Source organism: Podarcis melisellensis (assembly GCF_964234715.1).
Source record: "Podarcis melisellensis genome assembly, chromosome: 9".
NCBI lineage: Eukaryota > Metazoa > Chordata > Lepidosauria > Squamata > Lacertidae > Podarcis > Podarcis melisellensis.
In genome coordinates this window covers 36339929-36598778 of record NC_138541.1, presented here as the reverse complement: position 1 = coordinate 36598778, position 258850 = coordinate 36339929, and the positions used below count along the sequence as shown (strand labels likewise).

The window sequence follows — 258850 nt, the reverse complement described above, 5'->3', positions numbered from 1 at the left end:
GGCCATCCGCAGAGCTGCAGCCTCGTCCTTCCGAGAGCAACAGGTCCCGAGGCTCGGGAAACAAGCGGCTGTTGTGCCAGTGGATCCCAGAAGCCCCGGTTCTGAACACAGTTATCTGCAAAATGTTTGAGAGGCTTCATGAAAGCATATTTTGAGAGAAAAGACCCCCAAGGATACATCTTTAAATGCATATACAATTTGTGTGTGGACTTTGATCCCTTTGTCCATCACTAGGCATTCAAGCCCTAGCATGTTTTCTGTTCCAGAAAATTCTCAAGACAGCATGTTATTTTGTATAGCCCTACACATTACAGTTACAGATAGGTAGCCGTGTTGGTCTGCCATAGTCAAAACAAAAAAAAATTCCTTCCAGTAGCACCTTAAAGACCAACTAAGTTAGTTCTTGGTATGAGCTTTCGTGTGCATGCACACTTCTTCAGGTATCATGCACACGAAAGCTCATACCAAGAACTAACTTAGTTGGTCTTTAACCTACACATTACAGTTGTTGAAAATCCTAGTGGTTCGCCAAGAACGCGTGCAAGACATGGCCATCTTAAAAACAAGGTGTAGATGTAAACACATATTTAACAACCAGTGTACACATGGCTGGGCAGCTTCCCAAATGTGTACATTTCTCTTCGCCACTAACCTGAAAACCTCCACTCCCCTAAGTCTGATTTTAGTAGTGGACCATATTGAATTTTCTACTTTTTAAAGTGAGAACACAATACAGTGGTACCTCGGGTTAAGTACTTAATTCGTTCTGGAGGTCCGTACTTAACCTGAAACTGTTCTTAACCTGAAGCACCACTTTAGCTAATCGGGCCGCCGTGCTGCTACTGCGCCGCTGGAGCCCAATTTCTGTTCTCATCCTGAAGCAAAGTTCTTAACCTGAAGCACTACTTCTGGGTTAGCGGAGTATGTAACCTGAAGCATATGTAACCTGAGGTACCACTGTACTATCCAAACAAGCTAGCCATTTTTCTTCAAGATCTACCCTATATGCCAGGGTACCCCCCCCCCCAAGAATGAGTCAAGTTATGAGTTGGAATTACTTGGAATTTGGGCGCTGAAAAAGCTCAGCTTACTAGATAACTCTCAGGTAGGTTTTTACAAATTTGTTCCAGCGAGAGATTTGTTTGTGCTATAGCTAGGGCTGAAAACTGCTTTCAAAGTCTTCTCATTTATTATTGTCACAGCAATGAGGCCAAGTTATACTGAGGCGCTCAGAGAGCTTAATTGGCCAAGGAAGAAGTTGAACTTGCATAGCATGCTATCTACTACCACTTGCAAACATGCCATTCAACAACCCCTACTAAGAAAAAAAAATTAAATCAAGGAGAGTCGGAGATGATGATAGAAACAAAACCATGCACATCCCTAAAGAAAGCCTCGTGGTTAGAAATAGCCCAAAACATGTGGATTCAAGATGTGCTTCTGATATGCAAAGGCTGGAAGGGACAAAGAAGAAGGGACATACATCAAGTGGGCCGCTGAATAAAAGAGTACCAAAGACTTTATTATCCACCTCATTGCCTTTTTCAGTGTGTGGACCCGTGAAGGAAGCTTTTGAATCTAGCCTTCCTGGACCTAACACATTTTGATCTGAAAACGTTTTCCTTTAGTGATATGGAATTTGGGGATTGCTTGAAATCATATAGTCATGAAGGAAAGGCACTATGCACATGCTCAAAGACACCCCTATGTTCCGGGGCTAAAGCTACAGTCCTAATTCCACTTACCTGGGTGAAAGCCTCACTGAGTTCAGTAGGACTTAACATCTGAGTAGACACAGTAAGTCCTGATATTAAAAATGGGTCCCAAACTAGGCTGAAATTTGTATGAGGGCCAAAGTACAGTGGTACCTCAGATAATTCGTTCTGGAGGTCTGTTCTTAACCTGAAACTGTTCTTAACCTGAGGCACCACTTTAGCCAATGGGGCCTCCCGCTGCTGCTGCGCTGCCAGAGCACGATTTCTATTCTCATCCTGAAGCAAAGTTCTTAATCTGAGATACTATTTCTGGGTTAGCGGAGTCTAACCTGAAGCGTCTGTAACCCGAGGTACCACTGTACATTAAATGTGCTGTCACATATGTGTACACCTATTATAACACCTATTATCTGATAATAACACCTATTCTCTGATATAGATTAGAACTGCCATGCCATTTTCCCAACCAGGGGAGTTGTGTCCCCAATAGTGTGGGAGGGGGCGCTGCCTCCGCCTCTCTGATGCTTCTGTCCCCTTGTCAGACTTGACCCGGGGGTCAAGCTGTCGCTGTCTGGTGGCTGAGTCCTTCCTCTCGGCTGGCCCAGCAGCGGCCCTAAAGAGAAGGAGCCGCTGCTGCTGCGATATGGGAAATGTAGTGGGGCGCCTGGTTGCGTCCTCAAAAAAATGTTCCCAGAGCAATGATCCTCCCAGCCCTGCCATGCGACGCCACTGGTCCCAACAGTCCCTCCTCTCCATTGAACACAGTGGGAAATATATCTAGGTAAGTGTGCTTGGGTCTAGGGTTCCAGATGGAACTGTAACATTTGTTATATGTGGTATGCAAGGATTTCACCTCCCTGGTAAAGGCCCTTGCCTCTTTTAACAGATGCAGAAAGGCAGATAGCACTTTGAAAGAAAAGATAAGATAGCTGGTGATAGTTCTTGCATCCAGTATTAGGCATCCATGAGTGGTTGAACTCGTAAGATCTAGCACTCAAGAGACCAGCAAGGAGAGTAGATTAAGGAGCATGGATGTGATTGGTCCATGTGCTCTTAGTAGGAGAAGGAAGCTATTTGATACAGTCAGACCTACCTGGAGACAAGGAGGATTGAACATGGAACTTTTATGCATTCAAGGCAGATGTTCTACCACTGAGCTCCAGCCCTTCCCCAAGGGAATGTATCTTGCTAGTGAGATGCTGCAGATTCTGCTGGGCTCATGAAAATTTAGAAAATAAACTGATATAACAAACATATCTGTATTCTTGCCAACCGAGCTTTAGCTGCTGAAACCTACCTGCTTTCTAGCAGTAAAAGGTATAGCCACTTCTGAGTAAAATAAAATTGGCAGCTCGGCCTTATAGGATTGGTTAAATATGACATCTCATGTAAAATGACAGAGAACCTAAGCAAGTGTTCTTTGGTAAATCCTGTAAAGAATATAAGGGTCTTTTTAATAACTTTCAGTGGCTATCCTAAAGCAAACAGAAGCAGTTCTTTATTTCATCCTTCAACACAGTATTTTTCTACGGAATTAAGCACAGGTTATGAAGCACGCAGAATCACCAAGCAAATGAAAACATTCTAATATTATTAAATGCACTTCACTCTTCTAATTTAGATAATACTTCTGCAGAAATAGATCTAGATGCCAAAAAAAGTATTTGCTTGGCTTCAATTCATTTATCTTTCCTGTTTATGCTCTGATGGGACTCGGACCAAAATTCATTACTTAGGTAAGATTAATGTATCCCTCCATAGCAGCCAAGATCCTGATTAAAGGTTTTAAATTAAAAGTTTGGGGAGTGAGACAAGGAGACTTGCCCATTGTCTCCTTCACTGCCTGTCATCACCACTTACATTGGATAAAGAGAGTTTATTCCAGCAACTGTGTTTACTAGTTTAGAAGTTAGAAATCTGGAATATCAAGTTATATGTATTTGATGTCGGTAGGAGTGGTCTCCTTGCAAGTCGTATCTATTCTGTATACTGGAGCTATCCCTTCTCAATGCTGAAGTGGAAGATAGGGTTGCTAGCAGGCCTACTCATGCCTTTTAAGTATTCCCCACACCCCTCCTTGGGCCTTGGTAAGATAGCCTGAGGATTCCACACGGAGTCGTTGAAAATAAATTATTTCCTTCTAACTATTCCACTTGGAGACATTTACATAACTAGATTAACGTGGTCTTCTGTTTGTATCTTGGAAGACACCTTACCGTGAGTCTGCTCTGGCATATTAATTACACTTTCCCATTTCTTATGAGCTCTGCCCCAGTTACATCTCGTTAAAAACTGCAAAGTGGTTTATTAAAATGTGTTTCGACACACAGCAGGCTCAGAATTAAATCTCTCCATTTACTAGTTGTTGGGCACTGTCAAACGTCATGGTTCAGCAGCAAAGTCAAAGGACCAGTCCACACATGCATCTCATTCCACTCAATCCCTTCCAACTATCACTGGGTATATAACAGCATGGAGAAACTTCAGCGTGAACCAAAGTAGACACAGATACAGCCAGCAACTGTCAGCAACTTTTCCAGTGATTGCAGCAGCTGGAAATGGTGCTGCTACAATTGCTGCTGGCAATATCCACATGCAGCACAGTTCAAACTGATTTTTCTGTACACCTTGGGACAGCTGAAATGATGTTCATCATGCAGTGGGAGCCAGCACTTGTAAGCAGAATGCTGTGAGCTGTTCCTTAGACCCATAAACTGTCTGGTGCAGAAAGGCCTGAAAACAGCTCTGGTGATCTAGGGAAGCCTTAAAAATCCAAGTTAGCTGTCTTAGCTATATTTATTTTGTCCTCCTTTAGAATATACAGCATTGAAATATCTGATCCAGTCCTCAAAGTGTCCTGTGGAAAAGTTGCAGCAAAAATCACTGCATTGGGAACCAAGGCTGCAATAATATGCACACATACAATGGCAGATATATGATTGAACTTATTTATGAATAAAATGGCTAGTGTTTATTCACGAGAGAGAGAGAGAGAGAGAGAGAGAGAGAGAGAGAGAGAGAGAGAGAGAGAGAGAAAGAGAGTTTACAAATTGTGCATCTTAAAACACACACACCATGAACAGACTTTTGGATGGCATATTATAAACGATAAGATTGGTAAGCAGATTGTTGTTGTAATTGACTTTTAGGAAATGTTGCAATTACCTTCTAAAATGTTGCAATTGCCTTCTAGGAAAGATTGTGAAGGCTGGATTATATCATGGCCACAATCCAAAACTCCACACAAAAACCACAAAAAAAAATCTGGCACACACATGAAGCTCAGTGTGTACAGGGGATATTCTGTTCTCTTCAGTGTCAGGAAATGCTTGTGCCCACTGCATATACACAGAACATTCCCAAACCAGTATCAGTCCCTGTGGGAGTAGAGCATAAAATAACTGGATAATAGCATATATGGAGATAGATTTCTGATACCATGCATTGTCCCATGGCACAACCATAAAACAGCACACAGAGCAGTGCTATGCATATATACACATTGAACATTTAGATCCTTTCTTGTAATCCAGTTGATTTACAAAATGTTTTAGAACCAAGTAACAATTAAAAAAACTTTTCAAAATCATAACCAACCACACCAAAATTCACATGACCAAAGTAGCAACAAACCAATAAAATCTATCTAGGCTCAGTGTAAAACAGCAAATGAAAATAAAAGAAAAGAGCAGCAACATGTTGTTGTTGTTTAGTCATTTAGTCGTGTCCGACTCTTAGCATTGCATTATTCTTTCAGTCTGGATGAATAAAACCACATTGGCCTGGTGCCAAAAACTCCAGTGAGCAGCAGGCAAACCTTTCTGGATAGGGAATTATATAAACTGGGTGCCACCACAAAAAAGGCCTTATCCCTGGTTGCCACACCAACCAACCTCTGATTCTTTTAGGGGGGAGGCACCTGAAATAGGGTCTCAAATGTCAGTCTGCTAGGAGACAAAGAAAGAAGGTTGCAATCTGATGTAAAGGGCAAAACCTGCTACTAGACCCAGGGACTTGGACTTGGAGGACAAACCTTGCCCTATCTATGCCCATGAAATTTGAAGAATGTTGCTAATAGTTATATTGTCCATAGGACAAATAGAGAATTCTAACGATAGGCGACTTCCATTATCAGTGATCTTAAGAGTTCCATTGGAATCAGCCACATAAACACACAAATGAAGCCATTTAGAATAAGAGTGCCCTCATAAGTAGTGGGCAGTGGCGTAGCGTGGGGGGTGCAGGGGGGGCCGGCCGCACCGGGCACAAGGTCTGGGGGTTAGGTTAGGGGGCGCAAATCCACGGGTTAGGGGGTGCAAATTACTTGCCTTGCCCCGGGTGCTGACAACCCACGCTACGCCACTGGTAGTGGGAGGCAAATTTACCATTTGTAGTACAGGCTAAAGTGAGATTCATTCAAGTACAGAAAAAGGCTAAGGATGCAATACTATGCATACCTAAATTTCTGATGCGTTACATAGGATTTACTTTTGAGTAGATGTGTGCAGGATTGCAGTGCAAGGTTTACTCATCTGATTTTTCTCTCTAGTGTCCCAAGAAACTAAAAAGATATTGCTGCCTTTTTCATATTTGTTGTGTAACTGTGCAGGTTCTGTATAGGATTTTGACTTGGCATCTGAAACAGAGATTTTTCAAAGATATTGTTATAGATCTGAGGGGGAGGATTCCCCTAAACCTTAGGAATGAAGAAATATTAGGATTTTGATTAATTGGGATATGGATTAAAGTGCAGAACTGTGCCAGGCAGGGAATTCAGGAAACTCCTGGCCTGGTTTATGCAAACCAGTCTGGCCAGGCTAAGGCCATTAAGGGAACAATAATGGGCCATTGAGGAGAGGAATCCTTTAGCCTGTGGGGTGAGATGCTACCAAGGTAATGGGGTGTATGTTTGAGGGGACAAGAAAGGGGAGTTTGGAAGCAAGGGGTTTTCTGGGAGGAAGAAGGAGGAGGAAGCTGAGCAAGAAGGCTGCCTGCAATGCTGTGGGCCATGCTGCAAGATCTGGACTGAAGATGTAAATAGGCGAATAAACCATATTTTTTAAAGCACAACAGTCTCCGCCGTGTCTTCTATTCTCCAAAGGGACACAGACCCTGTGTGTGCCTTTGACCCCATGGGCTCTTGTCACCGCTTGGCAGAGAGACGGGCAGGCACCGTGCTTTTGTAACAATATAATTGTACCCGGCAGGTCTACAGCAGCCAACCTTCTGCTGGCATCAGCTGTATGCCCACCCATACTCATGCACCTTCCTCTTTGACAAGCTGGCTATACTTTAGAGGGCTCCCTGGCTCTACATCAAGCCTGGATGCAACTAAACCTGAAATAGGAGATAGAATGTGGGCTGTCTAGCTCTCTGTCCCGGGGCAGCAGGTTCTTGGCAGGTACTTTATGACAGATGGTCTTGAGACAAATTTCTCTCTCTTTCCATTTGCACCTCCTGGAGCAAGATGTGCCGCAGATTCTAAGCATCCGGACAGTGACACGTTTACACAAGCTCTTGGATATCTAACCTTGATGTGAACAAAATCGGTAGCAAATGTCAGTTCAGTGCAAAACAGCAGTGCCTCTTCTGAAATTAAGCAGCATTGTTTTATTTTTTTCAGGAGTTAAATGTCCCCCCTATTATATTTTTTTTTTTTATAATAATGTTTTTATTTGCTTTTTTCCAAGGTCAGATACATCGTCAGTTATTCAACAAAGGCAGTTTTACAGAAAGAAAAGGAGAAAGGTTATAAGCAAAAAAGAGATCTTACTTTACAAAACAATTTTTCATGATCTACTGGACTTCCCCACATCTTCCATCCCCTGCATCTTTTTCAATAAAATAAAGTTACAGCAAATTAATACCTTGTTTCCTGTGTTTTGTACTTTCCTCAATTGTATATTAGGTTTAGGGGAAATATTGTTAGTTCACAATTCCAACAGTCCTCAATATAGAAACTTTACCCTAGACTTTAGTCATTTCATCATCAGAACTTAAATTCAGCAATATCAAAAATTTGAAATCTGAAGTTTGTTGTCTAAAAACTTAACAAATTCTCAACATTCACATAACTTATAATGTTTTTGTAAATAGTCCTTAAATTTTTTCCAGTCCTCTTCCACTGCCTCTTCTCCCAGGTCTCGGATTCTGCCAGTCATTTCGGCCAGTTCCATATAGTCCATCAGCTGCGTATGCCACTCTTCCAGCGTGGGTAGCTCCTGTACCTTCCAATATTTAGCCAATAGAATTCTTGCTGCTGTAGTTGCATATAAAAAGAAAGTTCTATCCTTCTTTGTCACTCTCTGGCCCACAATGCCCAGGAGAAAGGCCTCTGGTTTCTTAGTAAAGGTATACTTAAATACCTTTTTCAACTCATTATAAACCATTTCCCAGAATGCCTTCACCTTCGGGCATGTCCACCAGAGGTGAAAGAACGTTCCTTCAGCTTCCTTACACTTCCAACACCTTTTATCAGACAAATGGTAAATCTTTGCAAGTTTGACTGGGGTCATGTACCACCTATATATCATTTTCATAATGTTTTCTTTCAAGGCACTACATGCCGTGAATTTCATATCGGTGTTCCATAACCTTTCCCAGTCTTCAAACATGATGTTGTAACCAATGTCTTGAGCCCATTTAATCATAGCTGATTTAACTAACTCATCTTGTGTATTCCATTTAAGCAGCAAGTTATACATTCTTGAGAGCACTTTCGTCTTAGGTTCAAGTAGTTCTGTCTCTAATTTTGATTTTTCCACCTGGAAACCAATCTTTTTATCTTTTTTAAACATCTCTTGAATTTGGGCATAGAGAAACCAGTCTCGCACCTTGTCCTTTATTTTTTCTAAACTCTGCAGCTTCCAATTATCTCCAACTTTTTCTATTATCTCACAATATTTAGCCCAACCACTCTCCATGTTAAGTACTTTGGTGGTCTTCGCCTCCGTTGGTGACAACCACCTCGGTGTCTTATTTTCAAATAAGTCCTTGTATCTAGTCCAGACATTAAACAAAGCTTTCCTGACAATATGGCTCTTGAACAATTTATGTACCTTTACCTTGTCGTACCACAAATATGCATGCCATCCAAAAGCATTGTTAAACCCTTCCAGATCTAGGACATCAGTGTTTTCTAGTAGAAACCAATCCTTCAGCCAGCAGAAGGATGCTGCCTCATAGTATAACCTTAAGTCCGGCAGGGCAAACCCCCCTCTTTCTTTAGCATCTGTTAGTATTTTAAGTTTTATCCGGGGCCTTTTGCCCTGCCAGACAAATTTCGTAATGTCCTTCTGCCACTTTCCAAAACATTCCACTCTATCCACGATCTGCAGGGTTTGAAACAAGAATAACATCTTTGGCAATACATTCATCTTTACAGCTGCAATTCTTCCCGACAAGGTAAGTTTTAGTCTTGACCAGATTTCTAAATCCTTTTTAATTTCAATCCAGCATTTTTCATAATTATCTTTGAATAAGTTCAAATTTTTCCCGGTCAAATTCACCCCCAGGTATTTCACTTTTTTAGCCACATTTAACTCCGTTTCTTTCTGAAACTCATCTATTTCTAAAGAAGTCAGATTTTTCGCCAAAACCTTTGTTTTTTGTTTGTTCAACTTGAATCCTGCCACCTGACCAAACTCATAAATTAATTCTAAAGCTCTTTTAGTACTAGATTCTGGCTCCTGTAGTGTTAAAACCAAATCATCTGCAAAGGCCTTCAACTTATATTGTTTACCTCCGACCTGTATTCCTTGTACCTCCCGATCCTTTCTAATCAAGTTCAGCAGTACCTCCAGGACCGAGATAAATAGCAGGGGTGATAGGGGGCACCCCTGTCGTGTTCCTTTTTCAATTCTGAACTCTTCTGTCACCACATTATTCACTATCAATTTAGCTTTTTGCTCTGAATAGATTGCTTCTATACCATTTTGAAACGCCCCTCCCACTCCCATCCCTTCCAAATTTCTCTTCATAAATTTCCAAGATATATTGTCAAAGGCCTTCTCTGCATCTATAAAAATTAATACAGCTCTTGTGTTCAAATTTGTCTGTAGTAGCTCCAGAACATCTATAATGTTCCTAGTGTTGTCAGACAGATGTCTACCAGGGAGGAAGCCTGCTTGGTCTTTATGAATTACTTCATTCAGAACTTTTTTAAATCTACTTGCCAGAATATCAGCAAAAATTTTGTAATCCACATTCAGGAGTGAAATAGGACGATAATTCTTGAGTTGAGTCTTTTCAGATTCCAATTTTGGTATCAAAGTGATGAATGCTTCTTTCCACGATTCCGGAGCCCCCTTCCCCTCCATAATTTGGTTACACACCTCCACCAATGGTTGAATCAAATAATCTTTTAAAACCTTGTAATATTTGGAGGTGAGTCCATCTGGGCCTGGGGATTTCCCCAATTGCATGTTCTGAATGGCACTTTCTATTTCCTGCTGTGTTATTCTGTAATTCAGGGTTGTTTGTTTATCTTGGGATAATTTTTTCAATCCGTTACTTTTTAAAAATTGAATAATCTCCTCCTCCGCCTGTGGACCTTGAGTAAACAGTTTTTTGAAATATCTCTGGAAACACTTTCTAATTTCTTCTGGTTTCTGAATACTTTCTCCATCAACCTCCAAGTTGGTAATAGAATTCAATTTGTGTCTCTTTTTCAGCTGCCATGCTAATAATTTTCCACATTTGTTTGCTGATTCAAAAGATCTTTGTTTCATTTGTTTAATTTTCCATTCTACTTCTTGGTTTATCAATTTGGCATATTGTGCTTGATGGAACTTAATTTCTCTTAACACTTCTTTTGACTTTGGGTTAAGTCTAAGTCTTTTTTCACCCTCTCGTATCTTCTCTAAAATCTTATCTCTTTTCCCATTCCAGAGTTTTTTCTTAATAGAATTTTGTTGAATCAGAAACCCCCTCATTACAGCTTTGCTTGCGTCCCAGATTGTTCTCTTGTCCACCGGGGTATTCATATTGATTTCAAAATAATCCTTCAACGTTTTTTGGGCCTTCTTCACAATCTCCTGATCTCTGAACAAAGTGTCATTCATTCTCCATCTGAAGGATCCAGCTGGCACAAGTCTCAGATCCATTTTCAATGCGTTATGGTCGGAGCAGGTTTTAGGGCAGATCTCTATTTTTTTTGTCTTAGGGGCCAGCCCTCTAGTTATCCAAATTTGGTCAATTCTTGTCCATGATAGGTGAGCCTCAGAAAAGAAAGTCCCTTCTTTACCTAGTGGGTTTTTGGTCCTCCAAATGTCGATCAAGTCCATATTGTCTGTCAGTTCAAAAAAAGATTTAGGTAGTCTGCCATCTTTAGTCAAATTTTGGTTTTGTGACTTATCCATATGTGTAGAGACGACTCCATTCATATCTCCCATCAAAATGATGTTAGTGTAGTCTATATGATCCAACATTATCTCATGCAGCTTTTTGTAAAATTCCGCTTTCCCCTCATTTGGTGCATATACTCCTACTATCAAAAATTTTTCTCCTTGTGTTTGGATTTCAATCGCCAAAATTCTTCCTTGTTCATCTTTAAATATCAACTTTGGTGCTAGGTTCTCTTTTGCATAAATCACTACTCCTCTTTTCTTAACTTTGTCTGAGGAAACAAATTCTTGGCCTAATTTTTTGTTAATTAAAACTCTCCTATGGAGCCTAGTCACATGTGTTTCTTGTAGGCATATGATGTCCAATTGTTCCTTTCTCAATATGTGAAAAATCTTTTTCCTTTTCTCAGGGGAATTTGCACCATGAATGTTCCAACTAAATAGCTGCAGAGACATCTTGAATCAAATTGTTAGCCAGTAGGAGTGTCTTTCTTGCTGTCAAGATCTGGAGGTATTGCACCAGGCGGAGGTGGTGGCCAGGCACCTGCTACTCCTTTCCGAAGGTCCTCCCCGTAGTCGTTCAAAAATTTTTCTTGGTCTTCTGCTGATCTAATTCTCACTTTTTTCCCTTTAATGCTGAAGGATAGTCCTTGAGGGAATTCCCACCTATAAGGGATTGTGTTGTTTCTCAGTAGGCTTGCGAGGTCTTTATATGCAATTCTTAAATCCAACAGCTGTTTCGGAATGTCTCTGAAGATTTCTGCAGTTCTTCCCTGAATCACCAATGTATTTTTAAAATGAAGGCCGAGTATGTTATCTTTTTCTTGCTTAGATCTCAAAATGACCAAGCAATCTCTTGGTTTGTCCTTCTTTGCTACTCTTCCCAGCCTGAAGGCGGTGACAATTTTAAAGTCCTTGTCTTCTGCGATACCCCAGAACTTTGATATTTCTGCCGTCAGGTAGCTGATCAAATCTTCTTTCTCAAGTTCTGGTATATTCCTAATCCTAAGGTTGCTTTCCCGGTTTTTCAATTCTGCCATGGACAGGTAGGCTTGCTGTTCATTAAGCTGTCTGCTCAGTGGTCTTACTTCTCCTCTTACTTCCTCTATCCTCTTTTTATTTTGGTCTGCCTTTAAATTTGCTTCTTCGGCTAATTTACGATTTTCTGCTGTTGTTGCCTGCAAATTTCCAATGGCCTCTAAATTTTTAGAAACTTGGTCAGTCAATTTGTTGATTGTGGCTGTCACCTGATCAAACTTAGAGGCCTGCTCATCTGCCTTTTTATTTAACGCTGCCAGCTGTTCCAAAATTTCCTTAGATACAGGATCTAGTCCTCCTGCAGCCATGTCCCGAAAAGCTGGCTGTTTAATTTCTCCTTCTTGCAGACCTGTAACTATTGGAACTGATGATCTGCGAGGCTGCACCGGCAAGGTTGTTTGTATTAGCTCAGATTGTTTTGCTTTTTTGGCAGCTCTTGTTTTTGCGGCTCCACTCATTCCACAGCTGTCCATGTAGCAAGGTCAAATTGTAAATCCCATGGGAAAGACAAACCGAAAGGTAAACATCCAGGCAGAAGCTTTACAAAAAACCCTGCAGTTCCCAGAGACTATATATTCCACAATCCAGTAGGGGGAGCTCCCCAAAAGTTAAGAGAAAAAAAAAGGTGAAAAGTTTCCACCATTAAATTCCCCTCTTTAAAAGTTCCAAAAAGTTCCAAAAGTTAAAGAAAAACCGAAAACCAAGGGGTAGAACCTTCAAAAGTTCATTTAAACTAGCAGAGAGTACGTGTTCTTTACAGTGGTGCATGCACAGTTCCTTATTTGTAACCACAAAAGTAGCCCCAAAGTAACTTTAAAGTCTTATATACAGTTACCGCAGTCTGATGATTTTTGTATCCAGACAGCCCGAGAGCTGTTTTGAAACTTTGTAATCCACACAAAAAAGAAAGGAAGAGGTTGCTGCCTATATCCTCTTGTAAAAAAGAAATTCTCAACTTTTCTTAACTTTCCATGCACTTTAATTCGAATTTGCAAGGTGTACTCCAACTTCTTAAAAGTCCCTCTCAGCGCTTCAGATTTATAGCTCTTTGCTTGGTGTTTAAACAGAGCCGGAAGACGGACTTCCTTTTTAACGTCTCCCGCTTTCAGCCAAATTTCAGAAATTTAGAGTCCCAAATCTCAAAAACCTTACTCACGAGTAAGTTGATTCCAATCGAATGTTCAAGGAAGAAAGGTCAGCGCTCATCAGCAGCAGCCGCGCGGCTTCACTCCCGCGGAAAGAGCGATGAACTCACAGCACCGCTACCCCCTCCACGTTCCGGAGCCCCTTACGGGGTCCCTTCTTCGTTTCCGAGGTCGCTCTTGGTGCCCGCCGAGTCCCACGACCACAGGCTCACTCTACCTGTGGTTTTTCTTAACGGGTCTCCGCTTTGCCGTAGCGGACGACCCTTTTCCGCGGAGCCCCTCTTCACAGCGCGAAGAGGACCGCCATTGCTGTTTCGCGCCGCCTCCGGAATGTCCCCCCTATTATAAAGCATTTAACCTCACCCCTTAGACCTGATCCTAAACCACCAATAATCCTTTGGGTTGGGTGGTAGTGGTGAAGATATGGAGAAAGGGTCCATGAGTGGAAGAAAACAGAGGTGTTGTATGTTTGGTGCAGGGTAGGCTGTATGCCTGAGCCCCTTCCAGTTCTTGGATCCAACAGGGACTCAATTGCTGGAATGGCCACACATGTTTATTGGTGATGTCCCTCTAAGTATGGGTGCTTAAGGTAACAAAGTAAGTGGCTCTGTGCCAGAGGCCAAATGGGTGGGGCCATCTCCTTCAACTGTCTGGTAGTTAGGAAGACAAAAGCCAGAGTTATGTGTGTGCAGGGAAGAAAAGGGAAGCAAGGAAGAGCCATGCCTGATTTCAGCTGGAATCCAAGACTGTGGTTATAGGAGAAGGAGACCTTTTTGGGTGTTAATGCTGTGAGCCCCTCCATCCTAGGATTAGTTGCATATATGTGTAAATAAACCATATATCATAAAGACACCACAGTCTCCACTGTGCCTCATTTCCAAAAGGAAAAACAGAACCTGGGTCTGGAACACTGCCCTAATCAGAGATTGAGATGGCATGCAACCAGAGGGATGACTGGGGAGTAAGGAAAGGTAGCCAGGGTGTGTGTGTGTGTGTGTGTGTGTGCACAATTAATGGTTATGCAAAAGAGGGCATTTCAGCAGGCATAACTTGCATGGCAAGGAAACACAAGCTTTGTGTCTCTGTTTAGAGAGACAGCCATGATCAAAAGACTATAACGAGAGGGTGTGAGTAACCCCCTAAAAAAGGACACTCCTTTTTTGCCTTCCTCCTCCTTACAATGTGTAAGGAAGGATCACCTTCGAGTGACCAGGTGTCCTCATTTATAGAGGATGCCCCACCGTTTGGAGGACGACCTTCTGTTTGAACTCGAAGGAGTCTTCTGTTTGAAGTACTGTCCTGTGAGTCCAAGTCTAGTTTAAAGATAGAAAACCAGAAGAAGGGAGAGTGAGCAGAGACCCTGAAGTTGCAAATAAAGACTGGGCAACAGGCTGAGTAGGAACACAGGTCTCAGTCTTCTCCCTAGGATGAGATGTGTTTCTATTTAAATTATAGCAATCATTTCTGTTCTAATTGTTATGTTGTCTTAATGGGATTGTTAATTGTATGTTTTAATTGTGGGTGTTACCGGTAATTTTAATGTTTTGGTGAAATTGCTTTATTGTGTACTTTAATTATATGTGGTCATATTTTTTGATCATTAGTTCTATACGGGTAAACCACTTAGAAACCATTTTGGCAAGTGCTATGTAAACTACTAAATATTAATGATGATGACAATTGGCATCTATCATATAAACTGATATATGCAAATGTTATGCACATCTGTGGCCTCCTTTTTTGGCAACATTGAAGTGACTACCTTACATCCTTTGCATTTGGGCTCTGTTCTGTTTCTCCAAGCCCTTTCCAAGTGGCCCACAAGCTGAATGCTCTTCAGAAGTCCACCTTCAGACAGACAAACAAACAAATGATAAGTATATCTGTTGCTTGTAATCATGATGGCTGTAGGTACCCTCCAGGCAGTGTTCCACGGAATACTATCTGCCAAGAAGCAACAGGAGAAGACAACATTCTCTATGTCCTGTTTTGGTCCTCTCAGAGGCAACTGGTTGAGCATTGTGGGGGAAACCCTGTGTTACTCCTTAAAGGAATTCAATATAATAACAAAAGGTATAGAGATCAAAGCATTTTCTATTAATTACTAAGCCAAATATAGGGCCAATTGTGTTAAATGAAATCACACTTTGGGGCTATGTTATCAGTAAAGGAAGAGAAGCAATACTCAACAATGATTACAAATTCAACTAAATTTTACTGGCTATTGAAATAAATTGGTCTAGCTTAGTCATATTCACTAATTTTAGTAGTTCTACTCTGATTGGAACTTAGTAAACCAGCTAAAATTAGTGAACATAACTAAGTTAGGTCCGTTCATTTCAGTAGTGACTAAACTTAGCTGAATACCACCCATACAAAATAATATTTCTTGCAGACACTGCTCAAGACGGATGAAAGGGAGATAGACAATCAAAGCAATTTGTAGGTGCCGTATACATTTACTTGGAATGTGAATGCCACTTGTAGCATCTCTGATATCAAATGAATAATAATAATAATAATAATAATAATAATACAGGGATCATGTAGCAATCTGCCTGGAGTCACTCACATCATGCAGCGATAAAGGATGCAAGCGAAGTGTGTCTCAGCCCTCATTAACTACAAGCATAATATACATTAGTCAGAGTAACCAACAGGAGGGACATAACTCAGATTTATGGCTTGCATTTCTACAGCCAAATTACAGTCATATTTCAAGCCACACAGGGCAGGTCCGATTGGCAGTTGGATGGGAGACATGGAAGGAAAGTCACGAGTATTTCAGGAAACGATGGCAGGGGATGATTCAACTGCTGATACACTCCATGCTGCGTCACTTTTGGACACATTTCCAGATCTGGGGCCAACACAGCGGTTCCACAAACAGATGGTTAGGGGCATTTATTGAAACCAGGGGAATGAATAACAAACCTTCACCTTTATAGTATCAGATCACGATGGTGCTGTTTTTGCCAGATGGGCAGTTCTCCGGGTGTCACAGACAGTTCTAGGAAGAGAAGGTCATTTACCTGTATAACCCCCTGCAATCTGAAAACACACACATGTGAAATAGATGTCAAAGAGTTATTTCCTCAGCACATGAGCATAGACTGACCTGGAGTTGTAAAGAGAAGTCAAATGTGATGAAACAGGCAATCCAGGTAACACAACCCAGTGTGTGGTTTTAGTCTTAACAGCGTACCTGTTATTTGTGGAAATACTCAGTGGAGGCCGGACCTTTAGGGCTAAGGGGAGCTGCCCCACCAACTTCAGTCTGCCATTAGCCAGTCCCTCACCTACAGCCAGCTTGGGGTGGGCAAACATTCCTCATATCTGGGCAGGCTTGTCTAAACAAAAGCAACTGCTGAAAAGAGTACAGTGAAGGCGCCTGCCTCGCGTCAATAGGTAGGGAGTTCCAAAATGTGGGTGCCGACATACTAAAAGATTGATTCCTTATCATTTATTTTATGGCCAGAATGAGCCAAAAGCAGCCCTCCAGGCAAGTCTTATCTGGCCTTCCGGACTCTTCCAAGGCTAAGCTAATCAGCAGCTGTGCTCCACATCCTCTTCAAGGGCTTTTGCCTGGTTGGGGTGTTTCCTTGAACTACGATTGTGCTACTTGCATAACTGGATGGAGAGAGGAAAGTGGGGGTGCAGAAGTTTCTGGAATGCAGCACACTGTACCAAGAGTCACATTTGTCGTTCAGCTCCCTTTTGCCTCTGCCCCTCCCCACCCCTACTGGCCCTGGAATGTTGAACACAAAAGGAGTGCAGCCAATGGGTTGAAAAATGCCCTCAGCCCCTGGGTTCATGGCATACCCTTCTCTGGTACAAGTGCAGATAAGGGGTGGGCTTTACATATTTTAATATTAAACAGTCAAATGAGCAAATCAATGCAGAGGGCTGAGAAGGATATGATGCGTCCCCAGCTGCGTTGCCATTCTGTGAACTTCCTGTGATGTCACAAAAGTGCATGGCAGATGAGTGGATATATAAAGGTGGGCCAAGGGGAAAACCAAGGCAAAAGCTTTTTTCCTTCCCAAAGAGAATGCAGTGGGAAGTAGTGGCATTCAGCACTGGATGATCTCCTTCCACATGGAGGCAAACTGGCAGATACGAAACCTGCAGTGAGCCGCTGTGAAGCAATGAGAAGGCAAGTTCATGGGCAGAGTGGGATCACAGCTTGAAGGCGGCTGATATGCATAGTCGGAGACGGCCTTGGTGAAAGCTTGCAGATGTTGGTAGGTGAAAGCTGGTGGACACCATTTTGAGCTCCTTGGAAGAAAAAAAATGGTACATAAATGTAATAAATAAACAGTGAGGGCAGGCTTTACAGAGCTTTAACAGCAGATATTATTGGACTGCAACTGAGATTCATCTCAGATCACTGTTCATGTCCTCTGGGGCTGAAGGGAATTGGAGCTCAACATTTGGAAGGTCATAAATCCCCCCCCCCCGGGGGTTTTTTACATGGCAGTTTCTTCTCAAGCAGAGTGGACTGAGGCAACAGTGCTTTTTTCCTAAAAGAATGTTTAGGGGTACTCTCATTTTCCTACTCATATTGAAATACTGCCCCACAATGAGGCCAAACTTAGATTCACAAAATGTTTAGGGGTATGCGCACACCCAGAAAAAAAGCACTGGATGCCCACAAGTGTTTTTCGTAGTGGTCTGCTTATTTCCATATGCACAGGTACAACATTACAGGGGCACAAGAAGAAGAAGAAGAAGAAGAAGAAGAAGAAGAAGAAGAAGAAGAAGAAGAAGAAGAAGAAGAAGAAGAAGAAGAAGAAGAGGAGGAGTTTGGATTTGATATCCCGCTTTATTACTACCCAAAGGAGTCTCAAAGTGGCTAACATTCTCCTTTCCCTTCCTCCCCCACAACAAACACTCTGTGAGGTGAATGAGGCTGAGAGACTTCAGAGAAGTGTGACTAGCCCAAGGTCACCCAGCAGCTGCATGTGGAGGAGCGGGGAAGTGAACCCGGTTCACCAGATTACGAGTCTATCACTCCACTACACCACACTGCCTTTACAGGCCACTACCACAGTTATTGTGTTTGTGTGTACATGATATGTGTTGTGCCCAATTTCTCTCCATCTCCTCTCTTTTTCGCCTAGCAGAGAAATGACTGGTTTGAAGCTACAATCAAATTAAAGATAAGTCAATTGGTCTCTCAGCTACACCGCATTGCCATTTGCAACACAAAATTATCTCTGGCTAGTATAACTCTTAGAACGTGTCTGTGGCCATAAATGCCTGTTATCAAAATAAAAACTACTCAAGTTTCTCTGTAATGTTTGTTTGAACTTCTGGTGCTGACTGCTATCCTTACTGCTCTGCCTCTGTATTGTTATCCTGTCAGTATTGTATTTGAGCAAGCTCAGTGCAATTTTTCTGATGCCGTCCAAATGTGGGGAGGGCTGCATCCTCTTTTATAGCCGTGGAACCTGTTAGAGAAGAAGCAGGAGGGCTATGCCGTTTGGGATGTGGAACCCCAAATGGACCCAGTAATTGTGTTTGATATGATGTAGCATTCGTCCTCAGAAAGGTTTTCATTTATGGTAAGAGGCAGTCAGAAATGCTTATCTTTGCTTTTAGTCAGTAATGTCTATCCATCTAGAGAGAGAGAGAGACTGTGAACCATATGCCCACGAGCACTTATTAATTTATACAAGTGTTCGAAATTAAATTAAATGACACACAGGTATTCTTACTAGCAAGGGTCTTGAAAGCCTTTAAAGGGACCAGGCAGACTTATGCTGCAAATGACAGCTTGTCTTTCTAAGCCACAATGGGCTAATGCAGAAAAAAATGTACATTTTGTTTCTACACACCCTGCTTTTTATCAGTCTTGATATTCAAGGTGGTTAATAACAAATACAAATTGGAAAATGGAAGAGCACAAAATGAAGTTGTTGTTTTTTTTTGGCTGTTTTGTTTGCTGAAGAGGGAAAAGAGAGGGAAAAAAGAAAAGAGGCTGGTGGTGGAACCGGTTCCGTTCAAACACTGTTGAAGCAAGAACCAAGCTCTGCCAGCACAAAATGAAGTTAAAATTAAATTAAGCAGACTTCAGATGAATAGCATCAGCCAAAAGCATCTCAATAACATTGTCGGCCGTAACTCAGATCACTGCATCAAAAGCCTTCTTAAGAATATTGTCGGTCATGCACTGCAAAGCAGAGACTGGGCCAGGTAGACTTCCTGTGGAAAGGCTACCCTGTCTTCTGTGCTCGTCTGCTGAACTTCAGGTGGTGGAAGAGAATGAAGCAGAGTATCTGAACTGAGTTAAGTGTGTGGATAAGTATAGGTAGAATGAGGTTATCTTTATCTGTCTGTACATAATGATAACTAGTTGTCAGAAACCATAGCCCCTGGAACCACAGCTTTCTACTTCCACAAGACCACCATTGGTTTCTCATTATCTAAAGGTAAAGGTAAAGGAACCCTGACAGTTAAGTCCAGCCGCGAACGACTCTGGGGTTGCGGCGCTCATCTAGCTTTACTGGCTGAGGGAGCCGATGTTTGTCTGCAGACAGTTTTCCCGGGTCATGTGGCCAGCATGACTTCTGGCGAAACCAGAGCAGCGCACGGAAACGCTGTTTACAGGCTATAAAAGCTTCCAGGTCAGGCTTGGACCTGTCTGGGTCACAGTCAGTCTTGACCTAGTCTGCCCAGATACTGTTCTGGTTTTTGTAAGCAGGATTACCACCAGATGGATTCTTCTCAAGTCCTGGTCCCAGAGACATGTGCCTCTTGGTCCCTGCCATGCCAATTATCTAACCATAGAGAATATTTACTGAAGGTGCCCGCCTTCCCACCACTCATTAAGACTCCTCCTCTGGTTCCTTCCCCAGTAGCGTAAGGCTCCATCGTCTTGTCTCTCATCGCTCTGCCCTCTTCATTTCTCTACGTGTTCTGGGTGACCAGGGAGAGGAGTTGCGGCAGGAGAGGGAGACTTCCTGGATTCTTCAGCAGCCTGCCACTCCTCTGTATTCTGGCCCCTCTCCTCTCCTGCTTCTGATTCTGGATTGCCCTCTGCCATAACCTCTCCCTCCTCACTAAGCCCTGTTGCCTCTTTAGCTTCCGACACCTCCTCCTTCCAGTCTGCTCCCTCTTCTTCCTCTGACCATTCATCGCCATCCCACCACCAACCCCCTTCTTCTCTTGGGGATTTCCTTGGAGTTTCTTCAGCTGGTGCCTCCCAGCACTCCTCTGTATGCAGACAGTCCATGTCATCCAGTGAGTTTTGTGGTGATTTGAAGCTAGGTCTCTTGAGTTCTGCTGGTACTCTCTTGACAGTGCCTGATTAAGCACAGTGTGGATGGTTCTCCTAAGGGGGCAAATAACAACAACACATATGGGGGGGGGCAAATTTTGTCATCACTCAGGGCACTGTATTATCAAATCCACTCCTGGTCTTGAAGCCACTCTTCCCTAACCTTGTACTCTCCATATGTTTTGTACTGTAGCTCCAATCATCTGATGGTTGGCCATGCTGGCTGAGGCTGATGGGAGTTGGAGTCCAACAATAACTAGAGGACACCAGTTTGGGGCCCACAGTTCTGGGCTGACCATAGTCCAGCTCCACAATGCCAGTGCTCTGGAACTATTTCTATTGCTTCCTTTTAACTATCAGAACCAAACAAGTTCAATCCACTTATTTCATCATGTCTACATCGCCGAAGAATTGATGCTTTTGAATTATGGTGCTGGAGGAGAGTCTTGAGAGTCCCATGGACTGCAAGAAGATCAAACCTCTCCATTCTGAAGGAAATCAGCCCTGAGTGCTCACTGGAAGGACAGATCCTGAAGCTGAGGCTCCAGTACTTTGGCCACCTCATGAGAAGAGAAGACTCCCTGGAAAAGACCCTGATGTTGGGAAAGATTGAGGGCACAAGGAGAAGGGGATGACAGAGGACGAGATGGTTGGATAGTGTTTTCGAGGTTACCAGCATGAGTTTGACCAAACTGCGGGAGGCAGTGGAGGACAGAGGTGCCAGGCGTTCTCTGGTCCATGGGATCACGAAGAGTCGGACACGACTAAACGACTAAACAACAACAACAACAACAACAAACATCGGTCTTCCCAAAGCTGGTGCTCTTCAGATGTTGTTTGACTACCCTCCAGATAATTTGGACTAGAACTCCCATCACTCCTAACCATTGCTCATGCTGGCTGATGGGAACTGTAAGTTCAAAACATCTAGAGGACACCAGCTCAGGGAAGGCTAGCTTATGTAATCTTTAACAAATTGTGCAAATAGTGCATGGAAAATGATTGCATTTGTCAGTGAAGAGAGACATGATCATACAATGCTTTGGCAAGACTGATATAACTTGTAAGTTCACTGCCACATTAGTTTGCTTTAGTTGTACCTTTAGTATTAAAATTGTCCAAAAATGTATGATCTCAGCCAGTGCTTTTTTCTGGGGGGACGCAGCAGTACCATACCCCTAAACATTTTGTGAATCTAAGTTTGACCTCATTGAGGGACAGTTTTTCAATATGAGTAGGAAAAATAGAGTACCCCTAAACATTTTTAAAAGAAAAAAAGCACTGGTCTCAGGAACAAATATCTCTTAGGTGGGATAACACAAATTGAATATAAAATATTGAGAATATGTTCAAAGGCAATGTGTAAATTGCTTTCGACAGTCCAAAATGCAAAGTCTGTGTTGTGCAGAGATTATTATGTAAATAATAATAACAATATGTATCATTAGAGCAAAGCGTGTACCAAAATGAATGTTTTTTTTAGAATGTGGGGTGATAGACCTGGATAGCTCAGTTGGTTAGAGTGTGGTGCTGATGATGCCAAGGTTGCAAGTTTGATCCCCGTATGGGGCAGCTGCATATTCCTGCATTGCAGTGGGTTGGACTAGATGACCCTCAGGGTCCCTTCCAACTCTACAGCTCTATGATTCTATGGTTTCACGTTTCAGACTGGGACTTGGGGTGGGCAGATCCACTTTCATGAAGCTCACTGGTGACCTTGAACCAGTTACTATCTTGCAGCATTGGCCTGAAGATAAAATAGGGGATGGGGTGCTATGCAAACTGTCCTGGTATCCTTGGAGGAAGGGCAGGAAATAAAGGAATGAATAAAAAAACCCAACAGTTTTTACGTAGCACTTTGAAGGACTAAATAATTTCACAAGCATTATCTCAGTTTTATTTATAAGGACCTCGCAAGGTCAGTGTTATTATCTCCATGAGGTTGAGCATGAGATATATTGTCAAGCTTAAAGCAACCTTGTGGATTTCATAGCAGAGATAAGACCTGTATGTCGGTAGGGACTTTCCAACTCTCATGTAGTCTTTCAGCACTGTCAGCTCCTTTTTTCCTTTATTCTTTAATTCCTACATTTACACAAATGTGGAATAGAAGTATTGTAAAAGAAAGTGATTTAAAGGTGATTTAATCTTATGCATGTCTGCTTAGAAGCGAGTTCAATTTCATTTAATTATTCCCACATAAGTAGGTCTAAAAAGAGCAGCTAATTCATTTTGAATAGCTAATTCATGATGCTGTTACCTCTCCTGAATCTTTGCAAAGGATAGAAATCTATGGAGCTCAATACACAAGTTAAGCTGCCACAAAAATGGCACGCACACACACACACACACACCAACAACAGTTGACTAAACACTCCCTTCTCAATTTCAAAAACAATTTGCCATGTGGAATTTTGGGGTGCTGTTGGCGAAGAACAAATCTGGAGCCCTTTTGAGTCTGTGAAAATAGTTTGGGCTTTGGAGTGGGGGTAGGTGTGGGTGGGTGTCCCATATAGAAAGTGATTCTTTTGGTGACCTGTGTACAGTGCAGTCAAAGGACAAGATTCCCAGCAGATCAGGGATAGGACCCAGCATGGGTAAAAATTTCCAGAGAGGTACCTGTGCTAGTCTCTGACAGCAAAACAAACAAAGAGTCTTGTAGCACTTTAAAGACTAACCTATTTATTATGGCATAAGCCCACTGCATCAGATGCATGAAATCTTAGTTGGCAGGTACATAAAGGTGGAAATTGTACAGTGAAAGTTGAATGGCAATGAGATGCAAAAAAGTACAATCAGTACATTCGTTCTTCGGACATCTCTGAAAATTGAGTTGAAGTGCCAGAAGCAAGAGTTAATTGAATTAATTGAAAAGCACAACATTGTCTCACAACTTCCCAGAAACACAAGCTGACAACTGAATTTAAGATAAAACTGACTCATACTCCTGCGCTGGCTTCCCCCACCTAAAGTTTGAGTGTTATCACTGGTATTACAGTATCTGAAAAAGGGGCCAGCCCTACCATTAGGCACAGAGATTTTGAGTGTCACAAAAGGGCAGCAAATTGTTAGTTATTTAATTTATTATTGTTGTTGTATCTAACTACCAAGGAAGAAGAGAGGTATTTCACAGATTTTGTGGCTCAGGTTCAAATTGCACCTTGAATTGTGAGGTAGGCATTATTTGCTGCTTTGCCTCAGGTAGCAAAATATCTTGGGCAGATTCTGAGGCTCCAAAGGCTACCACTTTTCTGCAAACTTGCATATTTTCTGTAATGGCTGAACAGCATTCGTGCATCTCAAAAATGCGGCAAACATAATGGGCTATGTGCCCCTTTCAGCCATGTTTATGATGCATTTTCAGGCTCTAAAATACCCTTCAAATGTTACCAAAAAATTGCAAGTGGCTCATGGTGGAAATGTGTGCACCATAAGAACAAGCACAAAGAACAGGACCTTTTCTGTGGGAGCACTAACGCAGTGGAAGTTAGTTATTCAGTCTCTATCATTGCTCGCCTTTTGCCAAACAGCTATGGTATATTTTCTAGGAGCATTTTTTAGATATGATATTTTACTACAGATATCTTACAGGTGGCTTTTAGTATTTATTTTTTAATTGATAATTTGAAATATTGTTGGGATTTTTAAAAACACACGTATTCGCCTTAACAGGACTTGCACCAGTTCACGGCAATCTTGGGTGCCTCCTGGCCCCCCAGAGCCTCACTAGAGGCCACTGCTACCCTGATGCATTCCCTCTTTAACCTGGAGATTCTGGACCCTCTGTGCTGTATGGCTTGGAGCCACCATGTTAGTCTCCCATAATGCCCCAGGGTGATTGTGCATGAGGGGAAGGGCACTGTCAGAAATCAAAATAGTGGCTTCAATGAAGTTGGCTGCTTCCAGCACTGGTAGAGTTCCCCCACCCCCACTTTTCATAAAAATCAGTAGCATCTCATGCAAATAAGTCTCACAGTGCAATTCAAAACCAAGATCCATCAGGGTGAGAGAGTTTAGATATGGGCTTTTTCAGCCAGGCCTGTGACAGCTTACATCCCTCACTCTGGCACGGGTCAGGTGCAGCTAGTGGAACTCAAGCCAATGGAACTTATACTGCTCTGAGTTCCCCACCCACCCAAACGGTGTTCCTGGGGCATGACAGGCCAATAAGAGACTCATACGGACAGTATTACAAACCCTGCTGAGCTCGATCCTGTGATGTAGGGCCCAGTGCTCAGGACAAGGGCCCATATTTGCTGGTACCTGCCAGCTCAGCTGGCAACAGCTCTTCCCATAGGCTTCTTGAACGGAATTCAGAATAGGCAAATGATGCCAACCTAATTTACGCTGGCTTCTTATAGTTTAAATCATTCTGGTAGTAATAGTAGTAATAATAGTAATAGTGGATGACAACATTAATATCAACACATTATTACTATTAACACACTGAGAAGTTCTCCTGCATGCGCCACATTGAAATTAATGGAAGTTGAGCAAGAGCACTACCTTGCAATCATTTTAATGGCACTTGCTGTTGAATTCTGTCATTTTTTTTAGACAAGGAAGGAAGCATCTGAGCATTATGTTTATGCTGACTGCAGCCATTTAATTTCAGTATCTGCAGCTGTGAAGTTACCAGGGAATTCTCCGCCATGTGTTTTCCCCGCATCTGTCTGCCAAATCAGAGATACAAATGATAAAAATTGAGTACCTTGAGGCATTTCGTGGATCTGAGACACTCCCTGAAACATTGGACCAAACAGATGCAAAAGAACACAATTAGCATAGCCTCGTCTTTGACAGTTATTAAATTGTTTGGGTTTGGTTTTGGAGAAGAAGAAGAAGAAGAAGAAGAAGAAGAAGAAGAAGAAGAAGAAGAAGAAGAAGAAGAAGAAGAAGAGGGGGAGGAGGAGGAGGAGGAAAATTTTTTCCTATTAGCATGCAGGGTAGAAAACAACATTGTATCCAAATAGGGCTACAGCATATGAGACAATACATTTGGCATAAGGTTTTGAAACATTATACACCAGGGATAAGCAAAACTGAGTAAATGCTTGTTTTTAATTGCATTACAGTACCATGTTCAAGCAAAGCCCAAGTGGAATGGAAACTGAGGTTAAAGTAGATAGGCAGGACATTTTCACAGAAGTTCCTCAAACTCATGGTTTGAGACTGCCTTCACTATTTCCTCCTAAGTAATTTCAGCAACAAATAATCTCTAACCATGCAACTTCCTAGTAACAACGAATCACATAAACCGAGAGTTTAGTCCTATTGAACTCAGTGGACCTTACTCCTTCCCTTCCACCCAAATACAGTAGTTTTATTGATTTTGCAATAATATGCATTAGCTGAAGACAATAACATCCATACAATCTAAATGTCCCCCCCTTCCACCAGACGGCTGGTATTATCATTCATATTCTATTTATGACGTATCATTTCTTTATGTATTAAATTTGTAAGCCGCCCTAAACTCATAGATCTCAGGGCAGTTCATGTCATGAAATTACAATATTAAAAAAACCCACAATCTTCACTCGTGTTTGTTTCTTATCTATTTTTGTCATTCCTTCAACAGAGAATTTATGTAACATATCATTATAGTCTCTGTCACCCAAAGGAGATCGGACACACATTAACATTATTTTAACAAAGGGTAAGCAATCAGTACAGAAAGTCTGTGCTGATGAAGCTGACACTCCCAGAGTATTAACATATGTAATAAATGGCCACCAACTGGCATAGAAAATATCTGGATTCTTTTTTCCCCTTCAATGCTGCTACATCATGGGTTATTTTCTCCCCAAATTCCTATTCTCCATACATTCTCAAACCATAAATCTAGTCCCATACTTTGTAAGTTTCACCAGTTTTGAACTATGGAGATTCTTTCTGCAACTAGTAACCTTCTTTACTGGCCTTTGGTCTTAATGTCTTTATTCATCCCCTCAAAAAAGAGAAAGAACGGGCAATTGAGGAGTGAAATCAATTTGTTCCCAGATTATCTTTGAAATCTCCACACGCGCTACCCCCTGAAAGGTCTGCACCATTGGGCAGGTCCAACACATTTGGTAGTGCCTTCCCTTATGATCACACCCTCTCCAACATGTAGGAGATAATCCAGGGATCATATGGGGCAGTTGCACCAATGTTCTGCATCATCTAAACAATCTTGCTAGAGCTCTCCTTAATATATGCCAATACTGACTTGAAGAAGAAGAAGAGTTTGGATTTGATATCCCGCTTTATCACTACCCAAAGGAGTCTCAAAGTGGCTAACATTCTCCTTTCCCTTCGTCCCCCACAACAAACACTCTGTGAGGTGAGTAGGGCTGAGAGACTTCAAAGAAGTGTGACTAGCCCAAGGTCACCCAGCAGCTGCATGTAGAGGAGCGGAGACACAAACCCAGTTCACCAGATTACATGTCTACCGCTCTTAACCACTACACCACACTTGAAAAGTTTGGTTGTCCATAGCTGTGCCCAGTTGCATTCACCTATGTTAGTCCCAACACTAGTTTCCCATAAGTGAACCTTACAGTACTTTTCAGTAAACAAGTGTAAGATCAGGCTGTTTGGTTCCACATTAATATGGGATGAGTGCATTTATTTTATCCCCATGCAGTAAGGCAAGAGAATCAACATACCCAGAAGCTAAAATATTGTCTGAACTGTGCAGAATCTGAGCTGGTTTTTGTTAAGTAAAGTACTTAAGTCTGCACATTTCCCCAGCATGGCGAATAGCATGGAGATGTGGCCAGCCATGTCGGTGTTGTGTTGACGTATAGCATTAACTTGAAGCCCTGGGTTTTTCTGAGTTTCCATAAGTCTGATGGCTCCTGCTTCTTTCCTGCTGCATGCAAATGTGAAGTAGCTGGCATGCATTTGTTTAGTAAATGCTAATTTTTGTCTGATTTCATTAATCTTGCCCACTGCTCACTCACTCACTTGTGTTATGCTGGTTGTTATGTATTCAGTGGTCTGTGTCTGCCTGAGTTAGAGTCTGGACTAAGGATTCTGAGCCCCTGTGTTCTGATTCGATACATGATATCCAATCACAGAACATTTCAGGATTTGGGCTACTGCCATTGGCCCTTAAACTCTAAGTTATTATTTGCAGCTTGGGAGTTCAGACAGCCAATCATGTTGACAGTGGGAGTGGTCTAGGCCGTCAGAAATGTATATAAGCAGTTTCTTTGCCCCTGTTGTCCAGTTCTGTTAGTTCAATAAAAGTTCTTGCTGTTATCACTGTGCCTTGCTTTGTGGGAACCCACCTACACAGGTCCAAATAATCAGAGTTGTGCCTGGGGCACACTATCTGCTGTGAGCTATTTCCTTCATCTCCAGTAGCAACTCATAGTCAACTTTTGTATGACATGTGAAATAACTCTCCTGCTCAAGAGCGATTTTGTCTTCGGCAGGGGTGCCTGAAATTATCTTTCTGTATGTTGACATTACCTCCTTGATCACCACTGCACAAAGTGATGGTACTAACTGCTGCTGTTCTATTACTGGTTAATCCTAACTTGGTGTCATGGGCAATCGAAGTTCTGGCAGAGGACGTGAGGACCGGGGGCAAGATGGCGGGGTTGGAGCAGGAACAGGGGTCCAGAAGTCAGGAGCCAAGAGTCCAAGGGTCAGAGAGCCAGGAGTCAAGAAGCCAAGGGTCCGAGGATCAAGAAGCAGGGAGTCAAGAAGCCGAGGTTCAAGGATCAGGAAGCAAGAAGCAAAAGGCAAGAAGTGTGTTGCTGTGGCAAAGAGCCGAAGGGAAATGCTGACCTTATATCCCTTCCCAGCTCTTGCCACCAGTTGCTGTGAGTTACCAATCGGCCTCACCTGTGAGGCTGTGCCTTGCCTCTTCAGAACAAACTTAGGAAGGCCCCAGTCCTGCAAAGTCCTATTGGTCACAGGGTCTGGCTCCTGCACTCATACCTGACACTTGGGTCCTTAGTGATGTGCCTGTGAAGAACAACTGCACCAGGAGCAAACTTTGGTTATTCAGATTTCAGTGGTGCCATGTGTGAGGCCAAAGTTTGATAACCCCTTCCTTCCATTCTGCTTAATTCACTATGTCATAGTTGTGATGTCCTGCAGCACTCACTAGGCTCAGTGCCCAGTGTAGTGAAACTGGTAAGACTGTCCTAAACCTGCCTCTGAACTACACTCACAGACACTCCCCTTTGGGGTCACCCAAAATCTTCTGTTTCTCTCAATTTTATTGAATTTGAAAGTTTGGGAGAGCTGCATGCCTCCCCCCCATTTTACTTGTTTCTTTGTTTTTGGAGGTACAGGTATTTTGGCTGGTTTTTTTAACTGGGGGTTGAGCATTGCCATTTTTTATTCTGTGAAATGGGCATTTTGTGGTTCTCACAATAATTTATTAGATTTTAAAATGCGTCCCTGGGCTCAATAAAAGTTGGGGACCCCTAACCTAGGCCAAAACCACAAAGTAAATAGCATTGTACCTCAAAATTTGGAAGACCAGCACTACACCAACGCTTACCAGTTCACTGTGGAATTGGATCCTCAGGCATGGCTGAGCCATTCAAAAGGAATCAATGGAACAAAACAAATATTTGAACAGGTGCAAAGTAGTTTTGCATGCCATAGATACTTTGCAGCTCAAACCTCACAGCACAAGTTAAAAATAAGGTATATTGTGAATCGGTAGTGGTTGTTCTGCAGAGTTTTATGATAATTTTCTAGAAACACCTTGGTGATATTCTAGAACACATCCTTATTTGCCATTTCCTTGTTTCCATGACCCAGAAAGAACATTAATTTCCCGCATTTCTTTAAATAGCTCAGGCAATTTCCAGGCACCTTCTCTCTCTTTTTCCAGCTCATCTCAAAACAAGGCATAATGTATTATTCCAGTCTATCTTGACTGGAGGGGCTCATGGAAATGGCCTTAAATTCATGCCCTCAGTCTGAACTATGGTTGTTGTTAGGGAAAACATTAAGAATCCCATGTACTCTCTGAAAGGTAGTCACTTACGCCTTCAAATAAAGGACTTTCTTCTCTAAAGTAGGGACCATGCTTTGATATAGGCAGCTACTCAATATCATGTCGGACCATTGGTTATTCTAGCTTGCCTGCACTGGCTGAGTCTTCTGTAGCCCTTCCTCAGGATGCCAGGGATTGAACCTGTGACCTTTTGCAAGCAAAGCATGTGTTCAGCTATTGACTAAAGGCTCTTGGAGAAAGGGCAGAATATTATTTACCCTGTTCTTCCACATGAAATCAGTAGGTGAGATCAACCCAATATTTAGGTGTCATCAATATGTGAATAGCCACCTCTCCTTTTGGCATTCCACAGAGGCAATGGTACCAAATCAGTGTCTGAGATCAGTAAAGAGCCAAATGTGTTAGTGGACACAGTTAAACTTAATCCAGACAAGATGGAATTGTTGGTGGCTGGCAGAAGAGTTGTTATAGATTTAGGTGTTTAATTTGGTTTGGATGAGGCTGTACTCCCCATAAAGAAAGAGTCACAGTTTGGGGGTGCCCCTAGATTTTCTAGATGTTCAGGCAGTGACACTGACCACTGTCCTTTTCCAGGTTAGTCTGCCAGCTGCACCTGTTCTTGGAGATGTCTAATCAGACATGACTTGGTAATGTCCAGATTAGACAACTGTAAACATAATCTACATAGGGCTGTATTTGAAGAGTATTCAGAAACTTCTACTGGTTTGAAATGAAGCAGTGAGGGTCGCAATTTGCCCCCAGGACCTATTTAAATGAAGTTCTAGAGATGACCTTTAAAATGCTGAATGGACCAGGCTCGGAGTATTTGAAGGATTACTTCTTTCAATAAGAGCCAACCTGAGCACTTGTATTGAATGGTTTTTGAGAGTGCCATCTCTCAAAATTCCTTTCCCCAGGAGTCATACTTTCCTTTTTATATTTTGGTCATCTAACACAGGGAATATGCGGCCTTTGAAATGTTGTTGGACTCCAGCTCCCATCAGCCTCAGCTAGCATGACCAATGGCAAAGGATGATGGGAGTAATAGTTCAGCAACATCTGGGGAGCTGTACATTCCCCACCTCCTAGGAAACCTTATTTTGGTGGGTACTTGGAAATATGAGTCTTCTGTCTGTTGCCTCTCTTGCATATTTAGTTTGGTTGCTGCAATTCACCGTTTTATGTTATTTCTCTGCTTTTGTTTTAATTATATTCATTCATTTTTAATTCTTTAATTTTCTAATTTTACGACTCATGAGATGATAGTATTTAAAAAAAAAAACCAAAAGAAAATTGGTGTTACGGGGGGACAGCCTATGTGAGGAATGGCAGAATTAAAATGTGTTGAATAAATAAATAGCATGCAGGTGTGGTAATTAAATACTCAACATGTAAATTGGGGCCAGTGTGTGTTTGTGTGTGGCAGGAACTTCCATTATGGCCCCTTAGAACACAACATTCTCCTCTGCGGTCTGGCAGTATTATGTCTTCTGTGAGTGGAAATAAATAATTGGTTATCAGCCATCGCCTCAGCCTAAATACTGTCTGAATATTCCTTATCTATGGTCTCACAACAGTTACTGGAACACCAGAGGTAGGCAAGCAGCCAAGAAGGCAAAGATATGGAGGCAGCAATTGGGAATCAGGTGGACTCAAGAGGACCAAAGGCCCAGACGGTCAGCCAACAAGCATTTAGCAGCTGCAGCTGTATCTCAGCTGCTCCCAGCTGAGGATTGCTCTATCAGCCAACAGGGAATTATCAGAGAGACATGCCTGGCAGGCAGGCAGCAACTGTGGAGTTCTTGTGGACAGACATCTGTGTGAAGAAACGGGGCTCTGAGTCCCAGCAGAAATAGTGAAACCTGCTGAGAGTTATGTGCTGGCTTTCTGACATTTTTAACATGGGATAGAAAAATGCCAAAGGGTTTCTGAGAGACAAAAACCGTAAAGTGGCATTTATTTTAGGCTCGCATCTGTGGGGTTAGGGTGCGCAGCATCATACAACATTTATTCAAGTGGTCTGTAAAATAGTGCCGGCTGGGCTGTGAAACAGGACCACATTCAGACTTGAAGAGGCCCTAAATTATGTCAAGTTTAAGAGGCCCCATGGCCTTCCCCCCAAATGTGTATTAGGTAATTATGTAAAACTTGAACATTTGTTTCTCGGTGTGTTTTTTCCTTTTCCTATTTAGAGACACCTCGTAAACTGAGGCCCTAAACTGTAATTTACTAAGCTGCCATGAAGGTAAGCTATTACAGTAGAAAGCATTTTCTAGCTCTGTGTAAAAAGCACCATCATTTTATTTGTTGATATTACATTTATATCTCACTTTTCCTCTAAAGAGCTCAAGGTGGTGTATATGGTTCTCCCCTTTTCCATTTCTCAAAACAATCCTCTGGAGTAGGTTAGTCTTAGAGATGGGCTGCTATTCACATTTTCCTCAGAGTAGATCCACTGAAATTAACGAACATGACAATGTTCGGTCCATTCATTTCATTAGGTCTGTTCTGAGTAAATTGATTACCACGCATAGTGACTTGACCCAAGGTCAGTCAGGGAACTTCATGGCTGAGCAGGAATTAGTCTTCTAGGTCCTAGTTGAACTCTAACCACTACACCACACTTTGTTGCATGCTAAAAAGGATATCTAAATTGCAGAGTGTACATTTCCACATATTCAGCTTAAAATTTGAACTGATGAGATTAAGTCTCTTGGCTTCCTAAATAGCTTACAGCACAGATCTGTGTATGTCTGCTTGTTCCCAGGTGGGGTGGGTATAGGATTTCAGCCTTTATTTATGGTTTTTGTTACGCCACCACTTATGATCACATTTCCCCCCCTCTACTGCCATACCATAGAACAGTCTTGTCAACCTGGTGCCCTTGTTCTGTCTGAACCTGGCCATTGTTGACAGGAACAGCCACAGCATGACATCTCCTAGACTAGCTTTGCATATTACCTAGAAGTACACGCAGAATGTGTATGAGCAACTGGCACATTCTCTGCACATGCTTCTGGGTCCCATATAGAGGGGGAAAATTCTGTGTCTACCTGCAAGTAGATTTTACCTCCTCATCAGGAGCCCTCTTAGGCCTCATTTCCCCATCCCATTAGTTCTCTCTTTGCATGAGCTAAAGAAATGTATATACAGTGGTACTTCGGGTTATAGACACTTCAGGTTACAGACTCCGGTAACCCAGAAATAGTGCCTCAGGTTAAGAACTTTGCTTCAGGATGAGAACAGAAATCGTGTGGCGGTGTGGCAGCAGCGGGTGGCCCCATTAGCTAAAGTGGTACCTCAGGTTAAGAACAGTTTCAGGTTAAGAACGGTCCTCCAGAACAAATTAAGTTCTTAACCCGAGGTATCACTGTACTGTAATGGGAAGAGTCGTTTCAGCTTCCTATCTCGCAGCCTTTGGGTAACTTGCAAAGAAGCTTCAAGCGAAGGCTGGCCTTGAAACCAGGAAGGGACTGACTGAGGGAAAGGCTTTATCGGAAGGACACAGAAAGTGGGAGAGCAAAGAACAGAGTATGCTGCAAGGTTACACAACAGAGGACTTCAAGTCACCAAGTAGTCAGACTTGGCAGATATGACTGTTGAAGGCATATGGCAAGTCTGCTTTTGGTTCAGAAACTAAACAGGTATTAGAGTGAAGCTATTCCTAACTTGTCCTCCTCTCTGTGTCCATTCATAATGGACAAGAGTTACAGTTTACAGGCTGCTTCTGCCTTGGCTGACATTATAATGTTCCCTCTTTCCATTGGCATCTTACACTTCAGAATTTGGCCTGAGGAGCCGAGTAATTCCCTCTCTGACTTCTCACATTCAATGGTGCAGTTTATCTTACTGTATTCACCTCTGCCCTGGCAAATCAGTTTTCTACGCAGAATTTCCAAGATCAATATGTGATTATTCTGTTTGTCCTGGCACCTCTGATGCTGAATGACGAGAGTGGCAACCCAGCTGGGATATCTGGAACTCTGCAACACTGGATTGTGGAGGCAAGGTCACTTGAGGTTCCAGACTGTTTTGCATTTCATCACAAAGCATTTGGGGGCCAGTGTTTACTGTAGGCCTTCCATCAGCTGTAATTTTAGTAGTGTCATCATGAGTTTGTACTGCATGCTGAATCTATCACTTCCTGTGGAATTTTTTTCTCCTGTCTGGATAGTCTGCATAAGTACCTCTTATTATGACATAAAATGCATGCTTTATATGCTGAGGATCACCAAATATGAAAATGTGTCAAGCTTGGAAATAAAGCAGAAAGAAATCCATGCAGCTCGCTCACAGGAGTTTTTGTTTAAATAGTATCCTGTCTCAAGTTTGTAGAAGGAGCTCTTTGTCTCAGTTAGGCACATTCAGATATAAGATTATACACAGCATCAGGTAAAGTACGCTATATAGATAATGGTCACATTATTCAATCCATCTTGACTGATGTCTTCAAAAAGCTTCTTAAGTAAGGTGCATTTATGATAATTCCTTGTGAAATTATGTGTTTATTTTAATCCCCCCCAACTTTAGATACATGGGTTCAGTGTCTGCATCCTTGTGGGGCCTTAAATAAGCAAACAACAAATGGGATCTTAATTAATTTTATTTATGTGCCACTTCATATTCCAGCAGAAATCTCTAAGATTTCTCAACAAAAAGAGGAATAAACATAATTAGAAATACAATACAAAATGCTTTCAATATTTAGCAAAATACAGTGCATTTCATGCTTCACTGTTCTAAGATGGGCATGGCAATCCTACCCTAAAATTTTGCCAGGGGTGGAGATTCACAATCATTATGTTGTTGGGATGGGTGCTCTCCTCCTTTGTGAAACTAAGTCCCCTTTCTTCTTTTACCAAAAAACCCCAATCAAGCTAATGACATCATTTTAACTTTGAACTACTGTTTGGTTAAATGCTTAAGCACAAATCACGCTCTTTTCCTTGTAGAACCAAACATTAGTTGGGGGGGAAAGCAGCTGGTTCAAAGGCTACAGATTCTAAAGAAAGACAAATCACAGCGATTCCGTAGAGAGAAGCAGAACTGAACTCCAGAGGCAAACAACAAACAGGTGGAATCAGTTTCAAGTTCTATTTGTGTGGCCTAGCAAAGTGTTAGTTGGGTTTCTGGAGGGGATTGCCTAAAGTAGGGAAGACCAACTAACCTGATCAACTCTTGTGCAAATTATTTACAAATCTAGGGAATGGGGACAGTATATGTTAATGATTGATATGTTGTTAAAGATGATAAGGACAGATGAAACAGAGAGCTGATTACACCTATTTATTTAACAAAATGTATGTACCGCTTGATTATAAGAGAATCTCTGAGCGTCTTACAAAACTGTAGGCTTTGGCCAAGAGAATGGCCACAAGAAGCTCAGTCGGACTCTTTTTGTAAACGGTCATGATTGGAAAACGCTTAGGAAGAACAGAAAAGGAAATTGAGCTTCTTGAAGAAAGAGCAAGGCTTACCTGCAACAAAGAAACCTGTTTCATAGCCAACAGCAGAAGGCTATGGAGTTGCAACAAGGCATAAATTCATATGCCCAGTGGTTTTTTTATGGGGGGACACAGGGGGACGCATAACCCTAAACATATTGTGGATCAAAGTTTGGCCTCATTGAGGGGCAGTATTTCAATATGAGTAGGAAAATGAGAGTACCCCTAAACTTTTTTTTTTAATAGAAAAAAAGCATTGCATATGCCTATACAAAACCTGCTGTTAGGTTTATTTTCATTAAAGTAAAAATTTCATACATAAACAAAGTTGATATCACTCACTCACCCCTCACACATTAAATAGATCATAGCAGACTCCTATACCTTCCAACATTTCTCCAGTGAAAATAGGGACGTCCCATTCCATAACAATAATTTTACTATTTATACCCCACACCGTCTACTGGGTTGCCGCAACCACTCTGGACAGCTTCCAACATATATAAAAAACATAATAAAACATTAAACATTTTTTTAAAAACTGCCCATTACAGGATTGCCTTCAGACAGCTTAGGAGTCAACTCCATACCCTCCAACGTTTCTCCAGTGAAAATAGGGACATCCTAAGGAAAAGCGAGACATTCCTAGGTCAAATCAGAAACTGGGACTGGTTCTCTAAATCAGGGATGTCCCTGCAAAATAGGGACACTTGGGTGCAATCTACACACATATAAAAAGCTTTCTGAAAATGCTTTTTTTTTTTAAAAAAAAAGCATTTTAAAAATACATTGAATTTTCTATAAGGCTCACCATCGCCATCTGGTGTCGCATTGTATATCACGCTTAATACACACTTAAAACGTTTTATTTGCAGCTGAATAGCTGAGTCCTTAGAGGGTCTGGACTCCAGAATGGCTGGATTTTTTTTATTGCATATTTGAGGTCATCCACTGCCTCTTATTTTATTTTGTCCTGTTGCTTTCCCAAGGAAAACACGCTGTTTACTGCTGAATTGGAACAAATGTCAATCTGCATAAAACCAAAAACAAACACTGATTTACATTTGTTCCAATTCAGCAGTAAACAGCAGGTTTTCCCAGGGAAGCGACGGGTCAGAAGAAAAACATATTGGACCCATGACTAGAAATTACGGAACAAACAGAAATGTGGGTGAGCCCTTAGTTTGGCTTACCTTTAGGCCTGGGTGTTCAAGGCTAAATGATGGCCTACAATGAATCACACTCTGATGCAATGTGTTGGGTGCCTCAAATCATCTGTGAGAGGCCTACCTTCTTCTTGCATTAGAATTTCATCCCTCGTTTGATGCACATATAAGGAACATGTACAGCCAACCACATACAAGCTGTGATGAGCAGAACCATGTAAAATGGTTGTAGTATGAAGGGGTCTTCACTAAATCCACTTGGGGTTTTTATTTTTTTCAAGGGTACCAAAATGTACAGACACTGTGAATTATTGTGAACTACAGCAGGACTGCTCTAGCTAACTTGTGTCAGCAGGGAGGACATTTCAACCCCATAGGACACCCTAACAGCTGCCGATCTTAAAGTAACCATTTTGGGGGGAAAGGCATTTCAAAGGGAAACTCTAGCATGAAACATCTGCATTACAATATTTCAGGAAATTCAATTCTGTCACCTGTGGCTTGAATTAAGATTGCAGTTTTTATCCCATTACATGCACTAATCTGTTTATTGGTATCAAGATGTTTGCCTTATCAAGAAACTGCCTTGTTCATGGCCACTTATTCTGTTTTGACGTAATTGCCTCTGTGTTCTTTAATCACTACATTTCCCTCTGACCTTGGTCTTCTCCATTCTATTCCTCCTCCTGCCATGCTCATATATGTCTGCTAGTTTAGGATTATACTTCATGCCTGGGATGAAGTGGGCAGTCCTTCATAAAACCTTTACGCCATAATAAATGTGTTAGTCTTTTGAACATGGCTACTCATCTGAAACTGACTTCCAAGTGAAGATACTTGTACTGTAGGCTATAATCGAGCATTACTTTGTAATCTTACACTGTATCTTATCCTTTCCAGCCTCCATACTCCCTCTATGATATAATAGTGATTAAATGTGGTGGAGAAAGGGTGCTATGTTACAAGAAAATGCAATAATTTTTTCATATGTTTTTCATTATGTTTTTATATGTTCATGAGAGAAGGGTTATAGTTCACTGGTCTAGCATTAAATTTGCACGCAGAAGGCCGTAGGTTCAATCTGCAGCTTGGATGTTTTTGTTTGGTTGGAATGTGTCTTTGAGCTGTGATAATGTCTCCTGGTTGCCTGGATAGTGAATGGAAAGATCTGTGCACAGAAACCTTTGACTTTGGCATTGCTAGAATGTAGTCTGCTGTAAAAAAACAGAAAAACAAAAAACAGGTAAAGGACCCCTGGACGGTTAAATCCAGTCAAAGGCAACTATGGGATTATGGCACTCATCTCACTTTCAGGCCAAGGGAGCAGGCATTTGTCCACAGGCAGCTTTCTGGGTTGAGGCCAGCATGACTAAACCGCTTCTGGCGTAATGGAACACCATGACGGAAACTAGAGCACACGGAAATGCCGTTTACCTTCCCGCCACAGTGGTACCTATATATCTACTTGCACTGGCGTGCTTTCGAATTGCTAGGTTCGCAGGAGCTGGGATAGAGCAATGGGAGCTCACCCTGCTGCGGGGATTCAAACTGCTGACCTTCAGATTGGCAAGCCCAAGAGGTTCAGTGGTTTAGACCAAGTGCCACCCGTAGAAAGGTAACAATCACATGACTTGCCCTGTCCACTTCTCCCCGGCTCTGCCCATCCCTGGCATATGTCCCTCAGAAGTCACCCATGAGGAAACCCTTGCTTTACATTGACTGGAAGTGGTTTTCCAGGCTTTCAGATAGCGGTCTTTCCCAGACCTAACTGGGGGAGTGACAGGAATTGAATATGAGACCTTCTGTATGCAACACAACTGCCTTGCCACTGAACTATTCCTTTATAACTAAGCGCCTCTTTATGGTTATATGCCAGCCACACAACTGCAACACTCACATCTGAACCAATCTCAGAAACCCTACTTCCGAATCTCAAGTCTTCATCCACACCATAGATTTAAAGCACATGATTTCCACCCCAAAAGCCTGGGAGACATAATTTACCCTTCACAGAGCTGCGCTTCCCAGCACCCTTAACAACCTACAGTTCCCAAGATTATTAGTGGAAGCAATCCACTTCAAAGGTGCTTTAAATGTATGCTGCAGATGAAGACATGAGATCTCCAGAAGTAGTATTTTTGAGATTGTTGGCCTCAAGATTTAAACTTGCTGTGCTAAGAATTGACCCCCAAATTGAGTGTGACTTGACAGCTCTATGCCCAAAATGACCCCTTAATGAAAGAATTGTTCAAATAAAGAGGGACAAGCATGGACTAAGAGAAGGAAAACAACACAAGAGACCCCCAACCTCTCACTCCCAAAAAACATCCTTGTTTTTCAGCTCCATTCATGGTGGACACGATCCGTCAGCAAATGCCATCATGGGGTACACGCTGTACCTCTTGCTTGTGCAAGAGTTTACTTTTATAGCCCTTTCTGTGGCTGAGAGAAACCATCTGAGTTCAACGTTTCACAGATTTTTGGGAAGCTAATAAGAAGTGTGGCAATGGGCCTTGCCAAGGAGGAGGCAAATGGCTTCAGAGAAGCATTTCAAGTCGCTTCAGAATCCTTTGCTGAATCTGATTAGTTTCAACGCCTGTGTGACTGACTCCACATCAAAACCAGAAAATATGTTTCTGCTCATCTTCAAGATTGCTGCTGCTAATCTGCAACATCTGCCTCAAAAGCAAAACAAACTGAAGAGTGGAGACACTGAGCCATGTGTCTGAAAAGCTAACACAGCCATTCAAATTAACAGAAGTAAACACCAGGGCTGCAGATGTGGCATCTGCTTGAACAGCAAGATGTTTCTCATAAATGGAGTGCAAAATGGTGGCTCTGCTGTCAACTGCACAAAAATGTTAGGGTTAATGCCTTTTTTTAAAAAAGTGTTTTTCAATGAGCATTGTTAAATATAGAATTACAAAGGGAAGGGCTGTACCTCAGTGATAGAACATCTGCTTTACATGCAGAAGGTTCAAGGTTCAAACCCCCATTTCTCCATGAAGGGCTGGGAGAGACTTCTGCCTGAAACTGTGGAGAGCTGTGCCTATAAGTGTAGACCAGGGGTAGACAACATGGTGCCCTGCAGATGTTGCTGGACTACTGCTTACATCATCTTTGACAACTGGTCATGCTGGCTGGGACTGAGTTGTAGTCCAATGACATCTGGAGGGCAACACAGCTATTCTTCGTGTAGCTGATACTGAACTAGATGGACCACTGGTCTGACCTGGCGGGTACTTTCTATGTTTGTTTAGGAAAGACTAATGGAACACATATGACCATGCATGTATTGTCCCAATTAAAGCAGCAATTCCCAACTGGATGCAGAGGTGGACCTCTTACCATGGGTTGACTATAACTTTACCACATTGCTGGGATTTCCAAGCTACTAGGGAGGTATCAGAGAGTCCAAGGTCTGGACCACATCCTCTGAATCTGAGGCTATGACTTAGCTCTCAAGAGTTAAAACACACACACACACACACACACACACACAGGGGTTTGGAACCTCAGTCCCCATGCTTAGCAGGCAATATGAAGCCTTTGTATTTACCAGATTTAGTATTAATACTAGGAGGTGACTTACTCCTCCTGTGACTTCAGACCATTGTCTGAGATCAAAGTCATGTTGATTGCTCTCTTTCCCTGTAATTCTGAGAAATCAACTCCTTCCAGATTCTTAGCAATGTTGAATAGGGGACTCCCAGCAACTAAATCCTGAATTAGTATTCGATACCTTTGCTTGACAAGCTTACTACACTCCTCCTGTCTTTTAAGAGACCACCACTGCAGAAAAATGGTAACTGCCAGTTTTTTCCCTTTAAACACAATAGAGTTGGGAAACCATTTGCTTTGCAAATTAATTATTCCCCCCTATTTTGTTAAAGATCAATATGGTTGGTTACATTTTCAGATTGAGAAGTAATATAATATTCCAAATCTCTCTCTCACACCCACCCACCCACACCCACACAGGTGGGGTGTAGCATAAGGCAGGAGCCAGAGCCTATTCCCATATAAGAGACTTTAAATAACCTTCAAAGCCACCCGCACAGCTGCCATGGAACCATCAAACTGGTGCAGGACCAATTTTGCTGCTGAAACTATAGCAAGGAAGATTTACGGAAGAGTAGAGTAGTCTCTGCATTTAATTTCACTCTGACCTCACTTTTTACAATCCCACCCAACCACGTCTTTACATACCTACAACTCAGGATAGCACTTCATGTATCTGAGACTTATGCCATAATAAAATAGTTTAAATCTTTAAAGTGCCACAAGATGTTAGAGCTGGCCTTTATGATTGGCACAACAGAAGCAGTACAGTAGCCATATTGTAGTTCTTCTTCTTCTCTGGCAATCACTCGTAGCTGAGTAAGATTGTCTTCCATAAACACAGTTTTAACAATGAGTACATTAGCAGTGACACATGTGTGAACTCACTCACCTTAATATTTTGCTTATTTATCACATCACCCTCCAGCCCTTCCACCAAAGGGAGCAGGATATATGGGGTTATTTGGTGTCAACCTTGGAACAACCCTCTGAGGTAGATGAGGCTGAGAAAACATAGTCACTTGCCTAAGGCCACCTAGTGAGCTTCATAATGTCGGCCCAACAATAAACTCACACTAAGCTACTGGAATTATTATTATTTTAGTCTTTCCATGGCAACCACAGAAAATTATCCTGTTTTTTCTGGGAGCATGGAAATTCCATCCCTCAAGCATCCATTTCCTATTTGCCTTAGAACAGGGGCTCTCAAATGTTCTATAGTCCCAGGGCCCTGCTGAGGCAGCTGTAAATTACAGAGGTCTACCAGTCACAAAATGGTGTTTCAGGGGCTGAGCCATTAACATGATGGTGGCAGATGAAGGTAGAGTTTGGTATAATCAGCTGGCTATTACTGACTGATGTTTAATCCATGTTTGAAAATTGCTAAATTCTTTGCCACAACATTTCCCCCATGTTAAGTAAAGGCATTTCTTCTGGAGGCATTGTAACAGCCTCCCCACTTTAGGAAGAATTTGCTGGTCCAGAGGTTCAAAAGTAGAGACGGCTTTTTCTTTTATATTTTTCCTTTCTCAATATTTTTTTTTTACCTAGCTCCTTCTGTTTCAGGTTTGCTCCTGTATGCACCCTGCTGTGGCTCAGATCCAGCTTCTGTTTACTACATAGTCAAAATATTGTGTGAGGCCATCCACATACTGTACCTTACAAGACCTTTCCAACACATCTGAAACAGGCAATAGGACACTTGGTGGATCTCATAAATACAGTGGTACCTCAGGTTAAGTACCATATTTTTTGCTCTATAAGACTCACTTTTTCCCTCCTAAAAAGTAAGGGGAAATGTGTGTGCGTCTTATGGAGTGAATGCAGGCTGCACAGCTATCCCAGAAGCCAGAACAGCAAGAAGGATTGCTGCTTTCACTGCGCAGCAATCCCTCTTGCTGTTCTGGCTTCTGAGATTCAGAATTTTTTTTCTTGTTTTCCTCCTCCAAAAACTAGGTGCGTCTTGTGGTCTGGTGCATCTTATAGAGTGAAAAATACGGTACTTAATTTGTTCCGGAGGTCCGTACTTAACCTGAAACTGTTCTGAACCTGAAGCACCACTTTAGCCAATGGGGCCTCCTGCTGCTGCCGCGCCCCCGGAGCCTGATTTCTGTTCTCATCCTGAAGCAAAGTTCTTAACCTGAAGCACTATTTCTGGGTTAGCGGAGTCTGCAACCTGAAGTGTATGTAACCTGAAGCATATGTAACCTGAGGTAGCACTGTACTCACTACCTTTGTCCCATAGTCACTATCCTTCTGTGTTTTAGAGCCAGGCCCCGGGGGCTGTAGATATCAATTTGGTAAAGGATTATGAGACAATTGCATTGGCAACTCTGCATGCTGAACATCAGTAGAGGAGGCTTATCAAAGAAGGTTATGTGTAATGGATGTATTGAATTCACAAGTGGTACATTCCTAATTCGGATTATCTTTATCTTTGCTTGTGAAAATACTCATAACATTATGAGCTTATCAGTCCATTGGCTATTTAAATTCTGACAATTTTGAAATTTTCAAACACCCCCCCCCCAATTGGTGTCCATTTTTTTGTGATGCACATCCTCTTTGGGGGCATTGGCCAGCCTAGTACAACAGGTAGCTGGAATATGTGAACTCAACCAGGGCCGTCTTAAGCATATTCGGCGCTGTGGTGCAAAGATCCTTCTGGCGCCCCACTCCCCATTTCCCAGAATTGTCAACCTTTTCCCAAGCCTCTGCAGGGATCGCTCTCCTCCCACAGAGGCTTGGGAGGCAATCTGCATGCCCACCAGCCATATGGTTGACGGGGCGCAGCTGGCGGATGTGCAAGAGGGAAAGGAGAGGCCGCCGGCAAAGCTGTGGAGCTCCTCCACTCGCTGGGGCGCCCATGAGAGGCTGGTGCACAACGCGCCAGTAAACCCAATGGGAAAGACGGCTCTGAACTCAACTATTTGAAGTCAGAGATGGGGAACCTGTGGCCCTCCATATATTGTTGTTGGACTTCAACCCCCATCTGCCCTAAACAGCATGGCCAGTTGTACCCGATCTAAATTATTTCCATGAGGCTCTATGCATCCTTTGAGGACTTCCAGATGGAAATTTTTAAGAAATGCTAAAAGATTATTGTAAAGGGACGCGGGTGGTGCTGTGGTCTAAACCACAGAGCCTAGGACTTCCCGATCAGAAGGTCGGCGGTTCGAATCCCCATGATGGGGTGAGCTCCTGTTGCTCGGTCCCTGCTCCTGCCAACCTAGCAGTTTGAAAGCACATCAAAGTGCAAGTAGATAAATAGGTACCTCTCCGGTGGGAAGGTAAACAGTGTTTCCATGTGCTGCTCTGGTTCACCAGAAGCGGCTTAGTCATGCTGGCCACATGACCCGGAAGCTGTATGCCGGCTCCCTCGGCCAATAAAGCGAGATGAGCGCCGCAACCCCAGAGTCGGTCACGACTGGACCTAATGGTCAGGGGTCCCTTTACCTTTACTTTAAAAGATAAAAGATATTGTCTGCATGAATGGATTCTCTGTGCTATCTCCTAATAGTATACAAAATTTAGCTAGTCACATATGACAAGAATATTGTCACAGAGAAATGGGGGAGTGGGGAAATCAATAGATGACCCAGGAAAATGGGAAAGCGACTGGCATTTTTAGCATTTACTGGTAGCTTCCTAATGATGCAGACAGCATGATCAAATCATGCTTTGGGATTAGGAAGGAAGGTTGTTCTGAGATAGACGGATGTTTTTACTAGCCTTATGACTCCTACAAGTTTCACCCAGAAGGTTAAGATTTTCTACTCTGCCCTCAGTAGTTACCATAAGATAAAACAGGTCAAGGAAGCATTTGCACAAATTTTACAGATGCCCCAAACAGAAAACGCAGCCAAAGGGAGATGTGAGTAGACTTCCATATTAACCAGCAACTAGATTTCTTTACTATTTATATTTTGGATTTAATCACCCAGAATATTATGACTAAACCAAATAAATATTTGTTGTTCATTTTAACAGAACTGTAAAATTAACAGGAAAGTGTTTATTATCACTTTGACATTGTGCTTCAAAAGTGGATACATTTTGGCATATTGCTAATGTTCCCCACTGAGAGTTCTGCTTCTGTATTAGTTGCTCTTTTTATACTCCATGAGGCGGGAAGGGGATTTTTACTTGTATTGCTATGAAAATCAGACAGGTGCAGGCCTATTTTACCAAACCAGCAGAGAACACTACCTTCCCTGGACTTCTGGCAAGTTCATCCCATGAAGCGTTCAGCTGATGATGCACAGACTTCTTGCTCTGCAGCAGTGAAGAGGAGCCACAAGGTGAACAGTAATGAGTCATTGAGCATTTCCTTTCTTCCCTTCCTCTGTGTAGGCTCCAGATTTGGAGGAGCTCTTGGGAAAGGACCCCACTGAGCCCTTTTCTTCAGTAAGTCTTACTTACACCACAAACACCAGCTGCTGCTTCTCTTCCTCACCATTGCTACCTGTGTTGCCTGGTGACCATTGGGATTGGTAGGATCAGGTGGAAAGCAGAGATACCAACAGTGGGTAGAGCCAGGCCCATCATTCACATCATACATTTAAAGCATTGTGGTACCACTTTAAAACACGGATGCCACTTTAAACAGCCATGGCTTCTCCTCCCGCCTCCCCCCAAACATCTGGGAGCTATAGTTTGTTAAGGGTGCTGAGAGTTGTCAGAAGACATTTCTTCTCCTCATAGTCAAATCAAATCAAAGAGTTACAGTACCCAGAGGGGCTTAACAGTCAACCTCTCTTCACAGGGAACTCTAGGATTTGGCCATGCCTGCTGGGGCTGATGAGAGCCCAGAGACATATGGAAGGCCACAGGTTCCCCATCCCTGATGTTGATGTCAATGGGGGATGGACACCTGGGATCAGGGCAGCAGGCTGCAGGACAGTTCCTGCAGGCCATGTACATCTGTTAGGAGGATTCTCAATCATATCTGTGTGCAACTACAGACCACAGCTATTCCACCTTAAACTGTCTGAACTGACACTATACATGAGTATGATTTACTATATGCACAGTCTTACTAAAGTTTTCAATTCTGGTACAGTAGAAAACTTACTTATTTTCAGGCCTTCACATATTTAGCAGGATCAGAGGGCAGGTGTAGATAAGGTACTGTACACCACTTCAAAAATATCTCTCAGACAAGGAATAAACATACCTCAGGGCATAAGATGGAGGCTTATATCTGGAAAAGAAGCCTTTGATGATCTGACAAAACCTCTTTACAAAATAGAGACTTTTATATAGGCTAACTGATAGAAAGTGGGGAAAGCAACATTATTTCTGATCTTAATATTCATGCGGTCTGACTTGGGCTAAGTGATATTCAAGAGGCAAATTAACTGGGTTAAGCTGTGATATTTATGCAAAACTAGAAACAGTATGAAAATGCACTTGTGCATTGTACGTTGAAAAAGTTAATGCATTAGCAAAAGTTCTCCATTATCTCAATATATGTGTAAGAACGCTGATTTTCCTTTTCTTAAATCGAAAAACCCAAATGATGTCAGTATGGTAAGATGTGATGCATCTTTAAGGAAGCTAAATAGTAAACTGGGCAATTCAGTGAGTAACGGTGATGAGAGACATAATGGCTTGTTCCCACACAAGAATCACATCAGTAGGCTGAATTCATCATTGTGGGTTATGTTCCTGGAATGTGCAGAGAATTAATCAGCACACAAAACAGGGAAGAGAAACAATTTTGGCAGCTCTCAAAGAAAGAGGTGCCAGGCAGGGCTTGAAGAAAAGCAGTCAGCTGAAAAGAAGAAGAAAAAATGAAACAAGGAAAGCCCATTCAACATGTTGAGACAAGTGCTCAAATGCCTCCTTTAGCAACTAGCAAGAATGTCGTCTAATTTGTAGGTCCCAGCAATTACTTGATTAAATTGTATTCAGGTGACAATGTGAAGACATTGCTCGCTTAAGGTGAAGCAGGAAGAAGAATGTTTCAGTGCATTTAATGAGAACGGGTCAGTTAAACTTCAAAGAGTGGCATCATTAGAAAAAGAGTTGAAGGGGGCAGGGAAGGTCTATGTTAGCAACAATGCTGTGTTAACGATGAACCTACACGTCATGGGACAGTCCTGTGATTATGTAGTGCGCAGGAAGGCTTCTGGGCTGTATTTGCAAAAGCAGTTTTGCCAAAACCTTGTGCCTGAAACCATCCTGAACACTGGGAGCTGGATACTAGAAGCAAGAAGCAAGGAAAGACTCCATGCAAGGAGTTCAGCAGTTGGAAGCCAACTTCGTAGCTTAGCAACTAAAGCTGAAAGGGAGCTGGGAGCTTCTCAAAAAAGTGGGTGAGAGGGGCAGAAGGGGCACGCAAGATGAGAAAACAAGTTTAGATGAAAAGGGGGAAGTCGGGAGCAAAAGTATTAGAAAAGGGTGTAAGGTGAAAATACAACTAAGTCGTGTGCCAATGTCAGGGCCTGATTTAGGTTTGATGAGGCCCTAAGCTAGTGAAGGTAATGAGTCCCTTTATATGTCCAGCTGTCCTTTGTCAACAACAAATTGTCGCTGTTTTTTGTGTTGAATATATGCTATATAGTAATTTATGGACCTAATAGGTATCTAAAGCCATTTACACTTAACAAAATGTGTATTTTATCAAAGTAATTGTTGAACTGAAATACAATTAAGAAGAAGTATATTAATAGTGAAATAATCATTAAGCTCTAACTGTATGTAGGTTTTATTTTATTTGTTTTTATCTTATATTTTGGAAATGTACATCCAGATTATTTTCCTTTTATTTTTCTAGGGCGCCCAAGAGAGTGGGGCCCTAAGGTTTAACTTATACATAAATCTGGCACTGGCCAAGGTCCAAAGCAGGGAGTGATTTAGTTGTCCTGTGGCATGGGCTTACTGAATACTTTTGCCAGCATAAAGCAGGGGTGGGCAACTATGGCATTGTAGACCATCTTATGGAGGGCCACAGGGCCCCCACCCCAACTATAGAATCACACATATGGCCTTATCTTTATAATGAATAATGTGTGTTTCAAAATATCCAATACCTTGGTATTGTACAGCATTCTGAGCAGATTGAAGAATGTCATTTCTCAGAGTTTTGATCATCGGAGCCAACTGGCCTTACTCCACAACTACAATGCATGCACACACACACACGTTGAACCTCTGACCCTTTCTGAAATGCACAAATGTCTGCAGCACCTGGAACAGGCCAGTAATTTATGATGCATAGGAGTGCTGGAAGCTCATGCTTTAGTGTCATCAACAAGACGGTGTTCCTATCCCAGGCAAGCTTTTAAAAATTACATATATAATAATATTATATCTTTTACTTTAATGCAAGCTTCAGTCTTGAGGCCATTCCATAAGAGCACATGTTTAGCCAATGAACTTGGAAATGTTACTGCATCACTCATATATAAAATCTGGTTTATTCATGGTTAGCTTTAAAGAAGGTGTGACTGTCCACTAGGCATTTCCAGAATGTACATGAGGTAAATGCTCTGCTGTTTTTTTATGGAGTGTGCATCTGGAAGCTGAGAAAAAACAACAACAACAAAAATATAATTTTCTCTCTGTCCTGAGTCTGAAATTGAAGCGCAGCCTCTTGTGTCTGTCATGTGAGTTTTAGCTCAAGTGGGGGCAAAGGCATTCATTGCATTTTAGATATTCAAACTAATAATAGTTCCAAGGCTGAGTTCCGGGCAAAGAATCCATTCTGCCTAGAAAGTGTGGCTTTCTTACAGTGAAACGGACAAACAAAAAGCTGTGATCCCTCTGGTCTCTGTATCAAGAAATATATGCCTTGTTACCTTGGGTATACGCACAATAATTTGGCCATTATAAAAGCAGTTGTTAGCTTCAGGCTGATCACACCCCATTAAATCCTTCAAATGTTCAGCAGTGTCCTGTGGCATACAGATGTGATTCCAATAATAGTAAGTGAGCTCATCCTTGGTGTAGAAGATTATTCATTAGGGAGAGAATGGTGTAACTGATATCATCATTACATCACCTTTTCCTGTGCCTTATTCTCACTGCAGCCGATAGGGAAAGCACACCTCAGTCCTAAGTTATGTCTTTTTATGCTTTTGCAGAATATGCTAAACAGAATATGGTTTGAAAGGACATTCTTCCTCCATTAAACCTCAGAACTGATCATCAGTGAGAAAAACACATGCAATACTGGAAATGCTTTGCTTGTGTGTCCCTTTTCCTCCTTAAACATAGTTTGTGTTCGTCAGCAACTGCTTAGTGATGATTTTCAGCCACTGAAATACTCTTGTGATCCAATCACATGACCAAGACTGGAAACACTCTTGCAAACCAGTATACTGTAATCCCATGACCAAAAATGGTTTACTGAAGCCTATTTGAACAAACAGATTTAAGTTTCTGGAAATCTTACAGCATATACAACCCAGTCAAGGGAATGATGAAATCGACCATATCAGATTGCAAGCATCTTTTGCTCTCATTAATTCCACTTCTAAAACAAAACAAGAATGGTCTGAAATAGTTGGGTAAAGTTGACTTGTGCCTTTTATTTTATTTCAAGGACTACAAGAACACTATTCAACATCTCATCTTTTTACATATTATAAGTACCTTTTAAAAAACCCCTCTGGGCATTGCAGAGCATGTTTACTCATCATGTGCAGATCATGTGCACAGTCTAATATCCATGACAAATGCACCAAAACATAAAGACATCTCTTGTAGAAATGTATGCTGTTCATGTTTCTGGAGGTTCGTTTGACTTTTTCCATTGTGCATCTTGAAGTGCTACTAACCTTAGGCAGCAGCTTGGACTCCAACTCAGAAGGGGATGAGGTCAGCCAGTTTGTGATCAGTGTTGTGGCGTAAGCTGCAGAAGTGTCAAACTTGGACCCTGATGATGACACTGAGTCAAACAGCCAGAACACGCAGCCCCCTCAAGCCAGGTCTCTTGGAGAAAGTACCCTCTGAGCCAAATTCCCCCAAGAAACCCAACCCTTCCATAGAAGGACCTTGTGCTTTCTTATGCCTGTTCACACCAACACAGGCAACACATCAGACAGGCCTGAATAGAGTGGCTAGATAACTACAAAAAAGTCATTGTCTCTCATTAGGCTCATTCATGCACACTGTTCCATCTTGCTTTGCCAATTTCCTTACCAGTGGGAGTGGGTCATACCAACTCTGATTGGATCTTTTCACCTTTTCAACAGACTTTGTTTCTTTTACATAGGCTCTACAGGGTGATAGCTCTTGCATCTGTTGGGCCTTTTGGCTTGGCTTTGCAATAACATCATCCCCCATACTGCTGCCTGTTTCAGCTGAGGATGCATTAAGCTGATGTGATGAAGAGCAAGCTTATCCTGCAATAAACATGTTTGTCTTTAAGATGCCACAGAACTCTTTTCCTGCAACAAATTAACACTGGAATTTAGATCCCTTGCTATTCATTTCACACATACCCCATGTTCTTTTTTTTTTAAAAGACTCTTCTTAAGAGTTTGCCATGGAACTGTCTCTAATTTCCTTTCATTTTTACAGTTTCCTTTTCTACATAAACTGGCTGGGCGTTGACCACATATTACAAATGCGAGCAAACACTGCAATAAAGCATTTCCCATTTTTTCCCCTTTTGTGTATCCTAACATCCTGTTTGCTAGTATCTGCAAGGAGAATTAACATCTTTATTGAATTCACAAAACCCTTAGCATATACTATAGAATCTTGAAAGGATTTTTGGGTATGATTTCTGGAGAACCAGTAAATTTTTGTAGGATCCTTTCTAAAGTTGTTAACACATTCCTGTCCTTGTGCTTATGAATTCCATCATAGAAAAAAGGAAGGAAGGAAGGAAGGAAGGAAGGAAGGAAGGAAGGAAGGAAGGAAGGAAGGAAGGGGCAACAAGAGAGATATTTGCATGCCCACTTCTGGGTGGATTTTCCTTACCAGCTCCTATAGTCCTAATATGTGAATCTCTATGGCTTTATATCATGGCACTACATCCAAAGAGTCTGAATAACCTATCGGGATCAAAAAGGAACAGATAATAATTCGGGAGTCTGATGCAAAGCTGGCTATTATGCAAGAGTCAGAAATGTGTCAACCTATGAAACATGAAACATTTGGATGCCAACATGGTTCTTCCTCTTGAATAGGCCACCAGCGGGTGACTGTGGCCTGTCAGTTGCCTCTCTTAAGCTTCTGTACGAAATGGTTTTAAGACACTCATTTACAAAGGCTGTTATTATGGTCTATGAAGTCACAGAGTCCAGTCTATAAATGTGAGCTGGCATCATAAGCTAAAGTATTTGTGTTAGAACAGAAATAGAGATTGAGAGGAAGTTTAGCTATAAAGGCTTTGTCCTGAAAAGGAATTGATAGAAAGCTACTTCCTGGCCCTTTTACAGTGCCAGCCCTGGTGTGAATGGGGAAAATATGACATTACACTATGCATGGGCATAGGAAGCTGCTTTATCAATGGGCTGAGTCAGGCCATTGGTCTCTATAGTATTGCCTACTCTGACTGGCAGCAGCTCTCCAGGGATTCAGACAGGGGCCTCTCACAGCCCTACTGGAGATGCCAGGGACTCAGCCATGGAAAGTGGATGCTCTGCCACTGATTAGGCTATTTATCCTACAGTTAACTATTGATATTGCCTGACCTCTGTCTGCTGTAATGCAAAGTATCCTGAAGCTTTGGTGTGACTTGGTTTTGAATGGGCAATCAAGGCCCATCAATCTTACAAAAGGCCTTTCCTGGAAATGGAAGCAGCTCGAACTAGTTTGTCAACTCTTGAGCAGATAGAAAGAAGGGGAACTCCCTAACTAAAGTGCTGGAAGAAGATATGGGATTAGACAGAATCTTGAGGTGTTGGTCTCATGTTGCATGGAGGCCAATAAATCATCTTAAACTGGCTGCCTACACCTACAGGCTCAGCCATTACAAAAAGAACTATAATACCCCCAACAATGTCTCCTTCAAAAGGAGAAATTATATATTATTTCAGTACGATTATATATATATATATGTTGATTCAGAAGCAACCCCCATTGAATTCAATAAGACTTACTCCCAGGTAAGAGTGTTTGCAGCCTAAACCTCATAAAGCTGTCCCTGGAAATGCAGCAATGTTGTTACTCTTTCTGCCATTTTCAATATTAGCATTCGGTAGCATCTTGAAAAGAGTTCTCTCCTTGGCCCTATGGCAACCTCTACAAGAGGGATGGGGTACCTGTGGCCCAACGCTCCTCATCTGTGACCATTAGCCATACTGACTGAGACCAGTGGGAGTTGAAAGCCAACAGCATCTGCAGGGCCACAGGTTCCTCTGCAACTTTTTGCTAGGGCCTTGAGAGCATCAAATTAGAGAAATGCATCCACCAACTGCCCTCAAATGCTGGACCATTTTATTCAAACACACAGACTGGTCATAACAAAGAGCTCATATAGCAGATCACCTTTCCGTCTGTAGGTTCTTCCACCATGAGGTTGCTTGGTGGGACGTGGGTGGTGCTGTGGGTTAAACCACAGAGCCTAGGTCTTGCCGATCAGAAGGTCGGCAGTTTGAATCCCTGCGATGGGGTGAGCTCCCATTGCTCAGTCCCAGCTCAAAAAATAGTGGAGACGGGTGTATCACAGAAGCTCACACACTCTAAAGCAACTTGTTCTCCTGGGCAACCTGCTTTGCAGTTCCTCATCCTCAGGCAATCCTGAGGCTGTCTGTGTTGGCAAGCAGTGGCTCTTTTAGGCAAGGATCTTTCCCAATCCTACTGGGAGATATAGGGGATTGAACCTGGGACCTTCAGTACTAGTCCTACACAGAGTAGACCCATTAATGTTAAGGAGCATGACTAATTATATCCATCAGTTCCAATGACTCTTTGAGTAGGGCTTAGTTGAAGACCACTCTAAGTTTCTGTTCATTAAGTTATGATATGTGGGACGGTGGCTGGAATATTGGACTAGGACTTAGGAGCCCAGGGTTCAAACCCTCACTGGGTGATCTTGGGCCAGTCACTGTATCTCATCATAACCTACTTCACAGGGTTGTTGTGAGGATAAAATGGGGAGAGGGGAAGTGCCATGTATCCCACTTTGGGCTCCTTGGAAGAGAGGTGGTCTGCAAACTTAATAAGTAAATACCTGGATGGCAGCAGCAGGCTGCTTTGTTCCCCCTTTGTTTTTGTATTTCCCTGTAGAATGCAGACACGTTTCCCTGGCATAAGCAACCTGGATGTCTTGCCCTGTAAAAATAAGGTTTAAGACATTATAGTACACTATAATCTGGACCAAATGGCCTGATACAATGATGCATTGTGGATGGATCCTACATCTGTAGCAGAGATAAACTTCAGGTCCCTTTGGTATCTATGAGCCCATGATTCCAATTAGAGAGCTGTTTGGATTAGAACGTCACACTTCCCTTTTCCCTGCTGAAGATCCACACACTGTTTGACCTCTGTTAAGGCTGATGCTGCTAGCTTCTTCCACTCTTTCACCTGATTAACAGTAATTAGCCACCTGCAACTGCATTGTCTTTTCCACAAACAGTTTAAACTCAAGGGAGAAACACCCCAAATGCTTGTTTTGAAAATGCCAGTCTGACTCCCGCAATTTTTGGCACTAACATAAAATTCTCCTTTCTCGGTTGTAAGTGTGACTACAAAGCTACATGGATGAAAGAGGAAAGAAGGTAGTACAGTAAGGATCCTGCTTTGTTTTTCTTTGACAGTCTGCTTAATTTCTCTCCTTTTCTGCAGTTTGCTTGCATCTCTAGGCTGCATTTAGCAACTGTTACTATTCCTTAATGGGAACTGCAATTAATCTTAGTTCCCAGACATTTTGGTAGGTAAAACACTTTGTGTCATAACTATTCTTTTTTATAGATGGAAGACGCTGAACTATGAAGACTGTAGTAGGTTGCTGAAAGCTATCCTCTTTGATGGCTTTTTGAAGATTTGAACCATTTATCTGCTATGTTCAAGATGAGGACAGTGCTGTGTTGCCACTAGGCCACAAGTGATCTGATGCGGCTGGAGCTGTTCACTATTAGTCACTATATCAAACTAGTGTCCCTTCCCCCAATGGAATTATCTTGTGATCTGCATTAAAAAAGAAAGAAAGAAAGAAAGAAAGAAAGAAAGAAAGAAAGAAAGAAAGAAAGAAAGAAAGCAAAAACCTCCATCTAGTTTAGTGGTGACTAAATTAACATCACTATGCAGATAAAAGTCATGGAGGCCTGCTTCCATATGCAGATCTCCCTGGCTGTTCAATAAAAAATAAGTAATGAAGCAAACATTTGTTGTTGACATGACTTTCTTTCTTCAACAAAGTCCTGTGAAACCTACCCTGGATGTAGGAAATAATGTTGTTTCTAGTAGAAACTTAAGTCCACAAAACCAGCATAAGACTTTTTGTTGTTATTAAACATTCCACGTCTTTAAAACTCAGTGTTCTTAACTACTCATCCCCTCCTCCAAATAATAATCTTCAAATAATTCATAATTCAGAAACCATTCTAACTTTTTACTTGGTAATTTATTTGGCAGAGCTTTAAAACTTTTCATGTTGGTGACACACTTTTTAGACATGCATCATTTCGTGACACAGTAATTCAGCTTTACTAGCAAATCGGAGGTTAAACTAACCCCTTTCCAGCTCTGGGAGGAGTGCGGGGAATGTTCGCGTGACACACTGACGTGTCGCGACACACAGTTTTGAAAGCTCTGGGATAAGTGCTCCCCTAACCTAAATGAATTGCAGGAATTAAATCTCAGTTTAATTTCCATAGTAAAGGCACAATCCAGAGAAAGGTTTGCACATAAACCAATATTAACTGTCTATGCCCTGACCCTAGTAAGTTTAGGGTATGGTGGACACAGAAATAGCCGTCTTACAGTGAGTGTTTTGCTCTGGGCTGCTCTGATATTTCAGGCAACTAACCATTATTTCCGCAGGGGTGGGGAAGCTGTGGCCCTCCAGATGCACTACTACTCGTAGCATCCCTGACTATTTCCCTTTCAGGCCAAGACTGATAGGATTCGGATTCCAACAATAACTGGAGGGCCACAGATTCCCCAAACACCGTATTTCAAAGTCCATGGGCTCCTGATGTTCAAAAAAATTTAGACCAAAGTTGCAGAGAAAGACACCCTCTCTGTTAGTAGACAATTTGCAGTAGACTATATGATGTCAGAACAATGAAAATAGTCTGTGGGGAAGGCAAATTTAGCATAACTTAGAGATTTTTTTTTCAGGCACCCTTTGCATGAGCTTTAATTATATATCCAAAAGCTAGGAATATTAACTGGCCAGATGAACAGTTGATGAAAGGCAGTGCAGTAGCCAACAGGGATGTGGCAAAAACCTGACAGTGCAAGCCCATGCATGTTTGCTCAGAAGTAAGCCCAACAGATTTCAGTGGGGTTTGCTAGGAGGTAAGTGTAGCATAGGATGGATTACAAATTGCAATCCTGTGCACCAGGAATGTGGAACCTGTAACCTTTCACCTGTTGTTGGACTCCAACTCCCATTAGCTTCAGGCAACATGGCCAATAGACAGGGATGATGGGAGTTGTAGTCCACCCAAAGGTTCCCTGTCCCTGCCATACACACTTATCTGGAAGAAAGCCCCACTAAACTCAGTTGGGTTTACCTCTGGCAAAACATACACAAGCTTGTCTGTTAATTGTTATTCATGTTGATTTTTTTTATTAAAGATTTTCTTGTTTTATAGAAGTAAGTGTAATGCCTCGTATTTTTTCCATGTAACATTTTTACAAATCCGTTTCATTTGTTGAGACATTAGGGGGAGAAGAAAAAAAAAGAGAAAAAAGGGGGGTGGAGGGAGGGAAGATGGGTGGGGGTGGGGTCGGGTGGCGATGTTTCTATTATGCTTAATGTATGTAGGGTTTGGTGTCAGCGTTGCTTGTGCTGTTCACTTGTGTTCCTTTGGTGGTGATAGAGGTTGGGGTTGGCCTAGGGTGTGGTTGTTTGTTCATGATTGGCTGTGGTGATCTTTGTTTTCGTGTGTGAGTGGGGTGGGTGGGTGTTTTGGATCAGGTTAGCTATATTGATTTGTATGCTGTTGGTGGATTATTGTCATTGTCTTGTTGGGCTGTGTATGTGATAAAGGGGAGCCATACCGAGGTAAAGGTGTCTTCTTCTGTTTGTCCCCGTGTCAGTTTCAGTTTATTGGTTAATTTTTCTAGTAAGGCTGTTTCCCATACTATTTGGTACGATTGGTCCATGCTTACTCCTGACAGGTCTCTCCAATGTCTGGTTATGGTGTTTCTGGCTGCTGAAAGTAGGCAGGCTTGTCTGTTAAGAGTAGCAATACACTGGCCATCTCAGACACCATTCTGTTCTCCAGTTCGTAAAGTGGCATTAGGAACTAGGAGGCAAGGGACTTCTACAATGTTTTAGGGCAGTGGTTCCGAAAACAGACCACTTGCAGGAGTCATTGCCAACTGAATCATCTCTATTTGCCTACAAAATATCCTTAGAAAGAAGCAGAGTTGACTGAATGGAACAAATGTCAAAACAGTTGTTTTAAAATGGCAAGCCTCTAAAAAACTTGTCATATGTAGAAAAGCAGAATAGGTGTCATGTGCCATTTAGGGGATGGAAGCAAAATGCCAGACAAATAAGCAAATGCCACACTTATGCCTTCTTACTAAGTTTAGATTTGAATGCTGAAATAAAAGCCTAAAACTATTCCTTTGGTTAAGAGATTAGCACCTGCCTAGGTGGTCAGCTTGATTGCTTGGTAAATAATGAGTATATAGTTTTTAAGTTCAAAGAAACTAGCACTGTCAACATTTCACATTGTTCCAAAACCTTGCAATTTGATCATCAGAATTTTTGACATAATTTTTCATAGGGCCGTATTTCTGGAATCTCATGGATCTTTTGAATAAATATTTTGCGAGGTTGAAGGGAAGTCTTGTAATCTGTACAGTCTTGAAACAATCCAAAATCGCAAACTGACCTTACCAAGGTCTTAGTCAAGGAAGAAGCTCATGATTACACTGAGCTACTGATAAAACAAGAATGAGCCACGAGATTAGCAATTAACCTGTTCATTCTCACGCTACTTAGCATACTGCCATCTAATGCTTATTTAAGTGTGCAGCTCCTTTGCTTCTCAGACACCATTCTGCAAGCTATATACATTACCCCCAACTCCCCTCGCCCCCGCCAGCTGCTCAAACCTGTCAGGACCCAGTGTGGTAGAAGCCAAACAGCTTAGCTAAGTTTGGGTCAAGTCCATGGGGATAACTATGCGTCCAAGGGGCCCAAACAGATGTGGGCCAAGGCAGGCAGGTAGATTTTGGAATGGGTAGACAAAACATCAGAGGCAGGCAGTGAACTTCCAAGAGTTGTACTACTGCTCCCAGCAACAACCTGCTCAGAATAAGATTCAGATGCATTATATAATCTCGTTGGTTATCCAAGCCATTTGATTCAGCTGGGCTGCAGTCCCCTTTCCTGCCATGATGAAAGGGGCGCTGTAGAGCTGAGCCAGCCACTTCTTTTAACCCCCAAGCTGACCTGGTGGAGGAGAGAATAAGGTGCTTAAGCCCTGCTGTCAGATAGGCTGTTTTGAGTGCTCTAATGCCTTATGGTTTCTTGAATATAAATATATGTGCCATACTGGCTATCTGACAAATTACGAGAAGCCCCACAATTTATATCCTAAAGTTTCTAATTAACATACTTTCCACCACTGAGAAAGTAAAATTAGATCTAAGTCCAAGATCTCACTAAATTAGAAAAAAATCAACTTTACCTTCTGGCACATGATCTCCACCCTCATGCTGCTAATAGATGATGAGCCTCACCTGTGAAACTGATCCTATTATCTGCGCTGTGCAATTCGGTTTCCAAAGGATTTTATGTATGGGCTCTAATTATTTTAAATTTGTTACTGCCCATGTAATAAATTGTGTGTTGTATCCATCTAAACCATACTCAGAGTAGACCCCTTGAAATGAATGGAGCTAAGTTAGCCACGTCCATTAATTTCAGTACTCCTAGGACAAGCAATGGGCCCATCTTTTTAAAAAGATCTTTGTTAAAAAATGTTTAAAATTATTTACAAATAAACAGGAAAAATGGAAAGCACACTCTCATCGGAACAAAACCGTTGTCACATATTTATACAGTCATTATCAGTGTACCTGGTGTTTTACAGAAAAATATAAACAAAACAGAGAACTCTAGAACATGAGATTCTTTATCTTAGGGCCCTGCGTTCGAAACCACGGGCAAAAAAATATCCTTGCATTGCATGACTCTCATGGTCCCTTCCAACTCTAAGATTCTCTGATTCTGTCTTGAGGAGCCTACAGTCTAAATTGTGATATTTTGGGGCTGTTGTCTTGTGTAGGATGCCTACAGCATTTCAGCCCTGGAATGTTTTTCTAACATGTCTAAGGATTTAGTGCCATCTGGAGGCTATCACATGCTATAGAAACTATTTCCAGAGAGGTGGTTGTGTTAAGCTTCTTGCAGCGATAGCAACAGAGTCCAAGCTCTCATGGACTACAGTCCACTCCATCAGGGGAATAAAGTGTTGTTACCTGGTTGCTAGGAGGCGTGGATTGTATACAGTGGGCTGCCTGAATGTTGTGATGCTGACCATCCTAACACTGCTGGATACTGTGTCAGACTATTGATCCACCTAACAGAGTATTTTCTCCACTGACTGTCAAGGGCCCTCCAGGGTTTTAGCTTAGTTTTGCTTGCGGAAAATCTCAGGTTTAATCCCTGGCATCTCTGGGTAGATCTGAGAGAGAACCTTCATCTGAAACCCTGAAGCTACTGCCATTCAATGTAGACAATACAGTGGTATCTCGGGTTACATACGCTTCAGGTTACAGACTCCGCTAACCCAGAAATAGTACCTCAGGTTAAGAACCTTGCTTCAGGATAAGAACAGAAATCATGCTCCGGCGGCACAGCGGCAGCAGGAGGCTCCATTAGCTAAAGTGGTGCTTCAGGTTAAGAACAGTTTCAGGTTAAGAACAGACCTCTGGAACGAATTAAGTACTTAACCCGAGGTACCACTGTACTGAGCTAGATGGGCCATTGGATTCACTCGATATAAGGCAGCTCCCTATGTCTCTCCCAGTCTTGGCAATGCTGAGCATTGGCCTTGAGCTTACTGCTTTCAAAGCAGGTGCTCTACCTGTGAGCTTATGGACTTTCCCCTTATCCTGGTCCTTATACTTGGCAAATGAACATAACACACCTTCTGTTCAACAAGTGGAAACAAAATTTAAAAATCCCTTCCAGTAGCACCTTAGAGACCAACTAAGTTTGTTATTGGTATGAGCTTTCATACCAACGGCAGACCTACCTGTAACTGTTCAACAAGTCTTAGTCATGTGTTCTTCAACTGCTGAAGGGGAACAAAAGGAACCTTAATCTTCTCTTCCTACTTGCCTAGTAGAGGAACATGTTTCCCTCAGGAAGAATGGCTGCAGTTCCTCCTGACTGGAGACCAGATGCTGAAAAGGAAAGAGAACATCCTCATACAAGATTTGTTTAAAAAGCATTTCGCTTAATTGCAATGCAAGTATTGTGAATATTATCTTTTTTCCCCGTTCGCTGCAGATTTTTCATTATTCACTGAAAAGGGTAAGAATCCAAGAAACTGGGCAAGGCCTAGCTGCTCCTTATCAAATTAAAATAGCCTGTACTGTTACTTCTTGTCCCTTGATTGCAGTTTTCATCAGATAAAGCAACAGTCTGGGTGTGTAACATGATTCCCCACACCTCCCCATAGTTCACTATCTTGTTTTCAGTATCTTGGAAGAGTTTTTGGTCCCAGTAAAAGGCTTCATCACACCCAAAGACATTATCTAGCTCATTTTTCGCTAACCTAGGTGGAATCTAGACACTTAAAAAAGTTGTGAAAATGCTTTTTGAAAAAATGTTTTGAAAAATATATTGAATTCGCCATAGCTTGCCATCGCCATCTAGTACCATATTTTTATAATGCACTTTACAATGCACTTAAAACGTTTTATTTGCAGCTGTATAGCTGAGTCCCTGGTGCCTTCTGGTTGTTTTTGGACTATAATTCCCATCAGCCCCCAGCCAGCATGTGGAAGAAGAAAAACACCACCACCTTGGAAAGCATACAAACTTACTTTGCTATAAGCTTCTGTGGATCAAAACCTGTTTTATTAGATACACAAAGTACTGTAACTTGGCAAATTACAAACACACACACAACAAAAAGAATAATTGTGTGTATTAACTGTTACTAAGTGAGGGCAGAAGACACATCAATGCAAAAACCATCACTATGCAAAATTTAATGCAAACAAGGTCTACAAAAGGGAGTAAAATATACAATCAAGTGTTGGTGTGATCTACTGCCAGCCATGTAATGAATGAATGGGCAAAACAAGATGAATAGTGTTTATGCACACCTAATTACTTTCTGCAGTCAGGCAGAGCTGTTCCCAATCTCCAGTCCAAGTCTAATGGTTCAGCAGCTTCTGTTTAGCCGCATTGATTAAGTGGACCAAAATCCATGAATGATAATAAATTATTATTCATGATAAAAACAATAATTTGTTAACTTTTAAAGGAGCCACAAAGGCCAGTGTTGTTTTTGATACCAGCTGGTAAGATCTCACAAGCTCCTGCAAAATTAGGGTCTCTCTAAAGTGCCAGGGAGAAGACTCCCTGGAAAAGACCCTGATGTTGGGAAAGATGGAGGGCACAAGGAGAAGGGGACGACAGATGATGAGATGGTTGGACAGTGTTCTCGAAGCTACGAACATGAGTTTGACCAAACTGTGGGAGGCAGTGGAAGACAGGAGTGCCTGGTGTGCTCTGGTCCATGGGGTCACGAAGAGTCGGACATGACTAAACGACCAAACAACGAGAACAACATAAGTGCCACCAGCAGCTCTTTGTTGGGCTTGCTCCGTTCTCTCAGGATGTTCCAAATAACCAATATGGGGCAAACAAGCAATGTGTGTTCACTTTTGAAAAGAGAACAATATCCTCCTTAAATATTGTATCCTTGTGATATGTAAATTGGTAGCATATTGTGGATATTTGAGTTTTATGTTGGTTGTGGTTGTTATTGCATTTGGATTTTAATTGAATGGATGTTGCCTTTGTGTCTATGGCTGAAAAAGGAGCGTATTAAGCCTTGCTACCCAATCATGTATTAAGCCTTGCTACCCAATCATTGTTCTTCCATTGCAAGTGACAAGCAGAATTGCAATTGCATTTCCACAGTGTTGGGAGTGTTGTACCTTTTCTGTATACATCCTATTACATTCTGTCTACACCACCTGGGCATGATACACCCATTTTATCGTCACAACAACTCTGAGAGGGAATTGAGGCTGAGAGATACTGTGCTTGGCCTAAGATCACCCAGGGCGCTTGGTGCTATGGGAGGGGTGTCATTTGCAACTCAGCAAACATTCCACACAGATAACCGGTGTGGGGAGTGCCATTTTAAGACCCAGCTTATTGGAGCATACTGTACTGGCTTGCTTGTGAGGCAGAGACGTAAAGAAAAATGCAGTCATCGTAACCACAAACATTACTCTTCAGTCACTGATTAGAGAGAAGACACTCTGCACATGCTTAAACTCCCTCTTCTCTGTCACTTCACACCCAAAGCTCATTTGCAGAAAAGAAGGATGGTTACAACTCCCAGCGACTCTTAACTATGGTGCCCAGTTATCTGATGGAACGAATGTGCTTTTATGGCATGACGTGTGTGCACAGCCCACTGAATGTTTGCAACCTCCACCCTCGAACTGGGTCTGAAAATGCAGGTCTTATGGCTAACTTTTGGACTTTTGGGGGGGAGGGTACTTTGTAACATTTAGCTTCAGGAAGACTTCTGGAGAGCTTGCAAGCTTGCTTTGCGGAGTTTTGTTTGGTCTTGATGAAGGTGGTGTTGCCCAGCTGTGGATTCTGAAGTTTCCAGAACCCTAATCGCCCCCTAAGCCGGAACCACATAACCACTGAGGCTTGGCCACCAATATCACAGCTATCGCGCTGTGGCCAAGGATTCATCCGCGGGAAAGAGCAGCTGCTTTGCTCCTCCGCCCTCCTATAAGAGGAGTCCGCGCTTCCCTGCGAGCCCCTTTGCCTCCCGGCTCCCTCCCTCCCTCCCCGCCGCGGCCGCTTCCTGCAGCGGCCGAACCACAACTCCCAGAAGCCCTTTGGGTGTCGGTCTGGCTCTGAAAGTGAAAACAAACTTCAGGGCTGCCCGTTTCAGGGAGGGAAAGCGCCACATGTTTCGTTTCTCTTTTGTTTCCGCTCCGGGAGCCCAGTGATGCGTAAAGGGAGCGGGCGAGAGCCGCCTTCCCAAGCGGGGCAGCAGGAGGAGTGCGCAAGTTCTCCGCGCCGGGCTTGAAGCCAAGGAAACTCCCGCGGGAAGGCCGAGCAAGAAGCGGCAGACGCTGCCGCCGCCCGGTGCATGCGGGGCGCCTCGCAGGAGACCTGCGAACGGGAGTCCGGTTCCCGCTGCGCCGCCAGCCGCCCTCGGAGCGAGGGGCTTGAGGCGCATCTCTCCCGCTTTCTCCTGCAGCATGTGGGGCTGAAACAGCGATTTCCCTGCAACCCCCGGAGCAATAAATAAACATGGAGGCGACGGCTGCTACTGCTGCTGCTGCAGAAGAGAAGCCAGGTGGCGAGGAGCAGAGCCCCCCGGGCTCCGGTGTGGAGGCCCCGCCGGATTCCTCCATGGACGCCTGCCTGCGATCTCAGGGGTTGTACCGCAAGCGAGTGGCGAAGGACGGGTCATGCCTCTTCCGAGCCGTGGCGGAGCAGGTGAGTGCGCCAGGTCTCCCTTTGCAAGCGGAGGGCGCGAGGGTCGGGAGAGGCGGCTTTGTTCGGGGAGAGGGTCTCTCTCCCTCCTCTCCGAGGTGCAGCTAGAATCCCCTGGGAAGGAGGACTTTGACCTGCCGGCGCGCGTCGGCTGTCTCTGGCTTCAGGCGGCGGAGAAAGCCGGGGGAAACGAGTTGGTGGAAGTTTTTTTGCGGATCTGGGCTGCGCGCTCTCCAGGGCCAAAGGCGAGCGGTTAGGGGCGCAGCCGCCCAAGGAAAGAAACCCGTCCGGGAAAAAGAATCTGTGTGTGGAAAGCGGAGTTGAGCTCCCTCCGCGAACTTGTTGCACTGTTGAGAGAGAGATTTGCTAGTTGCCTTTTTCTAGTTTCGAGGGAAACGATTCTCTTTCCTCCCCAGCTCTTTGGTCACCTTCCGACAAGTTGTTTCGGTTTATTATGTTTCCCATGTTTATTATGTTCCCAACTCCAATTTTGTTGACTATTTAAAATCTGCCGGTAAACGAGAGGAGACACGATATTTATCCTTCCTTTTGTATATATTTGATGGGATGCTTGTATATTATTTATATACGATGGTGAAAGGGGAAAAAAAAGTTGAACTTCGGCCTCCTTAACTGCGTAGCCTGAAAACGCAAAACGCCTTGCCTCTGGTCTGCGTTATTTCTGTTGTGGCTCAGCCGACTCGTGGATCATTTATGTCCAGACTGGAATATGGCATTCGGCCTGGGGGAAATGGGTGCAACGCTGTCTGGCTTGCAGAGTGCAAAACACCCCCAGGGCTGCTTTGAAATTAGGTCAGCTTCCTGTCGCTCTGCACCTTCCCAAAGCTGAATGTAGGGGACTTAGCTTGTACTTAGTAATACTTCCACTTCTAGGGGCAGTTGTGGGGCGATGAGGGGGTTGGGCTGTATTGTCAGATTGATTCCTGATGCTTATAACTGAATCACTTCTGAGAACACGTTTTTTTAAAAAAAAACACACCATAATTTCCGAGTTAGATTGTTTCAACAAAAAGTCTTGTGGTACCTTGAAAAGGCTGGCAATGTAATTTATAGCCTAAGCTTTTGTGAAGTCCATTTCAGCAGATGTTTTATGCCGTAACAATTTCATTAGTCCTTTTAAGGTGCCGCAAGCCTTTTGGGTTGGCTCATCAGGGTTGTCAGGGAGCAGCTGAGTGAATTAAGAACTCCTGATTAGCCTTTCTCCACCTGTGGGTCCCCAGATGTTGTGAATTAATTAGGAATCAGGTGAGTGTCTCTGTCTCTTTCTTCCCCTCCCCAGTATGGGAAGAAGGACAGAACTGAACTACTTTGCAGGATTGTTGTAAGGACAGCATAATATGTGTGCAGTGATTTGAAGCCTCTGAAGCACTAAATAGCTTTGTAAAATAAGCCCACGAAGAAGGCTGGCAGAGGGAAGGGAGTTGTATTTCTGTATTGGGTAGCAAGGAGGGTTTGCTGCCCAAAGCAGGCTGCTTTGTTTCTGTGCTGGACCATCCCTCCTGCCTATTGACTCACTTTTTTTTGGGGGGGGGGCAAAAAGTTATTGAGCTTTTTTGGTAAAACTCCCCCCCCTCAAAAAAGGAACATTATAGGTAGGGGGCATGCTTCTGCTGGGGGAAGCAGAACCTCAGTTAATTGGGCATCACTGGACGTGGGTGGCGCTGTGGTGTAAACCACTGAGCCTTGGGCTTGCTGGTTGGAAGGTTGGCGGTTCAGATCCATGCGACGAGGTGAGCTCCCGTTGTTTGGTCCCAGCTCCTGCCACCTAGCAGTTTGAAAGCACGTCAGAGTGCAAGTTGATAAATACCACTGGGTACGTCTCTGGCGGGAAGGTAAATGGCGTTTGTGTGCACTGCTCTGGTTTCGCCAGAAGTGGGTTAGTCATGCTGGCCACATGACCCATAAAAACTGTCTGTTAGTGGCGTAGTGTGGGTTGTCAGCACCCGGGGCAAGGCAAGTAATTTGTGCCGCCTAACCTGTGGATTTGCGCCCCCTAACCTGGGGATTTGCGCCCCCTAACCTGGGGATTTGCGCCCCCTAACCCTAACCCCCAGATGTTGCGCCCGGTGCGGCCGGCCCCCCCTGCACCCCCCACGCTACGCCACTGCTGTCTGTGGACAACGTCGGATCTCTTGGCCAGTAAAGTGAGATGAGCGCTGCAACCCCAGAGTCGTTCGCGACTGGACTTAACGGTCAGGGGTCCTTTACATTTACTAATGCTTTTCAATGCTTTTTGTGGATGGGGGGGCGGTCAGCTATATGCCACAATACAAAACCATGTAAAAAGATTGAATTGAGCAACGACATCACGCAACATAACATTCTTAAAATATCTTTTCTGAACTCTTTTCCCCACTCTTAAAGCTGTGATCTGGGAGAAACTTTTGCTCATTGGACTTGACTGAGGGTGGTGAGGCTCTCTTTTTGTGCCCTTCTTTGCCCATTCCAACTGAGGGAACTGGTAGGACACTGAGGCAGTCATAGTTGTCAAAGTGAGATGGAGCAGCAAGGTATTATAGCTACATCTCTTATTTCTTTCAGACTGCAGGGGTGTGTTCATGTGGGAAATACTATTTTCAATGTCTCCCTAAACTTCAGAAATAAAACCCACATAACTAAGCAAAAGCATGGACACACTTTTCACAGAGTGCCTCCCCCCCCCCTTTAAATTTGGGTAGTCTACTTTTCCTCTTCAGACTCCATATGTGCAGATCAGGCCTCAGTTTTTGCTGTATATTTGTCTTTTATTTTGCCTTTACTACTAACGCAGCAGCTTTTTGTCTCCTTATGTTTGAGTGCATGAGCATATGCAAGTTTGAAACTCAGTAATGTGTCTGTTCATTGGTACCAGTTCATCAAACACCTTGTTTTTGTTGTTTTTATCTGATTCCTCTAGGTTTTCCATTCCCAGGCTCAACATCTGGACATTAGGATGGCCTGTATACACTTCCTGCGGAACAACAGAGAGCATTTTGAAGCAGTAAGCAAGCGATGTTTTCATTGTGCAGGGTGTCTTATCAGGGGCAGTGCTGTTTCTCATGGCTCTGCTTTGTGGGCGTACGCCAGCTTGGCAAAAAATAAAAAAAAATGCTGGCTTGGGCTGATGAGGGTTGTAGTCCGAAATGGAGGGTACCAGGTTAGGGAAGGTTGGTGTAAACAACCGTTTCCTTTCCCACTCTCCCTGGGTCTACGCTCCTTCCAACACACTCTGGCTAAGGGCAACTTTGTTTTGTTTTGATCAGATGGCTTATAGTTGCAGGACATGGGCTGAAGACACATGATGCAGTCATCTCTCAATGCAAGCTAAGCGGGTCTGAATCTGTTCAGTGCCTGGAGGAGACGCAGCCAGGGAAACCCCCTTGTACTTTGCCTTGAGTTCCACAATGGGAAGAGAGAAATGAACATAGTAAATTAATAAGTGCTCTAAATAATTACAGTGTGGTGTAATGGCCAGAGTATTAGACTAGGACCTTGGAGATCAGGGTTCAAATCAACGCTCAGTCATGAAGCTCACCTCATGATTTTTGGGCCAGTCACTTCTTCCCAGCCTAATTTACCTTACAGGGCTGTTGAGTTACCTCGGTTTACAAACTTAATACATTCCGGAAGTCGGTTCTTAAACCGAAACCATTCTTAAACCGAGGCGCGCTTTCCCTAATGAGACCTCCGAGCGCTGGTGCCCTTCCACTGTTCGGATTCTGTTCTTAGACCAAGGTGAAGTTTGCAAACCGGGACACTACTTCCGGTTTTGTGGAGTTCGTAAACTGAATCGTTTGTAAACAGGGCTGTTCTTAAACCAAGATACCACTGTATAGGTGTGGCTTTTGTAGATACTTCATCTGAGTCAGCTTTTTTTTCAGGGCACTGGAACTTGTTCTGAGGGGGTGTCCAAATACCGTGAAACCAGCATTCCTGTCTGTACAGCTGCTGCTTGCATTAGATTGCTTGCATGCATTCTTAACAGTGTAGCTGCATTTTCTCCAGTTATTGTCGATTACTTTGTTATGAACAAAAGCAATACACATGTATGTACACACATAGACATACATATTGTAGCTGTATGTGTATCTTCCTAATGTGGCAAGATCTGTATGGTTAACCTGCTTACTTTGGCACACCTGCCAGAAGCTTGTCATCTGAATGCATCTCTTAGATACTTGTCAGTCCCTAGCTCAAAGCTTGGGAGCTTCCTCAAAGAGGGCCCATGGTTCCTCCATCCAGTGTGGCCTGAGCTGCCTTGGGGATTTTCACATCTGTATTCCTGTGGAGGAGGCGGCAATGTGTGGCCTGGTGTTTCCTCAGATGCTTCCAGGAAGAGTTTGCGGTGATTCCCATGGCCTTGGCAATACTTTCTCAAGTTGCTTCGATAGTGGAGATGGCCACTCTGGGATGCGTCAGATCACTTTTAACATCTGTTGTGTCTTCCATGCAGAATGTGTGGCTAGGGTTGTTTTCCCTACGTGAACTGTTCTAGGCTTATTATTTTTTACATTTGGAATTTAATAGCAGACTGTTTTTGTCTGTGGCTGATTAAGTGTTATGTTGGAGAAGAAGAATCAACATAACTTTTTGTACAAAATTGCATTGTTGTATCCTTTATTTATGAGTAATTTGCTGAGGGCAGGCTATTTGCCTGGCAGGACTGCATTGCAGTAGGGATAGCAACAGTGGTTAGAGTGTTGTTGGACTAGGGCCTGGGAGACCAGGGTTCAAATACTCACTCAGCCATGAAACTCACTGAGTAATCTTGGACCAGTCACTCGCTCTCAGCCTAACTACCTCACAGGGTTGTTGTGAGGATAAAACAAGGCAGTGGTGTCCAAACTTTTTTCAAAGAGGGCCAGATTTGATGAAGTGAAGGGCCATGAGGGCCGACCAAAGGAGCCAACCAAAATGTTGACCTTTTTTGGGATTTTACCCCAGGAAATAAACTGCCACAGGGGCCGGATTAGGCCCCTGAAACAGACTTTGGACATGCCTGAAATAGGGAAAAGAATAGCTATGTATGCCACCTTGAGCTCCTGGGAGGAAAGGTGGGAGAGACATGCAGGTAATGATAAATAAAAGCAGTGAAAAAGTTATTGAAGGATTTGTTTTGATAACGCGGCGTTGAATTTGTATCAGAACTCAGCTCTGACATCTGTTTTTAATCCCAGCATTTAACCCTGGAACATATGAAGTTCCTCTGAGCAGGTGCAGAGTGCATTTTCCTTCCCCCTTAAATCTGAGACTAAAGCAGCAGGTGGGGAACCTATTTTTAACTTGAAGGCCTTAACTTTTTAGCAGCTGCGTGCCAATGGTTAGCAGAAAGTGTGTGGGACAATGACTGTGACTTGTATGGCAGGCTACATTCTAGCCATGCAGAAGGCAGAGGTTTCTATACACATAGGACATGTGAACACACCTGTCTAGGGCAGCAAGAGGCATTATCACAGCTAAAGGACACGTTTTAGCCAGATAAAAGCACCCAAGGATGTTACAGACCAGGGAATTGTGAAGGCTGAATCAGCAAACCTTGAGGGTTGCATTCAGTCATAGAATCATATAATTGGAAAGGGACCAAAGGGTCATCTAGTCCAACCCCCTGCAATACCAATGTGGGGCTCGAACCGCTGACCCTGAGATTGAGTCCCTGGGCCTCTGAGGGTCCCCTGCTCTGGAAGGGCTTTCAGATCACACAGTGGGTTTCCAGACAGAGCTGACCTTTTTCTGGAATTCTGTCAAAGCTGTTTCACCACAATGCTGCTAACAAATTCTTTTCATTGTTAATATTTTACAGTTTATAGAGGGACCATTTGAAGAATACCTGAAGAGTCTTGAAAACCCTCAGGTATGTGTTGTTGGATTAAGTATGCAGTGTGTGATGTAAAGCACACTACTTGACTGCAGCTGGCTCATCTGTTTTCCCTAAATATTAATCCTGAAGTGTGCACAAGCTTTTCTTGTGTCTTGGTGTTACATGTGATGTCCTCTTCACAAGCCCCGCTAAAAAAATGATTTGAGTCCATATGCGTGTTTGTGGAATTTGCAAAAGGGATAATAACAGTACCCATTACCCCATATTGATGGTGGAGGAACACACGTTTTGAATTGCACAGACTTTGCTGGTCCTTGCAAGTAGGAATTCAGAAACCGTTTTGCTCTGTCCTTAGCTAGCTTTAGCAAGCTGCCAAAGATTTAAAGGAGAGGAAAGCCTCTAATAGTATCTAAATGTAAGCATTTACTGTTGAGATTGCCATATTCATTTGGGTAAACCAGGGGTCAGCAACCTTTTTCAGCCATGGGTCGGTCCACCATCGCTCAGACCATGTGGTGGGCCGGACTATATTTTGAAGAAAACAAATATGAACAAATTCCTATGCCCCACAAATAACACAGAGATGCATTTTAAATAAAAGGACAACTTCTACTCATGTAAAAACACGCTGATTCCCTGTCCGTCCGTGGGCCGGATTGAGAAGGCAATTGGGCCGCATCTGGCCCCGAGGCCTTAGGTTGCCTACCCCTGGGGTAAACAATGAAAGCATCAACAATTAAAAAGTAACAAGCTACAGACCAGGCTTTTCACAAAAGGAAGTCCTTCAATAGGCAGTAGAAGGATAACAGAGGTGTGCCACCTGCCAGATATGTAGCTTGGGTGGGTCTGAGTTGCCAACTTGTCTGAGTCCTATAGACCGCCTAATCAAATAGGCCAGTTCCTTAAGTCAATGTCCTGTGTGCACTCTTGGACAAATGGGAAACAATTTGGGGAAGACGGGTGCCAAGCATTGGTATTGGGGGCTAATCCCCCCCCCCCAGTATTTTGCACAATATACTTCACGGAGGATGAGGTTATTTGGAAGCTGGGAATATTCATTCAACTGGATTGAAATGACTTTTAAATTTTCATTTAATATCCTTAAATATAATTCTAATGAGCTGCAGCAAATGCACATTAGCCAAGGTACGATGAAACTTTGAAAATGTTAGTCTGTTCTGATGTGTGTCCTTGAGCAACTTGGTGACTTTCCACTGGGCTTGTGGAGAAGAGGCTCTTGGTGGGCTGTGTTCTAACTTGATGTAAAAAGTATTTTTCCTCATTGGTGGTTTTTCATTGCAATCCCCCCCCCCCCCACTTTGATATAGGAATGGGTCGGACAAGTGGAAATAAGTGCCCTTTCTCTTATGTACAGGTAAGAAATACTTCTATGTTTTCCTTCAATATGAATCAAAGCAAACATTGGGTTACTGTGAAGAATTATTGTTCAAGAATTGACGTTTCCATTTTCTTAGTGGATATATATGGTTCTGGGACTGTTTGGATGTGGATGATTGTACTGTTAATGGCACTGTACTGTTAATTTCATTTTAAAGTCTGTTTTTAATACATTTTTCTCCTTTGCATATTCTTTTAGAAAAGACTTCATAATATACCAGGAACCAAATTCTGCTCCTTCGCATGTAACTGAAAATGGCTTTCCTGACAAGGTAAGAGAAGTGCTAATATTGGCAAACTTGCAGTGGAATAGTTAGGGCAGAGCTGGTGTGGCATGTTTTGCCATGTGGGGATAATGACATGCTCCCTCTGAGCCCAGAGCAAGAGCACAGCATTATAACAATAAATGCTTGGCTTGGGTTAAGCTTGCTTAGCTTAGGGTCTTGAAGCCAGACTAAACAGAGTTGTGTTGTTAGTTTCTCCTGCATCTTGAAAATAAATATCAACAGTTTCTATGTCGGATTTGAATCAGGGCTGGAGAGGAAACTCCTTCCCCCTGTCACTTTTCCTAGTCTTAATGCTATTTCCCATACTGGGGAGGCAACTTACAAGTATTGTGCAGTAGCAGTGAGCATTTTTTTGTTCTGTTTCTTTTTTGTGTTTGTTCTGAAACTTAATAACAATTGCATCTTTTAAAAAAGCAGCCCTGTGCCTATGGCTGAAATCTTGGCATTGGGGATGTGATGTTTGAGGCAGGGGAGGAGTGTTAACCCCCCCTCCTCTGATATCAGAGTCCCAATCTGAATTCTCCGCCCCACCCAACAAACCTGCTTATCAATATTCTAAAAATTCTTATCCTGGATTGTCTACATATCTGATCCTAATAAAATTCAAGTCAACACACTTCTGTTGGGTTTCTTCTACTGCTTGAGTATATCCAGGAAACATAGACAGTATTCAACTAATTAAGTATAGAGTCTTGGAACAGCTATACTTGCTAAATGTTTCTTTAAAATTGCTTTGTGGAGGTATTTGTTGATTTGGTTTTTTGGTCAGTGTGTTGGTTTCTGATCATACTGTTTCAACATTATTCTTCTGCTTCCTCTTAGGTACTGCTATGTTTCACCAGTGGAAGCCACTACGATATTGTCTATCCGGTAGAATACACAGTCAGTGCTGCTCTTTGCCAGTGTAAGTACTGATATTTTGATGGTGAGCCTTGGCAGACCCAGCTGAAGCTTCACGTTCCCACATTTCTTGGAGGCAACCATTTCCAGTGCTTACTTGCCTTCAAACTGCAGCATGGTTTGAAGGGACAACTTTCTGTGTCTTGTTTTGGTTTGAAGGTGACCACCTTGTGGAAAATAAGTAAGTTTGGGTCTGGACAGTGTCTGGATGGGAGACCACATGGGAATCCATGTATGTCGCCTTGAGTTCCATGTTGGAAGCAAGGAGGAATATAAATATAATAAATAAGAGGCAGTGGAATGGACTGCCTCTTAAACCGAGAGGAGTTTTGAGCATTTGATGAAAAACAGTGTTTTCTGCCGATGAAAGGGACTCTCCAGATCAGAGCGGTTATTCTTGCATCTGGAATACAATCTGGCATTTTCGTTACGAATCTTTTTGTTGAAACCAAGAATGGCCTTTTCCTTCTTAGGAACTGGAAGCTGTATAGATATGCTGAAGTTTTACCCAGAAAGTGAATTGTAGTATTTCTCCAAAAGTACACACAAACCGAAGAATAATTGTTGCCTGCTCATGCCAAATGTGGTTATCCAAACACAGCCCTTGACTCGTTAATCAGCTGAGTTTTGGCTACTTTCCCAGATTGCTTAACTCCCTTGTGCAGGACACATTGGCATTATCAATACCTCTCAGATAGTATCCTTGATGCCTAATTTCAACATGTAATTTAAACTATGTAAAATGATGTCGCATGTAGAACTGTTTAAAGTATGATTGCTTAACCCTGACAAATGCTCTTTCGTTGCCCTGATTAGCTATTCTGTATGAAATGCTGTACGAAAAAGTGTTCGGCGTCGATGTGAGTAAAATCTTAAAAGAACTCAGCCCTCCCGAAGTGACTAAGGATGCCGACGGAAACAGTGAAGCGTCTGATTCAGAGGACGGAGACATGGAGTAAGTCTACAAATTCAAGGTTAAAAAGCACAGGGAGTATCATGTTGGCTGACATGTTTGATGCCTGATATGGGGATTTTAATTTTTTTTAAAATACGGTGTTTCTAAAAAACAAAGCAAAAAATTAGTAGCAACACCTGGTTCTTCTACTATGTCTGCTCAGAAGACATAAAAAAAAATCAAACTTTTTTTACAGAATCTGTATTCCTTTAAAGACAACAACTGGATGCTTGCCGAACGGTTGCTTGCAAGTCTGATTTTAGCAGCCGGGTCAAACCAGAATACTTAATTTAAAATAAATTAGTCCTGCTAATGCCAGGGAGTCTGGAATGGATTGTTTTGCCACATTCAATTGATGTTTGCTGCTTTCATAAGGGCAAAATATTTAACAACTTGCCTGGCAGCCATAGGTGGCCAGGAGTTCCATCCCAGAGAGTAAGTGGCTTGGCTTTCTCTATGCTAGACTGGGAAATGAAGTGGGCTTCCTTTGTCCCCAGTGCACTTGATAGAAGGCGGATTTATTTAGTAGCCTGTGTTTCCTTGATTTTAGCCTCTTAGCAGGCTAGCAAAAAAATCTATACGTTAGTAATGTTTGTGAACTTATTTACAAAGCTGGGTGATAGTGTCAAAACAAAAATAGGGAGTTTGTTGTTGTTGCACAAAAACCTTTTCTATACCTTTGCTCCTTACAGAAGTGAAACGGCTGCAGTCAATCATACCAATGGATTGAAGCCACCTGAAGGCAAACAGGTATATTGCTTTAATTTTTGTTCTTTAATTTCTCTCAGTTACCTATAAAGTTCTGGGTCTCTGTGTCAATGTAGCTGTGGATATTACCATTGGTGTTTAGGAGCTTGACTTAATTTCATCCAGTGAATGCTAGCTAGCATAAGGTGTATGCCAGAGAAATTTCAGTGCACTGACGCTAACAAGTGCAACGCCATAGTTCACGTTGCTAAGGCTGTACTCCTACATACACTTAACTATTTAGTGTAGGGGGTTGCCAACACAATTATTGTGGGCACACATGTGCCCACAGAGATCTTTCATGGTGCCATGTAGTTTTCCTTCCCCATGAAAGTAGGCTTGAAAGAAGCATTACTTTTTTCTGCAGCCAGTAGAATAGGTTTCATTGCGTGAGTTGTGACCACAACAGTTTGTTCCGGTTTGCAAATGTGTCCTCAGACACCCCCCCCAAAGGTGAGCGACCTCTGTATTAGGAAGCAAGCCTCATTGAACACCTCACTACTTGCGTCTGAGTAAACACAGGCTTGTGCTGCAAACTGCATTTACTTTTGGTGGAATGCAATTTCTCTGATAGTACCTTTTGTTTGCCTTTGAGGAAAAATATAGGTCGCTCCTTTAGCCTGACTCTTAAACATCTGGTCAGAAAAAATGGGGGGGATGTATTCTGGTTGCTAAACAGTGTTTTATGTATTAAGGCCTTGGTAAGCTTTGCTCTCTATGCTCTGTGAATCAGAGCTATATCAGGCTACTTTGTTTGCCTTATTACAATGGATTTTCTGCTGTCTAGGAATTTTTATAAAGCTATACTTGGAGATCCTCTTTTCTTTTGTATATATCATGTAAGAATCTAAAAATCAATAAACAGTAAGCCTGTACCTATATGTATTTAACTTGTGCACATTCTGCTTTACACACTTGGCTAAATGAATGAACGAGGAGCAGAAAGGGGCTGACTGGCCAGGAAAAAAGGCTTTAGAAATCCTACCCACCATTGCACCCAGTGTGTTTTGGCTATATGTGATTTTGGCTTTAGTGACCCGGAATACAAGTTGTGGTCTTACTGTGTTGCAAACAATACTTGCATTTGTGCCCAAGCTTGTTCATATCTGTGCAAAAAATTAGAGATTTTTGAAATATTAAGTGGTATGAATGCTTTTATATAAAAAAATGCATAAAGACAAATATTCTGTTGTTGCAATGGATATTCTTTTCTTCCTTATTTTTTAAATGTATTTTTAATTAAATTCTTCCTTATTTATATTACACAGCAGCTTCACAAACGTGGAAGATCCAACTCCCTTACATTGCCTAGAGGCGTTCTTAGGTCACTGAATCCATCAGTCTACCAAAATATTGAATATGAAGCCTGGCAGCAGTCAAAACGAGGTGAGCCCCGTAGTTTAAAATCAGTTTCTTGGTGTAAGAAGAGCATCAAGCATCATTCTGTGCTCACCTGCTAGTGTATAATGACGTGTTTTCTTTTTGTGCTTGCAGATCAGCAAAAGCAAGATTTCTCTATTGCTGCTGGCATGCAGTATTCAGTTGGCGATAAATGCAAAGTAGGTGACGTTGAATGTGAGCCAATTCCACTTAACTACCGTTTCTTTCCTCAGTCTTGTGTGCCACTGTGGGGTTGCCACTTCTTTTCTTGATAGAGGTTTTGTGCCTTTAAAAGCAGAAATGCAAGGCTGAAATCAAACTGGGCTCCTCCCCAGCATGGAAATTCAGTGCTGAGAGAAGCTGCTGAAATGAAAGTCCCAGAGCCTCTGTGGAACAAAAAGGTGGCAATCCTCCTTATAGTTCATCCTCATCCTTCTCTTCCCACTCTGCTTCCAAATGCTGGTCCTTTTTGAAAGTGCCAGCGATCACAGCACCAAGCGTTGCACTTGATGACAATCAGCACAGTGATTTTGCCTGCTGCAGGCAAAGGAAATTGTGCCACCTGATGTCATTTTGATGCCAAGTAAGCAGCCCTCCCCCCAAGTCAAGGTTAGTCTTCACAGGTTGATGAGAGATAAGAATCTGTCCTGTCAGATCCAGTTCCCCACTCCTGGGATTACGGTAACAAGGGTTCTGTTCTCCTAAACAGAATTACTACCTCCATAATTCTCCTTTTTGCATCTCGCAGAACTTCCAGGTATTAGTAGGAAACAGTGTTTTGTCTTGGATGTGGTTTTGAATATTAAAATGCCAGGCAAAGAAGTCCATAAGGTGGAGAAGGTGTAGTACCTGTGTTGGTTGTGGTCCTATCTGCACTATAAATCTATAAAAAGTATCACGCCACTTTAAACAGTCCTGAATTCCCAAAAAGAAAATCATGGGAAGCGTAGTTTAAGGGTCCTGAGAGTTGTTAGGTGATCCCTATTCCCTTCACAGAGCTACAATTTCCAGAGTTCCCTGGGTGGAGGGATTATCTGTTAAACCACACTGTATTTCTGTGAGGGGGATAGTAGTCTCCTAATGACTCTCGGGACCCATAACAACCTTTACTTCCCAGAATTCTTTGGGGGAAGCCATTACTGTTTAATGTGGTATGGTGCTGCTGCTCTAAATGTATAGTCTAGGTGGGGATTGTGGCTTATCTGTGAGTTTTGGTTCCAGGCCAGTTAAGTCTTTGCCCCTGGCTGTAGTAGGATTGGATTGTGAGGGATGCAGATAGGCGAGTTGATAGCAGGAATTTGTGTGGGGCTGCTAATGTGACTTAACACAAGGGAAAGCAGTGTTATTCCTTATGTGGTCCCAAGGGGAGATCTATGGATCTGCTTTGTGAAAGGTTCCAGGATCTCTCAAACTGTGTATTAAGTTACTTCTCTCTTCTTGGTATCTATCAGTACTTCTACTTGATACTGGCAAAGTGGTTCAGGAGGAGAGACATTATTTTACAGAAACATTTCCTTCCCTCTTCATTACTCCATAGGTGCGTTTAGACCAAAGTGGAAGATTCTATAATGCTCACATCCAAGAAGTCCAGTCTCCAAACGGGCCAGTTGTTGTTTTTGTGGAAGAGCTTGGTGCCAAGTAAGTGAAACAATGTCATTTTCTGCCTAGTCACACGTCTTGGTGACTAGGGCCAAAAAAACGACAGTAGGTGCACTGGTCAATACTAGATTCTTTTGAATCAATCTACAAAATCTGCAGGTATTTTTGCAGGCTTTGTGTCTCCCTGACTTCCATCAAAAGGAGCAAAGGCAATACTGCAAACTAGCTCCGAACTGTGTTTCTATTTTATTTCCTCTGAGGGGGTGGGGAAGCTGTGGCCCTTCAGACGGTGCTGGACTCCAACTCCCATCATTCCCAGCCAGCATGGCCAGTAGATGGGGACAATGGGAGTTGTAATCCAGCCGCAACTGGTACCCCATCCTTGTTCTCAGATGCTTTTGGAAGTGAGCCCAAGCGCTATGGCAATGGTGTCAGTAAATACAACTGCATAAAATGGTAAGAAGGAAGCGGGTGGTGCTGTGGGTTAAACCACAGAGCCTAGGACTTGCCGATCAGAAAGGTCGGCAGTTCGAATCCCCGTGACGGCGTGAGCTCCCATTGCTCAGTCCCTGCTCCTGCCAACCTAGCAGTTCAAAAGCATGTCAGAGTGCAAGTAGATAAATTGGTACTGCTCCGGCGGGAAGGTAAACAGCGTTTCCGTGCACTGCTCTGGTTCGCCAGAAGCTGCTTAGTCATGCTGGCCACATGACCCGGAAGCTGTACGCTGGCTCCCTCGGCCAATAAAGCGAGATGAGCACTGCAACCCCAGAGTCGTCCATGACTGGACCTGATGGCCAGGGGTCCCTTTACCTTTTACCTTTAAGGTGGTAACATTAGCAGTGGCACTTACAATGTTTGGAGAAATATGCTGTTTTAGTTCCATTTTTATAATGCATGTCAGCATTTTCTGGGAAATTCTCATAATTGAGTTGTGGAACTGGAATTTCATCTGTTCCACACCCCCTACTGCAGACCCCCACGCCACATCCTGTTCTCTTCCAAAAGCTCCTCCAACCGTGGGCGGAGGAGGTGGCGGCTGTAAGGCATAAATGGCTAAGGGGGAATTGGTGAAAACTGAGTGGTCCACGTCATGTGAGATGAAGTGCTTTCATCTAAGGCAAATGCTTCATTGGTTGCACGGCTATGTTTCTTCCATACAGAAAGTGATAGAAATAGATGATGGTGTTTTTTTGGGAAAACATTTTCTGTTTGGGTAACTGCTTGGGGAAGTGAAACATGGTCTTGGAAGGAGGGAGTGGGAATTAGTTACGTAGACTGTTTCTTGCTTGCTTCAAAGAAACACGATTGCTCAAAATGCTTCAGAGCTTGGCCGGAGCCAGCACTTGCTGATGCTGGGATAACGGGCTCCTGTTGGAGGCCGACCTAAATAACTGGTATTGAGCACAATCTTCAGCTTCTACATCCTTTAAAGTCAGGGGTGGGGAACCTGTGAGCCTCAAGATGTTTCTGGACTCCAACAACCATCAGCCAACATAGCCAGTGGCCACGGATGTAGGGAGTTGTAGTCCAGCAACAGACGCCACAGGTTATCCCTCCCCGGCTTGAAAAGAAAATCTCTTAGTTTTATAAGGAGTTAGTAGACCATGGCCTAGTGGACCACTCGGCTTTCCAGTGTCTGGCTGGAATGAGCTGATAGTGGCTTTAGACGTTTAATGCTGGAAAACGATTGCCTTTAAATCTTGCCTGTTCGTATTTTATTGTATGTCTTGTTCTTCAATGTTTCTTCCTGTGTAAAATATAAACCTAAGGGTTGTCAACACACAGTCCCCATTGGAGGATTTGTGTGAAGTTAGGGTGTGGGAGGGGATCAAAAATGAAGGCAGTTTTTTAAATGGCAATTTTAAACAATGGCAAAAAGGGGCTTTTTTTTTAGTTGCAGCACAGTGCCATAGCATTGGTGATTGCCTTATCTTCTCCCCTGCAGGCATTCCGTACTCCTGAAGAACCTTAAGCCAATCCCACAAGCAGCTCCTCTGGAAAGCTGGAACACTGTGCCAGGGAAGAAGATAAAAAAGCCAATTTCACCCCATGGGCAGTTTAGTCATTTTGGTAGGTTTACTTCTGCTTTTGCATATTGTATGGACTTTTCTTTTTTTCGCCAAGCAGTCTGCAGTCTGTGATAAATCCGGCAAAACTCTTGTTGTTTCAGATGGAGACTTCAGAGGGTCAAAGAATCCAAACAAGGCAATGAAAAACGCATCAGGGCTACCTCCTCGACTGCATGGCACAAGGCAGCATCACATGTCCTGCCCTGGGATTTATTTCCAGCAAACTTCTCCTGAACACAGCACTCCAGGCAGAAATCCCTCTCAGGCATTAAGGTGAACTCAGCCTGTCACTAAATCTTCTTAATTTGGAGGGCTTGGTCTTTTATTCTTAGGGATCACAACTCCTGAACGTTCATGAATATTCTAATACAGGGCTTCTTCCTGCTCAGAAGCTTCCTCTCATTGTCAGATTTCTGATCTTGAGAGGAGTGCCTTTATAGCAAGAACTATTGTGATGACCTGTGAGTTCCCCCCCACCAAGAGATAGGTGTGCCCCTCAGTCCTAGCAGAGGGGTGAACATTGGTCCTGAGGCAGTTAACAGTCTGTCAATCTTTGAATATGGGTGAGTTTGTTCCAGTGAGGCTTTAGATTGGTGTTGTGGGAAAGTTTAGTGTGGATGAACCCATAACCTGGCAGTCGCTTCCCTCCCTCTTAAAAAAAAAAGTCATTTAGCCATTGCGTCTCATGAGATGTACAGTACCTTAATTGTATTTTCTAAATCGAACTCAACTGAGCGTTTGAATTATTATGGGAGCGGGTATCATACCTGATGTCCTTTTGGGAAAGGAGCTATTTAAACCGTTTAAGTGGCTGTAAACCATTTCTTCCCCTCTTCAGAAGGGCAGGTCGTGAGAGAACAGAAGACTTGGAGTATACGAACAGCAGAGATTGTAGCTACTTTGGCCTTTCTCCAGAGGAGCGCCGGGAGAGAGAGGCCATAGAGGAAACACATTCACTTTATGAGATTCAGTTCTGGGATGAAGTAGCCTTTCCTGCACTTTCGGTACGTGTACAGGACACAGAATGCTTCTTGGAGTGCACTGTTTTCTTGATCAGTGAATGATGAAAATGAGTTGCAAAATGAGTGCTGCTTATCTTCTCACCGCTGCAGCGTTAACCTGGTATATCTTTTTATGACAGTTTTTAAGTATGGTGTAAATACAGTGGTATAAGAGAAGAGACACAATGCAATAATCGCGCCCCCACTGAAAATACTCAACAAGAAGAACCAACACTGTTGAACGTTTTGCTTCTAGAATAAGGGAGGTTCTGGGTAACAGTGGTGCCAAGTAGATTTATGTTCCTGCCTAGCACACATGGGTGGACTAGAGCTGAAGTATTAAAGTTGCCGCCCCCAAGACAAACGCCTCAGAGGCGAGGAAGCATCATTTAACATGGATGGATTTATTTGTATTCTATACAATTTTTCTGCTACAAAACTGGGCACACACAAGTCATAAAACATAAAACATGCCCCTCCCTCCTCACGTAATCTTCACAACTCTGTGAGGTAGCTTAGGCTGAGAGGCAGGCCCGAGGTCACCCAGTGAGCTTTGTGGCCAAGTTTGGGATGGAACCCGGGTCTCCTGACACTGTACTCACACACTAGTGAGTATACGCACACCACTTTGGCTGGATGCTCATGGTAGTAACCTGCCCACCAACTGCTGGTGGTATCACTGGAGACCCCCACCAAGGGCAGTTTGCTTAGGAAATCTGGAACTGGGCCTGTCTGCTTCTGTTTCTTTCTTTAATTGTTTAGCCAAGGGGGGGGGTGATTCATAGAATAGGTAAAGGTAAAGGGACCCCTGACCTTTAGGTCCAGTCGTGGCTGACTCTGGGGTTGCGGCGCTCATCTTGCTTTATTGGCTGAGGGAACCGGCGTACACCTTCCGGGTCATGTGGCCAGCATGACAAAGCCGCTTCTGGAGAACCAGAGCAGCGCACAGAACCGCCGTTTACCTTCCCGCCAGAGCGGTACCTATTTCTCTACTTGCACTTTGACGTGCTTTCGAACTGCTAGGTTGGCAGGAGCAGGGACCGAACAACGGGAGCTCACCCGTTGCGGGGATTCGAACCGCCGACCTTCTGATCGGCAAGTTCCAGGCTCTGTGATTTAACCCACAGTGTCACCCACGTCCCTTTGATTCATGGAATAGTGTGGGGTAATAAGTACTACTGAAGGTTAGGGGACAGTATTTGGCCTTGTAACTATCGTAAGCCAGCAAGATATTAGCCATCATTCCTTTGGCATTCCATTCTGCTGAAACTGTTTTTCTTCTCCATCATCACCCGCCCGCAATGAGAAGGACAGAAGAGTGTCATAAAATATAACTGAAAAGCTGGATTGTCGTTATAACCCGTGGAAGCTACCAGATGTTGTCCTCATACTGGACAGAATCCAATAAATCATGGAATGTATATTTTAAACACTTCCATTTCATACACGGTGCTCCCACAGTGGTCAAAAGCCATTTGTGATGCAATGAGAGCAACTGCTTTACAATGGTGGGGGAAGGTTTTTCATTTTTCGTTTTTAAAAAGCAACCTTACCGGCTGCACCTAAAATGACTTTGTGGATCTTGGCCTCTGTGATTTGTCTCCTAGTTGCGCAGCTACAGAGAACCTCTTATACATTCATAATGGTATAAATCACTTAGTTGGCTTACAGGACCAGGATGTGGTGGTTTTTGGAATTTTCTGGTGATAGAAGGGCAACTGTGAGCAAAGGAGGTCCTTTGTGTGGGGGTTTCCCCCTTTTGAGACTGTTACTCTTCCCACCCACCCCATTCTTAATGGAATTTAACCTACATTTTAAAGCTTCAGATTTGTAATTTTAAGGCTGTCGTCTTCAGCACAGTTAGTTTTCATTGGTGGGCAGCCTGTAGCTTTCCGTATGTTGTTGGAACTACAGCTGCTGTCATCCCTGATCATTGGCTGTGCTGTTTGGGACTGGTTGTTGGGAGTCGAAGTCCATCAACATTGGGAGGGTCACTGATTAAGCATCACTGTTTTGTAGGAACTAGCCTCCCCCTCCCCTTTTAATGTATTGAGGCTTCACACAAATAATGTACAGTGGTGCCCCGCAAGACGAATGCCTCGCAAGACGAAAAACCCGCAAGACGAAAGGGTTTTTCGGTTTTTGCGACGCTTCGCTAGACGATTCTCCCTATGGGCTTGCATCGCAAGACGAAAGCCCATAGGGAAATCTCGGGGACCTTTTTTTAAATGCTGGCGGTGGGGAGCAAAGCCTTTTCCCCCCCTCCGGACTTCAGAAGAGGTCCAGGAAGGCCGGCGGGGGCGAAAGGCTTTGCTCCCCACCGCCAGCATTTTAAAAGCGGTCCGGGATAGCAGGGAAGCGCTTCCCGCTATCCCGGACGGCTTTTGAAGGCAGGCAGGGGGGGCAAAGACTTTTGCCCCCCGCCCGCCTTGGGAAGAGGTCCAGGACCTCTTCCCAAGGCGGGCGGGGGGCAAAAGTCTTTGCCCCCCCGCCTGCCTAACCGAGGGCTTTTAAATCGTCCCGGGACTGTCCGGGGCGATTTAAAAGCCCCCGGACGGCTTTTGAAGCCTCCCCCCGCCGCCCGGCATCGGGGCATCGTCCCGATGCCGGGCGGCGGGGCGGGAAAGCCTCCCCCCGCCGCCCGGCTTCGGGGCAGGAATGCCTCCCCCCGCCGCCCGGCTTCGGGGCATCGTCCCGATGCCGGGCGGTGGGGCGAGAAAGCCTCCCCCCGCCGCCCGGCATCGGAACGATGTCCCGAAGCCCGGCGGCGGGGCGGGAAAGCCTCCCCCCGCCGCCCGGCTTCGGAACGATGTTCCGAAGCCCGGCGGCGGGGCCGCGAAGCCTGGGCGCGCTGGCAACTCTACGCAAGGAGCGCTCCCGCTGCTTGCAGAGAGGTCCGCAAAGCCTGTCCTGGACCTCTTCTGAAGGCAGGCGGGGGGCAAAAGTCTTTGTCCCCCCTGCCTGCCTTCCCAGGGGCTTTTAAATCGCCCCGGACAGCGGAGAAGTCCTCCGCTGTCCCGGGCGATTTTAAAATGCCGCCCACCAGAAGAGGTCGGGGGAAGGCGGTTTCCATAGGAACGCATTAATTGATTTTCAATGCATTCCTATGGAAAACCGTGCATCGCAAGACGAAAAACTCGCAAGACGAAGAGACTTGCGGAACGAATTAATTTCGTCTTGCGAGGCACCACTGTATTGGGGCTAGGACAGTGGGCATACTCATCTTACACCAATGAGGAACTCAGGTAAGTAGAGCTTAAACAGTGGTACCTCAGGTTACAGACGCTTCAGGTTACAGACTCTGCTAACCCAGAAATAGTACCTCGGGTTAAGAACAGAACAGAAATCGTGCGACGGCAGCGGGAGGCCCCATTAGCTGAAGTGGTACCTCAGGTTAAGAACAGTTTCTCGTTAAGAACGGATCTCTAGAACGAATTAAGTTCTTAACTCGAGGTACCACTGTACAAGTAGGAGAGCAGTGATCAAGGTCTTTTCAGGTGGTAGGACTCTGCTATGACTGTTATGACCAGGCCCTGTTGATAAAAAATGTGGCACGTATTCTTAGTTTTTAAAAATACCTCAATTCTTTCAGAACCCAGCAGTGTCTCAGGTAGCTACTCAAACTACTGATAACACTGGATGGAGAAAACACCGAGCATCTAATGGAGGAGGAGGAAGAAGAAGAAGTAGTTTGAAAGAAGAGAAGGGGAAAAGCAAAAATGTGGAAGCAAAAGAGGAAAAAGGTAAAAAAAATAATGAAAAATGGACACATCCTTCATCGAAGCTCTTCTGTAGCTTTTGTGAAATAAGGAAGTTACACAATATGAGGGCATTTGGGGCAGGGTGGAGATTACTTTCCAGGGGTCAGCAAACTTTTCCAGCAGGGGGCCAGTCCACGGTCCCTCAGATCATGTGGTGGGCTAGACTATATTTTTTTTTGGGGGGGGGGAAATGAACGAATTCTTATGCCCCACAAAAAAACCAGAGATGCATTTTAAATAAAAAGACATTCTACTCATGTAAAAACACACCAATTCCCAGACCGTCCACGGGCCAGATTTAGAAGGCAATTGGGCCGGATCCAGCCCCCGAGCCTTAATTTGCCTACCCATGCTTTAAACACTTGTCGAGTTTTGAGGAAAGCAGCTGAACGGTATTTTAAATAGCAATACAGTGTAGCAACCTTCTGTATGCATTATCCACAGCTAGCTTGACAGGGATGTTAGGAGCTGTACTCCAATAACATCTGGGGAACCTAAAGCTGAAGTCTGCATCATAATATATTGACTTCATTAACGGTACTTTTTATTTTCCTGTTGCAGAATCTAACCCTGGGCAGATCCTCATAGATCAGAATTTTGAGCCAAAAATATCTGAGGTAATAACTCAAAATTTGATGAGCTGTGATGTGTACCGCAAAAACCATAGCCTTTCACAAAACGAAAGCATATAAAGCAACTGTGATATGTCCATTTTGACTTCCAGAACCATGGAGAAGCTTCACGAATATCGCCTCCCTCAGGTCATGGGGATTCGCAATCCCCATTTTTGGAACAAGTAAGGGATTTTGTGCTTAAATTCTACTACTCTTCTTGGTGGCAAACTTAGTTTTCTCTTTCCTTCCTATCGTGGGTTCAGATTACAGTGGAATGACTCGTATTCCCGGATGCTGGTTGGTTGGAACTTTGGGCACAATCGCCAGAAATAGCATTTGGGAAGAACTGATTTAACCGGACGGGGATTTGTTTGGGGTGCACACTATTAATCAGAGAGGAATGCCTTAATTAAAGCAGACGCTGATCTGGTTTAGTAATGGATGCCGAGCCCCTCCACATAATAGATATCTTAGACCAGATCTAGTGCCACTTGATTCCTGTCACTTGGTAACTGTAAAACTGCTCCCTGGCTCACTGAATCCACCTGAAGTCGCATATGCTGTGTAGCTGACCTGGTAAGCTCAGAGCGCTATGATGGCTAATTGGAACCAATGGGCCCAGACGCAGTGTACCTGTGGACACCAGATACTAGGGATGAACAGGGAAAGATGGTGACTTTCATGCCCTACTAGTGCCTGTTCTTGGAAGCATCTGGGTAGGGTCCGGTAGGGTCTTCTATTGCCTATTTGCCTTAGACCTATCTTTCCTGCTTTTGGTCAAGAGGGTTCAGTCCTCTTGCACAACTGGTTGTGTAAGAAAGTTGTCATAGAAAGCTGTTCAGGGAAATTTTTAGTGTGTGATGTTGTATTGTGTTTTTACTATTTTTTGTTGGGAGCCCCCCAGAGTGGCTGGGGCAACCCAGTCAGATGGGCAACATAATAATGACAATAAAAATAAATTAGTAATAGTTGGTTTATATTTTGTATGAGTTTGTACTTTGGGGCTGCAGCCCTGTGCTTGCTTAACAGGGAAGTAAGACTGGTTTAACTTGGTGAGACTTCTGAATAAATGTCCTTCGAGTTGACTTTGAAGTTATTATAATACCTTCTCATTCGTGGGAAGGAGGTGTGTTGAGTTTTGCCACTGAGTTAAATTTTTCTTTTGGTTGAGCATTTGATTTGGAAACATTTCTAAGTTTTCTCTGTGATCTCTTCGTATTGCAGAGCTTCCAGGAACACATACCAGGCGTGACTCCTCCTCCCTCTTTGGCCTTTCACGAGATGCATTTGCCTCCTCCAGTGCCTTCCGTGCCAGCCGTTGTGCCAGCTTGGCCAAATGAGCCAACAACCTATGGACCAACAGGTTTGGAGAAATAAATAGCTTGCTCATCCAAAAAGAACGAGGTCCTTTAATGTCATAAAGGGACCCCTGACCTTTAGATCCAGTCGTGGCTGACTCTGGGGTTGCAGCGCTCATCTCGCTTTATTGGCTGAGGGAACCAGCGTACACCTTCGGGTCATGTGGCCAGCCTGACTAAACCACTTCTGGCAAATCAGAGCAGCACACGGAAATGCCGTTTACCTTCCCGCCGGAGCGGTACCTATTTATCTACTTGCACTTTAACGTGCTTTCGAACTGCTAGGTTGGCAGGAGCTGGGGCCGAGCAACGGGAGCTCACCCCGTCGTGGGGATTCGAACCACCGACTTTCTGATCGGCAAGTCCCCACGTCCCCTTTAATGTCATAACTTGCTATAAAATGGTTCTTAAAAATATGTCATGGAAACTGCTAATACAGACTAGTTATTTTTTAAAGAGACATTATCAACATTAAATACTTTGCCTATCGGATCTCAGGGTGTCTGGTTGTTACGGTAATCCCACAATCCCTGTATTTTACACTTGATCAATCCACATCTCGTTCCACAAACTGACTTTTTAATTTGTTCTTGGTGTTACTCTTACCTAGATCTAGACAATTTTCTGTGTTCTTTTTGTTTTGTTTTTCCACCCTTTGTGTCTTAGGTCTTCCACCTCAGATACCCGTGTCCTCAGTGATGCCGACGCCGGTGACTGGGCTAGATCCCTCTCTGTCCCCAGTCCATGTGACCTCCAGTCCAGTTACTGGAATTCCAGTATCTCTCCAAGCAGTGAACCAGCCTCTCATGCCTGTGCCTCAAACCATGAACCTTTACCAGGACCCACTTTACCCTGGATTCCCTCTAAACGAAAAGGGGGAGCGAGTCGTTACACCGCCTTACTCCTTGTGCAGCACAGGGGAGGATCTTCCCAATGGTAAGGGGAGGGAACTTTATCACCATAGCTCAAGGGGAATATTGTTGTTAAGTTTGGTCAAAATCTAGGTTAGGGGGGGTGGGTGTAGCTTTATAAAAAATGTGAGGAGCAAGCATAGGCTGTCTTAAAGCAGCCACAAATAGAATTATATAGGAAACTTTCTAGCCTTGCTTCCGTTAAGTTCCCTTGAGAGTAGGCCAGGGGCAGCATGCCCCATTTTGCCACTTGAGGTGAATCAAGCAAGTTCTGTGTCACCTGCTGCTGCACCGCAGCTGCCACAGAAGCAGTGCTGATTTCCAGCAAGATCTCGTAATCTCGCTTCTCCACCAGTGGCAGAGGTGGTGGGGTTTGTGGTGTGCTCAAGGGGGCGCCACCTGAGGCTTCTGCTGCTTCACCCTGCCTCATGTATGGGCCAGCCCTGGAGTAGACCGTTGAAATTAATGGGCCAAAGTTAGTCATTTCATAAATTTAAGTGGGTGGCATTCACCTGCTTTTACTCAATTAGACCCATTAAGGACCGCAACCATTAATTTCAGTAGGTCTACTCTGAGTAAAGAATAGTTGAAGATCCCCCCCCCCCAGTGGATTTACTCAAGAGTTTGGCCAACAGAGATAACGCTGCATCCTTATTTCTGGCTTCTATATGACTTATAGGGTGCAGTTCTAGTTGTGCTTACTCCCACTGTGTCCAAGAAGGCTTACTCCCAATTTAATGTGTTTGGGATTGGAATTTGACTCGTCTGTTGATAAGCTTTCCATTTAAGAAACATATGGGCTTGTAGGAAATTGTGCGCGGGAGCAACAATGAGGATTGAAAGGTCTATAGGGAATCTGTGGCTGTTTAACACCATATTGCTTAGCAAGGATAGGTGTACACTAGATTATCAACGGAATGAAAAATGTGTCAATAGTTCATAGAGGTTTCTGCCCTCTGGAGCAGTGTTCTTTCTTGTCTTCCATCTCATTGCCTAATTTGGTCAAGTTTTGTAACCCTCCCTAAAAATATGTGTAAGAAATACACTTAGTCAGTACTGCAAGTTTTCTGTATGTCATAGATTCAAGTCCTTTAAGGGTGGCATTAAACCTTGAGTTGATTCCCAGGCCATATTACAAGACAGTAATCTCTTTTGCATGCAATACTAAGCCAGTGTCTGGTTCGTGGTTTATCTCCCACAGACAAACAGGTGGAACATACCTTGGCTACAGGTGGTGGTACACCTGAAATTGAAAAAAACCTTAAGACCAGTTTCAGATGCAATACTAATCAAAACCGTGAGTTAGCAGCAGCAGCAGCATGAGCAGAGGAGGAGCAAAGTGGTCACTGTCTTCTCTCTCAGAACTCAGCTGTTTGTGCTATGAATCAGTAGAAATGAAAAGCTTTAGATGAGGTGACACAGTTCTAATAGTGAGACACACACACGCACAGACACACACACACACACACACACACACACACACACACACACACGAATTGGGGGGAAACCCTTTCAATTTGTTTTGCTTTTTCCTTTTCTCAGATAAAAATACCCTCCGATTTTTCTTCAACCTTGGTGTAAAGGTAAGTTATCTGTATTTTCCACTTCAGTATTGCAGAAACAAAATATGCATGAGCCCAGTTGTTGTTTTTTTAAAAAGAGGTAGCAGTTTTAGAGAAATTGAATGCCTCAGAATAGTGGTTGTTTTGAAGTTGGAACAGCTCACCTCCGAAACAACTAAAAAATCATCAAGTCCTTTCATCTATTATCTTTCTGAAGGGTATTTTGCTTTCTTGATTGCTTGCCTTTTGGCCGTAATGACTCCCAAGGCAGTTCACAGTGAAAACGTAAGTGCTTTACTGTTAAAACAAGTCAAAAGTAGGTTGGTGACAAGTAGGTAGGTTGTAACCACATAAATTTACGGAAGGTGTTGGGTTACACATACAGCCCATACGCACTGGGGGCTTGGCTTCGTTGTGGTTCCTCCACCTGCTCATGGAGCAGATAGTGGAGTAAGGTGAATAGCTCTTCTTACTATATTTGGCTTATGCTCAAATGCATCTGGGCATGTTAAGCTTATATTAACATGGAAAAGTCTCATTGAAATGTAAAACAATGGAAAGACTATCTGTTTAGAAATAACTTGGCACATCTAGCATGCCTACTGTTAGGGGCAGGTTATGGCTGTGTTGAGAGTATGGTCTTATTTGAGCCGATCACATCTCAGCTTAATAAATAAAGATATGAACACACCATTTGGCTGTACATGCATCCCAGCCCCTTGAATCCTCAACCCTCCTTTCATAGCGTAACCAATCAAATGACAATTTGCTTTTAACAACTCGAACTTTTTGTATTGTCCGAATTACAGAACTATGGTTAACAGCAGGAGTTGAAGTTGGCTTTCATATCCTAGCTTCTCCTAGTATAGTTGGCCAGAGTTTCCTGGTCCAGATGAAAATGAAAACTTGTGTCGATGGAAAACTTCCTAGTTTGCAAAGAGAGGCTTTAACATCTTACCAACCTGCAGTCTTTCAGGACAGATGTGCTGCATAAAATCTATCTCCAGATAGGACAAAATCCAAATGCACCCTGTTGCACCACCTGCTGGTTGCAAATAGTAAAGTACCGTATTTTTCGCCCTATAGGACGCACTTTTTCCCCTCCAAAAATGAAGGGGAAATGTGTGTGCGTCCTATGGGGCGAATGCAGGCTTTCGGTGAAGCCTGGAGAGCGAGAGGGGTCGGTGCGCACCGACCCCTCTCCCTCTCCAGGCTTCAGGAAGCTCTGTGCAAGCCGTGGGAGCCCGCAGGAGTTCCCCCCGGGCTCCCACAGCTTGCGCAGAGCTGCCTGCACCTCAAAGCCCCGGCGCGCTCAGCAGTCGCGCCGGGGCTTCGGGTAGCTCCGCGCAAGCCGTGGGAGGGCTCTCCCGGCTTGCGCAGAGCTGCCTGTTCTGGGGGCTGGGGTCAGGGGAAGCTCGGGCTTCCCCCGCCCCAGCCTCATGCCTTGGGGGGGGGAATAATTTCCCCCCCTTTATTTCCCCACAAAAAAACTAGGTGTGCCTTGTGGGCCGATGCGCCCTATGGGGCGAAAAATACGTTAGTCCCAAGAAGCAAGTCTTTATTCTGCTCAGCTTTGCCACCACAATCTCCCTGTATGAGGGGGATTGTAATAGTGTGGCCGTCACTTTATCAAATAGTTAAAATTATTGCTGTTCTATTAAGAGTGCTTCTGGGAGACCCAGAAGAAAAACCTTAACCCCGTTTAGGAAGGTTTGCCAGTATGTGGGAGCTACTTTATAAGGGGACACCTTTAGCTTAGCAAGGTGAGTTAATGTAATGATATGCTGTTGAGGTGTTATGCATTAGGGAAAATAACCTATGCACATTAGAACTGTAACTGGATGGTGTTTACCAACATACTGCATTAGGCATGAAAAACAAGAACTTGAAAAACTAGATTGAGGATTTTTTGTGTGAAGGCTCATCCGTTTTCCTTGTTTGCGTTTCTGCAGGCGTACAGTTGTCCCATGTGGGCCCCTCACTCGTATCTGTACCCTCTTCATCAGGCTTGCCTAACAGCCTGCCGAATGTACCCGAAGGTGTCCCTGGCAGTGTATTCCCACAACCCTTGGATGCAAGAGGTTTCTTTATCTCCGAACGGAAATGAAGCTCCCCGAATAGACGGACACTTGCCTGGGCAGAATGAAGTTGGAATGAATGGCCAAAGTCCGCAGACGGACACCCGGCCTCCATCTGTACCTCTCTTCATACCGGCTGCTCAAATGCCTGAAAGCCAAGGACTTGTCTGCGTAGAGTCTGAGAATCTAGGGCAAGGCCTTCCGGCTGAATACGAGTCCTTCGGGGGCCAAGGCGTGTTCCCACAACCTCCGTTTGGGCAGAATCAATTTCTAGGACCTGTTCCTGTTGCACCAGTGTACTCTCAACTTTGGTATGGGTATCCTGTTCAGGGCTATGTTGACAATTCTGGGGTGAGACAAGTGGTTGTGCCTCCTGTGGACAAGAGAGCTGATGCCGGCTTGCCTAAGGAGGGCCTTGCTGCAGCGGCCGGATACTCTGAGTCGTTTCAGAAGGCAAGGAGTGAAAACAGCACCCAAGGCTCACCTCTCTCTGCAGCCACTGCAAAGAATGACTGTAATGTTCTAAATAAAACCTCAACCAGAGTGCCTAGGGAGAAGCAGACTTGTCCTGCTGCGCCATCTGCTACACAAGCAGAGTCTGTACTCCAAAACCCATCCACAGAGATGCAGGACAGCAGAAGACAGGTGGTGTCAACGCCAAAAAGAGAATCGAAAAACTCTTCTTTTAGCCATAAAGAGAAGAACGACCAAGCCAGTGCAGGCCTGGAGGATTGTCAGGTACAAAGGTCAAGGGAAGAGAGTTCTGAAGATGAGCATGAAGTGTGTGATATGCTGAGGAGTGGCCGGTCAAAACAGTTTTATAACCAAACTTATGGAGGTGGCAGAAGGCCTAGAGGCGAATGGGGCTACCCTCCTGGACGGGGGGGATACCATTACTCAAGAAATGAAGAAGCCTGGCGGGGGCCACACAGCAGAAGCAGAGATGATGGCTTTCAGTATCACCGCACTTATAGAGGAAGGCCGTATCGGAATGACAGAAGAAGAGCAAACATGGGAGATGGTTATCGTGGGCAGCAGCTGCCTTAAGAGCACTTCTTCCGGAAGGCTTCAACATGCACGTGAATGTTGACAGCTGCAATGTGCCCAAAGGTTTCCCCTCTTTGTTTTCTTTAAAGAGCAGAATTCCCTTTTTTATTTTTGAAGAGTGACGTGAGGCCCAAGTGGAATAACCTCATGAGTGTTAAATAACTTTTGGAAATTAAAAATAAATAAATGCTAGTTGGTTTATTTAAATTCCGAAAACTATATAAACTATTGTGTTTAAAATATTGAAAGGTAGGTTTGGTGTTTGGACTTTTTCTTTGGAATTTATAATAGAAAAAAAGTGGCTACAATGGAAACCTACTGCAGTTGAGTATTTTGACAGATGACAGTGAAGAATGTTGAACCAAATAGAATGTATGTCCTCACATACTGCCTCTTGGGTCTAAACACTTGTAGCTTCCTGGACAGTTGACTTTGATGTGCTTCCAATCCAAAGGCCTTTCATCTCAAAAATCTGTGAAACTTGAACATGTGAGGTTGCGTTTTGCTTCAGTTAAGATGCCACATATGGTAGTCAACTATCCTTGTGTGTCCTAGGTGGTTGATAGCGTCTTACTCATAGGGGTATATATTTTTTAATTTTATAAAGCATTTCTTGAACTTGTAAAAAGCAATCAAGAATACTAGTGTATAAACTGGTAGGAAGTTGCTGTGAATTCTTCCAGGCAGTCTTAACCACTGGTATGATTGTAATGGTGCCTATGCCAACTATGTACCCTCGACAAAAGTACATTTCCAAAATAGTTTTGCAACTGTTACAACAGAACTTTTAAGATACTTTTGCACTGACAAATCCTTAAAACACTTGCTGTGTGAGAAATGTATGGGCTAGATCTAAGCTTCCCTTTTCTGTTTAAGCAAGGCTTAGGCACTGAGTTGCTGTTAAGCCTCGTTTGCCTGCCCCTTTACACTGTGGAAATGTTTGTATTGTTGTTTCCTTTTTTTAAAGCCTCCTTCCTGCCTATATATAAAAATATATATAAAGCCTGGTTACCCATCTTTGAGTGGGAAATTTCTAATTTACATTACACTATCAATCTGGTTCTTTCTTTTGCCTTACAAAGCACTGAAATATGTGCTCCATTTTTTTCTCTCTGTAAAGTTGAACTGTGTATATTTGTGTGTGTATATCAGTGGAGAAGGTGATGGCTTACTACTATTTTGTGTCCAAGAGATTGTATAACTTCCATCAGGAGACTTGAATGATACTGTTTATGAGTACCCTTCTGATGCACGCTATAATTAAAAAAGTTTTGTTTTTTCTGAATTTCTTTATATGGTGTGAGTGGTTTTTAAACATCTGCTTGATAACTAGATGTAACTGAAACTCCCAAGTGTAGACTAGGAAGCTGAGTAAAGTTTAGCTTACAACAGCTTTGCAACTAAAACTTAATACCTAGTTTAAAAAAATACCCAGGAATAGTTGGGATTGGCAGAGCATATTTTCTCCCACCCTCCCCCCAAACAAAGATGTACTCTGCCAAGCCCATATTCCCAACATGTTTGCACTTCTGTCTCGGTGACGTTTACGTTGGCTTGGACAGAATGGAAGATGGCAGGATTCCCAAGGACGTGCTCTTTGGGGAGCTGGCAGCAGGCCTGTAGCCAGACAAACTGTGTTATAGCCTGCAAATGTGACATGAAGGCTGACGACATTAACCCCGCTATGTGGGAATCCTTTGCAGATAACCTCAGTGCTTGGAGACCAGAGGAGAAATTACTGCTGGGAGGAGCACAGAGAGAAGAAACGTAATGGTGCACATGTAACAGTGGAAATGGGTGCCTTCAACTGCCCTCTCAGCTTCAATAAAACATTTCTCTCCTGCATTGGTCTCCAGCCACAGCAAGTGCTGTAACACTCCAATAGTTTGACTCCCCCCCCCCCATTGGTGCACTAGCTGTGTCAATACAATATGCGTTAAGACACAATTACAGGGGCCTTGCAGAACCCTATAGGGCTCTCTGCTGTGAACTTTTCCAGATTGCATTTTCTCCTTTTATAGGGTCTATGTATTCAAAGAACTTTTAAACATGAAAGCAAGTACATGTGCACCAGCTACGTAATCCAAAGGTAGAGGGATCAAATAGGACTAGGCAGATAATGTTCAGGGTGGTGTTTTCTCATTACAATGACTTATATACTGGAATTAGTTTAATGCATTACTCACAGAACCTCAAGGGAGAAACTAGACTAACAACTCATTGAGTGATCTTGCTTGTCAAGGACTATGCATGTTTACAATCTGATCACTGACATTCAAACAATTGTAGATTTAGGTGACATTTATTTATGAAACCCTCATTTACAGAGAGTCAATCTTTTAAAATAAGCAATTTCTATATCTTGACTTTTTGTAAACCATCTTGTACAGAAAACAGCTCAAAGAATTAAAATTGGAAACATGTCAGCGTTTGGTACATTAATAAGTTAGGTTTGAACCAAAATATCCCCATTGTGGAAAAAAGTACATAGTATCTTGGTATGGTCACTTCAGCTGTCTCTGCTTTGAAATATTACATCAAAAGATGGCCTTGACAGGCACAAAAAGAGGTGCTCTGACGCTGCTACTGGGCAGATGTTACATGACAGTAACATTCTATTTTAACCTCTGGAATGAGAAATATTTTAAAACCTGATTGCATTTCATATAACAAAGTTTTCATTTTTATAAACTGATGATCAATTTTTCATTTAATCATCCAAGAAAAAGTAGTTCCCACTTTTCTTCTGTTCCACATCCTGTTAGAAGAAAAGAAACAAAAAACCATTAGAAACCTTACCCCTACTTGGTCATCCAGCATACATTTTTTTCTTGTATGACAGATTTGAAGAAAGCTTTGAATTCTTACCTTGATTGAATTGAGTTTGTTTATTCTTGGTCTGTAATTGTTTGGATCTCTTCTGAAAGTAATCTCAAGCTGAGACAAGAACTTATTCATGCCAGCCAAAAGAGTTTGAGGACTGTGAAGAAAGCAGGTGTATATTACTTTCTCAAAGGTGCTTTTAGTGGTCTTTTAAACCTGCATAGTCTGGGGAGGCAAGAGTGCAACCTCTTTTTCCTGGACTTGCGTTAAAGGGTCCTCTTTTTATTTACTTTTGCTAGGAACACAGTACACTAGGCAATCATCTTGGCCTCTTAAATCACATCCCTTATTAGCATTACTCCCTTTCCACCTATGCAATATTGGTTCCCTAGTGGTGCAGCAATAAAACTGCTAGTATATTTGCAAAGCTAACAAGGGTCCATTATAGTTTCAAATTAGATGGGGGACCACATGTTGAGATTCTTGAATTGTAGGGGGCTGGACCAGATGACTAAGTCCCAACCCTACAATTTTATCATTCCCACATAAACTGGGATAAATGGCATAAACTGATATGCTCGTTCAAACACAACATTTCTAATCTAAGTTCTGTATTTGCACTAGTATCAGGCTAAAAGGCCACCGCTTTTGTTATACTATTCACAAGTTGTGAAGATGGGAGAGACACGAATGAGGTGAAGTATGTGGAGACCTTACCATGGGGGTTGATTGTGCTTCCTGCTGCTGGGAGTTGCCAATTTTTAAAAAACCTACAGGACTCCAGTGCCAGGAAGTACTGCCCTTACTCTGATTGCTTCACAACAATTCCATGCAATAATATCACATCAACATGAAGCCAACACGAATACCACAGAGATTGAGCAAATAGTATGGCTCCTTCCCAGAGTACAGTGGTACCTTGGGTTACAGACGCTTCAGGTTACAGACTCTGCTAACCCAGAAATAGTACCTTGAGTTAAGAACTTTGCTTCAGGATGAGAACAGAAATTGTGCGGCGGGAGGCCCCATTAGCTAAAGTGGTGTCTCAGGTTAAGAACAGTTTCAGGTTAAGAACAGACCTCTGGAATGAATTAAGTTCTTAACCTGAGGTACCACTGTAGAATCCAAAGGCAGAAGCGGATCCTGTCACCATAGGAACATAAGCATCAAAACTGCACTACAATATCCCCCCCCCCCGGCGCTGTGCATTACCTGTTTGCCACTGTGCACCTGGATGGAATGCCATCAAAGACAATGACACGATCTGCAAGGTAGGTAGCCATGATGAAGTCGTGCTCTACCACAAAGGCAGTTTTTTTAGCATGGAGAATGAAACTGAAATGGAAGGGAAAATCAATGAGGCTTTTGCAATTTTTAAAATGTTTTTTTTTTAATAGTTAAACTACCTTCAAATATAAAATGAAACCTTTGCAAACATGCATCCCTCTTTCCCTATCCACTACCCTGCTTACCGTTTGACAACTCTAGCCGCCATCAGACGTTGTTCTGAGTCTAGGTATGCAGAAGGTTCATCAATCAAGTAGACATCAGCTGGCTTGCCAAGACAGAGGGCAAGAGCAACCCGCTGCAACTCACCACCAGACAATGTTTGCACCTGGTTGAAGCAATATTTAAAAATTCACTTGGTGTAAGAGGGAAGGGACCCATTAACTACAAAACGTGGTATCACATGGGTGATAAATACCTCTTGATCAATGATATTTTCAATCTGTAGAGGTTTCATTACATCAGTCACAAACTGGGGGTGTGTATAGGCATCTCGAATCTTTTCATGAAGTAGCTGACGTACACTTCCCTATTAAAATAAGTTCACACTTTGCTTAGTCCAGTTCCCCTCATTCTTACTCTGTCATTCCCATTACTATTGCTTAGAAAGTTAAAATGTGAAACAAACACTTACAGTAGACTTAGGACTAATCTTCTGTGGCTTATAACTAACATTTAAAACTGGTACTTCACCTGTAAGAGAGACATCATATGTAGTCACAGTAATTAAAAACAGAATTAAAAATTTAAATGGTATGCTAAATAAATACACAAAACATTACTTTTATCATCAGGTGTCAGTCTCCCAGCAAGCATGCGAATGAACGTCGTTTTTCCAGTTCCTGTAAGATTAAAAAAATATATATATATATATAATCAAAATTAGCAAAGCATAGTTTATGGCTAGTCTTTAAAACATAAATCTGCATATAATAAAATTGGCAAAGCTTTGGGGAACAGTACTGTTTATAGAGATCTAAAGGCACCATATAGGTCCAGTTTGCTTGTTTCAGTAAACTATAGTTCATGTTTTATCATGAACGTACCAACTGTAACCAGTTCCCTCAAGTACAGGGGAGAAAACCACAATCTGTGGCAAAATGTTACATCCAAACGAGTTTATGGTTTGTTCTTGTTCCATAAACCAGAATCTATGCTGAGGTTTGTCTGGAACAAAACAAACCATGATCTCTAGGTTTGGGTGTGTCACTAAGCTGGAGATGATGGTTTGTACCCCACCTCTGGCACTAATGGATGCAATCGGGGTAAAATATTAACTATAGTGCACCATGATATACAAATGCTTCCATTTTTTTACTAAGAGCAGAATGCTAATAAATCCCCCTTTAAAAAACCCGGGTTCAGTGTTGTTTTTACTTGCATGTTTATTATGAACTGATGTAGCATTCCTAATCTACTGTTATGTGTTCTACATGGGGCTAATATGCAGGATGGTAAGAAGGCTCAGTTGGTGTGGAATGCAGTTGATTTGACTGTCATTTAACAGCAGCTGGTCACAAGGTGCACAAGCTCTCAGTTCTCTTCCAGGCCCAGTTCTAACGCGATGAATTTTTTACTTTAGAAGTCATAATTTGGTTTCTGGGCCCATGCAAGACTTATAGAGACCACCTGTTCCCTTGTGTTCAATCAAAACTTTATAGAGTACTGAGTCCATGCTTGGTTGAATAAAGGTATTCATACATGTATAGTGCGACTATCTTCCTGCAGCTAAGCATCAAAGTTCACAAAGTAGTGAAACTAGCAGAAAATAAGAGAAGCTGCTTACATCTTGATCCAAGTTGGGGTGGAGTGGGGGGACACTAGCCACTTGCCATTCATTTTTAAATGATGGTTTTCAGTCTATTCATTTCTTTTGCTAGCATCCATTGAGACATTTGAAACTTTTAAAAAATGATTTTAAAATATTGCAATTAATTTGGATGAGGCCAGGAAACAACCACTGTTCCTGGAGAGTTTTGCTATGTCCTCTATTTGCATCAATTTGGATTCAGAACGGTAAATACGAAATGACATTGGATGTGCCCCAACTTTACCAACTGTGATCAGCAAGTAATATCCTTTCACTCTGACATAGCCTTTGGACCTAACCCCTGAAAAACAGATCACAATGAATTCTCCGGTTGAAATACACTCACCATTTTCTCCCAGCATCACCATTATTTCAGAGTCAGTGAATTCTCCAGCAACGATTGACAGCTCAAATTCCCCCATCTTTTTTCTCATTCCGGGATATTTATACATACACATCTTCTTGACCTCTTCTTCGTTAGCTGTCTCTGCCACCTTAAAAACAAGAGATGCATCTCGGAACCTTAGGTTTTCTGTTGGAACATAGCCATCCAGGAAAATGTTTATCCCTGTAAGAAGATAAATCATCATTAGGAAAGAGCACCTAAACCAGGCATAGAATTATCAAAAGATAAATCACCAACATGACAGAACAACAGACAACCCAAAAATAGGACTCAGCTCTATTTAGGGGTACTCAGGGTCTGCTCTTCACTTGGAAATGCATGTCATTTTACTTTCATGGTACTGAGATGAAACAGAAGAGGAATGAAGTGAAAAGAACTATATAGATGGAAATAACTATATCTTGGTAAGGGCAAGAGCTAACCCAGCTCAGTTATTTGTCTAATGTGACCTACTTTTTAAGTATGAAAAGCCTGAGAGCATTTAGGAAGTATTTGTAAAAAAAACCCCACACACTAAAGATGTCAAATTGTTTACATCACACATAACTATTTTGTAGGAAGAACACATAATTGAGGAAGACGAGAAAGTTGATTTAAAATATAGTTACCTTCTCTTACACTAAAAGGCATAGTGACAACACCATAAGCACTTGGCACACCATATAAGCAGCAGATGAAGTCAGACAAATAATCGAGCACACTCAGGTCATGTTCCACAACAATAATATACCTGAAAAAACAAAAAGAAAAAGATAGTTGAATCAAGTTTTCTTCTGTTTTTAATTCAAGCAAAAATAAGACAGCATGAATTTTTTCTGCTAGGACATGGCATCATACGTACATGGTACCATTTCATAGTGCATTTAAAGCAAAACTGTAAATTGTAAATACTGGAAATCTGGTTGCCGTTATTTTACTAAGATATGAAAGTCAAAGAATGTCAGTTTCAGCTTATTCTCCACTTTACCCAATAAATTACAAAAGTAGACACAGAAAAAGACATTTAAATCAGAAAATAATAGATGTAAGTGGGATATTCTCCAGGAGCAAGCAATGTCCAGCCCTATTGTTTCTACATTAAAACTAGAAACAAACACTAGCATCCTGAGACTCTGCACCTCTAAGTAACTGCTTAAGATAAGGCATACTGGCATCGATTTTGGTTGAAATCACAAAACCTGAAATGAATTCAGGCACTAGTGGGCAGGATAATACCATGAACAATTAGTATTATTGCTATTTTAATTATGCATCACCTTCTAACTGCAGATCTGAAGGAAACTTACATAGTAAACCAATATTAAAGACATGCAATAAGAACTATAAGTAAGGATACTAAACACCCTGCCTCCAAGTACCTATCTCTCATAAGAAAATTATCACATGTAATCAGCATTATGAGGCTTGAGTAATAGTACCTCCATTTATAATTACATTCCTTACCGGTCAGGATTTATTAGAGATCGAATAGTAATGGCAGCCTTCAGACGCTGCTTAACATCCAGGTAGCTGGAGGGCTCATCAAACATGAAGCTATCCCAAGAAAAAAAAAGGGGGGGCAGGTTTTATGTTCATCAAATTTAACAGACCATCCATCCTTCCCTAAATTCCATTTCTCTCTACTAATAATGAACTAAGAACCAGTAAGAATGGAGCCAAAAAAAGGGATTGTTGAGAAACAAGAGGGATATGCCAGCACCACCAGGTGCACCTAAAGGTATGCAGAAGTACAGAAAATATTTTTTAAAACCCCAAGGGAGCAAAAAGCTCAAAACAAGTGAATGGGAAATGAGCCTTGAGGGATGAAATGTCATGTTAGTAAAGAGAAAAATGAAAATGTGTGTTATGTAGAGGAATGAATTGGCCCATTTGAACCCTTTACCCAGCTTCCAACACCCTGGAGGGCATGGAAGGCTGGAATCCTGAATACTAGTACTCCTGTTAAGGGATGAGGATACAACATTCTGTTGCCATGTCCCATTTCACAAAGGCTTAATAGCCCCACCACCTCCTCCTCCTCCCCATGCTCTGGCATTTGGTGCCTTGTTGTTCTGCCACAGTATCACACAAAGCAGTGATAACCCACTGGGCGAGCACAGAGGATCCAGTTATCTGTCTGGTTTCACTCAAATAATTCCCCCAGTAAGTTGTGAAAAATGTCTTTTCAATGTTACACATGGACAACTCCATGTGAGCTTCCTTGCTAGAAAGTGAACCCTCATGTTAAGTCACAGCAAGTATTTCAGTCCCTGTGTTGTCTGCAGAATAGATTGGGACCCATGAACAGCATCCCTGGTTATAAATACAAGGTTAAAGCATGTTGAATGCTAAAATTTGAATACTCTCTTGTCAAAACGCTGCATAAAATAATTTGTAATAGAAATGGTCGTGTGACTATTATGGACTCTTGCCAACTTAGAAAGTCTTCAGTCTTAGAATCACAAGGTTGTATCCAATGGTGTGGACATGAGGGGAACAGACTGCTACTCATATATCTGAAGGCAACTCTGTATTAGGGAAGTTTTTAATATTCAATGTTTCATTGTGTTTTTATTTGTTGGAAGCCGCCCGGAGTGGCATATAAATAATAAATGATGATGATTATTATATTGTTATACAACAGGACTTCTCTCCTCTCCTGTAAACCCTCAAGATCTGCTCTGGCGTGTCAAATGATTCTTCAGAGCACGTTTGGTGGTTGTGATGGGCTGCAGGGACGAAAGACAGCTCCACTTGCACAACACTAGATTTCACACAGTTTATAAACCCTAGTCCGTAAAAGACGTGAAGTTAATTAGGTAAGTGAAAAAATTAAGGTCTAATTTTGAACTTTTGAAATGCCTGGCCCGCATGACAAAGTGAAGAAAAAATATGCATACAACACAGGTCACAAACAATATTCTAAAATTAGCAAAGTTACTGAAGTCACTATTAAAAGCCAAATTGCTACATACATGTCAGCTTTTTGAATGCAAACCACAGCACAGGCAAATCTCTGAAGTTCTCCTCCTGATAGATCTTCAACGTTTCTTTCCCTCAGATGAGACAAATCTGCAAATATATTTTTCTCACAACCAAGTACATACAAAATATGCTAACATCTCAACTGGTCACAATTAAATATATTAGTTTCTACACAAGAACTTCACCATTCATCTCAATAAGTAACTCCCCACATTAACCTGGGTTGCACCAACAGTGTCCACTGCACAACATGTACAAGACCCAAAATGAACTGATGCCCTCTGCAAATGAAGTTAAGTGTTGGCAAATGCAACTATGGCTTCAGCTATAGCATCCTTCTGGATGACCTTTTGGGAATGAACCTTGAGACATAATATTTTATAAATGTTTTTGTTCATTCCTAGAAAGTAGGCTCCGGAAAGGCAGTGGTGAGGGATTACTGCTCTTCCCTGTGCCCTTTAGCCCATAGGGTTCCATCATATTCCCATATTCTCATATTGTTCATAAAAAGGTGAAAATGTGCCTTTTTCAATGTTTGTGTTTTTAATTTGGGCCTCCATTTGGTAATTCTGTGGCATTTATTTTATGGTTACTGTATTATTAATTGGTTTTATTGTGATTGAGATGGATCCAGACTATCAATACCAGTGGAAAAACTGAAGTTGTTCACAACTAAGTCCAACTGATTTCAATGGGTCTACAGCATGACTAACTTAGTCTGGATCCAATCAATTTTTAGCTTAAGTCCTGTTACTGGGACACATGATTATACTTTTACAAAGAAAGCCTAAAATTTCATAACTAACTAGTATTAATCGCCATTCTGCACTAAGCAGTCTATAAACATATCCTGCTTGGCAGGGGGTTGGACTCGATGGCCCTTGTGGTCTCTTCCAACTCTATGATTCTAACATTCTTAAATGTTAAAAAATATAATGCTGAATGTGAATTTAGAAGTTTAAGGTTTATGAAAGAAGTTTGAATTTTAAAAACAAAACAGAAAGCTTTTAGGACTAATTACGCATATTATTTTAAAACTTTGTATAAAAACATCACTTACCAAGCTGCTGACATACAATAGTCTGTGTGCCAGTTTCATCTTTCCTGTCCAATATAGTGCCCACAGTTCCCTGTCACAATAAGATGACAATCAGGACTTTACTTAAGCCACGATATGAGATAATATACTAAAATTGTAATCTGCTCTTGACTAAAACTCTGCCTTATATATTTCATACAGAATGGGGTGAGCTTCCATTGGTCTGTCCCAGCTTCTGCCAACCTAGCAGTTTGAAAGCACACCAGTGCAAGTAGATAAATAGGTACCACTATGGCAGGAAGGTAAATGGCGTTTCCGTGCGCTCTAGCACTCATCACGGTCCTCTATGTGCCAAAAGCATTTAGTCATGCTGGTCACATGATGTGGAAAGCTGTCTGTGGACAAACACTGGCTCCCTCAGTCTGAAGCAAGATGAGCACCGCACCCCATAGTCACCTTTGTCTGGACCTAACCATCCAGGGGGTCCTTTACCTTTACCCCATACAGAAAATCGGCCTGTTTCTTCCCCCCATCCCACCTTACAGCACAATCCTAGCCATGTCTACTTAGAGCTAAGTCCTACTGAATTCAATGAGGTTTACTCCAAGATAAGGGAACTTAGGACTGCAGTCTTAGCCAACAAGCTTACTCACCTTAGCAGCTTTAGGGATCTGGTCCACATACTGGGGCTTAATGATGGCCTTGAGGTCATCTTCCAAGATCTTGGTGAAATAGTTCTGCAACTCAGATCCTCGAAAGTAAGTCAGGATTTCTTGCCAATCAGGAGGATCCTATACAAAAGCATTTCAAATAAACACTTGAGAGGTATGGAAACATGTCTAAGGACAATAATACGTCGAATGGCATTTTGAGAAAATGTTTCAAGTGTTCATGAGGGAGCAGTGGCCTCCTAGAGCAACACTGGCTGTGATCACACCCCAGTTGTCTGTAGTAAACACTGTACATTGAATGTACAAGTGGCTTCCTGTTTTCTTGTCCCCTAGCATAAGGAACAAAGCACAACTCCTCTAATTCTAGATACAGGAATTTTTAAATTTTGTTTCAACTCCTCTAATGTAAGGAATAAAGCAAAATATGTGACCTAAGTCCGAACCAGATATCATGGTTTATTGCACTCCAAACAAGCCATGATGCGATGCCAAGATTTATTCTTGAACATGGGTTGTTTAGAAGTAAAGAAATCACAATTCCCGTTCAGATTTAACTGGAAGCTAGGGATTATGGTTTTCACTCCCACTCATGCTAGGAGAGAAGAAAAGCAGGTGTAATCTTTGCATTCATGCTAAACTATTAGCTATCGTGTAATGTGACTCACAAATGTGTCTATCATGTGTTTCATAAAGCAGTAGCAGTAGCAGCTTGCAGCTCTGTTCTTTTTTACATCAAAGAAATTGTCAGGTGGTATTTTTGAGAAACTAGTTTGAAACAAATCATGCAGGACTAAATTTAACCCATCCAACTTGCATAGAATACAGTTAGCAAGTCATGACATCTACTTATAGGCAACCAATTCTCTGTACAAAAACTTAACTTTAACATCAATCAGGCAAAGTAGTCAGAACAGAGATGTCTGAACCTACTGTTCACTTATGCATTCCGTCACAGAAATCTAGGATTTTAAACTTTTAATGGAGGTATAAAAATGATATTCCTAATTATGCAAGGATTCCTCCCCCCCAAAAAAGTGTGGTATATCAATTCAAGCTTTGGGGTTTAACGTTTCCACAAAATACTACTACACAAGGCAAAAACCACAAAGTGTTTATGTGGGATGTGAATGCAAGTGAATTCACAGCTGGAAAGGGGGAACGGAATAGGAACTGTATTTTGGTAGCAGAGCTTTTACATTGCATGCAAAAGGTCCCAAGTTCAATCCCCTGCACTTCCAGCTAAGCTAGGGCTGGGAAAAGACTTCTGCCTGAAACCCTTGTCTGCTGTTGCCAGTTAGTGTAAACAATATTGAGTTAGACGGTCTGACTTGCTATAAAGCAGCACCCTATGTTTCTGTGTTCGTAACACAGAATGGCGTAACAATGCATAAAATAAAAAAGACCAATAGCAATAGAGTGGAAAGATGCTTATGGCAAAACCTGTCATCACTGCTGCTTTACAATGTTTGTCCTTTCAACAGCCTCTTTTTCCCTCCCATTAACTTCTTGGTCCAACAGGAAAATGATGGTTAACATCCTCATGTGAAAGACATTTGTACATCTCTTAGCTTACATATTTGTGAACTTCCTAATGGTTAAATAGCTATATAAATTTTACTTATTGGGGCAAAGTAATGCTGCCAGTCTAGCAAGCACTACTCGTTATCATTTGCACAAGAACTGCAAAATGCAGTTTCAAAGGATATTAGGAAATCACATTTGGCATATATTTAAAATACATACATCGTATTTTCCAAGGTTTGGCTTCTGTTTTCCTGCTAAGATTTTCAAGGCAGTTGACTTTCCAATACCATTGGTTCCAACCAACCCCAGCACCTCTCCTGGACGTGGAATAGGCAACCTTCATAAAGTAATCCAACATTTTACACAACAATAAACCGACACAAAGCAAGACAGAACTTAGGTGTTAATTCAATATGCTTTCCTCTCTCAACCCCATTATGTGCATCTTTTTCATCAGAAATAAGGAAATATAATTAATGATATCTAAAGTGATCTCTATTTGCTCTGGAATTTAAAATTATATACACTATCCTTTAATTGCTTTACAAAGGCAAACAAGACACATTTACCAAGGAGAGTACTTCAGAAGGAAAGACTTTTCGCCATAAGTCATATATAAAAAACTTCAAGGTTTTGGTATTAACATGTAAGGCCCTATGCAGCTCTGGACCATATCACGTGAGAAACTACCTTATATTCCCAGGTCACTGCATTCTGTAGAACACTTTCTCCTCAAAGTCCCCAAATATCAGAAGCCCACTCCAGTGATTTTGACTACAGCTTTCAGTGTGACTGCCCCATTCTGTGGAACAGCATTCTTGTCAAAATATGACGGGCACCCACTATCTGCACTTTCTAGAAACAACTGAATACATTTTGCGTGTGTGTGACAAGCTTTACCACCTGGATGAATAAATCTCTGTCATGAGTGTCCATTCTGTATTGTTTAAAATTCAAATCTTGGTTTCCCCCTGTTAACTTTTTAACAGCTGTTATTATTTTATTTTGTACATTGCCTTGAAGGAAAGTGGAAGGTGATTAACAAATAATGACAATAATTTATATTAACAACTTTTCAGGGATTGCAGCAGAGTGTACCTGTGAAGTTTGAAGGCATTGGCACAGTATCTGTGTGTTGTTTCTTTCTCCAGGTTGCTAGGCAAGTTAACAATAGACAAGGCTCCAAAAGGACATTTCTGTAACACAAATAAAATAAGCTTTACGTTACAACAAATAAACAAAACGGAAGCCAAGTATAGTATTGGAATAAGACTGTTTTTCACTTGTATTTGCTGCCCCTATCCTACTGTCAGGAAACAAGCCATGGTCTGATTTGCCATCTGAACCTAGACTTACATACAAACCATGAGAAGCAAACCTTGGTTTCCCTCTTGAACTTTGTCAGGAGACCCCCCCCAAAAAAGGGGGGGAGGGGAGACAAGCGAGACCACAACGTATTTTCCAGCAGCAGTGGGTGGGTGAGAGCAGCAAAGTATGTTATCTCAGCAACATTTACCAGCACACCACTTGTTCTCATTAAACCAGTTTATTTTAAACTATGGTTTAATGTACTGTGTGAACCAGGCCACAGTGGGATTTTCAGAGTTTACAACGGTACATGCAAAGTAGGCCATGAGCATGTCACTGGCCATGTTTATTTGAGTGTCTGGGAGGTAGGGGACGTGCGGTGATGAAGCACACAGGCCCAAAATTCTCAATGCATGGAGGTGGGATGGGGAAAAGATTGAGATCACCCATGTCCAAACAGCTCTAATGTGACATATGTTTTAAACAGATTTCAATTATTATTACTAGACATAATCTTTACCTTTATGCAAATACCACAACCAATGCACAATGTTTCAGAAATCCATGCTATTTTGCACTGTGATGTCACTTCTATGCACAGCTTCCCTGGTGAAAAGGAATATTAAAAAGGTTAGACACGCAAGTCTTATTGAAAGCATTAGTATGGAATGTGATCTAGAAACCACGCAGTAGCATCTGTAGGGATATCACGGAGTGGGGTCCGGAGGGAGCACACTTCCCCACCAGCAGGCAGCCACAATCTGCCTGCACGCATGACCTTGGGGTGCAGGGCAACCCCCCCCAGACAAGCCACAGCTGTCTGTACATCGTTCCACCTCTGCCTGACCTTTCGCGATCTCAGCAGTTTGCGGTGTCCTGTCTGTAACCCTTTTCCATGAGACTTTTGTCTCCATTCGTCATACACAATGCAAGGGGAAAATGACGCTGTGGAACAGGTGCCAAAATAACTTTGTGCCACCCCACGATTTCGGGACGGAAGATGTGTAAAGGTCACAGCCCAAAAATGCATTTGCCTGGCTTGCATATTTGTCTCAATAAAAAGAGGCTCCACAGGAATGGTGGTAGCTCGCTCGCTATAGCCCACCTGTGCGCAGCTCACATAATGATCAACACCTGTCTTGGGCCTTCACTTCAAGCATCGATTTGTGACTTAGACCTCAAATAGTCATGAATTTGAATTCCACATGATGCAGTTTTCATGGTTTTGATTGCCCCCAATTCTCCATATTCTTGATATGATAGTGTACTTTCCTACATTCCAAAAAAACCCAAAAAAACTACTGAAGATGGCAGATACACTGGATACTTAAAAATCTGACTCTGTAGTCTAGAAACCAGTAAGTGAAACATTCAGCCTGTTTTAATTTTAACAGAGTTTCGTATTAAGAGTTTTGAGTTCCTTACCCATTCGAACCACAGGACAGCTCTTTTTGCACTCTTGGCGGCATTTCTTTGGCTTACACTTGTCATGGCTCACAATAGCAATTCTTGTTAGCTTATCAGCCATTGTGATGAACTTAGAATTACGTAGATAACACAGACTTGAGATTCCAAAACAATGGAATTGGATAATTCAAGTTCTAGGTGGAAACAAACAGAATGATTAATAAAAAGTGAGAAAGCACAGGATTGGAGTATGCTATATAATGATATAAGAAGTGCAGTCCAAGATCAAGCATGTTCATTAAACTCAGGCATGGGTTCTCATTTTGACAGGCAATCACTGTGGGCAAAGTCTAGAAACTGGGAATGTGTTGCCCTCCAACTCACACCTTGCCCCAGCCAGCATGAGCAATAATCAGCGATAATGAGAGTTAAGACTCCCAACAGCATTTGGAGGGTCACGGATTCCCAACCTGCTCAGGTTCCCAATATTTATTCAGCTGATTGTGACAGACAAGGAAGAAATACCAGTTTTTATATGGAAAACTACAGAGACTGAGAAATGCAATGAGAGAGAAAAATCTGGTTACCTTCCTTATGCGTATTTTAAAGATAGGACCTATCCTGCCATACTGAGACTCCTGAAGGGGAGTGAAAGGCGGGATATCAAATCCAAACTCTTCATTTCAATACTTCAACTTACATTCAACAAAAAAAATATATCAAAACCAACCTGCAAAGCTGATGAAATGTGTGTATATACATACACACGATAAAATGTACATACCGCTTGACTGTAAAAAACCCTCAAAGCAATTAAAATATAGATATATACACATACTTCTAATTACTTCTTCTTGCAAAGTGACAAATTATTTCTGGAAAGTATTTTTATCCAAGGAAACATTAAGAGTTCTCTTACTTTTTTAATTCATGCATGCTTATATACACCACAGTAATTTTATTCTCCACTTTAAAAATTCATTGTGGTAATTGGTGGGTCATTTTGAGGCTGTGAAAGAATAGTGGCACATACTGAATGACAAAGGCATTATCTCCTAGCAATGGAAGCAAGTCTCTGGCTCCACCCATCAATATTACAAGCTTCTTTACTACCATGGATTGATAAATTCAGTTTCATTTACGCTAACACTTGAACTGGTAAGGACTTAACAGCAAGATGACTGGGAATATGCTGCCTTCAAGAACATCGTGCTTTTGCCTCCTGCAAAACTGCCTCATTATCTCTGACAACTATGCTTCCTACCTCTGAGTTGGACGCTACAAAATTATAAGGTAAATCAAATACTAGCATGCTTCTAGTGCCATGATCTTTAGCTGCAAGTGTACTGTCCTGAAAATCAGGTATTACAATAACTAGGTGAGCAGAACAATTTTCTAGGGGAATCTTTTATTTAAAAATGCTTTAGAAATTGGGCCCAACCAGAGATTGAAATGGTAATACCATGAAAGTACACTCTGTAGAACAGTAACTGTCGAGATAAGAGGGTACGTCTTTAAGTATGTTCAGCATAACAATACAATATGAATACTTATAAAGATCTTTTTGAGTAAGCTTTTTACGAAAGTAGTTACATAATCAAAAACATAACAGAACAGACATGACAATAGGACATACCACGAATATAACACATGATTAAGTAATACAACAATAAAATAGGATGGATGATTAGAAAGACAAAGAGAAAGGAAATTAAGGAATAGAATCCCAATGGGACAATGAGTATTTCATGAAAAAAATAAGAAATACCACTGAAGAGCACACTTCTGAGCCAGAGAGGAATAAGGAGTTTTGGGGGTCTGCCTAAACTTTCAGATAAATGTTTTCAGATAAACAAAGATATTCTATCTTACTCTCCTTCTCTCACATCCTTAATGTAATTACATTAAAGTGTTCTTAGTACAGAATGCTACACCCCGGTGCATGTTCTCTATTACTGGAAAATTCTTATTGCTAGGTAGGCTCTACAATAAAGCTGTTTGCACAGCAGAATACCTTGGACCACAGTCTGGAAAACAGAATGGTCACCGTAAAAACAAAGTTGGCCATCCTCATCATATTACATATATAATAGACTTGCCTTTAAAACAGACAACCCAACCTTCTACCTACATAGCAAATGCCTCAGTGTGGCAGAAAAACACTATTACTTCAATTATGTTACTGTAATTCTTTTTTTTAAAAATGCTTTAAGGTAAAACATATTTTATTTGCAACAAATTGAAAAAGTGCATTGAAAATTATGCATATTTACATGATCAAATCTTCATTTTAACTTCTGATTAGCTTCAATGTGAAGACATGGTTTCCACTGAGACAAAACTATCAAAAGAAGTGTTCTTTATCCATAGTCCAAATATTATGCAGGCAATGCCATCCCAACACAAACAAAATAGGAGGTCAGCAACTCACTTTTGAGTTCCTTCAGTTGCTGTTTAGCACCTAAACTGTTTTTTGGCCAGTTAGTAACTGTAAGCAGATGCTGTCACTGTGAAAGCTGTGATGCACCATAAGGTCTGAAGATACTGTCCACATAATTGAAAACAGGAGCTGCTAAAGAAACTGCCATTAAGATGAGCTGTACTACTGTGTTCGTCTTGCTGATAAATGTTGGCTTTAACTGAGCCGTGGGATAACATGGATTAAAGTATCTAAGTGTTCTTAGTGGAGGAACAGTTCTGTATTGCACATAAAAACCAGCAGCAATTAATGCAATGTCCTTTAAAATGATCAAAGATGTAAGAGGAACTGGAATAAGATTTGCACAAGTCAGGCTGATGAACAGGACGCTGATAACAACTTTATTAGCCAGAGGGTCCAGGGCACTTCCTAAAGCAGATTTTTGGCTGGCCCAATTTTGTGCAATAAAGCCATCCAACCAATCTGTTATTCCAGCCAGAGTAAATACACCCAACGGAATACTGAAATTTTCTTTAACAATCAAGTAGCCCAAAACTGGTGCCAGACCAATCCTTGCCATTGATAGATAATTAGGAATTGTCCAAGAGTTGTAATACAGTTCAGTGTATCCATGGGAAGGCCTCACTTTCCCGGCACCATGCTCTTGAGTTTTCTGGGGGCTACCCACGGGGCCACCTCCGACCCTGTAGCTGGCCCGCTCACATCATGGCTGCCCAGGCCCTCGGGTGGAGCACCCAGGCCAGGCCAAGGTGAGCAGCTGCCAGGAGGGTAGGCGGCAGCCACGTTTGGCACCCGGGAGAGGAATCTGGCGCCGGAGGCTTCGCTGGGGCCTGTGCCCCTCAGGAGCCCCCAGCTGCAGGCATCAAATTATGTTAATTCTGAACAGGGGTCATTTTGCTGATATTCTACTTGATGTTATACTTGGCCAGTAGTTAGACCAAAAAGCTCCACCCTGTAGGAATGCAAAGAAAGGCCACTTTCTGCCTCTGTAATCTCCTAGAGTTCACCCTCTCTTTTCATTTAAAGAAATCGGTTTTTCCTCATGAGGGCCAGGAAAGAGAAGCGACTAGCATATGCTGAGAGAGAGCGAAATATGCTGTGAGAGCTTTGATATAGCAGTAATAATAAGCTATTTAAGAAGCTGGTCTTTCTGGCAAAGAGAACTGCTGACACAGGAAAAGGAAGCAAAGCTCCAGCTATAAGCCAAGTTCTCCCCAGTGCAGAGATCCTGTTTTTGTACCTCAGTTGGGATTTCTATTTCTGCACAGCATTTTTTGTAGGAGACCACTTTCCCATAATTGTTGTCATAAGAAATGTTATAATTCTCAATGCGTTCTGACTTCTAGGTCCTTCAGAACTGCCTGATGTGGTTGAATAAAGTTATGAGTGAGAATATTTTTAAGCAGCTGTTAGCAATAAAAATGGTTAACCTTTAAGGTACCTTATCTCTCTCGCTTTGGCTCCAACAAACGAACACACCTATTTTAACTTTAAAAAGGCAACTCCTACATCCCTATATGTATACAGAGTTCAACTAATCATCCTAAAATCTACAATGGAAAACCACAGAGCAAGCATGTCCGGCTCACTGGTCAGTTTAATCTGGCCCCTGTGGCAGTTTATTTCCTGGGGTAAAATCCTAAAAAAAAAACCTCAACAAATTCAAAATTAAATTCTAAAAAACCTCAACAACTTTGGTCAGCCCTCAAGGCCCTTCATTTCATCAAATCTGGCCCTCTTTGAAAAAAGTTTGGACACCACTGCTATAGAGGGACCATCCTCAACTAAGCCATTACTTAATGCAGGGGGGATAAAGAAAGTGCACATTTTTACGGTACCTTCCAACCCTACAATTCTATGATTCTATGTAATAAATAGCCTTCTAGCAACTTTAGACAGCAGCAAAACTCCAACATGTCAAATTTACCAGTAGAAGACCAATTTATTCATCTCAACTAATTTTGTTAAAAAGAGACACTAGTCTACTCATTCAATACTACTGCCGCATCATACATTTAAAGTACTATAAAACTTCAGCAGTCATGGTTTCCCTTAAATAATCATGGGAACCGTAGTTTGCTATGGATACTGAGAATTGTTACAAAATGCCTGTTCCCTCATAGAGCTACATTTTCCAGAGTCGTTTAACAAGCGACTCCTCTTTCCTAGGAGCTCTGTCAGGGGAATATGGGGTCTTCTAAGGACTCTCCACACCCTGAAAAAAACTACAGCTCCCAAGACTCTTTATGGGAAGCCATGGCTGCTAAAATGCCACAGCAGTGCTTTAAATGCATGACACAGAAGTGGCCTTACATCTCAGATGATTAAAAACCAAGGGACTGGAACTCTCCCTCTCTCTTTACGTAATGTATGGAGGGCCACCGACACTGAATTTAACAGGAGATGAAAGATACAGCCAACAATGCGGGGGGCGGGTAGGTCTTGACTTATGACAAGCTTACCTAAGCGGCTCATGCAAGAGGGGAAAAAAGAGTAATTTTAACACCTTTTGACAGTCGACCACTGTTTCGACCTTTCTCACCAGGAGGGTCTGTTTAGCTGGAGTCAACCCGCCCCCCCCCAAAAAAATTTTCCCTTTCCAAAGCGTGGAAGCCCCCCAGCTCTCAAACAAAGGCCTCTACGTGGAAAAAAAAGATCCGAAATCATTATGGAGGGTCGGGGAGAACCAAGGGGCTCGACAACCCGTGGAGATGGGGAAGAACTAAGGGGGAAGGAAGGGACCCCGAGAGGCTGGAGCCTGCCCTGCCTACTCGGCAGCTGGAAGGGCCGGCGGGGCCCCGCGGGTTCTTCACACAGCCGAAGCCGGCCGGGAACCCGCCCGGCCCAGCCAGCCTTATCTCCAGCCGCTCAAGCGGCCCCACCTGCCCAGAGGAGGAGCGGGTGGCCGCCAAGTTATCGCTCTCCGGCAGCTTTTACTTACCAAGAAGCGAAGGGGGGGGGAGAGAAGGGGAGGCCTCCCGTCCGGGATGGAGGGAAACGGGGAAGCTGCGAAGGGCCCCCTCCGGGGCTCGCAGCTGGGCTCGGAGACAACGTGCTCCGGCTGCCACCCGGCCAAAATGGCCGCCACCCTAAAAGGAGGAGCTGGCGCCGCTCACCATAGAGATGCGGCCTGTGGGCGAGCTACGCGCCGCCGCCGTAGACAAGGGTCAGAGCGCCGGAAGCGCAGGGCGAGGCGGCCGCTCTGCGCGTGACGCCATCGCTTAGCGACGGAGTGTCTGTGAAGCCGACGGGAGGGGAGGGAGGGGTTGGCGGAGAAGGGGGCGTGGCCACGGAGCCGCTGGCGGCGGCGCCGGACGCGGGAAGCGTAAGTAGCGCTGCTGTTGCTGGTTCTGTTGAGGGAAAGCCGCGTCCCTGAACAGCATGCTCGCTCTCCTTCGCCTGTAATATATGTACCCTTTTCCCCCACAAGAGGAGGTTCGGCCTCTAATGCTATCAGTTAGGATATTTATCGCGCGCCGTTAAAATTCAGGAACAGGTAAGGTAGCAGTGGAGACGCCCGTCCTCGCCCACCTGCCGCTCTTCCTTCGCCAATGGAGGGAAACGGGTCCCCTCCCCCCCCAAAAAAACACAGATCCAGCAGCCAGATGTAATGGGAGACAAGAAAGGAGAACAAAAATGAGTGGAGAAAAAGAGAAAGAAAGGACATGGGATACAGAGATGAAGTGAAGGTGAAGGTAAAGAATCCCTTGACGGTTAAGTCCAGTCAAAGGCAACTATGGGGTTGCGATTCTCATCTCGCTTTAAGGCCAAGGGAGCCGGCGTTTGTCCACAGACAGCTTTCTGGGTCATGTGGCCAGTGTGACTAAGCCGCTTCTAGCACAGCGAGACATTGTGATGGAAGCCGGAGCGCATGGAAACGCCATTTACCTTCCCGCCACAGCAGGACCTATTTATCTACTCGTGCTGCTATCCTTTCAAACTGCTAGGTTGGCAGAAGCTGGGACGGAGCAACGGGAGCTCATTCCATTGTGTGGATTCGAACTGCCGACCTTCCGATCAGCAGGTGTAGGGGAACGCTTTGAGTCAGGGTGTAGAAAGAAAAGAGGTACCTTCTTAAAACAGAAGGATTTGACCAAGGGAGAAAGTGTCTCTGCTCATGAGCAGACAACCTTTCCTTCACAATCCCTTTCCTGTCTGGGTGTACCCAAGAAGCTAATGTCATTTGCCTTTACCTCAGCCAGGGTCTTGATGTTGTTCTGTTAGTTCATTGAACTGAAGGAAGATGGTAGGCAGCGACTTGACGTGGGTTAGTGAAGCACAGGTGCTGATCTGGGTTATCTGACTTTTCTGGTAAGTTTATTACCGTGCATAAAGGTAAAACCATTAGGTCCAGTCATGGCTGACTCTGGGGTTGCGGTGCTAATCTCGCTTTATTGGCTGAGGCAGCCGGCGTACAGCTTCTGGGTCATGTGGCCAGCATGACTAAGCCGCTTCTGGCAAACCAGAGCAGCGCACGGAAACGCCGTTTATCTTCCCGCCGGAGCGGTACCTATTTATCTACTTGCAGTTTGACGTGCTTTCGAACTGCTAGGCTGGCAGGAGCAGGGACCGAACAATGGGAGCTCACCCCGTTGCGGGGATTCGAACCACCAACCTTCTGATCGGCAAGTCCCAGGCTCTGTGGTTTAACCCACAGCACCACCCGCGTCCCATTACCGTGCATATGTGCACTCAAACAATGCACCCTGCAAAGGGCACAGCATCTCCTTATGTCTTTTGTTAGAAGGATTGCTTTCTATGTGGCAGCACCTGATTTAATTCATTGGCCATTGGTGCCACTGACATGCTAATGCTTTAAGGAAACTGGCCAGCACAGATGCCAGGTGGATTTAAAAATCGCAGGTTGCATGCGGAACACTTGCACGTGTTCACTTTACTCATGTCCGTTTGGACTATCATGCTTCGGAACTTCACATTCATAGCACATGCATACACATGACACAGCCACCATCACATATGAGGACTGCTCATGTGACAACAGCAAAAACAGCTTGGTAGGCCTGTAAGTCTGTTAAAGTAGCGGTGTTACTTGTTTAGAAGAAGATGGAAGGCTGTGCTTTATAGCACCCTAGCACATGTTCCTTGGTACTCTGAGAGGGATGTGAGATAACATCCTATCAAAATATGCCCAACCTCCTAGTTGTCCGCTGTGATGGAGTTGTTTTGCAGACCTCTTGCCTAGCTAGCCACTCAGCCTTCTCTAGCAGCCACTGTTAATGAGATCCAGCTAGGATAATAATAACTAAAGGAAGAGGAGGAAGTGGTGGCAGCAGCACCTAGGACTTGCCTTGGTGGCAACTCATCTCCCTCAACTGAAGACTGTTGGGGGAGTAAAGGAGGCAGTAGTCAGATCTTGCAACAGTAGCATACCTGTGAGGAGAACACCTGCTTCTTGCCTTCAGCAATTCGGATGTCAATGACCATGCTTGGTTTTTTAGCCAATACTGGTAGAAATTTTATAGTCCATTAGAATTCATCTATTTGACAACTTATTTTAGTGACCATTATGTCTGATTACTGTGACATTCTGGCTTCTTTGGAGCATATCGGCACCCAAAATTTGAAATAGGTTCTGGCATATGTAGCTATAATAGTTTCAAGCAAATTAACAATATGAAATGCTGCCAGGCAACAGTTTAGGAAGGGACAAAAGTGGCTGGTCTCTCAGAAGAACCGATAGAATGGCCATGCTTTCCTTCTCTCCAAAGCACATAGGCAGCAAGGCATTGCATTCAGGCAAATGAAAAGGCTGGCAGTAGAGGGATGGAGGGACTTGTCCCATCTAGCATAGAACCAGGTGGACTGCCAGAGAAGGGATGCCCTTTTCTCCTGGCCCAGCTTAAAAATGCAGTGGGTTGCTACAGGAGGGATGGAAATTTTTGTACTTCCTTTGCAGGCCCTCTGTTGGTGGGCTTGTTTACAAGAATGGGTTAGATTATCTAGAGGAAAGATCAGAAATTGCAAAAACTGGTCTTTTATTAATTGCAAAAACAGTCTTAACCACCATGTCCTATATTGTTTGTCTCGCAGAAAAAAGTGTGCCATGATGTCTGACTTCCTGAATATTTGCTCTGTAATTGTGTCTAGGGAAACATTCTTCATTTGTGTTGCATGAAAATTCTGTTTTCCAACCATGAAGGCAGCATGTTATTACAATGGAAAATTGCTTCCTAAGACGCAATTGGTGCATGGTTGCAAACCACAGATTCTTGACATTTTGAAGAATTTGAAAACTGTTTGGAAACCAGATCTGACACACTGGAAATTGTTATTGCTATTAATAAATTTGAAACTATTCCAGTAGCTGTAACTAATACAACTTAAAGGTCTCTTTGAATTTTCCCGTTGTGTAATTATTTTATAATTCATTCCTGATAATGGCTCTTTATGTTTCTATTGTGACTAGATCCGCAAAAAACAATTTACTTCTTTTACTGCTTGTGCTAAACAGATGAAGGACCACAACAAAAAAAGATAGTAGTTTGTGGATATTTTGTTCAGAAAAGACTGCCTTCTGGTGTCTGATCTGGGAATTGCTCTTTTAATTACAGTTTAAATATGCATTATTTTTATTATCTTAATTTGATATATTTCAGCTAAATCGGTGATTAATTAAACATGCAAAATAAACGGAAGGAAAAATAAAAAAGGAGAGTCAAAAAATGCTGATTCTTTTGATTTGTATTCCAAGGAGTTCAGAATTAGGGCATCTATGATGCTTTCTCAGTTTATCCCCACAAGCTTGTGGGATGGAGAGATACTCATGGCCCAAGTTCACACAGCTGAGTTTCATCCTGAGTGGGGATTTGAACCTAGCTGTCCCTGGTCCAAGTCCTAACTGTCCTTTATTCCACATAGGCTTCTGAAAAGGAAAAATGCAATTATACAATTCTTTCAAAGTTGGTTTTCTGAATATATTTTGCACAGATTTTGTTCCCACTAGTCCAGATAGCTTAATATGTCTTGTTTCATTTTCTGTACAATGTTCAGAATAGATATTCTTGCAGCCTCATCCCATTGCATGTTTCTATTGAAGTTAACTTCAACTTACTCTTCTGTAGGTGTCTGTAGGTTTGCAGCCCTACTATATAACTGGACCAAGGGTGGCTAACCTGGGGCCTTCCAGAGCTGCTGGTCTGTTAACTGCTATTAGTCCCAGCCAATGTGACTGGTGGTCAGGGGTGATGGGAGTACAGCAACATATGAAGGGCCAAAGGTTAGCCTCAACTAGACCGTGAATAGTCTGAAATATATCCTTATTAATATGATATATCATTATTATTGCCTTTATATACTGCCCTTCATCAAGAGACCACAGGATGGTTTGCAACATAAAATGCAACTTATCCCTAGACTTTCCCCATACAAAATGTTAAAGGTGAGGATTGTGGTCCTAAATGCTGTAGCGCCTTCTTCAATATGTTAGGTTTCTCTTTTCCTCTCCCAGCAGCCACTCAGTAGCCTGGTTGTGCTAGCATCAAGTGCAGGCATATTTAATTAGTTGACTACATATATGCTATTTGCATGTGCCAAAGAGGCTGTCTACACTGCCACCAAAAGTTGCTGTGTTTGTGGCAGACTCTCAAAATATTGTTCTTCCTTCTCCTTTGCCTTGAATCTAGATTATTTTTTTAAACACTTTTGTAACTCCTCCTTTTCCTAGTGAAAAATGACCACTGCTAACAAGACACCACCCGGTGCAGATCCAAAGCAACTGGAAAGGACTGGAACTGTTCGAGAAATTGGATCACAAGCTGTTTGGTCACTTTCCTCTTGTAAACCAGGTAAGTGCAAAGTGTGCACATACAAACTATTCATATCTGCTGAATTTCTCAAGTACTACTTAGACAGAGTGATTTTCTGTGTCGATTTAAATTATCTAATGTGTATCTGCCTTTCTACGTTATATGGCCTTTTGCTCTAAGAAACTGTACCAATTGTCCAATATTGCTAGTGGAGTTTTCTGGATAACTATGGTGACAGTACTCTATTAGTAGTTTGTTCCCAGTTTGTTCAGAACCATAACAGGGCCTCCCAGATCCTAGGATATATGATATTAGAGTGGAACCTTTTTGAACGTTTCAGAAGTTGAATGTGCCACGTGGCTTCCGTATTGAGTTTTCCTGTAAGTAAATGCTCCCGGAAGTACCTGCCTCAGTTTTTGAACATTTCGGAAGTTGAACAGTCTTCCGGAACAGATGGCGTTAAAAAAACCGAGATTCCACTGTACTATGATGTTTCTGACATCTCCATCATAGGAGTGCAGTGGTGAAACCCATATGTACTTTTTCCACACTAGGATTCGGTGTAGATCAGTTACGAGATGATAATCTAGAAACATACTGGCAGTCTGATGGATCACAGCCTCATTTGGTGAACATTCAATTCAGGTAATGAATATTATATATATTGGATTTTATGCAGTCATTATTACTTTCATTGGAAGAAGGCAAAAGATAGAGGCTGCAGAAGGAGTGTGTTATTTTGTTTTATTTATCAGAGCTAATCCCCAAACATGACTTGTAGTAAAATGGTCTGAAGTTATAACTTTTGAAACTTTCCTACTATAGCTTGGCTTCATAATGTTATAGTTAGTAGATATTTGGCTTGTTTAAAACTGCTGCTGCCTAAAGGTCAAACATAATGATTGAGGAAATCTGAACTTGTTTCAGGGCCAGTAGTTCTGAATTAGTTTCTATAAGCTCAGAATCCAATGGATTCCCTTTCTCAGTGGCTTTAGTTGTTCTCATATTCCTGCAAGTTTGTCTTGACTTTGAACTTCACCCACCCTTCCATGTGTTGAGACAAGACACACTTTATTGTTCATATGCTTACCTGGAAAGAAAAATAGTTGAGAGGTGCAAGTTACCCATAATGGCCCTCCCGTCCCCCATCCTCAGATTATATGCATATAATTAGGCATTTGGCTATTTTTACTGTAATTATTTGTATGGTTTTAAAATTTCTGTCAATGTTTACTGGGATTTTTAATTATTGTTTTTTTCTATGTTTTTAGTTGTTGGTTTTTTTGAACCTATAAGCTGACTTGAGTCCCTGTCAGGGGAAAAAAACATGGGGTTTAAATAAAAATAAATATAAAAAATTATACAAGGAGAGTTAAGCTTTCTAAGGGGCTGAACATCAGGATAACCAAGGAAGCCAATGATCTCTTAACTGCAGAGCTGTCTGCATACTTCCATGTCTGCTGTGTGCCTAACCCAAAGTGTTCTGAATGACCTTGAAGGTCTTGGAGCACATTGGCCTAAACATGCCATTCCATACACTGGTGCTGATAACCTTGCAGCGCAATTGTGACTGTGTCTACACAGAAGAAAGTCCTTTTAAATGCAGTACTCTTCCAGTGAGGAAGACCCTTTTGGTTCCTTCCTCCTGTCAGCACAGCCATATTGAAGGCATACGAGAGCTGGCCCTTGAACGAGTCTCTTTAGAAGTATATGATAAAATAACAGACGTTGTTCTTGGTATGAAACAATTCATTTCTGTCAGCTGTCTTTCGTGTTAGGGATTTTCACCCACCATGCAAGCATGTTCCCAAAGTGGCTTGTAATGTTTCAGAATAAAATAATTAAGATAGACAATGATAAGTTAAGTGTTGAACTTTCCATACTAACTAAATATATACTGTATAGGACTGTCTGAGTCCTTAAGTCCCACATTGATCAGTGAGATCCTCTGAAGGAGTGTTATTAGTTTCCCCCCTTTTTGCAGAGGCTGAAATGGCCTCTACTTTAGTGTTGCCAGACTGATGCTATGGAACACCCTTCCACCAGAGATTTGGTAGGCAGCTCTTGAAGACCTTTCTATGCCAGTGAGCCTTTGCAGCTGTTTAATTAGCCAGTCACTAACAATGATCTGTATTTTTTAACAGTGTTTTATATCTTGTTGTTCAACACTGTCCTGGTTGCTTATGAAACAGCAGTATAAAAATACGTAAATAAATAAATAAATAGCACATACACATATATTGGATAATTCTTAACAGGGCTTCAGTTTTGCCATTTTTAATTATTATTTTTACTTACAGGAGGAAAACAACAGTGAAAACGCTGTGTATTTATGCAGATTATAAATCAGATGAAAGCTACACTCCAAGTAAGATCTCTGTCAGGGTAGGAAACAACTTCCACAATCTACAGGAAATCCGGGTAGGTGTGCTTTACTCCTTAAAACATTTTGTCAGACCAGTTATTTTCAGTCAGAGAATACATTGTCTATGGTGCTTGTTTTTTTTTAACATGACATTCAGCAAAAGCTTTCCAGAAACAAGGTAAAAAACATTGAAACAAGGTAAAAAGGCTACATATCAAATAAAACTAAGCAGTGTACGAAACAGAGTTAAAAAGTTAAAGAATTAGAATCTAGGAAAGAAAGATACATTATTTAGAGGTATTTAAAAGCCACTGCTGTCTCCATCTCACGAATTAGCTGAGGGAGGTTCTATCATTGAGAAGACCCACTTGAGGAGACAGTGGGGCAACCTCTCATTTTGTATTCAGTTTAAAGTTAACACAAATTGCCAGAGTAGAAAGAAATAGCATTAACTAGGGTTTAGAGCAGGCTTCACCAACCTGGTGCCTTCTAGCAGTTTTGGACTACAAATCCCATCAGCCCCAGCCAGCACAGATGGTACCAGCTTTACCAAGTTTGGTTTAGGACACACAAATGTGTGGGAATGTGCCTGCCTTTCCATCTTATGCAAATTCATCCCTCCACTCCACCTGCATTACAGCATTATGTATAATTTCCCCCGAAGTCGAATAATGTAAGGTAGGTCAGCTTTCCCCAACTTTGCGCCCTCCAGCTACAACTTCCATAAGCGCTGAGTTCCAAATTGCACTGAGTTGGTCACAACTGTCTCATCTAAAGAAGCATCACAGTTGCATCCTGGGAATTTTACTGTATTTTTCGCTCTATAGGGCGCACCGGACCATAGGGCGCACCTAGTTTTTTGGGGGGGAAATAAAGGGGGAAAAATTATTTCCCCCGCCGCTGGCTGTCTTGGCTTCCTCTTTAGCCACGCACAACCTCTCCAGCCGGGAGAGGCTGCGCACGGCTTTGGCAGAACTCCCGCCGGGCTCCGAAGGCTTGCGGATAGCTGCCCAAAGCCCAGGGTGTGCAGCGCTGCGCTCCCTGGAATTCGGGCTGCTGCCTGCTATCCGCAAGCCTTTGGAGCCCGGCGGGCACTCCCACCACGCTCCGAAGGCTTGCGGATAGCTTCCTGAAGCCTGGAGAGCGAGAGGGATCGGTGCGCACCGACCCCTCTCGCTCTCCAGGCTGCAGCGAAAGCCTGCATTCGCTCCATAGGACACACACACATTTCCTCTTCATTTTTGGAGGGGAAAAAGTGCGTCCCATAGAGCGAAAAATATGGTAATTTAATCTCTGGGTCAAGAAAGGAAACAAAACAACCTTTTCTTTAAAAAGTAGAACTTGCTGCTTTAAATGAACATTCAGGAAGTTCACCCATTGGTGATTTGTGTGTGTGTATGATTGCTTCTGCTGTCTGCAAAAAGATTACATATTCGGGAGGCATTACTATCCTTCTGAATGTATTTGCCCTCAGTGACAAAGACACTGGTTGGTTCTGTAGTGTTAGGCCATCCTGATTTAAGAAGTGATTCCTAGTTGGCTGGGAGTAGCCGCTTGCCTGATCCAGACAGAATTGCCCTCACTCTGAATAGCTTTGCTTGCATTTAATGATACAGTCATGTAGTGAAATCTGTTGGGCTATGTGGGATTGTGATGTCATCCTGTTCACTGTGTGATCCCATATTGGCTAGGAGAGCTTCTGTTACAAATACAAGGAGAAAAAAACAGTGATTGGAATCATGGGGGTGGGGTGGTACGGAAAGGGTGGCATATAAGGGAAATAGCGGAGAACAGGATTGGGCAAAGGAGACTCACAATCACTGTGTTGTTTTCTTTCTCCGGGGAGGCGAAGGTTTCTGTTGCACCTCCAAAAGCGTTACTTCCAACATGAAAGCATTACTTCCAACATGAAATTAAAAATCCTCCTTCTTATCTGTACTTCCTTTTTTACATTTAGTGTCCACTAGATGTCATTGTTGGCTTTAAATACTAGCTATTGGAGTCATGCTCCACCACCCTCTCTACTCCTAGTAAACGATTATACTTCTATAATGATATGTAGTTCTCCGTGCATCCTTGGTAATTTGCAGGGGCTCGGCGAGAAACTTGAAAGCTTCTGCTCTTCAGGCCACCCTTGATGTGTGTACGAGAGAGTTTTGAAAATATGCTTTCAGTGGACAATTTTAGGTTTTCATAGACACAAATTATAAACCAGGATGCCTTTCTCAACTTTGCCAAGCTATTCTGGAGTACTATTCTCCCTACCCCCCACAACCTTCAAATGCTTGTTTCCTTTTTGTAGTTTGATAGTTGTTGTTTTAATTCATGGGGCAACAGTGATCTATACAAAAAGAGGTTTTGTCTCATTACATTATTCAACACCCCCAAACAGAAAACATGTCACAAGTCATTTTACTTTCCTTATTGCTCCTTACGGCCTGTGATTTAACAAGAAATTAATAAGAATATGTGTCTTTAGTCTGTTAAGCACTGACACGTCTGAAATCCTGATGATTCTGTAAATTGTTAAAATTGTTACCGTCGGTGCTTTGTTGCGTGGTTCCCAAGTTTCTTGTTGGCATCTGTCTGTTGTGGGAGACAATGGAGCAGTGCGTCTTTGGGGTGAAGTCAGTCTGTTGGGAGAGTTACAGCACCTGCTGTGGCTGTAGAGACTGATACAGGAGAGACATGTTTTGTTGCAGCTGGAGCAGCTGAAGGCATCTGGTTGTGCTGCTACAGATGCACCGTGGCTTTCCTTCTCTCTGTGCTCCTTCCAGCAGTCATACCACCTCTGGTCATGGCTGTGGATACACAACCTGACTGACTGTGTCCAGACACTGCTGTTGTCTGCAAGGGATTCCCACACTTTGGAGTGATGTTGCTACATATTGGTTTCTACATGTTTATAGAAAGTTTGGAGAAATAGAATTCATTCAAATTCTACAACCCAGTTCTGTACATATTTATTGAGAAGCTCAATTTGGCTTTCTCTCAGATAAATGTGCATAGGAGAACTTTAGTTCTCTGTGTGCATGTTTAAAATGTCAATACATCTTTTTGATTTCCCCCCCCCCCAAGGCAGGTAATTAAAGAAGGCTATCGGTGTTTTTGGACATAACACTACCCCATGATTTATATGAGCAAACGTCAGCAGGCCTTTGGCTCGCATGCTCTTCTCTCTCCTTGTTCATCTAGTGTAGCCATGATGAAGAGAGATGAGGCTTTTAGTATTGTCTGAATGCAGGCAAACGCTAGTTGATCTGAACAAAATTAAGTTGTAACAAGCCAGCTTCATAAATTATGGCTTGAAGTTAACTGGTTTCAACTAACCATGGTTAAAATTAACCACAATTTTTCTGAATTCAGATGACTTAACAAGCCGTGGTCAACCTATAAGCGGATGCTAAAGTTTCTGAACTTGCACCCATTTTTGGGGGGTGCGGCAGAGTTTGTGAGCCCAAGATTTGTTGCTTCATGTTCTCAGTACAGTATGCAAAACCTGAATCAACCCAATGTAATTTTAAGTTATTTTAAGCAACGTCAGTTCTTTGTACAGTTATTCTCTTGTTTTGAGGCTGATTAACTGGGTGGAAAATCCAACTAAATAATTTTTAATATTTTTCCATGGATGCTTGCCCAGCTCATGGTGTATAATGAAAATCCCATGATGTTGTCCTGTATTTCCTCTCTGTTTTCGACTGTTATAAAACAATGCCTTCTTAGTGTTAGCTGAGATTTTGTACCTGATATGAAGTGTGTGTTTACCTTTCCTGGAGTAGCTACTCTAATCTGGAAAACATTTAAACTTGGGAACCAAAATATGTATATTACTGTCCTTTGAATGGTTTCAATCTCTGGAAACTGCATTTGAACTATATTTTTTTCAATTTTTTGAGATTGTATCCGTGAATCTGTCAGCATTTGGGAAGAAACAGTAATTTGGCATATGGGTCAGCTTCACTATAAATTATTTTTTCAACCTGCCATTCTGTGGTAGCATTAGCACTGGAGACCTTTATCAGTGTTCTTAGAGGGTTTGTTAATCCTGGGTCTAGCAACATGTTTATTTTTGTCAGGTTTTTCTGTAAAATGCACCTAAATGAATGCATGAGAACTGTTCATAGTGGGACCTTGTGGTGAAGAGCAGGTAAAAATCTAAGAAATAACAACTAGGCAGGTTACAATAATTCAATAGACTCACAATAAAACATGACTGAAGTTAAGAAAACAGATTTCAGTTTACCATCAGTAACATCAAAAAATAGAAATAGCACCATGGTATGCTTTCCCCAGCCTTGGAAGATGTGATAGCCAGAAGGACATGTTGCTACCCTATTTATCACCCTGGAATATTTGCTGCTTCATAAGCAGATGAGCAGCTTCTCTAAACTGGATGGCGGCTGTTAGTCAATGATCACACAATAAGGACTTTTCCATGTGTATAGACTATTGTTTTATTGCATTAGAATTTGTGAATAATTTTAATGCTGCCTGTTGGTTGAGTGACAAGTGTCTATTTGGACACTTGATTCTTCCGCTGCCAGCAACCCAAGCCAGCATGGCCATTTGTCAGGGATGATGGAGGTTGTAGTCCATAACATCTTCAGGGCAGCAGGTTGGGGAAGGCTGCTTTCAATCATGGCTACATTCCCAGGGGTGGGGGGAGCACTGTGGAATACATAATTCCTGTAAAAATGAAAGTGTACATACATGATGCATATAGATGGTTCCAAAGAACAGCAGCTAATTAAATGTGCCCAGGTGGCTTTTGACATCTACTTTTATAATAACAACATTGCTACTCCCTTCTCCATGTTAAATGACAAGCTGTTTTGGAAAGTTGTTACTATTATTCATTTATTTATTTAAGTTATATACCTCCCTTTAGCCAAAGATCACAGGGTGGTTTACAGCATAAAAGTACAAAATGAAAACACATAATGTCTATCATAACAGCAGAAGCAGCAGCAACAACAATAACCATAACAACAACAAAAACCAATAATCCTCTCCTTGCAACACACACACATTTAAAAGGGTCCAGATCAGTTCATATAGGGAGAGGCAGTCCTTGAGGTACTGTGGTCCTGAGCCATTTAAGCTTTATAGGTCAAATCCAGCATCCAAATTCTGCACCAGCTGAAGTTTCCAAATTGTCCTCAGAGGCAGCACCTCAAATAACGTTTCACAGCCCCATGTATAACTCATTGCAGTAGTCTAATCTAGAGGTTACCAGAGCATTGACAAAAGAAGTTAAGCTATCCCTCTCTAGATGCGACAGCAATGGATCCAGGAGTACACCCAAGCTCCTTCAGAGTGTGTGTGACCGCATCAAGAGCAGGTGACCTTCCATCCATCCTGTCTAGGGAACCTCCCACTAAGCGTGCCCCAGTTTGCCTCTCCCCATTTGAAACAACCCGGATCCTGTGATCATCATCTGATTCTCTTCTTCATGTGCTTCCTCCATGAGCAGTCTGGAGGGTGGCAACATGAGAGTTGGCGTTTTCTGCAGTGGCTCCCTGTTTATAGAACGCTCTCCCCAGACAGCCTCACTTGACACCTTCACTACATACATAGCTTTAGGCTTCAGGAGAAAACATTTCTCTATAACCAAGCCTTTGGCTGATTGAAATGTGTTTGTGGGAGGGGTGTTATTGTTTTGTTTGTTTTTTATTAAGTATTTTGTGTTCTCATTTTGTATTTTTATGTTGTGAACCGCCCTGTGATCTTTGGATGAAGGGCAGTATACAAATTTAATAAATAATAATAATAATAACAACGAATAATTAGTCTTCTCTGGGTTGTTGGCTCTCATCCAGTTCACTACCGAGGCGAGACAGCAGTCCAGCACACCCACTGCCACACCTGCAGATGCAAAGAAGTAGTAGAGCTGTGTGTCATCAGCATTATTGAAAACATACTCCAAAGCTCCAGATAACCCCACTGAGCAGTTTTATGTAGATGTTAAACAGCATTGGGGATAAAACGGAACCCTGAGGAACCCCACATTGAAGGCCCCACAGGGCCAAAAGAGCACTCCCCAAGCATCACCCTCTGGAAATGACCATCCAAGCAGGACTGGAACCACTGTAAAGCAGTGCCACCCACCACTAACTCGGACAGCTGCTCCAGAAGGATGCCGTGGACAATGCTATTGATAGCCACTGACAGGTTGAGAAGAATTAACAGGAACACATTTCCTCTGTCTCTCTCCCGAGAGAGGTCATCATACAGGGCAACTCAAGTAGTTTCTGTGCCAATATAGCCCCAAATCACATCGTTGCAATCCTGATGGTTTACAGTGTAGAATTCCCAAGCTTAATAATGGATTGGACTTTTTTAGGTGTACATGAGAGGTCCTTTATGGTTCATGCTCATAGCCTACAAAACAAAAGAAATACAGGCAACTCTCCAGTTACATGGGGATTATGTTCCGAGGCACCACATGCTTACGTTAAATCGCATATAATTGGAACACCCTTTTGGAAAAGCCTGCAAACACCTTGTTCTGCCCCACCGTGTTCCATTCCCTTTTGTGACTTTGGGGTCACTTCCAGGTTCAGCGGGGTGCGAGCTCATTGCTAGTTCTTGTGGTTAGAATTATTAGCAATATCTCTGGACAGCCTCCAATCTATAAGGGGAGCTGCATTTTGTTGTGGGTTCTGGATGTGGTCCACCAAACAATCCGCTAAGCTATTGGGCAGAATGGCCAATAGGTTGCTGGACTAACTGACCCTGTCACTATATAATAGAAACACTTGCAAACAAAATTTCCCCTGCCAACAAAATTCTAAGTGAAGAAATTCCATAAGAAATTGGAATATCCTCTAAGAACTTTGGAATGCTATGATTCAGTCATTGGAGAGGGTTGGAAAATCATGTACTGAATGTGAGCATGCTAAATATTTCAATGAGTTTTGCTGTTTTGATAGGCATGTGTGTGTTTAAAAAAATCTAAAAAACTTGGTTTTTTTCACTTAGAAAAATGGATTTCCAAGCAGTTGTTAAATTAGCTAGTATACATCTCCATGTCTCCGTTTGTCTATTTTCCTTGCTTTTGTTGTAAACTTCTATTTTTCTGATGAAAAGGCAAGAATGTTTGGCTTGCCACCACACTGTGTTGTAATGAGGGTGGAGTATGTTTGTCATTCTGTAGTGATGTCTGATTATTGCAGTAGTGAGCCAATATACAGAACAGTACATCTGGATATTCAAGAGCATGTTCCTGTGAATCTATCAGCATTGTGTCCTGGTAGAAAGCAACTGCAGCAAATGGACTGCTCCTGTTTTTAAAACATAAAATGTCATTGTGTTCCATCTTTTAAATCTGTTACAGCAGTGATGAGAAGATTTTATTTAAACTATAAAAAAATGGGGGATGGGGAAAAGCATAATGCATTATTTCCTCTGAGAAAGAAGTACTCAAAAATACAGTCTCCAGTACATAATTTTGTCTCCTTAAATGATGTGAAATGTCACATGGAAAGAAACTGCTTTGGTTTGGAAAAGAACAGCAGGAGACAACTATTTTTAAATAAAATATAGCTGTAAAAATAAGTTCCGAGAACCTCAAAAGATGACATGCTTGGATTCATTATAAGCCACAGGGAGATGATTGTCTTCTTTTAAAAAGCAATGATCAAAATTGCACCTGATATCTAAAATGATAGTTTAGTTGACTGGAAAGCTAGCTTACAGATGGTGGCTTTTTTAAAAAAAAGTCCCTTAGATTTGTAATGAGGGGGAAATGATGGTATGTTTCACCTAAAGTAAGAGAGACAATATGTAATAAGGGATTTTGTGGTTTTACAGCTCAGTGCATGTGTTTGAAAGCTGTTCTCTCAGCATCGTGGGTGGCAGGTTATGCTACCATATAATGTATTGTAGTTGGCTCTCCACACTTGTCAGGGTTAGCGTTCAACCATTCGGAAAATTTTCCCATTGTTCTAGCATGTGAACCAAGACTAGCGTTGAATTCCCAATAACTTGACGGGGAAGGGGGGTGGTGGAAGTAGTTTAATTAGAAAGCTTGAAATGTGATTACTTTTCTTACTGTCTTCATGTATTTTATATAATTCAAATCCTCAATCTGTGAACACAATCTGTTTACAGTTACACTTGCTCAGCTTTGCAACAGCACAGAACAACCTCATCTGCAACCTTACAGAAATTTTGTATACTCTATTCTGCCTTTCTTCAGTGCTGGCTCTCCGTTTCCATCTTAAACATGTTTGCTTTAGATGGACCATAGCTTTTGGCAGCTTTTGCATTTTTAGCAAATAATACTGTTTCTAGCAAGAGTCGCAAGCAAAAGAAAACCAACAAAAAAACTTTGTGTGAGGTCCTTGCAAACTGAACCTTGGGAAAGTTATGTTTCTGTATTTTCTCCTTTGTGCTTCTTCCCTATTCGTGTCATGGTTATAAATTATATAGTTTGAAATAAAGAATTAAGAACGTTCTATTTTGTGACTCTCTCTTAAAAAAAATAGATGGGGCGCAGCTTTCTCTCTTTTATGTGCCTGGCTTTATTTTCTCTTTACCTGTTTTCAAGGCTGGCACACAGTGAAATAAGCAGTTATGGCATTGAAACTCCATTGTGCCAGGGCTTAATCCAATAAAAACAGAAATACCGCCTGCTGAGTTGTATGCAGTGTGCTTGTGTGAACATCAATGTCTGCTGTTCACACACATTTTCCCCCCATCAAAGTTCTCTTTGGAATATTGGAGAGTGTACTGAGAGGTTTTTTTTGGCCCTTGTGTTTTAAAGGTTGTAGCGAATATTGTTCAGTTTGCTTTGGTAGGCTCACTAGATGTATTTCGCAGATGATCATTACTACATCAAAAAAGAAAAGAAACCAACGGTGGTGAGGGAGCTGGATAAAGTAAATAAGTGTTGCGTCAAACACACACACACACACACACACAACACCAGATGCTCTTCTATCCTGTATTTGTTTTTTCTGCCTTGAAAGAAAAAAATATTGAAGGAGTGTTTGCATGTATATGTGTGTGGTAACAGGGGAAATGATAGCTTTAAATATTGACATATAACCATTGAAGATCTTAAACTTGGATTTCATTTTAGATGAAGTATACCTTGGCTGGATGATACCTTAACAACAAAAATGATTGCGCAGATACTTCTAGTGTTAGAATGTTTAGATCAGCTGTGTTCCATATTTGGTCAGATGCAGTGTGCACATCGTTTCCAAGATAAAAAGCTCCCATTGATGCTTGCTTTTTTCTGTTTTGCTTTTTAATTAATTCCCACCCCCAACACACAGAGTTTTCAGCATCTTCATCATAATTTTGATAGCTGATTTGCCGAGTTCAAGCGATGCATTGGCAGTTTGTAACTTACCTCTCAGGTAAACCATAAATGAAAGGGGGGGATGTAGATAGTCACAAATGCAAAAACTGCAAGCACTGGAAAAGGTTTTTTTTGGGGGGGAGGGGGTACTGCTTGGAATATATAATCTATTTTCAGTTTTTGAAATATGGCTTGCTTGCCTTTGTTCATACGTGATGGCCAGTTGTGCATCACTGCAGAAACATTTATCTGTCATTATTGAAATGATGCAACCCTCGAAGTCAGCAAGAACTAGTGAGGGTGATTGTTGCATGAAGCTGTAGCATAGTTAATATGTTTGTTGCACCATCTTTAAAATGCAGTTGAAACAAACAAACTCATTTGAATGTATTGCTGTAATAAGAGTTCTGCTGCCACCCCCGCAAATGATTGCAAGCACAACTGGTACCACAAAACTTTATATATCACAGCATTACTCAAATACTGATATCAGCTCTTGAAACCTGTGTTTTTTATTCCCTGAAAAGTGACCCCCCCCCCACTGGCAGAGTTGACAGTCGAATTTGCCGCATGGTTTTTTATTGCAGTCCACTTCCTCATTCTCTACTAGTAAAGATGAATACAGTGGTACCTCGGGTTACATACGCTTCAGGTTACATATGTTTCAGGTTACAGACTCCGCTAACCCAGAAATGGTGCTTCAGGTTAAGTACTTTGCTTCAGGATGAGAACAGAAATTGTGCTCCCGCGGCGCTGCAGCAGCAGGAGGCCCCATTAGCTAAAGTGGTGCTTCAGGTTAAGAACAGTTTCAGGTTAAGTACGGACCTCCGGAACGAATTCAGTACTTAACCTGAGGTAGCACTGTACTTTTTCCTCTGTTCACTTGTCCAGGAAAAGATCTAGAATAGGAAAAACTATAATGGAGCATCCTGCCCCCCCAAAAAACTGTGGTCCAGGATCTGATGTGGAGGCGAGAATAACCCACTACCCCCAAGGGTTTGTCTGATTATATTTCCTCTTGAGGCACACAAGTGAACTGAGTGAAAGTCAAATTCTGGCAGCACCTCTGCTGAGCATTTAGTATGCAGCTTGCTTGATATGTTTTTCTTACCTTCGTTTGAATACCAAAGATGTCTGAGTGAGCAACGCACCTCAGTAGTGTATCCTGTTGTTGTTCTTCTAACTAACATTAACATGGAATTGGAAGCTTGTATGATGCAAACCCTACAAAGGCTGTAAGATACTGGTCCAGTGTGGCATTCTTGGTCTTCTTATATTCTGTAGCCCTTTAGCATATTTCTGTTCAGTTGTGCAGATGCAAAATTACTTTAATTCCATTGCTTAGCTTATTTTTTTTATATATAGATTACTCATTTTATTCATGCTCAGGAAATCTGTCTAGACATAACAAACAATTTTCAAAGTAAATTATGAACTCTCTTTTTGCACGTTCATAGTCTCTTTCCATTATATATGATAAAAACAGGACAAATTGAATTAGCAGAGAGTTGAAGTGAAGCAAAATTATTTTCCAACAGTCTTGTGTCTGTATGGGGATATGGTGCAAAAAACAAAACAAAACCCAAAACCACTGCTAGGAAATAACTAATTATTTTCCCCCTCAACATTTTGGCATGCACTTTTTTTATTAAAAAACTTCTCACTATGGCAAAACAAAACATTGTGAATTGTATCCAATGCAGCATTTGTGGAAGAGCACTTGCCCAAGGGCATTTCTCTGCTCCTTCCTTCTCATTGCAGCCTTTTGCATGCCACAAAAAGCCTGTCCTGAGGGTTGGGAGACGCTTGGGGAAGGCCTGGAATGTGAGGTGGGGGCCACACTGAGAGGGGGAATGGGGGGAAACCAAGTGGAGGCTGCTTGCAGTCTAAGCAGTGTTATCACAAAAGCATCCCAGTTCTGTAGATAGACGCATCTGTGTTAGTGTGCCAAGTGGCTTGCATTGATGTAACCACAGTGACATCAGTTGCAGTTTGTTAATGTGTAACCTGTGTAAAGCAAATAGAGAAAAACTGTCCCGGTTTGCTACTTGTCAATTTCAAAAAGTAGTAAAGAGAAGATGAGCAATACGTACTGTGAGCATGCTTCTGGGATTTACCTATAACCTCAACCCACGATGCTGGGAACCACTTTTGATTTTTTGAGCTGAGTGCAGAAGAGGAAATTTTGGACCCTGTGATCAAAATATCACACCTACCAGAGTTCCCTCTTTTGCCCAAGAAACAGTTCTCTGCCCCTTTTTATCTAGTCTATGCCTTTCTGCCCGCCCCCCGCTTTTATATCAAAAAGGAATGATGCTACTGCTGCAACCCACTTTAGTTAAGAGTGAGACCCAAAAACTGAAGCCTAATGTACTAGGTTAGGAAATCTGTAAGCTATCAAAAATGCTTGTTTAGATAATTCTTTTGTCCTTAGTGAAAGAGCTTGTCTGCAAACCTTGGCTAAAAGAGCACAAAACCAGTAGACTGGACGTGTTGTCATTCTTAAACCAATCCAATGTGGCAATCATGTACAGAGTTGTATCATTTGCAGTGTAAATAAGTTAAGTCACTGTATGAGGTATTGTCTAATGCTTAGCCAATTGCTTTTTGTGCTTTCACCTCCTGGGCATATGTTGATCCCATCCTAAGCCAGTGCATTCAGTACTATGTGGTCATTTTTCACACTCCAAAGAAGATGTGTATTGAGCTGCCTGATCGTGATGCTGAGATTTCAAGAAAACTATTTCATAACTGCTTTGTGAGGGCCCTGAAGTGCGCCCTGCAAGATGTACTATTTTAAATAGCCTATAGTTGAATTATACTGCATAAGTAGCTCCAGTTTAAGCTTGCTTATGTATGTCACAGAGACTGGGGACCTTAGCAAAGCACCTTCTCCATTTATACTCAGGCAAGTGTATTGTTCTTTTTAAACCAGAGCAGTCAGGGAATAAGCTTTTCAGCAGCAATCCTCACTTTAGGCTTGGGTGCTGGTTTAAGTTTGCTCTGAGTTATATCAGATGCGACCAATGCCACATAGCTCAGTCTGTGCGTCTGAGCAAGTCATCTACAAGACATCTGAAGTACCACAAACAGACAGCAGGTATGCTGTAGATGTCCAAATTCTGTTTCTTGTACATTGCCATGACAATTATCTTTAAGAATATTCTACAAACAGATAAATCTTTACCATTTTATGTGCAAAGTGTGTCATGAATTAGCATTGGTCTGTGTTGCTGTTTTTCTATAGTCAAGGAATGTTTATTGCAGTGCTAGTCCTAGTAAATGACAAACCCAAAGTAAGGGTTGTGCAAGTCATGATGCATTTGATTGAACTTTCTTTTATTTGTGGCCATGTATGAATGTCTGAAACTTGCAGTTCTTTTCCTACTGTGGATAACCTCCAAGTGACGTCTTTTTTGCTTTCTTATAAATCTAATGAGGTCAACTTTCAGTTAGAACTCTTCAGGGCTCTAAAATTTTAAGAGGGCCCAAGGACCTTTAAAATTCCCCCCTTTGCACATACAAAAGTTACTGATGACAGAAGACAAGTCAGTAGGAGATTCCAGACTTTTATAGTGTCCCACACAGTTTCTCAGTAGTCCAGTTGACTTTTCTGCATGCAAAGCTCTAGCAAGAAGTATCCTCTTTCTTTTTATTTAAAACATTTATCCCACCTTTCCTTTAAACCAAAGTCCCAAGCTCTGTTTCAGTGTGATCACTATGGCCATGTGCCATTATTTCCTTACCCTGCTTCAGTTCCAAGCCATTGATCCATTTTCAAAGTGATGCAAGTAGTGAATTAAGATTTGTTAGTGGAAACAGATCAAATGTTTCCCCATTTTGTCAGCGACAATGGATAAATGAAGCAGACAGAAACACGAAACAGGTAGCATTTGTCACAGTGACAGCATTTGACAGTGTGGTAGACCTGTCATAAATTTACAATACACTCTATGTAGAATTCATATGTGTGTGATGGAAGGAGAGGTACTACATGACTGTATTGTGTTCATTCAGTGCAGCAGCTTCCACTGCTGAAGAGACAAGCCTGTCCTTCAACCTAATGGCTTGTTGGACATTCACATCAGCTTACCTATTACAGTGGTACCTCGGGTTACATACGCTTCAGATTACAGACTCTGCTAACCCAGAAATATTACCTCGGGTTAAGAACTTTGCTTAAGGATGAGAACAGAAATCGTGCTCCGGCAGTGCGGCAGCAGCAGGAGGCCCCATTAGCTAAAGTGGCGCTTCAGGTTAAGAACAGTTTCAGGTTAAGAACTGGCCTCCGGAACGAATTAAGTACTTAACCCAAGGTACCACTGTACTTTGGTTCAAGTAACTTTTCATACTTCTGTTACCTAGTACCTATTATGTATTGAAACACACACAAATAAAATATTATGTTTGTGGGTGGCTAGGTGGGTTGTAGTTTTGTTGTGTTTACTGATCACTGTCAAATAAGATTTATTTTTTAAAATAAGAAAAAGACACATTCACCTATTGTTTCCTTCAATACGTCTCTGAAGGCCATCGTGCATGTCACTTTTGCTAAATGCGCATGGCAAAATACAAAATTGTGATCTTTTCTACACCTGTTGGTGTCCACAATTTTGTTTAATCCTGCAGGAAAGAGGTTGTGTGTGGTGCAGAGACTGTTCCTCTGAGCCTTCATTGGACTGTGTTCAAGGATTCCCTGCCATGGCATTTCGTCATTTCCACCATCTTGATGGTCTTTCCTTTTCTATATGTTTCCTTCTACAAAAATTGTTGTTGAAATATTTTTTTTCTTCATATTTGGCATTTATTTGGAACCGGACTGTCTTCCTGTAGGCTCTCCAGGAATGTCTGTTTTAGCTTCTTGAGTGAATAGAAAGCTCTTCTGACCTAATGGACTGAAGTAAGCCATGTCTTGACCATTTACAGGAGGTAACGGATGGTGGCCACACCGTCACCTCCCTAGGTGGTCGTTGCTTCACGAGGGCAAACGAGTCGGCCTCTCCACAGTGAGCTCTTTGACTGGAGTTCCTTCTGCATTTCTTGTAAAGCTTCTCTTGTGGTGTCCCTCCTTTTGACTCACTTGGAATTTCTGAAGTTTCTCTTGGATACGCTTCACTTTCTAGCTGGAACCGGTGCATCATTGCTATTAACTTGTTCTCTTCTGTCTTAAGCGAAGAGATGGCAGGCACCCAAAATCTGCTACTTCATGTGTTGACAGTTCCAGTTTTGGAATTGCACAGCAGCCTGCTGAAACCTATTTCTTGTAGTTATGTTGTGGTACATGGGAGCCATGGGGCAGAGACTGCAAAATTCAGGATAAGTTATTCTTTCTTTAAAGCTGTTACGAGGAGGCATGTGCACTTCAGGGAAGTGCAGCAAATTCACCAGGGGGGGCAGGCGGGGGGGGTATTTTTTGTTTGAGTGCCAAGATATGGTGCATCAATAAATTACTAGAAAACATTGCCTGCTGAGAGGGCTTTTCAGCCCAGCATTTAGAAGTGACAAACTTGAAGTGTGTGTGTGTGTGTGTGTGTGTGTGTGTGTGTGTGTGTGTGTGTGTGTTCATTCTGGTAAGAATTTATTTTTGCAAGTTTTATTTGTGAACCACCTAGAGAATTTTTTGTTCGTATCATTTGGTAAACTATATCATGATAAACACTTTAAAAAATGGATTAGCTGGATGTTTACTTTATTTTATTATTGTGATTATAGCCGTAGGCTGAGGGATGAATAGTCCAAAGTCACTCCGTGTCTGAGTAGGGATTTGAACCCAGCTCACATTTTTAAACAAAAGCACACAGAAATTATAAACAACCATGTTGCTCACTACTTTTTGGCATTTTGTTTGACCTAATAATGTTGTTAAAATACCGTAACATTTGGATTTTAAAGGGCCAGTTAATATGATTTTAAAAAAGAAATCCCATTTAAATGCTAAAAATCTAATTACTTTTTGAAAATCATTTATTTCTATCCTCGCTTATTAAATATCTGATCTCAATTTGTAAATCCAAAAATAAAGGAATAGCTGTTTCATATCTGAAACCAATAATCTAAGTTTTGATTTTGCCCTTTGTTCCTTACTCCACATCACATTCTGTCAGTGCTGTTCTAACACAGTTAAATTGTGTACATTGTCATATCCATGTTGCAACATGTCAGGAATGGATAGTTGGAATAAGATAACAGGAGTCTAAATTTTTCAGGTCGTGAAATTAAACTTGTTGTGAGATATTAATCTTCATGGTTTTATACATGGCAGTGAACTTGTCTGCACATAACAACTAAACCATGGTTTATCGCTAAGTGTATCAGTTGGACTGAGTCTGAGAAAAGCTCTGGCACTCCTTCCTCTCTTCTCATAATGGCCAGGAGAAGGATTCTGCAGTGTTTAGTTTTACTTTCTATGAATCCTTGCTTTCTCATCATGTATGAACCATAGATGGTGGTTTAAAACAACCTCAGGTTAGTTAAACAAGCCAGTTTTAATTACCCATGGTTTGAAGCTGGCTCATTTTGAAACTGACCGGAATTTGTTCATGGAAAGTAAAACTAAATGCAGCAGAAGCCCTCCTGGCTGAGAGAGAGGGAGAAGGTGCAAGTACACAAGCTCAGGGCTTTGCTTAGTTCCATTCCCACTCATGCACATAGCACTAAATTCTGATTTATATGCTAACTGCACCAGCGACATGAAATTTCACAAACCGTCAAAATAGAAAAACTTAAGATGTGCAGCATGGCGGGGGAGGGGGAGGGGACAACCTTTGCTAAGAAGATAGAAAAATGCTTCACAAAAGTCTAGCATACATATTTCCTTACATGCCAGTAACTTTGCAGTGTTGGTAGCTCCTGCCCCATGAACACTTTTACCTTTGGCAGAACTACAGTGGTACCTCCGGTTACGAACTTAATTCATTCCGGATGTCTGTTCTTAACCCGAAACTGTTCTTAACCTGAGGCGCGCTTTCGCTAATGGGGCCTCCCGCTGCCACTGAACAACTTCCACTCGCATCCTGGGGCAACGTTCACTACCAGGAGACCTACTTCCGGGTTAGCGGAGCTTGTTACCCGAAGCGTTTGTAAGGAGGGCGATACATAACCCGAAGTTCCACTGTATGTATCTTCCTTGTTAAGATGTAGAAGTGGCATTTTGCAGATGCCTAAAGAAAGCATTACAGCCCTTCCTTTTCCTTCTTAAGATCCGTGCTGGACTGTGTATGTAGCAAATGTGAGACGACTGTGGGATCATGTATGCTCAACTCTCATTTTCCACTTCAGTCCACTTCCTTTTGTACTGAATAATTGATTGCTTATGCTAAGTGATAATTTAATCTGATTCCATTTCTACCTTTTTATTCTTCTTTTCTTCTCCAGCAACTTGAATTAGTGGAACCCAGTGGTTGGATTCACGTAGCCTTAACAGATACCCATAAGAAACCTATCCGCACATTTATGATTCAGATTGCTGTTTTAGCCAATCACCAAAATGGAAGAGACACTCATATGCGGCAAATCAAGGTGTATACGCCAGTGGAAGAAAGTTCTATTGGTAAATTTCCTAGGTGTACAACAATTGATTTCATGATGTATCGTTCAATCAGGTAAACAAAGCTCCATTTTGTACTAAAGCATTGTATTTTTGTTTAATTTTCAAATAAAGACATAAAAACTTGTTGCACTGTCTAGTTCCTGGATGTGTGTGTGTGTGCGCACTGCAGACATCCTCATGGATGTAACTTCACTATTGTTTATTTTATTCCAAGAAATGTATTGCTTTTCCTTTCTAGAAACAGAAGGGGGGAAATCTCAGAAGCTTCTTCATTTGATCATTATCTGTTAGTGTATTTTATTGTATAATTTCATTATTACGTTGGTCTCCTCCACGAGTGTGTAAATGGCTCTTTAAAGTGTGATTATGTAATTTTGGTCAATGTACAGGGAAGCTGATGAATAAATTCATGAACTTTGCCTTACTGCCTCCTGTAGGACCAGCCTTTCTTAAGTGCTGGTTACCCATAGCATATACAGAGCTACTTCTAAGAATATTTTATAGAGATTTGAAGGAAGGCAATCTGAGGATATAATTTTATTTGATTTTGTAGAGGTAAAGGATAAGATTCTTATTTCTGAAACATAAGAGCCTTGCTGGATTAGACCAAAGGTCTGTCTGATACAGCCAGATGTTTCTAGGAATCCATGACCAGGGCATGAAGGCATCCCACACCATTGCCTCTCTAGTAACTGAGATTTGGTTGCATACTGCCTTTTAATCTGAAGGTTCTGCTTATCTATCACATCCAGAAATTCTAATTATTTAATTTGTCTAATCCCACTTTTAAGACATCAGTGACCATCACTACACCTTAGCATTTGCTTGCAGTAGTGCCTTCAAGGGAGGCCTTTGTAGTAGAAGTCAAGAGTCCCACACAGAAGAATCAGCAGGAGAGCCTCTAAATGAATCAGGACAGACATCACATTTTGAATTAATACACATCACCTGTGTGCGTGCGCTATACAACCAGAGTCTGAAATAACCTAACTGCACTACTTCCCCAGCCTAGTGTTTTGCGTTGTTTCCAGGTTGAGGGTTCATAAGAATGCCTTGTGTTAGGGGGACCCAAATCCTGGAGCCGGCACTTATACACATCTCACTAAGGCAGGGCTGGGGAACTTTGGGCCCTCCAGATGTTCTTGGATACTAACACCATTCTGCTCCTGCTAGTGTGACTAAAAAGGTGAAGAATTTTGGAAGTTTGGGTCCAACACCATCTGTAGGGCCAAAAGTTTCCCATCCCTTCAGTAATTATGACAAGGGTGTGTGTGTCGCTTAAATTTTGCTAGAGTAATTTGGATCTACATAAAATTTTAAATTACAAAACAGTGTTGTGTTCCTTGTACAGCTGTGTTACTGGAAGTTGTGAAGCAAGCTTCAGTCTCCTGAACATTTAAAACTATAGTTACTGCCATCTTTGCTTTCTGCCACAGGAGTCCAGCCCATAAAATAAAACATTTTCAGACAAATGTTGCATTGTTGGAAGAGCTCAAATGGCCATGAAACTCCACTTTACCACAAAGCAGGAGTCTTCATACAACAATTGTGCAACCCTGCCTAGATATTTTGTGCAGTTGATATTCAGCACAATTTTTCCTGGCTGAGGTTAACGACACCAAGTACAGCTCCAGAGGACTATGAAGTCCTAATTCTAGGAATAATCAGTGTGTGCTAAGTGAGTATAACTTATTTTTGGATACTACATTGACTTACTGTATTCTTTGACCTACGGTATATATTATTATCCCCAAATTTGTTAGAAAATAATTAACTTTGGTGCGCGTTTTGTATATGCTCTGTATATATTCCACCAATTGGGGGAAACTGGGGTAGGATTGTGTCTCTTTTTAGCACCATTTTATTATGTATCCTTTACATTGGCAGCAGCACCAATTTAAATATTTAGATGTCTGAATTTCCAGACACATACAGTTAATGCTACAGGAGAATCTGGATCTGATTCCCTCATTCAGTTCAGATTTAGGCAGGTGCCAAACCCAGATTCTATTGAGATGCATGTGCTTTGTCATTTGATTGAGGGTCTCCTTTGTCTTCTACTCAGTATTCCTTTCTAGTATGGAATACTAGAGAGCTGATCGTTTTATTTTGTTCTTCACTCTGGGGTCAAGACTTTTGGTTGAGGACAGACTTCCCTAAAGTATTGATGAGGATTCTTGCTTCCACATTTTGCCATGCTCCTCGTCTCCTTTCCATAGTTACTTAAGAACACAGGTGACCAACCATTTTCTGTTGAGGTCTATCCTCTGTTTTGGTCCACATGCTGGTGGTGGGGAGGGAGGTGATCGGTAGGGCTGCCTCCTCCTAACTCTTTCTCCTTCCCCAGCAAGCTGCCACAGGAAGAACAGATTGCTCTTGCTCTGAACTGATTGTTTGTAGAGGGCTTCTCATAGTAGGTTGAAGGCCACTCTGAGACCACCCCTACTTTGGAACATGTATGTGAAAGCTAGGTCCTATTATGTATCCTAATCAGTGGACGTCTCATCTTAAGTTTCCACCTTAGAAAATCACATGCCGTTTGAACCGATTAAAACATCATTTTGACTCTGGCTCAGTGTAGCAAAAATGTTTGTGAAGACCTCAAAGCTTTCTGATTGTGTGGATTCTTTAGTAGGATGAAATAAAGAGTCAGCATATTTGTTTTCCCCATTAAAATATTTATCCATTTCCAGAGGACCAGTCTTAAAAACTCCATAGAGCAGGGATGTTCAAACAAACCAGGATCTCAGAAAATCCAGAGTGCCAGAGATTTAAGATTAGGCTTTAATCTGCATTAGGAACCTGTGCTGGTAAATCCTGGACTTAAGTGCTTTGCTTATTGAAGATGAGATTGTGAACTTGGAGCCAAGGCCGCCCAAATGTATATGAAATGACTTATTCATTTATATATTGGTAGCTATGATGCTGGGGTTATTCCTTAATCAGGGTGCTGTAAAGCGAACATTGAAATAAGTATGTTTTCATTTAGGGGGCACACAGAGAAGAACTAATGTATCAAATAAGCTGAATCTCAAGTATTTGTATTATGCATCTAGAACACAGTTTCTAACGTTTGAATTAGTTGGCAACATCAGTGACAATAATAGTCAAGGCAGCTATTTCAAATGGTAACAGGTCCAGATGGAATAATAATGCATGAAATGCTGAATATTAGGCATATTTCGGCAGCTACAGTCCCATGACTCCAAAACATAGCATACTGTGCTTATTTTAAAAAACCATACCTCTTAATATACCAATTAAAAATCCTTTGACTTGCACATCAGTTTGTTTTCAGTTTTTACAATATTGTGCAATATGATGCATCATCACTTGAATTTCCTTTTTTAAAAAGGAAATACTTGAGAGAGCTATAGGGGAGCGAATGCCATCATGCGCTTCGTGGTGAACATGTATAATAGATTTAACAGAAATGCACTTGATCTCTTCACCTCTTCAGAGTAGATTAGGTGTCTTAGTAAATATGGTGTTAGGATCCTCCATTTTTACAAAGTTGCTAATACACTAGGTTATTGAGGAAGCCAAGTACCTTCTACCACCCAAGTAGCATATTCATGGGCAAATAAAACAACTTTGGTCTTTTTATGCTGTCACAGTATATGGCCCTATTATTGCTAGCTTCGATTTGGAAATCCTTTCTTAATTCAGGGTGTTCCTCCCTTCACACCGAATGTGACAAAGCCAGAAGACAATAAAAGTTGATGCAGGTCTCTCTAATGTTATTTACATAGTTTAGTTCTTTCTTTACTCTTCCTCTTTTAAAAAATCAATTTTTATCCACCCTGATTACAATTCAAAAAAAGGGGAAGTCAGAGTTTAAACAGAACATCTGCAGAACTACAATTACAAAATAACTACAAAATTTAAAATAAGCTTGCATTCTATATCAAAAGGAATTAGCCAAAGGGAAAAAAGGAAAAAAGACAAGAATCCATATCATACCTTTTTGACTACAGATTCAAATATAATAATATAACCATTATTATACCCAACTCGCCATACCCAACTTCAAGACTCTGTAAAACCACAATATGTTTTGATTAACCCCAAATCCATGCTGTAATCAATAATTGGCTGTGAATTTCTTGCAAGTTTGTTGTGTCTGTCTTTCTTTACATCTGGAGCATATGAGCAGGTACTATTTGTTTTAATGCAATTTGTGTCGGCAGAGCTTTTTTTGAAGCTCATAAACTTAAGACCAGGCACTTCCCTTAAGATTCCATAATATCTTCCATTTTCATTCTTAACTGTGCTTCTCAAATTACCCTCCCTTTGCAGGTCATTTTTGTGTTTTTGAATGGTTACGTGAAAGAATTATATCACCTTTTGTTCTAATGACCTCTAAGGTTGTGCTTACAATGCATTCAGATGATTAAACAAACTAGTACCCAGGCCGGTGGTAGAGGCCAGAGTGTCCATCTCTTCCCTTCTGTCATCCCAGGGCAGTTAACAGCTGGAACTTTCTAGCCAGAAGGGAGGGGAAGAAGACTGCAGCTGCTCATTCTCTGGCCAATCTTTACACCTTGGTGGGATGATGGAGCAAAATGGCTTTGAAATGGCTTGGATTTATCCACAAAATTAAGCCAGCAGCATCACTGGGTTTTGTTATTTAAAATATTTTTTGTTCCTTGTGGGCAAGTCCAGGCACTTACATTTTAATTGACCGCAATCTAATTTGGCAAGTTTTTTTCTGCCCCCCACCCCTTTACCCCTTCAGCCTTAGCAAAATTTAGTCAAACAATCTCTTGACTGTAGTCCTGCATGAAAGCAATCATATTTCTGTACTTTTCCTATGACAAATTTATTTTTCCTATAAGCTTTCATTGGCTGGTGCAGCTGGCACGGGCTTGCTGACAATGAGCCAGGAGATCTTAGCTTAAAGGAAAACTCACAGCTCTCTCAGATACTGGCACAGAGCAGGGTAAACCCATCCCTGGGCATTAGCACTAACACTTGTTGGTATTACTGGCACAGCACCTATTGGTACATACACACACCCTTGGGAGTAAGAAAAGGGACGTGGATTATGTAGGGCAGGTTGTTGGTTGGTTGCTGGAGCATATGAGCAGGTACTGTTTGTTTTTAGGAGATGAAATAATTTGCTTTGTAGATTGAAAGGTATGATTCAACAGAGGGAGGGAGGCACATGTGGATAAGTTATAGCCTGCATTTTATTAGGTGTTTATATCTGTGTAAAAGTGTATGACTGTTGAACATCTGCAACTTCTGATGCTACTGTCAATAGGACCCCTCCTTCTGAATCATACGTTGGTCCAATAAAATAAAGTCAGTTAAGCAAGGCTTTAATAACCATCTGCCTTTCGCAGTTGTGATATGATGTCTGAAGTAAATTTTAACTTTGACAGTAAGGGTTGGGGCAATTTTAGGTACAACACTTCTTTCTCTTTTTCTTAGCACTTGTGGTAGAATTCACACAATTGCTTAATTTGATTGAATCAGTGTCCATTGAATATTCATTTGTTGAGTGAACGAAGGCTCAGATGCAAAGATAAAATGAACTGGAAAGGGCATGACATAGTATTAGAGTTTCCTTTTTAATAAGTAGGAAATGACAAGTTTTCGTGGTTAAGGCTTATTTTAAGGAACGTGAAATGGGTGGGACCATTTTGTGTGGTCCTGCTCATATTTCTATTGGATAGATACAGGGCACATTCCACCAGAGGAAGACTTTGATTGACTTCCAAGTCTGACAAAATGGGAGTTTAATAAATGTATGCAGTAATTGTTTATTATTGAAGCCGAAAAACAAGCATAGTATTTAGACTAAAAACTATGAACTTGCCAAACTTGACAGAGCCCAAGCTTACAATATAGATTAGTCTGAACATTTGCTCTTTGCACTTTTTTGTGGGGTGGGTGGGTGCGGAGAGAGAGAATAACTTTAAAAAATCATACGTAAGATGTTTGCCCCCCCCCCCAGCTAACTGACAGTGAAATATCTTCTGCCACAAAATTATGAGCATTTGTCATTTGGAAAGCTGAAATTGGGCTCATGTATAAGTTGAAGGCACTGAAGTGTATGAAAATGGGATATATTGAGTTGTCTCCTGCAGGACAGCCAACGGTCCACTAGAGAACCATAGAGGACAAATACAATGATTTTGTAACTTAATGTTGCACTGGATATATTTTGGCGCTATCCCTGTGATATTCACTTGTTAAGGAAGTAACAGAGGAGCTTTGAAATACGGACAAACTCACTGTGTGCTGCACCTACAAATATCCACTGAAATAAGAAATTTGATTTTTTTAAAGCAAAATGTATGAGGGGAAAACCTGGAGTAGCTAGTTTTTTCAGGTTAGGGAGGTGAATATGGTGCTTAGAAGCTAAATAAATTGAATAAATATGTGCCTGTTTGAACAAAACACAGGAAGTTTTCTCAATCAGCAAATTGGGAAGAACCAGTAAAAAACTTCTTTACAAATTATTATTAAGGTTGGCCTGGAACTGCTGTTACAGTGCTTGAAGAAAATACCAATGTACAGTTAACAGCAAACTGAGCATATGATAAAAATCTGACTAAATCCTAAATTTGCGAGGGAGGTAAGCCCCCAGGGAAAAAAAGCTATAAAAGGTGTTCCTATTTCAAGTTTTGCTCAAGCAAGAAAGTCTTCTTGAGCTCTGGTGAGTTCCTGGAATCTTTGGCTGTCCTTTGGTCCTGTCTCCTGGTTTGTCTTCCAGTCCTAATTCAGTTTGAGGCCCAATTTGGTAACCCCATTTAGGCCCCAATCTAGGCCAGATCAGTTGAGACCCAACTTAGGCCCCAGCCAACTGGGGGCCTTTCACAGCCCTACCATTTAATTCCAGTTTTAAACCCTAATTAAGCAGGTAGGCAAGGAGAGGTGTGGTGAAGGAGGAGTATCTCACCTCTATAATCTTTTTTCCCCTGCCCCACATATTTATTCTGGGTTTTAAACCCTATTTATTTACTTTTTTGAGGCAATAATTATTACCTTCATCATTAACTATACTGACCAATGTTAGTCATATTAAGGACATATCCTTTCAAACAGTAATTGAGTGGATATATCCTATGACTTGGTTGAATATCACCCACTGTAAGGATAGAAGATTGATGTAGTTAAATGTAGGGCCAAATGTCTATTAGTGAACTCACAAACCCTATTATCTAGTTTTCTTAAGTCAATATAAACTAGTTCCATTGATTTCTCAGGGACAGACCCCATCAGACTTTTTAAAAAGTGGATATTTTAAGTGGAGTTTACACACACACACACACACACACACACACACACACACACACACAGTGGTACCTTAATTCGTTCTGGAGGTCCGTTCTTAACCTGAAACTGTTCTTAACCTGAGGTACCACTTTAGCTAATGAGCCCGCCACGCTGCCGGAACACAATTTCTGTTCTCATCCTGAAGCAAAGTTCGTAACCCGAGGTACTATTTCTAGGTTAGTGGAGTCTGTACCCTGAAGCGTCTGTAACCTGAAGCATCTGTAACCTGAAGCGTCTGTAACCCAAGGTACCACTGTATATAATATCTCAGTCTGTATGTGCACTGTGTTTGAATTGCGTATAGATGAAATTGTTTAAAATGTCATTTATTGTTGATATTGTTTATCATTTCAGGGTGTTTAATAGGAATTGATTCATAAGTGGAAATATATAAATAAGTACTGTGGAGTTTGAGTATCAGAGGCTCCAGGTCCTGAGATAATGCTGCCTGAAAATTCATTTGATGCTATGACAGAGCTGCAAAAATCAAGCTCGTTCAGAACTGTTTGATTGGGAAACCATCATGGAAGCCTCAATTTCCATTTCACTTGAATCCTACCAATTAACAACCAGAAAAGTCAGAATATGTCTGAGTTAAAACATCCATTGTGAGCAGTCACATGTTGTATTTTCAAAGCAGCTCAATATTGGTAGTGACTAATTATGGGTGGCTGGGTTTCCCCCCTCCAATTGTGTTATGTGGTTTCACCAGTGAGTACATTATTGAAATTAAGATAGCTTTGGTGAATACTTTAGTCCTTTAAGAGTGTGTTGAAGGCACAGGTTACTGGTTTGTTTGTTTTTTCAAAATTAAGATTGCCTAGTGAAATTATTATTTTTACTAACCCCTACTTTTATAACAGGCTCATAGAAGCATCGCTTAAAAAAATGAAATTACTTTTTCACAAAGTTAAAAGGCAAAAGTTCATACATTAGTAGAGAAGACATATTTTATTTAAATATCCATGGATTTGTTATTTTAATATTTGATGTCCAGTTGCCCCATTGAGTTTTCTCTGATTGGACACAAAGTGTTCCATGACTGACTTTGCCGTAACATGGGTGAATTTTAAGATTAACAAGTCAGTATACTCTGTTTATGTATTTTGAACACACACATTGTCCTATTGCACAGTTTTATGAACTTGGAAGGTTGAGGCTAAGCTTTTCCTTTCCGGTGTTGCATCTCACTAATGCTACTCTTTCACAGGAAAAAAATGTGTAATTTTGTTGATAAATATTTGTTAAATGTGTTCATAGGCACTAGATTTTGCCTACGAGATTATTTACACCTTTTTCATTGCAAAGAAACAGTTCACAGATGAAGAAATTGTACTTTATGATGGCATACAGCAATTTTCTCTAAAGGGGAGCCATATTCTCTTCCTGTCCTCTCTACATGGATTATTAGGAGAGCAAGTGCCTGGAAATAATCTAGCACATGTGCGTTATTCTTGGATGTTGTTGGATTACAATTCCCATCATCCCTCACCACTGGTCCTGCTACCTAGGGATGATGGGAGTTGTAGTCCAACAACATCTGGGGACCAAAGGTTGAGAAAGGCTGGTCTAAATGTTAAGGCATACAATGGTACCTTGGGTTAAGAACTTAATTTCTGTTCTCATCCTGAAGCAAAGTTCTTAACCCGAGGTACTGTTTCAAGGTTAGCAGAGTCTGTAACCTGAAGCATCTGTAACGTGAAGCGTCTGTAACCCGAGGTACCACTGTAGTACACATGAGTAGCTTAACATACTAAAAATGACGCTACCATACTATATAAAAATATATATCCAGCATTAAAAGACATTATCCAGAATTACTCATCTTCCATATGTACCAGTGAACATTACATAGCATAAATCCATTCCAATATAGATTTTTCTCTCTGTGTGTAAGTTTATGTGGTTATTACTTTTTAATGTTTGCCTCCGTCACTTCTAGTTTATGCCAGAGGAGGCATCAAATGTGACATATACCCTGTTCCACGTGTTCAGGAGGGCGCCCAACCCTCTGGAGAGGCACAGGGGGCTGCAATGAAAATGGAGGAGACTTTTCTTCTGTAAACTTTCTCAAGTGAATGCAACTTAAGATCCAAATAATTGTAATGCAATATTTGAGGTGAAACTACTCAAACATTGCTAATCACTAATTATATATTTGAGGAATGACTCCCAAATGTGATCCTGTGAAATTTTCAGATCCTTAACTATGAGAGCCAGCCAAAATGGTGTTTCATTTCCCTCACAGAAGTTGGACTTCTTGTGAATGTTATGTTCAGAGTTATACTTTTGTAGCAGCTGTGAACATTCTTTGACATTTCAGTTAAAGGCCACCTCTATATTTTAACATAGAATATTACAATATCAGTTTATTACAATTATAGCCCATAGTTTTTTCTAGTAAATTTAGATATGCTGTAGCTAGTGCTGTGTACAGTCCCCTCCCTATCCAATTCATTCCAACCCCAAATAGCTTTGACCAGGGATAATCCGAACCCAGCTCAAACCCTAGATCCAGTTTACAATCTGGGGGGAAAAATCCTTTGGAAATTCCATTGACTTGCATTAGGAAACCAAAATGTCCATAAATTTATTTTTTTCCATATAGGTGCATCAGATTTGAGTTAGTTACTTAGTCACTCATTAAAATCCTTTAGCCAAACTTCTCTTTTATTCTTTCCATCCTAGTTAAGCTTCTTTTGACCTGGTTGAAGCACAGGTTTGTCTTCTGCCAGTGCCCTGGAAATCTTCACTTCCGGTACTCCTAGCTGTCACCAGAGACCCACATCCCAAGCTCCTTCTTACTTCCCTCAGGACTGCAGACAGGTTCTCTTGTCTCTTCACTGATTCAGCTATCCCCAGCAAGCTGTTCCAGTTGCCTCTGAGGCCTTCCTCCTCCTTGCCTTCTGGATGATTCCATGAACACCAAGCACCACCAACTCCACCCCAACTATTCTCTGCTGGACCAGCACCAAGCCACATAGAGGCTTCTTCTATAGGCCCCTTCTTCTGTAGGCCCCTCTAATCCAACCCCAGCCAATCACACTGTCTAACTGAAAATTCTAAACCTGCACCCACCAATTGAAATGTACATAGCTTCTACTCTTCTTTATATCACCACCGCTTCCTCACAGTTCTTAGTCAAGGTCCCTATGACAGTTAAACTAACTTTCACTGGTCCAGACAAATCTTTCCACATGAAATGCATTACCATGTACAATACAAATGTCAGAACACATTACACAATACTCATTAAAACTTAATTCAAATAAACAGGATTTCTTCACATATGGTGCTATAATTAATAATTGCAAAATGTAGGAGACAGCTTGTCTGGCTTTTTCAGAGACCATTCTGAGCGTTGGTTCGGCACAAATTGCTGTAAATGTATTCTGGTCCACCTGACTGCAGCAATTTGTAGCTGCCTTGACCCAATGCAGATTCAGCCAAATTGATACAAATGGACCCAATTCAGTTTGGGATTCAGACAAATAAAACTGCATAGCTTTAGTTTTAGTCTCGTAATGTCCCTCTGAAGGATAGGCTGGCAGATACTGATTTTCCTATAATCACTCAACGAACTTCATAGCTAAGTGGTGATTCCAACCTAGGTTTCTTTCCTTTGTTGAAACCCAACAACAGCATCACAATGCTTCTTTCTAGGGATGCTGCTGTGTGAATTATGGAGGAACCATCCTTCCTAATGACTGATTCAATAAAGAAAAGGCTTGATGATGTGCCAGAGAACTGGGAGTGAACAATTTCAGAGTGCTGGCCAGGTCACCCTGTTCTAAATGAAAAATTGTGAGTGATTGAAGCCAAGAAAACATCTAAAAAGATTTTTTTACACACACATGGACACACGCACAGAGAGAAGAGAGAGAGAGAGATGGGATCATGGACTGGAAGCTCAGATCTAAACCTTATGTGTGACCTGAAGAAAAAAGCAAAGCACAGTACTTGCCAACAAGCTGTATAGAGACATTTAATTATTATGGTTTTACAGTAGTTCAAAAAAGATGTAAATACAGTACATCACTATGGGCCATATCTGACACCTTCTGGAATGGGCACAATCTGCATATTACCCTCAGCTGTTCAAAAGTATTAAGGTACTGCAACATCCAGATTGAAGTCCATATTAAGAAGCACACCCAAACTGAAATAATAATAATAATAATGTTGGACTTGATGGTACCCCTAACCTAGTCACTAATTTCTGGCAGCAATTCATTATGGATAAACATAATAAAGGGATCTAATATACGTGTCACATATCTTTCCATTGAGCATAAATACTGTGAAAGCCATTGTTAAAGTACATGCCAGATACTACACAATAGAGGTGAGATACGGGCTTTCTGCTGAACTTTGTGAGAAGTGAAAATCTGAGCTGGATTCCAGTTTCCACTATTCGGAGTGACACTAGATCCATCTCAGAATGCTCATTTCTCCTTGACAAAATTTTCCACCGAAGCAAAGAGAGAAGAAGAGTTTGGATTTGATATCCCACTTTATCACTACCTGAAGGGAGTCTCAAAGCGGCTAACATTCTCCTTTCCCTTCCTCCCCCACAACAAACACTCTGTGAGGTGAGTGGGGCTGAGAGACTTCAGAGAAGTGTGACTGGCCCAAGGTCACCCAGCAGCTGCATGTGGAGGAGCGGGGAAGCGAACCCGGTTCACCAGATTATGAGTCTACTGCTCTTAACCACTACACCACACTGGCTCCAAAAGTTTGAACACCTACATAGCCCAGCAAATCCACTGACAGCATACAAATCAATCTGGCTAACCTGGTCAAAAAATCCACTTCAAAAAAATATCACTACAGCCAACCAAAGACAACCAACCACACCCTAGATGACCCCAACCCCTCTCACTACCAAGGAAATATAACACGTGAATAGTAGTGAATAGACAACCCATACAACTGACGCTGACACAAAACCCCACACATACACTAAATAGAAGAAGAGAAGCATTGCCACCCTACCCTACCCCACTCACGATTCCCCCTCTTCCTTTTTCCCCTTCAAAGACAATGCATGTATTTTTGTAAACTAAGAAATCTTTAATAATAATAATAATAATAATAATAATAATAATAATAATAATAATGCACTGCAGAACTTCCAACCATCAGCAGATGTTGGTGTTAGTTTAAATATTTTACAAAGATTTTCTTACACTATTATACTAATTCAAGCTTTGGCAGCTGCCAGCATGGTCACATTTTAAAAAAACACACCAGTTATTGAATGAAGGGCTTCTAACAAGATACGCTACTGCTGCCCTCCATTGTCTTGTATCTTAAAGCAGTTTCAGATAGTACAATCAGCAGCAAGGAAAGAAAACACAATTACCTAGCACTTTTACTCCTCATGTTTTTTCCAAAGGTGAACCCAGCTTTCAGGGCCAAACGTGATGTGATGTTTCTTTAAAACAGCAGCTCTCTAGGGAGCTAATCTGATTTGGGACTGTGGCATAGAGGGGATGGGGGCTTTGACCATTTGCAGTGCTGTGGTCCTGATCCACATTGCACCCCCTGCCCAGCAGAGCTGGCCCAGTACATTTTGGCACTTGTGGCGAACTCACAAAATGGTGCTCTCCTGCCAGGGAAGAAAGGGTCTGTGAAGATCTGTGGCTGTAATTAATAATAATATTGAGATGTAGGTGCATCAATTAATAAAACCTTTTACATGTTTAAATATTTTGATCCACTTGGGGGAGAAATTTTCTGGTTGCTCATGTCTCTATTGTACTTCAACATTTATTTATATTTTTATATGTTTATTTATATATATCAAAGACTTTGGAAATCTGTCTTTAGAAAGGTGTATTATTAGCTGTAGTATTCCACTCTCTGCCCTTAGAATGCAAAGAGAGCTCTTCAACATTTACTGTAATTTCTCAAGTTATTTTGGTATCTGTTTCTCTAGCAGCTAATCAGGTTTGCTCAGTAGCCTAACCAAATCCATCCTAGATTAATTCTGCTTCCCTAGAGCCATTCTTTAACTGGGGCTATGCTGCTGCAGGCCAGGTGAGAACACATTTTATGCAATATTCAGAGGTTAAATAATAAGTAAAGGAGTCCAGGGCAGACTGGCTCAAGTAGTGGCTCATGACAAGCATATATTAATCATTATTATGCATTGTTTTTTAAATGGGAGAAAAACTTTTAAGATTATTTTAGATTTGAAAAGTTTGAGAAGGTAAGGGTACAGGAGAGGCTTTTATCTCTCTGCATTGCTTTGCAAACTGTAAGCACTCAGAAATAATAAATGATGTTGAGATTTCTATTTCAAATCTGTTTCATCTGCCTCTGGTTGTATTGATGTTTTTCTTTAGCACTCTCCCCCACCTCACCGCTGCAAACACCTGAAGGATGTTCAAACCCCACACGCCCATTTGTTAAAAGCATCAGCCTTAATTTCTTTGACAGAAGCTTTGTAAAATACAGCGTTTCTCCAAAACAGTTGGAAGAAGGCTTTCTCCGTCCCTTGTTTTGTACTTGGTGATAGCAACTGAGCTCGGCAGCCCTGAGCAGAGAGTCCCTCGGGCCCCAGCTCTCACTTGGAGAGAAGCTGACCGCTTTGACCCAATCCAGATCTGATTCTCAGTTCTGGGGGTGTGGATTGGTATTAGCTTACAGCTCTGGCATGCCATTGTGTGAGTCAGCCTGCACCTTGCCCTCCCGCTAGTGCTATGAATAATAAACTGCGGGGAGAAGTTGCAAGCCAGTTAATGTGATGCTAGTGCAAGATGTTGCCTTCTCCTCCTCCTCCTCCTGCTCCTTCAGGATATCCAGAATCTGGTGTGGCTGGAAGCTAGGTACATCTGGAATGGGCTGGAGCAGCAAAGAAGCAGAGCGGTAAATGAACAAAGAGGACCTAACCCTACCCCACCCTGGAGTAAAGGGCATATCACTGCGGTGGGAAAGTGAGGCAGGGGAAACAGAATCAAATGTTTGTTTAAGGATTGAGAAGATCGGCCCAGCCCTTCTGCCTTGCCAGCATTTATGTGCAGCACAGTAGAACTTAACCGTAACCTCTCATTATCCTTCCATTATATATCGCATTAGGCTTTGGCAGTGAAGACAACCTAAGCCAGTGGCCTTCCTGATTTGTGGTTTCTACTTGGCTTACCTTACTCAGTTGAAATTTATTTTGTTTTGTTAATGGCCAATGACAGAGCAGGCCTCCAAAGCAGAGCTGCTCTGGCTGAGAGTCAATATATAAACATGCTGTATTACTGTGGGTTCTGGAAAACACAGTTGAGCAAATCATTTAAAGCACATATTAGGTCTTGACAAAGGTGATAAGGGATGTTTTCCTCTTTTTTATATAGCCATTATTGCCTAACAGGGCTTCGGTGTCTAGGGCCTCCATGCTTCATTGTCCTGGAGGCCTCTGTCTGTGAGGTGGGGGATTAGTCCCCCCAACCCCTCAATATCCCTCCCGCTTTGGGGGTTGTTGATAGCCATATAGGATGATGAGGAAGAAGAGTGACACGCCCAGCATGTCTGCCACCCTCCTGAAGAGAGACATAGGGGAATCAGCCCATCACTTCTGCTTTGCATGTAGATGAGCCCTTGCAGACTGTAGAAAACCAGAGTCAGCCTGGGCTGCAGAAACCCAACAGCCTGTCCAGGACAAAGCGGCACACCCACTGCTGTACCTGCACCCAGGAAGGACCTCCTCCATTCCCACAAGCTGGCAGCAAGGACCGTTATTGATGCTCACAATTTTTGTAAGGTATTTCATAGAATCATCTATTAGCTTTATACCCTCCAAGGGGCTCAGTGTACATGGTCCCCTTCCATTATATCTTGTAAAGTAAGTTCGGCTTGGAGATAGTGTCTGGCCCAAGGTCACCACATGAGCGTCATAGCTGAGTGAGAATTTGAACCTGCGTCTCCCCAGGTCTAGTCAAAACAATTTAACCACTACACCACATTGCTCTCTAAGCCATTGCCTTGTATTGTTCCCAGTGTTTATGGTCTGGATCAAAGCTTGGTTCGTATCCACCTTGCTTATTTATCTCATTTGCATCATCCTCCCTCTTTAAGCCTTTTCAAAATCAGGTACTGTTGGTGACATCCTTCCAACCTGATCCTAACTATTCCCACTTGTAGGAAAGGCTCATTGGGTTGCATCCAATTAAAGTTATACTCTAGAGTTGGACCCATTGAAATTAATGGACCCAAGTTAGTTATGTAGGAATAAAAATGGGTACAACCCATTGACAATTATGCCCCATTTCCCCATTAAAGTTAGTATTCCGATTAGCAGCTGAATTTTATGCACAAACTGTTTACATTTATGTTTTGCTATAGACTTTCTGTTTCCCTCGAAAGGTTTCATAAGATGCTTGGCCACTACGTTTCCATGACATTTCAAAGTCGCCTGAAGGTATATAATGCAGCCACCTTGCTGAAGCTAAGGAGGTCTGGGACTGGGAAGTGGCTGGAGACCAGATAGATAGATAGATAGATAGATATAAAAAAATCGTCCAGTAGCACCTTAGAGACCAACTAAGTTTGTTCTTGGTATAAGCTTTCATGTGCATGCACACTTCTTCAGATACATGCACACACACAAAAGCTTATACAGTACCAAAAAAAACCTTAGTTGGTCTCTAAGGTGCTACTGGACATTTTTTAAATTAAATATATATATATATTTTGACTGCATCAGACCAACACAGCTACTTACCTGAAGATGATAGATAGATGATAGATGATAGATAGATAGATAGATAGATGATAGATAGATAGATAGATAGATAGATAGATAGATAGATAGATAGATGATAGATAGATAGATAGATGATAGATAGATAGATAGCCTTGTGCTCCTGGGAAGAAGGGTGGGATTTAAGTGTAATAAACTAATGAATAAACCCTGAGCTAATCTTGAAAATGGGCACTTGGAAGAGTCGAGACTTCTCACAAAAGGTGTAAGCCACTTTGGAAGTTTCTGCTGATGAATGTTACTGTATAGCACAGAAGTGGGGAAATGTAGCCATCCAGATCTTGCAAGACTACAGCTCCCATCATCTGTGACCATGGACTATGTTGGCTGGGGTTGATGGCAGTTGGAATCCAACATCTGGAAGGTCACGGGTTCCCCATCATGGGCAGTCTTCAGGAACGTGTGATAAGTTATACCTGAAAACGTGTGTGTGTGTGTATGTGTGTGTAAGGAAATAATGCAAAGGATACAGGGAAAGGGTAACCAACAACATCTGGAATCTGACTGGAAAGAAGGAATAACTGAAAGTGCAACTCGTAAGGGAAAACAGAATGCAGATTGCAACCAATTAGCAAAGATCAAAAGTTCCCGTGGAAAGATGCTGTGGTTGAAAGCAGCATAAAGTATTACAAAAGACAAACGTAGTTGTTTCTCCTTACTTGGAAAGCTTTATTGGAGCTTCCTCTCACACTGAAGATCTCTGCATATTTACCTCAGCTTGATATTTGGGCTGCAGCAAATCTACTGAAGTCAGAGGCATGGTTTCCAAGTGGCAGGGCAAAACAAATAGCAACTTGCGTGGCTCTGCATTCAGAGCTTGTATTAACATTTCACAGACTTCTTTCCCAACCCACATAGCAAAGGGCTCATGATTTCATTATTATCTTAGGAAAGGCAGCCACACAACTATCTTGTGTAATTTGCCACGACGTATCATTGGCTATATATGTTACACTGCATTGGCGCTCATAAATCATGTTATCATCACCTTTTCCGGTCACATGGAGCCAATCATAACTGCCACTCTCCATTTCATGCAGAAGGCAAACTTCAAAGCAACCCTGGGACACCTCCAGCACCAATTTTTCTGTCTCAATGCCCTTTTGGAGAAGCCTTGTGCCACCACTGAAAGCCCATCTGATGAGGAAGCATTGTGAAATATCTGACAACTCCAGAAAGGCTTTGCGTCTGCCCTGTAATAGGTTGCAGGGATGGGAAGGAGTCACCCCAGCTTGGAAATGTAGGACTTTCCTGACCATTGTACCAGATTCTTTTCTCTCCCCTTTATTCTTCTCCCTAAGTCTTCCATTGGTCTTGTGGGCCACAACTGTGCAGCGGAAAAACCCTATAGGCCTACAGGGAAACTTAAATGCAAACTACATCTGCTCATTGAGTCGAGGTTTTTAGCTGATTACCTAATCAATTTTCAGACAAATTATTAATCCATAAAACTTAAATAAATGTGTATATTACCAACACCTCAAAACTGGTACCTTTTGGGAAGATTGAAGGAAGTTCAAGGTGACTTACAATTTAATAATCACAATTTTAATAAAAACAAAACACCATCTGGATATTTTCCTTTGCATTTCCTGCCTTCGTAATGGCCCAAACATAGTTTTAAAGATATAAAATATGCCCTTCAACAATTAAAACCTTCCCCTACCAACCTCTCACTGTTCACTCACATTCTCTAGCGCTACAATGAAGATCTTGTACAATTTAACAATGCCATTCATTCTTCAAGGCTAACCTTGTCCACTTTTGGAAAATGGAGAAATAGAGTATCTCCCTGCAGGTGGGTAGCCAAAACTTGTGGTTTTGCCACAGGAGGAGCCATCAATCTAGAAACACCCTTAAATTCTCTAAATCATATGACAGCTGCTTGGATGACAAATGTGGGGATTGCTTTATTTGCTTGGGGTTTGTGTGTGTGTGTGTGTGTGTGTGTGTGTGAGAGAGAGAGAGAGAGAGAGAGAGAGAGAGAGAGAGAGAGAGAGTCCACTCATGCAACAGAACTTCCCCTTGCTTTCCAATCCAGGCACCCCCAACAAACATCTGCTCTGGAGAGTCCCCCTGTCCTCTGCAACAGATTTTGAAGGTATGTGGGGAAATACAGGGGAAAGCAGAAGAGGGGAAATTCCATTGCGCAAGTAGGTTGCATGAGTGGAACAGCTGCACTAGAATACAACACACTTTGGAAGTATTTTCAACCCTGACAAAGTGCGACAACATCCGTGTTACATTGTAATAATCACTACCCTCTGGAAACTTACAGCATTGTATGACCATGAACCACTGGTGAGCCAATTAATAATAATAATAACAATAATAATAATAATAATAATAATAATAATAATTCCACACATCTGACGGGGTTGACCCAGCCACTCTTGGTGGCTTCTAACAAATTATTAAAGCACAGTAAAACATCAAACATGAAAAACTTCCCTATACAGGGAATACTGATGTTCTGTTTCTTCTGCTTCATTGTTAATACGACAGAATCAAAGAATGGCCATGTTGGATGAAACTCGTTTTCTATAATTCTGTTTGCACCATGCACATAACAGGCATGTATCAAGTTCTCAAAAATAAAATAAAATGATGCCGAGCTGTTTTGCTCATCAGTAATACATAAAAATGATCAAGTTACTTTTGTTGCATCACTGACAAAGCAGCTGTCTGCAAGGAGCGGATCTTTGAAGGGAACATCCTGACATTCTTCCTCGCTTCTGTTCTGCCCATTTGAAAAACTTGCTGTGGTTCACCCTTCTTGCTCCTCTTCATGCTCCAAGCGCATGCAGCGCAGCTGTTTCTACAGCTTCATCGCTTCTTAGGTGTTGTTGTTTAGCCGTTTCTCTTGCCTTCCTCAATGCCTCTTTCATTGGGACACAGAGAGATTGTCAGGAAGAGCAATATTGGAAAGCCATTATACGCGGTTTCTGCCAACAACTAGACCAAAAAAAATGCTATAGTTCATTTAACTTATTCAGATGTTATCTGTATCCCATCCACAAATGCTACTTAGCAATGTAGAGAGAGAATAATTACAGAGAGCTGAATTTTAGCTTTTAAAAAATTAAATTTGATTCTGTGAAGATAAGCCTTGATTTTAGATGGTACATTCTTGACATTTGAGTTGTTATTATTATTATTATTATTATTATTATTATTATTATTATGTGTGTGTGTGGTTTTTACGGACAGCATTTGTTTTTTAAACTGTTCTTTTATTGGACAACTTGTTTGGCTTATTTGTGTATTGCAGTTTATCTGTGGGGCATATCAGCATAAATTTGCAATCACCACATGGACAAAATATCGGATGAGTTTAAAGTAGAGTTAAAAAAGGATGTTGACAAGACTAGTTAAATTAAGCCGGGTGGAGGAGGCAGCTCTGCATGTTCAAATTTCACTTTGACCAGGTCATCAGAAGGTGATTTTACATCAGTCTTATGAATGTAACCTCACATAAGTTCATTTGCTGTACGGGAAAAGGGAATCACTGCAGGAGGAGCAGGTGCACAAGGGGCTGACACTACTACTACCTGTGTGACATCCATTCTGCCTTCAGCCTCCCTTGTTGAGGCCTGAAGGGAGTTTCCAAGTCCATTTGGTTGACTGCGCAACTGGGAACACTGCATTATCAGGTCCCAGGTGAGAAGAAGAATGGAATCAGAAAATTGTAGAGTTGGAAAGGACCCTGAGGATCATCTAGTCCAACCTGCTGCAATGCAGGAATTTGCAGCTGTCCAAAACAAGAATCAAACCTGCAACCTTGGTATTATCATGGGGGGGAGCATTAGAACAGGCTGGTGCTCATCTCCATGTCTCCTACGCATGTTGTGATCCCTGTCATAGCTCACTGGTAGAGCACATTGTGACTCAACAGGGCTAGAGTGACATCAGGCATTACTACGTAAGGACAGGAGAAATGCTAGCCAGGATCCGTGAAATGGTGAATGCCAATCTTCATCAAGATCAGACGATTTTCCCTTGTCAAAAGTAACATGCAGAGTGGCCCTCCTTTGTTGTAACTTTATTGTAACTTGGATGTTACTGAATTAGTGCTTTTCAGTCCAACCCTAACCATGTAAATAAGTCAGAAGAAAGTCCTGTTGAATTAAAGGGGGGCAGGGTTACTCTCAGGTAAGTGGAGGTAGGATTGCAGCCTCATCATCCCAATCTATTTTCACTCAAATAATAAAAACAGATGAATTGTTTACTGAACACCCGTCTTGATTTGCTTGCAGAAAGGTTGTAGCGTGCTCTTTCTTATTTGTTTATGTGGAAGGTACCGTATACAGCAAGGAATATTCATTCTGATTTCATTGCAATTTGGATGATGGTTGTACATCTGTCCATGAATCACTTGTTTATCCCACATCTACTTGTGCACTTTCCCATCACTTTCCTAACCACAATTTTTAAAAAAGTTAAGTTGTTGTTCCAGAGCAGTTTAATCCACTTTAATTGTGCAAACCTGGATTTCCATCATGTGATTGAATCCCTCCTGGAAAATGCTGACATTCTGAAGGTGACCAACAACAACAAACAGCCAAACAGCAAGAGAGAGGTTAGGCCGAGATAGTGATCTGCCAAAAAGGCACCCAGGGAGCTTTTGTGGCTGTGGAGAACAAAGCCCGGGCCCCCTGCATTCAAATTTTAGCTCATTTAAATAATATTTAGAAGCACAGAGATGTCTGTGCATAAACCAACTTCCTAAAGAGATTTTAAGCATTAAGTATAATGCTGTTGGGTTCAATTCAAAGCCAGATAATGGCTTTGAAATGCAGAATATTCAGCAGTCAGATGCAAAAAGAGCCAACAGATGGAAAAATGAAATGTGCTCTCAATCTACTTGGGAAGTTTGACTTGTCTGTAGATGTAGATGTTGATGAGAGATCTCAGGATTAAGTTACCTTAAAGAAGTGAATGGGTGGTCTTAACAAAAATTAATATTTGAGATAAAAATCAAAGTGGAAGGGTACAGAGAGAGGGATAAATTGTTAACCTCTCTGTTTAGACAGGGATTCAGTTTCAGTAGAAACTCATTTTTTAAAAACATGACAGCTTTGGCTTTCTTAGCAGGGAAATAGTTTGTGGGCAGAGGTATGACAAACTTCCACAGCTGCTCAGAGAACGTTTTTTGGTTCACCTGAGGTTTTGCATTTAACTTGATGTGAAATGGTAAAGGACAGCTGTATGTATGCATGCAAGCAAGGGGTAAATAGCTTTTCTTTAAAAAAAGTTTTCTTTTTTCTTTTTTAACCATAAGAGTAATAATGCAATTTAGTTGTGTTATGAGAAACCCATTAAAAGGTTTTCCAGAGGGATAGTCATGTTGGTCTGTTGCAGCAAAAAGTGCCGAGACCTTAAAGTCCTAAGAAACCTATTATGGCATATGTTTTATGGACCACTGGAATCTCTACTTCATCAGATGTATGAAGTGCAATCTTCAACTGGAAATCATATACATTGTAAAAATGGGGAGGTTGGCATTAAATGGCAATGAAATGCAAAAAAATACAGTCAGTGGTGATTCAATTGGATCTTGAATGCATGCAATAGAAGCATAGTGGGAGTAATAAATGCTTAACAGAAATAGGACCTGAGTGCAAAAGCAATTCCAAGCAGCTGGAGGTAGAGCATAGTTGATTATAAACTGATTGTAATTTTTGTTTCTATTGTGCAGTTGTGCATTAAATGTGTGGAAACTTGCAGTCAAACCTAACAATGCTAGTTAGTATATGAAGGGGTTAAGGACCACAGAGTTCTAAATTGCTAGAGGGTCACGTCCCCCTTCTTCTCCAGACTGTGACCTTGGATTAAGTAAGTAAAGCATTTCTTAATTTACTTCAGTGTGGCCTGTTTCATTGCATGTGAGTACAAGGGGGCTAGCTGCCTCAAGCAGCTGGAATGGAATTAAAAGAAGGTTTAATAGTCTATTTCTATGCTTCTTTAATCTGCCTAACAATAGGATTTAAACTGCTACCAGGACTCTTTATGTGATAGCTCTGTGTTTTTAGAAACAGGCACCAGCCATTTCCCCTTTGTTCGTTAACCCACACACGTAGGTCTGTAGAGAATTAAATATAATTAATATATCTTCTTATCAATACCCATCATAATGCATTAGCCCTCCTTTTTAGAATGATAATGAAAGGCAAAGTCCCACAGTTATGATGGGACTGCGTCACATCGGAATTCAGGTAGGAAACTGTATTCTAGAGCTCATACAGTCACATGAGAGGGTTATATATTATACCTGCCTTGTATGCTTACATTAGTTCTAAGGATGGATTAATATGTTTATTTTACCAATGGTAACATTTGTACTCAACAAAATTCCATTGTTCTGTTTTAGGGGTTTGTTTTTTTTTGCACTGGTTACATTTCATACTAATGCCCCCCGTCATGCTTCACCCATAGTCTGATGTGGCATAGTCCTACATTAACAGCCATGAGCCTTATATCACCTTAAAGACTAAAAATTTATTATTTGCATTGACTTTTAAATTCCACGTGTCTTCCAAGAAGCTCAAGGCAGTGCCGAGTTTTATTTTGGCACAAGTTTTTATGGACTGGAATCCACTCTAGCACTCCTACAATATGATCATCAGTTTATATAGACCAGGCCTAAAACTTCTACACCAATCACTGTTATTTCCATTTTTAAGGCTGAGGAGATGGAGGAATTTGTCAAGGCAAAACAAAGCAGGCCTAAAGCCAAGATCCTGCCAACTGGACCATACTAGCCTAATTGGAACAAAACATTGAAAGGGTTGCAAGACCCTTGGCAAAAGGAGGCATGACATTTCCCTTCTCCTTCCATCCAACTGAATTTTTCTGGAGTGATGTCCAGTTCCCAGTCCCCACCCAGGCAGCATTGCATGAGGTAAGGGAGCCCTCCATGTAGCCCCACCACTGGGTGCTGCGTTACGCTTTCCCTGCTTGGAAGTCTCTCATAACTACCTCACACCTGGCTATATTTCAAAGATTAATGAGCAGCATCTTGTCAGGTTTAATATATCACCCTGCTTAAGTTTACTTTGACGATGTAATCATAAATTCCCTGACTTGTGGACTACTCCTTCAGGATTTGCATGCAAATTCTAAGGAGAAAGGAGGGAAAATACAGAAAGGATCATAAAATAGAATAAGTGCCAGTTTGGAGAAAAGGAACTGTTATTTTTATTAATTTTTTTTAATGTTGGGTTTTCTCTCTTAAGGATTACATGCAGACTAAACAGAGTTGAAGCCATAAAAATTTAAAGACACCAGAAAACATAATAAAAATAAAATCCTTTTTAGGTATGAGGAAAATTTATACCCAATTATACCACCCAAGCAGAGCTGTTAATTAACCTAATGAGAAAATATGTTCCATTTCCATGCTCCAAAAGCATCTGATACTTCTCAAAGCAACATCTATTCATTATGCTGAAGACACATCCCAAAAATGGTTCCTAGAAGCAAATTCTCAGGCAAAACAATGAGGACAGAAGAAAATTCCCTGTTAATGGTATGTGTAAAACACTAACAGGTAAAGCTAGTCTCTTTGCAGCTATGGAAGCCTCCATTAAACTCATAGCATAGAACATAGGACTGCTGAAGAAGCCTTTTCTGTTTGTTTCTGTGAAAAGTGATGGTGTAAGGCCAACGTGACTCCTCTGCATTGGGCTTTGTGCCGTGTATGTTGTTGGAGCTCCCAAAGCAAATAGTTTATCTCACCAATACAATATTATTATTGATGCTAGCTTTCAGATATATCTTCCTTGTAAAAAAAACAGGGTGCAACATTTGAAATGAATGTGTGGAATATCCATGTATGGTGATGTGATGAACCTATTAATCAAGAGGAAGAACCCATGGCTAGTGCTCTTGTAAAATTCTCCATTGGACATACTGGTTAAGATAAACCCATGGAAAAATGCTTACATTGTGAGCCCTTATGTTATCACACCGTGACAAGCTTCACATCATTCAAACAATGCCTTAGTCAATGCCTGGGATTGGCACCATGTGACCCTAGGTACTCGGATGCTACAGCAGACAGAAGGAATCTTCACCTTCGATCACTTTGGGAAATGGTAGAATATTGGCCTTGCATAAAGAAGGTTCTGGGTACAATCCCCAGTATCTCTATGTAGGGCTGGGAATACACCCAATCCGAAACCCTGCTGCCAGTCCGTTGTTGATACTGAGTTAGATAGATCAATGATCCAGCTCAGTATAAGGCAACCTTTTCATAAAGCAAAAGAAATATGGAAGGAGGCAGGTGAGAGCCACACAAGGGAGAACTTACATTCATCACATCACATTTTTCTAGAGGGGTAGCTGTGTCTACAGCAGGATTAACATCAAAGGGTATTGATCTTCATGGACCACAGTCCACTTCCTTAGCTGTCACAGAGAAGATGCAGCTGCTGCACTGCTGCTGCTGCTCCTCCTTTTGTCCTCACTGCTAACATGGCAGTGATGCTGCCATTCGTTTCCCGGAGATGGTGCTCCACTTTTCGCTGGTAGGCTATGCCTTCAAGCAGGTTCCTCCTAACTTTTGGGTACTTGCTCTCCTACCTCGTCTGCTTTAGGTGGCAGTTAAAGGAGAAGGGACAAGAGGACTGGTGGTGAAACAGAGTGGGAAGGCTGTGCAATGTCCGCAGCTTGTTTTCTGGGATGGTTCCAATTTTGGGAAAGCCCAGGTAGAGCACCTCCTGGTGTATGCCCTCCTTCTGGTAGTGTTTGTGGCCAGCAGTTGAGTAACACCAAGAGGCTAAGTCTACCCACTATTTAAAATTTCCCCCAGAGTGGGGCAGAGCTGCAGAGCCACCCATCTCTACTGGCATCCCTACAACATACCTGGATGGTAATGGGGCAGAGTAGGTTGGCAAGGTTGGGGCTGTGCAGGTGAATTAGTGGAGCCAAACCAGTGAAGCCGCCTCCTGGCTCATCCATGCAGCTCTAACCTGAGCACCATTCTGTCCCATCCCTGTGCCAACCAGGTACATTACAGCAATGCTAGTATGAGAAGGGTGGTTCTTCAGCTCCGTCCTATCAGAGGTGACACTACAGAGGTTGACACAGATCCTACATGTTAGGTGCCCTGGAGTATTTAAAACTTGCAGGCACCAATTTTTTTGGGGGGGGGAGCCTTGACAGCTGAAAGCCTTTGCCACGTAACCTCACAAATATCATTCATACAATATACATGGTTCATCAAAGTAAGCAATGTTTTACAGACTTTAATTAGCAAATATATAAATATCAGTTTGAACAGTAAAGTGGAGACATTTAAAGCCAAAGAAACAGAAGAAATGAGAGCAGCATGTTGATTCCTGAATCTTTAAGTTAGATACCCACCTCCAATTAGATCCCCTAAGTCAGTAGCTGTCATAACAGTGCAATTGATGGAGCTAATGTTAGTGTTAGCTTGAGCTGGTGGCCTATGCCCAGATATGGTTACAGTCCTCCTAGCCTTCCTTTTTTTGCAGTCCTAAATGTATTTGAGCTGCTGGATCCCTGTAAACGTCAATGAAACTTCACTGGCACAAGTGCATTTGTGATCACAGCCAGGATAAGCAATTGGTGTTTTTGAATTGCAAGATGACACAGTTCATAAATAACTCTCAAGAGTGGGTCTGACCTCACAGCAATCCACCAGCATTCAAGGGATGCATGAAGTCCCAATGTGCTGAACTACATTTTCTCTCACTTTTGTACATTTCAGACTTTATTGAATTTAAATGTAACATGTTATACTTCTTTATTTTTTTAAATCCCTTTCCTTTGCTCTTGATCTTCTCCTGAGTAATGAAGCCATCAAAGCCTTCTGTGACCATTACGAACTGCAGCTGCAGCAATTATATTACGTTTCCTAGCAGGTGTACTCTCCACCCATTAGTTTGTAATATTGTGAGGAGGTGGGGTCCCAAATGCAAATCCTTTGATTCCAAGCTGATCAGGTGACTCCACCCTTCCTGGCAATTGGCGATGAGCGTCCAGACAGCCTAACACCTGAAACACTCCCATGAGACAGAAAAAAAATCCTAAATACAATTCTACTGAAAAAGAAAAATCTAACCCAGATGTTGTTTTGAGGTGTTGATGGAATGAAAGACTCATTATTCCAAATGGACACCATCCTGAAATCACATCCTGGCACGTCTCTCATTTCAATGAGATTACTTAAAGGCAGTGGCTTGCAGGATGGAGGCCAGCTGAGCATTCCCAGGACTTGAGGTAAAACCCATGTGCAAAGTTCTTCAAAACAAAAATGAAAGGTCAGGTGCATATTAATTACAAGACGTATAAATATGTCAGCAGGTTTTTGTAACTTCTTAATAAATCACCAAAGCAAGCAAAGCCAGCTCATGATGGCAGGACCATATGCTGAGTAATTAGGGGCTGAGCCTTATGGAGTTCTTTTCTGTGCAACAGAGCCTATCAAATGTAACACATATTTTTTTTGGTCCTGCCTCTGATAGTATAATAACCAGGCGCAACTGGATGGAAGCAGAGGTGCACCTCTCTCCATCACCATGGTGGAAAAGCTGCAGCTGTCATGCAGCTGCTATGGGCACAGCCAGGAAAAATAAAACACTGCAACAGAAGGGAAAGGGGTACCTGCTTTGTACCAGCTCAAGCTCTTGCCTGCTTAGCTTAGCTTGGCCTTATCTGTCGTGGGTAGCAGCAATTCAGGGTCACACGTAGAATCTTTCATGTTGCCTGCTACCTGATCCTTTTAGCTGGAGGAGCCAGGGATTAATGCTGGGACCTTCTGTCTGCAGATCATGTGGTCCACCACTGAGCTACAGCTGAATATAGCAAAAGTTGGTTGCAATGTGCTTTCATTGAGTCAGCAGCATGTGGGTTAATTACATTAAGGCTGCAATCCTGTGACAAATAACCTAAGCGTCAATACCACTGAATTCAATGGGAATTACCTCTGAGTAGACGTGCCTAGGCTGCTGCTGCTAAATCCCATTTCACTGCTTTTTATTTTCTTGCATTTATATCCTACTTTTCTTCCAACATGGAACCCAAGGTGGCATACATGTTCCCAGGTAGTCTTCCATTTAAGCACTGACCAGGCCCAGCTCTGCTTAGTTTGAAACATGGGACTAATAACTGGGCTTCAGTTGCAACCCTAGGCACATTTACTTAATTTCATCCTTCTCCTTCAAGAGTCATCCCCCCAACCAAAAAAATTCTAAATGTATTTTGTGGAGTGGGGAGGGATATAGCAAACATACTTGGAGAGATTAAAAAGTAGATGTTTTATTGTTATATAAGCAAGCAGACAATGTTTGAAAAGTTGAAGGAGAAATACAAATATGTAATATACTAAACTTCATTAACAATATGTAGGCTTTGTTGTGTAGCATTGAAAACCAAGACTTCAGCTATGGCTCCTTGCTTCCTTGTTCAAACACATGTCTCCCATGTTTTAGCTGATAACATTATGATGTCTATATACACTAGTGTGATAAAGATATGCTACATATAGAATGAGGATATCTATAATCATGTGTGATCTGAAATCAGTGTTAGAGCTGCACTTATTTTAAAATAATTGAAAACTTTTAAATCGTAAAAATGCCATAAAAAGCCATCCCTTACTCCTTGTAAATGCAATCCTGCAAATTATCATGTTACAGGGTAGTTGTGCTGAGCAAGATCTGCAGGCATGGTACAGGAATGGACCAATGAACATCACTGCTTGTTACTCCAGAGGCATGGGAACAGATCTAGGATTACCTTCTTCATTTGTTCAGACCTCCTCCTATCTGGACTAGCCACATATCTCTGCATGTGTCCTGTTGTACTGGTGCTTTGTTTTTAAAACAGTAAGAGTTACTCTTTGTTCTGCTTGACAGATTAATCATTAGGCTGGGAATGCTAAAGAGCTGAAACCAAGAAAAGCAGAGCCCTGTTTTAGTGTGATGAAGAACATAAGAGGAGTCTGCTGGATCAGACCAATGGCCCATCTAGTTCAGCATGCTGTTTCCGCAGCAGCCAACCAGTTGCTTGTGGGAAATTACTAAGCAGGATTTGAGTACAAAAACACTCTCCTCTCCTGTGGTTTCCAGCAACTGGTATTCAGAAACATTACTGCCTCCAAACATAAGGGAACCTCAGCCTTGCTGTTTCCTTAACATTCCACACTGTGATAAGGAATGATGAGGAAGCCCAAAATACTGCATTGTCTAGCTTATCACAAAGGGCAGAACCACTGCTCTCTGTATGCCATTTTAGGTGCCATTTGAGAGTGGGGCAGGAATGGGTTTTGTTTTGCACTTGTCTACATGATTTCCTCACTACGCAGTCAGGTACTGAAGGGCATAAGCACCAGAGAGGCGTGGAGTGAGACCCAGATAATTTATCCACCTAGCCCAGGACCAGCATATTCATACTTAAAGCGTGACCAAGCACCCTGCTATTATGAAGTGTCCCGACATCATCCCATCCAGCATCAGCGTAGGCAGCTGAGCCCTGAAAATCCAGCATGTTTGGAACGTAAGAGTTCAGCAGTCCTCTGCAGTTCTGGACACAGTTAGTTATTTTGAGCAGTCATAGATAAAGGAAATAAATGGAAATAGAGTTGCCCATGTTTTACTTAAAGGTAAAGGTACCCCAGCCCGTATGGGCCAGTCTTGCCAGACTCTAGGGTTGTGCGCTCATCTCACTCTATAGGCCGGGAGCCAGCGTTGTCCGCAGACACTTCCGGGTCACGTGGCCAGCGTGACAAGCTGCATCTGGTGAGCCAGCGCAGCACACGGAACGCTGTTTACCTTCCCGCTGGTAAGCAGTCCCTATTTATCTACTTGCACCCGGAGGTGCTTTCGAACTGCTAGGTTGGCAGGCGCTGGGACCGAACGACAGGAGCGCACCCCGCCGCGGGGATTTGAACCGCCGACCATACGATCGGCAAGTCCTAGGCGCTGAGGTTTTACCCACAGCGCCACCCGTGTCCCCATGTTTTACTTACCAGTCCTTAATTCTATAATAATTCCATTGATAGCCTGGGCCTTTCTACATCCATAGATTTCTCTTACCTTTGACTGTACCAACTGATCACTGCACCTTCAGTGGTACAACTTCAGCCCTTAAGGCTGCAACCCTGTCCCCAATTATCTAGGAATATGGAACATGGTGGGATATAAACCCCAGACAACATACATAGACATGCCCCAAATTTCATGCAGTTCCTTTAATGTGGACTTGGTTGAGTGCCAGTCTGTGGTTTTTGGCCTAATCGTATGCCCTGGACATGCAACATAATAGTCAGCTGACGGAAGAAAATATACAGGCCTGCTATAACTAATTAGAGAATAGCTTAATGATGGCACCTTAATATCACAAGAACTGTGACATTTCTGTCAAATATCCAGGCTCTCAAGAGTCATGTAATGACAGACCAGTGGGTCTACACACACTTGTCACTATTAATGGTTGCTATAGTTATTTATACATTATTAGTTAAATATTTTTCATAAGAGCTTTCTTGTTTGCATTGTTCTTTAAAGGTGAGAGATAAAATTATTGAAATTCATTCAATTTCATAAATAGATATACGCATATGCACTGCCATATGAAGAGTTTTTTGCGCACGAGAGCACTTTCTTCCCCAAAATATCATTGCTGTGAAAACAAAGACAATATTTCAAAATAACCTCATTAGAATTGCAGACCAGGAGAGGCTGATGAAATAAAAGCTTGAGCACAAGTACAAAAGTCATATGCTCTTCTTTGAGCCTATTAACTGATTGCCCCACCGACCTTAATTTTTACTGGGGGCAAAAGTTTCATTGTAAACTTCATTTTTAGGGTCGCATTGTGAGTTGCCATGGTGTGAGCTTAATTAGCAATGAAATCGTCACAGAAATAATTTACATATTTTTGCATGCCATTACTCAAGGTAATTACTATATTCCGTTAAGCCTATTTTTAAGGCTTATAGGGCAGTTTTTAGAAATAAGGCTTAAAGTCATCCACTGACTTCTTCAGTAATTATGGTGCTTTTCATAAATATGCAGCTTAGTTTTTCAGTGAATTTACTGAAAACAATTTATTTCCACCAGGGAGTTCTCATGCTATATTATACACTTGTAGGAGATGTTCACAGACACACATTCCTTTCCATATTATTCCAATTCAATATTTTAATTGTGTAGTTTGGGCTGTTTCAACTGCTACTCCAGTTCAATATTATAAAACAGACTTTGTGTCATTACCACTTGCACTGCAATTAGTTTTTGCAAATTGGCAATAGTTTTTTTTTTGTATAATCACTAACAAAATAATGCCATGATTTCAGTTATTATATATCCCTGTGGTGTTTTTTTATGAACCAACGTGTGTGGTTGACATATTTACTTCAAGATTTTAACCTTCTATAAGAATGCAGCCTTGGGCTCTTGTTACCAGAGTTTACCTTCTATTGTTTAAATTGCTTGAAAAACATAGGAACCGAACATATTTGCTTGTTATAGATGAAGTTTTGCTAGCTATGAAAAAAACCCTCTCTTTCTCCCTCACCCAGGTCTGCATGGAAATACCAGCTATTTGAATCATCTAAATGTGAGTTGCTTGTAAACGTTGCAGTAACTTCATTCTTACTCTGGCAAAGCTATGTGAACAGTGTAATGTGTAATAAAACAGCACGATTTGATAGATTTAGACAGCTGCCTCATTCTCTAGAAGTTCACATTTTGTTAATGCCACCCCCACGTTGAATAAGAGAAGATTAGAAGGTAAGGTCAATGTACGAAAATGGTTGCCAGGACATTTTTTTTTTAATTGTAAAACTTTTTGTGATGTGATTCAGTAAAAAGACTATAGGGAGAAAGCAATGGAGACAAAGGGCTGCTATTAACCTACAGATGCAGGCTATTGCAGGGTTCATTGCGAGATTTGTCACACTGCTTAGCCAATGACGTGCTAGCATGACTGGAAGAGACCACCCTTTTCTGGGGTAAGAGGGTAATTTGGTCTCCATGCTCATTTAATCCTGAACCTTCTCTGAATAGAGTGTCAGTTGGGTCTACATTGTGCAAAATTATGCATGCACTTTTTAATGCTGCCCCATTGTTCACTAAGCACTCGACCAAGATTTCTCAACCCATTTCCATTTGTCAGGAGGTCACTTGAAACCCAAGAGGAATCATAGGTGGATGGCAAGGGCAGGCGCTGCTTGCTTCTGCTGTCTCTAAAACAGATGTTTGGACACGAACAGCTTACCTATTGCATTTTGCTTACAAATTGCAGCAGTACTAAAATTTATGAAGAAATGGCTTGGTTTCATTTAGTGACGGAAGAACTCACTCTTATAAATGCGTTCCCTCTCCTACAGATACCATTGTCAAGGAGGCTGGGGATGTTTGGTCAAAGTGTCAGGCTACATTGCTTAAAACATTGCACACTGTTGGTGTAGGAGGAACAGGTGTTTGATGAACTGTGGGACGAAGGGCACCCTTGCTCTTCCCTTCTCTCTGTGTGGGAAGACTTCTCTGCAAAAACAATAGCACAAAGAGAAATTGATATACACCGCAAGTATGAACACACAGACTACAGCACAAGTATTGCAGGAATAAGCATTTTAAATTCTGAGGGTGATCCTATAGTTCCAATATTAATCAATACTTTAACAATTCTGAATACAGCATGTACATCAAATTTATTGATACATTTACAAAAAGGAAACAGCATTATGTTAACTCTCCAAGAAACATTTACATTTTGAACCATATTTGGCAATAATCATAATTTTAATGATTTGTACAAGTGTCCTCTTAACACAGGCAAGACTTTAGCTAAAGTGAGCTCCCATCTAGTGAAGTTCCATTCAATGTGAATTCTGTAATAAATTCAAATACCATATAAAAATGGGCCAGTCCTGATATAGTGGAAAGAACTCTATCAACATTTGCAGCGGCTGGTTGATTGGCTGCAGCTGTTTCTCCATCGGTTACGAATAAAGGCTGACACAAGGATACATTTCTACATTACGTCCACAACACATTAAAGAGTGTGTTTGCTCTTTTGCTCCCCGTCATTCCAATTAATTTGGAGAAAAATGTAACTTTAGTATTTGACAGGACATGGCAAAGCTGTTCATCTAGATGATGTCTATATTATAAAAAATTAAAATAAAACAATATAAATATGTAACACAAACCCAGTGCCCATTGTTAAATAAGATATTCAGTAAAAAAACAAAAAAACAAAAAAACAGACCTTCTACAATGACTGGTTTTAAAATATGCAGATATAATTTAATTATGAAGAACTTGAAACAGTGTGGAAATTAAGCTGCGATAGCCAGATTTTTGCATCTATGCCAGATAAAGTAGTTAAGTGCATAACATTCTGTTACATTGATAGAAGTGTAGATTACAATCTTACAATGAATTGCCTATATAAGAATGCATTCAGGAGTTCCGAAACATTGTCTTAAAACGGTGGGGTAGATTCATATGGTCATGTTTTTGATACGCTAACTGCAATTTTAACATCATAATGTGTTGATCTGAAGATTCCAGTGGATAATAGCTCTTACTAAAATACCCTTTTCCCATCCTGTTCAGAGAACAGCTTTTAATGGAAAGGGGGGGAAATTACCAATGTGTTTATTGTTACATGAATTTGATGGCAATTGGTCATTTGAATCCACCTGCCAAATATCTTAACCATGGTTAAAATCAAAATTTAATAATGGCCAACAGTTTCAAAACTCCTTTTCTGATTGCTATACTCAGATAGTTATACACAAAAAATGGTGGGATATCAAATAATTCATAGTGACACCATTGGAAATTATTTGTGGTAACAGAGGCATTTCTGTGTAAACTACTTCACATGAGGAAATATAATTTTGGAATTCCACTAGTTATGCAACCAGATGTTTGTGCGTGAATTGTACGTTTTTGCTTCTCTGAAAAGGTAAAAAGGCAGATCTACAAACCCAGTGGAATCACTGGAGTTTCAAAGCAGGATAAGAGTCTTTTGGTGGGGGGGAAGAGAGAGAGAGAGATAGAAGAGAAGAGAAGATTTGAAAAACAAATGCCCATTGAAAATGTGGTATCCAAATAAGTCCCAGACACTATACAATGTAGCTGGTTAGATCCAGCAAATAGGATGTCATGTCTATGATCTGATCAAGAATACCTGCCCTTGTCACTCTTCGGATGTTTCTATCCACTTGCTCACATTGAAGACCAAGGTATCCTTTTTTACACATGCATTTATTTGGTCGTATGCAGACACCCCCGTGTCGACAGGCTGGTTCACATTTTGCTGTAAAAACACACACAAAAAACTCTTATGTAGAAGCTTTCCCAAGAATAAGAAAAAAAAAAATCATATGTACAAAATGGGAACTATTTCTCTATCATAATGGCAGCAGTATGGATTTATTTAGTTATTTTCAAAAAATGAACCACTTGCTTTTGTCTGTTTCTCAGAATATAAAATAGGCCATGATGCATTATGGGATGGGAAAAGAAACTTGGATAAAAATATAACAGAAATATGTAAAAGAATACCTTGCTCATAAAAGTATCTCTCTGATTTAGGGAGTCTACCACATTCTTATCAACTGTTATTCTGCATATGGTCTGCAATTGTCTTTTTCTTTGGTAAAGAAATTCCTTGAGCTGCAAGGAATTCTAACCATCAAGAGCTCCATTTTAAAAGTAAGTTTTTTTAAAAAATATATATGGCTGGGAAATGTACAAATTAATCTAAAAATGATATGTTTTATTTTGCTCCAACTGATTCAGAGTGAGCATTGGGAGGGTCCACAGAGACTCTTGGACAGGCTACGTATTACATCCATAGACACGGTTCTAACTCACTAGGATCCCTTCCTGGAGTGCATTGCCCTTAGCTGGCCAGGTGGCAGTGGTCAGAATGTCTCCTTTGAACAGAATGACCTGAGGAAGTTCCTTCTGGTCTTTGAACAGTGTAGAGAAACAGATGTCCCTCAAGAACTCTGGCTGCATGCTTCAGAGGTTTCCTTGCCTCACTCATTCTCTCTATTTAACCTGTATCGCACTTCCATCTTCTCATCTCCAGGTCTATTTCCACAGCTTAGCTCCTCTTGTATGCACAGAGAAACTGACTGAAAGCGTGGAGAAGCATTTGAAGGATGGCAAATGAATGTTTATGTTTGGTGACAGTGTTAGTCCCCAGATGTGTGTCGTTTCATTCCAGTGGTCCCAAACAGACTACATATGAGCAACATCCAGGATAACTTTGGCACAGTTTATCAAATGCACACATGTCATTTGATGAAAGCAAATTTCTGAGTCTCTTGCTATTCGTGATTTCCCTTCCCCTCCCACCCATTCATTGCTTGCTGATAGAAGCTTGAGTAAATGAGGAATTTAAAATATATGGATTTTAAAAAAACACACTTTTGTCAGAAGTTGATGGAAGCTTGCTATTTCCATGAATTATTGTGAACGGAATACTAACCAATTCTGCAGAACTCGCCTTCCCAGCCTTGATTACAGCAGCATTTTCCCGTGGGAGTGCAATGCCCATTTCGACAATGCCTTGAGCATTCAGATGTCAATATCTGGGCAGGAAGAGCTGTTCTTTTGCATTCTTCTGGGACTAAAGGCCTGTAGAAAAATATACAGGCAACATACATATTTAAAAGTCAGGGTCAAAGAGAAATTGTTTACACATAGACTGGATTCATTTTTTTTTCCTCCAAAAGAAAGCTGTTTAAAATGGTCCAGGCAACAGAGTTTATGAAGTTGTGGAAAATTATATCTTGCATACATTTTAAGAGTTTTTATGATGATGAAATCCACTGCTTTAGAACAGTATGCTATTCAGCAATCATTATAGCCAGCAACAATATTTTCAATGAAGCCTGGTCACACTGCTTTATAGTTTAATAGCTCCTCCTAAGTCCTCTTGGACATTCTGCTATCTTGGTAAAACTCATAGAGTTGGAAGGGGCCATGAGAATAATCTAGTCCAAACCCCTGTAATGCAGGGTTTTTTGTGCAATGCAGGGGCTCAAACCCTTGACCAACTATAGTTTGAGGGAGAAAGAACAAAGTATGTGTAGGTGGAAGGGGGAGAGACCTGGTATTGAGGAACTAGAGTAATGAAGCAAGCACAGAACAGGAGAACCAGGAGGAACAACTGGACCTGGAGTAAGAACTGTACTTGAGGCAACAGGAGGTCACCTGTGTTTGCAAGCTAATAGACAATTTCACCAATAGTTTTGTACATGTTGCTTTTTCTTTTCCCCGTCTTTGCTGTAGCTTAATTAATCTTATTTTTAACATGTACGTTTGAACTTGTCTGATCTATCGCTGCTTGGTTCAGATGGTGGAAAGATAAGAACAGTGGAATCCAGTTTAAACAGAGTGGGAGAATCTCTGCTGGAGAAAGTTGGGAGCACATCAGAAAAAATATCTCACAAAAATTCCCACATAAGCTACCATCTATTCATATAGCCCAGAAGCCAAAACTGGCACAGATTATTATAGATTTAAGCATTTAGAATGTCTGTTGGCAATCATATATCCCAGTACTACACACACACATTAGGATTGCAGCTCTGTAATATACCACAGGATGCTCCTGCCAACCTAGCAGTTTGAAAGCACATTGAAGTGCAAGTAGATAAATAGGTACCGCTCCAGCGGGAAGGTAAACGGCGTTTCCGTGTGCTGCTCTGGTTCGCCAGAAGCGGCTTAGTCATGCTGGCCACATGACCAGGAAGCTGTACGCCGGCTCCCTCGGCCAATAAAGCGAGATGAGCGCCGCAACCCCAGAGTCAGCAATGAATGGACCTAATGGTCAGGGGTCCCTTTACCTTTTTAATATACCACAAAGGACCTAGAGAAGCAATCAAGTTTTCATGAATACCATGTAATGAAATAAACAGAGCACCTTGTCTTATGATAGTGCCACACAATAACAAACCTTCAGGTGCTGAAACTGCCATGGAAGGTACGGAATTCTCCCTTGCTAGAGGTTTGTAAGCATAGACTGGATGGCCAACTCTCAGGAATGTTCTGGTGGTGGACTTCCTGCATTGCCGCTGATCTAGATGAATTGAGATCCCTTCCAGCTCTGTAATTCTATGCGTCTATTACTATATGTATCCATGAGCTTCAGAAATGCATTATTGGATACTTTGGGTCATGTTACACTTGTATAATTTTTTAAATTGAAAGCATTTTGCCCCACATTTTGGCTAAAAAGAGTTCCTGAGCAGCACAGAACAGCCCACAACACAAGACAGTTCCTGCCCTCAGGCTTACTATCTAGAAGAAACAACATAAAAGGGAAAAGGGCAGCAGGAGGAAAGGACTAAAAAAACTTAGACACCAGCTCTTAATGCTACAGTTCTTACAATGACAAGTTGGGATAGAAACAGTTCAGGTAGACTGATGGAATGTGCATTACTAGGTGACAGATGAGAAGAGAAAAGAAGGGACACAGGAAGCTTGTCTTTCAGCACAGCCCATGGAATAGCCCTGCTTCCCTTCTCTCCCTCTGCTGGAGCCTGATGGAATGGCTGCTGTGAGGTGACACTTGAAGGAAAGCCAAAGGCAGCTGGCCTCTCAGCAGAGCCAACAGAATGATAAGTGAAGTCAGAGTCATGGACAAGTTAGGTGAGCAAACCACTTCATGAGTTCCAGAGGCTTAAGCTGATCTTCATACTTAGGAGTCTCAATCGATGTGATTTGGCAGCCCTGTGTTTGACATAATCAGTCACTGTATATTACATAACGGCACATGTGTATTCCTGCATGCAGTTTCATGCTGACATGTACATTTCTTCCTGAAAGCCCTGTCCATGGGATCTCTCTTTTGGGTCTCTATTCCAAGCCCAGAAGCAGTAAGCCGCAACATATGCTGATGACACACAGTTCTACTTCTCCTTTACATCTGCAGGTGTGGCAGCGGACGTGCTGGACCCTTGTCTTGCCTTGGTAATGGACTGGATGGGAGCCAACAAACTGAAGCTCAATCCAGAGAAGAATGAGACACTGGTAGTGGGCAGTTCTCTAGACTGCATGGATGAGAGGCTGCCTGCTCTTGATGGAATTACACCCCCTCTGAAGGGGTGGGTACATAGCTTGGGGGTAATTCCTGGATCCTTTGATGTCACTTGAGGGTCAGTTTGTCTTAATGGTGTGGAGTGTCTTCCATCAGCTTCAGCTGGTGGCCCAGCTGTGCCCCTATCTGGACATGGATAGTCTAAGGCCTGTTGCCTATGCTCTAGTAACCTCTAGGTTAGATTACTGCAATGCATTATACATAAGGCTGCATTATTTGGAAACTTCAGCTGGTGCAGAATTTTGGGGTCAGTTTGCTCACTAGGGTAAGATGGTTTGAGCATATTACATTGATCCTGGCCCAACTGCTCTCCCAGTGTAAACCAACCCAGACCCTGCAATCATCATCTGAGTCATTTCTTTGTGTGCTACCCCCACAAGCAGTCTGGAGGGTGGCAACATGAGAACAGGCCTTTTCTGCAGTGGCTCCCCATTTGTGGAATGCTCTCCCCAGGGAGGCTCACCTCATGTCCGCATTATGTATCTTTAGGCACCAGGTGAAAACATTTCTCTATAAGCAGGTCTTTGGCTGATAACAGTCTATATACCCTTTTAAATATGTTTGTGGGAGAAGGGTTTATTTTTTCTTGTTGTTCTTACTTTTATTATGTATTTTGGGTTTTCATTTTGTATTTTTATGTTATGAACCTCTCTATGATCTTCAGATGAAGTGGTATACAAATAAACAACAACAGGTTTACACAAACATGGATTCAAATGCACACCCACCAGCAATGTCAAAGGCTATCTTTACAACAACAATTATAGATTTGAGGGGACATTATGAAATTAACCCCATTCCCCTGTCAGTGGCAGAAATCCCACCTAAAATTGTCTTTCTCCAGGTGTGATGGAAGAGGAAGTGGGACCAAAGGAAAGAATAAAAACTTTTCTTCAGAGTACAGCAATACAAACATTTTCTAATTAATTTCTCCTTAGGCCTAATCACCAACAGAGGCTTCATCACTCTTGGTTTTAAATAAACCCTGAATATATTTCCCCCCCTAGTCTGTATTTGGTTAATCAGCTGCATAAAAATAATGCTATTGTTTTGAATATAATGAATTTTAATTTAATGGTATGTTTGCTATTACTGTATTTTATTTTATTTAAATACAAACTGCCTTGTGAGGGCAGTGTACCCTAAAAGGCAGGTTAAAAATTCTTTAAATAAAACAAATAAGTAACTACTTCTCTAGCATAAACACAGCACCCCTTCAGGTATGATTTTTCAGTACATTTGCTTTCAGTGCTGGGAGGCATGCCAAGAGCTCATTACTTGATTTACTACAAGGGAATGATGTGGGGAGGAAGAAAAAGAGCCTTCCCTGCTTTCAGATTTCTAAACCCAGCAGCATATCAAATTTATTCTTATATGGTATACTTGTTCATGACCTCTAGTCTTTAAGAAATTCTGTCATATTTGAAAACTAGTCCCCAGCGGAGCCTGTATCAGTGTTAATAGCTGTGAGGTCAATGCAACTGCTAAACAGTTTGTATTACTGTCAGGGTGGTCATGAAAACAACACCTGCTGCATGAGGCCTTGGCAGCTGGGTCAACAGGCACTGTGGGAATTTATCAATTTAGGGGGCCACTTGCATAGCACTTTGACGGATGAATCGGGAAAGAAACTGGCTTACGGGGCTAAAGCTGCTCAATTATGTATTACATTCTTTACGGCAGCAGAGAAAGCAGCTCCGTGCATGCATCCGAAAACAGGCAAAAAATATAAACCGAAGAGGTATTTTTTTGCCTTATAAAATGAAGTACACAAAGAGGTCCTTAACAGCCGATGTTAGAAAGGAAGGGAGGGGGAATGGAAGTGCTCTGTGCATGGATTAAGATGTGACTTGAAAAATAATACCCCCCCCAATAACTGATGTTACAAAGTTTAATGTCTTTGGGTTTACAAATTCAAAGAACGTTAATGCGCATGTTTCACTCACAAGGAAGGCAGCTGCACGTAGATAGGAAAATGAGATAACTATGTTATTCTAAATATACATATGTATTTTGAAGCACTCGTTCTGGGCTTCTACAACTGCGAATGACTTTAAGGATTAGGTACATTTTGAATTCAAGGGAGTCTCATGGTCCACTTGGGTGGATTCCCCGGTCAACTGCTGTTTTATGACAGCTTTATATTACATAGTTCCACAGTATTATTTAAAGGCAATCGGGCATAAGAAGATAATTGTGGAGAAGAGGCTTCCATTCTGCGTGTTTTACGGAATCATAGGGTTGTAAAAGGGTCTGAAAACATCCTGAGGAACCACTACCTTAAAGTTGGGTGTCCCCCCACCGAAAGTTATATAGATTGCAGTTTTATGCTCTTTATTCTTAATTCATGTCTTCTAAGGTAAAGTGCTCCTTACAAATGAAACAGAACTGAATGATGTTATTTGTGCCAGAAGTGTTTGTACAGTGCTTAGGAAAACTACTCAAAAAGTACAAGAAAAGTGAGCTAAATGTCATTGGTGCTCATTTATACAGGACAGGGTAAATAAAGTATTCTGCAGCAGTTCTTATCTCATTCCTCAAACATGTTGATCAGATTTGGCTGAAAGATCATTATTTGTCTAAGGCAGTGGTGTCCAAACTTTTTTCAAAGAGGGCCAGATTTGATGAAGTGGAGGACCATGAGGGACAACCAAAGTTGTTGACCTTTTTTTAGGATTGTTGAAGTTGTTTTTAGGGTTCAGGTTGTTGAGGTTTTTTTTGGATTGAAGTTGTTGAGGTTTCTTTTAGGATTTTAGCCCAGGAAATAAACTGCCACACGGGCCAGATTAGGCCCCCGAAACGGACTTTGGACATGCCTGGTCTAGGTATGACATATCTGAACCATTAGCCAGGTAAGACATATCTGAACCATCACCAGCACAGTTTCATGTTTCTTTCCATTGCTCCATGTTAGTTTGCACATTTTCCATATACGTACACGCTTCTGGCTCTCAGATTTATTTCTTTGTGGGTTTCTTTTGCTCATGACTATTTGCAGCTTCATGTGCACTAATGCAACATTCATAAAATAAATCCCTCCAAAAGGGAGGGAGAGAAGTTAGACATGTCTGCAAGGCATTTGTTGTGCTCTCCCTGCAAAGAAATTCGGAGAAGAAATGGAGCGAGAAGCATGACAGGGAAATAAGGAAATGTTGCTTCTAAAACTTTATAAAATGTGGGAAATGCCCTCACTGTGGATGAAGGTGAGAATGAATGTACAAACAGGAGCAAATTAAGCTTCAGTTAAAAGAAGACAAAATAATGGAACAGGGTTATTGTTTCATGGCATCCCTATTTAAATACTGAAAAACCTGCCTGTGCTCTTGAGCAGGGCTAATATTAAGGGAGTTCAAAAGACCAACAATATGTTGAAAAGATGGCTGAGGGGAATTGTAGGGACATGTGGGCTGCACTCCTTCCCCACAATCTGTGCATTTGGTTGGTGTCGAAAGGGATTTTATACAAGAACTGAAGAGTTTCCTCACATAGTGATTGAATGTTTGTGTGGCCACAGTGTGTGTCAGCAATGGTGGTCAGCGTGCTCTTTGCAGCTCTGCAACCCCCATCTGAGTTCTTCCAAAGCATGTGGAGGGCACCTGAAACCCCCTTATTATGATGAAAGTTGTTCCTTGAAGTGTTGTTGCCTTACTTCAGGCAGCTTGGCAATGAAGACTTTCCTCATCTCTATGAAGGCTGAGCACAGATATGACTAATGATGTGTGGAAAACTTCTGCTGTACAGGAGAAGCCAATAGCAATTTATTTTACGATATCTCAATGCTGCTTTTCAGGCAAACCTTACAAAGTGGTTTACATTAAAAAAATAAATAGATCAAGAATCATGAATGCGTCTCTAGAATTAAACAGTAGCAGCAAATTAGAGGATGAGGAAACTTCTGGAAAGCCGTATTTGCCCTCCTTTCAAGGCAAGATGGTTCATGAGTAGCCCTGTAGTAGCAGTTGAGGGCAAGAGGAAGGAGTCACCTCTCCTGGAACACTAGGAGGTACGTGGTGGACAGCTCTCAAGTCTCCTCTCCTTTCTCTTCACCCCACAAGTGCAATGCAGTTGTAAAGGTGACAGAAGCAGTGTTCAGGGTTTGGCCTGTTGATTCTTTGAAGTGACGGATTGTGTATCATGTATATGAATTTCAGAAAATCATTTTATTGACTTTCATCACTGGCCACTCTATCATATGTGAGGCAGTTCATTGAGCGGACAATTCCAACTCAGTGGCTTCCAAAAGCACATTGGGCCACTGACAGCCTCATACCATGACCTATTATCGCCTGAAAGGCTTGACTTTCGCTTGACTTGTATTTTGATTATACAAAGTTAAGAACTTTGCTTCAGGATGAGATCAGAAATCATGCTCCAGCGGCATGGTGGCAGCAGGAGGCCCCATTAGCTAAAGTGGTGCTTCAGGTTAAGAACAGTTTCAGGTTAAGTACGGACCTCCAGAACGAATTAAGTACTTAACCTGAGGTACCACTGTATTGTATTGTTAATTCCCCTGGGTCTGAGAGCTTTACTTATTGTGAAAACGCTATCTTACCCACTTGAAGCCTAGTTAAGCAAAATTTCTTCAGTTTTTCTGTGCATCTGATAAGATCCAGTTTTTAAGATAAATGTCAGTTCTTATTGACTAGACATCTAGCAGGTCTGTTCTATTTATTCTAGGAAGAAATGCTTGGTGTATTTCAAGGGTATTAGGAAATGTTTTAATCCAGTAATCCTCTTCCACATGTACTTGGGATGTTGCATGTACAGAAGAGCAGTTTTTCATGTTCTATCCCTATGGGATCCTGCTGCTTGCATCAAACCAGAGGAGAGCTACTTACAAACCAGAGGAGAGCCACTTACAGAAACTGGTGTGGAATCCTATTGCAGAAAAGTAACAAGGGAATTCTGTGCAGACTGGTAGGGAAAGCCCACTGGTATATTTCCATCTGTACTAAGCACTGCACATACATGAGAGAACAGTACTATGGCGATGCTGTGCAAAGAGCCATGTGGCCTTAGTTGTACAGAGCACTTTTCTATGTGTGCTTTAGATCTAGCCATTTCATTCAAAAGCTTGCAATTTTGCCCACATGCCAAAACACCCGTAAAAGAAATATTGTGAAATCCTTTAGTGCTGCTATCTTAACAAAATATTTCCTGGCTTTCCATTTTTTTAAATCAGTTTCATTTTGAACCTATGCCAGAGTACATAGTGTCATTAGCACAGTGTATTTCCCCCTCTTGTCTTATTCTAGCCAGATGCATTACCCTCTGCCACACATTAAATAGCTAACCAGGAACTCTGCATTGGGAGGTCTGGCCTTTCAGGTATGTCATTTTGAGACCACCCTAATCGCCGAGGCAACAGGAGCACAAAGCCAAGGTCAAACAAAGCAACCCCCTTGTAATTAGATACTAATAGTGGATTAAAGGTGTAAAATTCACCTAAATCCACACACCAACAGACTAAACAATCCAAATGAAGCCAGCAAGATTTGTTTTGCAAAAGTACTTTTCCACCTAGAATTCATAAATAAAACAAATATAGTATGCTTGATTGACTGCAGTAACATCTGCTTCTTAATTAATAACATTTCAGTGGCAGATACATGACAAAGTAATGGAACTTTCCTATATGTTATTAATTTACTGTTAGGTTGTTCAAAATTCTGAATCACTTATACGCCCTCTGTCAAAGCAGAGCGCTCTTATTTCAACTTCCCTGCCACTTTGCCATTTCCTGCACATCTCAATAGTCTACGCATCCAACTATTGATGGACGACCCTGCCTCCACAGTACCTTCTCCACTTCCAATAAAAAAGCTGTTGTTTGTATTTTACTCATGATTTTGAAAGCTTATTCATTTGAATGACAAATCCGATTGAGCTTTAAAGAGTGGGTTTTCATGGGGAAGGCTCTGGAGAGAGAGAAAATCGGGTGGGCGGGCGTTTGGATACAGAGATTTAAAGTGCAGATTGTGCCTGGAAATAACAGAGGAAAGGTAAGTGTGGATAAGCCCTTTTTCTCTCTGTTTAGCTGTGTGACTCTAAAAAAAGGTACCAGAACTCACCACGAATACCTCCCTTGTTCTCTTATAATGCCAGTGGTGCCCACCTGAGTGGTGCCGGAACTGAGCTCTGGTGAGTTCTGGCTGAAAAAAAGGCCTCCTGGTGGCAGGTGAGCCGCTGCTGCTTACTGGGAGGAAGAGGGGAGGGTAGCGTGGTGCAAATGCAGAGGAAGGAGTGCTGGGTTGGTTCCACCTATGTGCTTGCACAATGTCCACCTCACCACTGCCTCACCTCTAGGCAAATGGCACCAACTCACTCACTCACTCACTCACTCACTCACTCACTCACTCACTCACTCACTGCATTTCTTACCTTTTGGGGTCAACAATTTTGTAGAGCTTCCCATTGTGAGAGTGTGTCATGCTTTTACTGCTTGCTAAGATGTAGACCTCACCTGTTAAGAAAACACATACCATAAATGATTAGTGGTATCCATTAAAAAACTGAAAAGTTAATGTACAATTTGTGGCTCTTTCTTGTTGTGCGGCAAGGATATTACAATAATTATTTAATTCTGCTTTACATTAGGTATTTCCGGTTTCTTTGTTTTTGTTTTTTAAAAAGCAAACAGAACTGAGAAAGAACAACTTGGCTAATAAAGCCCCAAAGATTCACAGCAGGGCATGGAAACTGAACCCAGGACTCCCTGGTCAAAGTCTAAAGATCCGAAGATACATTCTGTGCTTGAGTCTCAGTATCTGACCTCAGTCTCAGTCCTTGTTGTGCATTTATGTGAATATATTTCTCCTAAAGCCCCTGGCACAAAAGAGACATATAAAATTTGCTGGCATTTCTCTTTGCTTCTCTTTCTGTCACAGTGTGAAAAAGGACTAAAGGAGCAATCCTAACTAACCTCCTACAGTCTGCTGGGGCTTTATGGGGTGGTGGGGCCAAAGTTATATCCAAAGCTTTGTGGCTGGGACAGAGGGTAGTGGGCAGGCGAATGGCTGTGCCAGTCTAGATCTGATTCAGCCTCACCGTAAGAAAACTGGGGTCTTTCTGCTGGCTTCTGCTGCCAGGGTCCCTACTGGGAGCACTTCCGCCTGTCCACATATTTGCAGGTGGAAGAGGGAGTTTCACACCAGTAGTCAGTGGGAGGCTGAAAGCATCAATGTGGTTTCAATTGCTCTTGTAGCACGAGCAGGGCAATTTGGGAAAACATTTCATAGAGTTTTGTTAGTTTGGAAAAATGAAGAATCAATCATTCTGCAGATATGATGCAATTGATATACCCAGTACACTGCACATTACGGAGATAGCTTGTCCATGTTCTGGAAACCTCCTGTTTAGACTACTGCAATGCCTTGTAGGTGAGACTATATCTGAAGACTGCTAAAAAAATGGTAAGTAGTAGAAAAAATGGTAAGTAGTAGAAAACATAGAGGGACGCGGGTGGCGCTGTGGGTAAAAGCCTCAGCGCCTAGGGCTTGCCGATCGAAAGGTCGGCGGTTCGAATCCCCGCGGCGGGGTGCGCTCCCGTCTTTCGGTCCCAGCGCCTGCCAACCTAGCAGTTCGAAAGCACCCTCGGGTGCAAGTAGATAAATAGGGACCGCTTTCTAGTGGGAAGGTAAACGGCGTTTCCGTGTGCGGCTCTGGCTCGCCAGAGCAGCGATGTCACGCTGGCCACGTGACCCGGAAGTGTCTTCGGACAGCGCTGGCCCCTGGCCTCTTGAGTGAGATGGGCGCACAACCCCAGAGTCTGTCAAGACTGGCCCGTACGGGCAGGGGTACCTTTACCTTTACCTTTTAGTAGAAAACACAACCCATAGGTTACTAACTGGAGCTGTTATTGAGAATATATCTTGCCAGTGCTTATGTAGCTCCATTGGCTTTTGTTCTAGTACTATTCCAAGTGCCACTGCTTACTTTTAAGGCTCTGTACAGATTAGGATGTGGATATCAGAAGGAAAGCCTGCTTCCATCTTTGGAGCCCCTTCTTGAGCACCCACACTACCTGAAGTTTTTATCTCTTTAAACACATTTATAAACGTCTAAATACATTAAAAAAAACTCTAATTGAGGCAAGAAGTGACAGGGCTTTTTTGGTATTGGCCCGTTTAGAGTATTCTCTCTCTAGGAAGGCTCTCCTGGTGCCTACACTAAGTTATTTTGGGTCCCAGGGGAAGATTTTTTAAATTTCCCCAGGCTTTTAATATCTGATGAGCTTTTAATATTTGAGTATCTTATTGCTACTTTTAAATCCTAGTGCTTTATTGTTTGCTTTCATTTTATTACATTTTAAAATATTATCTTTTTTCTTTTTTCTTGTGAACCACCCTGATAATAATGTATTGAATTGCAATATAGAACTTTTATAAATGCACACATAGATAGCCAATTTTTCCTTTAAATATAATAATATCCTAAAAAAGCTGTTTTTGTCTTACCTACTTCATCTTCACCAAATCCCAAGATATGTCCTGAAAAGAAACCTCTACATGAACCACTGTTGCCCAGACACAGTGGTTTCTCTTGCCACTGTTTGGTCACGGGGCTCTGTTGCAGTGTTAAAAAATTTCTGTAAACGCAAATAAAAAAAAGGGACAAAATGTTACACAGTGTGCTTTGCACCAATAAAATCTAGAACTATAATGAACATGTGTAAGATGGAGTCCTTTAAAATCTGAGCCATAAAGCCTACAATCCAGATTATACTTTGTGCCTCTGAACACTGATAAATTCTCATGAAATATGAAACGGATTGACATAGCACAATGTTTTGATGAATCCAGACCTATTATGCTTTGGTCACTGAAAGCTACTTGAGGTGCTCTAAAAGCCTTTCCATATGATTGGTGGCAGCGGTGGAGCAAGCTGATCAGGTGCCTGAGGCGGTGCGTGTGATCTGCGCCCAGGGGCTGGGCCAGCTGCGTGTGGGGATGGAGCCAGCCAGGGCAGGACACTCTGCGGGGCCTCCAAGGAGTCTGCCTGCCTCCTCCAACTCAGCCACCCTATAGCCGGGGAGGAGGAGGCGGGTGGACCAGGAGAGACGCATGGCTCGGGTGCGCTGCACACCTAACAGTGAGTGCCGCCTGCCATTTTGTCACTCCCATCAGTGGTGACACCCGGGGCGGACCGCCCCCACCGTACCCCCTTCCTCCGCCCCTGATTGGTGGGGCTTTTGATTCCGCCCTCTCTTGGGAACAACAACGGATCTACCACTTGCCGAAAGATGTGGAGCCCTCAAATATCCCACAGAACCTACACACAATGTATTTCACTCCTGGTACCATGTGTTTTCTTCAACACGAAGTCCCAGATTCAATGTAGTAATTTCAACCAGATATTTTCTAACAAGCAAACACCCATACATGTGCAACATCCATTAACTGAACATAACCTTCCCTAACTGAACAAACTAACTGACAGGCTCGCTCTTAAGAAGCTGTTCATCTTAAACATACAGTAGCATATATCAGCATGGGATGTATGCACAAAGGGGACTGCAGACTAGGAGAGAGGAGAAGGCATGGAAATGGGGGTGATCTATGCGCAAGGGACAGTTGAGATAAAGTAAGGGGGCAGGGAGAAAAAGGGGTGGTTGCAGAAAAGGCGGGATGGAGGAGGAATGGGAATGTAGGTGAAGATGAAAGCAGGGGCACAAAACAGTCTACAGCATCAGAGGAAATGGTGACTTCATAAATGGGTGAAAAGGGCGCTTAGTAGTTGCCATGTTTGGGAGGAAGAAGATGCAGGAGCTTACTACGAGGGGGGCAACATCTGTACTGCTTTTGTGTGAGTTTTAAAGAAACTTACCCATTGCGGTCTGCAAAAATATAACTTCCATAAAGTCTTTCAGACTGGCAGCCTCTGTATACAAATCCACCAACCAATGGCCCACTACTGAATGGCTTGAATTCCAAAAGTGAAGGCTCGCTTTCTAAAAAGGAACTACCACAGTGTTAGATTAAATGCAATTTCGTTTGTTAAAGATATGTTTTAATTCAAAGAGGAGAGTAAAGAGGAGTATTTCAACAACCCCAGTGCTGCAAACCAGAAAATGCAAGGTAGAATTTAGGCTAAAATAACATTACAGTTTCTTTAGTCAGCAACATTTGTCTAGCATTAGATCTTATGCAGTACAACCCTATGCATGCTTTAATTGAATTTTCACAGTCTACTTTTTGCATTTCATTACCATTTGACTGCATCTTGCATGACTGTTTTCTCTTTCCACTTCACGCCTCAGATGAAGTGGATTCTAGTCTACAAAATCTTACATTTTCATTACTCATTAAGATGCCACAAGATTCTTCCTTGTTTTCCCAAAATATATAATTTTAAATAATTGGCACAGACATGATTTTTGTTTGCTAGACTCTAGCAAGCTGGAGACTACTGCACTTACTTTTTGGAAAATGAATTTGCATGTTAAGCTTTTAGGGTAAGTAAGACAATATTATGCAATCTGATAAATTATTCTTTTAAGCAAGGGACCACAGTACTTTACTCTAATTGCATTCTTCCCTGGGTGGTCATAATTTTGCATCACAAAATTGCTTTGTTTCATCTTCATTAGAATCACCCAAAATTCCACTGGAACTGTGGCTTAATAAATCCCTTTTCAAACCACATCACTCTTTAGTATGGCATTTATAAAATGTACCCACAAATATGTGCAATAGCTAAAGCTGAAATCTAGAAGAGGGCTAGTCATGCTCTCAAGTTCCACTGATTTCAACAGGTCCTAAGTGCTCATAACTCTGTTCTGGGCTGTAGATAATGCTGCAACATTTTAAAATCATGTATCTGTAACTATGAGACTAGAAATACTTTAATTTGAAAGGAGTGTAATGGTAAAAATATTTTTTTAATCTTCCTTTTGCTCCCTTTCACATATAACATATTAGATATGCTTGTAGGGCTGTACTCACTATCCTACACATTCTTGGAAGGCTATCTAAATATACTGTACGTATTATAGGACTTACCATAATCTTTCCCCTTTATTATCTGAAGGATTCTTGCTGAGGACCTGTTCTTCCCATTGGAGTCTGAACAAAGTATTGTTAAATTAATATTTACATCAGTTGGGTGATGATCCACGGCACACCTGTTCAACAGCATGTTAAAAGAGAGATGAAACAGCAAACCTTCTGTCATTTACCACTTTGCTTCTATACCAGAATACAAAACAATGCATTCCATACTGAAATGCTGATCCTCAAGTGAATGTAAATGACCATTCTTATAAGGTTTGTTTACTATACAAGTTGGAAACCTTAGCCTGGGAGCTGAATACGGCCCTCTGACCCTCTGGGCCTCTCTGTATGGTCCTCCAGACAATCCTTTAGCCACCCCACCCCAGACCACAACTCGTTCTGGCTTTGCCTCTAGCACTCCATAAATGCTTTTGCCTGGCTGGAATGTGTCTTTGAACTGTCATAATGTCTCTTGCTGGAAAGATGGAGCGATGTGTGGGTGTAGTTGCAGAAGCCTTTTACTTTGTGGCTGGGCTGTTGTCATGTTGTTGGATTTACTATTGATGATGCATGCAGTAGCCGCTATTGTGGAACATGAATGAGTTAATTGCTCACGCAGGCGGGGAAATTGCTGCAGCATTACGATGTACTACTTATTTATAATTTTATATAAATTATTCAGCTGGTTTGAGTTACTGAGTGGAAATCTATAATACTTTATCCTGGGATTGTGGTGAAACTAAGGGGTAAACATGCATTTGTAACCTGGGGTATGTGTTAGTGTTGAGTGGAGAAGGGATTTGCAGTGGAGAAACTGGAACAGGAAACATAGGCTCTCCTTCTGCAGCTTCTCTCGCTGTCGGATTCACCCCTTCTGAATAGGTTTCTCTTTTAAATCAGACCTCTGTTACATGTATACTGTAATATGTAGCTAACCACTAAGTTTCACTAAAGTCTGAGTATCAAGCATTTGCAATTCATAAGTTACATTTAGGCAGTGATGGCCACTAACCCAGATGGCTTTATAAGAGAATTAGACAGATCCATAGAGAGGGCTACTGATGACAACTAGTCATGATGGCCATGCTATGCCTTCAAGGTTGGAGGCAGTAAAAATTCTGAATACCAGTTGCTCGGAACTGTAGGAAGAGAGAGTGCTCTTGTACACAGATCCTGCTTGCAAGTTTCCCACAGGCATCTTGGTTGGCCATTGTGAGAGCAGGATGATGGACTAGTTAAGCCATTGGTTGGATCCAGCAGGCTCTTCTTGTGTTCTTTAAGGACTACCCGAATATTTTATACTAAATTAGAAAAACAAGCCCTTTGACAGAAACAAAAACCCATTTTGAAAATTCCTGGACCAGAGTGCTTGTTTCTGATTTGTGCAAAAACCAAAAGAAATTCATACAACTTCATGCTCGGCATCTGCCTGTCTTGGGAAACAATGGAAGAGTGTGCCTTTGGGGGTGAAGTCAAACCATTGGAGAGTTACAGCACCTAAGGAAGAGAATGTTTTGTTGCAGCTGGGGCAGATGAAGGCATCCAGTTGTGCTGCTGCAGACACACCATGGTGTTTCTTCTTTCTGTGCTCTTCCCAGTGGTCATTCCTGCTCTGGTCACTGCTGTGAATACACAACCTCACTGGTTGTCTCCAGGCACTGCAGTTGTTTGCAAGGGATTTCCACACAGCAGGGTTGATGTTGCCAGCCTTTATGTCTCGTTTGTCGACATCTTTCTAGTGAAGAGTTGGTCTTCTAACAGGCCTAGTGTCTGAAGCCAGCTCTCCATAGAGCATGTTCTTGTTGTGCTTAGATGTATGGCTGGCAAAGTGATTTAAACTCTAATCTCCCTATGGCAACACCAGTTCACCACAGGGTATTTGTTTAGTAGACTGGAATGTAATGTACATACTAATACAGTATTTCTGAACGAACACATGGATCTTCTTTCCCAGTTGTAAGACCTTGTTCCAAATATACATCCCCATGAAGTAAACACACACACACCCTTTCGGTTAAATTATTTTCTTGTCTTTTTCCTCCCTTTCCCCTATGGGCATAGATGAAGGATTGTCTCTGAATATTCAATTTTTAAAAGTGTGTTTATCTCCTTGTTAGTTTATGGTCATGTTGAAAAAGAAATATAACCTACTTACCTGCCTGGATTGTGGAGTCCATGGGCAAAAATTTCAGGAGGCTGATTGGTGCTGTTAAAGTGTGGGTTGCTCCGTGGTATGGAATAAGGCACATGGCAGAAATCAGTGTCTACATCCAGGCGTAACACAGAACCTGTAAAATCACTGAGAAATTGGAGGATAACACAATTGATTTTTAAAAGGATTTTTACTGGGCAGCATTCATTTAAATAGTAGTGAAATAAACAGGAAATTACCCAATGAAAGGGTAATCTCTGTGGGTTTAGTGCAGCATACTAACTCTGTGAGATAACGTAGCTCCAAATTGCCTCCACTTGTTAAGTTTGGCCTCTTTAGGAGACAGAAATGACATGCTGCATGCACCTATGATTTCCACTGGACACATTTGCTCAAATGAGTTCCTCCATTTTGGAGGACTGGTACTTGTGTTTAGCTATATTGAGTGGGGAGCAGTATAAACAGAGCAGTATGGATAAAATATATTTTCCTCCATTAAGCATTAATGCTTCTATGGTGGTCTGCTTCTTGCTATTCCAATTCATTCACTGAAGTGATCAGCAGATGAATTGTATACTGTAAATATAGTGAGTGGGGGGATTGGCACATGTTTTCAATGATGAAGATTATATTACTGATCTGTATTGGACATCTAAATGGTAGAATTATTTTAGAGGGTGTGGTGCTGAAAAAGAAACGATAAATAAGAAAGATTTTATCCACTGGTAATTATTATACCTCAAACCATCCATTTCCTCCATATCATCTATAGTGATCATCCCATCACCAAGGAATGTGTATAAAAACCCATCAGGGCCAAACAGCAGCTGTCCTCCAAGGTGTTTTCTGTGTAGCTCTGCAACTTCTAGAAAACCTCTTGCTGTTCTCGTATCAACCTGATGTGGATTTTTCCTGTAGCCCAAAAAATGGATTGTGGAATTAATCTCAATAATATACTTCCATTAAATTTATGTTTAAAATGTTTCTTCTCTGCCCCAGAACCATCCTTGCATTAGTTCAGAATGGCAGGGACATACGGTTTTTGAAATAAAGCTCTGTCCTAGGTCCTTTTAAACATGGGTGAGGCATGATAGCTTCCACTCAATTGGCCTGGGGGCCAATGATTCCTTAGTGGACTGTGACTGGCCATCAAACTGTGTGTGGGTTTTTTTTTTTGGTAGTTTTGTTCCTTTGCTTGCCATGTGGCAAAGGTTTTGCATCCTGAATGTATCTCAGGTTTTTGTTGCTGATATTAAGAGGCAACCAGTGTGGTATAATAGAGAAGGGTTAGGGAACCTGTGGCACCCCAGATATTGGATGTTATTGCTGAACGCTAGTAACGCTGCCTGTGCCTGATGTGAGTTGGAGTCCAACAACATATGAACAGCCACGGGTTCCTCCTCCCTGAGTTAGTCTTGGACTAGGGCTGGGGTGACTCAGTCATAAGATGACCATGGACCAGACACTATTCTCTTAATAGGGTTGCTATGAGGATAAATTTGGGGAAAATGTGTATGCCACCCCAAGGTCCTTGGAAAAAGGGTGGGACATACGGAAATAAATAAACAAATGTTATTCAGCACAGTTGTAGGTGGTGAGGACATAGATTGATAGTGGATTTTAAGGGATCGTTAGAGAGAGGTACAGCTGAACCATTCTCCAAAGGGATCTCATTAAAGAGCATTCTGAGGCATACCAGTAACTAGTCAGTCACATGTAGTATGGCTGCCAACTCAGTTTGAGGCTAACATTCCTCATTCCTTCATGTCCAGGAAAAAAGGAAGTGGGTATGGTCAGCTTAAGCCATATTAAGACTTGAGAAACCACCATCAAGATGAATTTTGTTGCTCAAATGCCACTAATAAGCTAGATCAGAAGAGTAGTAGGTTAGCATAGCATTGTCCTGCATGGAGTCAGACTTTGTTGCAGATTCCTCAGTCAATAGTCAACCTTCTTAATTCCAAAAATAGTGATGTGTCAGATCTTTCCAAAAGACTAGAATTTTGTATCAAAGACAAAAAATGTGCATTACTAACTGTTTTGGTTTTTTTTTGAAATTATTTGGGATATACATTTGAATAAAGATTGGTTCGGCTGATTATATTTCTATGCCGCTTTTCATTCAGGTAAATATCCCATGGTGGCTTACAAACAATTAATAACAATAACATGATAGAACATAATACAGCATTAATCATTATAGAACAAAGAGGATTTATTGAAGAGAGCAAGGCACTGCACTTTGCTGCTTGCCTGAGCAGCGTTTGATTGAAATCTGTCACCGATGTTTACTGACAGTATCTGCATGGATCCTACGTAAATGAGGGGCAACCTGTTTAAAAGCAAGGCATGCAAAAGCAGAAAAACTGGGCTTGGGGACTGACAGATTCCCAGCATATGACACAACTAAGCTGAAGTACACTGTATATGGGGACTTGCTGCTGAAGCTGTTTACAAAATTCCTACCTGGACACGGTGTATTCTACAACCCTAAGAATATGGTCATGTGGCCCAATGGCCCATCGTTCTTGGTTGGTGGTATAGGACACATACAGCTTTCCATTTTTTTTGTAATTGGGATGGAATGCAAGGCTTAAGAGTCCTCTTTCATCTCCACCCTGCAGTCAAATGGGGAAAAAAGCAAAACAAAGAATTGTGAAGTTAATTATGTTCTTTATTGTGTTGAAGAGGGACCCCCCCCCTTAAAAAAAGTTTCTTTCTTTCTTGTGAGTAATCTTTGCCTGCCTCCTTTCTTCTTTTCTTTCTTCCTTTTCTAACTATGGCACAAAAAAGGATTATAAAACATTTCATCCGGTTTGGGGAATTGGGGGGGGGGGCGGCGGCAGCGGTTGTTGCTCCTTGAGAGTCGGAAGAGAACAATTGTTTTGTGTAGCTATTGGTATACAAGCCTCCTCACTCCTTTTCTATGGAGAGATCTTTGGGAAGCCATGAAGACAAGTTTAAGTGCTGCAGAGAATTCTTTCCTGGATTACTAGGTTGCTTGTTATAAGCAGAAGGCAAATTAGGAAAAAGGTCTATAATCAGCCGTCACTTCAAATCCAAGTATCCTAGCCCTGAAACACAGTGCCAACTCCCACTGTCTTGGCAATATGTTTAGAAAACAGTTAAATTGCTTGTGTAATATGTAAACCTTTGTTTTACCCTGGAGGCAACTACATCACTTGTCACAACGATGGTGGTCTGTTCATCATTGCTAGCATACTGTAGGTAATAAGCAGCCTCCATTCTCACTGCATGAAAGCATCATTCTGTACGGGGGTCCATAGCGCAAAGGATTTTATTATTTCAAAAAACAAAAATAGAAAATGCCCAAACATCTTTCTTTCATTATTTATGTATGCCACACAGATTAGTACTGTTATATGTTTAGCATCAGTTTCATGTACTGTGACAATACAAAAGCCAGCAACAAAATGCAGCAAAACACACACACACACACACACACACAAAAACCCAACCCCAAAAAGGGAGGGAGGGAAAGGGAGGGGGATCTTTCAGAGCTCTGAAGTGCAGAATGCAAAAGAGCACCCTCCAAGCATACTAGCATAAATGTATTTTTCTACAGAAAATATCTAATTAATAAGTATTGATACAAACAGAGATTCAAAAATACACAGAATGGGGTATGATCAGAAAAGATTTTGAAAAGATAATGAATATTTCACACATAAGTTAAATATGCTATTGTTTATGAGGTGCTTCTTAGGCCGTCTCACTCTAGTTATTCCTGCAGCATGATATACTTAAGGCTGCAATCCTATACTCTCTTACCAAGGAGTAAGTTCCATTGAAGTCAGTGGGGTTTACCTCTGAGTAGGCATGTATAGGCGTGCACCATAATGATTGTTATCGATGAGCTTATTCTTTCCTTTAGTGATCTTGATATATTGTCGTTCATTTCCTTCTTCTTCTTTGCTACTTGTACTTAAAGAATAATTTTGAAATGCAATTCCTTAATATGACAAATCATCCATGATAAAATATGATACAATATACTTCTGTATGTGGAGACAGTGCTTGTATATCATTTATATTATCATTTATAATAGGACATGAAGACTTTGTATATGAATATTTTTACACTATTCTGTTTCAGGGTGCTTTTTCTTGTTTGTACAATGGGCCAGAATGCAAGCTTTCATTTTGGCAAACAAAATTGTACAATCTGCATAACTTGAAATTCGTTTTTATGCTCTTTAAAATAAATACAGGTTAACTTATAGATTGCAGGTTGTGAAATTCTATAATGATTTCAAGAAGAAAAGCTACAGCATGAAAACATAATTTTCATTAATGGCACAATTACATCAGTTCTTTACTCTTGAATTGGAGCTAGACTCTTGCCTCACCTAGACCCATTTAAATCAATGGGCTGAAACATGTCTTATCCTGTGTCAGATTGTGACCTCTGAGGTGAAATTCTGTTATTATTGCTGACTTAGCAATATCAGTACATTTCAGAGTTTCTGCAACTTTGGGTTGGATCCAGACTTGGCTATGCATAGAATATCCCCACTGAAATCAATGGGGCTAAAGCTTATAAAGACATAACTTAAATCCCACTGATATCAATGGGTCTACTTTAGGCATAACCAACTCCAATCTGTTATATGCAACTGGGTGCAAAAATGGACTTAAATGCAAAGTTAATGCAAAGTTAAGCTCCTTCAACTCCCATTGAAATCAAAGACATGGGTCAAGATCAAGAAAACCCATTAGGAACATGCAGGACCTCCTTGCAAGTACCAGTGGGCCATGGAACCCCTTGTTTCCCCCATGATTTCCCCCTCTTTATGTTAAATTAGAGGCCACCATCAGAGACCATTGTTGGACTTCCACTGGGTTTTGGTTGCTGGTTTGTTTGTTTTTTTAATAACGTGGAGAGCTGCTTTCAGAAAGTCCCCACTGCATTCCCAGTATGGTTCTTTGGATCCCAGCAACAGTTAATTACATTGCACTTTCAATGGCCTCATAAGTGCTCATTCAATTAGCAGCATCTAGGATGAAAGGTTTGGTAAACCATCCATCCTCTTTCTAAGTTCATAAACAAAAACAATCCGCAGCTGCTCCCAAGTTGCCATGATATGTTGATTTCAGTATCCTTACACAAAGTATAATGGAACACCAGTTATCTGAACTGTGATTATCCTGAACCTAATATCTGAGGTCACTGCCGTGTATTCCATTTGAACTCATATTTGCACATTATGTTTATACAATACATGCATTTCATTCATTCCTTGTGATCTCCAGCCCTGCCAATTTCCCCGAATGGCGTCATGAAGAGCTGCTATAGTCTGAAGTTCTAATTTGCATTAAAGTGCATTGATGCCCAGTTTTAGCAACATTGGTTTAATTATGTTATAGCAACATGGGATAATGATGGCTATTTAATAAGCTAGCCACTACTGACCGTTTAAGAACCTTTTGACTTTAGCTTTTCATAACACTACTGTTTGAAAAAATAGGAAAAAAATACTGCCAATTCCCAGGTGAATGTTTATATCTTAAACTTTTCTATAGTGAAAATAGCCACCTGTTATGAATGCAGTCTGCGTGTTCTCAACAGCCAATGCATAATTCAAATAGCTATGTTGAGAATATTTAAGCTGCAATTGCTTCATCATGTTCCCAACTCAAAATTCAACCTATATTTGCTATGCAACGGATAAGCATCTGTTCTATGGATGTGACCTTTTGGGCCAACATCAAGCATGCTTCTTCACAACAAATTCAAGAGGAATTGGTTGTTGACACTCTGTAGCAAAGTTGCTTTTCAAGTGGTTGTGATCAAGTGGAAGAAGCTCAGTGTGCTGAGATTCACCCAGGGAGCCACTGTTTACATAACCAAGTGAGATCATCCGGAGGAGCACTGATAGTTATCCCCCATGTTAAAGATGCCAAATGAACTTAACCAAAAATCAACCACTTAGTGTCGCCAGTCCCATGTTGTGAGACACACTTCCAGCAGAGATTCAGCAGGCAACATCACTTTTGGCATTCAAGTGAACCTTGAAGATAGGCTTATGTAGCTGTTTGAAATTTTCTTGAGTAGCTAGTCATTTTAAGAATTGTTTTGTACTGCTTTTAATTTTTATTTAATGCTTTTAAATTGATGTACACTGCCCTGATATCTTATGAGATGGCAGTATATAAACACTCTTATATAAAATGAATGCATGAATGAAGCTGGAAGTCACTATGGCCCATAAAAAGTTGAAGCTGCCATGTTTTTTGGCACACATTGCTGCAGCATGAAAAATGCAGGTTGAGTTGCAAGTCTGGGATAAGAGCAACCTGGATGGATGCACAATGTACTTTTGTGGATAATGCCTTGTGGGATGCTACTCCAGAGGGTTCATTGTCCTAATTTGGGGAGAGCGTTTTTGGGGCAAAGGGAGCTGCTGTTAGAAATGGGGGGGAGAGAACTGAAAAATCTCTGACGCATGTTTGGAAATAGCATGCAGAACTTTGCATCATGGCCATTGTAAAGCCATCATATGGTCATTTGTACCACTCGGCCCATATTTTCAATAAACCTATTTGTGGCAACCTCAACCCTGCCGTGTGGGGTCATCACCCTTGCAGATGAGACAGACAGACAGGAGACAGCCTGGAGACAGACAGACAGGTTGTATATCCACAGTAGTGAGCAGAAGAGAAACAACCACAGAGAGAAGAAACACCCTGGTGCATCTGCAGCAGCACAACCAAATACCTTCATCTGCCTTCATCTACTCCACACTACATCTGCCCGCAACACCTGTAAAGTTTCCTGCAGCAGAAGTGTCATATCATGTTTTGTACAACCCAAAGTGTTTTTTCTGGGTACCACCGGTCCTAGCGTCAGGCTGTTCTTTATATTTCCATGATCCAAGAGCAGGAAAACATGCCACAATGATTGCTCTCTTTTTGGTTACACACCCTCATATTTTGATGCAGGCAAGCAGGCAGGCAGGCAGGAAGGAAGGAAGGAGATACTGAAATGGTTGGGGGATTTTACCAACCAAATGTTACTAATGATGAGAATGCTTGGCTGGAGTAAGAAATACGTGGTTTCTGACTCCTTGTTTCCATAAAGATTATTTTATGGTCTGTAGCTAATATAGTGGTCATGCAGCTAAAGGCATTATCTTCGCATCATTAGAATGAAACATAACACTGGAAATCCCTGACTTCATTGCTTGAGGTTTCATTGGTATCTGAGATTTTATATTTCCCATTGTAAATCTAAATAAGAACTTGTGCTGACCTTTATTAGAGCAAACATTAAACATTAAACAATTTAGTAAGATTACTACTATGAAAGGGAACTTTTTAAAATGTGTTTTGGACCACCAAGAAACAATCATAAATTTAAGGAAATATGAGGTTACGACCATGTGACTTCCCTTGCCGAGTTATGTAACAGATTGTTGTGACTTAAAGGTCATACTTTTTTTTTTAAAGACACATTTTAAAGAGATTTATAAAATTTATATTTATACAATGTTCATATCAACAATTTAAAAGGTATAAGTTACTAGAATAACATATAAAGTTCAATTCCTATGACCCCCTTTACAAAATACAGAATACTGGGCCAATAGTAAATTATATAATCTAGAACTCTATTAAACGCATATCTTTTAATGGACAGGCAAATGGTTCATAATGATCAAATTTTAGTTAATGCTGAGGAAATGCCAGTCTGCTTATATGCTAATTTTAAAAACTGAGAATTGATATCTTTACTTCATTTACAGCCTACCCTAAATGTAAAGTTGAGAGTGGGGAAAAATAGAATAATAACTGAAATTAGTTGCACCAGTCCAGCAAAAGCAATATCCATGGTTTGCCCTTCTGTATATCTACTTCTTACACATGCAGCTATGAAGAAAGGACTGGGAAGTACAACTAGGGCAGAACCACATAGGCTGGATCCATGGGGGGGTGGGCAGGGGCTTGGGCAAGCTGTCAGAACTCCAACTTGCTGCCTCCCAAGTTGTAAGTCAGCAAGAAAACAACAACCCACCAATCCTCACCCCCTAAATGTCAAGAGACTTCATTCATCTCCAACAGCACATCTTGTTTGTCCCTTGGCTTAGATCACATCCTGCTTTCCATGACAAATCATTTAACTGTATATCAAAATTCAGTTACATGAAAGCTAATGGCAAGAATAACAGAGCTAGTGATATCAACTGTATGTTTTGTATAAACAATCCTCAAAACAAAGATAAGAGGGACAGAATTTTGAAGGCTGCTTCTTCCCTTTATAACAATTTACAATCTAGGAATGAATGAGAGCAAGGGAGAGCGAGCATTAATAAAAGTCAGCCATCATTATGATGTCACTCTCCTAATTTCCCCTGAAATAAACTAGCAGGTACAAATAATATTTACAATAAGTGACATCATCAATGTATCTTTCCATTGCTCAGACCTTGTGTTATATATAGCAGTGTTTCCTGTTTGTTGTAAAGAACACCTTCTGGGTGGAATGGATTCCATTAACAAAAATCTGTCTTATGTTAAGCCATCTTTGTTAAAACATACGTACACACACCAGACCAGGAATGATACAGATACAATGTAGCAATTTATAAAAACTTAATCATGTGTTACAAATTAAGGACTCCATCCTGTGTTAAAGTAATCCATAGCTACATAAAGAAAACAGAGTCCAGATAATATGAATAAAGCTCATTTCCTAGGAAATTCATCATCTCTAAACAAAAAAATTCCCATACACAATGCTTGATCACAATTATGGGCCTAACTACAAAATACTGATGTAACCAAGCTTATCGGAGGTATGCTGTGGCGTACAATTTTTAAAATTATTTTTTAGAATCTGATAGAGAAGAAGTCATGATTGTTTTCTGAGAAAAGTCAAAGAGCCTGATTTTTGCAGAACTGTTGAATCTGTACTGAAAAATCAGTATGCAACATTTATGATGTCCATTCATAAACATCTGTTTCCAGAAAATCTTGGTCATTTCAAGTAACATTTTAGGATGATGCCCAGTTCCCCAGGGGATGTCCATGTGATTTCATTCAGAGTTTAATGCCAGTGTGAGGTGAATGCTGGAAAACAGCAATTCAATGTGAACAAAACTAATATAATCTGTGGGAATCCATGATGTATGCCCAGAAGCAAATGAATGTCTGGAAAGGCTCTCAAAAGTTTCATTAGTAGGATTAAAATATACATGTGAATGAGGAATTTCCTTGTGGTTCAGGTTTTTTTTTTAATTGGAGGCAGAATGCAACCCCAGTTTATATCAGCACCAACATTTGCCTGGATACTTCTGAATGTGATGACTAGGAAGCCTTCTTCAATTTCAGCTACAAAGAAGATCCATAGACAGCAAATTCTCTTTACTAATAATGCCAGTTTTTTTTCTTTAAAAAAAAATGTTTAGAGCACATTTTGACTCAAGAAAACCACCATTTTATATTTCAAATCGGGGGAAATAAATACAGTAAATGGACAAAGTACAAAGATTCCCAAAATGTTTACGGGTATGCATTCCCCTTGCGCACCCCCAGAAAAAGCACTGAATAATGCCAAGGAGAAAAAGTGCATTGCCTTCCCATGCACTACCCAAGAGACAAGAGTGACAAGAGCCAGTGTGTATCCAGGCTATCTATCTGGGAGAAGATATGGCACTTGGAGACAGTCACCACATCACCCTAAATAAATGTTGACTTAGTATGATCTGCTCTCCCCAACTGAACAGAACATTTGTCAGACCTGGTGAGGGTTAGACCACAGAGGAGGTCAGAGGAGGTGGGTGTGGCAGTAGTTTGGAGTGGGCAGTGAGAGCAGAAGACCAATAAGCTGGGACAAGCATCAAAGGTATGGTGGCCAGAGATGGGTCCTTAAGGACACTGGACAGATTCATTCTTCAAGTCAAAGATGGCCAGTTCCCATTCAGATATTTTGGCTACTACAGAGGGCTCGTGTGGTCAAGTAATTATACTGCCTGACTTAGCTTGGGAAGACCCTGGTTCAACTCCCTGCTTGTTCCCAGTGCTTACAATGCTTGAGGCCAGTTAGCACGACTTAGCTTAACCTAGGCTTGATGTGAGGATAAATTTGGGAGGCAGGAATCATGTCCTATACTGGAAGCCCCCTTGGAAAGGGGCAGGATTAACAAGAACAGCAATTTTGCTTGACCACAAGGCAAACATGTTACAAAGTACTAAACTTGAAAAATAACTTAATTTTAATAAAGGGGAAAGGAAGGGGAATAACAGTTTCTATAAATACAAACAACAATAGCTACTTTTTAAAATAGTGGGTAATATATATATATAAACAACTAACTTAATTGTAACCAGGGGACCATGTCTGAAACTGCCTAAGCATTCGTTAAAAAGCAATATAATAACTTCCTCTGTTTATAACTGCAGAAATACTCCTTCACATTTCTTATGTTCTTAAAACTGATAGACCAAGGCGGGAGGGGGGTGGGGTTCTGAACTGGCTCCAAAGAACGATGGGTGGAAAGAAAATTAGTGCAGTTCCACAAATATATGACAAAAGGTTTACACAGTGCTCTAATTGGCAGGTTGTATAATAGTACTCACATTTCCACTGGTGCAAGAGATTACACAAGCATAAGAATATCCTTTGAGATTCATTTAATTTGTTTCACACAGTGGGAAGTACTGCATCTATGAGTGGAACATACTTTCCACATGCAGCACATGCAGATTATAGAAAATTGAATGTATGCCATAATGATTGAAGCAAACGATTTATTTACATTATTTATTAAATTTCCACACTGCCATTCATTCGAGGGTCACAGGGCAGTCTACAATATAAAAGCACAAAAATACATAACACAGTAACAAACAAAAGCAATAACGTCTCCCATATATTGTTTAATGTTTTTATTTATTATAGTAAACCATTCCATTGGCCAGAAAAACCAAAGGTTTTCTTCAGTCCCTTGTGATTTATCTACATGCTGCCCTGCTCTTCACCAAGTCATATGTATATGGGCATAATGAATGGTTATATGGCTGAAATCTTATAACAGTTGGGAAGTCTTCACTAGGGATGAGGGAGAAATCCACTCCAGTAAACTCAAGCATGGATTCCTTGCCTTGTGAGGATTGGTCTCCTTCAAACAAGCACCGGTGTTTTTCACTGTTGTTTTTTTCTTAAAGAGGTCAGTGAACTTTATAACACCATTAATTAAATAAGGTCAGTTGTAACATTTGTTTCATTTCATGTTAACTTCTCTGGGCGTCTGTCGCATTGGCACTTTGGCAAATCCAATAAATGAAATAATAAAAGAACAGCGTTGTTTAGAAGTCTGATGCCTGAAGCAAACTGTATGACCGCTCAAAACTATTACATACTCAGAATAAGAGAAAATTAGACATAAAAATTAACCAAATGTTCATCTGTGTTGATGGACTGCATCCAGCCATAGTGAAGATTTCTTGAGGTTTTCCGTATTACTGCTACTACTGCTATTATTACTATTGATACTGCTATTATTTGGCTTAGCCCTATGGTTGATTAGAACCTGAGTTTCCCACAGTCAAAGTTAGCACTGTAGCTAAGCATACCACACTAGTTCTTACTTTGTTGTTGTTTAGTCGTTTAGTCGTGTCTGACTCTTCGTGTCTCCATGGACCAGAGCACGCCAGGCACTCCTGTCTTCCACTGCCTCCTGCAGTTTGGTCAAACTCATGTTGGTAGCTTAACCTTACAACCTTAATGTTATCAGGACAGATAAAATGCTTCTTCATGCAGTTCATAGTCAAACTGTGGAACTTGCTGCCCCAGGAGGCAGTGATGGCCATCAACTTGGATTGCTTTTAAAAAAAGGATTAGACAAATTCATGGAGGAAGGGGCTATCAATCACTAGACATGATGGTTTTGCTCTACCACCACAGCTACAGGCAATAATGCTTCTGAATACCAGTTGCTCATGTTCTGTTTGCTGGTTTCCCATTGGCATCTGGTTGGTCACCGTGAGAATGGGTTGCTGGGATAGATGGGCCATTGGCCTGATCCAGTAGGCTATTCTTATGCTCTTAACCCTAACTACATCCCACTGGTTGTGAATATGTACCTCAGCTTGCTGTGTTATAGCATGTACAGTGGTACCTCGGGTTAAGAACTTAATTCGTTCTGGAGGTCCGTTCTTAACCTGAAACTGTTCTTAACCCAAGGTACCACTTTAGCTAATGGGGCTTTGCGCTGCCGCCGCACGATTTCTGTTCTCATCCTGAAGCAAAGTTCTTAACCCGAGGTACTATTTCTGGGTTAGCGGAGTCTGTAACCTGAAGTGTCTGTAACCTGAAGCATCTGTAACCCGAGGTACCACTGTATAATGTATAATGATTGTGCTCTAGTCATTATACCAGTTGTTAGTTATTTGACCCTTTCCCTTTTTTAAAATCCTCAAGTATTTAACTTTACTTTCAACATTGCAAGCTAGTTCAATGACAGTACGATATTGCTGTTACATTTTACAGTAAGTTTACAGCCTAATTATGAATTAAAATGGTTTCCCAGATACAATGTGTTTGGTCTTAATAATTTCATCCACCTTGCTGTAACACCTTTTTATTTTATTCACATTCCAGAAATTTTCATACTTGAGTGGATATCTTTAAACAGCCTCTGTTCTGATCATATAGATTTTAATTTCCTAACTTTCCCCTTTAGGCTATTTCTGGTTTCCGTGTTATTAAAAAAATGAAGTTTCCTGTGAAATTATTGGTTTATGTTATGATCCCCATGGGAGGATGCCAAGTTTAATTACATTATGGTCATTGCTACCAAGTGGCTGAACCACACATTTCCTGAATTGGACATGATTTTTGTCAAGAGCAATTTATTTCCTTGAGTCTTCCAGAAGAAGCTTATGAGCAATATGTTTTTTTTGCTGCACATATCCTCAGAAGGAAAACAATTTAGTGGATAAGACTAGTGGAAGAACACCGCCTCCCCCATATTAACAAGCAGCTTGGGGTTGATTTATATAAGTATTAGCCCATGACACACAGCAAATTCACAGCTGAACATGTATTGAAATAGTTAATGCCCCAAACTTGAATCTTCGCATCCAGGAATTGTCCTTTTTCTATATATTTTTGCACCAAAAAGCTTTACTCTTAAGCTTGATTGTTACTTTTACATTGAAGGTACCCTGCCCTGGAACCAATTGGTGAAGTGGGAGTTATAAATAGAATTAATAAATAATAGGCCAAAGTCCAATAACAGACATGGCCTCAGTTGGCTGAAAAGCACTCAAGAAGAGAGGCTGAAGAGGTAAGTGGCAGGTGTGGGGCAGCAAATACTTATTCAACGAACTTAGTAAAGTTCAGATACTGGGAAACATGAGCTATCCAGCTTTGTTACACTCTTCAAGGAGTATTACTATTTAACAGAGACTTCACCAGTTTTAAACTGCTTCTCAGGCTGCTTACTGGAAATGTAAATTATTTGAAGAAAGCAGTATGGAACCTGTTTTCAAAGTTGGTTGTGGAATTCAAAAACTATTTATCTGATGGGAACCAGAGCTTTGCTATATGCACAATAGATCCCAGTTGCTAATCAAATAATTCTTTCTCTTTTCTGTGAATAGCCATCCTTTTTTTGTTTTTGTTTTTACAAAGAGAAGACTAAATGAATACATCCATCAGAAGGAGGTTTATAGGTTTCTTCATAGTTAATGAATAAATGAGAAATGCAATACATGGATAAACAAAATTGGAATTGTTGCAATATATGAAGTAGAATTTAGTTTAGATAACTGTAAATGTTACTCCATTCAGGTGATATTACTGAATGTTTAGGCTCTGCATTGCAAATTCATTTAGCTGTATTCCTGCACATATTTCCAAATTATTCACACATGAAGGACGTTTTATTTAAAAGAACTGACATTTACAAATGGTTGTGCATGGTTTAGTAGCTGAAAGGGGTATACAGTGAATCTGAAATACCAGGAGTCTTTTCTGTCATATGTACAGTATGGCCAAACTATAAAACTAACAAAATGTGGAAGAAAATACAGTTTGAACAAGTGTTATGGCCACAGTCTAGTGCCCATTCATTGAATGGGGCCACTCTAATTGTGGAAAATGGAACACTTGGTGCTTTTATTGCTCCCTTAGCTGTTTGTGAAGAATAAATGCACTGACCAACATTTTGACCAAATATGGGTGAATGAGCAAATGTGTGGGTTCCTAGAATGAAGATTGCAGCTGAAGCACTCATCCCCCAGTACTGCTGTAGCTCCAGACAAACCAAAAGCTGTAATAAAGGTTTGCTCTTGGAGGAGAAAAACCATGAGCCCAGGTTCAGATATAATGCTAAGCCCTACAGTGGCATAGCTCCAGATTGTGAGGCAATAACAGGACTGGGGACGGACTGCAAACCATGATCTTCACTCCATGAACCCACACATCTGCTTGCTTGTGCTAAGTCACAGTTTGGCTTAGTGTTATGCTGAATCTCTTTGCTACCATTTCTTTCTTCTTTTCTTGTTCTGACTCACTTAATGCCTTGGGATGATGAGCTGCTCTGATGTCAAAGTGGGCTTCTGATACTCTTGCAGGTAAGTCAGCAAGGCCTTCAAGGTTCTCTGTGACATCAAAGAGCCTTTTGCAGATCCCAGCTGTCATAGCCTTTGATTGCCACTGCTTTAGTTTTTCTGAAGTCACAGAGGACTCTGCAAGTCTTGGGCCAGACAGAAGCCATAGAAAAACCACCAATTATGAATTTGGACAACTTTGAGCTAAATTATTTGGGGAATTCATGAATATACTTATGGTATGGGCTTTCAAATGATGCCATAGAAGTCCAGTAGTTCTAGTCTATCCTTTAACTCGACTCAGAGAGAAAACTCTGACTTGGTGCTAATAAGTTAGGATGTAATAGTTATCTATTTGCTCCGGGTCTATTTCATGCTTCTGCTTAAATGCAGGAATTATAGTTTATGTGGGGCCTGTTGAACACTGGGACCAAATCCTGCACTCTTTATCCAAATAGAAAATATGGATTACCTTTGCTACACAAACCATGGACAATCTTAAGTATTCACTATATATATATAGAGAGAGAGAGAGAAAGGGGGGGGGAGGGAGGGAGGGAGGGAGTGGGGACTTATTCACCATGAAAAGAAGTTGCATGAGTGGACTGCTTTGTAACAAAATGTTAATGCTGCAAGCAGAAATCTGTCTATCCCATTTTTCCAGACATTTGACCTGGTCCTTGAATATGTTTGTCTACTGGTCATAATTTTGTGCTGTTCCATAGTAAGTTTGTTAACAATCTTTTATTATTTTGTGTAATCTCTTGGGTGGCTTGTATTTGAAGTTTAAGGCTTGTTTACACACACTTTAAAGAGCTTAAGTTTATGAGAAAACAGATGCTAAAGAATGATTGTAGCAACACTAACCGTCTCTTCAAATGCATATTGCAGATAAAGTTTAGGGGCAAAAAATGAACCATAGAAGCTAATCAAATTAGATTTCTCTGAATTTGAACGAATCTAGAAGATTTTTTCCTTACCAGTCCTTTAAAAGTGTCCAAGGTTTAGTCTGTGTGCCTACCGATAAACACTATCTGAAATTGGGCAGGGAAGTTCAGAAGATTACCGTATGTCTGTATCCTGAAAAATGCTTCACATGCACACACTGTTAAAAATCGTATCTCATATTTCACATCCTAATTGCTAAAGGGAAACCATGTCTATGCCACTAATATTATTATTTTTCTAATATTTACCAAAGAAGGAAGGAATACAGGAAGCCACCTCATACAGAGTGAGACTATTGGTGCATTTAACCTATGCTGTCTGGGAACAGCTCTCTGAGGTTTCAGAGAGGACTCAGCCCATTGTGGAGATGCCACAGGCTGAATGGATCTGGGAACTTTTACATGCATGGCATGTGCTCAACCAATGAGCAGGGGAGTAAGAAGAAAAAGCATTTCAGAGAATTAAGTGTTGTCCTTTAACAACAAGGTCACTGATTTTCCTTGTAGCAAGGAGTCCTTAATAAAATCTAATAGCACCTGTCACTGTTACACATCACAGGCCTAGAAGTACAATCTTCATCCTTAGGAAGAAATAATCTGGTTTTGTAGGCTGGTTTGAGTTGCAGTGATGTAAGATGCAGTGCTCCAGCTGAAGCTCAAATATTATACTTGGGAAGCAGGATGGAAGTGGCTAGCTCCATCACACTTCTTAAAAAAGTATTTGGCTAATGTAACTGCTTTGCTTTGCTTTCCATTCCTCCAATGCAGCAAAAGGCCAAAGGATGCCACACAAGCTGAAGGAAGAGATCCTCCATTCTCTCTTCCACTGTTGAATGGAAAGTGTATGGCACTGTGTGCCATGAAGAGAACATAATAAGAGCCTTGTTGGATCAGGCCATCTAGTTCTCACGGTGGCCAACCAGATGTCTATGGGAAGTCCACAAACAGGACCTGAGGTTTAGCAGTGGTACATGGAAAACCAATGGTATAAAGCACCAAAGGTAGCTCATGTGCCAATTTTTTATTTTTATATATTTAACACATTTGCATCCAGCTTTCTTCCACCATGGAAATCAAGACTGCAGACAGTTGGTCCCCAGATGGTCTTCCATCCAGACATTACCCACACCCAGAAATATGTTGCTTTGACAAGACAGCTGCATCATGTGCCTCCAGACAATGCTTTGGGACAGATTCTAAAACTCACCACATCCTATGAATGACTACCTCAGGGCAGTGGTTCATAGCTTTTTCTGACCTAACTAAGGCTAGTCAAAATGATCAAGTGGGTGAGGGAATGCCTTAAAACTGACTGGAAATGGGCTCCTCTGTTGGTGAACCATTCACCACTGCTCATCACTCAGAACCTCTAATTTTAATCACACCAGCCACCTAAATGTGACTTGTGATATGGTAAAAGTCCTAGGTTCTGAAAGGGGAGTGCCCACACATGATCAGCTTTCCACATGGGACAACATTTGTTAAGTCAGATTTCATAAATAGGAGGAATTCCTTCTATCTGGCAATATGGTAGTACAAAGTATTTTGTTGACTGCACCTTCTAGTACTGACATCCAAAAAGCACATCATAGCTCTTTTCAGATATTCCCTCTTTTGTAATTATAATTCCATGGGGGGTGGGGCAGCACTCTGCCCCTGCATCCTTTTCCAGGCCCAGATCTTGTGTTCTTTCGAGGGGTGACATCTGGAAAAGGTTGGGAATGCTGCATGATGAGCATTCTCAGCCAGGAGGAGACCATATCCTTTCTAGATGATCTCTTCAATGAATGGTTTGGGAAAGGGGAGGAAAGGGATGTGAAAGGCACAATGGTGGAACAACCTCATCCTGCCCTTCCAAGTGATTACAACTACATGGAACAAATGCCTGACATACCGTAATTCCTGCGTGACACACACTGGGGTATGATAGGCCATCTGGATCACCTTTAGTATGACCATGGTTTGGTTTTCATCCCTTTTCTCCTCCACCTTTTTCCAGATTTGCCATGAAAACTGCACATATTTTGATATTATTGTTGACTTCAGTGCCCCTTGTATATCTTGCACAGTATATACGTCAGTGGAAGTATACTAGCTGTATCCTCGTTTTGTCAGGACTTGGGAATTGCTTAGAGCAATTGCTATTTGCTTCAGATGGTTGAAGCATAAAGCATACCATCACCATTGTGACTTTTGTGGGGCATAGCTGAAAACACGCCAGCTGAAAGCCCACCAAAGTGCACAACATGTACATCAAGAAGAAACATTTCCCTATGATTATATCAAGTACAAAGGCCCATACAAGGAAAAGCAAACACATCTGTGCTTAGCAATATGATGGCCAGCACATTATAAATACCTAAGAAAGTAAATTCAGGGACCTGATCTTCCTAGATTAGATAAACCTCTGTGTTGTCATAACAGACCTCCCTGATGCTAAAACTATGAAATGTCTGAAGTAATTCGATCACTGAATGTTGGTCTTCACTTGAAGAGGAAAAACACCCACAAAAGTATAGTGCTCTTTTTCTGAATTTATCTACTTTATATATTATTTTATAACCTTGTCACATCATGTAGGCCAGCTCCTCATAAACATAACAAAAAACTTGACAAGCAGCTCTGGATTAAGCCAAAGGCATACCAAATCCAGCATTCTGTCTCCTGCAGTGGCTCCCAGATACCTCTTGAGAAGCTAACATACCCTTGCCTTTCTTCCTTTTATGCCCTTTCCTTTCAGAACTGCTGCTTTTATCTCAGGAAGAGCCCTGGTTCTTGCTTCCTGTTGAGAACATCAGTACAATAAAGCAGACTTATTCAACCCTGGGATACCTAAGCTTGGGATACTTCCATACTATGGTAACATAATCAAACCATGTGTCTCTCTTCAGTTCACATCATTGGCTGATGCTAGGGTTGTGGGTGGGATGCCGGAGAAATGTTTCTCACAATATGATCCTTGTCAAAAGAGGGGAAGCCTGACTTGCCTTTTTGGGCAGGGATCCCACATTCATTGTTATGCCTAGTTCAGACCACAGGTTATGGAAATTTCTATCATAAGGAAGAAGAAGAAGAGTTTGGATTTGATACCCCGCTTTATCACTACCCGAAGAAGTCTCAAAGCGGCTAACATTCTCCTTTCCCTTCCTCCCCCACAACAAACACTCTGAGAGGTGAGTGGGGCTGAGAGACTTCAGAGAAGTGTGACTGGCCCAAGGTCACCCAGCAGCTGCATGTGGAGGAGCAGAGATGCGAATCCGGTTCACCAGATTATGAGTCCACCGCTCTTAACCACTACACCACACTGGCTCTCAAGGATTCAACTGAAAACATGTTTATACCTTGTAAGAGGTCTGTGGCACAGATATACTTAGTTTTCTGACTGTCATTTGTGCATTGTGCACTGCATAATACAGAGAGGCTTGGCACACTTAATCATATATCAAAATATGGTTTGAATAACGTGAATAACACATACATAGAATGGAAGATGACAAGATCCTCAAGGATGTGCTCTACAAGGAGCTGGCTTCAGGCACTAGGCTTGTGGCAGACCAATTCTACATTACAAAGTTGTCTGCAAATGTGACATGAAGGCTGGCAAGATTAACCCCACCATATGGGAATCCCTTGCAAACAAGTGCAGTGCCTGGAGACAGACAGTCAGGTCGTATATCCAGAGCAGTGACCAGAGGAGCAATGACCAGAGGAGCAATGACCACTGGGAGGAGCACACAGAGAAGAAACTCCATGGTGCACCTATAAGTTGCGAAACCAGATGCCTTCATCTACCCCAGCTGCAATAAACCATGTCTCACCCGTATTGGTCTCTACAGCCACAGCAGGCACTGTGACTCTCCAACAGTGTGACTTTATCCCCAAAGGTGCACTCTTCCACTGTCTAGCATTTGTGCAGCTTTCAGGATGGGGCAGAGTGATGGTGAAAATAGGACTGCGTGGCTTCACTTGTGAAGGCAACACAGCGATTCTGATAATACTTCAGTATACCCAACCACTCTGTCCCCATCAAAGTAAGCTGCAACCTCCTAGTGTCAGGAAGGCACCTCTACCCCACCACAACATCTGCTATTGGAAAGGAGGCAATGCTATGTTCACTTGCCATGTAAGTATGTTCCACTTCCAAGGTTACAGAACTGTGGCCTGCAATGTAACTACATAGTGGTCCCTTCTTGTTTGATATTTCCACTCTGGCATTATCAGCAGTGGCACCACCCCACCCCTGTGACATAAAATGAATCCAGGAGATCAGACATACAGCAACACAGACAGAAAGCACAAATACATAACTGGATTCCTTCACCAACTCCTGATTGGCTGGCTTGGTGGGAGTAATTTGGCAACTATCCCCTGCTGGCTCTTTTTCCAGAACTTACTGCTGATTGAAATTATTTTAAAGGTGGATTGTGTTCCTTCTATTCTTACTGAGGCCTTTTGGTTAGTATCATTAAAAAAAACCCTGCATTTCAGCTTCTGAATTTTATTTAAGTCTGAACAACTTCTATTTTAAATCAAAAACAAATGGGCAACCAGATCCCACAGATCATATAGCCACCTTTCCAAATTAAATATAATAGCCAATATTGGTTTAATGGCAATTTATTTATTTCCAAGTAGGAAAAATGTGAGTTTTAGCTGGCAAATTACACATGTGGTGTTGACGAAACAGCTTCAGCTTCTGCTTGGCTGGCTTGCTTTATTTATTTATTTCAGCCATAGGAGAAGAACACGATCTTCACTTTAAAAGATTCTATGGAAACTAAGACCAGATTCATACGATATAAGGTAGAAATGATGAGCAGAAAGGTAAACCATCTGTCAGCAGGTTTAGCCTTTCAAAAATCATGTTATATCCTGCTAGAGCTCTGCCTGTGAATTAGAAGGAAAAGATTGCAGCTGGAAATGTAATAACTTATCACACTGTGTATAATTTAATCACACTAAGTAAGCTAGGTGTCTGACCCCTTCACATGTAACCTCAGAGATATGGGAGTTGATCATCATCCTTTGGTGGTATATTTGGTGGGTATTAGTGAAGGGTGCAGCTGTGTAGTAAACCTTGCAGAATGTCCACGATTCAAACCCTGGCACCTTCAGGTAAGGCTTGGAATGTCCCCTTTCAAAACCCTGGAGAGCCACTGCCAGTCAACATGGTCAATACTGAGTTAGATGGACCAATGGTCCGACTTGTTATAAGGCAGCTTCCAATGTTCCAGTGATATAGTTCCACAAAATCTGGAGAGCTACAATTTCCCCCACTTGCACCTTAGATAAAGTTCATTTGTCCTGATATCTGAGGACATCAGCTGGGGTGGAAAAGGGTGTATTCTTTTAAGAGGCTTCAAAGAAACACACTGGGGAAAAGGTATAGTGAGATCTTTATGCCTCATGACCCTGATGTTTTGTTTTGTTTTATTCAATTATAAGCCTGTTCTTCATTGATAGCCCCAAGGCATATTACATATAATAATATTTATTTATTCAATTTATAACCTGCCCTTCCTACAAGAGGAGCCCAGGGCAGCAAACACATCAATAGCAATACCATTAAAAACATTCCCCAAACAGTTATATTCTAAAAACCTTCACATTCCCTGTATTAATAATTTTAGGGTTGCTAGCAACAGTTTACCCATTAAATTCCTGGGTAAACAGGGTTGTTTTTAAATTCCTCCTGAAAGTCAACAATGAAGGAGACAGATGAGGGGGAGGCATTCCCACAAAAGGGGTACCATCACTAAGAAGGCCTTGCCATGTGTCAATGTCAACCAGGCAGCCTCCAGTAACCTAAGCATGAATTAAAACACCAAAAAATGATATAAAACTGGATCCTAACCAATGTTATATCAAACCTTTCATCAAAACTAGAATGGAAACAGTAAAATCTAATACACAGCTAGCATATCCTTAACAAAAAATAAACAAATGAACTTCTTCAAAATGCTTACACAGAGAGGCACGTCTTCAATTGCCTATGGAATGGCATCAGCACTGATGCCAAAAGTACCTCTGGTAGTGAGTCATTCCAGAGATGGGGTGCTGCCACAGAGAAAGCCCTTTTCTTTGCATTCACTCCCTGTACCTCAAATGTGGGTGGGACCATCAAGAAAGGCCCTCATAGAGATTTTAAGGCCAGGGCAGGTTGATATCAGAGGAGGTGCTCCTTCACATTATTTAGGCCCAAGTCATCTAGGGCTTTATAAGTTAACATCAACACCCTAAATTTGACTCAGAAGCTGATCAAGAATCAGTGTAGTTCCTGGGAAACTAGCATTATAGGGGCCCACCTCCTGATACCAGTTAGCATCCTGACCGCTGCATTCTGCACTAGTTGTAGCTTCCAAATTATCTTCAAGAGTCACTCCACAGAGAGCCTGTTACAGCAATCCAGTTGGGAGGTTACCAGAGCATAGGTAACTGCGGCTATTCTTCCCTGTCTTTGTGCCTCCATTGCTTCTACTGACTTTTGACAAAGGACCTCAGGATGTGGCTATTCTCTCTCTCTCTCTCTCTCTCTCACACACACACAGTCAACCTCCTTTCTTTAATTACATTTTCTAAATAACATCTCATTTAGTTGGTTTTGAAAATTTCTAAATAGAATATTCCTTTGCTTACAACAAATGACATGCCAGAAGAAGGCTTTTTAAACACTTTTTAAAATTGTTGAATGCTCTAAAATGAGTTGTACACATAGCAAAATCGAAACACAAATTATCTAGCACTGTGTGTGGGATGCAGCTCTAATTCATACACTGCATGGAAAAGAAGCTGGCAGTCTTCACCCTACTGCACACATCTCCATAATAGCAGGGTATAAGGCATACAATTTCAAGGAACACCCACAATGAAAACTATATTTTCCAAATAGAGCCTTGTTTTGGAACAAGTTCAGTTAATTGACACCATGGGATTCCTCTTGAGGAAACACAGAGCATTAAACCTACACATGTTCATGGAAAATGATAAAGTATCATCCTCATCTAGGTTCTTCTAACCTAGGCCACTGGGCCCAAAATCAACAAAGGCCATAATGTATTTAGTGTAAAACAGACTGCCTAAATAGTACTGCAGTGTTCCACAACTGCAAGCAAAAGCTAATAGTTATCTTGTTCAGAGCTACAGGTCTCTATAGCACTTGAGTGCATTCCATATTTTTCATCTTATTCCAACAAAAATGGAAAAGGAAGTGAAGGATGCTGGAGTTCACATGTTCATCTGTTGTCAGGGATGGAAATCAGTGAAGCAAAAATGATCAGTATTCATTCGCATCATCTCTTTTTATATATATAAAAAAGTCTGCAAATGGTGTGTAATTCATGGCTTTTAAAAACATTGTTTTGACATTTCCTTTACATTGAGATGAATGTAAGTTATGTAGATGGTTACGTAGTTTATGTAAGTTGCATAACTTACATTAAATAGAAGGGAGGAGAATGGCATAGTACTTGGCAGAAACTAAACTACAGTGGAATGGAAACGGCGTTGATTGTGAAGAACACAGGTTGGGAAATCGCTGCCTTCCTACATCCCTGTTCAGAAAACACCAAGCTGTATTTAATCCTTACAAAATGTCAACAACACATCCTTCTTTACCAAACTATCAGCACGATCCATTTCCTTCTCTTTTAAGATCTAGTAACAGCGGTGCCACACCAGTGGGAGATATAGTTTATATGAAAGAAAAGAGAACATTCAAAACACTTTGTTCTGCTCCTCATCACAGTTCTGAAAGGGAGAGGATAAAAAAATGTTTGGATAGAAGACTCTCATCCTACCTCTGCCCTGCAGTGGGGGCCAAAAGGATTGGAGTCCGCTCTGCGGTAACTCTGCCTGTTTGCTTGAATATTTGAATGTAAGGGGAACATGTTTTTTCTATTCAGGGCCACATTCTCTCAGGAGTAATTAGTCAGAGACTGCATGCAAGTGGTGAGCAGGGGCCAAAGTCAATGTGGGCAGGGGCACTGCAGTTTTGTTTTCTTTCAGTTGCCCTCTTTTCACTTTCTCTCTCTGCTACTCCCTTCCCCCCTGATTTTCCCTCCTAGCATCCTGCATGGAATCCAGGTTCCCTGACTCACCTGTTGGGGTCCCCAAATAAATGCATTTATGATCAGAATTTAGGGCAAGTATATTTTCCATTTATAGGGCCGTCATTCAACCCGCTTGTGTTGCTTTCAGTGGTTTAAGCTTGCATAACTTCGTGGCATAAAATTGTGTCTACAAGGCTGTTCAGGCAAGGGTTCTCTTGCCAAGACACTCTTGTCATGTAAATCATAATATGGAAAGTGCTGGTGTCTAGATCTTGCGAGGCAGAGAGAAGTACAGTAAAAATGTAGGAACAGCTCGGTTTACCTGTGTCTGAGCTGAGCACATATCCCTTCAGATTCTACAAAGGTAAAAGGTTCTTAGCTCTCTCTGCATTTGGTGTACTAGAAATAAACAGCAGAAGCAGCTGCAAGAGCAAGTTAAAGAAAGCCAGATCTTGCAGATCAGGAATGGAGAACCTGTGGCCCTCAGGCTGATGAACTTTAACTCTCATCAGCCCCAGTAAGGACAGCCAGTAAGGACAGCGGTTATCATCATCATCATCATCATCATCATCATTTTTAAATTTATTACCCACCCTTCACCAGCAGGTCCCAGGGTGGGTTACAACAGTTTAAAATTCATAATTAAAAATAGAACAGAGTGTAGTCGTGGTAATAGTGGGGGCCCCTGACACATCCCAGGTGTCAAAGGCTAGGTTGTTGTTGCTTTACAATCAAGAGGCACATATATTTTGTGAAATAAATAAAATAAAAATAAAAATGAGGATGTGTGTCTTCAGCATTTATTGAAAGCTGTATAGTGAAGAAGCCAGACATACAACTTAGGGCCTGCCATGGAGAATAATCTCTCCTGGGCTGCCCCAATGAACCTCTGAGGGAGGTGGAAATGCCAAGAGGGCCCCCTCTGCTGATCACAACAGCTGGAGGGTCTGTAGGGAAGGAGATGGTATTTCAGATATTTGGGGTCTAAATCGTTTAGGACTTTAAGCACTAGCATGATTGCTTTGAATTGGACCTGAAAACAAACTGGCAGCCAATGCAGCTGTTGTATGAGAGTTGTAGTTCAGCAACATCTGGAGGGCTTGTCACCCTGTGTAGAAAGAGGGGTTTCTGAACCCCTTCACGTAGAAATCATCTGTATAGTGACAATTTTGGTATATTAAATAGTGGCGTCATTGCACACACAAGAAATCAGCTTGAGATGCTGCCCCACTTCACAGCCAGTGCACAAGTATGTCTATAGAAAAATATGTTGATGCTCTCACAAATGTTGTACAGTGGTACCTCGGGTTAAGTACTTAATTCGTTCTGGAGGTTCTTAACCTGAAACTGTTCTTAACCTGAAGCACCACTTTAGCTAATGGGGCCTCCTGCTGCTGCCGCAGCACGATTTCTGTTCTTATCCTGAAGCAAATTTCTTAACCCGAGGTACTATTTCTGGGTTAGCGGAGTCTGTAACCTGAAGCGTATGTAACCTGAAGCTTATGTAACCCGAGGTACCACTGTAATGTTCAATGCCAGAGATAGAGGGGAAACTGCTGCATAAAGCGTGAAATGCACCTTATTTATCTCTTTATTTTCTTTGTAGAAACTCCATAGAATCTACGAAAGCCTCAATAATGAACAGAAACTGTTTGAAGTTTGTTGCTTTGGAAAGGAGCGCATGCGCAAATGCCAGCGCTTGTGAAAAAATCGGTTGGCAGGCAATCGACTTAAGAACTCAATATGCATAGCTGAAATACCTTTACGTTTATCTGTAATACACTGTGATTGTGGCAAACTGTGAACTTTCGAAATTATTCCTAAAGGAATTATATAAGAATATTTTACTCCCTCCGTCCCGCAACAAAAAATATATATGGAACCACTGAAGTATGTATAGTTGGCCTCGCTGAGGAATTTGGCTGTGGAAAGAAACAAAGAAGCAGATGTGGTTCGAGATTTAGGGAAACTTTCTATTAAAATTTAAGCCATTGTGACAAGCAAAAACAGTTCATAGCCTGGAGAGGAGCAGAAGGTGGCTGAGGTCAAGGAGTCTAGCTCATATATTCTTAAGAGCCTATCTTCAGTATCATTTCCCTGACATATGTTTTCTCTTTCACGGGGGTTCTTTCATTCTCTTCAGAGGCTTTGTGCTTTTATCATGTTGTTTTCATTAGATTTATTATTAAAACACTACTATCATTACTTAAACGGTTGATCTCAATACAATAGAACTTTGATACAATAGCTTTGTAAGTTTCAAAGGGACACGTTTTGTTCCATAGTCTGCTGCTCAAGCTGTCTAAAAGAAAAACAGGGGAAGTTTGTCTTATAGCAGCCTTTGCCAACCTTGTGCCCTCCAGATGTTTTGGATTGCATCTCCCATAGCCGTGCTGGCTGGGGTTGATGATAATTGCAGACAAGAACAGCTGGAAGGCACCAGGTGGGCGAATACTGTCTTATAAGATCTGCAAAAGGACTATGTTATGACTCTATACCCTCATATAATTAAGTTACCAAAACAGTATATTGTTATTACTGTATTATTATAATTAATTAAATTTGCATACCGCCCCTCTTCCAAAGATCACAGGGCAGTTCACAACATAAAAATACAAAATGAGAACACAAAATACAGTATGTAATAAAACACAAGGAAACCAATAACGCCCCTCCCACAAACACATTTAAAAGACCCTAGAATGTTAATCTCTTAGAAATCATTTAGACATTTTCAGAAAACTGTTATTCAGACAAGGTGTCATGCTTTAAAAATATATTATTGCTATACCAAGTCTCACCACAAAACCTAAATGCCATTTTGTGTATAAAGCAGTAATGAAATAAGGGAAAGTTGCATCTCAAATGAGCAAAACAAAAAGGAGAGCAGCTTCTGGTGTTCAATGATGCAATACTTTTTATTTTAACTTGCTGCATTTAGGAGCAAAACACATTTCAGGAGGTTGAAAAGCTTGCAAGTTACTTAAAATCCAATCAATTCAAGAAGAAGGAGAACAGAGCATAGTTGCATCTTATCATGCACCGAAAAGGCAAAGGAAGAGCTGATGCAGTGAGAGCTCCCCCTTCTGTATTCAACAACGAGAATGGCTAGCCACATTAGGTGTCAAGAAACAAATAGCTAAAGGATCAAAACTGTTTCCACAGAAATCAGCTATAAAGAACCACATTCTTGAGTGGAATAATTTGTGAACTGGATTCAAATTATTTCACTGTACTGATAATATTATGCACACATTATGTGATAAAGAACAAATATTTAAATAGAAAGGTTTAAGTTATAGGTGTCAATGGAGCCGAGCATTTTACTATATGAATCCTTATACTAAAATCATGCCTTTTCCTGTGGCTAAGCATTCAGGGACAGGGATTTCTCCAACCCTGCCACATGAGCTCCTTTGCTAACAGGCAGTGCTGAAGACTGAACTCAGAACTGTAGACATATTGCTGTTGAGCCTATTGAATTAGCTGGCCAATCTAAGTCTAAATAAATGAATCTTAAGCATAATGAATGCTCATTGGGTTGGAACTATGAAGAGAAAGAGGAGAGATATTTATTAAGAGATCAATTAGCTGGCACTCTCCTTTTAAAATATTTGCATACTATTTTATCATTTAAAACCAAAGGTGGCAAAAGTTGAAGCTGTAGAAAAAGTAATGTAGTGAGTATATCAAAAAGCAAATAGCCAATGGTAAATAAAAAGAATTCTAACCTTTATTCCACTTTGAACAAGCTTGTGTATGTCCAGAAATGGCTCCTTGATTAAATCCCCTTCAGGTGTGAAAATCTTTACATATCCCTCTTTCTCCAGGATGAACAGGCGCTGTGATCCATCTCCACAATGTGTTGCTCCAACAGGCTGCCTCAGGCCACTTGCAACTTCATGGATGCAAAAGCAGTTGTGTTTATGCTTCCTTAAAAAAAGTAATAAAACACCATTTTTGTTATACCTATGAATAACTGCCTCCCTATTTAAAATTTCCTACAAGAAAAGCAATTTGCAAGAAATCAGAACATGTGCTACAACAGGCAATGTCTTGTTCCTACTATTCACATGGTCAGCTGTATTCAGCAGGGCAAGCAAAGGCAATATTGGGTATCACCTTCAATCTGAAGGTGAGGTAGCTTTCAATATGACAGAAAGTGACTGAGGGAGATACGACAACATGCCTCAGCTACTGGCTGCCCAGCCCCTTGTAAGCCAAATTGCTCACCAATAGTCCAGGGCTGCTATGGGAGCTAACAACAGGACTAAGGTCTCCTGATATTTGAGAATCTCTCTCAACTATTTGGACACAGATACTACCTACAGGTAGGTGACATCACTCCAGGTAAAGGAAGGAGGTAGAGGACAGCTACAAGTGGGGGGGGGGGGTTGAATAGAGAGGCAAGGAGGGAGCATTTAGAGGTTTTGGTTGGAGATTTTGGCTGAAATTAACTAGAATTGGGGAGGGGAACTGACACCTGCTGAATGTGTGGCTTATTTGTATTTGTTGTGCTCTGCTTCTGTGTTCGCACACATAGGATTGTGGTGCACACAATGGTAAGTGAAAAGTAATGGACAGATGCATACCTGACCCATAATCTTACTTAAATGCAACATGTGATTAATTTCTAAATGCCAACATATTCAAAATTAAATTAAAAACAGCACACTATTTGAAAAAGGACTGGGACTAACTTTTGGAATTGTTACAATTAACGGTAATTATAAACAGAATAAAGCCCAATAGCTTGTAGAGATCATATATATAACAGAATGTATAATACATAACATATTATTATTAAATTTTATGCATTATATAATACACTATATATTGCAGGATAATATAATACACACCTACATAAATACTATTTACAGATTTTTCCCCAGAATTGGAGGAATTAGGGGCAAATATACTTTTATCTGAATGTTAACCTTTTTTTAAAAAAAAGGCCGAAGTATTAACCCAAGGGGTCAATTGACCATCATGAGGTAGTATAGATGTTAGAATTAAAACTGAACTTGGAAAAAAGAAGAGAGAGACTGAAGCAAATTTATGAAAAATGAGACTGTCCTTTCAACTCCAAACTCCTCCTGACCCTAATCTCTCTGTGTTCAAAACACAGGTTAAATTTCCCATTACCCTGGGATGAGTACTAAATACTGAACACATAAGAACCCTTCAGCCTGGGGGGGGAGGTGTAATATTTGCTGCACTAAACTTAAATGATGGAAATCCATTTTTGGTCATAAGTGGATAATGCAGAAGAGGGGCAAAACAACAACCAGGAGTGGTTAACTGATAAGAAATCAGAGGGGAAAATCAAATTACCAACAATTAAATTTAGATAACATTTCAGATAACACATCTGCAATGTATTTGATCCAGAATGAAGTCAATGAATCATTAGTAAAGTACGTATTACACAAGAATTCAATACATTATAAAGAATAGACTGCTAACAACAGCAAGAGAAGGCAACATCTGGATGACACAGCTGGGAAGCATAAGCAAAGACTGACTCAACTCAATGTCAACTACAAAGATTTGTCAGATTTTTTAGATTAAGCAGTATTTATCTTTATGAACCTGCTGATATCTTCTACTCTGCCATATTCGTCCATCTGGTCCAAATAGTTAGAAGCTGGTCCTCGAACTTGTTTTCTTGGAAAATCTGGAAAGCACAAGCCACCATCTTTTCTTGTATAATAGAAGCAAAAATCATCCGCTGTAGTTTGGAGGAAACCTTTAAAAGTGAAGGAAAAAAATGTTTAGCTTATTAATGAATATGGATATTTTGTTCTTAAATATACAGATAATGAACTGTATTTAAAGCTAGTCCTACTCAGAGTAGTCCTACTGAAATTATTGGGTCCAAGTTAGTCATGTCTATTAATTACAATGGGTCAACTCTGAGTATCAATAATCCAATGTTTCCATTTTAGGAATTAGACCGATCAAAGAATCTACAAACAGAAACTTTAAAATATTATTGCATGCAAACATCTTATATACCGTTATTGTGTTTTTTTAAAAATGATTTTCATTTGTATTTTCATTGTGCTACCTATTTTACAAATGATTGTTGAAAAAGGCCCATCAGTGTAAAAACCAAGGGTAACAGCAAGAGAATTTATGATACATTAAAATGTCATGGCATATGAATGCCTTAGCAATTCTTAAAACCACTTAGATAACACCAATGAAGACAATAGAGCCATTCACAGCAGTCACTAAAATCCACAACTATTGCTCTATGAAATAACATTCTCTTGTGAACACTTGCCATTTCTCCACTAGCTCCACCTTTAAATTCCAAGACACTCCACCAGTAGAAAACAGAAAAGTAGAGCAGCTGGGCAGCCACAAAAATTACCAACTCTAGTCTAGTCACTATCTCATAGCCTAACAGTGCAATCCTAACCATGCCTGTAAGAAGTAAATCCTACTGAATTCAGTGGGGTTTACTCCCAAGTAGCTTTGGTTAGGCTTGCAGCCTAATCTACCTCACTTTATTTTGAGGATAAAAGAGAGGGCAAGTACGCCACCCTAAAAACTTTGGTAGTAAAGTGGGTAAAAAATTTTTTTTAATAAAAAAATAACCTGCTAAACATTTAGCTGAAAGCATTTAATATGCATGGGTTTGTGTCAAACATTTCTTACAAGTTTATTTTTCTTGATTGCTGACTGCATATTTGCAGTGAAACACCATCTCATGAATAAATAGATCAAGAAAGAATCTGATTAGAAGACATGCCAAAAACTCAGAATTAGAGTCAACAATGAATAAACCACACCACAGTGCTAATGTATTTACAAACATAATTTGCAGAAACAATTAATGGCAGGATATCCAATATCAAAACAACAATAAGGCATAGTCGGTGTGGTCTCATAATACAACTGACTGCCTGAGATGGAGTTATACTTCAACCCAGTTTGCTGGGTGACAACTTTATATGGATGCATTATGTTTCAGTTTTTCGGCCCATCTATGGTTTCTCATTTGCCATTCCTAGGAATCTAAGCCAGATGAATTTTCATTTTACCCAATAATACCAAGCTCAACTCCCCTGCAGAACTCATATTTCCATCGACCTATGTGGAAATTGTTTGCCCCTTAATGTTCTCCTCTCTTGATCTCCCTTTCATTATGAACATGTACTTCTGAACTGTATTATATGGTCAATGAATTCTGTGTTTGAGGTAATCCCTCTTCAGCAGCAGGTCACATCCTCCCCATACACCTAAAATACATGGCTTTCCCTCATGAATCCTTGCAAATGTACTTTGTTAATGGTGCTGGGAATTGTAGTTCTGAAACTACAGTTCCCAGGATTCTTTGTGGGAAGCCATGTGCTTTGCATATATGGTGTGGATGTGACCTCACAGATAGAAATTGAGGTAAATTGTCCACCTCCTGCTTACCCACCTGTTTCTATAGATTCCCCTTGTCAAACTCAGGGTCCACCCAGTGTCACAGGAAGTCACAAAGCCCCTTAGCCAGTATGGCACAGTGATTAGAGTGTTAGACTAGGACCTGGGCAAAACCAGGGTTCAAATCCCCTGGGGTGACTTTGGGCCAGTCAATATTTCATAGCCTAACTTCCCTCATAGGGTTGTTGTGAGATAAAAATGGAGCTGGGAACTATGTATGCCACCTTGAGCTTCTTGGAGGAAAGTTGGCATAAAAATACAATAATAAAGAAGGAAAGCCTACTGCCTTTTCAAGATTTTGACTCCCTCATTCTTAGATTTCTGCTTCTACTACTTCTTCTGCTCACAATCCCTCTAGCGTCATAAAACAGATGAGCCAAGCACAGATAAAGGAGCTTCCTAGTACCCTGTTCCACTGTTACATCAAGGGAGTTCATCCAGTAATTGCTAGAGACTTCACCAAGACACCACTTCTGGAAGCACCAAAGTCCCCTAGTGCTCGATAGATAAAGATGCTTAGGCTTCACTCACTGATATGGATATCCAAATATGTGAGGTACTTCATCACAGATAGAACCATGAAAATCTGATGCACACAAAGTCCAGGGCACCCTGTCTGGAAGGTGGCCATGTTTATGCCTCTTATCCCAGAGGCACAATACAACATCTACTCTTCTTCATAAGAAAAACAAACATGATAATAGACAGCAAACCAAGCCACAGCTTTGAGGAAACATGAGGATTTATATACACTAAAACCAGTCTTGAAATGAAATTGACAGAGGGTGGCATCCAGTGAAGTGTGTCCTCTAGTGTAAGGACATTGGACAATGCAGTTGAACTTCTGCTCCTTCTCCTCTCCCAGTATGCTCCCTAAATCTGCTATGGGTTTACCCATAACCCTCTAGAGCAGATCTGGGGAGGGCACAGGGGCACATGGAGAAAGGAGTGGAAAGGAAGTTCATTGTGCAAACAGAAATACTAGAAAAAAGTACTTAGTTATGCACCACTCAGAGTTTCCAAAGGCATTCAGGAATGCAACTGGTACTCTGCAGTACTAAGGTAAGCTTATAATTGAATGGTGATGAACTCTATCTCCTCTCACTGGATTCTTAACTTTTTCTACTGCCACTGCACAGTGATGCATTCCCATAAATGCTTGTCAACAATTTTTATTTTTATCCATATTTTCTAGCTCAACGAGAAAAGAAGGGTTTAAATGTGTACTGTGTTTGGAACATGTAGGGAAGAGGGGGGGCACCTGCGAGTATAGGGGATAAAAGAACAAGCTATATTCCCTTGATTCACTCAGTTTTTTTAAAAAAATGCCTACATATAAAAATGGGAATGTTAACATAACTTTATAGGTAACAAAAACAAATAGACAAAATTAAAATGGCATTCCAACCCCTCTTCCAAGTAATTTTCCACTGAAAATTGAATCTGAATCTGAGTTCAAAGGCCTTCCCCCCCCCCCTTTTCTGGTGATAATGCATGTTTATGACAAATATTGGTTTGTGACTGGTAGAATCAGTTGTGGGGTGCTTTGATCCTTTACACTCTAATTCAGAGTCCTTTATAAGCCTATTTATTCCTGGTTAATCTTTCTAAGTTATTCTCAAAGCCTGCCATGATTTTGTGACATTTTGGTTGGCCCTGTTGCCCAATTATGAAGTTTGGATTTTCTTCTCCTCATGGGCCAACACAGCTACATTTCTATTTTGAGATATAACAGGCTGTTGTAAAATTTCCTTTTGTTTCCCATTCACAAGAAAGCAATAAATGTCAGCTGAATAAAGCCAGGTACTTAAAAAATTCTTTATACATATTTCTTATGGATTCAGCTGTTAGGAAGCAACACCAAAGAGTCCTATGACAGCTTAAAGGTGAACAGGCCTAAGCTTTTGCTCACTAGAGATATTAGGTTGCAGTCCTAACCTTACATGGTAAAAAGGCCCAGGAATTCAATAGGACTTACTTGTGAGTAGACAAGGTTTGCTGCCTTAAGGCAATGGAAGTTTATGCCATAATCAATTTGTTACTCTTGTTGTTTTTGCTGAAGAAGACTACTCCAATTCAGGCAATTGTTACAGATTTTAGAAAGAGTTGCAAAGATCAAATAAACTGAAATCTATATGTTTTTTCTGTTAAAAATTGCTCCTCTCCCCGGTTTTAATATCACAGAACTATAGAACTGAGCCATCAGTTATTTGTCCCAGAAACAGAAACCAAACCTCAGCACACCACTTTCAGGAACCACTGAATGATCACTCTGCCAAACAAATCAGTTAACTTGGTTGGACATGGGTGTGTTTATTTATTTATTTATTTATTTATTTTCCTTGTGGCCCACTTTCAGAACAAGTCTTTATAATGATTATTAGCATCTGATTGATGTAGGAAAAATCCTACTCTAGCTGATGCTACAGCATGTAAGCCATTTCCTCCAAAGCCCAGTGCTTAAAAGTTATGTTTTCATCTGGTTATCTTTCAAGGCAACCTGGGTGGTCACAAAAAGCACTTGACATCTTGATGCACTTCAGCAGTTTTACATATACACAAGCTCTGTAGGAAAATAAATTTGTCATTCGTCACCACATATGTTGATCTAGGGAGTGAGGCTCTTTCGACTCCAGCTCCTGTGCAGCTCAGATCGCTCTCTCTCCACTTCCTTTAGCATTTAGCATCTTATTCTTTTCATAGCGTGAAAGAAAATTTTCCTCAAAAACAATGACTTTTGTACACACACACACACACACACACACACACACAATGTTAAAGTTTAGCAGGATGTGCTTCTCATATGTGATAATTATTATTTTTATTTAAATAGTATTAAAAATAAATAAAAATAAAAAGAAATTCTTCTTAGTGGACTCCAGCATGAGCCAAACATTTAATCTAATCTGTTATCGCTGCTCAGCAGGCAGTCTTGGCAACTCTGATCTATTCTGCTTTGCTTTGCGGAATGCAATAAAGAGCAAAGAACAGCTGGTTTAGGAAAGTCTTAGAAACGTCTCTGTAGTTTACAAAGACAATAATAATATTTTCATATTTGAATGAGTTTAGATCCATGTTAAACCACACCAAAGGGGAAAATCAAGCCTTTTCAAAATGTTTTCTCAAGTCAAAGAGCACTACAAAAATGTTCTGCATCCCTGAGAGTTAAAAGAAATCAAGAACACTGTACACAAATATTCTTTTGAAAAGCCTTTTTTCCAAAAGTGCTTCACATTCGCCTATGCCTTGTTTTAACTCTTATTATTTATGCAACTTTTTTAAAAAAGCTGCACAAATTTCATAAATAATTATTATACAACTCAAGGTGTGATAGAGTTTCACCCGCTAATTTCTTCTACTCTTCACATGACAGTGATTGCATTCAGATGAAATACCAAACCATAGTTTGGCTATAGATAGATGGGCAGAGCTAAGGAGAGTCAAGAATTAAGCTTGAGCTATCCTCCCTCATGTGCTAAGGATTTTAAAGTTGATTTCCTGTTTGTCAACAAACCATAGTTTCCCATTGTGTCCTAGTGCAGTGTACTATGGTTTGCTCCAATGACAGCTTGCTCTTTAAACCAAGATCCCAAACCACAGTTTGATCCTAATTTAAGAGCAAACTATGATTTGAGCAAAATATATTCATTGCTTTTGGATCTAAGAGGAAGTCACTTAAGAATCCTCAGAGGAAGGATAGAGAACACAAGGCTGAGACTCAGTTTTACACAGTTCTTTTTGTGCACACTAGTGCCAAACCATGGCATTAAGAGTCTTATTGCCTCCGCTTTCTTATACAACAACATCATTTACACTTTTAAGGTAAACATGGAAAGAGATAATGCAAGGAAAAACAGCTTTGCAATTATATAGTCACAACTTTGTATTTCAAAAGGTGGTACAATATCAGAGAGCAGGACACAGTTCATTTTGTGGATAGAGATAGAAAGAAACATTTTAAAAAGCAACAAGTAGTGTTTGTGGCCCAGGCAAATTAATTCTCATAAATTTAAATGGAAGGCATTTAAGCACTGTGGAACAATCACAGTGGGAATTAAAAGTTTCTGTCTTTGCCTGCACTGTGCTCATAATCCTTTGCTAGGGGACAGTAGCATATATGCAAAGTAAAAAAAAAAAAAGCAGAATAATTTATGATAATTAGGTTTAAGTTGGAGCAGCTGGAGGATAAGACACCCCCTGCAAAACATTTTGATAGTACAGGGAAAGGTGATAGTAGACTACAGGGACAATCAAGAGAAAGTTGAGTGTTCCTAAAACCCATTGGTGTCAAAGGGTGTTAAGCACAATGTAAATTTATCTGGATTGTGTCCCATGTATGGTCACCATAGATCTCATGGCCTAGATTCTCTTCTCTATTACATAATACATTAAGAATAACATTTACTATGCTGTGGTCTCGTGTGTTTATCAAACGCCACTATTTTGCCCAATGTGTTTAGCAACACCATGGAACTGGTCCAAATCCTACAAATACTTTGAAGGTTTGCTTTAGTCCTCTAGATATGTTTAACTTATATTACTACAAAATCAGCTTTCTTAAAAGGACAACAAACTTTTTAAAAAATGAAGTAGACATCTCATGTAGTCTTCTGAGTCCATATTTGTATTTCAAAATTTCAAGTGAACATTTCTGAGGCATCAGGCATTTTGGGGCTCCTCGCTGATGATTTAACACCCACTATTCCACCTGAGGCTGCCTGTGACCTCTGATATGGCCCTTTTAGCACAGTGCTTCAAAGAGGACAGGACATCAACTTCCTTTATTGCTACCTGGCACTCTCCTGTTTCTTTGCTTGCCTTTCCTTTGATCCTCTATTTGGACTGAGGGGTTTTCCCTGGTCTTCCATTTCTCCCTATGGCTGGGATTACTTTCCTCTGTGACTTCGTTTGAAACATTCCTGAAAACCCAACCTTTTTTCTTGGTCTTCCTCCCTTACTGTTTTTTTTGGGGTGTGTGTGTGTTTTTTGTTTATTTTTTTACAATTTTTTAAAGTGTGATAATAATATTAAACTTACACCAACAGTTTCTCCCATATACCATTTCCATATTTTGCATATTTTTTCTATGTCCCCTTCCCCAATGGTTTGTCAATATTTAGGCTGAATGTCTTTGGGCAGCTTTCAATTGCAACTAAATGCTTAGTTTATTTTAAGTGCTATACAAAATAATAAATATTGTAATGATGATGATGATGATGATAACTCCACTTTGAATCCAAATTATAGGGTTGAATTGAAAGAACCATGAGTAAAAAATAAAAACCCACTAACGCTATTTTGTAAACAGTGCTGTAGTTGGTTAGGTTCAATAGCAGTTCCCATACTTCTGCTTGTGCACAAGAATATAGGAAGATGTCTTATAATGAGTCAGATCTCTGGCCCATTCAGCTCAGTACGGTCTGCACTAAGTAGTGACAGCTCCTCAGGGTTTCAGCCAGGAGTCTTTCCCAGCCCTACCAGAAGATGCCAGAGATTGAACCTGGAACCTTTTGCATGCAAAACATTAAGCAGTGACCCTTTTATAGTATTTGCAGAAGCAGGAGAACAGTTTCAGATTTAGTTCCACTTTTCTGACACACAACACTCCGGCGAAAGGTATAAAACAGGCCTCTTCTCCATGAGAGATCCTCAGAAGAGAAATAATAATGCACATTCTGAGGCTGTTCATTTGCACACAGGTGTGATGCTTCAAGCCAGAAGCGAGTTGTCAGTTAGGTGGTGATCTGCCTTTTCTGGGAACACCCACTGGGAGCTCTCCCAGGTCCTGCAGAGCCTGTGCTCAATCCTGATTTACCAGAGTTTGCACTCTGGACCTGTTGCCTAGATCCTGTTGCCTTGAGACTAAGCAACTGGATAAAGGGCAGTGCCCAGGAGTTATGGCTTAGTGTCCCATGGGGAGAACAGGACAAACTGTACACTATGCCAAGTTAACATAATGAATTTTAAGAAAAGAAACACTTAACTGTAGATGATCTGCTTATCTAGATCAAATTGTAAGACCCCTGAACAGTATTTTCTGAATAAAACACATTAGGATACACATAGGATGCTTTGCACAATGTGTTAGCAATAAAAGGTATACACAATTATAATACGTTAGTATTTACAATGTTGATTTACCTGGTATGTGACCTCTGCAAGTGTAATAGAATTCTTTACAATAATCCTTGCACAGGAAAGGAAGAACTAGTTCTCTTCCCAATGCCTCCTTCTCAGTTGAGTGGAACAGATTCTGAGCATTCGGCGAACAGTGTGCACATTTGATTTCCTGCAGCATCTTCACACATTCTGTGTTGTTGGTAACTGAAAAGATCTGCAAGCCACAAACCAGAGACATATAAGGTTTCCCGCCTTCTGCAAAAAGGCCTGTGAACTAATGCAAATATCTGATGCCAGTTTAAGCAGGGCAGTTATACAGGAATACGTGTAAAAGCAGCAATGTCACAGGCAAACACACATAAGTCTAAGCAACTGAGCACCCATAATTCACCAGTATTTTTAGCACAAGTCTGTGCAGTTTTTCTGCAGCCCTGAAAGCCAATCGGTTTAGTCAAAAGCCAACTCATTGCCAGCTCTAGAATGGGATTGCTTGATTATCACTGGCCCCATATCATCTTATGAAGTTGATCTACAGCACAGTAGAAACCACATTCATCAACAAAAATACGAGTATTTTTGCTTTTAACGTTTGGAACACTATCTGAATGAATGCACAATGTATAATGAACAGTCACTGAAACTTGTCATAATTAAATTCATAGTTGAATAGCAATAGAGAACCTCAGGCTTAATGACTAAACTTTCCCTTTTGCCAGCAACACATCCATAGAACTGGCCACATCCTTCTTTGGTTTTCATTCCAATCTGATCAACATGGGGGTACTAAACAGAGAAGCTCATGAAGGTGGTAGTAGTAGCTGGCTACTGCCTTTCTGGTAGGTACAGCTGCTGTTGGTTTATATAGTTTATATGGTTTGGCATAGTGATTTCACCAAATCTCATATTTCCTGTCCTGTCAGTATGAAACTTGGGGGCTCATAATGTTTCAAATAAGGATTCATAATTTTTCTCAGTTTAGTTTTCAATACAAACTGGTGAACAATTTAGTTTATTTTCACCTTTCCATGGTCATCTAAATCCTCTCTCCCTTCCTTCCCTCTCCCATGCATGACAGTCCTCTGTGATATACTTACATGACAAACTCCATACCAGGGATGGTCAACAGGAAGCCCTCAGTCTATGTTAAGATATATTAATCTAGTCAATAGATTTTTCTAAAAGTGGATTGTAAAATATTGCCAGCAGTTGCATTTGAAAGGAAATTTGTTATCAAAAGGTCTTTCTTTGTGTGTGTGTGTGTGTGTGTGTGTGTGTGTGAGAGAGAGAGAGAGAGAGAGAGAGAGAGAGAGAGAGAGCATGAATGTGATTCCAGACTTTAATGTTCCAACACTCTTTGGATTTTGTATGTGTCATAACAGGGAAATACTTCCTCCTAGATGACACCAACTTTATTAAATGACCCCATCCCTCATAAGAGAGATTTTCTGCCTGTAGGCCACTATCTGGAAAATATTATGGCTCCCCCAAGAATATAGAAATTGGCCAGTAAACCATTTTGCATTGAAAAGCCCTACAGTCAAAAAGCAACTGCATTTATATATAAAAAAGACATGACAATATTTCACTCCTTGCATGTTCCCATTTATTTGTAACTTATTACCTGAAAGTAAAATGTAATATTTATTTCAGCATGCATATGGATGTCTTTTTCTATATATTTTTCAGATTTTTTAAAATATAATATGGATAATGTCCCAGCCATATTCTGCATTCTGGGAGATTTTACAACCTAGAATCAATTTGATATTCAACACTTAACAATGTTATTCAGACCATGGAGTATGTGGGATATGTGGTGTTTCAGTCTCTGTAACGTCATACTGAGCAGTTCTTTTGGAAAGAGTACAGTAATTTTTCGCTACATTGCTCCATTCATTCTGCTTGAATTAAACATTTTCTATGCCAAATCCAGCTCTATTACTTAATTCAATTTGGAGTCAGCCCATAATTAGTGTATATTGTATCATGGCTCTTCTGAGACACCACAGTACTGTAAAAAAGTTTGGAGTCATCACATTTATTGGCTTGGTGGCAATCACATAAAACTTGGAGTCAAATTAGATCAGAGAGAGTGTTTCATCATGCTAAGTGATCTGTCAGTGGTTTCATTACACTTGTGCCAGTGAAATGCACTCAATTCACTGGAACTGTCTTAGCAAAAAAACCCACCTAAATTTAACCATATGACATTTTAAACCACTTGCAAGCATATTTTTCAAGATAGCCTGCACTTGTGAAGCACAGACAATTCAGAAAATGGTACAGTACTCTCCTTTAGCTCTATTATACACTGTTAATGGTTTAAATCCCCAGTGTGGCAACTGTCTCAGCACTAGGTTTTGGCATCTCAAAGCAAAGATGGCCCTTCATCCTTAAGGTCATAAAGGGTATGTCCAAATGGAAGCTTTCTGCACTTCCAATTCACAACTTCTTTTCCTGGGACAAATGACTGCTACATCTTCCATGGAGGTGGAGGTGGCACCACTGCCGATGGATGAACTGGAAGTGATGGAAGCACCAGAGAGAAGGGATAAAGAGCATGATGAGGAGAAGGTAGCACTGAGTTGTTGGTAACTGCTGAATGCATCACCTGATATCACCAAGCCTGAAAAGAAGCCACAGCTTGGAAAAAGGAAGTTGAAACTGCCTGAGTCTAGCAGGAAGCCATAACCAGGAGAAAGACACATAGGATGCTGAGATGAAGGGGTACAGATTTTTTAATGTTAGTTTGACCGCAGAGAAAAGAAAAATGCATCAGACTAGGCCAGGCAAAAGAAGTCCACAAATAAAACTCAAAAGATGGACAACTTATTACTCATTAATTGAGAGATTGCCTTATCCCTTATATACCCAGTAGATCATTGCAATCTGTAGGAGAGATTCTCTTTCAAGTTCCAACGATCTTAGAAGCCTTTTCCACAGTAAATCAGAACAGGGGTTTTTTTTGTGGCTCCCCTATTCTGCGGAACTGTGTTCCTCTCAAGAGGAGGCACTCATTATCTGCATTTGCAGACAACTGAATTTGTTTATCTGATAAACTTTCCCAGCTTGGATGAAAATGCCTCTGCCATGGGTCTCTACTTATGTAGCTATAAACTTTTAGATTTATATCCAGTTATTTACTGTGTTGTTTTTGGCTGTGTTTTCTTGCGTTTTGTACATCATGTTAGGATGTGTATGTATGTGTAGAATATGATTAATAAATTATAAAATTAACATTACACATAGTTTCCTGATGGGCTGTGCATAGCTCAAGTTTTACCAAGAGGTAACTGCTGTGTTTTCTTCTAGGCAGCTGCAAGCTTTAAGCAGCTGTTGGAGGTAATTCACTAGAATATTCAAGCTCTGAGCTAATTCTCATGGAACTCCCCTCCTAGGGTAATTCTAACAGCTTCCCTTCTGATTTCTGCAGACAAGTAAAAACACTGTTGTTTTAAAAACAACAAAGAGCATTGTGGTACCTTAGAGGCTAAGAAATTTATTATGGCATAAACTTTTGTGGATTACAGTCCACTTTATCAGTTGCATGAATTTACAGGTATAGACATACATAGGGAGGGGATACTGTAAACAGGGAAATGAAATGCAGAAAAAGAACACAGACAGTGATAATTACATAATGAAGAGTGGTAATTCACAAAGCAGTTGTTAATAACACAGACATCCTAACTTTGGTAAGACAATTACCACATACAATGCACTAAAATATTTTGCTTCAAAGGAAATCTGATCAATCTGATAAAGTGGACTGTAGCCCATGGAATATTGTGCTGTAACAGATCTGTTAATCATTAAGGTGCCACAATAAATAGCATTGGCAATTAAATTGACCACTGCAGTACCCCTCATAGGAAGGACCATGGGGTTAAACAACATCCCCAAGCACCACTGTCTGAAGATGACCATCCACGTAGGACTGAAACCACTGTAAAGTGGTACCGCCCATTTCAGACAAATGCTCCAGAAGGATACTATGGTCAACGGTATCAAAAGTCTCTGGGATATCAAGGAGAATCAATAGCATCATACTCTGCCTGTCTCTCAACATACAGGGCAAGCAAGACAGTTTCTATGCTAAAGCCAGGCCTAAACTCCAATTGAAATGGATCCAGACAATCAGTCTCATCCAATAGAGCCTGGATCTAGTTAGTAGCAACTTACTCAATGTTGCTCAAGAAGGGAACAGTAGCAGTCAGTCAATAGTTGTTTAAATTCTCTGATTCCTGGGAGCATTTCTTAAGTCTAATGTTTTCCTTTAAGCAGTTAGGGATAACGTCCTCCTACACAGAGATGTTAATCACCTCCCTGGTTGAGCTAGCCACCCAATCTTTACTTTGTTTTCATTACCCATAAAGGGCAAGGGTCAAGAGCAAATGTGGTCACCTATGCAGATCCAACAATTTTGTCCATATTCTCAAGCCATATCAACTTAACAAAACAGGACACAATGGTGTTCTGGATATCTGTTGAGAGTCACCTGCTGCAGTGAAAGGCATGGTGGATACAAGGGACAGGGACATGGGTGGCACTGTGGTCTGAACCACGAAGCCTCTTGGGCTTGCCGATCATAAGGTTGGCAGTTTGAATCCACGTGATGGAGTGAGCTCCTGCTTTGTCCCAGCTTCTGCCAACCTAGCAGTTTGAAAGCATACCAGAGCTAGTAGATAAACAGGTACTGCTGTGGCAGGAAGGTAAACAGTGTTTCTGTGTGCTCTGGCATTTGTCACTGTGTTCTGTGACCCAGAAACCTGTGTGTGGACAAACACTGGCTCCCTTGGCCTGAAAGTGGAGAAGAGTGCCGCACCCCATGTTGAATTTGACTGGATTTAACCATGCAGGGATACTTTACCTTACCTTTACCTTACTTGGATACAAGGATTTTATCCCCAAAATGCTTTACAAAAGTCACAATGGGTCACATTGGTTCATCCACCTCCTTTGGGCAGAGTATAAAAGGCTCCATACTACCCAAAAAGTTCTGTTGTGTGGCATAGTGAGGATGCAATGGAGGCAGCAAAGTGCTTCTTCATTATATTCACTGCTATTGAGGAGACTCAATAATGAACACTCAGTTGCACTCATCTGGATTTTTCTTCTACGTGTACTCAAGCTGTTTCATTGCTCTAAGCTCTGGTGATACCAAGAAGTCAATTTGGCTCTACAAACAGGACAGGGTGCTCAAGGGCAACCATAGTCCACATCATCCACCTAGTCCACAGGTTAACCAGGATTTTGACAGCAGTATCTCCCAGAGTAGCCTGGAAACCAATTGGATCCATCAGCAAAAGGCAGATTATTCTAATAGGTCTCCAGCTGCTGAAGAGGGAGAAAGCAGCTGAATACCTAAATCTGAACAGGAAATTATAAGACTATGACAAGCAACTGGGGTTAAAACTCCCCACTTTCAGATCACCCTCTTCCCAGCTGGTGGACCAGATCCAGAGTGTGGTCTGCCATTTGCATTAGGCTGATAGCACCCCATGGTTATTATTGTGACCATAGAAGTTCTGAGGCATCCAAGATTTAGTGGCCTCAACATGAATGTTGAAGTCCCCTAGGATCAACAGCCTGGGGTGGGGGGTGGGGGTGGGGGTGGGACAACACTACCTCCAAGACCACTTCTGTTAGCTCAGGCAGAAAGACTGCTGGGCAGCAAGCTGGATGGTAAATTAGCAGAATCCCTAATCTGTTCCAATTGTCTGATAAAAGGCAAAGACACACTAGATTCCCACTCAAGAAAACAGGAAGCCTGGAGAGAGAGAGAGAGAGAGAGAGAGAGAGAGAGAGAGAGAGAGAGAGAGAGAGAGATATCCAATTTCTACTGTCACAGCAACCCCTCTTCCCTGACCCCCCCCCCAAGTTTGCCCTGACACTGTACCAAGTACTCAGGTAGGGAAAGGTGGGTAAGATAAGTTAAACTCAGCCAAGTACTGGTAACACAAGCCAGGTCAGATTCACCATTCACAAATTGTGAATGAGGGAGATTTTATTTAAAACTGACCTGGTACTTAATAACAGCACCTGAGGGCTGGCTGATAACCACAACCACAATTACTCTGGCAAGAGAAGAAGCTGGCACAGCCACCAACTCTCTGTGTCAAGTCCCCCTTACTTGGCATGACCCTTCTCTCACACCATACTTTGTCACTGCAACTGGGGCCTGCTGAGCTCTCCCCAGCTGATCCTACTGCAGACACATATCAAAAATCATCAACCCAAGACTCAAAAGAAAACTAAGACCCCAGACTGTGCTTTTAAATTTTAACTGGGCAAAACAGCCAATCTCACAGAATAAAAGGCCCATATAAAGCTCCTCATTCAGTAGATTAACATCCACTGGTGGTGGCCCTTGCCCTTGAGTCCTCCCCAAAGTGGTGCCACCCACATCTGCCTAGCTCTTGCACCCCCAGCTCCCAGAACTCAAGCCTAGGCAGGGCTGCCACCCAAAGCAGCAAGGGGTGGACTTCCGCACAGCTGACAGTGGAAGGCCAGCATTGTTGGGAATGAGAGAGAGGAGAAGCAGAGCGGGGGTTGGGCAAGGAATGACCACAAGCAACGTGGTAGTTGCAGTTGTTGCGTCCTGCAAAAATTCAGACTACTGTATTGCACATGAAATGAACAAAAGCTGACTAGGGTGTAATTTTTGTGTCCTCTTTTTAAATATCTCTCACTACATTACTTTCTTCCCTTTTACTACAGTGTTTAAGGCTCTTGGGACACTGGGGTTCCTCTCTCACAGGCCTTGAGCTGCTAAGCTGCCCCTGTTTGCCTCCTCCAAAAGCACAGGAAGCAGCTCTGTAGTGAGCACCCCTGGAATTGGACACTCCAGATTTGCCTAGTTTGCCTTTATGGTTGGATTGGCTCTATGAAATACGCATTAAGGACTCACTCACACAGGGACTTCCCTCACCTATGGTGGCACACACACACACAGCATCAAAGGTGTGCCCAGAGAAACAGGCCTAATGGGGTGTGAGGAAGTCTCTATGTGAACATGCGCTACTTGAACTTGTTTCTGTGTGGTATGTTAGTTCATACTGCTCTCGTATTGCAGACTTAGCCTACTTTGCAATATATGAGTTCTGGTACACAGGAAATAAGCTTATACCAGGTCAGCTTTATGCTAGCCCAATACTGCCTACTCTTGAGTGGCAAGCTGCTCTTAGCTTGAGGCCATTCACATAATATCTTACCTTATTCTTTTGACTAGGACCTTCTGCATGCCAAGCAGGTGTTCTACTACTGAGCTATGATTCCTTTTCAGATTACAGATCAATTACCGTACCTGAGATCCTGTTAACTGATGATGTCAGGGACTGGGACTTTCTGCATGCATCAGTTCCTACAGACCCTGTTTCACTCACTGGCAAATCTGTCATGGGCATGGCAAATGTGGATTAATCTGAATAAATGCACCCCTCCCCCCAAATGTAAAATGTATCTTTCAGAATGAGCATACATTTTTTTAAAAAAATCAGATTTGTTATACTCAAATTAGTTTGCTGTTTCCAAAAGCCATATGTAGAACCATGAAATTATAGTGGCTTAAGCTTACAGTATGCTTACTAATTATTATGCCTACTGACTGATTCATAACATATGTTAACTCATCCTTTAATCTCTACCCAGGAAGCTGAAGCCAAGAGAAGACAGGTGAGATAAATATGCAGGGACTTGTAGTTTACAAAGTTGGGTTGGCACTATTAAGCTAAAGGTGAAAGGGAACAGGCATATAGGAGCATAATTTCTTCTGATTTTACAAGAGAATCTGGCCAACACAACTTGTACCATTTCACACGGGTGCAAGGAGGCAAGTCAGCAGAAAAATCATAGCATTCAGTTCTGATGTTAATATGAAGCAGTATTTGGTATACAAATAATTATTCCTGCGAACAGAATGCTTTCAAGATGGTTCAGCTGCTAGTTTCAGCATATGCTTCATTTGGTACTATAGTACTAGATTATGTCATTAAGGAGTTCAGTTTCAATTTTAGGACAATATGTAAATAGATCATTGTACCAAGGCAGCTGTTACAGGGACCCCAAGATGAGTTATTTGTTTAGTTGGATGTGTTCAACAATAGCTTTTGTTGAAGAAAGAGCCAGAGCAAACAAATGATTGTAAAAGGGCACACTTGAAAACAATTACTTTTCACCCATTCCCTGACAGCCTTGGCTGTGAAACCAACTAAGGTACGGAAGATCACCGTGTTTGACAGCCTGTAAGAAAACTTTAAAAGAAATAATGCACAAAACTTTAATATGTCATTATTTGCTTATGAATTTAGAGAATCAAATGGTAAATGGAGAATAATCCAGAGCACCAGAAGGTAGGGATAAAATGTCAATGACATCATGCAAATAAAACAAAACCAAATAAAGATGATAAAGGGAGACTGTAATTTCATGTGTCTGTGCATTTTCTGTTGCAGCTTTGCACTACTTAAGAGGCTTGGCAGCATTTCACTAAAAATACAGATCAATAATTTAATCATTAAATTGCCAGAGGGTTGACAAATGTAGTCTTAAACCAAGAGGCTTTTTGTGATTAGAAATGACTGCTGAGTGTGCTTCATTACTTTTAAAAACTGCTGAAACACTTAATTCTTATCACCCTTACACTTGTCTGTGGGTGGGTATATCATAAGTGCAGTGTCACAGCACAGCCATAGGGATGTACTTCCTGGAGCATTTCCAGAGCACCCTGTTCAGAGTCTGCTATCACTAAATCTACTAGACGCATTTTGCATGGAAAGTCATCCATTATGTGTCACGTGAATCAGAAGTGGCAAACTTTCCAACGCACACTTACCTGAGAGTAAATCCCATAGAAATCAATGGGACTTGATTCTGAGTAAGCATGAAGAGGATTGCACTGCACATGAAAAGGGGGGGAAAATGCATATTTTGGTCCATCTGGTACACAGACGTGCAAAAATGTTTATTGCCAAGTTTTGTTTGAATGAATGATATGATATATATGGATATGACATAGCCTGAAATGATGGGTTGAGATGTACATTAAATCATGTCCTTCCAGTTAAAAGTGTTTTTAGATGTCACCAGCCACAAAAGAAAGAGTGCTAAGAAATCAAGTTCTGTAGCTGGGTAGAAATGCAACTATTGTGTAAAGTCTGTCTCACCTTTAATCCACCACAGAGAGCTTATTTATTACAGGGAGATTTCAGAGAGTCCATCCAGCAGATGCTGCTGCTCATTTCTAGATGTTACTAACAGGATAAACTAAGGACACCCCCCCCTCCCCGCTTGACTCTGGCATTTGTGGGTTTCAGTTAGAGACTTTAGGAGGTTATCTGAATGTAGTTAGTGTGTAGTTTAATGTGATTACCACACAGGAGCTTTGCTGACACTACCTCTGGCCAAACATGCGGAGAAAATATTCAACCAAACTCCTGCTGCATCTGGTAAGAATAGAGTTTCCTTTGCTGAAATCCCTGCAGCAAAGACAGCTCTCGCTCATCTGGGAACAGAGGCGATAGGACAAATGCTCTCTCAAAAGGCATGAGCATTTGGACAGAGCTGGGGACTGAAGGAGAATGATGTTCTCCAGTTTCACCCATTAGCGAACCAACCAACAAATACAATGGTGTTGTTGTTATTCTTTTGCCATAAGCAACAGGACTCTGTGTGTGGGCAGCAGTTTAGTGGGGAGGAGGATAAGTCGACCCCTTTTTGTCCTATTGATTTTTTCCCTATTTGCATGACTTGAGCAAATTAAATGATGCAATATGGCTTTTTGTTACAAAACAAAGTGAGAGATACCACCCAGACACATATGTTGATTCGTAGAAGCTGTTTACATGAGAATGGAGTGAAATCTACCGTGAACTGAGCATAAAAATTCGATTCAGGCTGGGTATTTTTTTTTTATTATGCTTGGGCCAGAAAGACTGAAACACAAGTTTTCCAAGACGCTCTCAGACCTTGACAACTGCAGTGTTGTAACGGAGGAATTCTTAATTAAACCTAAAAGCTGGAAGGGGGAGCAGGGGGAAAGAGGGGGCAGTGAGAAAGACACCTGATTGTTTATTTCACGTGCAGTGATTCTCAATGACATTTATTCATCACGTTTCCCTCCCTAGATCCAGCATTGCACATTGCCCTTCTGATCGAAACAATACCCTGAAAAACTTAGAGAACACCAACACGCTGGAACGCAGAAGAACAGCAGACCCCTGAACAGGCGCCCTTCTTATTCCAGGATGCCTAGGATTTTTCATTTATCCTCATAATGCCATCAAGTCTAATGACGTTAAAACTGCCATGCTGCAAAAAAAGGAAATTCGCTCTCTCTCTCTCTTTCCACACACCCACAATCCAGTAGATACCCTCCTTTTATCCCGTTTGAGAAAGATCCATTTGCAACCGCTCCAGTTTGTCGAGGAACAACTTCAGGGAATCCTCTCCCCCCCCTCCCCTTTTCTCTCTCCAGAGCAAGGGACCGACCTAATCGGTGGAAGAGCTCGTAAAAAGTTTGCAGCGTCCTGGCATCATCTGCTCTCCCAATCACCATCTGCTACCCGAAGTTTCCTGACCAAACATGTGGAGAGAATCATACACACTTTTCTACCCTCAGAAAAAATAAACGGGGAAACCAAAGCCACCTTAATTTACAGTCCCACGGCTGCCAGGGAGCGTTGACTGACTCCAAGAAAACCCTCCAGACTTTATTGGCAGCATCTCTGCCGCCCCCCCCGCCATCCAGCCCCATATCTCATCCAGACCGGGACGAAAGTCTACCTGTTTTCTAACTCAGCTTCTTTCTGCTCTCTTCTAGATGGGACCACCTGACAATTGGGGCTTCCAGGGGCTGCAGCATCGCTTCACTATACAGTAGTACACAAAATTTCCCAATTTTACCCCCCCCCAAATAAATTGTTATTCTAGATTGTTAACCTGCGGTCAAGGTTTGGGGGTTTTTTTGTACAAACTATCTGCCCCGCGTCCAGATTTTGACATCGCCACTCTCTGAAGACTCAGCATCAGTGACCATCCAAAACCTTGTAACAAGTTTTCCAAGGACTGTTGTGCTTGAGGTACAACAGAAACCTGCAGGAACCAACACACACACACGCACGCACACATACGGTGTTCCTGAAATTAGCACCCCATCCTAGAAGAGACGGAAAGGAAACAAGGGCACAACAGTATCAAAGGTGCCAGTACCCAAGAGAAACCGCAGCGCTATCTTCCTCACACGTTTATGCTCAAAACTAAGTCAAACTATACTTAATGGGGCTTACAGTGCGAGCCAATGGAAGTTCACTTGCAAGAAAGTTCAACGGAGTTTATTCCCGGGCAAAAGTCCGTTTGGGATTGCAGCCCTCTCTCCTTTGCTAAGCCTGAGTTTGGGATAACATGTGGGTTGATGAAGAAGATCTGAGCCACTCCAGAGTTTCATGGGCTCCTTGGCCAACAGAAATCCGTCCAGGTGAAGACGTCTACCTATCCCCCCACCCTCACCTTTCTCCTCTACTGCTTGAAGCACCCAAGCTCAGGCCACCTTTGACACCTCCCCAGAGCTGTGGCCTTCTCACCACCTTTGCAAGCCTGCTGAAGAGGAGAGACAGACAGATACAGGTCCATCTCTCCTTGGTTCTCCCCAAGGAGTCTCCTTCCACCCTCCCAGATCACGAGGAGGACCCCCCCCCTTACAGATCCAAAATCACCCTCCTTCTCCTGCTGCTGCTCAGGTGAGCCCCGGAGTGCGCAGCCCTCCCACCCGCCGCCGCGCGCCTTACCTTGTTCTCCACGTGCAGCGAGCCCTGGCTGTCCGCCCTGGGGCAGCAGGAGAGGCGAGGGTAGAAGCCCCGGCACACGAGCTCCCCTCCGAGGGGTGGCTCCAGTAGCAGCAGCCTCCTGTCTCGCTTCTTGAGGCGCCTGGGGGGGCTGCCGTTCAGGCACCTTCTCCTCTTGGCCCCCCCGCTCTCCCCAAAGCGGGCCTCCCCCTCGAAGAAGCAGAGGACCACGGCCACCAAGAGCAGCTTGAGCGGGAGCATCTTCAGAGCGACCATGCCTCCGCGAGCTTCGCTGGCAAATCCCAAGGCAAATCCAAGAGCGAAAGCTTTCCGTGTGGTGTGTGTGGGGGGAAACCCCTTAGATCCGGGGGTGGAGGGGGGGGGAGAGAGAGAGGGTGTGGGGGGGAGGCCTCCAAGGAGGGAGCGAGTGATGTCTGAGGGACCAAAAAAAAAGAGGGGGGGGGGAGAGCGCACGTCGCGTGTGGTGTAAAGGGGGGCTGGCGAGGGAAAGGTGCCGCGCAGTTTGCGCGAGGGCCGGTTTAGTTGGCGCGGCTGAGGCGTCGAAATTGCCGGCGCGAAGGGCTCCCGCGTTGGCGCGCGAAAGAGAAGACGAGGAGGAGGAGGTGGTGGTGGTCGTGGCGGTGGCGGCAGCAGCGGCAGCAGCAAGTCCCTTCTGGTCGTTCCATAGAAAGGCGGCCGCAATTCAGCGAGGACAGCCTGGCTGGGGTGATGCCTCCTCTGCTGCTGCCGGCGGGAGCTGGAGCTCACTAGGGCTCTCATGTTTCGCTCCCTCTTTTCTTCTTATTTTTAAGCAGCGCGCGGGGAGGTGCTGCCACCGCGCGCCCCTTCACGTCACCGAAAAGAGGGACTAGCGGGGAGAAGAGCGAGGGAGCGTGTGCGTGCGTGCGTGCGTGGCCGTGCTCGCGCGCTGGGGAGAGAGGGGAAGCGGACGGTCACGGGGCGCGAGCGCGCGGGGTAGGCGCGCGCGCACGGACGAGGCGACTGGCGGGCCGGCTGGCTGGCTGGCTGACTGGTCGGCGCACTCGCGCGCGCTGGGCCGAACTGCCTGAGGGAGCAGAGAGAGAGTGTGGCGGGGGTGGGGGGTGGGGGGGGGTGGTCACGTAAGCAGCAGCCACCGTTGGCTGAGAGGAAGGTCCGGCAGCGACAATAGCAGCAGCCGCGGTGAGGAGGGACAGGAAAGAGGCGAGTGAGGAAACTTGAGGGAATAGCCAGCCCGTGGCCCCAGGGACTCTTCTTGAGCAGGACTCAAGAATAGAAGGACCCCCCACGCCCTCCTCAAAAGATTTGTGCATTGCATGGTCTAACTCTGCAATGCCTGCAGACCTCCTGTGATTTCAATTAATTCAGTATAGTGTGAGGTAGCCCACTTGGCCGCTCTGCAGAACTGGCACAGTTACAGGTGCCGCATAATACTCCTTCTGCATTTGCAAGATCTTTTCATGTGGCAGCAGCTACACTTTGCAACTCCCTGCTGGTTGGCATCAGGCAGGCGCCTTCTCCATACTCTATTTTTTTTGGTTTTGGCACCTGCTAAGAACATTTTTGCTGAGGCAGTCCTGTCGGATCTCGACCTGTAGTTGTTGAGGTGTCTTTACTGTTAATTTTAATATTAACAGTATTACAGTGGTACCTCGGGTTACATACGCTTGAGGTTACATACACTTCAGGTTACAGACTCCGCTAACCCAGAAATAGTGCTTCAGGTTAAGAACTTTGCTTCAGGATGAGAACAGACATCGGGCTCCGATGGCGCGGCGTCAGCAGGAGGCCCCATTAGCTAAAGTGGTGCTTCAGGTTAAGAACAGTTTCAGGTTAAGAACAGACCTCTGGAATGAATTAAGTACTTAACCCGAGGTACCACTGGAATGTGATTTTAATATTTCCTGTAAACCTGCCTAGAGGTTTTATTACAATCAAGTAGTGTATAAATTTTGTTAAACAAATTAATAAATTAAATGTCCTCTCCTGGAAGCCCTCACCTGCAGAGATTTGGTGGACGGCTACTAGAGAGAGGAAAAACTCTGGGGTTGTTTCTGTCTTTCTGTGCTTAATAATAATAATAATAATAATAATAATAATAATAATGGATCTCCTTCCCAAAGGAGACCCACCTACTGCCTCTCCAGCTATTCTTTAGGCACCAGGCCAAGTCTATCCTATTTATTTGATTTTGCATCCCCAATGGATGTTGTTTTTAACACTACTAGGGTGTTTTTTCTTTTTTCTTTGTTCATTGTAATTGTTTATTGCCTTGGATATCAACAATAGGAGATCCATAATTTTCAAATAAGTAAATAATGTTTTTGTACATATTTTATAGCCTTTCTTTATCCCTGTGAGATGGAAGGGGCCTATCATGGACTGTAGCACACAGAAACTGGCTCCACAGAAGCAGTGCATGGGTTACTTCAATTAGCTAGCAGCTTAATTGCAGTTTTTAATGGTTCAGCCAACCATCGATGAAAACCTGTTCCTTGATCTTAGGAACCATCACCCTCAAAATTTGGTTAAGATATTTTAAGAGATGTCCACATCCACTGCAAACAGAAAAACAACTTTCCAAAATACACTCTGTTTTGTATATGTTATTAACATGTCCTAAAGTCATCTTAGGGAATATGGGTGGCGCTGTGGGTTAAACCACAGAGCCTAGGGCTTGCCTATCAGAAGATCGGCGGTTCAAATCCCTGTGACGGGGTGAGCTCCCGTTGCTCGGTCCCTGCTCCTGCCAACCTAGCAGTTCGAAAGCACGTCAAAGTGCAAGTAGATAAATAGGTTGGGATACCCGGTGGGAAGGTAAACGGTGTTTCCGTACACTGCTCTGGTTCTCCAGAAGCGGCTTAGTCATGTTGACCACATGACCTGGAAGCTGTATGCTGGTGGCAAAAGCGAGATGAGCGCTGCAACCCTAGAGTTGGCCACGACTGGACCTAATGGTCAGGGGTCCCTTTACCCTTTACCTTTTAAAGTCATCTTGAAGGTTGCATTCTGTGATCTTCTTGCTGGCAGTGGCTCCTTGGAAGTTGTGACAGGGTCAGTAGAACAAGTATGTGCAGAATGTATACCTACCTGTGCATGCATGTATATTCATGGTCTTAATTCTTTATATCTTTTTCTGTGCTTCAGCTTCTGTGCACTGGGGAAAAGGCACCACTGGTTTTACAGGTGAGAAGGAGCAGAGGGATATCTTTTTTCTTTGGTTTAATGTAAAATAGGCTGCAAAACTGGTTATTCTTTCTCATTTCATGAGTTTTTCTGATCTTAACTGGATGCTTCTATGATATACACGTGTACTACTAGATGAGTGGAAGGATCAGAGCTCACTAGGTGGGTTCCATAAATCTTCCCTTTGCAACATGTGCTATCAGTTTAAGGCTGGTGCTGTGGAAACTGTGAGGCTGACACAAACACAGCTTTTCAAATTTGCAAATCAAATGCATTCGTTTCCTTTTGGCAACAGCTAGAAATTGCACCATGTGGATCTGTGAAATTTGTTGAGCTCAAGGCTCGCTCTGAATGTTATTGCCAGCAACATCTTGAGCTTTGCAACATCTTGAGATGTTAAAAAAGAAAAAGGTAATGCAGGAGTACATAAAAACCTTATCAGCCGCACACATCCCAGTTTAACTAAGTGAGAAGGAAGCAGTAAAATATAAGCCACATTGAAATTGAAATGTGGTCTATATAACTTATGCAGGGCTAGCCTAGTAGCTGGATGACTAATGAACAGATAAAAATTATTTCCTTTCCCCTTTAGTGTCATGCTAAATTAAGTATTTATCAGGGTTTATGAGCAGCTGTGCCTGCAACCTCTCATGGCATCCAATTCATAAACATAATTCTTACATTAGATGTACATGAGGATAAAACATGGTTTGTTTATTCTCAACTGAAAAGGAAGTATCAATCATATTGTAAAGTCTTCCAATTTGTGTTCTGTGGCCTAGTTGAACAAAAAGTTCCCTTTTTAATAAAAAATGTTCTGTCTCCATAGTTCTTGCCACCAAATTAATCAATTGTGTGTTCTAAGTGTTCACAATATTTGTACCCTGTCTTCTAAGTTACGGTCTCCTTGTCAATAATTTATTTACTAGTGTTGGCATGCTATAACAGGGTGCCAAATTAGTCTGGATTCTCTACTTCATTGTGGCAAAGTGGGTAAATTGGAAGATGGTGGTTTTTCCTCTCTATTGAGTTCAGTCAGTGGAGTTTGACTTACTCCATAACTTGCCAGTGTTGGAGGTAGGTTCTGAGGAAGCACAGGACCTGACAACTTCCTATCATGGTCCCATTTCCACGTAGCTTGGGTCATCCCTTCACTGGTGAAGTTGAATCAGCAATACAAATATGCCAACCTTGTGCTGATGTATCTGCAAAATTATGCTTATAGATCTTTACTGGTTGGACTGCACATCTTGAAGTGGGACTGCTGTATAATAATACCCCCATCCCATCCTGCAGCCGGCATATCTCAAGAATGGGGTTGCATCCAGAGTCTGACAGGTGCTAAGTCACCAAAGTTTATCCGCTGACATTAAACCTCTTAAATATATTCTGAGAAGAAATGCTCACCTTCCTGGATTATTCTACATGTGCTACAAATACTCCAGATGTTAGTGTCACGGCTGTTTCTAGGTAAATATGTGAATTAAGATTTTAGATTGTTATTTTTTAAAATATTTGTTCTAAGAGAAAATGTAAGCAGGTTGATGCAGTCACTTAGATCAAATTCAGATGCCAATTTGTTCAGGAATTTTGGATATGAGAATAAAACTACTTTATCCCTAAAGAATTCTACCAAAGGCACATCAAGCCCTTATGAACTCTGACTGAACTTATGGCAGAACCAACCATATTTCAAAATAATAATAGTAAATAAATACATAGCCCAAGACGTGAGAAGGGTTTACAGATGTTGAAACCATTTGCTCTGGGCTCTTTCTGATTAAAATATATATACCTATGTACTTTACTACACAGGTGTTGCTTTCCTTGTACAAAAGTAGGTTGAAAATGGGATCCCATATATACTAGTCAATCCAGATATATTCAGAGCCCCAGTACTAATGGAAAAGAAACAAATTGAACTGAGGTTTGTCTCTTTAAGAAAAACACCTCAACTTAGGCCTTTTAAGCATCTGCCTGTTTTGCTTTTGCTTTAAAGATTATCATTTTTTAAAGTTAATTTATGAATTGTTTCATACGAGGCATCCCAAAGAAATGTACATTATAAAACAGATAGAAGATTTATAACCCAGGTAACAAATCTTCCCAGCGCAACCAGTTTGCACTATTAAACTTTCCATTAAATTATGTTATTAATTAATACACTTGGTATTACTGAGAATATTCAGCGCATTGCATCCCTGTTTCTTGTGCCTATGGCTCCCAAATCTACTGTGGCTCATAAGGTTTTCCAATTAATAGTGTATGATGGCTGACCTATATTAATATCTTTGAAACTGATGTCATTGGAGATTTAATAACATCCTCCATCCTCTCATCTAGCCTGTTTATGAAAATCACTAGGCAGTTTGTTGGCCCAAGACTAATTGTAGTACCATATCTACTGTACAATGGACCACACATTGCAAGTTTTAGCAGTTGCAGCAACATAACTGATACATTGTCTTCACTCCTTTTCAGCTAGGATGGTAACTTCGCTTACTTTTGTAACCCACACCCACTTTCACCCACTGTTGTAACAAGTAGTTAAAATTGGTTTTGATTACTTGTTTAGCGCTGGTGTCAGTCTTATGAGAAATCACATGTGGGGGAGATGTTGATCAGGTTTGAAGAATAATTCCTGGTATTATTTTTCAGCAAGAAATTCCCGTGCACCTTTTTTAACGTACATATTGCGGCACAGGAATAAATCTAGTGCAAATCATGGAAATAGTCCACCCTTTCCCCCTTCTATATATTGTTTATTTCACCATGTATTAATGAACTGTAACCCAGGCTGTGTTCCAGCCTGCTTAGTGCCTTTCCCATAGCCAATATTTCTCTCTCTCAAGCTCTGTTAAGTATTGTGCTTTAAACTCATACTACATTAGCATAATTTATGTCATGACAGATCCATAAAACAACATTTTCCAGATTACTGAACACATAGCTTCATATAACCCTGTCTGTGCCAATTATGAGTTCATCTACTAGCAGTTTCGGACTTCAAAAAATTCAGACAGGGATGAACTGAACAACCGGCCTTCTTTTGTCTTATTCATGTCAAAGAGCACTTCCTGTTTTTGGCAACTTTGGCCACTTGCGAACACATTCATGTTGTGTCCATGCCAGCAATGTTAAGTAATGACTGTGCTAAATTTTGTTCTTTATCTGCATGTCTCTCACATTTTGGAGGGTGGGGGACACACCTTAAACTCAAGCATTCTTAGTCTTGACTTTTATAAACAAAGGGATTTGTCTTTTGGGCGCTAGGTGGCAACAATATCAATATATCTTACTCAAGTTAGGCTGCAATCTTACCTCACTTTTTGCTGGGCTCTGTGTGTCTTGTCTGTGTGGATTGGGCGGCGGTATCCCTCCACTCAGAGCTGGCCCACCTATGAGGCAGGATGGGGCAGCTGCCTAAGGTGGCAGAACCCAAAGAGGTGGCAGTGAAGCAGCAGCAGCTTCTGGCAAGATCTCGCAAAAATCTTGTGAGATTTCACAAAAGCTCCGTGAGATCTTACCAGAACCTGTTAACATTACTGCTTTTTGGGCACTGCCATTTGACCTAGGTAAAGAAAGCTTCAGCGGTGTGTGTGTAGAGCTTTTGCCGGGATGGGGTGGGCTAGGGAGGCACCTTCCTATCCTGCCTCAGGCAAGGATGGGCCACCCCTCTCTCTACCCATCCTTCCAAACTCCACCTGTGGTGTTACACTGTGGCAAATATTGCCATTTCGGCATCCTTTTTGCACCCATTTTGACTGGTTCCAAGTATTTTAAATGTCCTCAAGAAAATTCTTCAGCATCTTAGCACAAGTTTGTCCTGATTTATACGTGTTTGGATGCAATTTTGCCTAATACACAAAATTTAGCAAAGCAATTATCCCTAATACAATTTCCTTTTTATATGTTTTCCCCCCACTAATATATGCTTTTCTATGCACACATATTGTTGTATATGTATTTTGACGCACATTCCTTGACTGGAGACCGGTATTGCAAAATTTGGAGAAGTATAAATTTTGAAGGATGGCTGTGTTTCAGTTCTCAGGTTTATCTCCCAGAAAGTGTGATTTAGGGAGGTTCATCTTTAAATGTCAACTGAATCAGATTTCTCATTAATCCCTAATCATTCCCTGAATATCATCTGATAGCAATCAGTTTACAACTAGACAGTTGCCCAGTAGCTGTAACAACACATTTTATAAAGTTACTGCAGGCTCAAAACATGACGCAGCAACTCTTCCTTGAAAGAAAAGGAAATATCTTTATTAAGACCAATAGCTCAGCAGCAAGCACAAGGACCAGAAGTCAAAATTCCAAGGAACATGAGCAGGGCAAGAGGTTTGTAACTGAATGGAAGGTACAAAGATGTCCCAACAGTTGACACAACCATCCTTCAACAGGATGAGATCACTTACAAAACTCTCCCCCTCTACAGTTCCTCTGCATATGCACATACCATCTTGGGGAGGGGAGTGTATCTAAAGGTGTTGCCTGGTTCTCAGCAAGAAGACTATATTTACCCCTCTGCCTTCAGCTTTGCCACCACTTCATCCTGTTCTGTCCTTCCCTCTGTTGGTTGAAGGATCTTCCCTTTCCTGCTTCCACAGGAGGGGTGTTGGGGAGAGCTAGCAGGTCTGCTTTCTCTCTGATGTCTAGAGTCCTTCAGCCCTTCCATTCCCCACATCTGCACCTGTTCCTTCCTCCTCAGTCTTTTGCATCTGGGGCTGCCGAACCATGCCAGATCCTGATGGAGCTGAGGGGTAAATGACAGTTAGAGTGTTGTCTACTGAAACATTTAATTTTAATTGGGGTGGGGTTTTTTTGGTGTATTTTTGTTTTGTTTTAGGAATTCCTATCCCACTTTTGGCATTTTCCTCAGGGTGGTTAACAACATTGTTTTGTTCATTAAAAACAATATAAATATGCTTTGTTCATGGAATATAATAAAATGTGTAATTTGTGATTTATGCAAATACTCTCCCCGAGTTATATAACCGTACTGCCTAGTTCGCAGACTGGTAACATTGTTGTTTACTTCATGGAATAAGCAAAGGCTTTCCTGAATTAGGCAGAACATTTCATCACTGACATAATGAATTGGTCAATTGCATAAATTATTACGCAGAAACTTTGTTTCATTAATGAATCAACTGTCATCATTGGCTATTTTGAATTAGGCAGAAGCGTTTCCAATTTTCATTTAATTACACTGGGGATTTGTACAAGTGATGGATTAGATGTGGTTGCCCATTTTTCATATTTTGCTTATCTGAACAATGAGGCAAGAGTTAAGACACCCATGTAAATCCATTGTGCAATATACACTACCTGTCATTAGCATAACTATCGCTGTCGATTGTGAACCTCTCTCCAAGTACACATCCCAAGCGTTTGACATGTCTGCCCACAATTTCTACCTCTCCATCAGTCTTGTAGACAAATGCAATTTCACCATCCATTTAGCATATTTGTGTGCAACCACACACATTCAGGTTTGGAGCAAACTCTGGCCTCACAAAAATGTTGGTATTTGTCAAATTAGTGTGCCTTTGCAAAAATCATCATTTTTTACTGTAACCCAAATGCTCCATGACTAGGAAAATCCATTCCACATGCTCCATGTTAAGTCCTAGCTTCAGCTGCAAGGAACCTTACTGTGAGGGATATGGGAAAGGTCAGTGCTGCATTCCTCTTTTAAACTGCTCAAAATGGTATCCTCATACCACACAGGAGAATGGGTGTAGCCAACATAAACCGTTTTCTAACCACTGTGCATAAGGATTTAATTATAATAAATTGCACCAATAATTTTTCTTGCTAATGAACAAAATACTTCCATAACCTCAAGAGAGACACACAACCTCTATGTGCAAATTATTATCCACTTAATTCATGTAACGTAAAGAGAGAAATTTCACATTCATGTGCATTTGGGTCACAATTCAGGAAAAAAATAGGCAACTGAACATTCATGCCTAAACATGCGATCTCATACATGTTTCCTCAGAAATGTACCATTGTGTTCAATGGAGTTTCTTCGCTATTAATTGAATTGAATAGAATTGCAGGCAAAGCCACATTGGTTTTAATGGGATGTTGCCATATTTATCTTCTGTTGGCTTTCACGTATGTTCTTCTATAGTGTCATTAGACTTCCACTGGACCCTGCAAGTGAAGAGATGTAACATTTTTAGAAAAATAGGGCCAACTTGGAAGGTTCTTGCTCACAGTCCAAATGTACCTTTCCTCTGCAGGGGCTGAGCTCTGAAAAAAATGGTTCTGCAAATTGGCAAAAGTTGGCTGAGGATGATGCTGATAGCCTGCCACCACTGAGGCCATAAAGAAGACTTGCTCCACTTTTTATAGCATTTTTTTTAAAAAAAGGTTTCATTTATTTTTAATATAAGGTACAAATACATGTGACACCCTGCCCACAAAAGGCTGCCAGCTGCCAGAAGCATGTAAAATCTCATGGCTGATGGAGCATTCCATGTGCTGGCATGCACATGTGTCATTGGCAAAACCAGGAAGAAGTTAGGCTCAGGCTGTGACTCAGGAACTGACTTCAGGTACTTTTTTCATATTATATCTGTCTTCACTTCCAACAGAGTAGAGTGCTTGTAGACTGTAGTTCTGTATGCAACCTTATTGTATTGTTAATTGTCATAACAAACGAAAAAGAGTCAATGTTCTAAAAGAAAGCGATGGCGATGGTATCCAGAACCAGAATAATGAGTCACCATTTTGGCCCTAGGAACTTAAGTTATTGATTCCTAAATTATGCTGTACAGTATAATAGTGTATATTATAGTAATGGGGACTGGGGAGCAGTCTATGAAAGGAACCAACAGGTGGTAAAGAATGTGAGTCATCTTAATTTGTATGTCCTCGAAATATTTTCTCCCTTTGTTCGGTCTTGAGAAAACTTTAAAGTATTAAACTTCACTTGATTTTTGTATTAAAAAGCTGCATAGAATTAAATCCAGATTTTATTGACTAGCAGCAGACTGTGAATCACTGACGCATAGACTTAATGGCCCGCCTGAGACCAGAGAAAGTTTTTTAAATGTTGAAATTGGCTAAAATAATTTAAAAATTGTAAGGGTGGTGAAAAATCCTTGGCTAATGCTGTACTTTTTTGAGTACCCATTTAATATAAGTTTCTTGGTGTACTTGTTAACAGCATGTTCAGTCTTTTTAATTTCTGATCTAGTAGAACTGCTTGCATTCTTTAAAAAACATTGACCTTAAATGAAACCAATATAACAACTCAAAATATCTAGTAAGTGTTACTGCTTTTTAAAAAACACAGCAGTGAACTTCCACAAAACTCTGTTGAACCTAAATAAAATGGCTTCGTGGATTGAGGTGCAAAAATAACACCATAGTTAGTTGTCATAAGTTACGCAGGCTATGGAAGTCTATGTTGCTTGGTTGGAAAGCTCATACTGACACAAATCCCATTATAGAGTGTGCAGAGGTTGCCATATATGGAGTGGTGGCTGGTGCTAGGGTACAGGCAGAGAAGTTTTCTGAGTTTTATTGTGACCTGTGGTGGCACAGTTCCAACTCATTCTGGGACTCTGGCAGTGAGTCACTTGACTTGGGTGGTGGGTCCTTCACAGGTTGCAGAGACAGCTAGCTTCCTCTGGTTTCTGAAAGGACACCTAGTAGGCTAGAGTGAGGATGGAGCAGCTGATTTAATTCCTCATGGGATAAAACTGGCTTCTGCATCTCACAAGCTTTTGGATTCAACCAAAGAAAATAACAAATGTGGCTGAGAAACAGAGGAGACAAGCACAAGAGCCAAGGGAAGGGAGCTAGCTGCAGCATCCATGGGGTCAGAGCAAGTTTGGAAAGGAGACACGTGGAGCTGTCCAGCGAGCATTAAGCCCATGAGATTGAATCTTGGAACAGTGTGATGATCTGCAAGATGTCCAGTTATAGAAAAGAAACTTCCTGATGGGCGTTCACTGTAACAACAAGGCTGATTACCTTAATGACAAGTCTTCATGGAAGGGAACTCTGAATGCTAATAAATTAAAGTATCAAGTTGTTACAAAATAGATCAATAGCCTCCTGCTGCAAAGTGGCAAGGAGGTTGTAAGGGGCTCTGGCAAAGCAGACGTTACAGCAAAGTAAGTGAGGTTTCCCTCATGGAGAAAGGCAGTAACATTTCCCAAGATATGCAAATTTAGGCTTAGTCTAATTACCAGTAGAATATATTTTCAGGAAGAAGCCTTTAGGACCAAATAAGGGTGTGTGTTTGCATGTGTGTTTGCATTAGATATTACAAGGGCTCTGAGGACAAATGAACCTTGCACATTGCTGTCCATGTGGCTGTTCAACTCCATGCATAGCTGCTGCTGTGAGATACTATCCTTAAACTAGCATTACCTTCCCTGTTACTTTGCAATGGCATCACATTCATTGCCCAGAGCAAAGCCAAAAGAGAAACATGATCCTAGGGCCCTTGCAGAGTTCCAGCTGAACCAAGCTTCTTAGTAACAGCGGGTTGCCTCTGGATTGCATTTTACCAATTCAGAGTGGTGCACCAGGACAGAAATAGCCTACCCTCAAGGATCTATGTCCTGTAACATCCAGAAGTAGCGGGGCTGTTTCTGAAGATGGTTTTGTAATGGAAATCAGCCCAAAATACATCTGGAAGAGAATTAAGTTCACATTATACTTGTGTACCACCAAATGCACTGGAACTCAGTTCATTTCCAGGCTCATCTTAGTGTTGTTTTTGACCTTTAAAGATCTTCATGACTTGGGACCAGTGCACCTGAAGGACTCCTTGTCTTCATATGTGCCAGCCCACACCCTGGGATTTTTAGTGGAGGACTTTCTTTAGGTGCCAGCACCATGTGAAATGTAGTGGAGAGTGGCAAGGGAAAGGATCTACTTGGTGGTATATCCCAGCTATGGAAAACTCTTTGCAGGGAGACTTGCCTGGTACCAAACTGGATGGCAAAGGCTGCATCAAATAAACCAATAAATAAAAGCCCCTTTCCATCTGGAAAAGCCCTGTTGGATGAGACCGTGCAGATGCAATGAGATGCAACATCATTGCTTCAGATGGTTCTAAGACATGTTAGGACAGATTTGTACCAAGTTTTGCTCCACTTATGTTCAAGCCATCATCACAACTCTATCATATCCTGCACTCTTCTATGAAAACCAAGGGAAGACCAGGGGTTTGGTGGCTAGGAAAGGATGTGTAATCACCACTGTGTCCAGCACTTGAGTCAAGTCCTTATTCCATGAAAGGACTAGGGCTAACTTTAGACAACTAATCTCCTAGAGTTGCCTGATTCAGATCTTTTACATCAATGACAGAGTAGAGACAAACTAGAGATGCAGTGGAATATTATATACCACTTGTATTATTCGCTGACATGGATACTCTCAGACTTCAGATTCTTCAGAAAAGTTTTAAAAGGCAGGGTGGAGATCGAGATTGAGAAAACCCTTGATCAAGAGAACCTTTGTTTAGTTGATTTTGGGAAATAGTATTAAAGAAATGGAAGTGAACGATTTCTTAATCTTTGTAACATATTGTGTCTGACATAACTGTCACAGAGAGAACGTCATAGTGGCATTTACATTTTGATTGGAAAAAATCCACATTATTTTTCCTACAGAGATCTGCAATAACAATTGAGATGGGAGGTATTTCCTTGAGATTAATGGCTGGTTAAGAGGAGTTGATGGCCCAAGGCTCAACTGGGGGCCATTAAACACAGCCGGTCATTATTCTGCAGGAAATGCTCCAGGCTGAAGTCATTACATCTAGTATAAAATGGAAATGAAACAAGCCATAGGTGTGTGGATTATTATTATTTTGCAATAAAGCCATTTCTTTTAGTATTAACAGGACATTTATAGGGATGTCTGTATTACAGAAACTCAATTGCTTGAATTAGCACCCATATTTCATTTATTCTGTGACATTTTATAGGTATAGGATTCTTTATATTTGCATTAAAGTTGGGATCACATTCACTATTGTATCTGTTTTGTTTTTTAAGCAAAATGGTCTTTAAAACCAGGCCCAAGTGAGAAATCCAGATTTACTGACTCAAAATTTCCAGGGAGGTCTAGCTTTAGGATCAGATTTTTACTTCCATGAAGATAACCCCCCCCCCCATGCATATTTTATAATGGTAGCGTTTCAATACTGTCTGCATTAAAATGTCAAAAAGTATATATGTGTGTAGTCTAAATACCTTTTTTCTTATGCGCCTGGTTACTAATTTTTCTATTTTGGATGGGGAAACTCATTGGATTCAAATGAGTTGGCATATAAAGGGTGAATCTATCAAATTTGTGCTTTCCAAATCAGCTACCCTTCCAAATTCACACTTATCCAAATTTTGTGAAGCAGTTCTCCAACCAGTGTTTACAAAAATGTACTATATTAGGTAAAAGTGTGCAAAAACATAAATACATTAGTGAAAATAACATATAAGGATGCACTCTATTCGGAGAAAATACTTGCAGAAATGTGTATATTGGTCAAAATTACATCAACATGTGTTTATTAGGGGACATCTTCTCTAAAATGCTGAAGAATTTTCATGAGGTTTTCTTTTTATAAAAAAAATTGCAAATTGCTGCTGAAACGTAGGGAACTGAATTTAAGATTGGAAAAATGAGAACCTGAGGGGTTCTAGAAGCAAGGCTTCTAGAAAACGGAGATAGACAGCAACAATAGCATTTTAGCAAGTGCCATATTTTCTGCTCATTTCAATTTCTTCAAACATGGAATTTAAATGTTTGAATTTAGTCTGACTAAACTCTTAAAAGATGAGTGCATGATATAATTTGGGTCAAAACCATTTGCATCCAGAAATCCCCACCCAGAACATTAGCACAGAGCATCTGCAGGGCACCAGCTTGGGCACGGTTGCCTTACATTAATTAAGTGTTGGTTGCTTCTTTGATTTGGGGGAGTGCTCAACGAACAGTTTATGTAAAACAATTTCAATTACTTTAACCATACTTCGTATATCACATTTAATAAATTTGGTTCTGTACAGTGCACGAATCAGCTATAATGTTAAGCATAGTTGCACATGTCTCCTCCTTGTAGAAAATGTGATCTGATGAGGTTATGTTTTATTGTAATTGCCATAAAAGAATACGTGGGGTGGTGGCTCCTAGCTGCTATGTTGGGAGCTGTATATAAAATGTGCAATGAGTACTTGCTAATTAAATAAAATGAATTATCCCATTTAGCTAAATCTCTTAAGCCTTTATCAATGATGGCTGGAAATCCAGCACATAAAATATGTAAACATCTAATAAAAGCTGAAGCACATCATGAATACATGGCAGTAAAAGTCCAGAGAGCCATAGAATAAATTACTTACGTTCACTTTAGGTGTTCTGGAAACATAGCATCATTTTTCCAGTTTTGACTCATATCAAGACCACCCCGAAGAACAGCTTAATTGAACCAAATCCCCAAAGACTCTGTATTTATCATTTAGTTTATAAGTTTGGCAGCTAACTAGACATAACAAAATATGCAAATTAAATTACATCTGACGATTACACAAAAGCTCACGCTGTTTGCACCACAGAATAGCAGTGTTTTTAATTTGGTAGTAACAGCCAAACCTAGGGGTGGTGGGGGAGAGGAAGAAAACTTTAAAATAATTGACAAAAAGATGTCATGCTTACCCAAGTGTGACCCAAATCACAACTGATCCTTACATGCCTGTCTAGTGAAATAGTTTGTGAGAGACTTAAATGTGCATCCTTTAGTTTTAGGAGCTACCAAGGGCAAAGGGTTTGGGGGAGTCATGTATAGCAATGTTTTCTCATAATGCTCAGTATAGTCAGCAGTGCATCAATACGACAGAGGTTTTAGGGCAGAGGCCAAGAACCTGTGGTCCTTCAGATGTTGTTGGATTCCAACTCCCATTATCCCTGACGACTGACTATGCCAACTGGGATGGGGGATGGAGAAATATCTGTAGGGCCACAGGTTCCCCATCCCTATCTTTGGGAAATAATGGAAAGGTCTAAATATACAAACACCTATGGGTCTTGCCCAGAATTTTCAAATAAAGGAATGCTGCAGTTAAACACACACACATTATTGGAGATATATCAGTACAGGAAGAAATAGCAAAGTTGCTCCACTGTTTCCTGTTCACAAATTCTGTTGGTAATGTGTGTGTGTGAGTGCACACACACAAAATTGAGGAGAAAGCTGATATTGTGGCTTCCCAGTTTTTGCCATTTTGACCCCAATAAAAGTCTAGAGAGTGAGGAAATTAATGTTCTTTACTGGCCAATGGACTCTTCTGCAATCCACTTTCAATATTCTTGTAGGATACTTGGCATCTGATTCTTTCATTACTTTATTACTTTATCCTTTTGTTTATCTTGATGAACAACCCCTTTAGGATTGAATGAAACTGCTTAAATCTTTCTTTTGGATATGCAGCCACAGTGTGTAGCAGGAGAAGCATCCATTGTATATTGAACTTCCCTGGCAGTATATCTGTTTTGCAGGGAGAATTTGCAGCCTTTATATACTCTGATGTACTATGACATATAGATTAACAGTGTGAATATGGCTCTAGTCAAATACAGGAAGTTGAGTGGATATTGCACTTAGCAAAAGCAGCAGAGTCTCTGAGCCAAACCCGAAGAGTACAATGCCAGCATTTGACAAGCCAAATCAGTAATGCAGGATTAGCCTGGAAGCCTGGAACCAAAGAACTAGCTGATAGGTTCAAATCTACGTGTGATATTCAGTCTTTCCACATCCTCCCTTTTTTATTAGCTTCTTCGTGTTTCAGCCTCTTGTCTCCTGCTCTTTCTTATGAGCCTCCTTTTCTTTCATTTACTTTCCGCTTTGGTCTGCACTTCTTAGTCTGTTGCCTACACTATATGCTTTCTTCAGCTACCTGTCTTCCAGCTTTCCCACCTCCCAGGACCTCTTTCTAGTCTTCTGCCTCCCCACAAAAGTTACTGCTTGAAACACCCACACCACACATTTAAAGCACATTGCTCCCCCACAAAGAATCCTGGATGGAGACTGTGTGTCTTGGGCCCTGTGATCTCAACTGGCTTGGGGCTAGAGTGGCAGCTGCTGTCAGGTGATATCATGGACTGGTTGGACGCAGAGGAATGGTGGGAGGAACCAGCTAGGGAACCACTAAGGGAAGCAGGCTCAGAGCCCAGAGAGTAGTGGTGGGACAATGATGAGTGGTCAGAGGGAGAAGAGGAAGACTGGGAGGAGGAGGTGTCTGTGGCCGAGAGAAGCCCAGTCTCAGAGCAAAAGCTGGAGAGGAGGGAAGCCAAGCCACAGAGATAAGTCAGGCAGAGTCATTGGTGTCTCCCCCTCCTGCTGTGATAAGCTCCCCCAATTTTCCCAGAACCAGAAGAAGCATGAAAAGGGCAGAGGAGAGGTTGGCTGCATGAAGGCGCAGTCACCACATTGGAACTCTAGTGCTCTGCTGCAGCTAAGGGTGGTGTGTCCCATTTCACCACTCTGCCCTGCTACTCCTGCCACCACCTGCTCTGCCACCGCTGTGTACTCTGCCCCATCTGCCATTGATGGAGAAGTGCTACCGCCATTGGAACCAATTTCAAGTGAGATTGTGCCAATTTTGGGTTAGAGCTCATAAAAAATGGACACAATCTCACCCAAAGTTGGCACCACTGGAAGATGAGGTGGGGCGGGCAGGGAGCCCATGGGAGTGCCACTTTGAGGGCTTTTGCTGTCCAGGACAGTGGGTTCACCCTGCCCAATGTCTCTGCTGCTCCTGACTACAGCTAAGCAAGACAGGGACTCACAAAAGTCACTTTGGGTGGGGGGCATATCTGGCATATCCTGTAGGCATGCCTCTGCTTGGAATGCTCATGAGCATTCCATGTCATCACAGCAGCCCAGCCACTCAGTGCTAGAGGCTTCATGGCCACAAATATAATGGAGTGTTAAAGAAATAGTATGGTGCAGGATACAGGACTGTATAATATCCTAACCATGGCTTGGAGGCGGCATCAAGAGCAGTAGTTATGAGTCATAATATATACACCTGACATAACAGCAATATACACACAACTTGATGAAATCCAGAGAACATTCCTAGGCATTCCTGTTACTATAACTACAGGTGCATGCTAGCAGAACACACGTTTATGGCAAATAATGCAGCTTTAGGGAAAATGCCTTAGCGGAAAATATAACAGCCTGGAAAAAGAGGAAGCTGAACTGAGTAGACAGTCCATTTTGTTCAAGTCTTAATCCTTCATTTCGAGTTTGTAGGATAGGGTTCTTCTGGATAATTTAAACCAGGGGTGGGAAGCCTGTAATCCTCCAGATGTAGTCGAACACTTAACTTTCATTAGCCCCAGCCATGCTGATGTTAACACCAGGCAGTAACAATCTGTAATCCCCACCTGCCTGCCTTCTTACAGCCAGTTCAATGGGTGGCCCTGGCTGTCAGCTTCCTCCTCCTAAGTCTCAAGGTTACCCTTCTAGAACTTGGAAGGTTGGGGATGGGGACAACACTGGAATCAACTGGCTCTCCCTGTCATTGGCTGTGGCTCCACCTATCCTTGGTGCACATTCACGCCATACATTGAAATCACTATGATACCACTTTAAACAGTCATAGCTTCCTTCAAATAATTATTGGAGCTAAAGTTTCTAAAGAGTAGGTAAAGTACCTAGGGGTTAATATAACAGCCAAAAATCTGAGTCTATTTAAGGATAATTATGAAAAATGTTGGTCTGAAATTAAGAGAGACTTGGAAAGTTGGGCAAAACTGAAGCTTTCTTTGTTAGGCCGAATTGCTGCCATTAAAATGAATGTGCTGCCAAAGATGTTGTTCTTGTTCCAAACATTGCAAATTGTGGACAAAACGGAGTGTTTCCGGAGGTGGCAGAGAGATATTTCTAAATTTGTCTGGCAGGGCAAAAAGCCCAGAATCAAGTTTAAGATATTAACAGATGCAAAGGAAAGAGGGGGCTTTGCCCTGCCAGACTTAAGGCTGTACTATGAAGCCGCAGCTTTCTGCTGGCTAAAAGATTGGCTACTTCTCGAAGACACTGACGTGTTAGATCTGGAAGGTTATAACAATGCTTTTGGTTGGCATGCATATTTGTGGTATGACAAAGTTAAGATTAACAAGGCCTTTAAGAACCATATTGTCAGAAAAGCAGTGTTTAATGTCTGGACAAAATACAAAGACTTACTGGAAAATAAAACTCCAAGGTGGCTTTCACCTTTGGAAGCTAAGGCCTGGAAAAGACCCAATATGGAAGCCTACTGGCCAAAATATTGGGAACTGTTAGAAAAAGACGGAGATAATTGGAAATTGCAGAGTATGGAGAAAATGAAGGATAAAGTGCGAGACTGGTTACACTACGCTCAGATTAAGGGAATTTTTAAAAGTGACAAAAAGTTAGGATTCCAGGTGGAGAAATCGAAGTTGGAAACAGAACTGTTAGAACCTAAGACTAAGGTACTTTCAAGAATGTATAATTTGCTGTTGAAATGGAATACACAAGACGAAATGGTTAAATCGGCTATGATAAAATGGGCACAGGACATTGGGCATAACATTATGTTTGAGGACTGGGAAAGGTTGTGGACCACTGGGTTGAATTTTACTGCATGTAATGCTTTGAAAGAAAATGTAATGAAAATGATATACAGATGGTACATGACCCCAGTTAAGCTTGCCAAAATATACCATTCGTCTGATAATAAATGCTGGAAAAGTAAAGAAAATGAAGGAACATTCTTCCACCTCTGGTGGACTTGCCCCAAGGTGAAGGTCTTCTGGGAAATGATATATAACGAGCTGAAAAAGGTATTTAAGTATACCTTTACTAAGAAACCAGAGGCCTTTCTTTTGGGCATTGTCGATCAGAAGGTGTTAAAGAAAGATAGAACATTTTTCATGTATGCAACAACAGCAGCAAGGATACTACTCGCTAAGAACTGGAAAACTCAAGATCTACCCACACTGGAAGAATGGCAGATGCAACTGATGGACTATATGCAACTGGTGGAGATGACTGGCAGAATCCGAGACCTGGGAGAAGAAAGGATTGAAGAAGATTGGAAGAAATTCAAGATTTATTTGCAGAAATATTGTGATTTAGTTGAATGTTAAGAAGGATGCTTGGTTATAAATAATTGGCCATCACTAAAATAGATTAAGAATTGATGATAAGAGAGATTAAGAGAAACAAATTTGCAGGAGAATTAATTCACTGTATTTAAGTAAGTGGTTATAGATTTGGAAATAAGAGGATAATTTGCTTGACAAAAATCTATTAATGATGTAAATGGGAGCGGGAGACGTGAGGAAGTTCAAGGATATTACGAAATTTTGTTAAAACAAAGCAATAATGTTTATTATCATTGTATTCTTTTTTCTAAAAACTCTAATAAATATTTATATATATATATAAAATAAAGTTTCTAAAGAGTACCACAAGTTGTTACAAAACCCCTGTTCTCCTCCCAGAGCTACAATATTCAGTGTGGCTTCACTATCTGTCCCTCTTCACAGGGAACTCTGTAAATTGTAGCTCTGTGAGGGGGGAGTAAGTGGTCTCCTAACAACTCTCAGCAACTTTGTTGTTGTTCTTTAGTCATTTAGTCGTGTCCGACTCTTCGTGACTCCATGGACCAGAGCAAGACAGGCACTCCTGTCTTCCACTGCCTCCCGCAGTTTGGTCAAACTCACGCTGGTAGCTTCGAGAACACTATCCAACCATCTCCTCCTCTGCCGTCCCCTTCTCCTTGTGCCCTCCATCTTTCCCAACATTAAGGTCTTTTCCAAGGAGTCTTCTCTTCTCATGAGGTGGCCAAAGTATTGGAGCCTCAGCTTCAGGATCTGTCCTTCCAATGAGCACTCAGGGCTGATTTCCTTAAGAATGGATTGGTTTGATCTTCTTGCAGTCCATGGGACTCTCAAGAGTCTCAGCAACTTTAAGAAACCACAACTCCCAGAATTATTTGGGGGAAGCCATGCATGTTCAAAGTGGTATCATAGCCCTTTAAATGTATGGTGTGAATATGGCCTTGGTCTTCCTGCCCTTCCGGTTTCAATGGTCATCATCGGTCACTGCTGCCAGCCCCCTGTGTAATGGCAATTCTTTTGGTAATAGCATGTATGGAGCAAAAGCAGATGGGCAGAACGCGTTGTTCTTAAGGTACTTTGGTGCACACTCAAGAGCCTGATGTGGGGGATGTAGTCTAGTTAAGGAAGAAGATATTTATTAAAGCCCAGCACATCTTTGATTTCCATCTCATTTCTTCACTGTCCTATTCAGGTAGGTCATGGGCTACCCATGGATGTGAAAAAGGCAGGGTGGTAGCAGCAACACAACAGCAGTTACTACTGCAGAGAGCTAGCTCAGCTTTCATTGCTAATGTAGCAGTTTTCATTTTCCATTGTTGTTTAGCAAAGAAAATAAAGTCCTAAATTAGAATTTTGGTTTTAGAAAGTAGAATGGGGTAATACCCTTCAGCTGGTTCTTTGTTAACATTCTGTTTCTTGTTACCTTGTTGGGCAGTAAATAAACGGAAAAACCCCAAATTAATTATTTCAGTGTCTTTAATATACCGATTTGCCTTCAAGCTACAGTCTGGAAAATTCTAATTATAAAGCAATTCGGTTTGTTTATAACATGCTTTTGATTTTAATTTTACTGTATTCTACTGTTGGAAAATCCTTTTGACATCTGGTTTGGGGAAATCCTAGCAGCCAGCTTGTGTGTTATAATAGTACGCCTTGTTTTAGAGACAAGAAAAAGCTGAGCTCCAACTTAACGGTGAGATTTTTAAAAACAAACCACATTACCGTAACTTTGTTACCAATTATATCAGCCTCAGATTCACTGAACTGCAGCCCTGCAGCTACTTTTCAGTGGTAACTTTTTAAACTTTCAGTGTGTTGATAGAAAGAAGAGGAAATTGGTGCTTTGGATGTGCACTTGCAGCTTGGGTAAGAGGCACCATGCACCCCCAAAACCACAGTCTTTTTGCATGGTAAATGCATATCTCAACTGCCTCCTGTAGACCAATTAAAAACGATAAACCAAGTAAAGTGATTATGTTAATCTCAACACAAAACAACCTGTAGCTGCATGGGACTTGAGATTGTGTTTATATATGTTTTAATGGTTGATATTTTTTATTGTTAAATTGCTGCAGGATGTTTTATGAGAATTGATTCACAAATGGAATAGATAATTTTAAATAAATAATTTCAACATATAACAACATCATACAGACAAATAATGAAATACTCCACCCTAATCCAGAAGCTGGTGTTCAGGCAAGGCTTACAAAATAACAACCAAATAACTTAAGTTCTTATCCCCAAATACAATTTCTACAGAAGGCAATAAACAATTTAAGTTTTATGATGTGAACAAATGAAAAGGATAAATATAGAAATATATGTACAGTATTAGTCTTATCCGTTATAGTTAACGTAGCTAAATTTTGGGCTAACGCCGACAGCTAATGACTGGTACCTGAGTAATGCTGATGTTTCCTGTTTTTATTAGAAGATCATATGACAACAATTCATCAACAGCAACAATATTAGAGAGTTTAAAATATTGCCACAGCTGCCTCATAGAGTGCAATGCTACCTAAGATGGTTTTGATGTGTTCAGGAAATGGATGCCAGCTTCACTTCTTAAATGTGCCCCAACACATTTAGAAGACTTAGGGGGAGGTGTACTGAACCACGGAAAAGGAATTACATTTAATTTTCTTTCCTGTGCTCCCATTTTTGGTACAAACTTGTGCACACATTATTGTGATATAGTTAAACCACAATTTTGCACTGCATATGTTTTAGTTATGTGCCTTCCAGGTGCATTTTATGTATTGCAATCTTAACCTTGATCTTGCATTTTTAAAGTTGTTCTTCACAGGCTTGTGATTGATGTGAAAGGCGGTATAGGTGAAAGGCAGCATAGAAATGTCTAAAACTCTAAGTAAATAAATCTGCCAGGAGACAAATCTCCTTGTTCTTGTTTTTAAGCCTTTGGAGAAATCATGGAGGAGTAGATTTGAGCTGGGTTCTAGTTCTGTTTTCACGCAAACATATAGGAGTATAAACTGAGCATACATGATGTTGAAACATTTTCGGTAAATCACTGTATGCCATATTCAGAGAATGTACTTCCAGGTTTGGATGGAAGTCGCTGCTGTACTATGATTACTCTTGCTTTCTGCTTTGAACTTGGGGAGGGGACATAGCTCAGTGGTAGAACATCTGCCTTGGATGCAGAAGGTCCCGTTCAATCTATGGCATCCTATCTGAAACGATAGAGAGCTGATGCTGCTCAGTACAGGCAATGACTATTGAGCTAGATGGACTAATGGTCTCACTCAGTATCAGATAGTTTCCTACATTAGAGTGATGGACCCAGGAGACCAAGGTTCAAATCCCCAATCAGTCTCATTGTGTGACCCTAGGCCAGCTACAGTCTCTCAACCTAACCTACCTCTTAGGATTCTTGTGGATAAAATGGAGAGGAAGGAGAACTATGTACACTCTCTCAAGCTCCTTGTAGGAAAGATGGGATATAAATGTATAAATACATACAATAAATATAATCCTGATGATATAAAGCAGCAGCCATCAATGCCAGACTCTGAAGATCAATATGGGAAACATTTGGGTGATATCCAGTGTTAGCCACACTCAGAGTAATGCGAAGGACTAGCAATTTAAGTCCATTGATTCCAATGAGTCTACTCTGACTAGGACTTAGTTGAATATTGTCCTTTACATTTTTACATTTAATGAATTAACCATTTGGAAAATGACATCTAAGATCTTAACAAAAATATAGTTATTGTAAAGCAATGTGTGTGTGTGTGTGTGTGTGTGTGTGTGTGTGTATGAGAATGAAGGATAGGTCAGCCTCGTCTGCAACTAGCAGTACAAACAGCAAAATCTCTCGCAACACCTCCATAATTTAGTGATGAAGAAATCGCCTCTGTAGAACAGAGCGTGCAGGAACAAGTTGCTTCAGAGCCATAGAGCAAAGGAACTTTTCCTCAGCATAGTTTCCATAAAATAGTGGTTAGAATTGTGCAGCTGTATTCCTGATGTACTGTAAGCAGCTGCCTTCGGAACCTTTTCTCCACTTGCCAATCCCACCACACGTTCCAAGGGAGAAATGAAACAATATCCCGCCTTCATATGTTGTGTCAGTTTAGTATGTGAATCGAAGACCTCACAAGAACACCTAAGGAGTGGTAATAAGAAGCATGTCAGGTGTCAAATCCTGCCATTTCTTGAACATAATAACAAAGGGGCAGTAGCTCAGGGATAGAGCGCATGGTTTTGGTGCAGAAGGTCCCAGGTCTGTCCCTTGCATCTCCAGGTAGGGCTGGGAATGACCTCTGCCTGAAACCCTGGAGAGTCATTGCCTATCAATGGTCTGATGTGGTATAAGGCAGATTTCTATGTTCCTAGAATTGCCAAGACACTCAGATGAAGAACATCTTGAAGAAAATGGGATGCTCCCATTTGTATTTGTGTTCTGCAAGGCCCATTACTGCATAGAACATATACGGAACAACAGGAGCAGAACTAGTAAAGGAAAAGTAGGTGATGCAGCCTCCCTGCCCATTGTGAATACAGTTTCCTGCTTTTGGAAAAAGCAGAATGTCTGAAGTGCTTTAAAAGTGTGTGACAGTTTAGCAGTTGTATCTTCTGCTCAGAAGCATCTTTGTCATGAACTGATAGGGAGAAGGAAGAGGCAAGGGGTGTAGCCGGGACTGGGACATACCAGGGCAAGCAGGTGAAGGGGAAGGAAGTACTCACAGGGTGATGGAAGATGGCAGGGGAATGGGGGTTGATACACTGGAACCAGAGCAGCAGGACCCACCACCAGAGCCAGAGGGGCTCCTGTCTCCATGAATATGGTGGGCTCTGAGGAATAGGGAGCAGGGGGGAGGGATGCTTTAGGAGGCTGAAGCAGACAAGGGCCCACAGCCCAGCTCCCTAGCTGGCTAGGTGGCGTTTACTAGCACTGGGAGGAGGGGTGTAATTCCTCAGCTGGAGTAGGCTTGGAACAGGTGAGGGTCACATGCCTCGTTAAGCTGCAATCAGCATGCAAAGTGCAAAAGGGAAGCAGAGCTGAGGTTCTATCTCATGTTGTTGGACCTTGGCTTGGATGCACCTGGCGTTCTGTAGGGCTGTGCTTTAGGTTTGACTCTGGACTGTATCCTGACTGGGGGACTTCAAACTTGGCTACTTGGATTGACCCTGGACTGTGTTTCCTGGCCTTTGGAATTTCGATTGGGCATACTGACTTCGATTGGGCATACTGCCAGGTAGGCCAGGGGTTCAGGACAATCTTGCATTAGGATAGCCATATTTGTTACTACAAATTAAACTTTATTGTGCCATGTCCATCAGTCTTTCCCACAGCGGTGGACATTGTACACAACGCAAAAGCATCTAGAAATTCTGGGCCAACTGCACTTGATGCATAATTGACATTTTTGACATTTTGTTTCCTCGATCTGCACAAGGTAAAACTGGGAAAGGGCCAAAACTCAGGAGCAGAGTATGTGCTTTCGGTACAATCCTTTGGCAAGTCTAGTAAAGACTGAGAAAGATTCCTATATGAAACCCTAAAGGGCTTTCAGGGGCAGATTTAGGGCAGTGTGACCAGTTCTACTGCACTGGGTGCCAAGCCTAGGGAATGCTGCAGGGCGTCACAATTATGCTTTGCGAATTGAGCAGAGTGGAAGGTGAGAGGTGGGGGTGGCGCTGAATTGAGGTCTCACAGAGGGGACTGCTGAAATTTGAAAGACCCAAGTCTGCTCCTGGGGCATTGCTGATCAGTGCCCCCAATAGCTAGATGGATCAGTGGTCTGAGCTGATATGGGTTAAGTAAGGCAGCTTTGTATGAGAAAGTGTCAGCCTGCAGCTGGAGGTCCTCACAGAAGGGGTGCATGGCTAGTGCCCCGCAATGCTTTAGGACCATTGCTTTGCACTTGCAGAACATGCTTGCTAACAGGACAAGAGGGCTCCTTTCTCAATACGTCTCCTACTCCAGTCTCAGTTGGATCTGGCATTGCTTATTTCCTGACATAAAAATCTAGGTTTCCCAAGCAGATGGTTATTGGAAACATTTGCCACATCCCACCCCAAAGATGGTTGCATTCAGTCATGGGTGGAGTTTTCTCTAGCTATAAAATGTATCCTCCTTCAACCATCAAGTACATTGCTTTGGGTGGCATGTGGTGTGTATTATTAGCACTGTGGCAAGACTACTGTCTCATTGCAACTTGGTGATGTGCTGGCACAGAGATTCAGTAAGTATCAGCAAGTCCTTTACAGAAGCGACATGCTGAACAGCAGGAGGCATAGGCATGACACAGAAGATGTTGGAGCTCAGGGGCATGATTTGCATGTTGAAATCCCCAGCATCTCCAGTCAGAAAGATATTGGGTGGCAAAACAGGGAAAGGTTTCTGCCTGACATCCTGGAGAGTCACTGTTATCAGAATAGACAAGGCTGATTTAGATGGGCCAAAAGTCAGACTTGGTATAAGACTATTTCCAATACTCATTTGAAGAGTTTTTCAGAATTGGAGCCTGTCTTGTGTGATTTCTGATACAGTGTGGAAAAAGGAATGGAAACGAGGCCCAAGATTTCATCTCCGCAGAAGTCAGAATGGAGAAACTGTTCAGGGATGTTTCATTCTAGTGAAAATATTGCCTTTGTAATGTTGCCAGTTTTCTCTTTCATGAATCAGTTCTTTGCTCATCTGTGGTTGTTTTCTTCTCCATCCTTTCCC

The 258850-nt window shown here is 41.6% G+C and overlaps 5 protein-coding genes and 1 long non-coding RNA gene across 14 annotated transcripts; 2 read left to right on the top strand and 4 right to left on the bottom strand.

Annotated features, from left to right (window-relative positions):
* Positions 1 to 17290: 17290 nt before the first annotated feature.
* On the top strand, positions 17291 to 90244 carry OTUD4 (OTU deubiquitinase 4). Of its 4 annotated transcripts, XM_081925950.1 has the most exons (22): positions 17291 to 17402; positions 43458 to 43540; positions 64392 to 64475; positions 67275 to 67325; positions 68621 to 68667; positions 68890 to 68962; positions 69800 to 69881; positions 70694 to 70832; positions 71525 to 71582; positions 72848 to 72965; positions 73074 to 73138; positions 74497 to 74597; positions 76504 to 76628; positions 76729 to 76900; positions 77466 to 77631; positions 81221 to 81371; positions 81951 to 82006; positions 82114 to 82185; positions 83228 to 83366; positions 84028 to 84297; positions 85815 to 85855; positions 87787 to 90244. In XM_081925950.1, exons 3-22 carry the CDS (start codon positions 64428 to 64430, stop codon positions 88957 to 88959), a joined length of 3147 nt encoding a protein of 1048 aa, XP_081782076.1. In that variant the 5' UTR covers positions 17291 to 17402; positions 43458 to 43540; positions 64392 to 64427; the 3' UTR covers positions 88960 to 90244. The 4 variants fall into 4 exon arrangements, with proteins under 4 accessions (XP_081782076.1, XP_081782077.1, XP_081782075.1 ...); XM_081925951.1 differs by lacking the exon at positions 43458 to 43540 and having other exon boundaries at positions 17301 to 17398; XM_081925949.1 differs by lacking the exons at positions 17291 to 17402; positions 43458 to 43540 and adding an exon at positions 60870 to 61477.
* A 998-nt stretch (positions 90245 to 91242) lies between these two features.
* ABCE1 (ATP binding cassette subfamily E member 1) lies at positions 91243 to 109728 on the bottom strand. Its single transcript, XM_081926068.1, has 18 exons — positions 109580 to 109728; positions 104217 to 104392; positions 103312 to 103397; positions 102582 to 102679; positions 101703 to 101820; positions 99942 to 100079; positions 99310 to 99379; positions 98240 to 98336; positions 96729 to 96818; positions 95894 to 96015; positions 95226 to 95447; positions 93852 to 93911; positions 93704 to 93762; positions 93488 to 93598; positions 93255 to 93397; positions 92995 to 93117; positions 91828 to 91939; positions 91243 to 91717 (listed from the first exon to the last, which is right to left on the bottom strand). The coding sequence occupies exons 2-18, from the start codon at positions 104317 to 104319 to the stop codon at positions 91670 to 91672; spliced, it is 1800 nt and encodes a 599-aa protein (XP_081782194.1). The 5' UTR covers positions 104320 to 104392; positions 109580 to 109728; the 3' UTR covers positions 91243 to 91669.
* Positions 104957 to 107280, bottom strand: LOC309378212 (cardiolipin synthase (CMP-forming)-like). Its single transcript, XM_081926257.1, has one exon. It carries the CDS (start codon positions 107195 to 107197, stop codon positions 106703 to 106705), a length of 495 nt encoding a protein of 164 aa, XP_081782383.1. The 5' UTR covers positions 107198 to 107280; the 3' UTR covers positions 104957 to 106702.
* A 111-nt stretch (positions 109729 to 109839) lies between the features above and the next one.
* Positions 109840 to 221782, top strand: ANAPC10 (anaphase promoting complex subunit 10). 4 transcript variants are annotated; one of them, XM_081926252.1, is made up of 6 exons: positions 109840 to 109963; positions 114323 to 114443; positions 114959 to 115049; positions 116705 to 116825; positions 164219 to 164256; positions 221761 to 221782. In XM_081926252.1, the coding sequence occupies exons 2-5, from the start codon at positions 114329 to 114331 to the stop codon at positions 164243 to 164245; spliced, it is 354 nt and encodes a 117-aa protein (XP_081782378.1). In that variant the 5' UTR covers positions 109840 to 109963; positions 114323 to 114328; the 3' UTR covers positions 164246 to 164256; positions 221761 to 221782. The 4 variants fall into 4 exon arrangements, with proteins under 4 accessions (XP_081782378.1, XP_081782377.1, XP_081782375.1 ...); XM_081926251.1 differs by lacking the exon at positions 221761 to 221782 and having other exon boundaries at positions 164219 to 164260; XM_081926249.1 differs by lacking the exons at positions 164219 to 164256; positions 221761 to 221782 and adding an exon at positions 133454 to 133751 and having other exon boundaries at positions 109848 to 109963.
* On the bottom strand, positions 165046 to 233201 carry HHIP (hedgehog interacting protein). 3 transcript variants are annotated; one of them, XM_081925995.1, is made up of 14 exons: positions 232828 to 233118; positions 221066 to 221258; positions 213077 to 213233; positions 211216 to 211417; positions 186379 to 186530; positions 184651 to 184824; positions 183916 to 184059; positions 181770 to 181891; positions 180595 to 180718; positions 179226 to 179356; positions 177151 to 177232; positions 168154 to 168302; positions 166847 to 166971; positions 165046 to 165185 (listed from the first exon to the last, which is right to left on the bottom strand). In XM_081925995.1, the coding sequence occupies exons 1-14, from the start codon at positions 233098 to 233100 to the stop codon at positions 165069 to 165071; spliced, it is 2145 nt and encodes a 714-aa protein (XP_081782121.1). In that variant the 5' UTR covers positions 233101 to 233118; the 3' UTR covers positions 165046 to 165068. The 3 variants fall into 3 exon arrangements, with proteins under 3 accessions (XP_081782121.1, XP_081782120.1, XP_081782122.1); XM_081925994.1 differs by having other exon boundaries at positions 165048 to 165185; positions 166843 to 166971; positions 232828 to 233119; XM_081925996.1 differs by lacking the exon at positions 165046 to 165185 and having other exon boundaries at positions 165258 to 166971; positions 232828 to 233201.
* Positions 233202 to 241997: 8796 nt separating this feature from the next.
* LOC309378282 lies at positions 241998 to 250500 on the bottom strand. The gene is made up of 2 exons (XR_014171994.1): positions 250447 to 250500; positions 241998 to 242184 (listed from the first exon to the last, which is right to left on the bottom strand). It is a non-coding gene; the product is annotated as an uncharacterized lncRNA (long non-coding RNA).
* Between the last annotated feature and the right edge of the window lie 8350 nt (positions 250501 to 258850).

Excerpts from the sequence above, each read along its gene's own strand:
- OTUD4 (XM_081925949.1), top strand. The coding sequence starts at position 61,289 with ATGGAGGCGACGGCTGCTACTGCTGCTGCTGCAGAAGAGAAGCCAGGT. Across the intron at positions 71,583-72,847 it reads AGCCACCTGAAGGCAAACAG|CAGCTTCACAAACGTGGAAG; the intron begins GTATATTGCTTT and ends TATATTACACAG. Across the intron at positions 76,629-76,728 it reads TGGGCAGTTTAGTCATTTTG|ATGGAGACTTCAGAGGGTCA; the intron begins GTAGGTTTACTT and ends TTGTTGTTTCAG.
- ABCE1 (XM_081926068.1), bottom strand. The coding sequence starts at position 104,319 with ATGGCTGATAAGCTAACAAGAATTGCTATTGTGAGCCATGACAAGTGT. Across the intron at positions 101,821-102,581 it reads AATGCCTTCAAACTTCACAG|GTTGCCTATTCCACGTCCAG; the intron begins GTACACTCTGCT and ends TACTTTATGAAG. Across the intron at positions 98,337-99,309 it reads TATTGTATGTCAGCAGCTTG|ATTTGTCTCATCTGAGGGAA; the intron begins GTAAGTGATGTT and ends ATATATTTGCAG.
- LOC309378212 (XM_081926257.1), bottom strand. The coding sequence starts at position 107,197 with ATGGCAAGGATTGGTCTGGCACCAGTTTTGGGCTACTTGATTGTTAAA.
- ANAPC10 (XM_081926249.1), top strand. The coding sequence starts at position 114,329 with ATGACCACTGCTAACAAGACACCACCCGGTGCAGATCCAAAGCAACTG. Across the intron at positions 114,444-114,958 it reads ACTTTCCTCTTGTAAACCAG|GATTCGGTGTAGATCAGTTA; the intron begins GTAAGTGCAAAG and ends TTTCCACACTAG. Across the intron at positions 115,050-116,704 it reads TTGGTGAACATTCAATTCAG|GAGGAAAACAACAGTGAAAA; the intron begins GTAATGAATATT and ends TTTTACTTACAG.
- HHIP (XM_081925994.1), bottom strand. The coding sequence starts at position 233,100 with ATGGTCGCTCTGAAGATGCTCCCGCTCAAGCTGCTCTTGGTGGCCGTG. Across the intron at positions 186,531-211,215 it reads TTGTTCAAAGTGGAATAAAG|GGTGGAGATGAAAGAGGACT; the intron begins GTTAGAATTCTT and ends ATTTGACTGCAG. Across the intron at positions 180,719-181,769 it reads AATAAAGGGGAAAGATTATG|AAAGCGAGCCTTCACTTTTG; the intron begins GTAAGTCCTATA and ends GTTCCTTTTTAG.